At 45.8% G+C, this 229,872-nt stretch overlaps 2 protein-coding genes and 1 pseudogene across 3 annotated transcripts; 2 read left to right on the forward strand and 1 right to left on the reverse strand.

Moving 5' to 3' along the window:
• Positions 1-29,347: 29,347 nt before the first annotated feature.
• On the reverse strand, positions 29,348-173,130 carry SPATA6L (spermatogenesis associated 6 like). Of its 2 annotated transcripts, none has more exons than XM_063913975.1 (14): positions 172,927-173,130; positions 172,610-172,755; positions 172,346-172,483; positions 101,124-101,172; positions 87,250-87,291; positions 56,986-57,110; positions 44,175-44,252; positions 43,790-44,041; positions 40,463-40,556; positions 40,121-40,164; positions 39,688-39,806; positions 37,545-37,635; positions 36,936-37,025; positions 29,348-29,535 (listed from the first exon to the last, which is right to left on the reverse strand). In XM_063913975.1, exons 2-14 carry the CDS (start codon positions 172,646-172,648, stop codon positions 29,530-29,532), a joined length of 1,167 nt encoding a protein of 388 aa, XP_063770045.1. In that variant the 5' UTR covers positions 172,649-172,755; positions 172,927-173,130; the 3' UTR covers positions 29,348-29,529. The 2 variants fall into 2 exon arrangements, with proteins under 2 accessions (XP_063770045.1, XP_063770044.1); XM_063913974.1 differs by having other exon boundaries at positions 43,781-44,041; positions 172,927-173,127.
• Positions 173,131-173,140: 10 nt separating this feature from the next.
• On the forward strand, positions 173,141-200,766 carry CDC37L1 (cell division cycle 37 like 1, HSP90 cochaperone). The gene is made up of 7 exons (XM_063913976.1): positions 173,141-173,258; positions 186,667-186,954; positions 191,032-191,119; positions 192,730-192,845; positions 193,735-193,857; positions 196,459-196,614; positions 200,173-200,766. The coding sequence occupies exons 2-7, from the start codon at positions 186,685-186,687 to the stop codon at positions 200,266-200,268; spliced, it is 849 nt and encodes a 282-aa protein (XP_063770046.1). The 5' UTR covers positions 173,141-173,258; positions 186,667-186,684; the 3' UTR covers positions 200,269-200,766.
• Positions 197,870-197,988, forward strand: LOC134934953 (5S ribosomal RNA; annotated as a pseudogene).
• Positions 200,767-229,872: the final 29,106 nt, after the last annotated feature.

Here is a 229,872-nt window from a genome sequence, read left to right on the forward strand (position 1 = left end):
TTATTGGGAAACGGTGGATCTGTACTAAATGTTGTGGAATTGTTCTGGATGAGGGTGAAGTACGATGCAGTAAGCATATTAATTATGTCCCTTTGTCACCGGAATGGCATATATTTGGGTTTGCCCCAAGAAACCAATGCATTACAAAGGGTGGTAAAAAGCTGTTACTAACTTATAGCTTGGCAGCTAAGAACACAATCTTGCAGAAATGGGTGAATCCAGGCCCCTCCTGTTTTTTCTCTTTGTAAAGAAAAACATAATTTCTGCAGCAGAGCACATAGAGTTACCACAGGGAAACATTGGGGTGTAGTGGTGAATGAGGCATCCGGGCACCAAACAGTTAAAGCTTTAGCTGTCCCAGGATGCATAGCTTCATTCCTCTATAACCTGCCCCCAGGCACTGGTAGCTCAGTTTTTAAGTTGGTGGCTGCAGCAATAGCAGGAGAAAGCTTTTTGTTTTAAAATTAAATTGGCTTTATGCTCAGAGCTAGCAGTACTGTAAATCAGGGTGACCAGTGCTGCAGCTCTATCACCCCATGTCGGCACCGCATACTCCCGCTGGCTGTGCCCGGGTACTTTCGGCAGGGACTTCCGCGGCTCTGGCACCACTGTGGCTTTTGGACCCAGGACCGTATTACTCTTCTGCAGAGTGTGCTCAGCCGGTTTATTTGAGGATATGTTAAATGACGGTCTTTGTGCTGTTTGTTATACACCTCCCAGCCAGTCTGTGGCTATCGCCCCGTCGCAGGGGCCCCCATGGGCAGCCTTTTCTACACTCCTCGGTACTCTGGTGGAACGCCTCGGGACTCCTGGGCTCAGAGCCGGATTAACGGGGGGCTCCGGGGTTAAGTACCCCGGGCCCCCCTGTCAGAAAAGGGCCCCCCTCCACTCGCCGGAGATCAGATCTCTAATCCGATCTGATCAGCGGCACTGCACTGCGGGGCATTGCGCTCCCCTCCCCACTGCAGAGCTTACTGAGCGATGGCTCAGCACAGCGCACGCAGGGGCCTGGCCACCGATCCATCCTCACTGATGATTCTTTAGGAGAAGGAGAGGGACGAGACAGTGTGGAGCGCAGGCAGCTGTGTCAGTAACGCACAGGTGCCTGCTCATCACACTAACAAAGAGGCTGGCTGGCTGACTGTAGGGGGAGCTGCAGCGTCAGCCCCTCCTAGGCAGTTCCATGTGAGACCTGCTGACCCGGGGTTGCTGAGTTATGTCTTCCGGAGCCGCTCTGCCTTGGGGAGACAGGTGTGTGTTGTCTCGCGGGGGAAGGGGAATGGGGGAAGATGGGGGGGCGATCTTTAATAAATTATGACAGCTTAATTTATTTTGTATGTGTGCTGTATGGGTAATGTGTATGTGGTGTACTGTACTATGTATGCATGTGTGCAATGCGTATGGTGAGAATATGTGTATATGCTGTGCTATGTATATGTATGTGTGTGGGGTGTGCTATGTATTTGTGTGCACTGTATGTGTGGTGTGCTGTGTGTGCAATGTGTATGGTGTACTATGTACGTGTATAGTGTAATATGTGTATGTGCAATGTGTAGGAGTATGGTGTGCTATGTTTGTTTGTGGTATGCAGTGGGCGGGATGTACTAAGGGAAAAATGCAGTAAAACCGCCATTTTCGGGGGTTTTAAGTTAACGCATTTTGAAATGTACCCTAGACCCAGCTGCCCACATATCAGTGCGGAGGGTATTGCCATCTTTTTATGGCGATACCCTATAGAAGCCTATGGGCTTCTTTCCGCAATCCACTGCACTCGCCGCCAAACGCTGACCCCTCTCTCACCAGTGTCCTGGCAGCCTGCTCCAGGATCCTCACCCGCCTCCGAGCTCCTGCAGCAGCTGGTGGGGGTCCTCCTATTCCTTCTCCCCGTCCTCCGGAAGCCGGTGCACTCCGTGCTTCCTGCAGCTGCCCCGCACCCTGCCCCGGCCACACAGCTGCTTGTAGTGCCGGGGTTCCCGGGTGCTGATGGTGGATAGCGACCGGACGCAGGAGCATATGACGGGAGATGGGCGGGTGTCGGCAGGGGGTCTCAGACCGTACTCCATGCTGCAGGAGGTCAGGGTGCGGTGGGCACTGAGCTGCAGGGCTTCCCCTCGGGACTACCACTGACCGCAGGGCAACCCTGGCATCGCATTGCAATACTAATCGCATATGTTAGTACATATGCGATTAGCATCATTGCGATGACCGTCAATGACCCGCGATCAGTGATAGTACATCCCGCCCTGTGTGTGCAATATGTGTGTGTGTGTGTGTGTGTGTGTGTGTGTGTTTGTGTGTGGTGTGCGATGTATGTGTGTGCAGTGCTTATATGTGTGGTGTGCTGTGTGTACAATGTGTATATATGTGGTGTACTACATACGTGTGTCTGGGCTGCTAGAAAGTCAGTAAGTATGGTGTGCTTTGTATGCGTGTACAATGTGTGTGTGTGTGTGTGTGTGTGTGTGTGTGTGTGTGTCTGCAATATGCATATGTGTGCAACATGGAACCCCCCCCAGTAAAACCTGCGATTGCCCCTGCAGCCGCCCAATAGGAGGAAGTCCAGCTGCAGCCTCAGGCTGAAAGGAGGAAGTTCCCTGGCAGCGTGTGGGGATTAGTGCTGGCGGGGTGCACTACAGAGAAGGAGAGGAACATTCAAGCTCCCACTCTCCTGTTATGTTTGTAAGTCAGGATTTTTTTTTATTTTTTTTTGAAGATAGGCTTTAAATTTGAAGTTAGGCTCTGAGTTCTATCTATCTAATCTATCTATCTAATCTATCTAAAACTTCTAAATGACAGGGAACGGCACTCACAGGTCTCGCAGTGGCGTTTCCTGTCCTTTAGAAGTTCTATTATTGTTGGATGGCACCTGGGCAATTAACCTATTGTAAGGGAGTGTCGGTCAACTCTCCGCTGTATGTGTGTGGGTGTGTATATATATATATATATATATACTTCCAGATATGGTCGCACTCTCACCAAACCAATAGAACAACGACTGGGGTGACTCCCGAGAGGTCCAGTGCAAAGTCCAGACTCCAAAATATAGAAAACCAATATAGAGGGGCACTCACCAGATGTTTGCATTTAAAACAAGCATTGACTTTTAATGCATACTCATCAGAATAATGTTTCAAACGAATGATTCAATTGTATATACATATATATGTGTGTGTGTGTTAGTATGTATGTGTGTGTGTGTGTGTGTGTGTGTGTGTGTGTGTGTGTGTGTGTGTGTGTGTATATATGTATGGGATCAGGTCAGGATCCCGGCAGTGCTAGGAACCCCGACCACTGGAAACCCGAACGAGTGTTTGCTGGGCCACCAGAGAAGTAATCCATGGTGGTGGGGGGGAGGAGTTAGGGTCAGGTTGTGGAGAGGTGGCTAGGTTTAGGCTACAGGGAAGGGAGATTAGGTTTAATTTAGGCACCCCCGGGGAGGGTTATGGTTAGGCTGCGGGTGGGGTGTGTGTGTGGGGGGGGGTGTTTAGGTTTAGACTGCGTGAAGGGAAGGTTAGGTTTAGGCACACCCGGGGAGGGTTATGGTTAGGCTGCAGAGGTGGGGGAGGGTTAGCGGGGCATTGTGGAAAGGTAAGTATACTTACCTTGCCCCTGTCAGGATTTTCATAATTGGGATACCGCCGGCATATCAGACCAACCCATATGTATGTATGTGTGTGTGTGTGTGTGTGTGTATGGGTATATATGTGTGTGTACGTATATATGAAATAGCTAATTAACCCAAACTACCCGATACTCCCATTAGTTCAAATGATACAGCGTGTCATATATATATATATATATATATAGAGAGAGAGAGAGAGAACAAGTAAAGCGGCACTCTAGGTCTGTCAAAAAGTCAAATGTATTTCACACACAAAGTGATCCGACGTTTCGGGGTCCAAGCGCCCCTTTGTCAAGGTGAACAATACCATACATAGTGAAATTCATACCTTATAAAGGTGAAGAAAACCCGCCAGCATCCGTTCACGCCCGCCCGGCCGCGTGTGGGTCTATCCCCTCTTCCGGCTCCCTTGATTGACGTCATGCACAGCGCGACTCGCATGTGCGTCGTAACCATGGTGACCCGATGCTGTAGCCGGCCGGGCTGCGGCGCTAGTGAAAGTTAGAATAAAGTACATGATGCTTATAGTACAGAAACCCACACACCATAAGGGTAAAACAGATTAAAACTGATTGAAAGACATTCAGTTTGTCTGAAGTGGTAACTAAAAGTGCACATAAAGGAAAAAACTAAGCAGAACAGCTATGTAGATCTATAGATCCCCCTGATGCCCGCTAAGATGCCGCCCTCTGCCACCGGACGATCTAGCGGACACTCTGCTAGTACAATGTTAATATTGTTGTTCATTATAATATGCTATATTGGGCTCCCGAGGCCAAACCCGCCTAAAGACCTCCAGGTACCACCTCAGTCAAAACGTAATGTCCCCTAGATAGAATAACTAGTACATACATGGGACTATCCTCAAGTAATTGATACTACTATGGAAGTTAAAGTTACATTCAGAAAAAACAATCCCTCTATTCTGTATGCATCTAAAGCTTATTTAAAAATGTTCCAACTCAGTTTCTCATTCAGTCCATGGGGGTTGGTCGTATTTAGTTCGAAAATCCATTTGGCTTCTAATTGTAGGAGCCTGCCATCTCTGTCCCCTCCTCTTATGTGCTTAGTGACATGGTCAATGATAATGTGTCGGAGATCATTCATGGTGTGCTTTGCCACTGCAAAGTGTCTTGCCACTGGTTGCTCTGACTCTTTACCTGCCAATGCTTGCTTGATGGCCGAGCGGTGGAGCGCCATCCTCTCTCTCAATGTTCTTACTGACTTACCCACATAGTGGAGTCCACATGGACATTTTATGAGATACACTGTGTGTGTGGTTGTACAGGTAAGTACGAAATTGATCTTATAGGTTTTATCCCGATGTGGATTGTCAAACTTGGAGCCAGTTGTCATGTTTTCACAAGTAGTACATTTGATGCACTTGTCGCATCCAGGTTGTCTGCCCAGGAAGGCTGCAGGAATCAGTTTTTGTTGTTTCGTGTCCTGGAATCCCGTAATATCGGAGTGTACTACTACATCCTTGATGTTTTTGCCCCTTGAGAAGCACATCATTGGTCGTGTCCCCCTGAATACCGGCAAAGATTGATCAGTAGATACAATGGGCCACAGGGCCCTTGTCGCTCTCTGTACCACAGGACTCGTGGTGTTGAATCTAGAAATAAAAGGAATGGCAGGCCTCTTTTGACGATCCTTAGGGCCAAGAAGAGATTCCCTGGGCAGCTGCATCACTTCCTGCTTGTGTTTGATAAGGAGATGTCAGCCGTACCCCCGCTCTACAAATTTCAAAATCATCTTATCAAGCTCCGTCTCCAACCTATCACGGTCACTGATTAGGCGAGACACCCTGATCATCTGAGAACGCGGCAGACCGTCTTTGAGAGCCTTAGGGTGGTGACTGTTAGCCCTCAACAGGGTGTTCCTGTCTGTGGGTTTGGTATACACTCCTGTGTGCAATATGCCCCCTCTGATGGAAATCTGAACATCCAGATAATGTGCTGAACTTGTGCTGGTCTGATATGTGTATTTAACACCAGTCGGCCTGGAATTAATTGTCTGCATTAGCTGTTCAAACCCTTCCACACCCCCTTTCCATAGGATGAACAAGTCATCTATGTACCGGGAAAAAAATAAAATATGTCGAGAGACGGACTCATCCAAAAAGAACACCTTCTCTTCCTCCTCAAACATATAGACGTTGGCGAACGATGGGGAGACATTGCTCCCCATCGCACACCCCGTCTTCTGACGGTATAATCTACCATTGAATAGGAAAAAAATATTTTCCAATGTCATACGGAGGAGGTCCATAAACAGTGGAATATCCAGCCCATCCATGTTTTCTTTTTTCAAAAAAATTTCCATGGCTGCTAAGCCTGCCTCATGGGGTATATTTGTGTAAAGGCTGACAACGTCAACCACACACATAAGAGTTCCAATCGGTAACTGTCGTATCTCCCCCAGACGGTTGAGAAAACTGGTGGTATCTTTGATAAAGTGCTTGTGCTTCAAAATCAGAGGTTGTAGTATACTGTCTAAAAAAACTGACACTGGTTGAAAAATTGATTCTCTGGCAGCAATGATAGGTCTACCTGGTGGAGCATGTAAGTTCTTATGCAGTTTGGGAACCGTGAAAAAAATGGGCACTAAAGGGTGTTCCTGAAAAAGTGCTTTGTGCAATTTTGTGGTTATTTTGCCACTATCTTTAGGAGAGAAATGCAGCATAATACAGCCGGCACCTCTAATAGTGACAGCGAATTTGGTCCAGGTGATTCTGAAGGACCTGCTCTGGACTCTAGCGTCCCTTTAGGGACTCCGTTAACACCTCAAATAGAAAAAGGACGAAGAGGCAGGCCACCCGCAGGGGCGGCCAATGCACGCGGGACCAGAGGTGCCTCAGCAAACAAAAAACGCTAATTTATAATCTCTCTAAGAGAACGCTATCTGAGGCTGAACAGAGTGTATTGGAGAAGGGCCTATCATTCGTTCCCACCAGCACCTTAAATGACTTCAGGTGGCATATTGAACTTCACCATTAAGCACGCAAACTTAGACGTCAAGAATTCTTCCAAAATTCACCAGGGAGTGGACCTCCATCTACCAGTTTGGATCACACGCACCAAAAAAAAGCATTCGGCCTCCACCTTTGACCCCATGTCCGCCAACGCTTCCATCCAGTCTTTCACCAGACTGCTGGATGACTGTCCATAAATACAACAACGCCGCGGCTACAGTTCCAACACACTATAATCTATCCAAAGCGGAGGGAGCAGCATTGAAACAACTGGGGAACTATAGGGACATAGTCATTCGTCCCGCGGACAAGGGGGGTGGGGTAGTGATACTGGACTCGGAATACTACGTGGAAGAAATACAGAACCAACTAGCTGATGCTGACGTATATGAAGAATTGACCCGCGACCCTACTCCTGAGTACCAAAAAGCACTGAAGAGCACTTTAGATGCAGCTAAAGATAGTGGCAAAATAACCACAAAATTGCACAAAACACTTTTTCAGGAACACCCTTTAGTGCCCATTTTTTTCACGGTTCCCAAACTGCATAAGAACTTACATGCTCCACCAGGTAGACCTATCATTGCTGCCAGAGAATCAATTTTTCAACCAGTGTCAGTTTTTTTAGACAGTGTACTACAACCTCTGATTTTGAAGCACAAGCACTTTATCAAAGATACCACCAGTTTTCTCAACCGTCTGGGGGAGATACGACAGTTACCGATTGGAACTCTTATGTGTGTGGTTGACGCTGTCAGCCTTTACACAAATATACCCCATGAGGCAGGCTTAGCAGCCATGGAAAATTTTTTGAAAAAAGAAAACATGGATGGGCTGGACATTCCACTGTTTATGGACCTCCTCCGTATGACATTAGAAAATAATTTTTCCCCATTCAATGGTAGATTCTACCGTCAGAAGGCGGGGTGTGCAATGGGGAGCAATGTCTCCCCATCGTTCGCCAACGTCTATATGTTTGAGGAGGAAGAGAAAGTGTTCTTTTTGGATGAGTCCGTCTCTCGACATATTTTATTTTTTTCCCGGTACATAGATGACTTGTTCATCCTATGGACAGGGGGTGTGGAAGGGTTTGAACAGCTAATGCAGACAACTAATTCCAGGCCGACTGGTGTTAAATACACATATCAGACCAGCACAAGTTCAGCACATTATCTGGATGTTCAGATTTCCATCAGAGGGGGCGTATTGCACACAGGAGTGTATACCAAACCCACAGACAGGAACACCCTGTTGAGGGCTAACAGTCACCACCCTAAGGCTCTCAAAGATGGTCTGCCGCGTTCTCGGATGATCAGGGTGTCTCGCCTAATCAGTGACTGTAATAGGTTGGAGACGGAGCTTGATAAGATGATTTTGAAATTTGTAGAGCGGGGGTACGGCCGACATCTCCTTATCAAACACAAGCAGGAAGTGATGCAGCTGCCCAGGGAATCTCTTCTTGGCCCTAAGGATCGTCAAAAGAGGCCTGCCATTCCTTTTATTTCTAGATTCAACACCACGAGTCCTGTGGTAAAGAGAGCGACAAGGGCCCTGTGGCCCATTGTATCTACTGATCAATCTTTGCCGGTATTCAGGGGGACATGACCAATGATGTGCTTCTCAAGGGGCAAAAACATCAAGGATGTAGTAGTACACTCCGATATTACGGGATTCCAGGACACGAAACAACAAAAACTGATTCCTTCAGCCTTCTTGGGCAGACAGCCTGGATGCTACAAGTGCATCAAATGTACTACTTGTGAAAACATGATAACTGGCTCCAAGTTTGACAATCCACATCGGGATAAAACCTATAAGATCAATTTCGTACTTACCTGTACAACCACACACATAGTGTATCTCATAAAATGTCCATGTGGACTCCACTATGTGGGTAAGTCAGTAAGAACATTGAGAGAGAGGATGGCGCTCCACCGCTCGGCCATCAAACAAGCATTGGCAGGTAAAGAGTCAGAGCAACCAGTGGCAAGAAACTTTGCAGTGGCAAAGCACACCATGAATGATCTCCGACACATTATCATTGACCATGTCCCTAAGCACATAATAATAATAATAATAATAATAATTTTATTTATATAGCGCTCTTTCTCCCATAGGACTCAAGGCGCTTAACAGATACATAGCATAATATAGTACAGAAAATAATGAAGTACATTTTCATAAAATACAGAAGCATGAAGATACTAAAAGGGACAATTATGGGAATGCTTGAGTAAACAGAAAAGTCTTGAGTCTACTTTTGAAGGATTCTATAGTTGGGGCCTCTCGCACTGTGCAGGGAAGTGAGTTCCATAGAGTCGGAGCCGCATGACTAAAAGCTCGACCCCCAGATGAATTACGGTAGATTCTAGGTACTGCTAAAAGTCCTTCATCTACAGATCGCAGTAATCGAGTGGGGCAGTATGGGGTCAGAAGCTGTTTGAGGTACCTTGGGCCTTGGTCATGTAATGCTTTGAAACTCAGTAAGCCAATCTTGAAGATGATTCGCCATCGTACAGGCAGCCAGTGAAGGGAGTAGAGGATGGGTGTTATGTGGCTAGAACGGGGCTGGTTGGTTAATAGCCTGGCAGCTGTGTTTTGCACCAGCTGTAAGCGCTGCAATTCTTTTGCTGGGAGACCAAGGTAGAGGGCATTACAGTAGTCTAAACGAGATGATATAAATGCATGTATGACTTTTGGCATATCATCTGAGGGAATTAAGTGCTTGATTCTGGCTATGTTCCTCAGGTGAAAGAATGAGGATTTGATTGTGGCTGATATCTGATGTTTAAGTGTCAAGCCACCATCCAGGATAACGCCAAGATTCCGCACACGATCACTGGTCTGTAATTCTGAATCCCCGAGTGTAAGTCCAGTTGGTTGGCTATGCTGCAGTCTTGTCCTTTGATGTTGCGGTCGTATCATAAGGACCTCTGTTTTATCCGGGTTCAGTCGCAGCCAGCTGGCGCTCATCCACTCCTGTAGTTCAGCTAGACAGCCATTAAGGGTTGCTATTGGGTTATCAGTGCCCGGAGCAAAGGACAAGTACAGTTGTGTATCATCTGCATAGCAGTGGTAGACCAGGCCATGGCGCCTGATTATTTCGCCCAATGGGAGCATGTATACTGCAAAAAGCATGGGGGGACAGAGATGGCAGGCTCCTACAATTAGAAGCCAAATGGATTTTCGAACTAAATACGACCAACCCCCATGGACTGAATGAGAAACTGAGTTGGAACATTTTTAAATAAGCTTTAGATGCATACAGAATAGAGGGATTGTTTTTTCTGAATGTAACTTTAACTTCCATAGTAGTATCAATTACTTGAGGATAGTCCCATGTATGTACTAGGTATTCTATCTAGGGGACATTACGTTTTGACTGAGGTGGTACCTGGAGGTCTTTAGGCGGATTTGGCCTGGGGAGCCCAATATAGCATATTATAATGAACAACAATATTAACATTGTACTAGCAGAGTGTCCGCTAGATCGTCCGGTGGCAGAGGGCGGCATCTTAGCGGGCATCAGGGGGATCTATAGATCTACATAGCTGTTCTGCTTTGTTTTTTCCTTTATGTGCACTTTTAGTTACCACTTCAGACAAACTGAATGTCTTTCAATCAGTTTCAATCTGTTTTACCCTTATGGTGTGTGGGTTTCTGTACTATAAGCATCATGCACTTTATTCTATCTTTCACTAGCGCCGCAGCCCGGCCGGCTACAGCATCGGGTCACCATGGTTACGACGCACATGCGAGTCGCGCTGTGCATGACGTCAATCAAGGGAGCCGGAAGAGGGGATGGACCACACGCGGCCGGGCGGGCGTGAACGGATGCTGGCGGGTTTTCTTCACCTTTATAAGGTATGAATTTCACTATGTATGGTATTGTTCACCTTGACAAAGGGGCGCTTGGACCCCGAAACGTCGGATCACTTTGTGTGTGAAATACATTTGACTTTTTGACAGACTTAGAGTGCCGCTTTACTTGTTCTCTCTACCCATCCTTATCTGAGATGGCACCTAAGCACTGAGTCTTGGAGGGGGAATGCCGGTCCTCACAGTCTTTCTATATATATATATATATATATATAAATATATATATATATATATATATTATAATTTTACATTTACACCTTAGGGCCCCCCTGTCTTTAGTACCCCGGGCCCCCTGATGCCTTAATCCAGCTCTGCCTGGGCTGTAGATGAGAAAGCTCCTATGTCTGTAGATGTCCCTGCCCTTGTGGATGTTATTAAGCATATTCTCCAACTCTCTGACAAGAAGGAGCCCACTATAGTGGCTAAGAAAACTGATATATTTAAAAAGTAGAAAGTGGTTCAACTTGAATTACCCGACTCTGATTATTTACTGTACTGGACATCTGACGGGAACCCTGGACTACTCCGGGAAAGAAGTTTGCAGTCTCTAAAAGGGCTTTAGTTCTTTATACTCTACTGGCAGATATATGTAACAAATGGAAAAACCCACTGCCGGTCGATTCTCATGTCACCCACCTAGTGGTGTCTTCCACTCTGCTGGTTAATACTGTCATCTCTGTGAAGCAACTGACAGAACGTATTGAGGGTTGCCTGAAATCTATTTACTCCCTTACATGGGCTGTTCATAGACCCACTATAGCTGCTTCTTGGTCCGCAAAGACTATAAAAGTTTGGACTCATGCATTGGAAAAGGAACTGCCTGTGGATATTTTAGAGGAAAGCAAATAATACCTGTCTCACATTAAAACTGCTTCTTACTGCATTCAGGAAGTATCACGTGAGGCTGATGTGTTGGCTGCTGAGGCGTCTGCTACGTCCATTCTGGCGCGCCGGATTCTGACTTTAAAACCCTCGAAGGTGGACCTAGATTTAAAGAAAACCCTAGAAATTCTTCCCTTCACAGGGGATGTTGTTTTTGGGGAGGGATTAAATAAGATTGTGTCCTCTTTGCAGCCAAGACAGCCTTTCTTCCACCAACTAACCCAGCTCATAAGGCCAGGTGTGCTACCTTTCGCTCCTTTCGGCCTCAGGGAAAGATGAAGGGTCAGTCATTTCCTAGACAATCTCGCCCTTCCGAATCTTCCAAGTCCAAGGCCAAACAGTCCTGGGTGGCACGTCAACTGGCCGCAAAGACTGACAAGCCCGCAGCCTGACGGTGCGGGTCTCCCCCTGGGGGACCCCAGGGTAGGAGGCCGACTTCTGTATTTTGCTTAGGTTTGGCACACAACCACTTCAGATGCTTGGGTGCTAGAAGTTGTCTGTCACGGGTATGCCGTCTCATTCAAGGGACATCACCTTCACCAGTACTTCATTGCGGGTCTACCATCGGACCCAATAAAGGCGCAAACCTTGCAAACTGTGGTCAGTTCTCTTCTGCACCTGGGAGTGATTGTCCAGCTCCTCAGTCCCAGAGGGGTTGAGGCTACTATTCGACCCTGTTTTTTGTCCCAAAAGTTTGTGAGAGTATCCAAGTTTCGCATGGAAACTTTGCGTTCAATAGTTCTGCCCATGGAACCTGGGGACTACATGGTTTCCCTGGATATTCAGGATGCGTATCTGCATATTTCTATTGCCACTTTACACCAACAGTTCCTACGATTTGCTATTGGCAGTCTACACTACCAATTTCAGGCTCTGCCGTTTGGCCTGCCCATGGATCCTCGCATCTTTACCAAGGTTATGGCCGGTGTGACGCCATTGTCAGGGGGTGTGTATCCTTCAGTACTTGTACGACTTGCTGATTATAGCAAACTAATGGGAAGTCCTCCTCAGTCATCTCCAACTGACGTTAACCTTCCTACAGTCCCACTGTTGGCTAAAAATTGGAAAAAGTCCTCCTTGGTTGCATCTCAGAGCATGGTACACCTGGGGGGTCGAGTGCGCTCAATTTCAATCACGCTCTCTCCAACACTTGATCCTCTCCAAGTGGAACGGCCTGCCTCATCGGATCAGATCTCAAATGATCTCCTTGACTCCAGAGGTTCGCCTATTGCTGACCTGGTGGGTACAGGACCAGTGTTTGAGCATGGACCATCCCTTCTGGATTCCCAACTGGGTCCTGCTGACGAGAGACGCCAGCCTTCGTGGCTGGGGAGCGGTGACACAGCAACACTCATTTCAGGGACGTTTGACCAGGGTAGAATCTTTGCTTCCAATCAATATTCTGGAGTTGAGAGCAGTGTTCAATGCACTGACTCTGGCTCGTCCTATCCTGCAGAACAGACCAGTTCAAGTTCAGTCAGACAATGCCACCATGGTGGCCTATATCCACCATCAGGGTGGCACTCAAAGCTGCATGGCAATGATGGAAGTGTCCAAGATCCTGGGTTGGGCGGAACGCTATCATCCGACCATATCAGCGGTGTTCATCCCAGGTATACTCAACTGGGAAGTAGACTTCATCAGTCATTGGGATGTTCACACCAGAGGGTGGGCTCTTCATCCTGAGGTCTTTCAACTCCTTGTAGACAGATGGGGTCTACCACATGTGGATCTCATGGCCTCTTGACACAATCACAAAGTTCCGGTCTTTGGATCCCAACCCAGGGATCCTCAGGCAGTGTTTGTGGACGCACGGGTGGTCCCATGGACCTTTCACCTGCCTTACATCTTCTCTCCGGTGTCACTTCTACCCCGGGTTCTTTGGAAGTTCAAACAATGAGGAAAGCTCCTTCTCATCGCACCGGCATGGCCCTGCCATCCCTGGATCTCCAGGGACTCTCAGCAGAGCAACCCCTTCTACTTCCTCAACGATAGGATCTTCTATGTCAGGGTCCCTGCCTTCATCCATACCTGGCCCGTCTGTCTTTTACGGCGTGGCTCTTGAAGCTTCGCTTCTGAGGTCAAAGGGCTTTCTGAGGTGGTCATCCAGACTATGCTGAAGGACCTCAAACTGGCCTCTGCACCTTCACTTGGTGCGCTGCTAAGTTCAGGACTTCCAGAATTCTGGAATTTCTTCAAAAAAGTTTAGACCTAGGCCTTCGTCTTGCCTCTCTCAAGGTACACATTTCTGCCTTGCCTATATGGTTCCAACACAAGATTGCCCCCATTCCTGATGTACACACGTTCCTTCAGGGCATTATATGCATTCAGCCTCCCTATGTCCCTCCGGTGGCGCCATGGGATCTGTCTGTTGTGTTGGAGGCTCTTCAGGAAGCCCCTTTTGACCCTCTTGAATCTGTGGACCTCAAATGGCTGATGGCTAAGGTTCTCTTTCTACTGGTTATTGCCTCAGCAAGGACCTTATCCTGTCATCCCCCCTTTTTGATTTTCCACTGGGACAGAGCAGTTCTTCGAATTAAACCTGGTTACCTCCATAAGGTGGTTACCTCCTTTCATCTTAACCAAGAGATTATGGCTCCGGCCTTCATTTCTCCAGACTTGTCGAATAAAGAGTGTTCTTTGGATGTGGTTAGAGCTTTACATGTCTATGTGGACCGTACTGCCTCCATTAGGCGACTGATGCCCTTTTTTCACAAACTTGGCTGGCCTGCTAATAAGCACACCCTGGCCAGGTGGATTAGAATGGTGATTGCACAAGCTTACACTCAGGTTGGTCTTCAAGTTCCAGCATCGAATTCTGCCCATACTACTTGGTCTGTAGGACCTTCTTGGGCAGCAAGCCGTGGGGCGTCAACTGAACTATTGTGTATGGCATTGGCGTCTGGTTCCTTCTCCTGTTTGTGAGAATGTGTTCTTATTGTGCCTAACATCTTTCTTCTTTCCTTCCTGCTTGCTGCATTGGATTAATTAACAAAACTGAGCTCACAGTGCCTGGAGGCAGGTTATAGAGGAGTGAAGCTATGCATCCTCGGACAGCTAAAGCTTCAACTGTTTGGTGCCCAAATGCCTCATCCACCACTACACCCCGATGTTTTCCTGTGGACCCTATGTACATAGCAGAAAGAGAGTTAACAAAAGCAAATCTACCATAACTCTTCTTATTTTTAGGATGGAGACCATGTTTGAAAAGGAAAAAAAAGGTAGGCCTTTTTTTTTTTTTTTTTTTTACTTCTGGAAGAGTTACATTGCAGCACTGCCTCTTCCAGTGTGGAGAGGGATTCATAAAAGTCTACATTTGACCGCTTGGTATGGGCTTAGAATTTTGAATTGGGACCCTCCAATTGTTTTGTCAACAAACGGGATGGTTTGGTCTTCCAATGGCACAGAACATGGGTGTCAAACAGTCTATTTAAGTTTTTCACACCCACTATCACTGGTAATTGGATACCCCCCATTGTAGTCACTTGGAGTCTCAAGCCTACCTAATTAAAGCTCAATAAGTGACCTGGGCTTAATGCCCAGGGTCACTCTAATTTAGAGGGCTCATGCCAGAAGCCTGATTATTGTAGGGCACATAAAGGTAACTGGGCCTAATTCTCAGAGTCACATTGGTGGCGGGGACTCTCTGTCCACCTAACTTGCCCCACAGGCCTGAGGACTGACTGCACCCATGAGTCTAATTTCTACACTTGGTGGGGCAAGGACGACTACCAGTATGAATGAAGAGGCTACAGTAGGGAGCATTGTTTGCTCTTTTGCAATCCTCCACTAACAGCACACTCCAGTCCTCAGCTTCTTTCTTCTGCCGCTGGCCCGGTGAGCTGTGTTGCTGCTCGCCGTGTTTGGCTCACAGTGGCCGCTCCTGATTGGCTTGTTGCAGGCGCAAAATTAAAAAGGTCGCCGCCACTTCTTATTGGTCACTGCTTCACAAGCCACACTTGGTTTGTGGGCAGTGCCAAATATAACACCCGCCACCTGACCAGTGCCACCGATGTGTCCCACTTTGGACACATATCCACACGGGTTGTGTACAAAATTCTAGCAGTCGGGATTCCGACAGTCAGAAGACATGCAGCGCAATCCCGATGGCCAGAATTCCAACGGATCCAAGTAAGTATTATCACCCTACCCCTAATCCTCCCCTTCCCACAGCCTAACCCTAACTGCCCCCTCCCGCAGCCCATACTTACCTACCGGATCAATTGAGAATTCTGGAAGTTTGACTCACCTCTGGTCTTCTGACAGATTTCGGAATCCCGAATGCCAGGATTTTGACCGCATTCCCTCCACACTACACCTGACTATTCTTTAGTATTCTGATCTGTATAGTGGCACATTACTATCTACTGTCCCAGCTAGGTGCAACAAAGTCCATACCATCTTGTGGTTGTTCCTGGTGAGGACCAGGGGAGCAGAAAGTTGGGGCTCAGGTTTGTTGGAGGAGCCCAGCATGGACACGAGACAGTTGTTGCCTCTTTGCAGCATGTAGACTCCGCCCCCCCTTCTCCAGAGCACAGCCCTCCCCACTGCCCTCCTCTTGCCCATGGCAAAATAATTTAATCCCAGATGGTGAACATTTGATGCCGCAAGGAATGGGGAAATGAGCACATAGCATCACCTCCTATATAAGAGACTGCTGCTGATACACCTCCCTGAGCACTGACTGCACTGTTAGTCACCGCTGCTCCACACTCTTACTCTCCAGGACTCTCATCTCTGACATTGCACTGTGTTGTGCAGATTCTTCTTATACACTACTCTACCAGCCAACTCCTACTATGTCCACCCCAGCCTGTGATCCGGATAGAACAGCGGATCAGGAAGAGGGACAATCCCAGTGATATCAGGGGCACTGCTGTCAGAGCTTAATATCAGTTGGAGACGGAGAAGAAACTTTTCCTGCTGCCCAGGAGCTGCCTTCCCCCTATGCAGACCAAGGCTCAAGAAAGACAAGTATGCCCTGGCTGGGGAGTTGCTCCATGCAGCTGGGGGAGGAAACATGGGTATCGATCTGAGCCCAGGTGGAGGGAATGGTGGGTCAGTAGGGGGGGGGGGGTACCTGGAGGTGTGGTTGTGCAGTACAAACAAATATGCATGACAAAGATTGACCAGGATGCTCATACATTGTCACAGATTTGGGTGGGAGGTTTTCTATCATCCACCCTATAGCCTGAATCTTCCTCCAAGTGATTTTACCTTTTCACTAAGCTCAAAGAATTCCTGGGGGAAAAATGTTTTGAAAGTGTTGAGGAGTTGAAGCTTGCCATCAACAACTGGTTCAGTGGACTGGAGGCAGTCAAAAACAAAAAGGGGATTCTACAGCTTGGGAACAGATATGATAAATGCTTAAATGAAAGAGGTGACTATGTAGAGAAATAGACTAAGGTACTCCGTTTTTAAAAAGAAAATTACCAAAAATTGTCTTCTTTTTCTTTTACAACCAAACAATCTTTATTTTTTGGATAACCTTTGTATATTATGCACAAACCTTCTATTATATATTTGTATATTCATCTATCATTATCACCTTTTCTTCCACTCCCTGCTTGAACCGGTTCAGTCTGGTTTTCGTCCTCTACACTCTACTGAACTGCCCTTACTGAAGTCAGTAATAACCTTCTTGCTCCCAAATCCAAGGTTCACTATTCTCTGCCTCTTCTGCTTGATCTGTCTGCTGCTTTTTCTATCATGGTCCACCCTCTCCTGCAAATCCTTCACTCCTTTGGTCTGCATGACATGGCGTTCTCCTGGTTGCCCTCTGACTGCTTTTTTTTTTTTCTTCTTATGGCTCAACCTCTCCCCTTTTTGCGCTACCAGTTGGTGTCCTCTAAGGCTCTGTTCTTGGTCCTCTTCTACTGTATTCTGCCTCTATATTTCTTACTATGGTGAGCTCATCAGACCTGTTGAACTCCAATATCATCTTTATGCTGATGACCCTCAGATCTATCTCTCAGTAGTGTCACCGTCTCTTCTCCTGTAACTGTTATTTGCTCATAAATGTCTCAGCAGTTTCCTATAGAAAATATTAATAAGACTGAGATGATCTTCATCCCACGTTTCCAAGTCCCTTCTCCTCTCTTGATTTCACTATCCATGACCAACTTCTCATCTACCCTACAAATCTGCTGTCATGGAGATATCCTTGACTCCAACCTCTTCTTCAAACCTCACATTCAGTACCTCTCCCAGTGTTGTCACTTCCATCTTCATAATATTAGACCCTTTCTCTCCTTAGAAGGAACAAATTCCCTCATACACTCAGTGGTCATCTCTAGACTGGACAACTGCAACCTTCTCTTATCTGGCCTCCCTGGCTCGCATCTGTCTCCACTCCAATCTGTCCTCAGCCTTCTCTCTAAATAAACCGCTTCTGCCTTAGCCCTTTTCCAGCTCTCTCCCCTTCCTTTCTATAATGTAAGCTTTCACAAGCAGAGTCCTTTTCCCTCTTGTGCTCCTTCCCTGGCCACACTGCCACCAAACTTTAAGACTCAACATTCAATGTCTATATAGCTTCTATCACATGTTCTGCAATGTTTTGTACAGATGTGTCCTCCTATAGCCTTGCTCTAGTCATGTTAAACACTCTTCTAGTTGAGCCCAGTCGTGAGCGCGTTTACTAACGCTAGGTATCTTTTTGTGCTATGTGAATACGACGCACAAGCAAATGAATGCTAATTAAAATTATATGTAGCATGCCTATAATCTGTGTGCAACTGTACATCTATCTGCATATGAAATGCTATGTTAGTTTTCATTTTAATTAGCAGAGTCTACTTGTGCATCTTATTCGCATAGTGATGATGCTAATAATACCCCTTTCAGACATACAACCCAGGAGTGTCCCTGCTCAGTCCCGGGTTTTTCATCTCTGAAAAATCCCGGGTTTTTGCTGGAGACCACTAAACCTGAGACTTGGGAAATTCCCGGGTCAACCCCTTTCAGACATAAGCTTGGTCTGCCCTGATAGCCAGGCCAGACCAGGCTACTGTCATGTCACACTCGTACATGTCTTACACATACACATGTCACAGTCAAACACACATACTTGTGATGTACACACACACACACACACACACACACACAGTATACACATATACACACACTCACCACAACAGGCTGCCTCTCTGTTTTTAGGCTGCGACAGCTGCTTCACAGCAGCACGGACTACAGCAGCCGACACATGCCCCCTCTTCACTCCGGCCCCCTTCAGAAAGCCCCGCCCATTCCACAAGCACACATGCCAATCAGGTGCAACCTGGGAGCAAACTCCCGGGTCACACCTTTCAGACCTAAGCCGGGTTGTCTACCCGGGACTTAAGTCCCGGGAAAAACCCTGCTAATTGCAGGGTTGGCACCTTTCACACATGCCAAATTCCCGGGTTGATGCGTGAGTATGTGCATAAACCCGGGATTTGGAGCATGGCAGAAAGGGGTATTAGACACATTATTGGCAACAAAAGACAACAGATGTCAGCAGAGCTGCCCAGGAGTTGCCAAGTAATTCATGTCAGGCATCTCACGATGCATGGAGTATTGAGGATAGAAGTATGAGGACACATCTGTTCTAGAAAATATTTGGTGAAGGATGGAGGCGCAGTATCATAAACACATACTCCTGAAGTTATTAGTACAATATACACACACAGTATAAAACAATGAGATAAAAGATATAATAAAAACAAATAAAATAAACAATGTATAAAACTCCTATATATAGGAATAATGTACCCCGGGAAATGGAACAATGCGCTGGAAAGAGTTCCTCGTTCTGTTACTATTAGTAACAATGAGGCAGATGTATTAATTTTGTCCTAACATTCCTTATATGTGCACTGCCACTTCACTGCTTTACCGTGGTGCAGTGCTTTCTCACATCGGCAGCATGTATTCACCTGCTTCCTGGCGTTAATGGTACACGTAAAACCACCACTCTGGTGATCGTCTTCACACTTATCATGATCCTCTTTTCGCCGGCCGTGGCTGCAGTGCGCCTGCATGGACATTTTTAATCCCAGCATCCCCCGCACATATGTGAATACACATGCGTCATCTATCTGGAAGGACGGAATGGCCGTGCAGCAAACAATAAACTATTAATAAAGCTTCTTGAAAAAAGAAAAAAAAAACAAAGGGAGTCAGAAAGACCTGCTGAGCCTGGCGATAAAAGACAGGAGGGGATAGAGGCGAACTGCACATGCAGCCTCTTCATACGAGGACAGATCGATTTCCTATATTTAGACCGGGGAGGCGGTAAATGCCAGAGGCATGCACACACTGGCACAACGAACGGTAACCTGGGCTTCATACATTAGCGAGAGGTGGAAGCTGCAGCCCATAGCGTGCAGTGTGGGCTACAAAGCCCATAGCGCACAGTCATACAACTGCCCCAATGTATCCAACAATGTAATAATCAAACACCATGTAAAAGTTTATATGTAGCAAGCTTGCTAAAAAAGAAAAAGAATTGTAGGATTTAAATCATTGTGAGTACTCACAAATGGGTGTTCATCATTACAAGCTGAAAGGGCCTTTAGTGCTGGCGGCTGTTATGCGGTGCAACTGTTGGGAAGCTGGTGTGACCCTCCGCTGGTAGCATCTCCCCGCTGCGATCTCAGTGCTAATGGTGCTGGCAGCTGTTTTGCGATGAGGCTGCTGGGAAGCTGGTATCCTGTTATCAGGGTGGCCCGCCCGATATTAAGTGTGCATCTTTAGCCTGTATGACATGCTCATCACTTGTAGATCTGCTCGATTGTTAATAGCAGGTGATGAAAGTCCTTATCTTAAGGAGAAATAGCAGCAGGTTGCCGTTGACAATGAGGACACAGTTCTTGGGTCCCGGGGCACCTTGAGGGGTAATTTTAGCACCGGGACCCCCATTCTCATTTTTTTCACATCTGTTCTATTCTGTTCTATAAGTCTTTTGAATTTTTCCCTCTATTTTGTTTGTACTGTTTATGTTTGCATATGTTGTAAGACGCTGCAGAACCCTTGTGGCATCATATAAATAAAGGATACAAATAGTAGTATGAGAGAAATTAATAGTATTTGTTCATTATTATTATTGCATGTGTGGTGGAAGAGCTTGTGTCTCACCACAACTGGCTACATTTATGAAGGATCAGCTCCCCTCAAGAGCGAGGAAAACAAGACCTGCACATTCTGCACCTGCAGTAGTAATTTGGAACTCTGGATTGCACAGCTCCAAGTTGAAAAATAGTCCGGGTTTTCCAGCTCACCCAGAGCAAGCATAAAGTAGCAAGCAGGAGAGGGGTTTAAAACTCCCATACACCCACTGCACATTGCACTGATGCCTGTTAGAGGCCAGCGAGTAGGATACAGTTTTGTAACACCAGGGACTGAGGACGCTGCTGTGCCAGGAAAGCATGGCGGATGGTGGCTGCATGTCATTGCAGCAGAATGACTGTTGAGCATGGGGAGTGCTAAGACATTTATTACTTCCATTTGTTCATTTTGAGTTATGCACCTGTGTGACCAGGCCCAAGCCTGTGTATACTATATTCAGTGTCTGATGTCAGCAAAGACACTGTATTTTACCAGAAGACTTGCCTAAGAGACCTTATTTCAAGTACCTGTTTTACATGTTATTAACAAAACACCATAACATTTTGGCAACGTCATATAAAAAAAAAAGTTACTTGTACAGACTGATACAAACAAGAGTGTCATATAAATACATAATTACAGCGTACAATTAACAAAATTATGTAGAGTAGCAAAGAGGAAAGGGCCCTGCATGCACAATTATGCAATAATAAGGTTTCCTAATGCAATATTCCTTTCCTAATGCAATAATGACACGTTGCATTCATGTGTTCCAGTTGGCCCAACGGCTCCCACAAAACATAAAAACTCTTCTTATCAGCAGGTGCCCTTATTATTGCTCAGAAAACCATGAACGTACCTTCAAAATTGTGTGTATCTCTGAAAAACTGCTGTGTGTGATATTACATTTACACTACACGCATATGTAAATACACTTCATTATATATATATATATATATATATATATATATACACACACACTATAGATACTACAGTCACACAATATTCCACTTTCCTACATGACTATTACAGAATACATTAATGGAAGAAAATTGCTTGTGAGGAAAAAATAATCATCCTTTATCTTTACATTTTTCATATCAAAGTAATCCATGAACATGGACATGCATTCCAGTGCGAGCAACCTGACAACTTACTACTTTCAATGACTTACATATTGATATAACATTTATTCTAACTTCAAATCCAGAGTTTCTATTATATAAACTAAATAAATGTGCAATTTCTATGGCAAAATCAGATGTTTTCTGCAGTTAAGTTTTATGTTTGCAAATGTTGTAAATTGACTGGAAAGGAAGGGAACACAAATACGGTGTATACATTCACCACCAAAGAAGCGCAGTCATTTACAGAGCAGTAACTAGGCTTTTTGGTGTCCTGTGCCAGAACGAGATTTGGTGCCCCCCATTTTTCCAATAAGGACATAAGGCTCATTCCTCGTGGGGAAGGGATATGACAAAATTGATCCCAGAGAATATTGTAAGCGAGAGCTTGCTGTTATTTTGTTACAATACCCTTTATTAAATAACACATTTCAATATACTACCATACCCAGGATTTAAACCTGTAACCTGTTGCATTCCAGTCAAAGACCCTACTCATTGGTCTATTTGATCCTGCATAGAAACTATGAGATTCCTAACAAGAGGGGTCATTCCGACCCGATCGCTTGCTGCAGTTTCTTGCAGTGCAGCGATCGGGTCGGAACTGCACATGCGCCGACGCTGCAGTGTGCCGGTGCATGGCGGCCATCGTTGCCTAGCGATCGCCTCTGAGACAGAGGCTGTCGCTGGGCGGGAGGGGGCTGGATGGCGGCGTTAAGCCACCGTTTAGGGGCCGCGGTCTGGCCAACGCAGGCGTGGCTAGACCGTTGCGCTGGTCGGGAGCTACTCTTGATGTGCACAGGCATCGCCGCTGTGCGCTGCCTTTGCACTTCTGCGGGGGGGGGCGGCACTGGCATGCGGGGTGGACTAGCCCTGTGCTGGGCGTCCCATTGCATGTCAGTGTGAATGATCGTAGCTGTGCTAAATTTAGCACAGTTACGATCAACTTGGAATGACCTCCAATATCAAGCTACTTGTACTTTGTAAAAAATAATCAGCATTGCAATTGCGCAGATCTATGTAGTGTACAGCCACACCCTACATAGATCTGCTCAGCTGCAACGCTGAGCATTTTTTCACAAAAAACAAGGTAAGCTTTAAATCAGTCATGGGGAACCTTTGGCACTCCAGCTGTTGTTGAACTACACATCCCAGCATGCCCTGCTACAGATTTTCTATTTGGCCATGCTAAAACTGTTGGAGGGCATGCTGGGATGTGTAGTTCAGCAACAGCTGGAGTGACAAAGGTTCCCCATCACTGCTTTAAATAGTTAGAATGCTCTACCTTTTTATGCAAGGGCAGATAGCTCAATGAATAGTGTCTGACTGCAATGCCACACGCAATGGGTTCGAACGGGTTCGCAATGGGTCAGCATCTTGAAATTTAATAAAAGACAATGTTACTGAGTTACAAAGAGCTATCAAGTTAAGTTCATGAATGTTGTATAGGTATTAGTGACAGAAGGGGTGGGGGTAGGTGACAGGGGCGGTCAGGAGATGCTGAGCTTCAAAAAGGAGGGAAACTGCAAGTGAAAGTAATTAAAATAGATAATTGACAAGTGCTGCCAACAGCGCCCCCAAACCTGCAGCGCTATGTGTGGTGCACACTCCGCACACACCGAGTTACTGCCCTGGTCATTTACTTAAGAAATCAAATATTAAATGTAAAAAATAACATTTATTATACACAATAACAATGTTTAGGAGCAGCAATTATCATTATTTATTTATACAGCTGATTTATTTTATTACTTTATGAGATCTAAGTTTTTTTTTATCTTTATGTAAAAGTTAAGCATTACGGAGCATGCATTGTTTTTTTCAGCATTTGATTGGATAATGAGCAATTGTAAACTAGCAATTGTTTGCTTAAAGTATGGATATAGATATATTGCCTATTGATTTAAGCAACAAATGTGGGTGACTTGTCCAGCTTCAAGGTTAATTAAAGTCTTATTTTAGAACCTTCTGACAGGCACAGGCCAGTGAGCGCTCACTGTGGTGCAATGAAGTGAAAAGACTGATCTGCAGTGCTTACTGATTCCTGCTTCTCATCCAGCACATTACCTGATGCACAGCGCTGCTTGTAGACAATCGGTCACACTAGTAGCACATTATCAAAGGAAATGACTTTGATCATTTTACGAATTCTTAACCATAACTTCTACTTAATCAATCACTTAAAGAAACAAAATATTAGGATATCCCAAGGACATTTATCAGTTATAAAAGCCAAAGTCATGGTTGGGTACATCACAAAGACCGCAAGGTATTCTATTTCCTAACCAAATCTTGCATGATTAGCAATTTCCCTATATTTAGCAACTTAAGCACAAAACACTTTCAGCTACATTAATGATAATTGGTACAAAGGAAATCAGATGTTAGCTCTCAGCACTGCATTAATAAAAGAACAGAATTGCACCGATTGCTGCTGCTTGTTGTAGGCAACACCACATTTTAGGCCTGATTCAGAGCAGCACCTAATCCACAGGGAGTGGCGTATCTATAATGGGTGCTTGTCTTGAATACTTACTCCTCCGGAGTACCGCATCGGTGGCAGCAACTCTGCTCAAATCACTGGTATAATGGAGTGGCAGCCATTTTCCCAGTGTTTTGTGCATGCGCAGTAGGAAAACCACAGGGGAAATGGCCCCCAGGCTATTTTCCTGGAGACCTGCACATGTGCACTGGACCCTGATACAGCGTTAGGGTCTCCTAGTGACCCTAGTGCTCAGAGCCTACTGCGATGCTGTCTAGAGAGAAGGGGACCCAGATGGATACTGCACACAGGCCCCCTACTATCTTAATACGCCACTGGCCACACGCATTGCCAATGCTCAAGAAGTTGAGCGATCTTTTTGCAACTACTCTCGCATAAAAAAAATAAAAAACTCATGCATTGCACAAAGTGTACTCAAAGAGGTGTTGCTACAATCAGGACACACAGTGTCCAATGCAGTGGAAAAGGGATGGGCATGACTGGGAGCTGGCTAGAAATGTATGCAATCAGTGGGTGTATTATGGGAGTGCTGTGGATGTCTCAGAAGTGGGTGTCTCAGTCCTTGCACATTGGGCTGCACAGATGTACACAAGGCAAGGTGTTTGTAGTCGAATTTACATAAAGTAGCAGATGCTCCTGCTGCTCTTCTGCGATTGACTCAGCATCACTGCAGGCCCATAGCCCTTGCACTAGCTTGAGAACAGACTACTCTATTAGACTGTTGGTGACATTCAGGGACATTTTGCACGTCTGGGAAAGCAGGCCCTCCCGATTCCTGCCCTTTTCCCAAATGCAATGTGTGATCTGGAAACTTGAAAACAAAATATGCAGAGAATCATGTAATTGTGGCCCTACCCCAAATCACAGTGCTGCATATCACTGCACTGTGCAGCAGAAGCTGGGCCATAATGACGCAATTACAGCACAGCGACCACCCAAATGGACCTACCCCTCTGGGATCTCTGGATGCGCACCTTCCAGGCCCCCTCCTCTCTATCCAGCAGCTCTGAGTGCTTGTAGACTCTAGCACTGTGCCAGTCTATTGCACATGCCCAGACAGGTCTCTGGGGAAATGGCACTATTTTCTCAGTGATTTTCCCACTGCACATGCACTATACACTATAAAAAAAAATGGCTGCAGCACTATTTTCCCAGTGATTTGTGCAGTGCTGCCTTCATTAGACGGGTTCACTACGGCTGGCCGGCGGTCGGGCTCCCGGCGACCAGCATACCGGCGCCGGGAGCCCGACCGCCGGCTTACCGACAGTGTGGCGAGCGCAAATGAGCCCCTTGCGGGCTCGCTGCGCTCGCCACGCTACGGGCACGGTGGCGCGCTACGCGCGCCACACTATTTTATTCTCCCTCTATGGGGGTCGTGGACCCCCAGGAGGGAAAATAAGTGTCGGTATGCCGGCTGTCGGGCTCCCGGCGTCGGTATACTGAGCGCCGGGAGCCCGACCGCCGGTATACAGAAGACCACCCCATTAGACTACTGAGAAGTAAGTATTGAAGAAATGGGTGCAGGGTAGCTCACAAGGACCTGTGTACACTGCACACCCCGCACCCATTATAGATACACCACTGGTAAGTTAGTTTTAACTTGATGCCTATGGTCATATTCAGTCCAATATATGTGTACAATTACTTAGTATCAATTATTCAGCATTTAGATGGGATACTTGGTTTAGGTATCACCTGGGTTTGATATATATTAAGTGACATAGGTCAGTCCTATGCCGTCTTTCTGTGCCCATGGGGCCCCTTGCATAGTTACAAGAACATCAAAATAACAAGGAGAAAAAGTACTCTCAAGTATAAGGCCTTCTGACTATGTCTGAGTGTAAGTTAAAACTTAATTTTTATTTATAAAATCTAAGGACGTCCATATCTGGACTCAAAAAACAAAAATATCACGCTTATATATAATGGGTAAATATAAACTAATGAGTAAATAATCCCAAGAGGAGGAGTTTTCTAAATCAGGACAACTCAAGGTGTGTCAGCAAGATTTCACAGTTAAATTATTTTGGTGTCAATATAGAGTTAAATACTCCCAAGTAGACTGACAGCTCAGTTATACTTGTTATAATTAAGTGTCCTTGGATTTTACGAGATATTGCATATAAATGTATCCTAAGCATCCCCCCCCCCCCCCCCTCCATTCCCTGCAGTCAAATCCTAACCCTCCCGGCTATACTTACTTTCGGAATCCCAGCTTTCACCGCACTCGGCATCGGCAAGTGTGTTTGCATTTGCCAATGCTGACTCAGGACACATGTCCCATCGCCTGTTTACACATACTGTATAGCGTAGTGTGTACCCAGCTTAAGATTTCTCCAGCAGTGACCCTGATTAGTGATAGAACCGCTTCCCCTTACACTAGTATGGAGATAGCGATTCATAGAGCCTAAACCTCTTGTTACCGTGTGGCTTCTGAATTTTATTTTGCCTTCTGGAGATGGCAAGATGAACTGAAGCATACCTCGCTTGGGAAAGAGGAGAGTATAGGTATTACGCATCACAGAATCAGGAGAAAGCTGCACACAGTGTACTGGAGACATTAGGCTGTGAATTTAACTTCACAGGGATTGTTTTATATATGCACAAAGTTGCAGATCAATCAGAATGTGAGGAAAGCTGAGGCTATTCGCATAGGAGCACTTTTAGCACAGATTCTGACGCACACAGATGTTTGTAAAAATGTCACACATCACAGTGGTCTACGTACACTAGGAATACAGCTCAGAACCTGGCGCTGAGAGGGACTAACTAGCACAACTTGACCAATGGCGTGTGAGGACACATCTGTATTCACAATACTAGCTAATTAGCTAAAACAAATATCACAGTTCATTGGTCTCACACTCTGCCTATATAACTGGTATATAAATGGTATATACTGATACTTAATTCTAAATATTTACTTATTACATATAGAATCTCTCTGTAGCTCCCCTCCTGTGATTCACTCTTTTAGATAATTATCTTGGTGCAGTAGCAATACACAACTGCATTCAGCTTCTGTATATTATTTTATTAACCTTTTTTATATTAAGTGCCTGAGATCCCCTTCCCTATTCCAGAAAATCGTTTACCCTAATATACAGCAGCTACATTTATTGGCATGAAATGTCAGTAATTAATACACTCATGCAAGTAGGGAAAAATGAACTCTTCTAAAGTTTATTATAGTCTGGAGAACGTTTATATCATGGCGTGAATTCAACTGAAGCTATTTCAAACATAATTTCTTTGTTGCAAGATGGACTCAGTATTGGTCTTTCTTTATCCACAGTAATGGTACAGGTATCAGAACGGAGACTGTTCCAGGAACCAAACTGGCTTCAGAAGAATTGTTCATACATTTCTTCAAGGCAGTGAAAACAATTCAGATATTATATAGATAACAGCAGCTTCACAATCATACACCTAAAACATTAGATGTAGAGAGTATGCCACATATCAGTCATAAACTATCCCTTATACTCAATCTGTTTCTCTGTTCCCAGCAGTATATCACGTATCATAAAAAAAATAAACTGTACTGCAGTCACATTGGATGAGATACATGTGTGCCTTAAACGATATGTGCCCCCGTCATTATCAGCGCTCAAATCTGCAAGACAGCGTGCCGATGTGACAGCAAAGGTATGAATGTGGTACTGACTGTTCTGACAACTGCAGCTAATGATTTTACAGCTGCAGCTGACGTGCCGCTGACATTGACCCTGGCTGTCAGGGTCAGCTCTGGCAGCTAAAGATTGTGCACACAAAAAAAATACTTTTTTTTCTGGGGATTACTGACAGACACGAAAGTAGCTACAGCCAATAGATGGAAAGTGTACTTAGCCAGAGGTGAATGATCACTCTTCCTCACAATGGGGGTAATTCAGACCTGATTGCTCGCTAGCGTTTTTTGCAGTGCTGCGATCAGGTCAGAACTGCACATGCGTATGCACCGCAATGCGCAGACGCGTCGCACAGGTACAAAGCGGATCGCCGCTCAGCGATAGGTTTGTGCGAAGAATCCATTCGCACGGGCGATCGCAAGGAGATTGACAAGAAGAAGGCGTTTGTGGGTGGCAACTGACCATTTTCAGGGAGTGGTTGGAAAAACGCAGGCGTGTCCAAGCGTTTGCAGGGAGGGTTCCTGACGTCAATTCCGGTCCTGGACAGGTTGAAGTGTTAGCAGCGGCTGAGTAAGTCCTGGGCTGCGCAGAGACTGCACAAAATCTGTTTGTACAGCTCTGCTACACATGCGTTCGCACACTTGCACAGATAAAATACACTCCCCTATGGGCGGCGACTATCTGTTCACAGCAGTGCAAAAAACCCCTACAGAGCGATCAGGTCTGAATTAGGCCCAATAATACATGCGGCTGTTATCAGGAACTGCTTTTCCACATACTGAGGTGAAGAGGAGGTCCAGACAAATAACGACCATTGTGTGCAACATAATACATCTACCCCTGAGTGTCTTGGCAGAGTGAATCCTGATAATGTATTATTGGTAGCTCCTCACATTATTGTTTTCATATCGGGCAATAGTAATATGATTTGTATTAAAACATTCATAAAACATACAAACATTAGTAAGTCATTGCAATAGATCTGTGGCTGATTTTTAGTTTAACTGATGAAATACTGAGCACCTAATAATTTTCGTGTCACTGAAGTTCACCGCAAAGTTGTGCCCATACACACCTAGCACTTTACTACAGGGAACAGGACTCTGAGTTATCTACAAATATATAGCGGGATGTAATAGAGTCCGAGATTGCTGTTGGTGCAAGATGCCAGACAATCTTTTAAAAAATTTTAAAGGGGCAAACACTTATAAGGTATAACTGTCTTGGAAATGATTGCCCCTTTAAAAAAAAGTCCAAGATTGGCCGCCATCCCACATCTCTGCCTCAGCACATAGGGGGTAATTCAGAGTTGATCGCAGCAGCAAATTTGTTAGCGGTTGGGCAAAACCATGTGCACTGCAGGGGGGGCAGATATGAGAAAGAAAGAGTTAGATTTGGGTGGGGTGTGTTCAATTTGAAATCTAAATTGCAGTGTAAAAATAAAGCAGCCAGTATTTATCCTGCACAGAAACAATATAACCCATCCAAATCTAACTCTCTCTGCAAATGTTATATCTGCTCCACCTGCAGTGCACATGGTTTTGCCCAACTGCTAACAAATTTGCTGCTGCGATCAACTCTGAATTACCCCCATAAGCATTAGTTTAATAGCCACAAGGAAACAAATAAGAAAATATTATAACAAGCGTATCAGTTTTTGTACTATACTTTATTAGCATGGATCTGTTTTCTTATAAAAGATTAAAATAATGTGACACACAGAGTAATAAATAAATATTTACTTGCAAACATTATATTGCATAGTTTCAGCACACGCAGACTCAGCTGTGGAGAGCTGTCCAAAGCTGCTGGGTCCTGAGACACCGTCACTGCTAGTTCTTGCCATGAGGAATAAAGAAAAGAAGCATTATAACCATGCATACATGTGTAAGGCTGGGGTGCAGACGTTTCATTACTGGCATTGAGAGGTATAAAGAAATGTAGCAGACATGACTGACAAATGGCCTAATAAAACACATCCACTGCCTACACACACTGGGGGAAGACATTTTCTGGGCTGAACCAATATTTATGGCACTGTAGAAACGTATTGCTATACCTATGTTACTGGTTCTTTAATAATGTGCAGGATGCATTATCATCTCATTAATATGCAGTGGTTCCTAATAAATGGTAAATTAGCATTCTCGTGAATTTTACTTCAGCTCACGTAATCTGCGTGCGATGCCGATGTTTGCATAGCTGAGTGATTTTCCCAACGGAAATTTATAAAAAATAAGAATTTACTTACCGATAATTCTATTTCTCATAGTCCGTAGTGGATGCTGGGGACTCCGAAAGGACCATGGGGAATAGCGGCTCCGCAGGAGACTGGGCACAAAAGTAAAAGCTTTAAGACTACCTGGTGTGCACTGGCTCCTCCCCCCATGACCCTCCTCCAAGCCTCAGTTAGGATACTGTGCCCGGACGAGCGTACACAATAAGGAAGGATTTTGAATCCCGGGTAAGACTCATACCAGCCACACCAATCACACCGTACAACTTGTGATCTGAACCCAGTTAACAGCATGATAACAGAGGAGCCTCTGAAAAGATGGCTCACAACAATAATAACCCGATTTTTTGTAACAATAACTATGTACAAGTATTGCAGACAATCCGCACTTGGGATGGGCGCCCAGCATCCACTACGGACTATGAGAAATAGAATTATCGGTAAGTAAATTCTTATTTTCTCTGACGTCCTAGTGGATGCTGGGGACTCCGAAAGGACCATGGGGATTATACCAAAGCTCCCAAACGGGCGGGAGAGTGCGGATGACTATGCAGCACCGAATGAGAGAACTCCAGGTCCTCCTCAGCCAGGGTATCAAATTTGTAGAATTTAGCAAACGTGTTTGCCCCTGACCAAGTAGCTGCTCGGCAAAGTTGTAAAGCCGAGACCCCTCTGGCAGCCGCCCAAGATGAGCCCACTTTCCGTGTGGAATGGGCTTTTACAGATTTTGGCTGTGGCAGGCCTGCCACAGAATGTGCAAGCTGAATTGTACTACAAATCCAACGAGCAATAGTCTGCTTAGAAGCAGGAGCACCCAGCTTGTTGGGTGCATACAGGATAAACAGCGAGTCAGATTTTCTGACTCCAGCCGTCCTGGAAACATATATTTTCAGGGCCCTGACTACGTCCAGCAACTTGGAATCCTCCAAGTCCCTAGTAGCCGCAGGCACCACAATAGGCTGGTTTAAGTGAAATGCTGAAACCACCTTAGGGAGAAATTGAGGACGAGTCCTCAATTCTGCCCTGTCCGTATGAAAAATTAGGTAAGGGCTTTTATAGGATAAAGCCGCCAATTCTGAGACACTCCTGGCTGAGGCCAGGGCTAACAGCATTACCACTTTCCATGTGAGATATTTTAAGTCCACAGTGGTGAGTGGTTCAAACCAATGTGATTTTAGGAACCCCAAAACTACATTGAGATCCCAAGGTGCCACTGGAGGCACAAAAGGAGGCTGTATATGCAGTACCCCCTTGACAAACGTCTGAACTTCAGGAACTGAAGCTAGTTCTTTTTGGAAGAATATTGACAGGGCCGAAATTTGAACCTTAATGGACCCTAATTTTAGGCCCATAGACAGTCCTGTTTGCAGGAAATGACCCAGTTGAAATTCCTCTGTAGGGGCCTTCCTGGCCTCACACCACGCAACATATTTACGCCAAATACGGTGATAATGTTGCACAGTTACATCCTTCCTGGCTTTGATCAGGGTAGGGATGACTTCATCCGGAATGCCTTTTTCCTTCAGGATCCGGCGTTCAACCGCCATGCCGTCAAACGCAGCCGCGGTAAGTCTTGGAACAGACATGGTACCTGCTGGAGCAGGTCCTTTCTTAGAGGTAGAGGCCACGGGTCTTCCGTGAGCATCTCTTGAAGTTCCGGGTACCAAGTCCTTCTTGGCCAATCCGGAGCCACGAGTATAGTCCTTACTCCTCTCCTTCTTATGATTCTCAGTACCTTGGGTATGAGAGGCAAAGGAGGGAACACATACACTGACTGGTACACCCACGGTGTTACCAGAGCGTCCACAGCTATTGCCTGAGGGTCCCTTGACCTGGCGCAATATCTGTCCAGTTTTTTGTTGAGGCGGGACGCCATCATGTCCACCTTTGGTTTTTCCCAACGGTTCACAATCATGTGTAAGACTTCTGGGTGAAGTCCCCACTCCCCCGGGTGGAGATCGTGTCTGCTGAGGAAGTCTGCTTCCCAGTTGTCCACTCCCGGAATGAACACTGCTGACAGTGCTATCACATGATTTTCCGCCCAGCGAAGAATCCTTGCAACTTCCGTCATTGCCCTCCTGCTTCTTGTGCCGCCCTGTCTGTTTACGTGGGCGACTGCCGTGATGTTGTCCGACTGGATCAGCACCGGCTGACCCTGAAGCAGAGGCCTTGCCTGACTTAGGGCATTGTAAATGGCCCTTAGTTCCAGGATATTTATGTGAAGTGACGTTTCCATGCTTGACCACAAGCCCTGGAAATTTCTTCCCTGTGTGACTGCTCCCCAGCCTCTCAGGCTGGCATCCGTGGTCACCAGGACCCAGTCCTGAATGCCGAATCTGCGGCCCTCTAGAAGATGAGCACTCTGCAACCACCACAGGAGAGACACCCTTGTCCTTGGAGACAGGGTTATCCGCTGATGCATTTGAAGATGCGATCCGGACCATTTGTCCAGCAGATCCCACTGAAAAAGTTCTTGCGTGGAATCTGCCGAATGGAATCGCTTCGTAAGAAGCCACCATTTTTCCCAGGACCCTTGTGCATTGATGCACTGACACTTGGCCTGGTTTTAGGAGGTTCCTGACTAGGTCGGATAACTCCCTGGCTTTCTCCTCCGGGAGAAACACCTTTTTCTGTACTGTGTCCAGAATCATCCCTAGGAACAGCAGACGTGTCGTCGGAATCAGCTGCGATTTTGGAATATTTAGAATCCATCCGTGCTGTCGTAGTACTACTTGAGATAGTGCTACTCCGACCTCTAACTGTTCTCTGGACCTTGCCCTTATCAGGAGATCGTCCAAGTAAGGGATAATTAAGACGCCTTTTTTTCGAAGAAGAATCATCATTTCGGCCATTACCTTGGTAAAGACCCGGGGTGCCGTGGACAATCCAAACGGCAGCGTCTGAAACTGATAGTGACAGTTCTGTACCACAAACCTGAGGTACCCTTGGTGAGAAGGGCAAATTGGGACATGGAGGTAAGCATCCTTGATGTCCAGAGACACCATATAGTCCCCTTCTTCCAGGTTCGCTATCACTGCTCTGAGTGATTCCATCTTGAATTTGAACCTTTGTATGTAAGTGTTCAAGGATTTCAGATTTAAAATAGGTCTCACCGAGCCGTCCGGCTTCGGTACCACAAACAGCGTGGAATAATACCCCTTTCCCTGTTGTAGGAGGGGTACCTTGATTATCACCTGCTGGGAATACAGCTTGTGAATGGCTTCCAATACCGCCTCCCTGTCGGGGGGAGACGTTGGTAAGGCAGACTTCAGGAACCGGCGAGGGGGAGACGTCTCGAATTCCAATTTGTACCCCTGAGACACTACCTGCAGGATCCAGGGGTCCACTTGCGAGTGAGCCCACTGCGCGCTGAAATTCTTGAGACGGGCCCCCACCGTGCCTGAGTCCGCTTGTAAGGCCCCAGCGTCATGCTGAGGACTTGGCAGAAGCGGGGGAGGGCTTCTGTTCCTGGGAAGAGGCTGTCTGCTGCAGTCTTTTTCCCCTTCCTCTGCCCCGGGGCAGATACGAGTGGCCTTTTGCCCGCTTGCCCTTATGGGGATGAAAGGACTGAGCCTGAAAAGACGGTGTCTTTTTCTGCTGAGAGGTGACCTGGGGTAAAAAGGTGGATTTCCCAGCCGTTGCCGTGGCCACCAGGTCCGATAGACCGACCCCAAATAACTCCTCCCCTTTATACGGCAATACTTCCATATGCCGTTTGGAATACGCATCACCTGACCACTGTCGCATCCATAACCCTCTTCTGGCAGAAATGGACAGCGCACTTACTCTTGATGCCAGAGTGCAAATATCCCTCTGTGCATCTCTCATATATAGAAATGCATCCTTTAAATGCTCTATAGTCAATAATATATTGTCCCTGTCCAGGGTATCAATATTTTCAGTCAGGGAATCCGACCAAGCCACCCCAGCACTGCACATCCAGGCTGAGGCGATTGCTGGTCGCAGTATAATACCAGTATGTGTGTATATACTTTTTAGGATATTTTCCAGCTTCCTATCAGCTGGTTCCTTGAGGGCGGCCGTATCAGGAGACGGTAACGCCACTTGTTTTGATAAGCGTGTGAGCGCCTTATCTACCCTAGGGGGTGTTTCCCAACGCGCCCTAACCTCTGGCGGGAAAGGGTATAATGCCAATAATTTTTTAGAAATTAGCAGTTTTTTATCGGGGGAAACCCACGCTTCATCACACACCTCATTTAATTCATCTGATTCAGGAAAAACTACGGGTAGTTTTTTCACACCCCACATAATACCCTTTTTTGTGGTACTTGTAGTATCAGAAATGTTCAAAACCTCCTTCATTGCCGTGATCATGTAACGTGTGGCCCTACTGGAAAATACGTTTGTTTCCTCACCGTCGACACTGGAGTCAGTGTCCGTGTCTGGGTCTGTGTCGACCACCTGAGGTAACGGGCGCTTTAGAGCCCCTGACGGTGTTTGAGACGCCTGTACAGGTATTAACTGATTTGCCGGCTGTCTCATGTCGTCAACAGTCTTTTGTAAAGTGCTGACACTATCACGTAATTCCTTCCATAAGACCATCCAGTCGGGTGTCGACTCCCTAGGGGGTGACATCACTAATACAGGCAATTGCTCCGCCTCCATACCATTTTCCTCCTCATACATGTCGACACAACGTACCGACACACAGCACACACACAGGGAATGCTCTGATAGAGGACAGGACCCCACTAGCCCTTTGGGGAGACAGAGGGAGAGTTTGCCAGCACACACCAGAGCGCTATATATATACAGGGATAACCTTATATAAGTGTTTTTCCCTTATATAGCTGCTGTATAGATTTATCTGCCAAATTAGTGCCCCCCCCTCTCTTGTTTTACCCTGTTTCTGTAGTGCAGGACTGCAGGGGAGAGTCAGGGAGCTTCCCTCCAACGGAGCTGTGAGGAAAAAATGGGGCCAGTGTGCTGAGGAGATAGGCTCCGCCCCCTTCTCGGTGGCCTTTCTCCCGCTTTTTTAAGGAAAAATTGGCAGGGGTTAAATGCATCCATATAGCCCAGGAGCTATATGTGATGTATTTTTTGCCATATAAGGTGTTTTTATTGCGCCTCAGGGCGCCCCCCCCCAGCGCCCTGCACCCTCAGTGACCGGAGTGTGAAGTGTGCTGAGAGCAATGGCGCACAGCTGCGGTGCTGTGCGCTACCTTATTGAAGACAGGACGTCTTCTGCCGCCGATTTTCCGGACCTCTTCAGTCTTCTGGCTCTGTAAGGGGGCCGGCGGCGCGGCTCTGGGACCCATCCATGGCTGGGCCTGTGATCGTCCCTCTGGAGCTAATGTCCAGTAGCCTAAGAAGCCCAATCCACTCTGCACGCAGGTGAGTTCGCTTCTTCTCCCCTTAGTCCCTCGGTGCAGTGAGCCTGTTGCCAGCAGGTCTCACTGAAAATAAAAAACCTACTTTAAACTTTTACTCTAAGCAGCTCAGGAGAGCCCCTTAGTATGCACCCTTCTCGTTCGGGCACAAAAATCTAACTGAGGCTTGGAGGAGGCTCATGGGGGGAGGAGCCAGTGCACACCAGGTAGTCTTAAAGCTTTTACTTTTGTGCCCAGTCTCCTGCGGAGCCGCTATTCCCCATGGTCCTTTCGGAGTCCCCAGCATCCACTAGGACGTCAGAGAAATCTCTATGACGCATGTGTTACACAGATATGCACAAAGGTGCTGTTGCGATTGAGACAGACGGTATGTATCAAAAATGTTGCGGTAAAGTGATTCCCGTCCTGGGCAGTGACTGGGAGGAGGCCAGCAGTAAACGCACATATGGTCCGCTCAATGGGTGTGTTAAGTGATCGCCATGTGTGTGTCAATGACAGCAGCTGTGTTCACAGACGCACAGACACAGACATAGGAGGCCATGATCAGAGGGAGAAACTGCACCATAGGGCTGCTTCAAGTTTCGATGGTGGTCTGATGTTGGTGTATAAGGATGCACCAATCTGTATAACAGCATGCATGGGCACTAAAAGTGGATGTCTCAGTTCTTGCACATTCAGCTGCACAGATGAACAGAGGGTGGAACTAATGCCATGAAGTGCCCGCCCCCATCAGAGACCTAGGGGCTCATTCCGACCCGATCGCTCGCTGCAGTTTGTCGCAGCGATCGGGTCGGAAACTGCGCATGAGCCGGCGCCACAGTGCGCCGGCGCATGGCAGCCGTCGTTGCCTAGCGATCGCCTCTGAGATCAGAGGGCAGAGGTTGGGAATGCCTGCAGTGGCGGCTCCATCGGTGAGTCCAAAATTCAAACAGGGGAGTCACACCATCTGCAACCCCAAATGCCGCCAAACCGCCAGTACTCACTGGCAGTTGGTGTGGCTCCCCTATTTGAATTTGGGTCTGCGACACTGAATGCCTCCTCTAACACCCTCTTTTGTTATCCCCTCTCTCTCCCTGACACCCGCTCTTTCTAGCTCTCTTTCTCTCTTCCTGACACCCTCTCTTTCACGTTCCCTCCCCTTTCTCTCTTGCTGTCCCCTCTTTCTCACTCTCTCCATCGCTAACCTCCCCCATCCTCTCTGTCCCTGGCACCCTTCCGGTCTCTCTGGGCTCCCCTCTTTCTCCCTCCCGCTCTCCTTATTGGAGAGAGAGAGATGATCTGGCAAACCTACAGATGGAGCCACGCTAATCGCGGCTCCATCTGCGACTGAGTGCGCCCGGCGAAGCGGACTGCCGGGCATGAATGGGACGTGCGTACGTCGTCGACTCGCACGGGCCCCATTCAAGATAAATGGGAGCGTCTCTGTGCGCTCCCTGGCGTGCCTGGGCGCAGGCGCACCTAGCGCCCCTACCTGCGATGTAGCCACGCTGCTGTATCTGTAGCAACCATACTACCGGTCAGTGGATAGTCCGGAGACAAAGTAATGGGCATAGTGGTGGCAGAGGTGGGGGGGAGGGCGTCAATTTTATAAGTGGGGGCCCCCACAACTTAAGTGCTTATAAAAATACAATAACTATATAATTTTACTTACATTATTGAAGGCAACTTTTTGTAAACTGTTGTTAGGTGACCTCCTTGATGATCTTTCAAGAATTTGATCCACTTCATCCTCAGAGATATCCTAAAAGAAATAAATCTATTATAGTCTGCAGCCTGCAACTTTACAGCCATTGTCTATAATCCTATGCGGAACATAGCAGCTGAGAATTATAGAGAGGTAGATGGCATCATTCATGCTATGAACATATGCAAGAGTTAGTAACACAATCACTTCACTTACCGTTAAGTTGCCAAAGCAACTTAGCAACTTACTGGTTAGTAAAAACACTATGTTAATAATAGACATTTAGGGCTATATTTACAAAGTAGCGGGTTGGAGCGGAAACTTTAAAGCGGCACTCACGTTCAGTGTGAAGCCGGGCAATATAATAACTGATTACTGCCGTTTTCAATATAACCCCAGACTTCCTCAGCAGTTAAGAATTCCATAGCCACTTTAAATATTTCTGAATGACATGAAACCAATTGAATGTGTTTAGCATAAAAGTCAGCTGGCTGTTAGTTATGCCCTATTTTTTCATGCTGTAGAATTATACCCTTATAATAATGTCAAAACAGCAAAGAACTGGACCATACTCACTAAGAACAGTCGTTGCTTGGCACTGTGAGTAGATAATAGACTACGCACTCGGTTGTGTATGGACTCCCAGGTGTTATTCTCAGACTGGAAACTAAAATAAAAAACATACTAAATGAAAGAAGAAATACTGCACACAATACTGTGTACATCATATGTTCTTTGAACAATTTAATGGAGACAGTTTCCATCATGTTTTTCTAACATGCTTCAATATTTTAATGTATGCTACAGATTGTGATCTACAGTGGCTTTTGCCTTTTTCAAATCCCATAATAGCTAGCCAACTCGTACTCCACCATTGTTAGAGTAGTACCATACAAGCACTCTTCACGCAGCAGGAAAATAGCTAACCCATCAATATTCCATTGTCCTGCTGGAATAGTATTGGTAAAGAACAGTAAGATAAACATGTGGCTAACAAAACTATTCATTGTACTGTACTCCTTTTGTGGTTGACCTTGCAATATAGAATAGGTTAATGAAGGGGGTTTTCTAGTTGCCCAACCCACCCAGTGCTGGATTACCAAATAGGCAGAGTAGGCACCGGCCTATGGGCCCGCGCGTTTTAGTGGCCCTGTGACAATGGATCAAAATAATTTTGATTTTATCAAGCTGTCTTATATTGTTTCCAAAGGATAGAAAAAAAATGAATCAACTCAAAGAAACAAAAACTTTACATTAAATACTGTATTAATGTAATGTACCCATTGACAACTTAAAGTACATAAACCACAGACATCAGACTTACATTACAGTTTCCAGATCGTAGACTGTTGATTGGTAACATTCAAAACGTATTAGGAGATAATATCGTGGGTAAAATTTCGACTGTCCAGGGGCCTCCACAGGGTTTAATCCGCCACTGCCCCCACCCACACAACCCAGGGTAGCTGTTTAAATAATGTCTACAACAGTAGTAATATATAATACAATTTTACTACAGCTATAGCTACAATGCGCAGAATAAGGGACACAATGGAGCTGCCGTATGGCATTGAGCGCTCAGGTGCTTGATAAGAGAGACCAGAGAGCATCTGTCAGCAGAAGACAAGAGCTTTACCATGAGGTGGGAGAATGTGTGCTTTGAGAGCTTGTGTCTATTTCCTATGGGTTTTATTATGTATTAATATACATGTATATGTATATTTATTATGGAATATATATTTTCCTAACTATTCATGTGCAAAGTTTGCTTTTTAGACTCTCTCCCATATACAGTATTATAGACCATCAATAGTATTAATCATTAATACTGTAACACTATCCAATGTGTCCATAGAGATACATATTGCCGACGATTGTTTCATTAATTCCTTTAGGAATTAATTGAGCGATCATCGCCTGTAATTAGTCGCAGCCTGGTTACAGCAGTAGAACTTAGCATTGAACCTGGACATATATGATATTTGTCCAGGTTCAGTGCAAGGTTTTACTGCTGCTCCTCAAGACTTCAATGCTCCGCAGAGTAGTGGACCTGGACTATGGAATAGTGCCCACATCCGGACAAATATACATTCATCTCAGGCTGGCCCTACTGCTGCATCATATGGCTTGTCCATGTTTATATTTAAAGCACTTGGTATGAGGCAGACAATAGCTTGTTAAGTGGTAATTATGCCCTTTCCATGGGCTGGCTATTGTTGCTCTAAAATCAAGCATTTGGAAACCCCACTCTAGAATCCTTAGTTTGGTGCTGTATAGGGCTCCTATTAGCACCGGTTTCCATAGGAAAGTCTTTTTCTTCTATTAGAAATCTCAGAATAAAATACTTAATTTGCCATTTCTCAGAATCCTGATGCTCCTAAATGAACAAGATAGGTGGGAATAGCAATATAAAGAATTTTGCTTATTTTGGGCCGGACAGTTGAACAAACTCATCTTTAAGAACATTGTATGATGCTCTTAACAAGTTTTCCCAGAAGTCACTTTTGCTTTTATGTGTGTACACTTATTTACTTGCTTTGTATATCTTTTTTTGCCTAATAAAAATTAATTTAAAAAAAACTTTAGAAAAAAAAATAAACAGTTGGGAATAGATCTGTATATTTAGTTCTACTGAATTTATTAAAGTGATAAAAGTAATTTAAAGACAAATTTAACATCAATGTTCAGAGATAGCAGGCGGTGCTGTGTTTTTACAGACCTTTGCCACAGAGTTCCCCTGTGAGCTGTATTTGTAGTCAAACCCTGTGAAGAATATGTGCTCAACGCAGATGGGCTGACTTTTCGAGATGTGTTCAGGTCATTCAGATCCAAACAGTCCTATGCAATTAAAGTATTGGAGTTTTGTTTAGTAAGCACAACCATAACAAATATGTTACATAGTTATTTTAATAACATCATGGAGGGAATGTAATAGGGTGTGAGAATCAGAAAGTGAGAGATTTATGGAGAATTCTCCTGTTTTTTTTTTAAAGTGGCAATCCTTTACATGGCATAATCAACCTGGTTTTGCCATGAAAATTATTGCCACTTTAAAAAAAAACGGGAGAATTCTCCCATATTCTCTCACTTTCCGATTCTCAACCCTATTACTTTAAGGCTGATCCATTGTCTTCCTACTTTATACAACTTACCTCTTCTGCAGATGTTCTATGCTGCTGATCGCCAATGGTCAAAGCTGAGGAAAATACAAACAACTGATATAAATAGAATAAAAATACGTTTTCAAAGCAAAATTATTTATCTTAATGTTTACAGACTCAATAAGATAATATGGCAATATACATTTAGTTTAAGTTAAATCCACTTCTCAGAGTACCTTATAAAATGTAATGCGATGTACATAATGAGCAAGATATTGTACAAGAAACTAAAGTACTGCAGCATAATTGCTATACACTATAAAATGCAAAACAAAAACTCAATATAAAAGATGATTATTATACCAACTATATTTATATAACCTATTTACTTACCTCTTCTTAATCCATGCCCACTTGCATGGCGCTTCTGTTTCGGAGATGGAAGTTGTGGTGACACTTTCTCACCCATGGCATTTGTAAGGTCAACCTAAACAAAAAGTGGTCACTATTATCAACATACATTTTGTCATCTTTTTAGCATTTTAGAAAGCTTTAGGGGGTCTAAAAGTAAAAAAAAAAAAAAGCACCCCAGCAATACTGGCAGGTAGCAGTAAACAGTGACTTACTGCATCGCCAGCAAGTAGGGTTTCCTAATGCACATGTGTGATGGATTAGACGTGTGTACTACACCTGGAGCCTGGTCTAACAGGTGTAAATTCATTCCAAATTAAAAAAATAAACAATAAAAACTAAGTGGGATATATCCAATTAGCCAGGGTAATTTACCGCGGTTTATTGTCCTCCCACCAGGGGCTAGCTAATTACCCCGATAAGCCAGTGCGAGATGCGGATTATCTGGGATTTTGTTTCACCTGCCTCAGTCAGGCAAAACCACATCCCGGAAAACAGCTTGGTTTTATTCCGAAAATGGGGCTGTTTGTGCCGAAAACACACAGGTTTCACTGAACTTATGTGTTTTTGGGAGATAATGTATTTTTTTTTTACAGGTGACCAAATTGGATAGCCTGTAAAAAAATATTGGTGAAACATCGATGTTGTTTCACCCCTAATTAGATATCCCCCTAAATGTGAAAAAAAAAGAAAAAAATATTTGATTGTCATTTTAACTAGACACAATTTATTAGAATCTTAAAGCATTTCTTCTCTGTACACCATATGCCATCACCATTCTGAGATAGAAATAACATAGGGCAGCTGGCGGCACAGGTACTGCTGCTGTTTTTCTTAAATAGGCAGTAACTAGCTTTCCCATGGTTTGACAAACATGTTACCTTTCATCTCACCATGGTCTGTACAGGAGCAATTTTGCAGTCTTTAGCTGTATGAGATTGTAGATTTGCAAGCAGGGCACACTTACCTGTCTCTCCCTGCCTGTTAGTACTCAGTTTCATTTATTACTGCTCTGTTTCCGCTTGTAAAGAGTAACAAGATTTTCTGGTACTTTATAAATAAATGCTCTTATTACTAATTAAGAATATATCTCCATTTTACTCTGTGCCATTAACACTACTCTCTGTTTAGTCTACATACAAGCCTACAAAATCCTCAAGTTACAGATGTCAGCGAGCCATCTAATCTGAGAGATCTGGAAATGAGAGCATTAAGTGTAACATCGAACGAGTCTTTAACGAACAATGCATCTCTGCTCAAAGTTTCTTAGTTTGTTTTAATGCTTCTGCATTATAAATAGGATTTATATATTGCACAGGTTAGGTGGAAAGTGACATCATGGGCTCAATCTACTTGTGCAAGTTCAGATGCGGCATGAGTAAACGGGCTATATGTCGCATTTACGGTGTCGGCGGACTCCCATATAGGGATTTGAACAAAAACTGCGAGTCTAGGGTGAGATCAGGATGCGAGGGGGGATCTTTACAATCTGTTCATCTTTACAATCTTGCACCAGTTCAGGACATTTCATTGTTTATAGTTTTTACATCTCAATTAAAAAATTAAAACAAGCTTTTCATTTGTCCATTCCGTCCATTAATATTGAAGAAACATGAAATTATCAGTTTTGGAAACCTGCAGGTTCTACATTTAACGTTATTGGTTTACATAATGCAGATGCCTAATGACAGCTGGTAAATAAATGAATATGTTTATGACATTGCAAAGTATCTTGCACATGATAAGATTAATTTGTTCTCAGTTTGTTACTTATGCAACAAGATAAAAATGCTCAGTGAACACACGAGAGGTCTGAATTCTGACGGAGATACTGTAACTGTTTGATAAGTATTGCTTATTCTGCCTACTTTGTCCTTAACAGGGGAAACATTTGCATATGTAATTTTACACATATTTTCCTGTATTAAAGCTTGTATTTGTATGCACAGAGCCGCATTTTGTTTACTCTGCAGTGGTAAATTATCCCCAGATGCAAATAGCACACTGAAGTCACATGACATTTAAAAGCATTTCAGTGCAATTAATCCATACCCCCTAATATTTATGTTTTGTTATGTGACAGTCCCTATTATCTGTGGGTATAGGAGGAGTGGATTAGGGAATGGGGGCTTTGCTGGAAGGGCTGGGGACTGCCCTGGTCTGCACAGTTTATGGCTTAGCTGGACTGGGCTATTCTTTTTATACAGTAATAGTGGGAGTAAAGAGGAACCTCTGGTTCATAAACAGAACGAATTCAATAACTACACATATATACAATATACTGTATACACACTGTGGGGGTGATTCAGAGGTGAATGCAGGTGCAGTAGCTGATGCTACTGCATGTTTATGCTAATGCCACATCTGATGTGCATCCTATTGAGACAGCCACTGGCTGCGGCGTGAATCTACCTATGTGCATACAAAGACACACTATCGGTGCACCATCGGTCACCTCATCCGACACTGTATCTGCCTATGGCAGGTGCAGAATATCCGAGTGAAAATGGCCGCCACAGTTAGCATTGCAACCCCCAAATTGCATAGATCACCATTCAATTTTGATCTGCGCCTCCTGGCAATAAGCTTCGGCACAGGCGTGCAGTGTCTCATGGATGCACACCTGTCCAGAAGTAAAACGGAAAAGTAGAAGTAAAATATAGGGTGTTTGTGCCCAATTCTTTACCTGCAGCCACCTCTGAATCACCCCCTGTATATATATATATATATATATATATACACACACACACACACACACACACACACACAGACACACACATTTCTTTTTATATTTTTTACAGAATTCTCTATTTCTATTCAACAAGAAAAATACAATAGCTCTTATATATAAATCACTTTCTCTGCAGAAATCTTTTAGAACTTTAAAATGTAAGCTCTCAACCCTCATGTGCTTATCCTTCTCTTACGTAAATCATCGTTGATTGCACCTAATCCTGCGGTTTTCTGCCACCCCGATACTTATGTCAGTGTTATTTATTCTGTACGTGTCCTATATTGTCTTCAACTGGAAGTCACTATTGTCCAGTTTCGCTTTTTAATTTATGTACTCTGTAATTGGGCGCTGCGGATCCCTTGTGGGGCGATATAAATAAAGGATAATAATAACTACATGAAATATATAAAATGACTGAGATATGTGCCTTCTCTATTAGAAATATTGGGGCTTCTGCATAACTGAATGGATGCATGAAAAAGGGGTTTTCACTGCTTGGTAAAAAGGCCCCATACAGTGCTGCTTCTATTTCAATCTAGGGTTTCTTTAGCGTGTTAGAAACGTACATGTCTTACAAGAAATGGAGGTCTTGAATCAGCATCAGACTTAAACTCGTAATTGCCCAAACTTAAATGGGCAAGTCGCTGCTCATTGTCATTGTTAAGCTCACACATCCGCTTTTGTGTATACGGTGATGGAGATCGGTACTTTGATGACGTAGTAGGACTGCTGTAACTCTTCTCTGGACTGGAGTAACTTTTAGTTGGAGTTCTTGATTTTCTACTGGGAGAGTTCGGCAAAGATCTTCGGGACTGGGCTTTCATTGACTGGAACAGCAATGCAGTGCAAGGTGTTATGGTTAGGTACATACAAAGATAGCTGGAACATTGTAAGGCACAACAACTCAATAAAACACTCAGGATAAAGAATTCAGTAACTACATGAGGAATATAAACTTACTGGATGCTTATTCTGGAAATCATTTGGCTTTTCTTTGATGGTTGTGCTTGAAGAAAACTCAATCTTAGGGGCAATACCCTTCGGGGAATAAAGAGAAAATGCACATTAATTGTGACTATTCATGCACACTTAGGCATAGTAATGCAAATGTCAAGAGTTGTTTTCTTTTCCTACTTTTTAGGTGTACAGATGCAGTAACACTGCCAAATGGGCATACAAAATGTCAACACAGTCGATATGTCATCAGTAACAATGTCGAAAGGTATAAAATGTCGACAACCAAGATGTCAATAGTTATAAAATGTTGGCAGGCATAAAATGCTGTTAATCAAAACGTGGTACAAAGCTTCAACAATCAAAATGTTGACAAAATATCAACAGTTGTTTATTGGTTATGAAGTCAACATACTAGCTGTCGTGATCCTGGAGTTCCGGAGACCAATACCGGAAACCCGACAGTCGGTGATATACCGACATCTTGAATCCCGACAAAGGCTCAGTATTCCCACTCGGTAGTGGGTCCACGCCACCAACCGAGTGGGAACAGGATTGTGGTGAGCGAAGTGAGCCACCGGTAGCAATAATGGCGAGCGCGCAAGGGGACTCGCTGCCAGAAATCCCACAGACAGGATGCCGCTGTCAGTATAGTGATAGTGACAGCTGGCATCCCGTCTTACGGGACACCATATGTATTTCTGTACACTGTATTAGTATTTGCCACTAATCTTATTATGGATTAATTCATCTAAAATAAAACTGAAAGGGTTACGATTTAATTTCATGCATATGACATTACATGCTGGAAATGAAGTTCTTCAAAGCTAATGAAAAACTGCTCCTACCTCTATTGTGGAATGTGGTAGGATTTATACTAGGGGCCGAATTCAGTTGGCAGTAAAATGCTTAATGCAAGTTAAATAACCTGCATTAGCTTTAGGCACAATACAATTAACTGATTTGACACGTGTTAATGAGTGAGAACCAACTTTTTCCCACAAGCTGTGTTTGCCTTTGAAAATACACTCAGTCCTGGCATAAAGCTATTCAGTAATACGTTAGCATTAAACTGAAGTAGGACATGGCAGCCATTAACATAACTTTTTACTTGACTCTCAGGAGGGTGTCAGTTCAATATAAAAATCCTTACTTTGTCATTTTTAATCAAAATAAACTAGTATACTGTTCCTGGTCTATTTCAGTGTGTAGGCTATGGAAAAATGGAATTATCACACAATGAAAGATAGCAGTGAAGTGTTACAGAATATCAGGTAAGTGATAGCAGCTAGTCAGTGTTAAAAAGTTCCCATGGAAAAAGAACTCACATTCTTCATCCGCCTTCATCTTGTTTCCCAGCAACCAAAACAACCTCTTTCCCTGTAGCAACACCATCACCTCCACTATGCAAGATGTCCAACCCTATAGCAACACATTCTGCTCCATTCATTAGTGTTGGGGAAAGCGGCACCCCCAGAAGTAAAGTGCCATATTTAATGAGCTTTGGTGGGCCTGCAATCTACATGCCAGCAGTCAGCCGGTGGATTGAGTCAGGTGCAGACATGTGTCTGCAATTATACCAGCTTGGCTTACGCCCACTTTTGAAAACTCCCCCCCCCACATATAAAGAGACCGCACAGGCTACAGGCTACATGGTTTTGCCCAACTGCTAAAAAATTTCCTGCTGCGATCAACCTGGAATTACCCCCCATGTGCAATGAGAGTTAGATTTGGGTGGGTTATATTGTTTATGTGCAGGGTAAATACTGCCTGTTTTATTTTTACCCTGCAATTAAGACTTCAGTTTGAACACACCCCACCCAAATCTAACTCTCTCTGCACATGTTATATCTGCTCCCCCAGCAGTGCACATGGGGGGTAATTCTGAGTTGATCGCAGCAGGAATTTTGTTAGCAGTTGGGCAAAACCATGTGCACTGCAGGGGGAGGCAGATATAACATGTGCAGAGAGAGTTAGATTTGGGTGTGGTGTGTTCAATCTGCAATCTAAATTGCAGTGTAAAAATAAAGCAGCCAGTATTTACCCTGCACAGAAACAAAATAACCCACCCACATCTAACTCTCTCTGCACATGTTATATCTGCCTCCCCCTGCAGTGCACATGGTTTTGCCCAACTGCTAACAAAATTCCTGCTGCGATCAACTCAGAATTATCACCACGGTTTTGCTTATTTGCTAACAAATTTGCTGCTGCGATCAGATCTGAATTAGGCCCTTTGTTTTGTATACATATATGGCATTTATACTGTCACGCAGCTGGTACCATGTACAATATGGGTAAAACCGAGCAAGGGCATACTTATTTTCTATGTTGATTGAAAAAAAATGTGCCTAGTGCTATTATGGAAGCTTTCAGTTAAAGCCTATAAAAAGCCCAGTTGGCTGTGGCTCACAATCCAGCACTTGTGTAGATGTTACCTTCTGTATCTGGGAGGTAAGTACTGTATATGTATCATGGAGGTGAGTACATTTAGCTGCAATGTAATGGTGTACTGGGCATATATGCTTGCAGAAAATTGGGGGTAAATGCGTAAATGCTTTGATCAAAATATGACAAAATCCCCTCTGCTTTTGTGCCACATACACCGAGATTTGCAGTATATTATTGCTAGCGCCGATAGCAAAAGTCTCTCTGTTTTAAACCGCACAGTGGCAGAAATATTAGACAGATAAACACTATTAAAAAGGCTAATATGCTGGGCATTGCAGGTTCAGAACATTGCAGCCCCCAAAACACGGGTTCCGGTGTGATTCCTGGGCTTAGCACTGACCAGCCATGCATGCCCTTTGAATACTCTAATGCTTGTTACAGTTCTAAATCTGAATCCTATACATGACTTTATCCTCAAGTTACGGCAAAACCTCACGGGCAACTGTAAATAAAAAGGAACAACCGATTCCTCTTGTAGTTGTTCAGTAAAAGTGACCATAATATTGTAGTTTGCTAGCACTGGTCCACATTCACTCTCAATAAATGTACTTACCAATAAAAATGATAATTTGTAGAGTCTAAACGTTTTTTGCCTATTTAAAGTCGCTTTGGTGTCATATATATTAAGAACACACTGCACCTTAAAAATAGCACAGTTCACAATAGTAAACTACTGTACCCATAGACTCTGTATACTGTTAAAGGAATGAAGCATACGGTCTGGGTCAATGTCACACTAATGACCAACATATACCAAGCTTATCACTTGACTTCTGGGATAGCATGGACTAATGATTTAACATCTCAATTTTATAAACCACCAAACCATAATATCCAACAGTGCCATGAGTGAGGTGTAACAAGCTGGCAGTAAATTAAGCAAGTTGTGACCAATGGTTGGAAAAGAAAAATTACAGCAGTAAATAATGTGACATATCTGATTCCTCAAGGACATACAATCTTCTATGGAGCAGGTCTCTAGTAATAAAGCTTGAGGGGGATGGGAATAAACCAAAACACTTTTTAGGAAATATGCACGATAGCTGTGCTTTGTAATGAAATACAATAAAAATATGGTAAATCAGATCCTCCTATGCAGGTCAATGCAGGGTCTGTACAACTGGTACCATTTAGAATAAAGTACATACATCTGGCCTTATTCAGCCCGCATCGCTATAGCGGTGCAAGCGCATGTCCTGCCTGTTCCCGGCAGTGCGCACGTGCAGATCCCGTTCTGCGTGTTTCGGGAAATGCGTTTACATCGCAGTGATGTGAACGCCTCTACCCGATTGACAGATAGAGGAATTCGTGGAGCGGCAATGCAGCGTTTCGGGGCCGGCGATGCAGCATTGTGGGGGCGTGGTGGTAAAAAGGGGGTGGGGTTAGGAGCAGCCATATGACATCACATGCGGGCGCTGCGACGGGAACATGGCGGCAGCCCGACTGCTCTTCGCACCCAGGCTGCGGATGCAGGGGTCCTTGCCTTGTGCTGGGCAGCACCCAGCATGCGCGTGATAGCAGATGCAGGTTTGCTATTTTAGCAAAACTGCAACTGAAGCTGAATAAGATCCACTGTCCAGGTGAAGAATTTGTAGCTGAGCAATTTATGTTGCATTGCAAGAGGTTCAACTGCAGACTTTTACATGCAGGGCAAATAATGACTGTTCTTGTATGCTATACAGTAGCGGATCTTGCCACGGGCAAGCAGGACTTTTGCCCGGGGCGCCGCCTTCCGGAGGGCGCCACACCAGGGCAAGATCCGCTGCTGCTGTGCCCCCCGCTGGCCGCCTGCCCGCCGCTGCCGCTGTGAAGGGAAACTAGACGCGTACGCGTCTAGTTTCCCTTCGTGGAGAGGTCCTTTACTGTGCGGTGCGTGATGACGTCATCGCGCACCGCACATCATTTCAGTCTGTACAGGGGGCGTAAATGACCACGCCCCCTGTACGAAGCCACGCCCCCTATTGTCGCCCGGGGCGCACAGCGCCCAAGAACCGACCCTGATGCTATACACATACAAGAAGAGGATTGAGAACTTTAAGTGGCCCTGGAAAAAATTCTGAAAGTGGCCTCATTAAGGGGGCCAAAATTAACTGTAGCCATGGCCAACACAAAGGGGGCGGGGTTATCACACCATTATCTCTATTCCCATTGGTGGTAGGCAACAACAGCAGGCATTTTACATACAATACAGAGAAGATATAGTGATCGTCACGCAGAATATTTTTGTAACCACCATAAAATACAGACAGTATACAACTGACCACCATACAATACAGAGAGTACTTTAGTTATTGCCATACAATATAAAGAGCATCTTAATGATGGTTATACAATACAGGGAGCACTATAGCAGAATCAATAGTGACTGCTTCAATAATGAGCCATGGATTTTGTTTGACGCTGGAGGGAAAAAGAGAAGAAAAAGGAGGTGTAACTACACCTAAGGGCTACAGAGTGGAGATAGTCCAGGGAACTTTGCAGTAAAGTGAGGCTGCTGCCTGTGTAAAGAGCCCGGGTGGGTTTGTGAAAGCCAGTCAGACTGCCTGTGGATCTAAGTAGGACTGTGGCGGCCAAAGAGCCCAGTGAGCCAGGAGGCTAGCGTTTCCAGGAGGCAGAAAGGACCACAAATATATGTGACCGGTCTTATGATACTGAGAAAAAGCCAGGCTACTGCTACTGGGCCTTGAGTCTGAGAAGGCCAGGAGGCCGTGATTATACCTGCAAGAGGCAAGGAAAACTTTGAGACTTTGTGATGCAGACTAGCTGCCCATTTTAGAGAGGGGCAAAGAAATGAGCTAGTGCCCTGAGTGAGGGCTAGGTTGTTGGTGTTTTTCATGCAATGCTGTATTATGCATTCTGCTTACAGTAAAGCTCCACTTGTTTTGTTTGAAACTGATAAGTTGTGTGTGGACCCTGATTGAAGCACCTAAACACTGTACCACTAGACTTTCTACCGAGCTATTTAGCCCAAAATTGCCACACAATATATATATATAATAGAGGGAGCATCTAAAATACCTCCAATAAATAAATACACTACACGGAGCATCCTAGTAACAGCCATACAATAGAGATCTCATCCCAGTGGTTTTATAATCATTAACTCCTGCCTCACTGTTATTAACGTTAATAATAATAATTAATAATAATTTTATTTATATAGCGCTCTTTCTCCAATAGGACTCAAGGCGCTTAACAGATACATAGCATAATATAGTACAGAAAATAATGAAGTACATTTTCATAAAATACAGAAGCATGAAGATACTAAAAGGGACACTATGGAAATGCTTTAGTAAACAGAAAAGTCTTGAGTCTACTTTTGAAGGATTCTATAGTTGGGGCCTCTCGCACTGTGCGGGGAAGTGAGTTCCATAGAGTCGGAGCCGCATGACTAAAAGCTCGACCCTCAGATGAATTACGGTAGATTCTAGGTACTGCTAAAAGTCCTTCATCTACAGATCGCAGTAATCGAGTGGGGCAGTATGGGGTCAAAAGCTGTTTCAGGTACCTTGGGCCTTGGTCATGTAATGCTTTGAAACTCAGTAAGCCAATCTTGAAGATGATTCGCCATCTTACAGGCAGCCAGTGAAGGGAGTAGAGGATGGGTGTTATGTGGCTAGAACGGGGCTGGTTGGTTAGTAGCCTGGCAGCTGTGTTTTGCACCAGCTGTAAGCGTTGCAATTCTTTTGATGGTAGGCCAAGGTAGAGGGCATTACAGTAGTCTAAACGAGATGATACAAATGCATGTATGACTTTTGGCATGTCATCTGAGGGAATTAAGTGCTTGATGCTGGCTATGTTCCTCAGGTGAAAGAATGAGGATTTGATTGTGGCTGATATCTGATGTTTAAGTGTCAAGCCACCATCCAGGACAACGCCAAGATTCCGCACACGATCACTGGTCTGTAATTCTGAATCCCCCAGTGTAAGTCCAGTTGGTTGGCTATGCTGCAGTCTTGTCCTTTGATGTTGCGGTCGTATCAAAAGGACCTCTGTTTTATCCGGGTTCAGTCGCAGCCAACTGGCGCTCATCCACTCCTGTAGTTCAGCTAGACAGCCATTTAGGGTTGCTATTGGGTTATCAGTGCCCGGAGCAAAGGACAAGTACAGTTGTGTATCATCTGCATAGCAGTGGTAGACCAGGCCATGGCGCCTGATTATTTCGCCCAATGGGAGCATGTATACTGCAAAAAGCATGGGGGATAGTATAGAACCTTGTGGGACACCACATGGCAATGGTACTGGTGGTGATGAGTATAATCCAGATGATACTCTCTATGACCTGCCTGTGAGAAATGATTTGAACCAGCTTAGGACTGTGCCATCCAGACCACAGAAATGTATCAGTCGCTCAATCAGAAGCCCATGGTCCACGGTATCAAATGCTGCCGAGAGATCCAGAAGGATTAATATTGAACAGTCACCTCTGTCTTTTGCCATCAGAAGATCATTTAACACACACACCAGGGCTGTTTCAGTGCTATGTCTTCTCCTGAATCCTGATTGAAATGGATCATAAATATCATGGGTTGTCAGGCGGGTTTCCAGTTGATTTGCAACGACTTTCTCAATAACCTTTCCTAGGAAAGGAAGGTTTGATACCGGTCTGTAGTTGGTCATGCAGTCGGGATCTAAATTAGGTTTTTTAAGAAGCGGTCTAACAATTGCTTCCTTTAGGGGTCCAGGAAAAATGCCTGTCTGCAAAGAGCATTGAACAATTTTTGTAAAGACAGGACCAATTATATCCATACAACCTATTAGAAGCTTGGTTGAGGCTGGGTCCAGATCACAGGTGGTGGGACGCAAAATTCGAGCAATTTCAGCAGTGTCCTTTACATCCACTGGGTCAAAGCTGGTCCATGAAGGCAGGTAGCTTATATTGGCAGGCTTTGTAGTTTGGCACTCCTTTGATGGCACTGTGGAGATTCCAGCCCGGATGGTGGATATTTTATCTGCAAAGAAGTTTGCAAACTCGTTGCATCTTGCCTGGGAGAGGGTCTCATCAGTCTGCAGGCATGCTGGCTTGCAAAGCATCTCCACTGTGCGGAAAAGCTGAGCTGGCCTATTGTTTGCTGCTGTGATCTCATTTGACAGGAACTGTGCCTTCTTACGAGTGATTGTCGATTGATATTCTTCGTTATGCTTTATTAGTTTTATTTTGTCATCCACTAGGTTAGTCTTCCTCCATCGTCTTTCCAGTCTACGCCCCACTTTTCTTGAGCTCACTAACACTGTTGTCGAACCATGGAGCTTGACGTTGTGGTTTACGAGGTCTTAAATGCACAGGGGCGATAACATCAATTGCAGCCATAACATCCCTATTATAATAACGGACTAGGGAACAGGGATCTTCACAGGCGCCCAGTATAGCAGAGAGATCCAGATTTGCTGCAAGAGCCTGGGGAGTCATACCCCTCCTTGGACGATACCTGGTCAACTCCACGGGCAGAGATCTTATTTGAGGGGTTGCAACTGAGAACCAGAGGGAGTAGTGGTCTGACCAGATGACTGGGTTTATTTTTAGGTCAGTGACTTCTAATCCAATCTGAAAGACAAGGTCGAGAGTGTGACCACTTTTATGTGTGGCAGAGGGAACGACCTGTGTGAAGCCCAGACCATTCATTGTGCACAGGAGGTCTTGGCCAAGGCGTGAAAGCTCATCATCCACCCATGCATTGAAATCCCAGAGGATGAGCCATCTTTGATGTTCCAGAACCAGGCCAGCAACAGTGTCTGCAATTTCTTGTAGAAATATCTTTCCATCTCCAGGTGGCCGGTAAATGAGAAGTACTCTGAAACCTAATCCTGTCGAACTCCGGGCAGCAATGCACTCGAATGAGCGAGTAGTTTCAATAGGGTGGACCCTAAGTTTAAGTTCTTTTTTGAAGCAGATAGCCACCCCGCCACCCCTGCGGTCCAGTCTTGGGTTGTGGATGACAGAGTAGTTTGTTGGTACTGCAGCCTCCAATATAGGTGCTGCATTTTCATCTAGCCAGGTCTCTGTAATACAGGCTAGATCTGCAGATTCAATAAGGTCAGCAATTGTTGCAGTCTTGTTTCTTATAGATCTGGCATTACAAAGGACTGACCTGATTGGGCCTACCAGAGGGCCTTCAGTTTTCTTTATGTTAAGTGCAGGAGCTCTGGGTATGGGGGTCACAAAGTGAGAGTTGACAGTTCTGTCCTTCCAAACACAGGGCCGTCTTTTGGGTATCACTTCTATTTGATTGTTCTTTGAGTATGAGGGTGAGCAGGTGGGCAAAGGACTTAGATGGTTACCGGGGGAAATACATTTCCGGCCTGCTCGCTTCCCACGAATGCGCCAGTGTTTTCTTTTTAAAATGCCAAGGGATTGGAGAATAGAAGCCTGTGATGGTGTGATAGGAACTGCAGAACGTGGTGGGCGGAGTGAAAGAATGAAGCTGGAGCAATAACTATACATTTGGTCATCAATGACAGATTACTATAAATTTGAGCTGCATATGATGATGAGAGAGGGAGAGAAAGCAGTGGTTTTTTTTTTTGGTTTTTTTCCTTTTTGTGTTTTGTTTTCCCCCAATTCGGTATGTGATCCAAAATTATAATGGGATTATGAACAAAGTTATTGCTATAACCTATTGTGTATATTTGAAGCAAGTAATAAATAAAATAACTGCTGATTTAGTCAATTATCCTAGGATAGGCAGCCTTTTGGAAAGGTGTTAGAAGCCAATTCCTACTGTGTAGGTGTGAAAAGTCTCAGTGTGAGAGGCCTTTGAAGTAGATTTTTTTTTTTTTGTAGGGGTAGTAGTGATAACGTGTCCTGGAAATGGATCCTGATTTTAAACAGTGAGCCTTCAGCAATTCAGAGCTTGAATATACTGATATTAGTAGATTAATGCAATAAGTCAGTTATTTGTTGCTCAGAGAACAGAGGTGGATGATGTCTAAGTGAGGGGCTGGATGTAGCCAAAGATAGGTTGTAATCCACAGTACCTTATCTGGGTAATGAGGTGGATGATGTCTAAGTGAGGGGCTGGATGTAGCCAAAGATAGGTTGTAATCCACAGTACCTTATCTGGGTAATGTCCAATGCAGAGTACAGCAGCTGCTAAACTGAAGGATTTCTCAGTGGAGATATGCAGAGGATTCAGTCCCGGATTCAATCCAGTGTGTATCTCAGCGCAGGAATGCAATCCGTTGGTTTTGATGAAATGTCCGCGTAGAGTAGTACAAGTTAAAGGTAAGTCCATGGATATTTATGATGATTCATAGGTCAGTTGTGGTGAATTTAAGCTGTTTTATGGAGATGATCAGGAGCATACAAAAGGTGAGGCAGCCATCTTGGGCGCCAGTCAAATCCAAACATCACCATTAAATCCATTCATATTAATTAACCCATTAATTACTTTTCTGTCTTATCGAAAGTGCTGCTTCATCTTAATTAATGCTATTTAAAGCACTAATCATTTCACCCTCAAAATACAATCCTTATAAACACCTGATTCTTTACATTTTAATTTAGAGTCTTGTTTAGGTTATTGCCATCCTCCCTCCAATTTCTCTATTTTATTTAAATACTCACAGTAATATCATCAGAGTCAATACAAAACCACCAAGATTTCTCCAGTTACCATTCTCGGCCTCATTTCCATTTTTGGCTAAATGGAAAATTGTTTTGTTTCATAGTATGTATTCAATTTGAAACTTTTCAGGGGTTTTTTATTGAAAACTCTTGTTTGACAACAAAATTATAATACTTTCATTAAATTGTGGGATGAGAATAACTTACAACCGGCCAAAATGTAATATCCTGTGATTTGCAAGCACTGTGCAGTGCCTGTGATATAGCTGCTAGATTAAAGCTGGGTACACATTAGAGCGATATCGGGCCGATAGCTTGTTTCTGGACGAAATATTAGCCGGATCGTCCAGTGTGTATGGCCAATCTGCGCTTAAACGCAGTCATTAACGATATGTTACGGTCAGCTTTGCTACGTGGCCAACCAGACGATATCGCATGTGGCGCCATGCAGTGTATTGAAGGGATTGTTCCATCCTTCATCACACTGTTCTGATGTGTACCGCGGATATGATATGTCATCCGGCATATCGTCCGAGTCCACATCGCTGTAGTGTGTACCCAGCCTTACAATGGCAATTTGCTTCAAAGCAAAACCAACCTTGTTTGCCTTAAAACTAAGCGCCGCTTTAAATCTATCAATATTGTGCTGGTACCCGTATATTGCAGGCTATTACATTTGGGCCATTACATCTTTCTCCCACTCAAATTGATTTGATTTTGCCAGTTTATTAAATAGATAACTTTTTTCACATTTTGGTATCACATTTTTGCATTATTGTTATATTTAGTAGTGAACTAATCTCTGTTATATTTAGTAGTGAACTAAAACTAATAAAGCCCTTGTACTGAGCAAATCCCAATAAATCTGTAGCATAAACAGGTGTCTTGTGAAAGCCTGTCAGTTGCAGACATGAGTACTATGGAGTTAGTCCATATCTTTAAAACAACTAATATTTCGCCCCCTTTAAAAATACAGGCTAACTCACCGGAAGTACACCTGTGCCTGCAACTTGCAGGCTAGTAAATAAGGCCCCCAATCTCATCTGGTAGTAATCTGATAATGATTTATTTTCTGTGGTGCCGACACAATTTGACAGTCACACAGGTCCATGGAGAAGAGAGGTCACCAGGGAGGAGACAGGAGCCATGTGCTGAGTCAATAGGCTGCATAACCCCTATTGAGAACAGTATAGAGACTGACTGCCTGCCTGCCTGCCTGCCTACCTAAACCTTCTCCCCACCAGCAAAAAGTGAATAAATCTGTTCCCAAGTGAAATGTTGGATTGGACTTGCACCAGTTTGCGTAAAATATACAAATTGGTTCGGCACAGGGCTAGAAAAGAGGTTACACACATAGGGCGCAGAAATTTACTTGAGACATACTGCAGGCCCAGGTGCTCATCAATGCATTTACTAAGAAGACTGCGGGTCAAGGGAGGGGTGCATTCCTTCTACTCCATGACTGGCCTAGCCCCTAGAGAAGCTCGAACCTTCCACTCTCTCATTGCCCCTGGATTCTAACTGGCTGATTTCAGATTCTCCACTGACGCTGATAGGTACTTTCTTCATTGGCCAGTCATAGATTATATGATTTTGTGAGCGCATTTTAGCAAGAGGGAGAGTTATACAAGGTGTAGTGCAGATGGTTATTCATTTTATTCAAAGCTAATAGCTAATACAGATTTCCATATCTAAACAAATGTTTAAAAAATTGGGTATAAGTGTATGACATATACTGTGCCTGACAAAAATCTGGACCTCATTCTGCTTGAATCGCTATTGATATAGAAATAGCGATTTTCTCAGGGTGTGGTATGGCTGACCGGCGGTCAGCATTCCGACGCCGGGATCCCGGCAGCATACCGATGCCGGGATCCCGCCGGGGAGGGGCGAGTGCAGCAAGCGCTGCAGGCTCAGTCGCGACCTGCAATCAACACGGGTTCTATTCCCACTCTATGGGTGTTGTGGACACCCACGAGTGTAAATAGTCACTGTTGGTCGGCATGCCAACCGTCGGGATAGTGAGGGGGCGGGATGTTGGTGGAGGTGGTCGGTCTCACGACTGCTGGTCACATGAATACCACCCATTTTCTCAATCATGCTTCTGCTAAAAATCGCATGTGAGAAAACGCCTTCTGATGCAATCGCAAAAAACGCAGATATCGAGTACCATCAATAGTCACATTGCAACAGGCCCGAAAATGGCAATGATCCGCCTGCATTTTTTCAACCACTCCCCACAAATGGTCACTTCCTGTCAATCAAATTGTAGTCGCATTTCACTGAAGCTGCGATCGCTTTTTAACCTTCACGCACAATGCGTTCGCCGCGCATACGCAGTCTGCCGATAATTGCCCCAGATTTGCAATTTTGCAACTGTAGCTGAATAAGGCCCTCTGGCACATATACAACCAGATCAGCAACAACAATCATTAAAAAAAAAATGGCAAGCTATTACACCTTATATTTGTGAATTTGGCTGCACATGCGTTAAACTCAGCATGCAAGTCATTCATGCCTTCCATAGAAAGGACATGATCTCACCCTGGTACATATATGAGTGTCATGCTAATTGCATCAGACTTGCCACAACTGATGAAAGCTCTGTGTAGTATGAAAAGGAAGGTTTTTCTGGAGTGTAATTTGTTCCTGCTGTTTTATTTAAGGTATGTCAACACACTACAATAAATCTGTAAATATCAAGTCTTTGATCAACTAGACAGAAATAGAAAATGAAATGGTCTATGAGATACTTGTTATACAATAGTTAGCAAGAAACGCAGGAATGGAAGTACTCACCGGAAAGCCAGAAGCTGTTTTCATTAGTAACTCCCTGTCCACTCCTGGGTATGCAGGAGTCAGCTTTGGTTCGGGGAATAAGAATTCTCGATGGTTCTCTGTGTAAGTGGCTAAAACCTCTTCACCTGTAACAAATCATAAAAAGAACTTGTACATAGCTGCATAGATTAAAGGTACTGCTATAGCTAACATATGCTAAAGAGAAGTTCAGAGGTTATTGCTTGGTTAAGTAAAATAATTATTCTACACATTTCCATGATGATTGGTCACTATGGGATAAGGAACACTAGGGATTGGCTAACATTTAATTATACCTTATTTTTCAAAAATAGTTAAAATGTTAAATTAAACATTTACTAGAAAATTCAGTATAAGATGTAATTTTGTTGAACAGAAACGACCCCACACTGGAGTATTTTAAGAGAGGAGAGAGTCTGCGTGCAGCCTCCATAGCGGACCCCATCTTCTCTGGCAGTGAGTAGTCTCTGGCATTATGCGCCCGCACCTTGTTCCCCGGGACATCCCCAAATCACTTGGAAATGACTGTGGTGGCCATTTTCCAAGTGATTTGTGTCTGCAGTGCAGGGCTGCGGGACTCTGAAAGGGTAAGTATAATATATGGGTGCAGGGTGTACGGGGTGGGCCCCCCTGAAATCAGGAGCCCGTGTACACTGCACACCTTGCACCCATTATAGAAACACCTATGACCCCGCATCATGCTACATATTTGAATATATTGAAGTGATCTCCTTTCTACTTACAGTGTTGACACACAAAAAAAATTGCTGACAGATGTGCTCACGTATACCTTTACTCCAATTTAAGGGCTTATTTTGTGCACTATGGACTTTACGACTTAGATGCGCCAAGCGCAACGCCAGAGGCTTTTCTTAAATTACTGCATGCATCTGATTCCCATCACTAATGCAAAAGTATGGTGCAAGGGTATCTGAATACTGACGCTGGCATTTCATGTACTTCTGTGTGCGACAGAATTCTGATACGAGCGAACCATGCCATTTCTCTCACCACATATTGCTGTTCTTAATCTACGACTTTATAGCAATTCCTTTGCAAAAGTACTAATACTGGGCCGTAGTCCGGTAATCAGCAAACTGAGCATGTGCAGAATGGGCCCTGCGATCGCATTGCTATGATGCAAACACCTCTGCCTGAGTGACAGGCAGAGGTGTTGGAGGGGAGGGATGGGGGCTGAGGCTGCCAGCATTGGAGAAAACGGCCGGCATATCGCCCCCGTTTTCCGGGAGTGGTGAGGCCAAGGAGTGCAACAATGTTGCAGTTTCCTTGGTGTTGCTAGACTACCTGCGACTGCAATCCTGAGTAAGGTCAGAACAAAGGAACAGGCCCAGACGCGCTGTCACAGCTGCCAGTAGGGATTGTCAGTCCCAATAAAAATTGCAAAGAAAAAGTGTAAACTGGCGCTAGGTGTTTCCCCAATAATAAAAACTGTGGATTGATTTCAATAAAATAACATGTAATTTATTAATTACTTAACTAGACATAACATGCTAAAAAACAGGAATAAATTCCAATGAACACAAATAGTTAGGGCATTGATGGAGCTCAAAATTTTTTTTCAATGATGGCTGCTAGTGAGTGTCCACAAAGGATCCCGGACTGAAATGATAAGCAGAGTTCCCTGGGGAGAAGAAATGCAAACAGCTGGTGTTACCCTTTTTGATGGAGGCTTCCAGAAAGTTGCAATTGTCAGCAGGCAAGCTGTGCTGTTGATGTGAATACTGGGTCCCTCCAATCGGTGCTGTATAAGGTCAATCCCACACAGGAAACTTTTCAAAGTAGTTTGTTCAAAAGTCCATATCTGGATCCATTTGAAGAGCAGGACACTGATGTAGTAGCAGCATACACACTTAACGCGTTTCCCTAGGCCCACAGAAAAACCATACTCTATTTCATATACTCCAGTCACCCCGGGCTCCCGGTCACGTGACAGGGACATGACGTCATCATGCACCGCATTGGTATGCGCCAGGGTTGCATAGCAACCAGAGCGCCTGTGACGGGAGTCTGTCACCAACCCGGACTTGTCACGTGACCCGGAAGGAGCGTCTAATGCTCCACGGGGTTTTGCAATGTTCCCGTTTCCCACTGCCGATCGCGGCTATCCATGTGAGTAAGCTGGGCTGTGCGGGGGTCCCTATTCCCCAGAAATAATGGGAGGGGAGACTCTAAGTGTTTAATGTATTAAATGCAATTGAAGTCAGATGCTGATTCTGGTGACTGGAAGCGAGTCATGTGACCGCACTGTCCTTTGACCTTTCCAATCTCTAAAATTTGGTTTGTTTGTTTATATATGAAATAGAGTATGGTTTTTCTGTGGGTTTGCCTCCTACTAACTCCTCCATACATTTTAAGTAGATGGATCTTATTATAATTCTGTTTTGAATCAAACTGTGGTTAATTGAATGGTATTTCCACCACACCTGCCGGGCATCAGGTTATCAAATGGGGTTTAAATAGATCCCACTTACAAACTGAGCTTTACTTCTGATGAAGCTAGGTGACCGAGCCTAGGGAAACGCGTTAAGTGTGTATGCTGCTACTACATCAGTGTCCTGCTCTTCAAATGGATCCAGATATGGACTTTTGAACAAACTACTTTGAAAAGTTTCCTGTGTGGGATTGACCTTATACAGCACCGATTGGAGGGACCCAGTATTCACATCAACAGCACAGCTTGCCTGCTGACAATTGCAACTTTCTGGAAGCCTCCATCAAAAAGGGTAACACCAGCTGTTTGCATTTCTTCTCCCCAGGGAACTCTGCTTATCATTTCAGTCCGGGATCCTTTGTGGACACTCACTAGCAGCCATCATTGAAAAAAATTTTTGAGCTCCATCAATGCCCTAACTATTTGTGTTCATTGGAATTTATTCCTGTTTTTTAGCATGTTATGTCTAGTTAAGTAATTAATAAATTACATGTTATTTTATTGAAATCAATCCACAGTTTTTATTATTGGGGAAACACCTAGCGCCAGTTTACACTTTTTCTGAGTAAGGTCAGACTTACACAGACTGCAGTCGCAGATGAACATTGCGACCAATTGCGATGTTCATAACAAACTGCAATAGCATCGCAATTTTAAGCAATCGCAAATGTAGGAAGGAGGTGGCATTCACCTCCTCCTGCATTTGCATTGCTAAGGATCGTAATGCAAAACTGATAAAAGCAGCTTTGCAATTACGACCCAACCTGAATAAGGCCTATAGTGTGCATGTATGCTGTAAGCAACTTTTGATGTGGTTATGGGCCCTCATTCCGAGTTGATCGGTCGGTATTTTTCATCGCATCGCAATGAAAATCCGCTTAGTACGCATGCGCAATATTCGCACTGCGACTGCGCCAAGTAATTTAACAATGAAGATAGTATTTTTACTCACGGCTTTTTCATCGCTCCGGCGATCGTAATGTGATTGACAGGAAATGGGTGTTACTGGGCGGAAACACGGCGTTTTAGGGGCGTGTGGATGAAAACGCTACCGTTTCCGGAAAAAACGCAGGAGTGGCTGGAGAAACGGAGGAGTGTCTGGGCGAACGCTGGGTGTGTTTGTGACGTCAAACCAGGAACGACAAGCACTGAACTGATCGCACAGGCAGAGTAAGTCTGAAGCTACTCTGAAACTGCTAAGTAGTTTGTAATCGCAATATTGCGAATACATCGGTCGCAATTTTAAGAAGCTAAGATTCACTCCCAATAGGCGTAGGCTTAGCGTGTGTAACTCTGCTAAATTCGCCTTGCGACCGATCAACTCGGAATGAGGGCCTTGATGCGAATAAGGCAAAAGTTCAGGAATACTTTCAAATGGCTACCCGTTGCCAAGCATGTAAGTCACGGCAAGTATCTGGCGCCATATGGTAGAAAAAAACTCTAGATGAATGAGGACAGCTGTACATATTCTGCAGCTATATGTAATAGACAATGGTATCATCATTTACATACATGCTTTCTAAATTCAAACAGCGTAAAGAAGGCTACTTGACAGAACAGGAACTTGTGTCCATAGCCTAACAGTGCAATTGCAATGTGCAATATATGCTTCAGAAGCTTGAGAACTTACAGAAGAATAAGTATACTGTATTTCTAAAAGATAATTGCAGGTTTGATCATTTCCCACTGTATAATGGCTTATTATGGGTAAGCTAGCAAAGAATGGTACCTGCTTATGTAAGGTTAGACTGAAACGTTATAATTAAAATTCAATCACTTAGCATAATTTATCTTCACAACCCATAATGTTTCCTCTGAGTCGGAAAAAAATATAAAAAAAAATAAATATATATATATATATATATATATATATATATAGTACGGTATATCTCCACACTTCCGTGGAGAAAGATAGCACTCTCCAGACTTGGGTTTTTCAGCAAAGAAAGTCATTTAATTGCAAACTTGGTTCCATAATTCAGGTACAAGCAAAATGCACATAAACCAAAACAAGGGGCTCACCAACGTTTCGGTCCTATTGTTAGGACCTTTCTCAAGGTGTCTGCCAAACAGTCAATCCATCCAATGGGGGTAACAATAGTAGACAAATCAGGGAGGAACCAGGATCTGCTTACCTGCCTCCCAGGTCCCCAATTTATACCCATGTGCTAATGGACGCTAGGAACATTGCGCTGGGGGTGCCGTTACGTCACTTCCGGTGAAACCGGAAGTGCAATTCCGCCGGTATCGTGGTAATGTTGAATAATATGGTTAATTATATTCAAGAGTCTATAGCAGTGTGCTATAGAATTATTTGGTGCACAGAGGTGTTTCTTATGTTCGAGAGGCACGCCATGTAGTGTAGCTGGCGCTGCCTCGGTTGTCATGGAGACGCGCTATTCCGATGCGTCATTTCCGGTCAATACCGGAAGTGATGCGTTCCAACTGATTCTCGTCGTGCGTGTCATGCCTTCGTATACACACGGCTGACCGCTGTTAATAGCATAGGTTAACTGTGGGTATAGTGGAGACCTGGGCGGGCTGCACATATATGTTCAGAGTATGAAGTGATCTAAATACAACAATTGTATTGCTGATGATAATAAAGAAAAAAGCACTAGCAGAATTAGAGCTAATTTGTAACACCAGCAATACTGAAACTAAACCATTTTTCCTATCTGGATAAGTATTATGTACAGAGATCCGGCACCGCAATGGGTTCTAACTTGGCACCGGCATATGCAAATCTGTTTATGACGGCATATGAAAAGACGCACATAATTCCATTCTATGGGGCTCACATTCTCATGTACAAACGTTTCATTGATGACATATTTATCCTTTGGACTGGAACAACTGAAATGTTCAACACAATGGTTGAGAAACTAAATTCCCTAGAAAATCCGGTAAAATTTACACACCAGATCGACAATCACCGCATCAACTTCCTGGACATTACAGTATCAATTGAAGATGACATAATCAATACAACGCTTTTTAGGAAGCCCACCGATAGAAACACCCTTTTGCTTTCTACCAGCCAACACCCTCCGGCACTTAAAGAAAATTTGCCAATCTCACAATTTCTACGAGTTATGAGAAACAACACCAATCCAGTCATTATGGAACAACAACTGATGGATATGTCTACTAGGTTCCATGAACGTGGATATTCTGACAGCTGCATCCAACGCTGTCTGCATAAAGCCCGCTTGAAGTATGTATCTACTAACAGCAACAGCAGTGGAGCCACCACAAGCACCAACCCCAAGATGGAGAGGATGATCTTCACCACTACGTTTGATAGCCAGTCTAGCAACATCACCAAAGCCCTCCGCAACAGGTGGCCTATCATCACCACGGATAGCTCATTAAAAGCAAAAAATATGCGACCTCCAATGATGGCGTACCGGAGGTCACCAAATTGAATATAATAATATAATTAACCATATTATTCAACATTACCACGATACCGGCGGAATTGCACTTCCGGTTTCACCGGAAGTGACGTAACGGCACCCCCAGCGCAATGTTCCTAGCGTCCATTGGCACATGGGTATAAATTGGGGACCTGGGAGGCAGGTAAGCAGATCCTGGTTCCTCCCTGATTTGTCTACTATTGTTACCCCCATTGGATGGATTGACTGTTTGGCAGACACCTTGAGAAAGGTCCTAACAATAGGACCGAAACGTTGGTGAGCCCCTTGTTTTGGTTTATGTGCATTTTGCTTGTACCTGAATTATGGAACCAAGTTTGCAATTAAATGACTTTCTTTGCTGAAAAACCCAAGTCTGGAGAGTGCTATCTTTCTCCACGGAAGTGTGGAGATATACCGTACTGTACCAATGAGTCTGATCCTATGATTGGATTAGACTTTGATTTGGCACCCCAGCCGCCGCCTGTGCTGAGTGAGAGTGTGGGACCCTCTGTTTGTATATATATATATATATATATATATATATATATATATATACACTGCTCAAAAAAATAAAGGGAACAATAAAATAACACATCCTAGATCTGAATGAATTAAATATTCTTTACATAGTTGAATGTGCTGACAACAAAATCACACAAAAATTATCAATGGAAATCAAATTTATTAACCCATGGAGGTCTGGATTTAGAGTCACACTCAAAATTAAAGTGGAAAAACACACTACAGGCTGATCCAACTTTGATGTAATGTCCTTAAAACAAGTCAAAATGAGGCTCAGTAGTGTGTGTGGCCTCCACGTGCCTGTATGACCTCCCTACAACACCTGGGCATGCTCCTGATGAGGTGGCGGATGGTCTCCTGAGGGATCTCCTCCCAGACCTGGACTAAAGCATCCGCCAACTCCTGGACAGTCTGTGGTGCAATGTGGCGTTGGTGAATGGAGCGAGACATGATGTCCCAGATGTGCTCAATTGGATTCAGGTCTGGGGAACGGGCGGGCCAGTCCATAGCATCAATGCCTTCGTCTTGCAGGAACTGCTGACACACTCCAGCCACATGAGGTCTAGCATTGTCTTGCATTAGGAGGAACCCATGGCCAACCGCACCAGCATATGGTCTCACAAGGGGTCTGAGGATCTCATCTCGGTACCTAATGGCAGTCAGGCTACCTCTGGCGAGCACATTTGGGGGGCTGTGCGGCCCCCCAAAGAAATGCCACCCCACACCATTACTGACCCACTGCCAAACCGGTCATGCTGGAGGATGTTGCAGGCAGCAGATCATTCTCCTTGGCGTCTCCAGACTCTATCACGTCTGTCACATCGGCTCAGTGAGAACCTGCTTTCATCTGTGAAGAGCACAGGGCGCCAGTGGCGAATTTGCCAATCTTGGTGTTCTCTGGCAAATGCCAAATGTCCTGCACGGTGTTGGGCTGTAAGCTCAACCCCGACCTGTGGACGTCGGGCCCTCATACCACCCTCATGGAGTCTGTTTATGATCGTTTCAGTAGACACATGCACATTTGTGGCTTGCTGGAGGTCATTTTGCAGGGCTCTGGCAGTTCTCCTCCTGTTCCTCCTTGCACAAAGGCGGAGATAGCGGTCCTGCTGCTGGGTTGTTGCCATCCTACGGCCTCCTCCACGTCTCCTGATGTACTGGCCTGTCTCCTGGTAGCACCTCCATGCTCTGGACACTACGCTGACAGACACAGCAAACCTTCTTGCCACAGCTCGCATTGATGTGCCATCCTGGATGAGCTGCACTACCTGAGCCACTTGTGTGGGTTGTAGACTCCGTCTCATGCTACCACTAGAGTGAAAGCACCGCCAGCTTTCAAAAATGACCAAAACATCAGCCAGAAAGCATAGGAGCTGAGAAGTGGTCTGTGGTCACAACCTGTAGAACAACTCCTTTATTGGGGGTGTCTTGCTAATTGCCCATAATTTCCACCTGTTGTCTATTCCACTTGCACAACAGTATGTGAAATTGATTGTCAATCAGTGTTGCTTCCTAAGTGGACAGTTTGATTTCACAGAAGTGTGATTGACTTGGAGTTACATTGTGTTAAGTGTTCCCTTTATTTTTTTGAGCAGTGTGTGTGTGTATGTATATATATATATATATATATATATATATTTATTTTAGATGACTGTAGTTATAATACTAGCATGATATTTAACACTGTGTTTTTATATGTGCAGAAGGGGTGTGGTATGTTTCCCCGGCGCTTGGGATCCCGGCGCCGGGATCCAGACCGCCGGAATGCCGGCAGCAAAAGAGCCCCTTGCGGGCTTGCTTTGCCCGCTATGCTGGCGTGCCACGCTATTTACTCTCACTTCAGGGGTGTCATGGACACCCCAAGAGGGATAATACTGGTCAGTATACTGGCGGTCGGGATTCCGGCATCGGTATGGTGAACGCCGGGATCCCGACAGCCGGTATATCTAGTGCCACCCGTGCAGAAGATACAAATATATTTGAAAATGGTAAGAAAATAAATTAGATTACATATTATAGACACTTTAGATAATTGTGTACAAAGCCAAACTTTTTGCAGCAAAGATAATGAACACTGAACCATAATTAGAGTACTCTACAAAAGTCAATGGCAAAAGCAGGATTCGTAGGGGGATAGCGGTTTCATTATACAGTATGTGATCTAAACACATCTATAGCACACACATACAGTACATATTTTATACAAATGTGTCCTCATACACCTATCCCTTTTACGCTATGTGGGGTGAGAAGCCTGGCACGATTCATGTGCTTGCTACTTTATCCTCAATCTTGCGCCTTATGGCCCCCACATAGCTGAGATTTTTGTGTTTTTGGTCGGGATCGGGGCAATTGGGCATTTTTAACATGTTTCATTTCCTTAATTCTCTGTTCGATCAGCAATCATAGCTGGCCGGAGGTGCCGGCAGGTTGGGGAATCAGGGCATCGCGGCCAATGATGTATGGGGGCCATTAGTTCACAAATAGTGTACTAGGGTTTTTGTAAAGGGATTGGTAAAAAAGTACAGATTAAGAAAGCGTGGCGTGGGTAACTCACATCGGAAATGCCTTGTGTACGTCTTCATCAATCTTATGTTTTCATTTGAGAAGTGATAAAGCAGTGATCATTTTTCAGACCCATAATAATTGGCTGGTACGTTATCACCAGAGCCGGCCCTAGGCATAGGCAAACTAGGCAAATGCCTAGGGCATTTGGTATGCCTAGGGGCACAAGCAGGATCTGCTGATTAAAATGATATGTGCCATGCCTATATTCTGTGTGTGGCTGCGGCTGTATCTGCATATGAAATGCTACTTTACAGTGTATTCCTTGAAATCACTGTAACGTAGTATTTCGTATGCAGATACAGACACAGATGCACACAGAATACATGCATGCCACATATCATTTTAATGCATCCTATTCACATAGTAATGCAAATAAGACACATTTTTGTCAAAAAAGGCATCCAACATTTGCAGAGCTGCCAGTGGACTCACGCCAGGCATCTCATGCAGCATGGCGTATTAAGGCAAGATGTATGAGGACACATCTGTATCCAAGCAAAGGCAGAGGACACAGTGTTAGCGGCCATGTGAGTGCTGTGTGCGGGTGGGTTTTTTGTGCAGTAGTGTTTGGCATGCAGTATGTGTAAGGGGCATTATGTATGTCGTGTATAAATGCATTACTAATGTGTGGCATGTGTGTAAGGTGCACTATGTGTGTCATTATGTGTATAAGTGCACTAATAATGTGTGGCATATGTGATAGGGACATTATATGTGTCATTATGTGTATAAGGGCATTAATAATGTGAGGCATATGTGTAAGGGACATTATGTGTATGAGGGCATTAATAAAGGCTGGCATAATATGTAAGGTGCATTATGTTTATAAGGACATTAATAATGTGTAGGGGTCATTACTGTGTGGTATTATTTGTATAAATGCATTACTAATGTGTGGCATTATGTGTATAAGGTACTCTACTGTGTGGCGTAACATATAGAAAGGGCACTACTGTGTGGTCTTATGTGAATAATGTGAATAAGGAGCAATTCAGTGCAATGTAATGTGAATAAGGGGCACTACTGTGGGGAGTAACGTATATAAGGTAAATTGGTACTACTGTGTGATGTAAAGTGAATATGGGACACTATCGCATGATACATATAATGTGAATAAAATTGCAATACTGTGTGGTGTCATTTGAATTGGAGGTGCACATTGTTCCCGAATGTGCACATTGTTCCAATTTAAAATATAGGGGGTAGGAGCACCAAAATTAGGACTGCTATGGGTGAGGGGTGATGGTGCTGGATCAGATGCGGAACAATCGGCGGTGCTAGGGGGCACCAGCCAAAATCTTGCCTAGGGCATCATATTGGTTAGGGCCAGCTCTGGTTATCACCTTGCACTTATCACTTCTCTAGGCTTAATACATTTGCCCCAATGATGCACGGCGAGGGGCACTCATATCGGACCCGCCTTTTGCCTTGTACTGTCTCCTCTACTTTTCTACTTTGTCCTCAACTTTGCTATTTTTTTTTTTTTTTCAGTTTAGTTTCTTAGTTCATTTATAGTACACTGGGTACTTAATATTAGTGTTTTGGCGCAGCTACAGTAAGTAGCAATGTCTGTGGCATGAAAAATTTAGCTATTTGGAATGATCTGAGGTTAGGTGTTGTATATAAACACTTATGTACACTACAATTTACACATTTACAGTATAACTATTATTTCAACTGAATTATACGTTTATTTCATTCCTATTAAAATATAACTTCTTTTATTACGATTTTACATTGTATATAGTTCTAAGCTGCATAAATGTAAGGACCCTCTTACACCCGTTTCTGCTTTCCATGCTGCTTTATAACACAACCTTCTGTTGCCAGTGTGTCCACGCAATTAATGAACTTCTGCAACTATGGAGGTCATTCCGAGTTGTTCGCTCGCAAGGTGATTTTAGCAGAGTTGCTCACGCTAAGCCGCCGCCTACTGGGAGTGAATCTTAGCATCTTAAAATTGCGACCGAAGTATTCGCAATATTGCGATTACACACCTCGTAGCAGTTTCTGAGTAGCTTCAGACTTACTCGGCATCTGCGATCAGTTCAGTGCTTGTCGTTCCTGGTTTGACGTCACAAACACACCCAGCGTTCGCCCAGACACTCCTCCGTTTCTCCGGCCACTCCTGCGTTTTTTCCGGAAACGGTAGTGTTTTTTCCCACACGCCCATAAAACGGCCTGTTTCCGCCCAGTAACACCCATTTCCTGTCAATCACATTACGATCGCCAGAACGATGAAAAAGCCGTGAGTAAATTTACTAAGTGCATAGCAAATTTACTTGGCGCAGTCGCAGTGCGGACATTGCGCATGCGCATTAAGCGGAAAATCGCTGCGATGCGAAGATTTTTACCGAGCGAACAACTCGGAATGAGGGCCTATATCAAGAACCTTACAACATAGAGGGGAAGACATAGGGGTATATTCAATTGCAGTTGAAAACTGCCGTCTGTCGAAAAGACGGCAGCTTTCAACTTTTTAAGGTCGAATCCTGATTCGACCTATTCAGAGCTTTTCGACAAGTCGAGGCATTCGACTTGTCGAAAAGCATGTGGATCGGCGGAATAGCTGCCGATCCACGCGTTGATGTCGAAAACGGGGCCAAATCCGTCAGGTTTTGGCCCCCTTTTCGACTATCTAAATCCGACATCAAAATGATGTCGGAATGAGATGGACCCGGAGGAGGCAAGGGGGGGGGGAGCCGCAGGGAGACGGGGGGACAGCCGGCGGGCATACAGATCAGCGCTACGATCAGCGCTGCAGCTTGATGTCACTCACCTGCCCGACCTCACGGCAGCTTCCACACAGCTCCAGCACGCTGTTGGTGCCGGGTGGAAGCTGCCGTGAGGTCGGGCGGCTGAGTGACATCCTGCTGCAGCGCTATGGTAGCGCTGATCGTAGCGCTGATGTCTCCTGTATGCCCACCGGCTGTCCCCCCGCGGCTCGCCCCCCTTCTCCTCCTCTGCGTCCCATCTTAATTCGACTTGAAAAAGTCGAATTAAGATGGGGATTGAATAGGGGTTGTCGGATCCATTCCGACAAATACATGTCGGAATGAATCCGACTTTAATTGAATATACCCCTAAGGCTGGGTACACACTTGCCGATGCACATGAGATGTGACATCGTGTAAGATATCCCCCGCACACGATATCGTTCATACACACTTAACGATATCGTTTACTATATTGTCAGTGACGGCATCCGGCCACATCCAGTCCAGTACAATATCTTTAGATTTTAAGGTAAAAACTAGAGATGAGCGGATTCGGTTTTACTCGGTTTTACTCGGTTCTCAAAACGGCATCTTATTGGCTCACGGATGTCACGTGTTTTGGATAGCCAATAAGATGCCGTTTTGAGAACCGAGTAAAACCGAATCCGCTCATCTCTAGTAAAAACTAAAGTTAATGTACATCGTTAACGATATAGTGAATACACACTGAACGATGTGAACGCCGGATCGGACAATATATTGGGTCATATCGCCAAGTATGTACACAGCCTTACTAAAGCTTCTCAAACGCCACCACTTTTAATTTTTAGAACCTTTAGTAAATCTACCCCATAGAGTAGACAATGTTGTCCTAAAGGGGTTGTAGTTATGTGACCGGCGGTGAGGAGACCACCGGTCACAATACCTCTGCCTGCATTCCGAACCCTGAAAATCCCGACAGTCATGTGTGTCCACGATGGGAATAGAACCTGCGCTCACCACCGAGCCTGCAAGGGACTTCGTTGCACTCCCCCCCCCTCCCACACCCCCCTGCGCTTGTCCTACAGTGATATAGAAGTAATTGCTTTACTAACAAAAAATAATAATGGGATTGATACAGAATATAAAGTCCTAATATTTAATTTGCTACAGATTTTAAATGATCATCTGCGGCAAGTAATACTGTGTATAATGTAGAATGCAAGCGAGCCTAGAATAGGACAGGACTGTTGTGCCACCTTGTGTCTGATTGCAGTATGAGCATTGTGTCCACTATTCAATATAAAGGTGCCTTTCACAATGAGGTTTGTTGCATGAGGTTAGACTTTCCACAAAGACATCATTCAATTTTATTGCATTTATTTTCTATATACCAAATCACATCAGATTCATCTTTAACTTCAAATGTGTTTGTAATATTCAAATCCTGCAAATATACTGCACATGCTGATGGGTAACATGTATTGGACCTGGATCTGGATTTTCATGTGCATATAGCAAACATCTAAAAGGGAATAAGATGATCTGTTGACATTTTCTTTATCAATCATTAACTTAAACTTGATATGTTCAGTTTCACTTACCCTGGGATCACCAACAAGAATGACTGTAGAGGTCCCTTGATCGTAGAATTCTCCAGACAGAACAGCAAAGAGACTTTTGCATGTGACAGTGTAAAGTAAAGTGAGTTGTGAGTGAGCATCTGCTGTATAATAATTTAGCTCTGCCCAGTCTCAGACACATCCTGGCATGTACCGCTGTTATGCATCTGAGAGCTGTAGAATGCTGCATCCAGTGTGCACTGGTGAAAGTATCTCCTGAATAGCAAAGGGCCTGATTCAGAGGAGTACGCAAAGCCGATATTCCATGAAACTGAGTGATTATCAGCAGGCTGCGCATGTGCTGAGTTTGCATTGTGGATGGGACAAGATGCCGCTGCAAACCCGCGTGCAATGAGGATCTCATCGCAAAGTAATTGTCAAGAAGTGACCATTTGGGGTTGTTAACATGGTGGTAGCAGGGAGTGGTTGTAAAAATGCAGGCGTGTCATGGCCATTTTCGGGACGCGTATCTGACGTCAGCTGTGAACTCTAACATACAAAAACATAGTGCCCACGTGACTACTACTGGGTCCAGTCAGCGTAGCCATAGGGCTACCTAGTCTTGCATATAGGCTGTGTATGTGTACGCAATTGCGAATGAGTTGCAGTAGCTCCGATGGGTGTCTCTTTTCATTTCTGGGCGGAAGCTTAAGTAGCAGCTGCATTAGTGGACTTCTTTGAATCAGGCCCAAATTTCCCAGAGAAGACTCACAATTGTTTTAATGGGATCCGGTCAAGATCCCGACAGACTAGATCCCAGCAGTCAAAATACCAATGCTGGAATCCAGATACTGTTCTGAATGCCGATGCTGGCATTCTAAATGGGATCACGTTCCCAGGGCTGGAATCCGGAACAAGTGACTGCCATGCTGCTGGAGAGTAAGACGGGGAGGGGGGGGGGTAGGTTTAGGCTGCAGGAAGGGAGGGTTAGGGAGGCATTGGGGGAAGGTAAATAAACTCACCTTCCCCTGTCAGGATTCTCACCATTGGGGTGCCGCTGGCCAGTATTCTGACCACCGGCATCCCGACTGCCGGCATATCGATCCCAACTCATTTTAATAGTTGCAGATTTTAGTGATTTTTTTTTTTGCTTTCATGATAAAAATATACATTACCCATCTAAGGGTAATTTCAGAAAAGATAAAAGGATTCCTATCCTTTATAGCATTCTGGCCCCTCTATGACATGTTATGAATTTTCCACTAACTGGTTTGCACATTATAATGCTCTGATTCACTAATTCCAGGGAGACACGAACCTCGCCACAGGACGTTAAGCAGTTAAGGTAAATAGTACTTATTTTAATAACACTGTTTGTACAAACACAACTGTGGCATTCATTTTGTTTTGCTCAAAAGAATATTTAATTATTAACCAATAACAAAGAACATAGCTAACAGTCTATACATGATGTAACGAGCAGTAAACCAGCAAGTAATTTCCAAAAACAGTGGAAGTCTTTACACCGTGCAAGAGAGTACTTTACATAGTACAAGGGAGAACATTGCATAGTACAAGGGAGAGAATTGCATAGTACAAGGGAGAGAATTGCATAGTACAAGTGAGTACTTTACACTGTGCAAGTGAGTACTTTACATTGTATAGGTGATTGCAAACATAAAAATAAATGCTTTCCGTTTTGTATGGATAGAGTTAGCAAGGCCGTAGAAAGATTGGCCAGACCCCGGGAAAGTCGGAGGAGAGGCCAAATCAGAGGTGTGGCCACACCCCCTTTTTGGAAAACTTTAATTTAAAAAAAAAAACTTTTGTTCTTGTGCAGTACCAAAATGAACTGGGGAAGGGGGTGGGGGGTGGGGAGGGATGCCGTGAGTCCCTCAGTCAAGGGCAGATTCTGGGGGTGCGGTCAGTGCAATAGCTAACCCCCCTTCAGGCAGAGGAGACTCAGTTGCCGCCCTCTGGACCCACTGCAGCCCAGCTGGGCTAGGGAGAGAGGCTGCACCTGGCTGGCATGTAAGAGGAGGGGGGGTGGGGGGAGGCTGGGTATTTTTGCACACGCTGAGTAGCAAAAATCAAACAACTCCTTGAATACTGGCACTGTGTGTGGCTCTGAATCAGGCCCGATATCCGTTTGAGAAAGAAGTATCTATAAATATAAATTCCCACCTTGCTATTAAATAAACCTGTGACTATGTCTCATGCAATCCATTTGCTGCAGCAAAAATGTATTTTTTAGTAATTTTCAGTCATTTTAATATTTTGATTATCTGTGAGATTCCCACATCGTCTTCTGTATCGTTTTTTTTCTTTTCTACTTCATAGTGGCATTAGACATTCTTTCAGGCAACAGTAATGTATAATGTGATCGTGTCTGGCCAATCCTGGCGTGCACAATATATCCAATCAGAAGAAAGCACTACATAACAAAACCACAAGAAAGATACAATACCAGAAAGATACCATACTATACCAGCAGAAAGATACCATGCCTCCAGATAGATACAATACCAGCAGAAAGATCAGGGCCGGATTAAGCCTTGGGGGTGCCCGGGGCACTTAAGACAGGGGGGCCCTGGTTGCAGATGGGGGGTGTATATTAGATTGTGCATACCTCCTAACATGACCCATTCCAGGAGGGACAAAATGCTCTTTATCTGGACTTCCCTCTTAATATATGATTGGCGTCACCTGTGTTGAACAATTTAATTGATAACAAAAGGCATTTCAACACAGGTGATTGCAATCATAAATTAGGACAGAAGTCTAGGTAGAGAGCATGTTGTCCCTCCTGTAATGGGTCATGGTGGGAGGTATGGATTGTGTATAATACATTTAAACCAATGGTGTATATTAGTTTGAAACTAATAGTTTCATAATGCCTGGGTACTGTTTATAGCTCCACCTAATTGAAAGACAACTATTTTATAAACTTTTATTGTAGTGGAGCAAAGACAACTTAACCTTAAAATACACATAGAAAAATAAAATAATTTATCTTGTCACATGCAAGAATAGCAGCAGCCTCTGTACTACTTACACACTGGGACAGGACTCAGGAGGACTGTGTGTCTCTATCTCTAGACCCAAATGGTTTAGTTGCATAACAGTTTACTCAAGACTCAGACACCCAGGTGGGGAGGAGGAGAAGCTGGGACCCCTGTGTCACTTACAGCTTTCTCCACCCTTCTATCTCTCCTCTGGTCGGAAAGCTCTGTTGGTAACTCATGAAACATGATATCCCTGTGTCTCTGCCTTCACTGCATACTGTCCTGCTAGCATTCTGGCTGCTGGTTCTGCTGCTGCTTAAGAGGGAAAGCTAGTGATGTCAGTGTGTTCTGGTCGGGGGGGGCCTGGGGTACAGTATGCCCTGCATCCCCCCTTTAATCTGGCTATGAGAAAGATACCATACCACCAGTAAGATACTGTGCCACCAGAAAGATACCATACTGTTCCACCACAGAGATACCATACCACCAGAAAGTTGTAATATTATACCACCAGAAAGATACAATGCCACCAAAAAAATACAATGCCACCAGAAAGATACCATGCCACCAGAAAGATACTATTCCACCAGAAAGATACAATGCCACCTGACAGATGCCACCAGAAGGATGCCACCAGAAACATAACACACATTTTTTTACAGTAGGGCTTTAAAAGACTGATTTCTATTTTGTAATACTGATTTGTAAAGTTTTATAAGCTCACTATGTATTGCATCCAACTATATATAGTTGATCATCTTTGTATTAATTTTTTTTTGTATATATGGAATAAATGAGTTTCATAAATAGGACAATAACCTAGTAAATTACGAAAGCTGCAATAGACCATATATGACAATATTGAAATAAAATGTTTCTTAACCTGTTGAATATATTTCTATATCTGTTGAACCTACATACTCTCCTACATGTTAAGTTGCATAAGGTTACAATAAATAAGTTGCATAAGGGTACAAAGGGAAAAAAACAAGATTAAACCAAGAACTAAACTGGTCATTCCCATCAGTAGCTGCAAACGCATATTAACAATTAACAATACTAAAATAGATAACATATGTCCTCCTTTCTTCTAGACATTTTCAAGATAGACCTGATTCAAGGTTTTTGATCAGTTAAACAAGGCATTATGCCCCCTGACTAGCTCATGAATGTGTAAATATGGCAATGATTCCCAGATGCAACTGGAAGACGCTTTATGTTCTTAATCTGTGTCTATGGCTTTCATACACATGAAAAAAATTAAGGTAATGCGTCTTTCAAGATGGCTTTGAAGTATGTTCGTCTGAGCCTGAAGCAATAGATGAACTAGCAGTTCATACAAAATGACTTGCTTTACGCCTTATCACCTCTTTGATGACACAGAGCATCATTAGTCAGCTGTAGAAATGCTTTAAGAAGACCTGCAAGTACTCTATTGTGAGCACCTGTAGATTGGCTATTCTAATCAAATTCACATGTAACAAGACAAGTAGTGGACTGAGAACAGTATCCCTGCCTACATACTGTATATGCAATTACACCAATGACTCCATTTGGCAGAACAAGAAATCCATATCAAATTTGAGCATAGTTGCAAAATAATAAGATACAATATTAATGAATAATAAATATTTTAGGAAGGTAGATTAATCAAAAATTATTCTTCTTCATCCTTTTAGTGGTGTGAGGATCCTGACGCTTTAAAACTGGAACTTTGTACATGGCTGCTCTATACCCCAGCTACCTGATAGCTTTAGTTATATATCTATTTATTGATTTACTTAAATCCCGGGTGTTACTGGGCTTAAACATTATCTGGGATACTAAATAAATATTACATATATTGTAAGTGTATAGACTGACCCTATCACACAGGAGTCAGATATAGGTATACACAGGGCCACCATCGGGGGGGGGACTCTCGGGACTGCATGGGGAAGAGGCAGGGCATCATTCTGGCAGTGGGGACTGGGAAGAGCAGCACGGCATCTGATTGAGGTAGGTGGGAGGAGTGCTGGAGTCACCTATAAGAGGTGCAGCTGTTGCTTTGCCATGTCCCCCTCCCTAGTGCAGATTGTTATGAGCCACGGCTGTGGCTCATTCCTGTTTTGCATGTCGGTTAGGTATTTTATGTTCCCCGTGGGTGTCATGGGGTGCTTGGAGCTCTCCCTTAAGGAGAGGATACTGTTATGAACCACAGGTAGTGGTTCATTCCTATTTTATGTTTATAGTTCTCTTGCAGGCCAGGATTTCCCTTTGCTCTGGTTTAGAGGATTATTGTTTGCTGTCAGTGGTCAGTCTGTGTAATTGCAGTCTGTTCCCATGTGTTCAGCCTCACCTGGCTGCTAATTGCATCTTGTCAGTTTGGAGTCATGCAACAGGGCAGCTGCATGACATAATTAATTAGGCCTCTCTGTTATATGCTGGCTGAGTGCAATTCACAGACGCTGGTGATATTTCTAAGTTTCCAGTCTGCTTGAGTTCTGAGCTTGTTCCTGCCAGTTCCTGAGCTCCAGTCTAGCAGTGTCTGTCTAGCTGCTTCCTGTGTCGATTCCTGTGTCAGTCCCTGTGTCGATTCCTGTGTCTGATCCCGTGTCCTGCCGTGAAGCGTTCCTGTCCAGAAGTCCTGTGGCTTTGCCTATGCCTGGTCGAGTTTCTGGCTTCTTGGTGTCCACCGGTCTGTCGTTTGGGATTCTGCCTGTCCTCCAGTTCTGAGAGTCTGTGTCGGCAGCGTTGGGGGTTCCTGTCCGTTTGCCAGTATTTGTACCGGTTCCGTGAGTAGCGGCTCTGCCGCGTCCGTCGGCCTAGGCCGCTGTATTCCTTGGTTATATCTGTCACTGGTGTTTTGCAGAGGGTTCTGCTTATGCTGTCACCGCCGATACACAAAAGTATTGTGTCGGCATGTGGACAGCATTTCCTTTGTTGTTCTTTTCCCTGGCGGAAATCCGCGCATACTTTAGTTTCAGCTTTGTTAGTAGCCCCTGGCTTTGTTGTTCAGTTAGAGGGCCCCTTGTTATCACCCTGTATCGGTTCACTCTTTGTCTCTCATTAAGACCTGAGGGGGCATCGGAGTTGGGCAGACGTAATCCGCCCTTCAAACGCGGCTGCCATGGGCCCAAGCAACCATAGTCTCGCAAGAGTGTACTGACAGCACGGGCGAGACAACGGAGATAGGGTGCCAGGGGCTATTCCCTTTCCATTCCCTTTCCCAGCATTACGTTCTGGTATTCAGGTCCTACCGTATAAGATCACCCCTGACCTGAGTATTAGAATCATAACATTATCACCAGCCATACCACAAAAAAAGAAATAAAACTTTTTTCTTTTTTGGTCCAGTCCGGTATTTAGAATCCAGTCCTGTCTAGAATTCAGTGTGCAGAATCCAGTCCGGTGTTTAGAGTCCAGTCCGGTGTTTAGAATCCAGTCCGGTGTTTAAAAAAAAAATCCAGTCTTGTTTTGTCTAGTTTAAAAATTCAGTCTTGCCTTGTCTAGTCTTGCCTTGTCTAGACTTGCCTTGTCTAGTCTTGCCTTGTCTAGTCTTGTCTAGTTTTAAATCCTCCTATGTCTACTATGCAAGCCCTGCAGGCATCTCTCTCAGCCCTGAACTCTGCTTTCAGTGCTTTGAGACCTGAGCGACTAGAAGTTTTGCAGCAATCCTTAAAGCAACTGCAAAACCTTCTGACTAAAATCTTGCTCATCTTGCCAGAAGTCGTTGAGAGTACATCTATCTCTAAAGAGACTCTTGTTCACAGTATGGTGACAAGAGAATCCTCTGGTTTAATTGAAGAGAAAAGGTTTAAAAGTTTTCTGCGGCCCAGGCTCTCAGAAGAGGAGCGTCTGCGTCGCAGAAACTTAAACTTATGCCTATATTGTGGGGGTTTAGGCCACTATCTGCAGACCTGTGAGTTGTGCAAGCCAAAGTGTGGTGACGAGTCTTGCCCTCTGGCCAAGTTGAGTCAGGATACAAGACCTACTCCTGTCTCTACTGTGGCAGAGGTACTTGTCACACAACCCACACTAAAAAGCTCTCTGCCCTATAATTGGGGTCCTTGGGCAAGGGAGACCCAATATAGATTCAGGAATCAAAAGAGAATGTTTCTCTCCTCTCTTGAGGTTCCTGTTGAAGCAGAGTTGCAAACCCCTGGAGTGGTGCCCGATGCCCAGGTTCCTGGAGTGGTGCTCGTTGCCCAGGGTCCTGGAGTGGTGCCCGTTGCCCAGGGTCCTGGAGTGGTGCCCGTTGCACAGGGTCCTGGAGTGGTGCCCGTTGCACAGGGTCCTGGAGTGGTGCCCGTTGCACAGGGTCCTGGAGTGGTGCCCGTTGCCCAGGGTCCTTGAGTGGTGCCTGTTGCCCAGGGTCCTGGAGTGGTGCCTGTTGCCCAGGGTCCTGGAGTGGTGCCTGTTGCCCAGGGTCCTGGAGAGGTGCCCGATGCTCAGGATCTTGGTGCGGTACCCAATGCCCAGAGTGCTGGAGCGGTGCCCGATGCCCAGAGTGCTGAAACGGTACCCGATGCCCAGAGCGCTGGAGCGGTACCCGATGCTCTAGCTTATAGAGGGACATCAAATATTATAGCTCAGGTTTCCATACCAGAAGGGGTCTCAGAAGCTGTTACCCCAGGTAGGGACTTGAAGAGCGCAACCCCAGAAAGGGTATCTAAAACCATAGTTCTAGAAGGGAACTCGAGAAGCAAAACCCCAGAAGGGATCTTTGAAGTAATATCCCCAAGTGGGGTCTCGAGAGATGCAGCCTCAAAGAAGGGTCTAGAGGTCGCTTCCCCAGGAAAGAACTTAAGAGGCATAGCATTTGTGGAGGTTCTGAAGGTTATAGCTTCAGCAAAAGTCCCGGAAGTCATAGTCCCGGGAGAAGTTTCGATAATTATCGACTCAAGAGAGGGAGGCCAATGGCTCAGTCCCAGTGAGGGAAGCCGATGGCTCGGTCCCAGTGAGGGAGGCCGATGGCTCGGTCCCAGTGGGGGAGGCCGACGGCTCGGTCCCAGTAAAAGAATCCGAGGTGCTGACCCCAGCGGGGTTCCCGGAGGCCACTGCCCCAGCGGGGTTCCCGGAGGCCACTGCCCCAGCGGGGTTCCCGGAGGCCACTGCCCCAGCGGGGTTCAGAAGGCCACTGCCCCGGGTGGGGTTCAGAAAGTCACTGCCCCGGGTGGGGTTCAGAAAGTCACTGCCCCGGGTGGGGTTCAGAAAGTCTCAGCCTCGAGTAAGGTCAATAGTGACCAGGTCCTAGCAAAGCACTCTAGTCAGTCAGATGGGAATGAAGCAGATCCTGACTCAATATCTCAACATCTATAATCTTTGATGGGGACTTAGTCCAATTTCTGGCGCTTTACAAACACTATTACATTATTATGTTGTCTAGACCATTTCTGGGCATCACTTCAGAGAACCTTGTGCTCTATCTGATTTATTCTTTTAGAGGAGAGCCTTTTGAGTGGGCGACCAGCCTAATGAAAGCTGAAGATCCCATTCTTCAGGATCCCCCAGCATTCAGTGATGCAATTATTAAAAGATATGGTTCCAAAGAAATTGGTTCAGGTTCCTCTAAGTCACCCGTCTTGTCTGCTGAGAGTCCACCAAATACTGTAAACTCGGCACAAGAGTCTCAGCCTGTTGTTTTGACTGCAGGATGTGCTTTTCTGTCTTCTTCTTCTAATAGGAGTACTTTGCCTGAAAGTTCAGCTCCCAAGGGTAAGAAACCTATCTCTGATTTGAACGCAGCCTTGCTGGGTGGTACCATCAGTTCAGACAATGTTTGGGGAATTACCTTGGTCAGACCTAAAGAGCTTTGTAAAAAGAAGAAGAAGAAGAAAAAAAATAATTTTTGACTCTCGCCTTGATAAAAAAAAAAGATTTTTTTTTCCTTGTCTTGTGTCCAGTGGCCACCATCAAGGGGAGGGCACTGTTACAAGCTGTTGTTACAGCTTGTTTCTGTTTTCTTGTCTGTTAGACCAGTGTGTCAGGTTTTTTTTTGTATCCCTTGTTTTGGATAGTCTGTATTTTGGGGTCCTTTGACCCCTCCTCAAGGGGGGGGTACTGTTATGAGCCACGGCTGTGGCTCATTCCTGTTTTGCATGTCGGTTAGGTATTTTATGTTATACTTCTGTTTATGTTCCCCGTGGGTGTCATGGGGTGCTTGGAGCTCTCCCTTAAGGAGAGGATACTGTTATGAACCACAGGTAGTGGTTCATTCCTATTTTATGTTTATAGTTCTCTTGCAGGCCAGGATTTCCCTTTGCTCTGGTTTAGAGGATTATTGTTTGCTGTCAGTGGTCAGTCTGTGTAATTGCAGTCTGTTCCCATGTGTTCAGCCTCACCTGGCTGCTAATTGCATCTTGTCAGTTTGGAGTCATGCAACAGGGCAGCTGCATGACATAATTAATTAGGCCTCTCTGTTATATGCTGGCTGAGTGCAATTCACAGACGCTGGTGATATTTCTAAGTTTCCAGTCTGCTTGAGTTCTGAGCTTGTTCCTGCCAGTTCCTGAGCTCCAGTCTAGCAGTGTCTGTCTAGCTGCTTCCTGTGTCAGTCCCTGTGTCGATTCCTGTGTCTGATCCCGTGTCCTGCCATGAAGCGTTCCTGTCCAGAAGTCCTGTGGCTTTGCCTATGCCTGGTCGAGTTTCTGGCTTCTTGGTGTCCACCGGTCTGTCGTTTGGGATTCTGCCTGTCCTCCAGTTCTGAGAGTCTGTGTCGGCAGCGTTGAGGGTTCCTGTCCGTTTGCCAGTATTTGTACCAGTACCGGTTCCGCTGTATTCCTTGGTTATATCTGTCACTGGTGTTTTGCAGAGGGTTCTGCTTATGCTGTCACCGCCGATACACAAAAGTATTGTGTCGGCGTGTGGACAGCATTTCCTTTGTTGTTCTTTTCCCTGGCGGAAATCCGCGCATACTTTAGTTTCAGCTTTGCTAGTAGCCCCTGGCTTTGTTGTTCAGTTAGAGGGCCCCTTGTTATCACCCTGTCTCGGTTCACTCTTTGTCTCTCATTAAGACCTGAGGGGGCATCGGAGTTGGGCAGACGTAATCCGCCCTTCAAACGCGGCTGCCATGGGCCCAAGCAACCATAGTCTCGCAAGAGTGTACTGACAGCACGGGCGAGACAACGGAGATAGGGTGCCAGGGGCTATTCCCTTTCCATTCCCCTTTCCCAGCATTACGTTCTGGTATTCAGGTCCTACCGTATAAGATCACCCCTGACCTGAGTATCAGAATCATAACACAGATTGGATCATGATGATCCGCAGCATTGGTATCAAGAGAGTATTGGCCATAGACTGCAGCCATGGCAAAGACAATCCAATCCATTAATAACACAGAGCTTGATACTTCCTGGTGGCTGGCTCCTCCCCTGGACCCCTTACCATATGCAGCACCGCTCAGCATATAGCTTTATCCATCCCTCCTTTCATCCCAGCGCCACTACCCAGTGTGATCCACTACTCGGACTCCTCCCTCTCGTAACAAGCATCGCCACAGCAGTGAGGGCAATGCAGTACGAGTGAGGAGGAATGATAACTCAGAGAAGCCGTGAGTGAGGCCTCTTTACTCAAAATTATGCACTTGCCCTGGATCTAAAGGTCGCAGCATGCTTGGCCAGCCAGGCTATTATATCTGGAAATCATTAGATCCACAGCAGAAAGATATGCAGTCAGATTACACAGAGTGGAATGTGGGGGTTGTCACAGAGAGATGGTAATGTGTGTGTGCGTGGGGGGGTCACACTAAGTCACAGAAGGGAATATGACCCCCCTCACTGATACACGGAGGGAAATGACCTAAGGGAAATCTTAAATATTATTATTATTACTATTAACAGTTTCTTATATAGCGCAGCAAATTCTGTTACGCTTTATAACTGGACACAATTAGAAGGCAAAATTGGGTAAAAACAAACAGCTATAGAGGTAGGAGGGCCCTGCTCGCAAGCTTCCAATCTATGAAGAAATAGGCATGGATACACAAGGATAAGTGCTATCTATTGCATAGTTATCCATCCGACTGCAAAGGTTCTTGGTGGGCTGCATGATATCACATTTCAGCCGTGATGAACCAGGGTCAGGAGGAAGGGAGAGTGAAGAAAGAAAAGATATGCGGGATATGTGTGGACTGTACTGTGGGAATATAATTGGATAATGAAAGCTATGAAGGTAATGTGAGTGGTTCTGGAATTTGATAAGCTTGTCTGAATAGGTGAGTTTTCAGGGAACGCTTGAAGGTTTGAAGACTAGAGGAGAGTCTTATTGTATGTGGTAGGGCATTCCACAGAGTGGGTGTCCTGTAATCGTGCATGGGAGCAAGCAATGAGTGTGGATGAGAGACGTAGATCTTTTGAGAAATGGAGAGGTCGGGTTGGGAGATATTTTGAGATAAGTGAAGAGATGTATGTTGGTGTAGTATGGTTAATTGCCTTGTGTGGAAATAACAGTATTTTATATTGAATACGGTAGAATACAGGTAGCCAATGGAGGGACTGACATAGCGGGTCTGCAGACGATGAACATCTAGCAAGGAATATTAGCCTCGCAGCTGCATTCAGAATGGATTGTAATGGTGAGAGTCTCTTCTTAGTAAGACCAGTAAAAAGATTATTGCAATAATCAATGCGGTAGATAATGAGAGAATGGATTATAGTTTTAGCAGTGTCTTGTGTAAGGTATGATCGTATTCTGGATAAGTTTCTTAGATGCATGTAACAAGATATTGAGACAGATTGAATGTGGGGAGCAAAGGACAGTTCTGAGACAAGTAGGCAGCGAGCTTGTGGTGTGGGGTTGATTGTAGAGTTTTCAACAGTGACAGAAATATCAGGTTGGTAACTGCTATTGGCTAGTGGAAATATAATTAACTCTGTTTTGGAAATATTAGGTTGGAGGTGGCGAGATGACATCCAAGAAGAAACGGCAGAGAGGCATTTAGTGACCCGGCCCAGTACAGATAGAGACAAATCAGGGGAGGATAGGTTGATTTGAGTATTATCTGCGTACAGATGATACTGAAATCCAAAAGAGCTGATTAGTTTCCCAAAAGATGAGGTATAGATTGAGAAAAGTAGAGGACCTAAGACTGAGCCCTGCGGGACCCCAACTGAAAGAGTTAGCGAAGTAAATATAATATTAATTGGTCTGTTCGTCTGTCCGTTCATGCATACAGACACCCCTGCAACGACTGGGATGAAGCCAATGCAAAGTGGTCCAGATGGATCCTGGTCAGGTTTTACGGGGGTTGGGGTCCCAGTCGGACCACACAGTGGAATGTGCCACACAGAACTTTGACCTTGCACTGGATGGATTTGGAAGAAAACTTGAATGGCCTACATCATTCTAATCTTGTCACTTTGGTCCAACTCAAATCTTGCCGCTTCATCTGTTGTCGCCACCCCACCCCCACCAGTTGAATCAAATTTCTTATTCACCTACAATGCACTTGACTATGCTTCTACATCTTACATTTCCAACTTCTTCTCCACACACACAAACAAACAAACAAACAAACACACACACACATACAGGGGTAAATTTACTAAGAGTGGTAACATTAAGGGGGATATCCAATTAGCCCCGGTAAATTACCGGGCTAATTGTCCCGCCGGTGGCTAGCTAATTAGCCCCGATAAGCCGTGGCACGCGCCGGCTTATCAGGGATTTTGTTTCACCTGCCTCTGGCAGGCGAAGCAGAATCCCTGGAAACAGCCCGTTTTTGTCAGAAAACGGGGCTGTTTCACAAGAAAACACACAGGTTTCACTGAACCTGTGTGTTTTCTGGAGAAGGGGGTGGGGGGGGGGGGTTTACAGGCGATCCATCTGGATAGCCTGTAAAAAAAATAAAAATCAGTGAAACATCGGAAAAAAGTCAGAAAAACGGCCGTTTTTCGGACCCAATGTTTTACCGGGGATAATTGGATATCACCTTAAATCCTAGAAGACATACTAGGAGGTTGGGATCCCAGTAGAATCTCCCGTTGGTGTGCGCTGGGCAGAATATTGACCCGGAGAGCCTGCTGTGGGCGTCCCACTAATGGATTTGGAAGAAAACTTCACAGGGTGGTAACATTGTATCCCAGAAGGCATGCTAGGGGGTTGGGGTCAGTCGATCTTCACGGCGGAATGCGCCAAAAAAGAACTTTGACACACGGAACCCATTCTGGGCCTACAACTGTATGGATTTGTATGAAAACTTCACAGAGTGGTAATATTGTATCCAAGTAGACATACTAGGGGGTTGGGGTCCCAGTCGGACCTCCTGTTGGTGTACGCTGGGCAGAACTTGGAGCCTGTTCTGGGCGTCCCACTGGATGGATTTGGATGAAAACTTTAATGAACTGTGATAACTGATGGAAATAACCACAATTCAATGACCTGACATAACGGACTGAAATAACCATAAATCAATTACACTAAAATAACTGAAAGAAATGGAGGTGGGAAGACCAAAAAAAAGTTGTGTACCCAAAAGCCTTGAAATAGCAACATTGATAACAGAAGGAAAACTTTAAACCCATCTTGCAATGGAAAAGTTATTATAAAACTGACCAGAAAGAAATCTAAGGATCAGGGTTACTGGCAACACCCCAAAAAACAAAAGCGACACTGGGCAGCCACCTTATGGGTGTGTTGGAAGAGCTAATAAGCTGTTAATTATTTCTAATATGTTGACAATTACATCCAACTCATTGATAACTTATTAACTAACATTCAAACCCGGGCAACACCAAGTGCTTCAGCTACTGTATAATATGTAGTAATATTATAATGTACATGACAATTAGTAGTGCACTGTGTATATCACTATAGTATGATACATGGGGCAATGTAAGATTGACTTTACCTTTACTGAGCTAATTGGCAACACAAACCCCTCCTACCCAAGGGCATATTTTAAAACTTAAAAAAAAACAGGATTGGCATTATGTATGGCAGTATACAGTGGTCCTTCCACATGTGTTTATTTCTGATGTCAGCTCTGCGTCTAGATAATGCTGAGAGCATGCACAATGCTCTGGGTGTACTATATCTCCTTAAATAAATTTGTAAGCATCAGCTGGCATATAATGTACAATAAGCAGGGCTATGTTTCTGGAAGAATAGATTCAGGAACGGGAGGTCTAGTGGTATAGCTGTTAAATTTAAATATATAAGGTTCAAGACTGCAGTTTCTGATTATCTCATAGTTAATTTGAGGTTCAGAAACAGCATTCCTGCTTTTTACTGCTGAAAAATGGAACTGAATGCAAGTACAAGGGTGGTTCAATAAATAAGGTAACAAGACCTCTCACGTGTGTAATGTTCTCTATTTCATTCCAATTTCCGGCCAGGTCAAAGCAGGTAGACCACTGCTTCCCCTCACGGCTATTAGCCTGTGCCTTGTATCAGTCATACTGTCCCAACATCGGGGGTAATTCCAAGTTGATCGCAGCAGGAAATTTTTTAGCAGTTGGGCAAAACCATGTGCACTGCAGGTGTGGCAGATATAACATTTGCAGAGAGAGTTATATTTTGGTGGGTTATTTTATTTCTGTGCAGGGTAAATACTGGCTGCTTTATTTTTACACTGCAAATTAGATTGCAGATTGAACACACCACACCCAAATCTAACTCTCTCTGCACATGTTATATCTGCCTCCCCTGCAGTGCACATGGGGGGTAATTCCAAGTTGATCGCAGCAGGAAATTTTGTAGCAGTTGGGCAAAACCATGTGCACTGCAGGGGGGGGCAGATATAACATTTGCAGAGAGAGTTAGATTTGGGTGGGTTATTTTGTTTCTGTGCAGGGTAAATACTGGCTGCTTTATTTTTACACTGCAATTTAGATTGCAGATTGAACTCACCACACCCAAATCTATCTCTCTCTGCACATGTTATATCTGCCCCCCCTGCAGTGCACATGGTTTTGCCTAACTGCTAAAAAATTTCCTGCTGCGATCAACTTGGAATTACCCCTATGGTTTTGCCCAATTGCTAACAGAATTCCTGCTGCGATCAACTTGGAATTACCCCCATCATTTGTAAGATGGTGGGGCTGGCGAAAACATGGTCAAACATTGAGGTGTGTAGAGTGATCAGATTTGTGCATCTACAAGTGCATATCAGCAGCTGAAATTAATTGCCAACTTATAAAGCTGTACGGTGATAATATCATGTCACGGAAACATGTTTGGTGGACATGACGTTATCACTGTACACCTTGACAAGTTGGTGATTAATTTCAGCTGCTGATGTGCCAAGACAGAGTGGTCCAGAGCGATGGACCTCCGGTCTCGTAACTACATCTCGGTCCAGACTATGTTGAAAGCTGTGACATTTGTTTTATGGAATTAGCAAAACTATATATTCCTGGTGTGAGCGTAAAAAGTTTCCTACACCTACCTACAAGTGGGCCAAGTACCTCTTTTATACTGTGTAAAGAAAGGGTTACTGTCTTACAGCTAGGATTCTTAAAGATTCAAGTGTTCTGTGCTGACATTGTTACTCTTTTCGCGACTCCTGTTGGTCCTGGAAATGTACTTTCTTGCAAGGGGGACACTAAATGCACCTCCTTTTAGTTCCTGTGGTGGTTTTCAGGGTTATTATAATGGTTATCCAATCCTTCGAGTTGGAGCCATTTGAACCCTAGATTCAGTAGATCACAAGCATCTGACTTGGTAGAGTATCTGCCCCTAACTTTTGCTATTGCTAAAAGGGCTTTCTGAACTTGGACATTTAGTGCATAAGGAGGATAAAGTGGAACTGAAGATGAAGCCATCATTCCTGCCCTAAGCATTCAAGCTTCACATTAACCAGGACACTGTAGTTCCAGCTGTGCATCCTCGGAAACCCCTACAGCGCACCTGTGCAAACTGCATTTGGAATAGTGCACGCAATTGTGTACTAAGGGGGTGATTCAGTAAGGATCACATAAGCGATCCTTACTGCATTTCCCAATGTTAGGCTCCTGTTTGACAGGCAGAGGCATTCGCGGGGAGGGACGTTTTCCGGGAGTGGCGAGGCCAAGGACTTGTGTTGCGAGATGCAGTAACCTTGGCCTTGCAAGCCGCCCTGCAACGACAAGCCTGAGTAAGCCTTGTTTTGACTCAACTATGCACGAAAACATAGGAACTGGGATGTAGAAAAATGGCAGCAAGTGCTTTGGACTGATGAGTCAAAATGTGAAATATTTGGCGGTAACAGAAGGCAGTTTGTTCACCGAAGAGCTGGAGAGCGGTACAATGATGAGTGTCTACAGGCAACAGTGAAGCATGGTGGAGGTTCCTTGCAAGTTTGGGGATGCATTGCAGAAAATGGATTTGGGGATATGGTGAGTATTAATGGTGTCATTAATGCTGAGAAATACAGGCAGGTACTTATCAATCATGCAACACTATCAGGGAGGCATCTGATTGGCCCCAACTTTATTCTGCAGTAGGACAATGACCTCAGACATAACAGCAATGTCATTCAGAACTATCTTTAGTGTAAAGAAGAACAAGGCATTCTGGAAGTGATGATATAGCCACCACAGGGCCCTGATCTCAACATCATTGAGTTTGGGATTACATGAAGAGAGTAGGATTTGAGCAATCCTACATTTACAGAAGATCTGTGTTTAGTTCTCCAAGATGTTTGGAACAACCTCAGGGCCGAGTTTCTTCAAAACTTATGGGTAAGTGTACCTAGAAGAATTGATGCTGTTTTGAAGGCAAAGGGTGGACACCCCAAATATTGATTTGCTGTAGATTTCTCTTCTGCTCATTCACTTTGCATTTTGTTACTTCACCAAAATAAACTATTAACACTTCTATTTTTCCATTTTTTCCACACCTGCCTAAAACTTTTACACAGTACTGTAGGTTACAGAATATGCATATTTGCGTGGCACAAACAGACTTAAGTCCAACTTTAAAACAGGCTCATAGTTCACTGAGCAGAATACCAAACGTAATTTATCAAACATGTACTGCATCTAAATAAAAAGACAGTATATTATATAGTCTGTTAAATGTGTATCCCTGGATTACGCAGTTATTGGATGCTAGTACAAGCCTTACCTACTCTCCTGAGCTGTATCAATTCAAATACGGCTGTGTATTCTGGAAAGAGAAAATGTAGTACACATAAATACACGGGTTGGGTACGGGAGCCCGTTGGTCGTGATACTGGAGGTCAAATACCGACGCCGGAACCCCGACCGTCAGAATGCCGGCAGGGGGGTGAGCGGAACTAAGCCCCTTCTGGGCTCGGTGGCTCGCTTCGCTCACCCCAGGTTCCATTCCCACACCATGGGTGTCGTGGACACCCAGGAGTGGGAATAGCTGTGGCGGCACTGCCGGTATTCTGGCAGTCGGCATTAGGTATCACTGACATAATAGCGCATTTTGCATCATTTTTATTATGATATATTGTATAATAGCAATCATTGACTATAAATATAGAAACTACAGATAACCATCAATGTTTACCACCATCCTTTAGTAATACAGGTTGAGTATCCCATATCCAAATATTCAGAAATACGGAATATTCCGAAATACGGACTTTTTTGAGTGAGAGTGAGATAGTGAAACCTTTGTTTTTTGATGGCTCAATGTACACAAACTTTGTTTAATACACAAAGTTATTAATAATATTGTATTAAATGACCTTCAGGCTGTGTGTATAAGGTGTATATGAAACATAAATTAAATGTGTGAATGTAGACACACTTTGTTTAATGCACAAAGTTATAAAAAATATTGGCTAAAATTACCTTCAGGCTGTGTGTTTAGGGTGTATATGTAACATAAATGCATTCTGTGCTTAGATTTAGGTCCCATCATCATAAGATCTCATTATGGTATGCAATTATTCCAAAATACGGAAAAATCCGATATCCAAAATACCTCCGGTCCCAAGCATTTTGGATAAGGGATACTCAACCTGTATATATTTATACAGATTGTGCACTTCTCAGCTGTTTCGTTTAATTAAAACATAAAAAGATTTCAAAGCTCAACTGGTAAAAGTAAATTGTGATGTGATAAATTGGGCATGCAGTCACATGACCGCCAGTCGGGACCCCGATCGCAGCCAATGCTGACAGTCGGCATTCCAACACACCAGAACTATTCCCACTCGTGGGTGTCCACAACACCAATAGAGTGGGAATAGAACCTGTGGCGATCCTCCGGGATCCTGACCGCCGGCAAAACAAACCCAACCCGATAAAATAGGAATTTGATAACCTACCGGTAAATCCTTTTCTCCTAGTCCGTAGAGGAGGCTGGGGACGACATCAAGACCATGGGGTATAGACTGGATCCGCAGGAGACATGGGCACTCTAAAGACTTTTCATTGGGTGTGAACTGGCTCCTCCCTCTATGCCCCTCCTCCAGACCTCAGTTGTAGGAACTGTGCCCAGGGAGACTGACATTTCGAGGAAAGGAATTACTTAACTAGTGGTGAGATATCTACCAACTTACCCCCTCAACCATGCCGCACACATGGCATTCAACACAACACACGCCAACAGGCATGAACTAATTACAGCAACATGCTGAAACCAAGATAACACAACTTGTGTAACTGTAATAACTAAACTGCAGGTAAAGTACGCACTGGGGGGGTAATTCGAAGTTGATCGCAGCAGGATTTTTGTTAACAATTGGGCAAAATCATGTGCACTGCAGGGGAGGCAGATATAACATGTGCAGAGAGAGTTAGATTTGGGTGGGGTGTGTTCTATCTGCAATCTAAATTGCAGTGTAAAAATAAAGCAGCCAGTATTTACCCTGCACAGAATTAAAATAACCCACCCAAATCTAACTATTTCTGCACATGTTATATCTGCCCCCCCCCTGCAGTGCACATGGTTTTGCCCAATTGCTATCAAAAATCCTGGTGCGATCAACTTGGAATTACCCCCTGGGACGGGCGCCTAGCATCCTCTACGGACTAGGAGAAAAGGATTTACCGGTAGGTTATCAAAATCCTATTTTCTCAAACGTCCTAGAGGATGCTGGGGACGACATCAAGACCATGGGGTCTATACCAAAGCTCCAGTACGGGCGGGAGAGTGCGGATGACCCTGCAGCACCAATTGACCAAACTTTAGGTCCTCATCGGCCAAGGTGTCAAACTTGTAGAACTTAGCAAATGTGTTTGACATTGACCAAGTAGCTGCTCGGCAAAGTTGTAATGCCGAGGCACCCGGGCAGCCGCCCAGGACGAGACCGCCTTCCTAGTGGAGTGGGCCTTTACCGACGTCGGTAACGGCAATCCAGCCGTAGTATGAGCTTGCTGAATCGTATTTCTAAACCAACGTGCAATAGTCTGTGTAAGGATCACTCCTCTATTCTTTAACCCTCGATGTGATAGTCTCTTAGACGTCCGTGAGTGTAAACCTTTTGCTACAAGTAACATGCAAAACACAAGCAGTAAAGATTCACACTGTTTATTGTTTGTTTAACAAAAGTATATAAAAGAAAGGATTTAGGGCGTGTATGTCCCAAGTCAATAACTAATTGGACAGAACACAAAAAGGGGGTTAACATAACATGATTGGCTAGAAACTGCCGCAGCGGAAGGATATACATATATGGGCAAGTTTGTACTCAAATAGAAAAGTTATGCACACGGTATAAAAAGATAACAGACAAAGACAGTAGCAAAAATGTGCTGGAACAAACAGTTCTGTAACACAAACAATTCTATGACATGTGAAGCAGAGACGAGCTTTAACCCTTTCATTCCCCTCTTAGAATCATTAATCTATATAATATGATTCTCATTTAATTGTTTCCTTCTAGACCTCCATCTTCTCCTTGTTGGAGGTCAGGGCTGTCTGCCCCCGTTAGTACCTCGCGGGAATCACTTGCTTCTTCTTCAAGGTCTGGTCTGGGAACTTTCTTTACTCGGGATGCATGAATCCAAGTGGGCCCCTCGTCAGTCAGGACTGCTGTTCTGGTCACTGCTACGACTTCTGTCTCGGGACCATAGGTGAAGTCTCCTGGGCTCTTGTTCCTGGGGAGCACCTTTACCACGACTCTGTCTCCAACCTTGAAAGGGTGTGTTGGTTCCTGTGGATTCAGAGGGTTTTTACAAGCGACATCATGTTCAATCTCATCAAGTTTGGTTATGAGGGCCCTGACATACTCTTCCCTTATAAGTTCTAGATCTCCTTCCTGTATTATCAACGGTTTTTTTTTGCCCATGGGGTGGGAAAAGGCCTACCCATCAATATCTCAAAAGGGGAGTACCCTAGGGTTTTCTGTGGGGTCATCCTAATTTCTGCTAGGATGATAGGGAGGACTTGCTTCCATTTGTGGAAGGTACCTCCTGTGGCCTTCCTTAGTTTGTCTTTGAGGGTCCTATTCATTCTTTCTACGACCCCTGAACTCTGCGGGTGGTACGGGATGTGAAACTTCCATTCTATTTGCAAGGCCTTCACCAGGGCCTTTGTGACTTTGGCTGTAAAGGCTGTGCCTTTGTCACTATTTATCTGCAATGGGCATCCCCATCTCGGGATGATTTCCTGTGTTAGGATTCTAGCTACTGTCTTAGCATCTTCTGACTTAGTTGGGAATACTTCTGGCCAGCGAGAGAACATATCTACAATGACCAGGGCATATTCTTGTTTGCCTATGCCAGGGATATGGGTAAAATCAATTTGTAAGTGTGTAAAAGGGGTGGTGGGGTATTCAAGATGCTGGTGTTTAGCTTTATTGGGGTTGTTAGGGTTATTCCTGAGGCAAGTGATGCATCTGCTAACATACTGGTCCACAAGTGATTTGGCATTAGTAACATAAAAATCATTGGTTAGTAGGAGGAGTGTTGTGGCTCTACTATGGTGACCAACACCATGGTAATGGGCAATGAGCAAAGGGGCACTGGACTGGGGTATACAGGGTTTCCCCTCTTTGCAGATTAATCCTGATTTAGGATTTTTTCTGCAGAATTGGGTAAGTCCAGTCGGAGAGATCAGTATTAGTCGCAGCAGCTTGAAGTTGAGTGAGCAGATGGACGTTGTCAAGGGAGGGACATGCTCTAGTGAGTGCAATGAGTTCTGCAGCTTGCGCGGACTGATAAGGTATTGGTAGGGCTTCCAACACAGTGTCAGGGAGGGTGACAATGGCATAGCCAGCTTGGTATGTATTGTCATTGGGCCTACTACAGGAGCCGTCAACAAAAACTATGTCTGCGCCTGGTATGGGAACGGGAGACATGTCAAGTCTGGGAGAGGTTTCAGCTTCAATGGAAGCAGCACAGTCATGTAGGTCGGGTCGTTAATCCTCGGGACCTTTCAAGCCTAAAAGGGCATTGAGAATGGGTGTAGGGCCAGAAGAACTGGCAGTGTACTTGATGGTAAGTGTAGGGTTGCCCAAAAGAAGTACTTCATATCCACTGAGGCGTTGTGCTGACATGTGCTGTGTGTGTAAGCCTTTAAGTATTGCCAGGACATCATGTGTGGTGTGGAGTACTGTGGTGTGGCCTAAAGTGAGGGTAGTGGCCATTTCTGCAACCATAGCACAGGCTGCCAGAGCCCTAAGGCAGGCAGGCATACCTTGCACAGACACTGGCATGACTTTGGAAAAAAATGCCACGGGGCGCAACTTCCCTCCATGAAACTGTGTGAGCACCCCCGCCATGGTTTTACAATTGTCCCTTGCATATAGATGGAAAGGTAGTACATAATTGGGGAGGCCAAGTGCCGGACTTTTCATCAACATACATTTTAAACTTTCATATGCAGTTAACATTTCTTGTGACCATTGTACAGTTTTAGGTTTGTCCTTCAGTGTGGCTTGTCTCAAAATGTTATCATAATAGGAGCAATCAGATATCCACTGTCTGCAGTAATTTACCATACCCAGGAAGGACAGTAGTTCCTTCTGGGTAGTTGGGGTGACCAGGCCCAATACAGACTGTATGCGTTGTGGACTGATTTTCCTCTCTCCCTGAGTGAGCACAAAACCTAAGTAATCAACATGCTTTTTACACCATTGCATTTTTGTTTTGGACACCTTGTGTCCACATTCACAAAGCCAGTTTAGTAATGAAACACCATCCTCTCGGCAGGCCTCCTCAGTTTGACTACAGAGCAGCAGATCATCTGCATACTGTAGCAGGACTGAACCATGGTGAGGTTGCCAGGGCCTCAATGTGGCCTGGAGTACAATGCTATAGACAACGGGTGAGTCAATATAGCCCATGGGTAATCTGCACCAGGTAAGTTGTTTACCCTCAAAAGAAAAGGCAAAAAGTAATTGTGTCTGTGAATCTACAGGTATGCTGAAAAAGGCATTCTTCAAATCAATTACAGAGAAGAACGCAGCATCTGCAGGGATTGCAGAAATGAGTGAGTTTACGTCTGGGACAATTGGTGCAATTGGGACAATTAACTGATTGATCGCTCTGAGATCCTGTACAAATCTTATACTGCCATCAGCTTTGGCAACAGGGTTCACAGGAGTACAGTATGGTGATACAATATGTCTGAGAATACCCTGTTGTAAGAATTGCTGTATCATGGGGCGGAGACCTTCTATCTTTTCTGGTGAGAGGGGATACTGCTTTTGATAAACAGGTTGTGAGTCGGGTTTGAGATTGGCCTTATATGGTGTGCATGAGATTAGGCCAGTGTCATATGGACCTTCTGACCAAAGAGCGGGGTTTACTTGGGCTAAGTCAGGCATTGGTGGGTATCCCATTGATTCCCATTGAAGGAGCAGTCTTTTCCAAATCACCATCATATAGGTCAGAACACAAAACACTGGTTGTTGCACCGCTGTCCACTAAAAAGGGAATTTTACTTCCATTTATAATAAGTGGCAGCAGAGGTGAATCTTTCCAATGACGGGTGAGTTGAATAAAGGCTGGGATACCCTCCTCCGGGCCCCGTCAGTGCGCGGGGTCTTGCCAGTCAACTCTGAAACGTACATGATCAGAGAGAGGGTTGTCATGGCGTGGGCGGGGGTGTTGTTGGGGGGCAGGATTCAGAGCAGGCTGTCGAGGTGTCTGAGGGGGCTGGGGGCAATCTCTTGCCCAGTGACCATCCTGGCCACAGTTGTAACAGGAGGTGTGCCGTTTGCCGGCCATGTCTCCTGTAGGTGGTTTATGTTGGGGTCTTTGGAATCTTCCCTGACTGCGGGGTTGGTTCTGTCTGTCAAAGCGTCTGGAGTTCTGATAGTTATGAGTGGGTGCAGGTTTCTTTACATCAAAACACCCTGCAGCCTCTTTCTCATACAGATGTTTTTTCAAAATCTTTCGTACTATCAGAAGTCCAGGAAGAGACGCTTTGCTTAACAGAAACTATGACAGAAGGTAGAAGGTTGTTAATGAAGGTGGAAATGAGTAAGCTTTCTGAGTTAAGCAAAGGTAAGCCAGCGTCATCTGTCCAGCAGTCCTTAAACCTTTTCCAAAACTCAGTAACAGACTCTGAGGGCTTCTGTTTACAAGCTACAGCGACAGGCAAAGAAGCACGGGTTTTAAAGACTTCCTTCATATGTGTATCAATTTCCTTCCACATATCCTCGATACCTGTCAGTGTGTTGAGGGGGTAAGCAGCGGCACTATTTTGTGCAGCGGGTGTGTGGATGGTAGGGACCTTTGTCCAATCCCATCCATTATAGTGGTCGGTTACACCATCTATAATCAGCCTCATGTCTTCTTGTGTATAGCTGCGTCCTTTGCAAGCTTTGCGCAAATAAGATATACAGCCAGCGGGGGTAACGGTAGGCTTGGGACAGTGTTTTACTATCCTGTCTAAATCTTCTATTTCAATGGGTTTTATTAACATTTGGTCTCCCACTGTCATAAAGGGTAAGTGGAGGGCAACGGTGGTGGAAGAAGCTTCACCGCCGTCAGAGAATTCAGTTCCTCTTCGAGTGACATGGGGGGAGAAGGAGCCCTCAGCAGCGATAGTGGAATCGGCTGTGCGGCGGGTGGCTGATTGTTTAAGGGATGTGGGCTGGGAGGTTATTACACTATTATCTAAACTCTGGGTTACTGGTGCGTTAGGGATAGAGCTAGTGGACGCATTTTCTAGCAGTGGAGTTGGAGGCGATCCCATCTGCTGTGAAAGGGTTACTGCTGCTAAGAGATCTGTGTCTTTAAGAGCAGGATATACTGGAATGTAAGGGGGAGGCGAGAGGGTTTTCAAAGATTTACAGGTTCTCACTTCCTCCCTTCTGTGCTGTTGGGAACTGATATTTTTAATCCTCCTTTGTTTCTTATTGATGGATTTATCATACCAATAGGGCGCTATGGTCAGCCACTGCTCACCCCCGGCCCGCATATATGTCATATCCCATTGTGGATCGTGATCATACCACGGCCAGGCTTCCCTGTCCCCTAAACAAAGACCTTTAACCATATCCATATAGAAAGGGTAATTACTGCCTTCCCGTGGGAATGGGTCCTATCCTGCTTTCTCTGTCCACCCTGCTAAATTATCCACCCAGGGATCAATCAAATAATAATCAGAGGTAGAACTACGGGCCACGTATTCTTTACATGTCTCCTCGGGTAGGGGAGGGGGGTATACAGTTTTCTTACTCTGACCAGAGCCCATAGTAAAAACACAATTTCCAACAACTTTCTATGCATGCATCAGCTAACCAGTTAATTAGTTATTGACAATATCACAATATCATCTGCATAGTATTTTAACAAAACAATTGATAGTAATAATCTGTACATTTACTCACCACTCGTACAGGGACTTGGAAATGCAGCGTATTGTGATAGGAAGCAAGAAAGTTATAAGGGTATTCAACAGACGTGCACTTACCACCCGTCAAGCTGAATACATGAAACTTATACTCTAATATCTGTTATGGCCATAACATAATAAGTAGACAATCAAATCGAGGTAAAATCTACGTTATGTATAGACTCCCAGGTCTATTTTAAGTATCCCAGATACTAACGTCTTTGGAGAATTGCGCTTGGACCCCTGGTCACTTCTCAGACGTATCTTTAAGTCCCAGACATTAAAGATGTTTGGTCACGTGTTCCCAGAACACTGACACGGATTCAGCTTCAGTGTATGACCGCAATCCCGTCCGGCAAAGACAGACAATAAATTCTCTATCTTACCGTCCGGGGACGATCAACTGAATTCCGGCAAGAGCCCCCACTTGTAAGGATCACTCCTCTATTCTTTAACCCTCGATGTGATAGTCTCTTAGACGTCCGTGAGTGTAAACCTTTTGCTACAAGTAACATGCAAAACACAAGCAGTAAAGATTCACACTGTTTATTGTTTGTTTAACAAAAGTATATAAAAGAAAGGATTTAGGGCGTGTATGTCCCAAGTCAATAACTAATTGGACAGAACACAAAAAGGGGGTTAACATAACATGATTGGCTAGAAACTGCCGCAGCGGAAGGATATACATATATGGGCAAGTTTGTACTCAAATAGAAAAGTTATGCACACGGTATAAAAAGATAACAGACAAAGACAGTAGCAAAAATGTGCTGGAACAAACAGTTCTGTAACACAAACAATTCTATGACATGTGAAGCAGAGACGAGCTTTAACCCTTTCAGTCTGCTTGGAAGCAGGACAGGCAATCTTGTTGAGATCATACAGGACAAACAGAGCCTCTGTTTTCCGTATACGAGCTGTTCTAGCAACATAGATTTTCAAAGCTCTAACCACATCTAGAGACTTTGAATCAGTGAATGTGTCAGTAACTACTGGCACCACAATAGGTTGGTTTATGTGAAAAGCAGAAACCACCTTTGGAAGAAAATGTTGGCGAGTTCGCAACTCTGCTCTATCTTCATGGAAAATCAGGTAAGGGCTCTTGTGAGACAAGGCCCCCAATTCCGACACCCGCCTTGCGGATGCCAATGCCAAAGGCATCACTACTTTCCAAGTGAGAAACTTCAACTCTATCTTTTGTAGAGGCTCAAACCAATCCGATTGAAGGAACTGCAATACCACGCTAAGGTCCCATGGTGCCACTGGAGGCATGAATGGAGGCTGGATGTGCAGAACCCCTTTCACGAAGGTCTGAACCTCTGGAAGAGAGGCCAATTGTTTTTAGAAGAACACTGACAAGGCCGAAATCTGGACCTTGATTGATCCCAATCGTAGGCCCGTCTCCACACCATCCTGCAAAAGATGGAGAAAACATCCTAAGTGAAACTCTTCCGTAGGAGCTTTCTTGGATTCACACCAAGACACATATTTTCTCCAAATACGGTGGTAATGTTTTGACGTTACTCCCTTTCTGGCCTGAATAAGGGTGGGGATGACCTCCTTAGGAATACCCTTCCTGGCTAGGATACGGCGCTCAACAGCCATGCCGTCAAACGTAGCCGCGGTAAGTCTTGGTGCACACACGGCCCCTGCTGCAGCAGGTCCTCCCGAGGAGGAAGAGGCCGAGGATCTCCTATGAGTAACTGCTGAAGATCTGGGTACCAAGCCCTCCTTGGCCAGTCTGGGGCAATGAAGATTGCTCGAACCCTTGTCTTTCTTATGATCCTGAGTACTTTTGGGATCAGCGGAAGTGGAGGGAAAACATACACTGACGGAAACACCCACTGGGTCACCAGTGCATCCACTGCTACTGCTTGAGGGTCTCTCGACTTGGAACAGTATCTCTAAAGGCTTCTTGTTGAGACGAGACGCCATCATGTCTATTTCAGGAACTCCCCAAAGACTTGTCACCTCTGCGAAGACTTCTTGGTGGAGGCCCCACTCTCCTGGATGGAGATCGTGTCTGCTGAGGAAGTCTGCTTCCCAGTTGTCTACTCCCGGAATGAATATTGCCGGTAGAGCTTGTAGATGTTTTTCTGCCCAGCGGAGGATTTTTGATGCCTCTGCCATTGCCGCTCTGTTTTTCGTTCCGCCCTGCCTGTTTATGTATACGACTGCTGTTACATTGTCCGCCTGGATCTGCACAGGACGGTCTTGAAGAAGATGTACCACTTGTTGAAGGCCGTTGTAAATGGCTCTTAGCTCCAGAATGTTTATGTGAAGGCAGGCTTCCTGTTGTGACCAACGTCCCTGTAAGTTTTCTCCCTGAGAAACTGCTCCTCAGCCTCGGAGACTTGCATCTGTGGTTACTAGGACCCAGTCCTGAATCCCGAACCTGCGTCCCTCTAGCAGGTGAGAGCTGTGCAACCACCACAGGAGCGAAATCCTGGTTTTTGACGACAGGATTATCTTTCTGTGCATGTGTAGGTGTGACCCCGACCACTTGTCCAACAGGTCCCACTGGAATACTCTGGCATGGAACCTGCCAAACTGTATGGCCTCGTAGGCCACCATCATCTTCCCCAACAACCGAATGCACTGATGGATCGACACACTTGATGGTTTCAATATCTGTTTTACCATTTTCTGGATTTCCAGACCCTTTTCCAGCGGAAGAAATACTCTCTGAACTTCTGTGTCCAGAATCATCCCGAGGAAAGACAACCTTGTCGTCGGTTCCAACTGTGACTTTGGGTAATTTATGATCCACCCGTGTTGTTGGAGTATTGACAGGGAGAGGGATATGTTTTGTAATAACTGCTCCCTGGATCTCGCCTTTATCAGGAGGTCGTCCAGATAAGGGATTATATTGACTCCTTTCTGACGGAGGACCATCATCTCCGCCATCACCTTGGTGAATACCCTCGGCGCCGTGGAGAGACCGAAAGGTAACGTCTGAAATTGGTAATGGCAATCCTGAATCGCGAATCTCAGATAAGCCTGGTGAGGAGGATAAATGGGAACATGCAGGTAAGCATCCTTTATGTCCACCGACACTAAGTAGTCCCCCTCCTCCAGACTGGCAATCACCGCTCGAAGTGATTCCATCTTGAACTTGAACCTTTTCAGGAAGAAATTCAGATCTTTTAGATTTAGGATCGGTCTGACCGAGCCGTCCGGCTTCGGAACAACAAAGAGGCTTGAATAAAAACCCTGCTCTTGTTGTGACAACGGTACCAGGACTATAACCTGATCTTGACCTAATTTTTGGATTGCCGCTGTTACTGTTTCTCTCTCTGGCGGAGAAGCTGGCAAGGTCAATTTGAAAAATCGGCATGGGGGAACGTCTTGAAACTCTAGTTTGTATCCCTGGGATACTATTTGCAACACCCAGGGATCCAGGCCAGACAGAATCCAATCCTGGCTGAAGAGTTTGAAACGTGCCCCCACCCGAGCGGCCTCCCGCAAGAGAGGTCCAGCTTCATGCTGGGGATTTGGCAGAATTAGGGGTAGACTTCTGCTCTTGGGAACCTGGAGCCGGTGTGGGCTTCTTTCCCCTTCCCCTACCTGCAAAGAAGGGGGAACCTCTCGCCTTTTTGTATTTATTGGGCCGAAAGGACTGCATTTGCAGGTGATAGGTCTTTTTTGCCGGTGCAGGCGCAGAGGGCAAAAATGTTGACTTACCTGCGGTAGCCGCCGAGACTAACGCATCCAGGCCATCGCCAAATAAGGCCTCACCTTTATATGGGAGAGCCTCCATGTTTCTTTTGGAATCTGCATCCGCGTTCCACTGGCGAATCCATAACGCCCGCCTAGCCGATACTGCCATGGTAGCGGCTTGTGAACTCAAGAGTCCAATATCCTTCATTGCTTCCAGCATGTAGGCGGCAGCGTCCTTGATATTTCCTAACTTAAGGAGTATCTCATCTTTATCAATCGTGTGAATTTCTGATGACACGCTTTCTGACCATTTTTCAATAGCGCGACTCACCCATGCGCAGGCAATAGTGGGCCTGAGCAGTGTACCATTGGTAACATAAATGGATTTCAATGTCGTTTCCATTTTGCGGTCTGCCGGCTCTTTAAGAGAAGCCGTGCCAGGAGCAGGGAGAATTACCTTCTTTGTCAACCTGGAAAGTGCACTGTCTAACACAGGGGGTGACTCCCATTTTTTCCTGTCTTCAACCGGGAAAGGATAAGCTATGTGAATCCTTTTGGGAATACGATTTTTTTTTATCAGGATTCACCCACATCCCTTCAAACAGAGCATTTAGTTCGTGTGAAGGAGGGAACGTGACTTTGGATTTCTTTTCCTTACATAAATAAGCTTTCTCCTGAGGTACAGGAGTGCTTTCTGTAACCTCCAACACAGCCCTTATAGCCACAATCATATATTGTATACCTTTTGCCAATTTATGATCTATCTCTCTGGATTCACTATTGTCGACACAAGATTCAGAATCCGTGTCGGTATCAGTGTTTACAACATTTGCAAATGGTCTCTTATGTGACCCAGAGGGGCCGCCCGCATAAGGGATAACAGCATCCTGAAAAATCACATCTTCCACAGATTTTCTCTAGCATGCAGCCTTAGATTCAGACTTATCTAATCTACGGTTAATCAGATGCATACCGTCACGTAGCTCTTTCACCCATGCAGGCTCTTGGTGTGTCGGTAGCGCCACCACAATACAACTCTGTGTCCCTAAAATGGCTTCCTCCGGGGAGGAACTCCCTGTCTCAGACATGCCTCACACGTGTACACCACACTCACAGACACACTGGGACTTATTTTGGGGACAGACCCACAGTAAAATCTGTCAGAGGGACACAGGATAGGAGCAGCCAGTTCACAAACCCAGCGCCAGTATTGCCCGTGAACACAATATGTCCACAGCCCAAAAGCGCTTTTAAATAGTAATATACACTATCAAATTCACCACAATCGCTTTGTGCCCCCCCTTCATAGCACCCTGTACTTGTCAGAAGTGGAGGAGAGGACCAGCGTGTTCTCTGCAGCTCTGAGGAAAGAGAGAAAATGGTGCTGAGTAGTGTGCTGGCTGCCTGAGGAAGAAGCTCCGCCCCTCAGTATCCATGACAATATTTATACTGGCAGGGGTAGGGCTGTGCCAGCGGCATCTTATGCCCCTTTTAGCCAGTTTGAGGTATTTTTCTTGCTGCCCAGGGCGCCCCCGCGCCCTGCACCCTGCAGTGCCTGTGTGTGTGGGCAGCAATGGCGCGCTGCGCTCCCGACAGCCGCGCCGCACCTCAGCCGTCACTTACTTGATTGAAGATCATTCTTCTCATACTCACCTGTCTTCTGACTTCTGGCTCTGTGAGGGGGGTGACGGCGTTCTGTGGGAGTGAGCATCTAGACACGGCTAGCGTTCAGTTCCCTTCAGGAGCTAATGGTGTCCTGTCAGCCAGAAACAGAGCCATGAAACTCTAAGGAAGTTGGTTCTGCTTCTGCCCCCTCAGTCCCACGAAGCAGGGAGTCTGATGCCAGCAGATCTCCCTGAAAATAAAAAACCTAACATAAGTCTTTTCAGAGAAACTCAGTAGAGCTCCTCAGAGTGCATCCAGTCGACCTGGGCACATTTCTAAAACTGAGGTCTGGAGGAGGGGCATAGAGGGAGGAGCCAGTTCACACCCAATGAAAAGTCTTTAGAGTGCCCATGTCTCCTGCGGATCCCGTCTATACCCCATGGTCTTGATGTCGTCCCCAGCATCCTCTAGGACGTATGAGAAATTGGGCTTGCTTATCTGCCAGACATGTAAATGCCAACACCCACCTATTTCTCCTACCTTGTATTGCTTCTTGAGTGAAATTTTTAGACAACCTTATACAACGGGGAGATTTCCTGTCTTACAAAGAGCCACATACCACTTATCCTGGTGGGGGCTTTTAAATCTGAAGCTGAAACACTATGCAGAGTCTCTCCCCATATGAGAGATTGTGTCTGTCTTCACCCTTGCAAAAGGGTATGATCATTCTGCTGTACAATATAGTCCTTGACACTTTCTAGGACCCTAAATCTGAATGACACACAAAAAGGAAAGACTAGCAAATCCCATAGAGAACCATATATTTTTTATATTGATGTAAATGCGTTTAGCACTAAGTATATAGGGAACATAGGTGGACCACTGATCTTTTGGGGACTACAATAAAAACTTGCAACTCTTTTCCCGTCTGTGTAATTATGATAATAGTGATGATCGTTTCCACCTACTTTCCAGAACTTGCACCACTGCAGCCGGGTCTATTGGCTTTCGAAAAACCTAGATAAAAAATAGTATTAAACATTCTGAAATGCCATTAAATTATTCATGTAAACAATGACATCCATACCAACAGGTGAACACTGCTTAGCAGAACACAATCTATGATTCATTAGCTAAATGATAAGATAACACATCAGACTATGGTAATAGAGTGATATGAATACATCCCCAAAATCAGATCTAGTAAATTCAATGTGGCATACAGAAAAAAGTGTGTATGGGAGGGGAAGTGGGGGTGCAATCACACAGTTGTGTACACATTAGGACATGCATATAGGTCGTGGTGTGGTCCGATGGAGGGAAAGAGTAACAGCGTGTCTAAACTGAAATGCATACTGCAGTGTAAACAAAAAGCTATCCAGCATATGTGGTCTACATGAAAAAGCAGTCGATATATACCCTGCATGTGTATTTGCACCCCTTGAATTGTAACATGGTTTATCCAGGTGCACAGTTACTTGCTCTTCCTTAAGCTGGTCATACACCTTAAGATATTCTGTCCAATCAACCAATTCGCTGGTTGGAACAAAAATCCATGGTAATGGATGAGAGCAAATGGCTCCCAAGCTCTGGAAAACAGGCAAAAATGGTTATTTAAATTAGTTAAATCCATTTGCTTTAACTAATTTGTCTGTTTTCCAGTGTTTTGGAGCATATTATTGATTGTCACCTGCTCTCATCCATTACCAGATTTTTATTCCAACCAACAAATTGGTTGGTTGGACATAAGATCTTAAGGTGTATGGCCAGCTTTACTTTATTCCCAACTCAGTATCATGCCCATAACCACATAACAGATCCATAGTCATGTAATCTGAAGATGTCTGTTCGTTATTGCTCGGTGTCATTCTCCCAACACACAAGTGGCGGAATGCAACAGCATGCAAGAAGCAGTAGGTGTGAGACATCTGTGTTTTCTACTGGTTTTTTAAAGCACCAATCATTTACATGGCAAAACCAGGTTGGTTTTGGCGTGTAAATGATTGCCGCTTACAAAAACTGTGAGAACTCACGCAAAGTCTTGCACTTACTGCTTCTCGCAGGCTATTACAGTTCCCCCATGGAGTTTACGTAAATCATGTGACCGGAGAAGCGCCTGCAGGAAGAAAAAAAGCTTTACGCATGTGAACCCATTCCTAAAATTACTACTGGAAACAAATCATATTCTCACTACTTTTGTATTACTGGTGATTGAATGTATAGTGTTTGCTTCCAGTAAAATTGTATTTTCATTTTAACACAAAATTATGCAGATAAGTTGCTATTTTTTCAAGCTGAAGCAGGTAATCCATTTATAAGAGGATACATAAAACAAACACTTTGGCCAGGTCAACATACCTCTGAAGAAAGCATGATTTATAAAAGCAAAATATACGTTATGGTAAGAACTTACCGTTGATAACGTGATTTCTCTTATGTCCACAGGTATCCACAGGATAACATTGGGATATTGTCGAGCGACAGCGAAAACGGCACCAACACGGTCACGAGCTTTCTGGTCTCCCAGGATGCATTGGGGCCTCCACTATATAGTCCCTGTGGCCGGAGAGGCCCCCAGCCACTAGGAGAATGGCCGCCGCGGCACTGAAGGGGTTAACCCCTAGTGCCCGGCGCCATTTTAAAAGACAATGGCCGCTTGGCGCCAGGTTTAAACTGTATTGGGCGCTAGGCGCCGTGTGTTTATAAATATGTACAAATTTTTTTTATTTGTGTGTGCCGTGGTCCCGGACCTCTCCGGAGACCACGGCAGTGAGGACAGCCCCCCGGCGCGCTGAGCAGTGTGTGCGCGCCGGGGGAGAGGGCAGCCGCTGACCGCCGGAGTCCGGTAGCTCCGCTCCCGGCAGCGGTCAGTGCAGCCCCGGGCGCACTAACTGTGTGCGCGCCGGGGAGAAGGGAGAGCCGCCGCTGGGGGCCGGGAGCTCTGCTCCCGGCGCCTCAGCCCGTCGGAGGTGGCCAGCCGCGGCAGCCGGTACGAACGTCCCGGGCTGCTGGCCGGCAAGGGGGGTGCGCCGCAGCCCGGCTCCCCGCCGGACGCTGCGGCGAGACACCGATCTCAGCGCCGCATACAGGGGACCGGGCTAGCCGGCTCCCTGCGCGGCGAGGCCACCACAGTGCGCCGCTCATGGGGGACCGGGCTAGCCGGCTTCCTAGCGGCGGGGGGTGAGCAGGATGGTGATCGCTGGGGTCCGGGAGCTATGCTCCCGGCACCTCAGCGCTGCAAAGGAGCCAGAGCCACAGCGGCCGGGACAAGTGTCCCGGGCCGCTGGGCTTTGGTACAGGGGGGTGCGCCGCTGCGTGCGGCGAGGCCACAACGCGAGTGCCCCACTGGGGGGACAGGGAGCGCCAGCTCCCTGGACCCCAAAGGCAGGCAGGCTGGAGGATGCGGGAAGCCAGCCCCATACCTCCAGCACAGAGAGACAGAGTCCTAGCAGCCAGGCTGCAGGACTAGGGGACAGGGTGAAAAAAGGAAAAAAAAATAAAGACATTGTTTTAAATGTATAACATGTACAGTGTGATTTAAATGTGATGTATTTAAAGGTAAATTGCACTTACTTGGTTGTGTGTCCCAGGAGGAGGGAATCCCTGGCTGTGCAGGCTGATGGATTCTCCCAGACCTTTTCCCCAAAAACGGAATGCTTTCCCATCCAGCCTCACACTTCAGAGGGGCATTGGGAGAAAGGGAAGAAGCTCAGCTATGAAACAAGCTGAGTGGTTTCTTGGAGCTCCATGGAGATCACCCGTAGTGGCCTAGAAACCTGGACAGGGGAGCCAGGCTGCCCAGCTCTGGAGCCCAAATCCAGGCTGCAGGCAGTGAGCTGGGTCCCGGGCAGGTCTCTGGAAGTCAGTTTAGGAGGGAAAACTTCCCCCCAGCCTAGACTGAACGGCACCGGGGCGTCTCCTGATCCTTCAAGATGGGATAGTCAAAGGAGACCGACCACTCCCCACTGTCCATAGGGAACAATGTTAGCTGTGCATGTGACCAAGGCATGCACAGCTCATGGGTAAACATTGATTGGTTGTACACCACAGGGCGGGCTTACCCCCTGTGGTAATGGGTCTTGGAGAGGGATAAAAGGAGGGCAGTTGGCCCATAGGATTGTGTATTGTACTATCTTATTCTGCTGAAACATCTGATTGTATGCTGTTGCCCCTAGCAATAGAGAGGAGCCTTTTTAAAGGTTATTTTCTCTGACGTCCTAAGTGGATGCTGGGACTCCGTAAGGACCATGGGGATTAGCGGCTCCGCAGGAGACTGGGCACAACTAAAGAAAGCTTTAGGACTACCTGGTGTGCACTGGCTCCTCCCACTAAGACCCTCCTCCAGACCTCAGTTAGATTCTTGTGCCCGGCTGAGCTGGATGCACACTAGGGGCTCTCCTGAGCTCCTAGAAAGAAAGTATATTTAGGTTTTTTATTTTACAGTGAGATCTGCTGGCAACAGACTCACTGCAGCGAGGGACTAAGGGGAGAAGAAGCGAACCTACCTAACAGGTGGTAGTTTGGGCTTCTTAGGCTACTGGACACCATTAGCTCCAGAGGGATCGACCGCAGGCCCCGACCTTGGTGTTCGTTCCCGGAGCCGCGCCGCCGTCCCCCTTACAGAGCCAGAAGCATGAAGAGTCCGGAAAATCGGCGGCAGAAGACTTCGGTCTTCACCAAGGTAGCGCACAGCACTGCAGCTGTGCGCCATTGCTCCTCATGTACACCTCACACTCCGGTCACTGATGGGTTCAGGGCGCTGGGGGGGGGGGGGGGCGCCCTGAGGGCAATATATGACACCTTGGCTGGCAAATCTACATCATATATAGTCCTAGAGGCTATATAGATGTAAAATTACCCCTGCCAGTATTCCAGAAAAAGCGGGAGAAAGCCTGCCGAAAAAGGGGCGGGGCTTCTCCCTCAGCACACTGGCGCCATTTTCTCTTCACAGTGCAGCTGGAAGACAGCTCCCCAGGCTCTCCCCTGTAGTTTTCAGGCTCAAAAGGTTAAAAGGAGAGGGGGGGCACTAAATTTAGGCGCAATATATGTATACAAGCAGCTATTTGGGGAAAACTCACTCAGTTATAGTGTTAATCCCTGCATTATATAGCGCTCTGGTGTGTGCTGGCATACTCTCTCTCTGTCTCCCCAAAGGACTTTGTGGCGTCCTGTCCTCAGTCAGAGCATTCCCTGTGTGTGTGCGGTGTGTCGGTACGGCTGTGTCGACATGTTGGATGAGGAAGGTTATGTGGAGGCGGAGCAGAGGCCGATAAATGGGATGTCGCCCCCTGTGGGGCCGACACCAGAGTGGATGGATAGGTGGAAGGTATTAACCGACAGTGTCAACTCCTTACATAAAAGGCTGGATGACGTAACAGCTGTGGGACAGCCGGCTTCTCAGCCCGCGCCTGCCCAGGCGTCTCAAAGGCCATCAGGGGCTCAAAAAACGCCCGTTACCTCAGATGGCAGACACAGATGTCGACACGGAGTCTGACTCCAGTGTCGACGAGGTTGAGACATATACACAATCCACTAGGAACATCCGTTACATGGTCTCGGCAATGAAAAATGTGTTACGCATTTTCTGACATGAACCCAAGTACCACATAAAAGGGGTTTTATTTTTGGGGAGAAAAAGCAGCCAGTGTTTTGTTCCCCCATGAATTAATGAAGTGTGTAAAGAAGCGTGGTTTCCCCCGATAAGAAACTGGTAATTTCTAAAAAGTTACTGATGGCGTACCCTTTCCCGCCAGAGGTTAGGTCACGTTGGGAGATATCCCTTAGGGTGGATAAGGCGCTCACTGGTTTGTCAAAAGGTGGCACTGCCGTCTTAGGATACGGCCACCTTGAAGGAACCTGCTGATAAAAAGCAGGAGGCGATCCTGAAGTCTGTATTTACACACTCAGGTTATATACTGAAACCTGCAATTGCCTCAGCATAAATAGTGCTGCTGCAGCGTGGTCTGATACCCTGTCAGATAATATTAATACGCTAAGACAGGGATAATATTTTGCTAACATTGAGCATATTTAAGACGTTGTCTTATATATAAAGGATGCACAGAGGGATATTTGCCGGCTAGCATCCAGAATTAATGCAATGTCCATTCTGCCAGGAGGGTATTGGAAACCCGGCAGTGGACAGGTGATGCTGCCTGTAAAAGGCACATGGAGTTTCTGCCTTATAAGGGTGAGGAATTGTTTGGGGATGGTCTCTGGGACCTCGTATCCACAGCAACAGCTGGGAATAAAAAATTTTTACCTCAGGTTTCCTCACAGCCTAAGAAAGCACCGTATTTTCAGGTACAGTCCTTTCGGCTTCAGAAAAGCAAGCGGGTCAAGGACACTTCCTTTCTGCACAGAGACAAGGGAAGAAGGAAAAAAGCTGCACCAGCAGCCAGTTCCCAGGATCAAAAATCTTCCCCCGCTTCCTCTGAGTCCACCGCATGACGCTGGGGCTCCACAGGTGGAGACAGGTGCGGTAGGGGCGCGTCTCGGGAACTTCAGGGACCAGTGGGCTTGCCCACAGGTGGATCTCTAGGTTCTGCAAATAGTATCACAGGGATACAGGCTGGAGTTCGAGGCGACTCTCCCTCGCCGTTACCTCACATCAGCCTTGCCTGCTGCCCTCGGAGAAAGGTAGTACTGGCGGCAATTCACAAGCTGTACTTCCAGCAGGTGAAATCAAGGTACCCCTCCTTCAACAAGGCCGGGGTTACTATTCCAAAATGTTGTGGTACCGAAACCAGACGGTTCGGTGAGACCCATTCTAAAATGGAAAGCCTTGAACACTTATATACGAAGGTTCAAGTTCAAAATGGAATCGCTCAGGGCGATTATTGCAAGCCTGGAGAATTTCATGGTATCACTGGACATCAAGGATGATTACCTGCATGTCCCTATTTACCCTCTGCACCAGGAGTACCTCAATATTGTGGTACAGGATTGTCATTACCAATTCCAGACGTTGCCGTTGGTCTGTCCCCGGCACCGAGGTATTTACCAAGGTAATGGCCGAAATATTTATCCCGTACTTGGACGATCTCCTTATAAAGGCGAGGTCCAGGGAGCAGTTGTTCATCGGAGTAGCACTATCTCGGGAAGTGCTACAACAGCACGGCTGGTTTCTGAATATTCCAAAGTCGCAGCTGGTTCCTACGACACGTCTACTGTTCCTGGGTATGGTTCTGGACACAGAACAGGATAAAAAGGTTTTCTCCCGGAGGAGAAGTCCAAGGAGTTGTTGTCTCTAGACAGAGACCTCCTAATACGTATACAGGTGTCGGTGCATCAATGCACGCGAGCCCTGGGAAAGATGGTAGCTTCTTACGAAGAAATTCCATTCGCCAAGTCCCATGCAAGTATTTTCCAGTGGGATCTGTTGGACAAGTGGTCCGGGTCGCATCTTCAGATGCATCGGCGGATAACCCTGTCTCCAAGGGTCAGGGTGTCGCTGTTGTGGTGGCTGCAGAGTGTTCATCTTCTAGGGGGCCGCAGATTCGGCATACAGGACTGGGTCCTGGTGACCACGGATGCCAGCCTTCGAGGCTGGGGGGCAGTCACACAGGGAAGGAACTTCCAAGGCTATGGAAAAGTCAGGAGACTTCCCTACACAAATATTCTGGAACTGAGGGCCATTTGCAATGCCCTAAGTCAGGCTGGACCCCTGCTTCAACACCGGCCGGTGCTGATCCAGTCAGACAAAATCACGGCGGTCGCTCATGTAAACCGACAGGGCGGCACAGGAAGCAGGATGGTGATGGCAGAAGCCACAAGGATTCTCCGATGGGCGGAAAATCATATGTTAGCACTGTCAGCAGTGTTCATTCCCGGAGTGGACAACTGAGAAGCAGACTTTCTTAGAAGACACGACCTCCACCCGGGAGAGTGGGGACTTCATCCAGAAGTCTTCCAAATGATTGTACACCGTTGGGAAAGGCCACAGGTGGACATGATGGCGTCCCGCCTCAACTAAAAGTTACAAAGATATTGCGCCAGGTCAAGGACCCTCAGGCGATAGCTGTGGACGCTCTGGTAACACCGTGGGTGTACCAGTCGGTGTATGTGTTCCCTTCTCTGCCTCTCTTACCCAGGGTAATGAGAATAATAAGAAGGAGAGGAGTAAGAACTATACTCATTGTTCTGGGTTGGCCAAGAAGAGCTTGGTAACCAGAACTCCAAGAAATGATCTCAGAGGACCTATGGCCTCTGCCGCTCAGACAGGACCTGCTGCAGCAGGGGGCCTGTCTGTTTCAAGACGTACCGCGGCTGCGTTGACGGCATGGCGGTTGAACGCCGGATCCTGAAGGAAAAGGGAATTCCGGTGGAAGTTATCCCTACGCTATTTAAAGCTAGGAAAGAAGTGAACGCAAACCATTATCACAGCATATGGCGAAAATATGTTGCGTACTGTGAGGCCAGGAAGGCCCCAAAGGAGAAATTTCAGCTAGGTCGATTTCTGCACTTCCTACAGTCAGAGGTGACTATGGGACTAAAATTGGGTTCCATTAAGGTCCAGATTTCGGCTCTATCGATTTTCTTCTAAAATTGAACTGGCTTCACTGCCTTAAGTTCAGACTTTTGTTAAGGGAGTGCTGCATAGTCAGCCCCCGTTTGTGCCTCCAGTGGCACCATGGGATCTCAACGTGGTGTTGGATTTCCTGAAGTCGCATTGGGTTGAGCCACTTAAATCCGTGGAGCTATAATACCTCACGTGGAAAGTGGTCATTCTGTGGGCCTTGGCGTCGGCCAGGCGTGTATCAGAATTGGCGGCTTTGTCATACAAAAGCCTTTATCTGTTTTTTATATGGATAAGGCGGAATTGAGGACTCGTTCCCAATTCCTTCCTAAGGTGGTATCAGTTTTTCATGTGAACCAACCTATTGTGGTGCCTGCGGCTACTTGGGACTTGGAGGATTCCAAGTTACTGGATGTAGTCAGGGCCCTGAAAAGTATAGGTTTCCAGGACGGTTGCTCGCTGGATCTGTAGCACGATTCAACTTGCACATTCTGCGGCTGGACTGCCGCACCCTAAATCTGTAAAAGCCCATTCCACGAGGAAAGGGGCTCTTCTTGGGCGGCTGCCCGAGGGGTCTCGGCTTTACAATTTTGCCGAGCTGTTACTTGGTCGGGTTCAAACACTTTTGCAAGAGTCTACAAGTTTGATACCCTGGCTGAGGAGGACCTAGAGTTTGCTCATTCGGTGCTGCAGAGTCATCCGCACTCTTCCGCCCGTTTGGGAGCTTTGGTATAATCCCCATGGTCCTTACGGAGTCCCAGCATCCACTTAGGACGTCAGAGAAAATAAGATTTTACTCACCGGTAAATCTATTTCTCGTAGTCCGTAGTGGATGCTGGGCGCCCATCCCAAGTGCGGATTGTCTGCAATACTTGTATATAGTTATTGCCTAACTAAAGGGTTATTGTTGAGCCATCTGTTGAGAGGCTTAGTTATATTTCATATTGTTAACTGGGCATAGTATCACGAGTTATACGGTGTGATTGGTGTGGCTGGTATAAGTCTTACCCGGGATTCAAAATCCTTCCTTATTGTGTCAGCTCTTCCGGGCACAGTATCCTAACTGAGGTCTGGAGGAGGGTCTTAGTTGGAGGAGCCAGTGCACACCAGGTAGTCCTAAAGCTTTCTTTAGTTGTGCCCAGTCTCCTACGGAGCCGCTAATCCCCATGGTCCTTACGGAGTCCCAGCATCCACTACGGACTACGAGAAATAGATTTACCGGTGAGTAAAATCTTATTATCATTGAGCAAATAAACATCATTGCCTCAAGAAGACTGCTTCATCTTGTGACCAACAGGGTTAGGCCAAACCTAGCCCCGTCCTCCGGCTGTCCAGGGAAGCACCTAACGTCTCCAAGCTCCGCCTTCCGCCAGCTACCGGTAGAGGCCTAGCAAGTGGCTAGTGGGGATTCGTCAGCACCACACAGCTGTGGTAAGGCAGTGCGTCGGCACATACAGAGTAGAACCGTGGTTCCAAACGCCACGGCAGGTTAGGAGTTTGGTGGTGGCAGCATAAACCCGCCCACAACGCAGTGGGTGGAGTCAGTAACAGGCGGTTACTGACGGTAAGCGGGAATCCCCTGAAAAGCGAAACAGTTTGCACACAAACCCTCATAAGTGACCAATTGATTCATATCAATTACCCCTGACTTACAAGATAAGCATGTTAGGGCTGTAGGAGTGCTTGATAAATTCTCCTCATCACTTTTGCCGCTCACAGACATGGTATTAACCTGTTATTGACTACACAATTTGTGACTGAAAATCACCCTATATGTCAGTATATAGAGGTGAGATCAATCTGACCACAGTGCACCTGATTTGAGGGTCAGAACAGGACTGACATTACACAGAAAAGTCAGCACACATACTAGCAGTCAGTCACATGTTAAAGCATTAGACATTGCCCTATGAGAATACAACCTCCATAACAACTTATACATAAGTAGGAAAATTGTACTTCTATTTTAAACTGGTTCTTTTTTCAACATAGCATGCAGAAAACACAGTAATACACAGGTCTCATATGCAATAGGTACTAAAAATTAACAATGCATACTAAGAAGTAGAGAGAATTTTTAGTACTGTATACCCTGCTTCCGTAGAGCGGGATACAGGGAGACTCACCACACTTCCATATCCAAGCAAATACGCTCGTAAGACGCTGAGTGGATTCAGACGCTACTGGTGTACACTGCCGCTCTTGATAACTGATAACGGACACGGACGCTCACCAACGGACACGGACGCTGAGCGACTTCCACGTGTATGCAGACGCTAAGGCCTGCGACTCGGTCTGGGCGGGTTTATCTCCAGTGTACACAACCGCAGCGTCTAAGCTGCGACCGAGTACCCTCGTGGTAGCGTCTGAGCCGGAAATGAGGTCATTCAGTTCATGAAACGAGACACCCGCGGGAACTGGCCATGAACTCGGAGGAGGGACGGCCAGGAGAGCGTCTGAAACCCCCTGTTGACTTAAACTCCCAGGATCGCGGCCTCTACCTAGTTCTGGCGCCTATGATCCCCGGAGCGTAGCGCTGTCGCACTCTAGATGTTCGGCACATCAACACACTGTTTGTAGTCTCCACCAAAATCAGTGTAGCTGTGTCCTGACCCCTCTAGTAAGAGGAAGTCCATAGACTCACCGTCTCCCCATGCTCCGGCCACAGGCTGGTTACGTCTGCTGGACCTGCTAGAACTTCCGACACAGACACCCGTCGAGACAGCACTGATACCCGAAGGTGGGGAGTTGTTGGAGCGACTCTTTCTAGAATGCGTTTAAGACGCTGTTAAGATAAGTCACTCAAAAAAAACAATATAGTAAGTCTATAAAAATAAAATAATAAAAGCTTAAGGCTGCTCTCACAGCAGCCCTGTGACCATGCGGCTTCCTGCCGCACCAAGCAAAAAACTGATCTGACTGAGTCAGTGGGTGGGACTATATAGTGGAGGCCCCAATGCATCCTGAGAGACCAGAAAGCTCGTGACCGTGTTGGTGCCATTTTCGCTGTCGCTCGACAATATCCCAATGTTATCCTGTGGATAATCCTGTGGACCCAGCCAGAGAAATGTATAGTTGTAACCCTCCAAGGCATATGGACATAGATACTCATCTCCTACCTTTATGTCAGACTCACTTTAAGAGGACGATCTTCACCAGCTTAACGAAAGCTGTTTTGGTGTGCTATGCACAACTTAGTCATGGGGACATAACCAGTGGCGTATCTATTATAGGTGCAGTGTGTGCGGTGCACTCGGGCCCCTGGATCCAGAGGGGGCCCATACCGCACCCATTTCTTCTATACTTCTCTTTCTGGTGTCCGTGTGTAGGCCCCCTCCTCACCCGTAGCCGGCAGTGCAGCTGTTAGCGCTCTGAGCACTAGAGAGTCCTCAGACTTCACAGACTGTGAGCACAAAAACCAGCACCGGATCCCCTGCCTGTAACCACTGCACAGCAAAAGACCCGAACCGGAGTATCAGCTGCGCTCAGGTTACTCCGCTAGCACTTGTCTCCCGGTTGCCATGACGACGTGGCAGCACAGGGCAGGAGACCCTAACAGTACCCCCCCTCTGACGAGGGGTCAAAGAACCCCTACCACCGGGTTTATCGGGGAACTGCGAGAAGAAAGAGCGTATCAGTCTGGGGGCATGAAGATCACAACTGCGCACCCACGACCGCTCCTCCGGGCCATACCCCTTCCAGTGCACCAAAAATGACAGCCGACCCCGAACCATCTTGGAGTCAAGAATCCTTTCAACAACAAACTCCCTCTGGCCACGTATCAGAAGAGGGGAAGGTCTTCCTCTGGAAGAAGGATTACTAATCGCCCGTTTTAAAAGGGAACAATTAAATGTTTTATTGATACCCAAAGAACGGGGCAGATCTAACTGAAATGCCACCGGATTGATAACCCTGGTGATCTTATAAGGGCCGATGAACCGGGGGCCTAACTTATGAGATGGCTGTCTCAACTTCAAATTCTTGGTAGACAACCAGACGAAGTCTCCTAATTTGAAGCTGCAGGGTCTTTTCCGCTTATCAAAAACCCTTTTGGTCACTAATGACACAGACACAAGGGCTTTCTTCACTTTCCTCCAAATACCTCTAAGGACCGAAACGACAGAGGAACCACCAGGCGTGGAGTCCAGGGGGTCAAAAGAATTGGCCTTAGGATGATGCCCATACACACAAAGGAAGGGAGAGATCCCTGTAGCAGAGTGAGCCGCGTTGTTATAGGCAAACTCCGCCATGGACAGATGAGCAACCCAGTCAGTCTGACACTTGGAGACATAACACCTGAGGAACTGCTCCAAGGACTGGTTCACCCTTTCAGTCTGCCCATTAGACTGCGGATGGTAGCCTGACGACAAGCTGACAGAAATCTGGAGATCGGAACAAAATGCCCTCCAGAATTTGGCAACAAACTGGGATCCGCGGTCAGAGACCACATCAAGTGGCAACCCGTGGAGACGCACAACATGCAGCATAAATAATTCAGACAGGCGTCTGGCCGATGGCAGCCCAACCAGTGGAACGAAGTGCGCCATCTTCGAAAACCTGTCAACGACAACCCAGATGGCTGTCATCCCCGAGGATTTGGGCAAGTCCACAACAAAATCCATTGAAATGTGGGTCCATGGCTTAGATGGAATAGAGAGTGGATGTAATGGGCCAACAGGAACCCCTCTAGGAGTCTTATTTCGGGCACAGATGTCACATGCCCGAACCCACTGATCCACATCCTTAGCCACCGAGGGCCACCACACCGCCCTAGATAGCAACTCCCGAGTTCTGGCAATACCCGGGTGACCTGCCGACTTCTTGGCATGGAATTCCAGGAACACTCGCTGTCTTAACCTAGGAGGCACAAACAAAAGACCTACCGGAAGATCTGGAGGAGCCTGCTCCTGTGCTCTAAGGACTAATGATAAGAGGTCCTGGGTAATGCCCACTTTAATACATGATGGGGACACAATGGGCAACGGCTCCTCGGTGGTCTCCTGGATTGGAGCAAAACTCTGCGAGAGCGCATCAGCCTTGATGTTTTTTGACCCAGGGCGATATGTTATCAAAAAATTAAAGCGAGCAAAAAACAAAGCCCATCGTGCCTGCCTGGCATTGAGACGCTTCGCTGACTCTAAATATGCCAGATTCTTATGGTCGGTGAGAATTGAGACCACAAACTTAGCCCCCTCAAGCCAGTGTCTCCACTCCTCGAGTGCATCCTTAATAGCCAACAATTCCCGGTTACCCACGTCATAATTCATCTCGGCAGGCGAAAATTTACGGGAAAAGTAAGCACAGGGATGAAGGCAATTATCAGACACTCCCATCTGAGAAAGCACTGCCCCAATACCCATCTCAGAGGCATCCACCTCCACCACAAAAGGACGCTCTGGATCTGGGTGTCGCAGCACCTTGGCCGATACAAATGCCCTTTTGAGACGGGCAAAAGCCGCTTTAGCCTCACAAGACCAGTGAGCAACATCCGCCCCTTTCTTAGTGAGTGCCACCAAGGGCGCCACTATAGACGAAAATCCAGCGATAAATCGTCTATAAAAATTCGCAAAGCCCAGGAAACGCTGAAGCGCCTTCAAACTAGTGGGCTGCACCCAATCCAGGACTGCCTGTACCTTGGAACCCTCCATTTGGAAACCTTCTGGGGAGATAATATATCCTAGAAATGCGATTTGCTGAACTTCAAATTCGCACTTCTCCAGCTTCGCCCCAAGCCGGTGGTCTCTGAGTTTCTGGAGGACTAAGCGTACATGCTTCCGATGTTCCTCCAGGGAATGGGAGAAGATTAGGATGTCATCTAAGTATACAACTAAGAATCTATCCAAATATTCCCTGAGCACATCATTCATGAAATCCTGGAAGACTGCCGGGGCATTACAGAGCCCAAAAGGCATCACCAAATATTCATAATGCCCTGAGTGGGTATTAAAGGCAGTCTTCCATTCATCCCCCTCTCTTATTCGGATTAGATTGTACGCACCGCGTAGGTCAATCTTAGAAAAAATAGTGGCAGTACGAAGCTGGTCAAACAAGACCGAAATGAGAGGCAGTGGGTATGAGTTTTTAATCGTGATACGGTTCAATTCCCTGAAGTCGATGCAGGGTCGCAACGAACCGTCCTTTTTACCCACGAAGAAGAACCCCGACCCAACTGGAGACTGTGAAGGTCTGATAAATCCCTTAGCCAAGTTCTCCTGAATGTACTCTGCCATAGCCTGAGTCTCAGGACGTGACAGGGAGTACAACCTGCTCTTGGGAAGCTTAGCATTTGGCAACAAATCAATGGCACAGTCATAGGGGCGATGGGGAGGTAGTACCTCTGCAACTCTTTTGGAGAACACGTCCGCAAAATCTGCATAACACCCTGGCAATCCTGGCAAACTTAGCTGCGAGAGCCTGACTGGAAGGCTCAAGCAACTCCTGAAACAATCAGTACCCCAACTAAGAATCTCCCCAGAGACCCAGTCAAATTGAGGATTGTGGGCCCTTAACCAGGGTAACCCCAACACCAATGGGGCAAAAGTACAGACAGTCACATAAAAGGACAATTTTTCAGAGTGTGTGGCTCCAATAAGCAAAGAAATCTGGCTAGTGCAAGAGGTAATTTTACCTTGGGATAATGGTTCCCCGTTTAACCCACAAATCTCAATTTCCGATGCCAAGGGTACTAAGGGAACAGAGTGTTTCAGGGCGAATTGGCGGTCCATAAAAACCCCGTCGGCCCCACTGTCCACAAAGGCCTCAGTCTTGACAGTTTGACCGAGGATCTTCAAGGTCACCGGAATGATAAAAGTCTTCTTGGGAAATTCTGACTTCTGGCCTGACAGGATATTTCCCATCACCCTCAGGCCCTGAAGTTTTCCGGCTTTTCTGGGCATGATACTACCACATGACCTTTATTCCCACAGTACAAACACAACCCCTGCTGTCTCCTCCGCGTCTTCTCACGCGAGGAGAGGCGGGTAGCCCCAATCTGCATAGGCTCCTCGGAAAATTCCTCAGAGTCTGAGGTTCCCTTGGGAAAGAAGGAAATCTCAGTCTCCCTTTCAAGCCTACGCTTTCTCAGCCGTCTATCCACCCGGATGGATAACTGCATGAGCTGATCCAAGCTATCAGGCAAGGGATATTGTACCAGTTGGTCCTTTATCTGGTTAGAAAGACCTCTTCGGTACTGGTGTCTCAGGGCTGGGTCATTCCACTGGGTATCATGGGCCAACCTCCGAAACTCCGTACAGTAAACCTCAACTGGCCTTCGCCCTTGCTTAAGGATCGAAATCTGAGCCTCGGCTGAGGCCGTCTTGTCAGGGTCATCATACAACATGCCCAGTGCCGCAAAAAAAGCATCAACACTTTTAAGCGACAGACAGTCAGGCTGCAACCCATATGCCCAGACCTGTGGGTCTCCTTGTAGCAAGGAAATCACTATGCCCACCCGCTGAATCTCCGACCCAGAAGACTGAGGCCTAAGCCGGAAGTATAGCTTGCAGCTCTCCTTAAAACAAAAGAACTGCGAGCGATCTCCAGAAAAACGATCCGGGAGATTTACTTTCGGCTCCTTAACCCCTGAAGGTGCTGCTGCTGCGGGAGCTCCGCCAGCGGCCTGGGAGGTGTGCATTTTAATGGACAAATCATTAAATTGTCGAGTCAGGACCTGCACCTGATCGACCACCTGTTGCAATGTATTTTGAGGGGTATGCTCCATATTCCCACAAAATTTCAACAGGAGTATTGGGCTGCTGAATATGTTATGCACACCAGTGCCTGCAGGAATGTACTGGTGTCAGAACTGTTATGCACTCCAGTGCCTGCAGGAATGTACTGGTGTCTGAACAGAGAGGGATGCAAAACAAATGAACTCACAGACAGACTGGGAAATATGACATAACGTACACAGAAGGTGATAGGGTAACAAAACCAACACAGAGTGAACAGCGAAGCCCAGAGGCTAAGAAACTGGGTGTCTCCCTAGTATTAGAAATGCTCAGATGGGAAAAGCAAGATGTTGTGTTTTAATACGTAGAGAACCCGAAATGCTGTTGCTAAGGGCAACAGCAAAACCCTAAAGGGTTACCAACGGGTGTGGCAGTAAGCTCCTTGGTCAGAGATGGAATAATAGACACAAGGAGAGTCTCCACAATCCTTATTCTCACTTGCAGGGCCCAGGTTCAGCTTACTGCCACTAAACTGACACATGGACGCCCTGCACAGTGAGAGAGGATTAAGCAGGCAGGTCTAAAAGTACAGCCACAAACCTGCTGGGTTCACAGAATAGCAATAGAACCTCAGCAGGCTAAATGACTGACTCCAGTCTTACTGCTAGGTCTGGATTGGCAGAGTGTAGTACCAAATTCCCAGGCCTATTTGCAGTAAGCAACAACAAATACAAAGCTACACAGTACTGGCTAACTTTCAGGAACTGACTAACCATCAAAGATTCAGCAGCATCTGCTTACCCTGAGAAGAGGCCTTATAAAGCAGGTGCTGACCACGCCCCCCTCAGACCTCACAGACTGTGAGCACAAAAACCAGCACCGGATCCCCTGCCTGTAACCACTGCACAGCAAAAGACCCGAACCGGAGTATCAGCTGCGCTCAGGTTACTCCGCTAGCACTTGTCTCCCGGTTGCCATGACGACGTGGCAGCACAGGGCAGGAGACCCTAACAATCAGGTCAGAACTGCGCATGTGCCGGCGCCAAAGTGCGACGGCGCATGGCTGACAGCTGACGGCTGTCGTTGACTAGCGATTGCCTCTGCCTGATTGACAGGCAGAGGCGGTTGCTGGGCGGGAGGGGGCAGCACGGCGGCGTTTGGCCGGCGTTTTGTGGGCGCGGTCCAGCCACTGCAGGTGTGGCCGGACCGTGCAGGGAGCGGGCCGCTGCGGCTGCGTGACGTCACATGCAGCCACTGCGAGCCTGGCAGTGATGAGTAACTCCCAGCCAGCCGCAGGAGTTGCACTGGCTGGGAGTTACTCTTCAAGTACAAAAGCATCGCCGCTGTGCGATGCTTTTGTATTTGTTGGGGGGGGGGGGGGGGCGGCCTGACATGCGGGTGGACTAGCCCTGTGCTGGGCGTCCCCACCGCATATCAGTGTAAGTGATCGTAGCTGTGCTAAATTTAGCACAGCTACGATCAGGTTGGAATGACCCCCTAAGTGTGCCCCCTCACCATGAGGGCGCGTTCTCTCCTTGAGCCCCAGCGGTGGGGTGCACGCTCCCGATGACTTTGTCAGTGTGCATCACCATGAATTTTTATTGTACACTGTTCCCAGAACAGTGTACAATAAAGTTTCTACAGAAAATATAAAACCACACATTTCTCCAATGTGCTGCACAGATATCATTTTACACATTAACACTTAACTGGCATGGTAAGATTTCATGCGACCGTGCCGTCCCACCCTGTCCCCCCGTTTTTGATGAGGAGATCCATTCTGCAGATGTGCATAAAATAATGTTTAAATATTTAGAAAAATACTTTTTAAACTCTATTAAATAAAATAAAAAATAAAAAACAATGTTATTAACAGTTTTTAAGGGAAAAACCGTCAGTTAAGTGGTTAAAGGAATGTATATGTATGAACATCTTAAGTGTATGTAGGCTGCTGGAGATAATGGCCCTCATTCCGAGTTGTTCGCTCGCAAGCGGATTTTAGCAGATTTGCTCATGCTAAGCCGCCGCCTACTGGGAGTGAATCTTAGCATCTTAAAATTGCGAACGATGTATTCGCAATATTGCGATTACACACCTCGTAGCAGTTTCTGAGTAGCTCCACACTTACTCGGCATCTGCGATCATTTCACTGCTTGTCGTTCCTGGTTTGACGTCACAAACACACCCAGCGTTCGCCCAGACACTCCCCCGTTTCTCCGGCCACTCCTGCGTTTTTTCCGGAAACGGTAGCGTTTTTCCCCACACGCCCATAAAACGGCCTATTTCCGCCCAGTAACACCCATTTCCTGTCAATCACATTACGATCGCCAGAACGATGAAAATGCCGTGAGTAAAATTGCTAAGTGCATAGCAAATTTACTTGGCGCAGTCGCAGTGCGGACATTGCGCATGCGCATTAAGCGGAAAATCGCTGCGATGCGAAGATTTTTACCGAGCGAACAACTCGGAATGACCTCCAATGTTGGTTTAAAAAGACATAATATAAGGATTATATGGACGCTCATATTCGCCATCTTGTGGCAGATGAGCACAATTGCAGGCTGAAAAAGGTATACAATATCAATTGGAGCATAACATTATGGGGAATATTCAATTGAAGTAGAAAGCTGCCGTCTGTCGGAAAGACGTCAGTTTCGACTTTTTTAGGTCGGAAGGGGTTCCGACCTATTCAATACACCCCAGAATTTTCCGATCCACGTGCTTCTGTTGGAAACGGGGCCAAATCTAACAGGCTTAAAAAAAGTCGAATTGAGATGAGGGAGTTGAGAGGAGGAGACGGGGGAGAGCCGCGGGGAGACGGGGGAGAGCAGCGGCTACAACAGCGTGGTCCCGCTTGCTGGAGCCGGGTGGACGCTGACGTGAGGTCTGGCGGTGGTGCCCCATCCTCCTGCTACGCTGTACTGTAGCTGCTGCTCTCCCCTGTCTCCCCGCTGCTCTCCACCGTCTCCTCCTCTCAGCTCCCTCATCTCAATCCAACTTTTTTTAAAGTCGGATTGAGATGGTCAGGAACGGCCAAATCACTGAATAGACCTTGGCCCTCATTCCGAGTTGTTCGCTCGTTAGTGGTTTTCGCAACGGAGCGATTTGTCGCAAACTGCGCATGCGCAATGTTCGCAGAGCGCATGCGCTTAGTTATTTTACTCAAAAGTTAGGTATTTTACTCATGGCATAACGAGGAATTTTCATCGTTCTGGTGATCGGAGTGTGATTGACAGGAAGTGGGTGTTTCTGGGCGGAAACTGGCCCTTTTATGGGTGTGTGCTGAAAACCGCTGCCGTTTCTGGGAAAAACGCGGGAGTGGCTGGAGAAACGGGGGGGTGTCTGGCCGAACGCTGGGTGTGTTTGTGACGTCAAACCAGGAACGAAACTGACTGAACTGATCGCAGTGGCAGAGTAAGTCTCGAGCTACTCAGAAACTGCTAAGAAATTTCTATTCGCAATTATGCGAATCTTTCGTTCGCAATTCTGCTAAGCTAAGATTCACTCCCAGTAGGCGGCGGCTTAGCGTGTGCAATGCTGCTAAAAGCAGCTAGCGAGCGAAAAACTCGGAATGAGGGCCCTTGTCGGATCGATTCTGACAAATGCATGTCAGAATGGATCCGACTTTAATTAAATATACCCCTATATTGGAGATGCTATCTATAAAAACAAACACTTGTTTTAAAAGCCTCACTGCAAACTTGCACAGATATGGGATACTAGTTTAAATAAAGCAGTTAACATCAGCCATATTATAAGAAGCACTGTAAAACCAGGGATTCATTAAGCGGTATTCAAATGTTACATCACGCCCAATCTCCTTTCTAAAGTGATCCCCGTTATCGCACATATCGCGCCTCAGGTTTAGCTGTGCAAAGGGTTAGGGCACCTCATTATAACAGGGGTAGCGAGCTGAACTGATGATATCACAACCATCAGCAGAAACAGTACAGGTGTGGAAGGGGGCGGAAAGAATTGAATACCGCCCATTAAGTTCTTTACGAACAAGGGAGTCCAGCTGGAAAATCCAGCTTGCCTCTCTTTGCAGCAATAATTTGCCACGATCACCCCTCTAATTAGAGGTGGTAAGTGATCCACAATTTTGTGCCTTATAGTGGCTAAATGCCTCGCTACTGGCTGTTAACTATTACCAGACAGGATGGCCGTCGTGATGGCGGATCTGTGTAAAGCTATCCTCTCTTTGAATTGTCTTTCAGTTTTGCCAATGAATACCTTGCTACAAGGGCAAAAATGTTATATACCTACCAGTAAATCCTTTTCTTGTAGTCCGTAGAGGATGCTGGGGTCCAATTTAGTACCATGGGGTATAGATGGGTCCACTAGGAGCCACTGGCACTTTAAGAGTTTAATAGTGTGGGCTGGCCCCTCCCGCTATGCCCCTCCTACCAGACTCAGTCTAGAAACTGTGCTGAAGAGACGGACATACTTCGAGAGAAGGAAATACACAGATAGTGGTGAGATTCACACCAGCTAACATATAACAAAAGGAAAGCCAAGCTAACCAACGTGAAACAATTCAGCAATGGCTGAAACAACAATACTTAACCAAGTAACAATGCAAGAAATCAAAGCACTGGGCGGGCGCCCAGCATCCTCTACGGACTACGAGAAAAGGATTTACCGGTAGGTAATTAAAATCCTATTTTCTCGTACGTCCTAGAGGATGCTGGGGTCCAATTTAGTACCATGGGGATGTACCAAAGCTCCCAGTACGGAGGGAGAGTGCTGAGGTTCCTGCAGAATAGACTGACCAAACTTTAGGTCCTCAGAGGCCAAAGTATCGAACTTGTAGAACGTAGCAAACGTGTTCGACCCTGACCAAGTAGCTGCTCGGCAAAGCTGAAGAGCCGAGACACCCCGGGCAGCCACCTAGGAAGAACCTACTTTACGAGTAGAGTGGGCCTGAACAGATTTTGGAATTGGCAATCCTGCCGTAGAATAAGCATGCTGGAGAGTAAGTCTGATCCAGCGAGAAATGATCTGCTTAGAAGCATTGCATCCAATCTTGTTGGGATCATAAAGGACAAACAGTGCGTCCAACTTCCTATGATGAGAGGTTCTCTTCACATATAATTTCAAAGCCCGTACAACATCCAAGGACTTTGAGGTAATCGAGGTGTCAGTAGCCACTGGCACCACAATAGGTTGATTGACATGAAAAGCCGACACAACCTTTGTAAGAAATTGCTGACGCATTCGGAGCTCAGCTCTATCCTCATGGAAAATCAAGTAGGGGCTCTTGTGTGACAATGCCCCCAATTCTGACACACGTCTTGCAGATGCCAATGCCAACAGTGTGACCGCCTTCCAAGTAAGAAACTTTACGTCTACCTCCTGTAAAGGCTCAAACCAATACGATTGCAGGAACTGCAACTCCACGTTAAGATCCCAAGGTGCCGTAGGAGGCACAAAAGGTGGTTGGATGTGCAGAACTCCTCTCAAGAATGTCTGGACCTCAGGGAGAGCAGCCAATTGTTTCTGGAAGAAAATGGACAAGGCCAAAATCTGGACCTTAATGGAGCCCAAGCGTAGGCCCACATCCACACCCGCTTGCAGAAAGAGGAGAAAACGTCCTAGCTGAAACTCCACCATTGGAAACTTCTTGGATTCACACCAAGACACATACTTCTTCCAAATCCGATGGTAATGCTTAGCCGTTACTCCCTTCTTAGCTTGGATCAGAGTAGGAATGACCTTGTTTGGAATGCCCTTCCGAGCTAAGATCTGGCGTCCAACCTCTATTCCGTCAAACGTAGCCGCGGTAAGTCTTGATAGGTGAACGGCCCCTGTTGTAGAAGGTCCTCGCGAAGAGGAAGGGACCTCGGATCCTCGAGCAGTAATTCTAGAAGATCCGCGTAACAAGCACGTCCCGGCCAGTCCAGAGTGATGAGGATCGCCTGAACTCCTGTTCGCTTTATTAGTTTGAGAATCTTTGGGATGAGCGGAAGTGGAGGGAATACATACACTGACCGGAACACCCACGGAGTTACCAGGGCGTCCACCGCCACTGCTTGTGGGTCTCGTGACCTGGAACAGTACCTCCGAAGCTTCTTTTTGAGGCAAGAGGCCATCATGTCTATTTGAGGTCCGCCCAATCGGCTTGTTACTTATGCGAATACCTCCGGATTGAGGGCCCATTCTCCTGGATGGAGATCGTGTCTGCTGAGGACGTCCGCTTCCAGTTATCCACTCCCAGAATGAAGATCGCCAACAACGCCACCGCGTGTCTTTCCGCCTAGAGTAGGATTCTTGTTACCTCTGACATTGCAGCTTTGCTCTTCGTTCTGCCCTGCCTGTTTATGTAGGACACCGCTGTGACGTAGTCCGACTGAACTTGAATGGCCTGATCTTGCAGAAGATGTACCACTTGTAGAAGGCCGTTGTAAATAGCCCTCAGTTCCAGAAGGTTTATTGGAAGGAGAGATTCCTGACTGGACCACCCTCCTTGGAAGCTTTCCCCTTTGGTGACTGCTCCCCAACCTCTGAGTCTTGCATCCGTGGTTAGAAGAATCCAATTCTGAATCCCGAACCTGCGGCCCTCTAGTAGGTGAGAAGTTTGGAGCCACCTGAGGAGTGAAATTCTGGCTTTCGGCGACAAGAGTATCCACTGGTGCATGTGCGGATGTAATCCCGACCACTTGTCCAGGAGATCCAGCTGGAAGAACCGTGCATGGAATCTTTCCCAGAAGGCGAATGCACTGATGAACCGATATCCGGGCCGGCCTCAAGACATCCCGGACCATTGATTGGATCACCAACGCTTTCTCCATTGGTAGAAACACCCTCTGCACTTCCATGTCAAGTATCATTCCCAGGAAGGGCAGTCTCCTTGTCGGTTCCAAATGTGACTTTGGAAGGTTCAGGATCCACCCATGATCCTGTAGTAGTTGAATTGAGAGAGCAGTATTCTGTAACAGCCTTTCCCTGGAAAACGCCTTTATCAGTAGATCGTCCAGATATGGAATTATGTTCACTCCCTGCTTGCGGAGGAGCATCATCTCTGCCATGACCTTGGTAAACATCTTCGGTGCAGTGGAGAGGCCAAATGGAGCCGCATGACTAAAAGCTCGACCCCCAGATGAATTACGGGAGATTCTAGGTACTGCTAAAAGTCCTTCATCTACAGATCGCAGTAATCGAGTGGGGCAGTATGGGATCAGAAGCTGATTCAGGTACCTTGGGCCCTGGTCATGTAATGCTTTGAAACTCAGTAAGCCAATCTTGAAGATGATTCGCCATCTTACAGGCAGCCAGTGAAGGGAGTAGAGGATGGGTGTTATGTGGCTAGAACGGGGCTGGTTGGTTAACAGCCTGGCAGCTGTGTTTTGTACCACCTGTAAGCGGTGCAATTCTTTTGCTGGGAGACCAAGATAACATAAGATAAGATAAGATAAGAATAATTTAATGTCACTATAACATGAACATGTATAGCGAAATTACATGCAGTTCTCGTATCATATACACCAGATAAAATATATCACATAAAATTTAGCAAAGTTGAGAATTCAAGTTAACAATCACAGAAGGGAAGAAACTATTCCTTAACCTAGTGGTATGACATCTTGAACACCTATAACGTCTCCCCGATGGCAGAAGGGAAAAAAACACATTACAGGGGTGACCCCTATCTTCAATCATCTTAATTGCCTTCGACAGACTCCTTGCAGTGAGTACATCCGCCAACCTAGGCAAGGATTGGCCAACCTTGAGAGGGCATTACAGTAGTCTAATCGAGATGATACAAATGCATGTATGACTTCTGGCAGATCATCTGAGGGAATTAATTGCTTGATTCTGGCTATGTTCCTCAGGTGAAAGAATGTGGATTTGATTCTGGCTGATATCTGATGTTTAAGTGTCGAGCCACCATCCAGGACAACGGCAAGATTCCGCACACGATCAGTGGTTTGTAATTCTGAATCCCCGAGTGTAAGTCTAGTTGGTTGGCTATGCTGCAGTCTTATCCTTTGATGTTGAGATCCTATAATAAGGACCTCTGTTTTTTCCGGGTTGAGTCGCAGCCAACTGGTGCTCATCCACTCCTGGAGCTCAGCTAGACAGCCATTTAGGGTTGCTATTGGGTTATCAGTGCCGGAGCAAAGGACAAGTACAGCTGTGTATCATCTGCATAGCAGCGGTAGACCAGGCCATGGCACCTAATTATTTCACCCAGCGGGAGCATGTATAATGCAAAAAGCTTGGGGGATAGTATAGAACCTTGTGGGACACCACATGGCAATGGCACTGATGGTGATGAGTTTACTCCAGACGATACTCTCTGTGACCTGCCTGTGAGAAGTGATTTGAACCAGCTTAGGACTGTGCCATCCAGTCCACAAAAATGTATCAGTCGCTCAATCAGAAGCCCATGGTCCACGGTGTCAAATGCTGCAGAGAGATCCAGAAGGATTAATATTGAACAGTTACCTCTGTCGCTTGCCATCAAAAGATAATTTAACACACACACCAGGGCTGTTTCAGTGCTATGTCTTCTCCTGAATACTGATTGGAATGGATCATAAATATCATGGGTTGTCAGGCGGGTTTCCAGTTGATTTGCAACCACTTTCTCAAAACCCTTTCCTAGGAAAGGAAGGTTTGATACCGGTCTGTAGTTGGTCATGCAGTCGGAATCTAAATTAGGTTTTTTAGAAGAGGACTAACAATTGCTTCCTTTAGGGGTCCAGGAAAAATGCCTGTCTGCAAAGGGCATTGAACAATTTTTGCAAAGACAGGACCAATTACATCCATACAACCTATTAGAAGCTGGGAAGAGGCCGGGTCCAGATCACAGGTAGTGGGACGCAAAATCCGAGCAATTTCAGCAGTGTCCTTTACATCCACTGGGTCAAAGCTGGTCCATGAAGCAGGTGGCTTATATTGGCAGGCTTTGTAGTTTGGCACTCCTTTGACGGCACTGTGGATATTCCAGACCGGATGGTGCATATTTAATCTGCAAAGAACTTTGCATGGGATACATAGTTCCACAACAGCTGGTGGGCAGTAGGTTTAAGACCCCTGATGTAGATGGATACTTCTAAACAATCAATAATAAAAGCTTAGCAGGAATATTGCCCATATTGTACTCTTTGAGTAAATGGCACAAGGACTGTTCCGTACCCACCCTCATCAACAGCATGTTGTTGATGTAGCAGGTAGAATAGATTATCTGTGCAGATAGAAGAGTAAGAGAAGAGTAATTTGTTTTCTATTCCAAACATAAAGGCGTAAGCGTATGATGGGGCCACATTGGACCCCATCACACAGCCCGATGTCTGGAGGAAAAAATGTCCATCATAATAAAATAGTTTCTAGTAAGGACCATTTCCAATAGTTTGCAAAAGAAATCTACCCTTGGACCTCTATAAACTTGGTTCTCCTGCATGAGATCCCTAGTGGCCTGTATACTGTGTGGATTACACGTATATAGAGAATTTATAGCTATACTGCATAATATGCAGTTATCACGTAAAGTGCCCAGTCTGAAGTCTCAGAATATACCTTGCCACAATATAACAAACATAAGAACTTAACGGCAGCGGAATTTGAGTCACTGAAATCCCTTGGTCGCCGTGAAGATATAGTGATCAGATCGGCGGACAAGATCGGGGATCAGTTGTCATACAGGACCTATCTGCTTACAAGACGGCAATAGAACATCAATTAGCAGACCATACTACTTATAGTCCATTGTCCTATGATCTTACGCTAAGGTTTAAACAGAAATTGATACCTTATTACAAAAGACGTGTGAGGATTCCATTATTCCTTAAATCAGTCATGGCTGCTTTAAGCATCAAGCACCCCAAAAAACCACTCTTGTATACGGAACTGAAGGTACATAAGTGCTTAGAGAATCCCCCTGGCAGGCCTATCATCTCTGCCAGGGGATTTCTATTTTCAAACATCTCAATTTACCTTGATATATACTTACAGCCCTGTGTACAGGGAGAACAGTCTTTTCTAAAAGACACTATATCCTTGTTAGTTGCTTTGAACCAACTGGGCACTTTACCTGATAACTGCATATTATGCAGCATAGACACAACTTCTCTGTTTATGTGTATTCCACCAGGTTGCTATACAGGCCACTAGGGAAATAATACAGGAGAACCCAGTTTGTGGAGGTCCAAGGGAAGATTTATTTTGCAAACTATTGGAAATGGTCCTTACTAGAAACTATTTTTATTACGATGGACAATATTTTCCTCCGGACATCGGGCTGTGCGAAGTGGTGCAATTTGGCACTCACATTGGACCCCATCGGCAAGAAACAGGTTGCCTCTTTCCTGCCAGTATCCAAAATGGGTTGTTTTAAATGCACAGGGTGCATCACAGTTACATGCAGGTTGGTGACACCATAAGACACCCGATGTCTTGTTGTGCGTTTGAAATAAGCCACAGATTAACATGCACGACACAGTATGTGATTTGTTGTTTATTTTGCCCTTATAGAAAAGTATACGTTGGCAAAACTGAAAGACAATTCAAATAAAGGATAGCTTTGCACAGATCTGTCATCACGGCAGCCATCCTATATGGTAATAGCGAACAGACAGTAGCGAGGCATTTAGCCACTATGAGGAACAAAATTAGAGGTGGTGATCATGATAAATTATTGCTGCAAGAGAGACAAGATGGATTTACTGGCTGAACTCCCTTGTTACTAAAGGACTTAATGAATCCCTGGGTTTACAGTGCTTCTTATAATACAGTATGTCTGATGTTAATTGCTTTATATCTGTGCAAGTTTGCAGTGAGGCTGTTAAAACAAGTGTCTGCTTTTATAGATAGCACCTCCAATATAATTTTATGCTCTAATTAATATTGTAGTATACCTTTTTCAGCCTGCAATTGTGCTCACCTGCCACAAGATGGCGTATATGAGCGTCCATATAATCCTTATATTACGACTTTTTAAATCAACATTATCTTCAGCAGCCTAAATACACATAAGATACTTATACATATGCATTCATTTATTGTGTCACCTGATATCTGTGCAGCACATTGGAGAAATGTGTGTTTTTATATTTTTTGTAGCAACTTTACTGTACACTGTTCTGGAACACAGTTGGTGTCCATGGTGATGGATGCACACTGGTGACGTTACTGGGAGCGCGACCCCGCCGCCAAGACTGGAGGAGGGATTGAGCCCTCATGGTGAGGGGGCGCACATAAATGGGTGAGTTCTAAAGATGTAAACCTGTCCTGTTGAAAATTAGATAATCATTGAAATGTTGACTAAAGGTATTTACCGCGTTTGTGTAATCTTATCCATCCCTTAAATGCCGCTCCAGTATATTTATACAAATGGTGGTTGCCACTCCGGTCGGTTACAATGATGGCTTGCCTGGGTGTCCTCCTCAGTGCAGAGACACCATACAATATGCAGGGAATGGCAGGCGGCACTCACAGGACTCTCAGCAATAATGAAGACAACATGCAGATTAACATTTCGATTTTACTAAAATCGTCTTCAGGATCAATGATATATATATTTATCACACTTTTCTTCATAGGAAAAATGCAGCGCAGCAGCTCTAATTGGGGTGGGGTCAGGTAAATTGCAACATTGAGCCCCATCCCCAATTCACCGGTGTATGGGCTGGTGTATAGGCATTTCCAGCTAGAGCAGCATTGCCAAAACAGTAATAGTCAATCATTATTTCACAATGAGTGTGAAAAGCAGAGCCTTGGAAGTGTACTGTGAAGATTCACATTGTATATAACTTTTAGTCTTTGCAGGTGAACAGAGTAACAATAAGACCACACAATGAAGTGACCTGGGTACAGTGGTGCAAGTAGAAAAAATGTCATATAGGTACTGTGTGCACGCGTCAAAAAAATGGGCGCGGCCAAATGCCTCATGGGTGTGGACAATGAAAATGGGGGCGTGATACACATATTGGGGGGGGGGGGAGCATATACACATATGACCCCAATAGTGCCAGATACACATTCCCCACAGTGCCAGATATACATTGCCCCACAGTGCCAGATATACATTGCCCCACAGTGCCAGATACTCAAATGCTCACACAGTGCCAGATACACATTGCCCCAGTATCAGATACACATTGCCCCAGTATCAGATAAAGATTGCCCCACAGTGCCAGATACATAAATGCCCCCACAGTGCCAGATACACAACTGCCCCGACAGTGGCAGAAATACATTGCCACACGGTGCCAGATACACAAATGCCCCCACAGTGCCAGATATACATTGCCCCAGAGTGCCCCCCCCCCCCCCCCCATGCTCACTGCTGCCTCAGTCTGTTGCTGCTATGTGAGGGGAGGAGAGAGCAGCGCCAACTCCTGCCCCTCAATGCTCGTGAAGTCCGGTCTCCGGCGGCGGGTATCTGAAATGAGGCGCAGGTTCGTTAGCCAAGCAGAGCTCCCGGACTGGCAGCCAATCAGGAGCCGCGGCTGCCCGGTCCGCGAGCTCTGATTGCCTAGCAAACCGGGGCCTTATTGAGATTCACCCGGCCGCCGCAGCCACCGGAGACTGGACATCACAGAGAATTGAGGGGCAGAAGAGAAGCTGCGTTCTCCTCCCCTCACACAGCAGCCAGCGGGATGCAGGTATGGACGGCCCGGCGGTACGGCGTACCGGCTTGGAATTTCTTACCGCTACTCCATACCGCCCCGTACCGCCATACTTGCAGCACTGCCTGGGTATTAGCAGAAGATGGGTTGTCTGATAGGCCACCTTATTATTATTATCAGTTATTTATATAGCGCACACATATTCCGCAGCGCTTTACAGAGACTATTTTCCCATTCACATCAGTCCCTGCCCCAGTGGAGCTTACAATCTATATTCCCTACCACATGTACACGAGCACACAATCATACTAGGGTTAATTTGTGTTGGGATCCAATTGACCTACAAGCATATTTGGATTGTGGGATGAAACTGGAGTACCCGGAGGAAACCCATGCAAGTACGGGGAGAATATACAAACTCCGCACAGGTAGAGCCATGGTGAGAATCAAACCCATGACCTCAGTGCTGTGAGGCAGTAATGCTAACAATTACACCATCCGCACTGCACCTTGAGAAGAGAAGCGATGTGCACTGTAACATGAGGCCAAGCCAAGGGTTGCCATGTGAACACTGTATTGCAAGCTCTGGTAACATATACTTAAACAAGTTTATGGAAGCTTGTCTTTACTGTATACATTTGATTAAGGAAGAAAGATAACAAATACTGTATCGTGTAATGTATGCACTGTAAGGAATATTTTTTCAGTTTTATCCATGGGTAACTGTGGAGTTATACATATGCAGTAACTAAACAGGAGTTTTCTCCCATTTTTTAAAATGTACTAGACTGATTGCGATGGGTAATGCCAGCTTTTCCACAATGTCCTTCACAGCAGATTTCTGAAAAGTCCCCCCTATATGTTCTATATTATTCTTATTACTAACTATATCATTGTTTTCATGTGGTCACTGTTCATTAGAAATCCATGGATCAATTGTAATTAAATTTAATTATACCTCAGCAAAGCCATATGAGGACAACCCAGACAATACTGTACAGCAGGCTTTTTCAACCAGTGTGCCGTGGCACACTAGTGTGCCGCAACCAGTTATAGATTCAGGGAAAGGGGAAAAGGGTGTAATCCTCTGCACTGGATTTATATAGAATTAATAACGCTTAATAATAAGATAGCAAAAAAGCCCCAATTTTCATATTATGAGTCAATTCATGATATTGTGTGGGGGTGCCGCCATAGACAATAAATTGGAAGAGAAGTACTGAAAGCAAAAGGATTGTCTCTTTGTTGGTGCACTTTCAAGAGAAGAGTGTGTATATTTAAAATATAACTTTTAATTCCATATGATTAAAAATGCCTGAGAACGTGAAAAATAATGAGACAGCAATCACATACACTACATGTAATAAGAACTAAGTGTAATAAAAATAAATTAAATTATCAAATCCTCTTATGTGTCCTTATTGTGTTTATATAATTTGTAATTCTTAAGTGTGTGCCGCAATGATCTGAAGATAACCGTACAATATCGGTTACTTAAATCAATCCTCAATTTATTGGGATGCCTCTATTAAATCGAATCATGAACAAATATGATATTGTATTCGATAATCATATTGCGATTGAATATTTGTTCAATATATATATAATTCTGCATATGTGCATGGGACCGAGCCAGACTGAATCTATTCTGCAACACTGCAACAGTTACACCTGGAGCTAAAGGGTTCTATAACCTTCTTTGAGAATGAAATACTGTATCCATTTCATTACATATTGTATCCTGCAGGGGATAATAGTATTCACTCTTTAAGGATGCAGTTCCACCCTATGAGCTCCCATTGATCAATTTTACATAGCATCGGAGTGTATCTATATCTTGTGCTGATTTAAATAGACAGCATTAATTCATATGTAAATTCTCACTATGTGTATCTACTACTCTTATATCAATCATATATACACTCCTCTATTTGTTTATCATGCAGACTATCTTGCAGGGGGCAACTATATATCAAAAATGCAGCTATGCCATATGCATTTGGATTAAATAGATGTAAACTGTCTACAATTTGTGTTGATTACACTAGATATCCACAGCCTAAATACTATGCTGGTTTAATGCAGCAAAATAGCTCATTTGTATCACTCATATGTAACTCTTCTATGCAACAATCCATAACATTTATGGTGTTATTATAAACATTGCAACAGTTACAATTGGAGCTGTTGGTTTCTATTTCCCATGTGTAAGAATGAATTACTGTGTCCATTCTTTACAGGAAAAAACCTGCAGGAAATAACTATGTTTGCTTTTAAAAGATACTGCTCCACCATATGAGCTTATTGTTATATAGATAGAGATAAGCTGTATATCTATGTGTGTTTATTACGCAAAGTTGCCACCACCTGCATTAAAATATACTTGTGTACTATGCTGATTGAAATAAACATCATGTACCAGTCAGTTATGACTGCATAATAAGCTTGCTTAATTAAATCAGGTATGCTGGTATGAATATACTGGAATTCCGTGCTTATTTAATACGAAAAAAAGGCTAATTTGTATATATCTCATGTAATTTTTCTTACAAGTTGCAACAATCCATTACTTTTGTGCTGTTATTATAATTGTTGCACCAGTTACAACTGGAGCTGTAGGATTCTATTTCCCTTATTAGGGATAATCTGCTATATCAATTATTGCATATGCAATCCTACAAGGAGTAGTTGCATTTGCTTTTAAAGGATACTGCTCCACCACATGAGCCTTTTGCTGTCTAAATAAGAATGAGCTATGCTCCTATGTGCGTTTATTGCACATAATTAACATAGCCTGCAATAAAGTATATCCATGTATTACATTAATTAAAGTTAACAGCATATACCAGTAGGTTGTATCTGCATGGTAAGGTAACTTGATTAGATCAGATGTGCTGGTGCTAATATACTGAGATTGAAACTCTATCTCATTTTAAGCATACAGATCCCGCAATTTAAACTGATCTAAATCGATATAACCTATTGCAGTGAGCATCGGTCCCTTCATAGTCCCTAACTGTGAGCATATTCCATATATTGTACATAGTTTTCACAGAATTATATTAGGCATTACACACACACACATTTGTTAATGCGGACACATAGTTAATGAGCCGGCGTGCTAGTGCCGCTTTGAAACGCCCACGTGCACGTTTCACTTTAGCTTCGTCAGGGCAAACCCGATTGCACTGCACGGAGATACTATAACGGCTAGAGAGGCCAATGGCAGCGCGGTTCGGTGGTCGCGTGATCTCCCATTCAAGAGACGTACAATCGTGTCTCCTTCTCGCCGTGATTAATCAGATAGACAGCACCTAATATGTTATAAACAATACAGTGTAAGTGGTAAATACGGACTATATCAGTGGACCGGACAGAATAATAATAATACATAATAATAAATTCATGATACCTTCTGTCGCATCTCCTTCCCTCCGTAGCTGATCAGATAGGCAGCACCTCTTATATTATAAACACTCCAGTGTAAGTGGTTGACACAGATTATGTCCGGGGCCCGGACACTGAATAATAAATTCAAAATAATAAATAAAAAAGGATTATATGTAGGGGAGGCTGCATTTTAAAAAAAGGGTTATTGTAGGAAAATTAAACCTTGTATTAAATAGATAATAAGTGTAAATTATACAGGCGTTTTGTTCAAAAAAGACCCATGGCAGAAAGATAAGTATATACTAATACGATAAGATGCTGTTACTGCTGTCAATTAGGTAGGGTTCTATACATACTGATATAAATTATGATAATTCGAGTTATATCTTCATTAGTTTATATGATAATAATTCTAATGAGTATTTGAATATACAGGTGCTAGTGTTAAAAACATGTATATAAAAATGAAAAATGTGAAACCGTGATGTGTGGTGAATTGGAAAATTATGGTTATTTAAATGATGAAAATGTGAAACCAAGATAAGTGATAAGTGTTGAAGTGCACCTTGGTGAACTTAATGTGATAAATGGTATATACTAAACAATACTTAATGTGAAATCATATACTCAAAAAAATGTGTAAAACAGAGTGAAATGTGACTGAATCTGCAACCAAATCTAATTAAGGGAGTGAAAATGTGAATGAATTGACAATAAGTGAGTGTGTACATGATATATATAATATATGATGAAATAAAATAAAATAAAATTAGCTTAACTATACATTATCTTGATATCATATCTGGTTTTAATTTTAATTCTGAGACCGAGATCCCAAGTTTAGATATCAGTACATTCCCATTCTGTTGTCATTAAGGAATATTAATATTCCAAAAAATTATTATTATTATCAATATCGTTTCAGGTGGTTCTTGTCACTTTAGTACATAGTTCTTATTAATAATATCAAGATTGTCCAACATCTGGAAACATAATGATAACTTATCCGCCACTATTTATTAAAATAAATAAGGCAATGTCAAAAATGCAGTAAGACCCTATATTAGGCCAGAATTGGCTAAGCCCCGGAATTCAAACCACACAATCTACACAGTTTAAATGGTTGCTAGCTATCTGGGCTCTTGCATGATTATGAGCACGAAATGCATTGTGGTGTTACCACTATATATAGTTAGTACTAACACTACATTGGATTGTTAACATCATAACTAGGATACGGACATGGATTAGTAGGTTTTTACTCCTACAGTTTATAAAAGAGGTAAGTAACTTTGAGGAAGCCCCTGTGGGAGGAGCGAAACGCATCAGAGGCTGATTTTGTTGGGCCCCAGCTGGAGTTAGACCCGCATCACGTACCGGCTGTAACATTCATCTGCCTGGTTATTTGATTTTTGAGTGGAGAGGAGCCGCTTACCGGTGCCCGCAAACGGCACGTAGAGGTGGATATCCGTGGAGCATCGTGACGGAGCAGGTTAAGTCACAGCGGGCGCCATTGCAGGTGCCTTTTTTCCCCGCAGCTACAAGCCACTGTGGTGGTCGTCGGGATGCACTTGTCACAACTGAGGGCCTGAGCTGACGGGAGGCAGCCTCAGTTGTAGGGGCTGAGATGTACCGGAACCTGGGAGGTTGTATCAGACCCCTGGACATGTAAGTAACATGAATAATAACTGCCCGAAGGCGTGACCACGACAACTTAGATAAAAGTCAATGATGTTTATTATGACAACTCCGCATCACAGCAGCAATAAAAGAAAACGTAAAAGTCAGCAAAGAATAAATACAGTTCCTGAGTACTACAGCATGGCAGGAGCCACAGGGCACTGGTAGTGTGAGATAGTTCTTATGATCTTCTAGATGGAAAGTCCTTACCAGGCCCGGCTGTAGCAATGGAGATAACCCAGGATTATACCAGCTGGTGTTCCAGGAAGAGCTGGGTTGCTGAAGGTAAAACAGCTGCTGTGGATACTGGCTGGAACCAGACAGTTGTTAGCACGGAGTGGATACTGGCTGGAACCAGTTAAATAATAAATGAACTTTGGGAGCGATGAAATGTGAACTGAAATGTAGAACTTGAGAGCGGAGAAATAATAATTCCGGTGGAGAGTGGTAAAGTGTAGAAAGGACACCGGCCCTTTAAGGGAAGCTGTACTCTGCTGGAGGCTGGAAGCAGGTAGTGTTGTAGCTGGAAACAGATGAATCCACAATGGATTGGAGAGTCAGGCTACACCGCAGGTGGAATGCTGGTGCGGGTCTCTATGGTGGAAGTCTTGAGACAGGAGCTGGAACCTGGAAGACAATCATAGAAGAGAGACAAACAGGAACTAGGTTTGACAACCAAAGCACTGACGTCTTCCTTGCTCAGGTACAGCTTACTTATACCTGCAGCAAGGAAGGGGTTGGCTAGGCAATTATGCAAATCAACAACACAGACAGCAGATTGGTGGAAATGATCAGATGACAGAATCCAAGATGGCTGCGCCCATGCAGACACTTGGAGGGAAGTTTGGTTTGTAATCCATGTGGTCTGGGAAACAGTAATGGCGGCGCCGGCCACCGGAGACAGGAGACGCCAGGCTGATAGATGCACATTTAACCACGCGGGCACAGCGGAGGCCGCGGCTGATGAAAAGACCACTCTGTATGTGGAAACTCAGGAACAACGGAATCCGGTCCTGGAACGCTGAGCCCGCCTTAGGAGGCATCTGAAGGGTAAGTAATGGCGTCCAGATACCCGGATCGTGACAGCACCCCCCCCTTTAGGAGTGGCCCCAGGACACTTCTTAGGCTTTAAAGGAAACTTTGCGTGGAAATTTCGGACCAAGGCAGGAGCATGGACGTCAGAGGCATTGGTCCAAGAGCGTTCTTCAGGACCATAGCCCTTCCAGTCAATGAGATACTGAAGTTGACCGTAACGGTGACGTGAGTCCAGGATCTTGGCCACTTCATACTCAACGCCTCGTTGAGTTTGGACTTTCGGAGTTGGTGGAAGTGAGGAATGAAACCGATTCAAGATTAGCGGTTTCAACAGGGAAACATGGAATGTCCTGGGTATTTTTAAGAAGGGAGGTAACTGGAGTCTGTAAGCAACAGGATTGATGACTTGATCAATTTTGAAAGGACCGATGTAGCGAGGTGCAAACTTCATACTGGGAACTCTTAACCTCAAATTCTTTGTGGATAACCATACCCGATCACCCACCTTGAGAGCAGGAACTGCTCGACGCTTCTTATCCGCAAACTTCTTGTACCTGAACGATGCCTTGAGCAGAGCTGATCGTACGCTCTTCCAGATATTGGCAAACTGATGCAAGGTGATATCCACTGCGGGAACAGAAGTTGCTGGAAGCGGTTGGAACTCAGGGACTTTAGGGTGGAATCCAAAGTTGGTGAAGAATGGTGTTGAAGAAGATGAAGAATGATACTGGTTGTTATGACAGAACTCGGCCCAGGGAAGTAATTGAACCCAGTCATCTTGAGAGGAGGACACATAGATGCGGAGGAAGGCCTCCAAGTCCTGATTCACCCTCTCAGTTTGACCATTGGTCTGAGGATGGTAAGCCGTGGAAAACTTTAACTTGACTTGGAGGACTTGACATAAACTTCGCCAGAATTTGGCTGTGAATTGAACTCCTCGATCTGAGATAATTTCTTCTGGAAGACCGTGGAGTCGGAAGATCTCTTGTATGAATACTTGAGCCAACTTGGAAGCTGACGGAAGACCGGTGAGAGGAATGAAGTGTGCCATCTTGGTGAACCGGTCAACTACCACCCAGATGGTATTGAACTTGTTGCACATGGGCAAATCTGTAATAAAATCCATCGACAAATGGGTCCATGGTCGACGGGGAACAGATAGTGGAACCAGTTGCCCCGCAGGCGACTGGCGGGATACTTTATGTTGAGCACACTTTGGGCAAGATGCAATAAACTCCAAAACGTCCTTTTTCAGAGTTGGCCACCAATAGGACCTAGAGATAAACTCCAGGGTTTTTTGGATACCTGTATGTCCGGCAAAACGGGAAGCATGGGCCCAATGCATGAGCTTCTTCCTTAGTGTCGGCTTCACAAAACTTTTCCCTGATGGGGGCGTAGAGTCCATCCCTACCGTGGAGAATGCCAACGGATTTATAATAGGATGCTTGTCTGAAGACTCTGACTCATTTTCTTGCTCCCATGAGCGGGAAAGGGCATCGGCCTTGCGATTCTGAGAGCCCGGACAGAACTGGAGTTTAAAGTCGAACCTGGAAAAGAAAAGTGCCCATCTGGCCTGACGAGGGTTGAGACATTGTGCGCCTTTTAGATATAGAAGGTTCTTGTGGTCTGTAAGGATGGTGATTGAATGAGAAGCTCCCTCCAACAGATATCTCCACTCCTCTAGAGCGAGCTTGATGGCTAGCAACTCCTGGTCGCCAATGGCATAGTTGCGCTCCGCTGGGGAGAACTTCCGTGAGAAGAAACTGCAAGGATGTAAATGACCATCTTTAGCCCTCTGAGATAACACCGCTCCTACTCCAACGGAGGAGGCATCCACCTCTAAGATGAAAGGAGAGTCGATGTCAGGCTGTTTCAGGACAGGTGCAGAGATGAACCTCTGTTTTAAAAGATGAAAAGCTTGCATGGCTTCTTCAGACCACTTGGACGGGTTAGCACCCTTCTTGGTGAAAGCAGTAATAGGCGCCACAATGGTGGAAAAGTCTCGTATAAACTTTCGGTAATAATTGGCGAACCCTAAGAACCTCTGGACCCCTTTGAGGGTTAAGGGTACCGGCCAATTCTGGATTGCTTGTAGTTTCTCAGGATCCATCTCTAGTCCGGAACCGGACACAATGTACCCTAGAAACGGAATGGACTTGACTTCAAAGACGCATTTCTCTAATTTGCAGTAGAGATGATTGACACGGAGACGGGACAGAACCTCCTTTACCCAGAAACGATGTTCCTCTAAATCGTTGGCAAAAATGAGGATATCATCTAGATAGACCACGACATGACGGTATAGAATGTCTCTGAAGATCTCATTGACGAAATGCTGGAAGACAGCTGGAGCATTGCTCAATCCGAAGGGCATGACGAGGTACTCATAATGTCCGTCACGGGTGTTAAATGCGGTCTTCCACTCGTCACCCTCACGGATCCGGATGAGATTGTATGCACCTCTCAGGTCCAGCTTTGTAAAGATGGTAGCTCCGCTAACTCTGTCAAAGAGCTCAGTAATCAGGGGTAAAGGATAGCGGTTCTTGATGGTAATGTCGTTCAAACCTCTGTAGTCGATGCACGGCCGCAGACCACCATCTTTCTTCTTTACAAAAAAGAAGCCTGCGCCGGCTGGAGAAGAAGAAGGTCGAATGAACCCCTTTGCTAGGTTCTCTTTAATGTATTCCTCCATAGAATGTGTCTCGGGGAGAGACAACGGATAAGTTCGGCCTCGAGGTGGAACCTTCCCTGGAACGAGATCAATCGGGCAGTCCCATTCTCTATGAGGAGGAAGGATATCAGCAGAAGCTTTACTGAACACATCCGTGAAATCTTGATATGGAGGAGGTGGAACATCAGACGACCTGGGGGAGGAAGAACAGACAGGCAACACTTTAAACAAACATGTCTTAGTACAGGAGGAACCCCATGCCAGGATTTGCGTAGTCGTCCAATCAATTGTAGGATTGTGAAGACGGAGCCATGGAAGGCCCAGGACCACAGGATGTGTGGCTCTTGGAATCACTAAAAATGAAATAAGTTCGGAATGAAGAACTCCCACTCTCAGACGAACTGGTAGAGTCCTTAGAGAAATAACTGTATCAAAAATTTTACTGCCATCCACAGCAGTTAAGGAAAAGGACGAAGGAAGTCTCTCGGTGGGTAGGGACCACCGATTAACATAGGCTTCAGTAATAAAGTTCCCAGCTGCTCCGGAATCCAGGAGGGCAATGACGTTCTGATAACGTTGAGCAACTTGAAGCGAGACTGGGAGGTTACAATCTTGAGGAGATGGAGAGGAGATCATTACTCCTAGCCGGCCCTCTCCTTGGCGAGCTAGGATTTGGAGTTTCCCGGACGTTTGGGACAGGCATTAATGGTGTGAGACGAAGCTGCACAATACAGACAGAGAAACTCGGAGAGACGTCTTCGGCGCTCAGCAGGAGTTAAACGGGAACGGCCAATTTGCATGGGTTCATCTGTAGTTGGTGACAGTTGGCGAGGAGGAGGAGTAGAAGATTTTGGAGCAGATGATCTTCCACGCTCAGTTGCTCTCTCTCTGAAACGCAAGTCAACTTTCGTACAAAGTGAGATTAGCTCATCTAACTTGGAGGGTAAGTCTCTGGTAGCTAACTCATCTTTAATACGCTCGGATAAACCATGCCAGAATGCAGCATACAGGGCCTCGTCGTTCCATGCCAGTTCGGATGCCAGGATCTGGAACTGTATAAGATATTGTCCTACAGTACGTGATTCCTGGCGTAAACGGAGAATCTCAGACGAAGCTGAAGTTACCCGGCCTGGCTCGTCGAAGATGCGCCTGAATGTTGACACAAATGCAGTGTAAGAAGATAGCAGGGTGTCGGACCTCTCCCATAACGGTGATGCCCAATCAAGGGCTGAACCACTGAGAAGAGAAATAATGTAGGCAATTTTTGTACGGTCACTGGGAAAATTGCCAGGTTGTAGCTCAAACTGAATCTCACACTGGTTGAGAAATCCCCTGCAGAATCTTGGAGATCCGTCAAATTTTGCTGGCGTTGGAAGATGAAGACGTGGAGCAGAAATGGGTAAGGTGGGTGGGGTTATAGCTGGAGTCACTGTGGTTGACGCACCAGACGCGCCTGATCCACGGAGAGTTGTCTGAATCCCATCCAGCCGAGTAGAGAGATCCTGGAGACAGCGGATGATGTGGCCCTGTGCAGCCTCCTGATGTTCTAGTCGGGCTGCCAGTTCTTGCATCGGCCTGGCCGCTTGATCCTGGTCTCCGGCTGGATTCATTAGGTCAGTGCTTACTGTCACAACTGAGGGCCTGAGCTGACGGGAGGCAGCCTCAGTTGTAGGGGCTGAGATGTACCGGAACCTGGGAGGTTGTATCAGACCCCTGGACATGTAAGTAACATGAATAATAACTGCCCGAAGGCGTGACCACGACAACTTAGATAAAAGTCAATGATGTTTATTATGACAACTCCGCATCACAGCAGCAATAAAAGAAAACGTAAAAGTCAGCAAAGAATAAATACAGTTCCTGAGTACTACAGCATGGCAGGAGCCACAGGGCACTGGTAGTGTGAGATAGTTCTTATGATCTTCTAGATGGAAAGTCCTTACCAGGCCCGGCTGTAGCAATGGAGATAACCCAGGATTATACCAGCTGGTGTTCCAGGAAGAGCTGGGTTGCTGAAGGTAAAACAGCTGCTGTGGATACTGGCTGGAACCAGACTGTTGTTAGCACGGAGTGGATACTGGCTGGAACCAGTTAAATAATAAATGAACTTTGGGAGCGATGAAATGTGAACTGAAATGTAGAACTTGAGAGCGGAGAAATAATAATTCCGGTGGAGAGTGGTAAAGTGTAGAAAGGACACCGGCCCTTTAAGGGAAGCTGTACTCTGCTGGAAGCTGAGGCTGGAAGCAGGTAGTGTTGTAGCTGGAAACAGATGAATCCACAATGGATTGGAGAGTCAGGCTACACCGCAGGTGGAATGCTGGTGCGGGTCTCTATGGTGGAAGTCTTGAGACAGGAGCTGGAACCTGGAAGACAATCATAGAAGAGAGACAAACAGGAACTAGGTTTGACAACCAAAGCACTGACGTCTTCCTTGCTCAGGTACAGCTTACTTATACCTGCAGCAAGGAAGGGGTTGGCTAGGCAATTATGCAAATCAACAACACAGACAGCAGATTGGTGGAAATGATCAGATGACAGAATCCAAGATGGCTGCGCCCATGCAGACACTTGGAGGGAAGTTTGGTTTGTAATCCATGTGGTCTGGGTAACAGTAATGGCGGCGCCGGCCACCGGAGACAGGAGACGCCAGGCTGATAGATGCACATTTAACCACGCGGGCACAGCGGAGGCCGCGGCTGATGAAAAGACCACTCTGTATGTGGAAACTCAGGAACAACGGAATCCGGTCCTGGAACGCTGAGCCCGCCTTAGGAGGCATCTGAAGGGTAAGTAATGGCGTCCAGATACCCGGATCGTGACAGCACTTCTGCTGATACCACTTGCTCTCACCTCACGTAAGATTCGGGTTACAAAAGGCTCTTATTCATTTCATCGTTATATGTTGGATTTTTATATCCTAAAGAACTTTAACACAAAGTGACTATCTATTGGAAACAATTAATATATGGGTCTTACCAGCAGCTACACTTGATTTAATTTTTTGATTTCATCAAATAAGTCATATAGCTATAGAGCTTGTTTTTACACTTCTGTGCACAGATTATGCTTAAAGTCCACCTCCATTTATTAGAAAGTATATATACTTGTCATTTTTTGATGTTTAAACTTTTAAGACCGGTCTTGTTTTATGATACATGATGATTCATACAATATTAAATATATTTTTAATTTTATAGGAGTCTGTTATTCTTGTCAGTCATATCTTGTAATTATATAATTATAGCGCAAGAGTTATTATAAATTGGATTAAAATAAATAAGGCAATGTCAAAAATGCAGTAAGACCCTATATTAGGCCAGAATTGGCTAAGCCCCGGAATTCAAACCACACAATCTACACAGTTTAAATGGTTGCTAGCTATCTGGGCTCTTGCATGATTATGAGCACGAAATGCATTGTGGTGTTACCACTATATATAGTTAGTACTAACACTACATTGGATTGTTAACATCATAACTAGGATACGGACATGGATTAGTAGGTATTTATTCCTACAGTTTATAAAAGCGGTAAGTAACTTACAAACATGAGATAGTAGGTGTTTACTCCTACAGTTTATAAAAAAGATAAGTAGCTGTTGTTCTCGTTTAGCCCTTTAGGATATTGACTCCCCATCAGAAATATCATCTTACTCTCAAACCTGAGAGTAAGATGATATTTCTGATGGGGAGTCAATATCCTAAAGGGCTGAACGAGAACAACAGCTACTTACCTTTTTTATAAACTGTAGGAGTAAACACCTACTATCTCATGTTTGTAAGTTACTTACCTCTTTTATAAACTGTAGGAGTAAATACCTACTAATCCATGTCCGTATCCTAGTTATGATGTTAACAATCCAATGTAGTGTTAGTACTAACTATATATAGTGGTAACACCACAATGCATTTCGTGCTCATAATCATGCAAGAGCCCAGATAGCTAGCAACCATTTAAACTGTGTAGATTGTGTGGTTTGAATTCCGGGGCTTAGCCAATTCTGGCCTAATATAGGGTCTTACTGCATTTTTGACATTGCCTTATTTATTTTAATAAATAGTGGCGGATAAGTTATCATTATGTTTCCAGATGTTGGACAATCTTGATATTATTAATAAGAACTATGTACTAAAGTGACAAGAACCACCTGAAATGATATTGATAATAATAATAATTTTTTGGAATATTAATATTCCTTAATGACAACAGAATGGGAATGTACTGATATCTAAACTTGGGATCTCGGTCTCAAAATTAAAATTAAAACCAGATATGATATCAAGATAATGTATAGTTAAGCTAATTTTATTTTATTTTATTTCATCATATATTATATATATCATGTACACACTCACTTATTGTCACTTCATTCACATTTTCACTCCCTTAATTAGATTTGGTTGCAGATTCAGTCACATTTCACTCTGTTTTACACATTTTTTTGAGTATATGATTTCACATTAAGTATGGTTTAGTATATACCATTTATCACATTAAGTTCACCAAGGTACACTTCAACACTTATCACTTATCTTGGTTTCACATTTTCATCATTTAAATAACCATAATTTTCCAATTCACCACACATCACGGTTTCACATTTTTTCATTTTTATATACATGTTTTTAACACTAGCACCTGTATATTCAAATACTCATTAGAATTATTATCATATAAACTAATGAAGATATAACTCGAATTATCATAATTTATATCAGTATGTATAGAACCCTACCTAATTGACAGCAGTAACAGCAGCTTATCGTATTAGTATATACTTCTCTTTCTGCCCTGGGTCTTTTTTGAACAAAACGCCTGTATAATTTACACTTATTATCTATTTAATACAAGGTTTAATTTTCCTACAATAACCCTTTTTTTAAAATGCAGCCTCCCCTACATATAATCCTTTTTTATTTATTATTTTGAATTTATTATTCAGTGTCCGGGCCCCGGACATAATCTGTGTCAACCACTTACACTGGAGTGTTTATAATATAAGAGGTGCTGCCTATCTGATCAGCTACGGAGGGAAGGAGATGCGACAGAAGGTATCATGAATTTATTATTATGTATTATTATTCTGTCCGGTCCACTGATATAGTCCGTATTTACCACTTACACTGTATTGTTTATAACATATTAGGTGCTGCCTATCTGATTAATCACGGCGAGAAGGAGACGCGATAGTACGTCTCCTGAATGGGAGATCACGTGACCACCGAACCGCGCTGCCATTGGCCTCTCTAGCCGTTATAGTATCTCCGTGCAGGGCAATCGGGTTTGCCCTGACGAAGCTAAAGTGAAACATGCACGTGGGCGTTTCAGAGCGGCACTAGCACGCCGGCTCATTAACTATGTGTCCGCATTAACAAATGTGTGTGTGTGTAATGCCTAATATAATTCTGTGAAAACTATGTACAATATATGGAATATGCTCACAGTTAGGGACTATGAAGGGACCGATGCTCACTGCAATAGGTTATATCGATTTAGATCAGTTTAAATTGCGGGATCTGTATGCTTAAAATGAGATAGAGTTTCAATCTCAGTATATTAGCACCAGCACATCTGATCTAATCAAGTTACCTTACCATGCAGATACAACCTACTGGTATATGCTGTTAACTTTAATTAATGTAATACATGGATATACTTTATTGCAGGCTATGTTAATTATGTGCAATAAACGCATATAGGAGCATAGCTCATTCTTATTTAGACAGCAAAAGGCTCATGTGGTTGAGCAGTATCCTTTAAAAGCAAATGCAACTACTCCTTGTAGGATTGCATATGCAATAATTGATATAGCAGATTATCCCTAATAAGGGAAATAGAATCCTACAGCTCCAGTTGTAACTGGTGCAACAATTATAATAACAGCACAAAAGTAATGGATTGTTGCAACTTGTAAGAAAAATTACATGAGATATATACAAATTAGCCTTTTTTTCGTATTAAATAAGCACGGAATTCCAGTATATTCATACCAGCATACCTGATTTAATTAAGCAAGCTTATTATGCAGTCATAACTGACTGGTACATGATGTTTATTTCAATCAGCATAGTACACAAGTATATTTTAATGCAGGTGGTGGCAACTTTGCGTAATAAACACACATAGATATACAGCTTATCTCTATCTATATAACAATAAGCTCATATGGTGGAGCAGTATCTTTTAAAAGCAAACATAGTTATTTCCTGCAGGTTTTTTCCTGTAAAGAATGGACACAGTAATTCATTCTTACACATGGGAAATAGAAACCTACAGCTCCAATTGTAACTGTTGCAATGTTTATAATAACACCATAAATGTTATGGATTGTTGCATAGAAGAGTTACATATGAGTGATACAAATGAGCTATTTTGCTGCATTAAACCAGCATAGTATTTAGGCTGTGGATATCTAGTGTAATCAACACAAATTGTAGACAGTTTACATCTATTTAATCCAAATGCATATGGCATAGCTGCATTTTTGATATATAGTTGCCCCCTGCAAGATAGTCTGCATGATAAACAAATAGAGGAGTGTATATATGATTGATATAAGAGTAGTAGATACACATAGTGAGAATTTACATATGAATTAATGCTGTCTATTTAAATCAGCACAAGATATAGATACACTTCGATGCTATGTAAAATTGATCAATGGGAGCTCATAGGGTGGAACTGCATCCTTAAAGAGTGAATACTATTATCCCCTGCAGGATACAATATGTAATGAAATGGATACAGTATTTCATTCTCAAAGAAGGTTATAGAACCCTTTAGCTCCAGGTGTAACTGTTGCAGTGTTGCAGAATAGATTCAGTCTGGCTCGGTCCCATGCACATATGCAGAATTATATATATTGAACAAATATTCAATCGCAATGTGATTATCGATTACAATATCATATTTGTTCATGATTCGATTTAATAGAGGCATCCCAATAAATTGAGGATTGATTTAAGTAACCGATATTGTACGGTTATCTTCAGATCATTGCGGCACACACTTAAGAATTACAAATTATATAAACACAATAAGGACACATAAGAGGATTTGATAATTTAATTTATTTTTATTACACTTAGTTCTTATTACATGTAGTGTATGTGATTGCTGTCTCATTATTTTTCACGTTCTCAGGCATTTTTAATCATATGGAATTAAAAGTTATATTTTAAATATACACACTCTTCTCTTGAAAGTGCGCCAACAAAGAGACAATCCTTTTACTTTCAGTACTTCTCTGCCGCAACCAGTTGCAAGGTGTGCCGCGGAGCCAGAGCAGCTTCCTGCACCTTCAGAGTGAACTGTTGGCCCGGGCACTTCTTAGAGGCTGAGTCGTGCTTTGGCCATGACCTATGCCTTGAAGACGCGGCGGTGTGATATCATAGGTCACGGCCGCCGCATCTCACCACCCAGCCAACCCACCCGCCTACATACACATCTTCCAGTTCCTGCCTGCATATACAGCTTTCCTTGCCCACCCACATCCACACCTGCCCGACTGCCCGCTGCTCAGTATTTCGCAGCACTCCACTAAGAACAACCCCCGCCACTGAGGTACAGGAAGGAGGACAGCTGAACGGTAGGGGCTAATATTTATTTCAGTTCTCCTGTGGGGAACAATAGGATTTATGTGGGGAGAATAAGGATTTATGTGGGAAGCAATGTGATTGATTTATGTGGGGAGCAATAGGATTTATGTACTGAGTGACATGATTTATGTGGGGAGCAATAGGATTTATGTACTGAGTAACATGATTTATGTGGGGAGCAATGTGACTGATTTATGTGGGGAGCAATAGGATTTATGTACTGAGTAACATGATTTATGTGGGGAGCAATGTGATTGTTTTTTCTGGGTAGGCCAATGTGTGTGTTTTGTTTTTCTGTGGGGAACAGATGGTGTACCTTGGCAATTTTAAAAATAAGATTTTACTTACCGGTAAATCTATTTCTCGTAGTCCGTAGTGGATGCTGGGGACTCCGTAAGGACCATGGGGAATAGACGGGCTCCGCAGGAGACATGGGCACTTTAAGAAAGAATTTAGATTCTGGTGTGCTCTGGCTCCTCCCTCTATGTCCCTCCTCCAGACCTCAGTTAGAGAAACTGTGCCCGGAAGAGCTGACAGTACAAGGAAAGGATTTTGGGAATACAGGGTAAGACTCATACCAGCCACACCAATCACACCGTATAACTTGTGATAACTTTACCCAGTTAACAGTATGAACAATCACAGAGCATCAGATAAACTCTGATGCAACTATAACATAACCCTTATTTAAGCAATAACTATATACAAGCATTGCAGAAGAAGTCCGCACTTGGGACGGGCGCCCAGCATCCACTACGGACTACGAGAAATAGATTTACCGGTAAGTAAAATCTTATTTTCTCTAACGTCCTAGTGGATGCTAGGGACTCCGTAAGGACCATGGGGATTATACCAAAGCTCCCAAACGGGCGGGAGAGTGCGGGTGACTCTGCAGCACCGAATGAGCAAACACAAGGTCCTCCTCAGCCAGGGTATCAAACTTGTAGAACTTTGCAAAGGTGTTTGAACCTGACCAAGTAGCCGCTCGGCAAAGCTGTAATGCCGAGACCCCTCGGGCAGCCGCCCAAGAAGAGCCCACCTTCCTTGTGGAATGGGCCTTAACTGATTTAGGCAGCGGCAACCCAGCCGCAGAATGAGCCTGCTGAATCGTGTTACAGATCCAGCAAGCAATAGTTTGCTTTGAAGCAGGCGCCCCAAGCTTGTTGGAAGCATACAGGATAAACAAAGATTCTGTTTTCCTGACCTTAGCCGTTCTGGCTACATAAACCTTCAAAGCCCCGACTACATCCAGTGACTCGGAATCCTCCAAGTCAGTAGTAGCCACAGGCACCACAATAGGTTGGTATATATGAAAGGATGAAACCACTTTCGGCAGAAATTGTGGGCGGGTCCGCAATTCTGCTCTATCCGCATGGAAAACCAGATAAGGGTTTTATGTGACAAAGCCGCCAATTCTGACACATGCCTAGCCGAAGCCAAGGCTAATAGCATGACCACCTTCCACATGAGATATTTTACTTCCACCGTTTTGAGTGGTTCAAACCAGTGTGATTTCAGGAACTCAACACCACGTTAAGATCCCAAGGTGCCACTGGAGGCACAAAAGGGGGCTGAATATGCAGCACTCCCTTTACAAACGTCTGAACATCAGGCAGAGAAGCCAGATCTTTTTGAAAGAAAATGGATAAGGCCGAAATCTGAACCTTAATGGAACCCAATTTAAGGCCCAAAGTCACTCCCGACTGTAGGAAGTGAAGGAAAAGGCCCAGCTGGAATTCCTCCGTAGGGGCATTCCAGGCCTCACACCAAGCCACATATTTTTGCCATATACGGTGATAATGTTGAGCCGTCACATCCTTCCTAGCCTCTATCAGCGTAGGAATGACCTCATCCGGAATGCCTTTTTCTGCTAGGATCCGGCGTTCAACCGCCATGCCGTCAAACGCAGCCGCGGTAAGTCTTGGAACAGACAGGGCCCCTCTTGCACAAGTCCTGTCCTAGAGGCAGAGGCCACGGGTCCTCTGCGAGCATTTCTTGCAGATCTGGATACCAAGTCCTTCTTGGCCAATCCGGAACAAAGAGTATTGTTCTCACTCCTCTTTTCCTTATGATTCTCATACCCAAATGAGAGGAAGAGGAGGAAATACATAGACCGACGGGAACACCCACGGTGTCACCAGTGCGTCCACAGCTATCGCCTGAGGGTCTCTTGACCAGGCGCAATATCTCTGCAGCTTTTTGTTGAGGCGGGATGCCACCTGTGGCAGTTCCCACCGACTTGCAATCTGCATGAAGACTTCTTGATGAAGTCCCCACTCTCCCGGGTGGAGGTCGTGCCTGCTGAGGAAGTCTGCTTCCCAGTTGTCCACTCCCGGAATGAACACTGCTGACAGTGCGCTTACGTGATTCTCCGCTCAGCGAAGAATTCTGGTGGCTTCTACCATCGCCACCCTGCTCCTTGTACCGCCTTGGCGGTTTACATGAGCCACTGCGGTGATATTGTCTGACTGAATCAGAACCGGTTGGTTGCGAAGCAGGGACTCCGCTTGACGTAGGGCGTTGTATATGGCCCTTAGTTCCAGGATGTTGATGTGAAGGCAAGTCTCCTGACTTGACCACAGCCCTTGGAAATTTCTTCCCTGTGTGACTGCCCCCCACCCTCGGAGGCTTGCATCCGTGGTCACCAGGACCCAGTCCTGAATGCCGAATCTGCGACCTTCGAGAAGGTGAGCACTCTGCAGCCACCACAGGAGAGACACCCTGGCCCTAGGGGATAGGGTGATTAACCGATGCATCTGAAGATGTGATCCGGACCACTTGTCCAGTAAGTCCCATTAGAAGGTCCTCCCATGGAACCTGCCGAAGGGAATGGCCTCGTATGATGCCACCATCCTTCCCAGGACTCGAGTGCAGTGATGCACTGACACCTGTTTTGGTTTTAATAGATTCCTGACCAGTGTCACGAGCTCCTGAGCTCTCTCTATCGGGAGATAAACCCTTTTCTGGTCTGTGTCTAGGACCATGCCTAGGAGAGGCAGATGAGCTGTAGGAACCAACTGCGACTTTGGAATATATAGAATCCAGCCGTGTTGCCGTTACACTTCCAGAGAAAGTGATACGCTGTTCAGCAACTGCTCTCTTGATCTCGCTTTTATGAGGAGATCGTCCAAGTACGTGATAATAGAGACACCTTGCTTCCGCAGTAGCACCATCATTTCCGCCATTACCTTGGTGAATATTCTCGGGGCCGTGGAGAGACCAAACGGCAACGTCTGAAATTGGTAATGACAATCCCGTACCGCAATTCTGAGGTACGCCTGATGAGGTGGATAAATGGGGACATGAAGGTATACATCCTTTATGTCCCGAGTCACTATAATATCCCCCTTTCAGGCTTGCAGGCATCTTCTCAAAGTCCAGCTTGTATCCCTGATACACAATATCTATTGCCCAGGGATCTAACAGGGAGTGAACCCACTTGTGGCTGAACTTACGAAGGCGTGCCCCCACCGGGCCTAGCTCCGCCTGTGGAGCCCCAGCGACATGCGGTGGATTTTGTAGAGGCTGGGGAGGACTTCTGTTCCTGGGAACTAACTGTGTTGTGCAGCTTCTTTCCTCTGCCCCCGCCTCTGGCAAGAAAGGACGCACCTCGGACTTTTCTTTGTTTGAAAGGCTGCATTTGATAATGTCGTGCTTTCCTAGGCTGTGCAGGAATATAAGGCAAAATATCAGAATTACCAGCTATAGCTGTGGAGACCAGGTCCGAGAACCCTTCTCCACACAATCCTCAGCCTTCCATATGCCTCTTAAGTCGGCATCATCTGTCCCTTGCATATTCTACAGGACACGTCAAGCAGAAATCGACATAGCTTTGACTCTAGGACCCAGTATACTCATGTCTCTTTGGGCATGTTTTATATACACATATCTTTTAAGACAGCATCTTTAATATATATATCTCTATATATACATTATATATATATATATATATATATATATATATACATACTAGGGTCTCAATCTCTGCTGATAAGGTACCTGTCCACGCTGCCACAGCGCTATAAACCCATGCCGACACAATCGCCGGTCTGAGTAGTGTACCAGAATGTGCACGCTATCTGCAGGATCCCTGAGAATAGCTGTTACGTCAGGGCTACCTTTTGGGCAAACGTGACACCCTAGGGGAAGATTCCCATCATATCCTGGCCCTAGTGGGGAAAGGATACTGCCTGAGAATTCTTTGTGGGAAACAGCAGTCTCTTGTCTGGAGATTCCCGCTCTTTTTCATCATGAGAGGAGGGAAATTTACCTCAGCTTTCTTCCCCTTAAACATGTGTACCCTTGTGTCAGGGACAGATGAGTCATCAGTGATATGCAAATCATCTTTTATTACAATAATCATATATACTTTTCTGCCATTTTGGCTGTAACTTTGCATTATCGTAGTCGACACTGGAGTCAAACTCCGTGTCGATATCAGTGTCTATTATTTTGGATAGTGAGCATTGAGAGACTCTGAAGGTCTCTGCGACATAGGGACAGACATGGGTAGATTTCCTGTCTGTTCTCTAATCTTTTGTGCAATAATTTCACCTTAGCACTTAATTACACATATCCAAACAGGTGTCGGCGTTGTCGACGGAGACACCCTCTCACACACATATTTGCTCCATCTCCTCCTTAGGGGAGCCTTAAACCTCAGACATGTCGACACACACGTACCGACACACCACACACTCAGGGAATGCTCATCTGAAGACAATTCCCCCATAAGGCCCTTTGGAGAGACAGAGAGAGAGTATGCCAGCACACACCCCAGCGCTATTAACCCAGGAATAACACAGTAACTTAATGTTAACCCAGTAGCTGCTGTTTATATTGATTTTTGCGCCTAGTTATGTGCCCCCCCTCTCTTTTTACCCTCTTCTACCGTGTAACTGCAGGGGAGAGACTGGGGAGCTTCCTCTCAGCGGTGCTGTGTAGAAAAAACATGGTGCTGGTGAGTGCTGAGGAAGAAGCCCCGCCCCCTCGACAGCGGGCTTCTGTCCCGCTTTCATGTACAATTTTGGCGGGGGCTCATACATATATACAGTGCCCAACTGTATATTATGCAAACTTTTGCCAAAGAGGTCTCTAATTGCTGCCCAGGGCACCCCCCCCCCCCCCCTGCGCCCTGCACCCTTACAGTGACCGGAGTATGTGGGTGTAGTGTGGGAGCAATGGCGCACAGCTGCAGTGCTGTGCGCTACCTCATATGAAGACTGGAGTCTTCTGCCGCCGATTTCGAAGTCTTCTTGCTTCTTTCACCTGGCTTCTGTCTTCCGGCTCTGCGAGGGGGACGGCGGCGCGGCTCCGGGATCGGACAACAAAGGATGAGATCCTGTGTACGATCCCTCTGGAGCTAATGGTGTCCAGTAGCCTAAGAAGCAGGACCTATCTGCAGAGAGTAGGGCTGTTTCTCTCCCCTCAGTCCCACGATGCAGGGAGTCTGTTGCCAGCAGAGCTCCCTGAAAATAAAAAACCTAACAAAATACTTTCTTATAGCAAGCTCAGGAGAGCTCACTAAGTAGCACCCAGCTCGTCCGAGCACAGATTCAAACTGAGGTCTGGAGGAGGGACATAGAGGGAGGAGCCAGAGCACACCAGAATCTAAATTCTTTCTTAAAGTGCCCATGTCTCCTGCGGAGCCCGTCTATTCCCCATGGTCCTTACGGAGTCCTCAGCATTCACTAGGACGTTAGAGAAATATTGTTCGGTGTGCCACGAGTAAAAAAAGATTGAAAATCACTGCTGTACAGTATATGCATATATTACTGTTTTATGTACAGTAGAATAAATTACATCATGATATCTCTACAGTCTTATATAGGGACTGTCCTGCCCAAAACAAGCCACAAGGGAGGTACGGTGTATGTGACAGGTATGGTTGACCAGCGTTTGGGATCCCGCCGGTCACCATTCCGACGCCGGGATCCCAATACTCAGATTGCCGGCGGGGGGGAGCGAAACGAAGCCGCTCTCCCAACCGCCGGTCACATAACTACAGGAACAGCAACGGCTGAACCAACTTTACTTAACCAAGTAACAGTGCAGGAAGAACGAAGCACTGGGCAGGCGCCCAGTATCCTCTATGGATTACAAGAAAAGGATTTATCGGTAGGTAATTAAAATCCTATTTTCTCTTACATCCTAGAGGATACTGGGGTCCATTTAGTACCATGGGGATGTATCAAATCTCCAAAAACGGGTGGGAGAGTGCTGAGGTTCCTGCAGAACGGATTGACCAAACTGAAGGTCCTCAGAGGCCAAAGTATCAAACTTGTAGAACTTAGCAAACGTGTTCGAACCTGACCAAGTAGCTGCTCGGCAGAGCTGTAAGGCCGAGACAACCCGGGCAGCCGCCCAGGAAGAACCCACCGACCTGGTAGAGTGGGCCTGTACAGATTTTGGACATGGCAAACTTGCAGTGGAATAAGCATGCTGGATAGTAAGTCTGATCCAGCGTGCAATTGTCTGCTTTGAAGGACACACAATCTTACTGGGATCATAAAGAACAAACAGCGAGTCCGTCTTTCTGTGACGAGCTGTTCTTTTCACATACACCTTCAAAGCCCTCACAACATCCAAAGACTTTGAAGAAGCAGAGGTGTCGGGGACAACCGGAACCACAATAGGTTGGTTGATGTGAAATGCGGACACCACTTTAGGAAGAAATTGCTGACGATTTCTGAGTTCAGCTCTGTCCTCATGGAAAATTAAATAGGGACTTTTGTGAGAAAAAGCCTCCAGCTCCGACACGTCTTGATGAAAGCCAAGGCCAACATTGTGACGGTCTTCCACATAAGATATTTTACATCCACCTCCTGTAACAGTTCAAACCAGTCCGATTGGAGGAACTGCAGTACCACATTGAGATCCAAAGGTGCCGTGGGAGGCACAAAGGGAGGTTGGATGTGCAGAACACCTTTTAAGAACATCTGGACCTCAGGAAGAGAAGCCAATTGTTTCTGAAAGAAAATGGACAAGGCCGAAATCTGGACTTTTATGGAGCCCAGACGCAGGCCCACATACATGCCTGCATGCAGAAAAAGCGTGAAACGTCCCAGATGAAATTCCACCGCAGAATAATTTCTGCTTTCACACCAAGAAACGTATTTGTTCCACCATAAAGTTGGCAGAGTCCTGCATATGCTACAGGATTAAGACAGCATCCCCCTAGATAAGGAATCTAACCCCTCAATTAGATTCCCTTAGGAGCTCAGTTTCCTGTCAGCGGGGAACGGGATCATTAACCCTTCAAGAGGTTGGGCCGCCGCCCCCCCCCACCCCCCCTAAGTCCCACGAAGCAGGCGGGCTGGTGCCAACAAGCCCTGCCTGAAAATAACAAGCATAGAAAATAAATGCAGAAACCTCTTCAGAAGCTTCCTTCAGCGTGACCGGCTCCTCCGGGCTCATTTTCTAAACTGAGTCTTGTAGGAGGGGCATAGAGGGAGGAGCCAGCCAACACGATCAAATTCTTAAAGTGTCCATGGCTCCTAGTGGACCCGTCTATACCCCATGGTACTAAATGGATCCCAGTATCCTCTAGGACATAAGATAAAAGATGTGGTGGAGCGATTGCCGCCGGTGAATAGATGTCGTGTGCATGTGCACAGCAGTTATACACATTGAGGAAAGAGCTTGGAGGAAGCCCAGCACCTCCGTAACTCTGGGCATGCCCCCAAAAGTGATGCCGCTCCCACTCCCTAACCGAACACGCCCTTTTCTAGTGCATACAGGGATACCATGCCCATATTTCAGAGCCCTGCCCGCATTCTAGGGGGAACACTATTGCCCAGATTTATCAAGCCTTGGAGAGTGATAAATTGCATATTGATAAAGTACCAACCAACCAGATCCTAACTGCCATGTTACAGTCTGTGTTTGAAAAATGACAGTTAGGAGCTGATTGGTTGGTACTTTATCACTGTGCAATTGTTGTTGACATGCTGATCGTATATCCATGTAATACGGCATATAAATGAAGAATGATTATCCATCTATAAAGGGGAAATGCAATTAGCGACGCGGTTTACCCGCAGGGGTTTCACTTCCCCCCTCCAAAGTATGCATTTCTTGCTCTCTGTTACGGTCTCTTTTGCTGTGTATGTGACAATCAGTCTCTTCCTATTTGAGACTACATTGCAAAATAAATAGTCTAGTCTCTTAACAATGCAAGAAAAAAAACCAATGAAATAGTCTGTGTAAAGCGCTGTGGAATATGTATGCGCTATAGCAATAACTGTTAATAAAAATAAGATTTAAACCTACCGGTAAATCTTTTTCTCCTAGTCCGTAGAGGATGCTGGGGACTCCGTAAGGACCATGGGGTATAGACGGGCTCCGCAGGAGACATGGGCACTATAAAGAACTTTTAGTATGGGTGTGCACTAGCTCCTACCTCTATGCCCCTCCTCCAGACCTCAGTTAGAGAAACTGTGCCCAGAGGAGATGGACAATGGCCCTCATTCCGAGTTGTTCACTCGCAAGCTGCTTTTAGCAGCTTTGCACACGCTAAGCAGCCGCCCACTGGGAGTGAATCTTAGCATAGTAAAATTGCGAACGAAAGATTAGCAGAATTGCGAATAGACACTTCTTAGCAGTTTCTGAGTAGCTCCACACTTACTCGGCAACTGCGATCAGTTCAGTCAGTTTCGTTCCTGGTTTGACGTCACAAACACACCCAGCGTTCGCCCAGACACTCCCCCGTTTCTTCAGACACTCCCGCGTTTTTCCCAGAAACGGCAGCGTTTTTTCACACACAACCATAAAACGGCCAGTTTCCGCCCAGAAACACCCACTTCCTGTCAATCACATTACGATCACCAGAACGAAGAAAAAACCTCGTAATGCCGTGAGTAAAATTCCTAACTGCATAGCAAATTTACTTGGCGCAGTCGCAGTGTGAACATTGCGCATGCGCAATAAGCGGAAAATCGCTGCGATGCGAAGAAAATTACCGAGCGAACAACTCGGAGTGACCACCAATATGAGGAAAGGATTTTGTTAATCTAAGGGCAAGATTCATACCAGCCCACACCAACCACACCGTATAACCTGGAATATACGCAACCAGTTAACATTATGAACAAAAAACAGTATCAGTCAAACACCGATCCCAACTGTAACATAACCCTTATGTAAGCAACAACTATATACAAGTCTTGCAGATTCAGTCCGCACTGGGACGGGCGCCCAGCATCCTCTACGGCAGAGGTTCTCAAACTCGGTCCTCGGGGGCACACACAGTGCATGTTTTGCAGGTAACCCAGCAGGTGCACAGGTGTATTAATTACTCACTGACACATTTTAAAAGGTCCACAGGTGGAGCTAATTATTTCACTTGCGATTCTGTGAGGAGACCTGCAAAACATGCACTGTGTGTGCCCCCGAGGACCGAGTTTGAGAACCTCTGCTCTACGGACTAGGAGAAAAAGATTTACCGGTAGGTTTAAAATCTTATTTTCTCTTAAGTCCTAGAGGATGCTGGGGACACCGTAAGGACCATGGGGATTATACCAAAGCTCCAAACCGGGCGGGGGAGTGAGGATGACCCTGCAGCACCGATTGAGCAAACGCGAGGTCCTCATCAGCCAGGGTATCAAACTTGTAGAATTTTGCAAAAGTGTTTGAACCCGACCAAGTAGCTGCTCGGCAAAACTGTAATGCCGAGGCGCCTCGAGTAGCCGCCCAAGAAGAGCCCACCTTGCTAGTGGAATGGGCCTTTACCGAATATGGTAACGGCAATCCAGCCGGAGAATGAGCCTGCTGAATCGTGTTACAGATCCAGCGAGCAATAGCCTGCTTAGACGCAGGAGCGCCAACCTTGCTGGCTGCATACAGGACAAACAGAGCCTCTTTTTTCCTAACCCTAGCCGTCCTGGCTACATAAATTTTTAAGGCCCTGACTACATCCAGGGACTTGGAGTCCTCCAAGTCACCCGTAGCCACAGGCACCACAATAGGTTGGTTCATATGAAATGAAGAAACCACCTTAGGCAAAAATTGAGGATGAGTCCTCAACTCAGCTCTATCCACATGGATAATCAAATAGGGACTCTTGTGCGACAAGGCCGCCAATTCGGACACCCGCCTTGCAGATGCCAGGGCCAATAACATGACCACCTTCCAAGTGAGAAATTTTATTTCCGTTTGAAGAGGTTCAAACCAGTGAGATTTTAGGAACCTTAACACCACGTTAAGGTCCCAAGGTTCCACAAAAGGGGGCACAAAAGGAGGCTGGATGTGCAGCACTCCCTTCACAAAAGTCTGAACATCTGGGAGAGAAGCCAATTCCTTCTGAAATAATATAGATAGGGCCGAAATCTGTACCTTAATGGAGCCTAACTTCAGGCCCATATCCACTCCTGTCTGCAGAAAGTGGAGAAAACGGGCTAGATGGAAATCTTCCGTAGGAGAATTCTTTGCTTCACACCAAGATACATACTTCCTCCAAATACGGTGATAATGTTTCGCCGTCACCTCCTTCCTAGCCTTTATCAGAGTAGGGATGACTTCCTCCGGAATACCTCTCCCAGTTAGGATCCAGTGTTCAACCGCCATGCCGTCAAACGTAGCCGCGGTAAGTCTCGGAATACGCAGGGCCCCTGCTGCATCAGGTCCTCCCTGAGAGGAAGAGGCCACGGATCTTCTGTGAGCATTTCCTGAAGATCCGAATACCAGGCCCTTCGAGGCCAATCTGGAACAACAAGTATTGTTTGCACTCTTTTTCGTCTTATGATTCTCAATATTTTTGAGATGAGAGGCAGAGGAGGGAACACATAGACCGACTGAAACACCCACGGTGTCACTAGGGCGTCTACCGTTACTGCCTGAGGGTCCCTTGACCTGGCACAATACCTCCGAAGCTTTTTGTTGAGGTGTGACGCCATCATGTCTATTTGAGGAAGTCCCCAACGACTTGTTATTTCTGCAAAGACTTCTTGATGAAGACCCCACTCTCCTGGATGGAGACCGTGTCTGCTGAGGAAGTCTGCTTCCCAGTTGTCCACTCCCGGTATGAAGACCACTGACAGAACGCTTACGTGATTTTCCGCCCAGCGAAGAATCCTGGTGGCTTCCGCCATTGCCACTCTGCTCCTTGTCCCGCCTTGGCGGTTTATATGAGCCACGGCTGTGACGCTGTCTGATTGAATCAGCACCGGTAGGTCGCGAAGAAGATTCTCCGCTTGTCGTAGGCTGTTGTATATGGCCCTCAATTCCAGCACGTTGATGTGTAGACAAGCCTACTGGCTTGACCATAGTCCCTGAAAATTTCTTCCTTGTGTGACTGCTCCCCAGCCCCTGAGGCTCGCGTCCATGGTTAACAGAACCCAGTCCTGAATGCCGAACCTGCGACCCTCTAGAAGGTGAGCACTCTGCAGCCACCACAGGATAGACACCCTGGCTCTGGGGGACAGGCATATCTTCTGATGTAGTTGTAGATGAGACCCTGACCACTTGTTCAGAAGGTCCCACTGAAATGTCCTCACATGGAACCTGCCGAAGGGGATGGCCTCGTAGGCTGCTACCATTTTCCCCAGAACTCGAGTGCATTGATGAACAGACACTCTTTTTGGTATCAGCAGGTCTCTGACCATGTTCTGGAGGTCCTGGGTTTTTCCATTGGGAGAAAAACCCTCTTCTGTTCCATGCCCAGAATCATGCCTAGGAATGATAGTCAAGTCGTTGGAACCAATTGTGACTTTGGCAGATTGAGAATCCAACCGTGCTGTTGTAGCACTCTCAGGGAGAGCGACACGCTCTTTAGCAATTGATCGCTCGATCTTGCTTTTATCAGGAGATCGTCCAAGTACGGGATAATTGTGACTCCTCGCCTGCGCAGGAGCACCATCATCTCCGCCATCACCTTGGTGAAAATCCTAGATGCCGTGGAAAGCCCAAACGGCAACGTCTGAAACTGGTAATGACAGTCCTGTACAGCGAATCTCAGGTACTCCTGATGAGGAGGATATATGGGGACATGAAGGTAGGCATCCTTCATGTCCAGTGATACCATAAAATCCCCCCCTTCCAGGCTGGAGATCACTGCCCGAAACGATTCCATCTTGAATTTGAACTTTTTCAAGTACAGGTTTAGGGATTTTAGATTCAAAATGGGTTTGACCGAACCATCCGGCTTCGGGACCACGAACAGGGTTGAATAGTACCCTTTCCCATGTTGGACCAGGGGAACCTTGACAATCACTTGCTGTTGACACAGCTTTTGAATTGCAGCCAATACTACTTCCCTCTCCGGGGGAGAAGCTGGCAAGGCCGACTTGGAAAATCGGCGAGGGGGCACCTCTTCGAATTCCAGTTTGTAGCCTTGTGATACAATTCCCATCGCCCAAGGATCCACATCTGAAAGAACCCAGACCTGACTGAAGAGTCGAAGACGTGCCCCCACCGGTGCGGACTCCCTTAGTGGATCCCCAGCGTCATGCGGTGGATTTAGCAGAAGCCGGGGAGGACTTCTGCTCCTGGGAACTAGCCGAAGCAGGCGTTCTCTTTCCTCTACCCTTACCTCTGGCGAGGAAGGAGGAGCCCCGACCTCTACTGGACTTATGCGACCGAGAGGACTGCATCTGATATTGTGGAGTTTTCTTTTGCTGTGGCAAAAAAGTAGATTTACCCGCGGTAGCTGTGGAAACCAGGTCCGCGAGACCCTCCCCAAATAAAACTTCACCTTTGTAAGGTAAAACCTCCATATGCTTCTTTGAGTCAACACCCGTCCATTGTCGGGTCCACAGGGCTCGTCAAGCAGAAATCGCCATGGCGTTGGCTCTTGAACCTAGCAGCCCAACGTCTCTCTGAGCGTCTCTCATATATAAGACTGCGTCTTTAATGTGACCTAAGATCAATAAAATGGTATCCCTGTCTAGGGTATCCAAGTCAGTGTCACGTCTAGCAGAGTTTGAGGATCCGGCAGCTGAGATTGACCCGAGGAGGTAGCAGGCTGTGAATGAACCAGATGAGGGGGCTGGCTATAGTTCCTTTGCATGGGACACTGAGCAATGAAGAACGTAGGCGGGGTTTGAGAGTCAATGGAAAGTATTTATTATGTACAGGGCTGAGGTAGAGAACCGAGGCTGGAGCACGATGGTTAAAGACGTGACTGGAGGCGAAGAACTGTGGACTGTGATTTGAAAGACGAGACTGTAGATGATGAACTGTGGATGATGGTTGAAAAAGTGGCTGGAGACAAGGACTGTGGACTGTGGTTTGGAAAACGAGGCTGAAGATAATAATCTGCAGGCTGTGGTCGGTGGTACAAAGGCGTGGCTGGTGAAGGAGATCTGTGGAGTGTGGCTTGAAAGACGAGGCAGAAGACCCGGGTCCGACTGTGCCCAAAGAGTCTTACTGGACCGGGTTTTCTAGGAGCGCTTCCACAGGCAGTAGCAGGGTAGAAACGGCAGAGCTGCAGCAGCAACAGAGAACCGACCAAGCAGGATCAGGAGGAACCAGAATACAGCAGGAATCCTGGGAGCACAGGCTAAAGCACCTACAACAGGGTTGTAACTTGCAGCACTGGCATCCCTGTCCTAAGCCAGCCCCCTTTTATAGGGAGAGCTTCCCCTGGATTGGCTGGAAGAAACAGGAACTATGCTCAAAACTTGGTCTCCAACATGGCGGCGCCCAGTAATGCAGACCTTTTTGCAAAGCCACATTGCTCACTGCCCCTGGTCTCCTAGCAACGGCTCAGCAAGAGCGACCCACTGTAGCGGCGTCCCGCTGCCACGAGCGGACCCCCTCACCGCCGCTACTGCTGCCCACGGATCCGGCGCAGCAGCCCACCTCCACCGCTGCCCGCACATTGCCAAGGAAGCCAGCCCCGCGGCCCCAGCGTACCGTTAAGACTCCGGACGCTGACAGTACCCCCCCCCCCCCCTTTGCGGGTGGACTCCGGACACCTATGTGGTTTAGTTGGAAACTTGGCATGAAATGTCCGAAGAAGTCTTGGAGCATGGACATCCTCTGCATCTACCCAAGATCTCTCCTCTGGCCCATACCCCTTACAATCAACAAGGTACTGGATGCGACCATAACGTCTGCGAGAATCAAGGATCTTGTGAATCTCAAATTCGTCTCCATGTGCTGATTGGATCTTGGGTGATTTAGGCAGAGCGGCTCTGAACCGATTAAGTACCAATGGTTTTAAGAGAGAAATATGAAATGCATTAGGAATTCTTAACTGCGGAGGTAATTTCACTTTGTAAGCCACAGGATTCAACACTTTTTCGATTGGGTAAGGCCCAATAAATCTGGGAGCAAACTTTTTTGTAGGAACCTTTAATCTTAGGTTACGTGTGGAAACTCAAACCCGATCTCCTACCTTAAGGCTTGGTACAGCTTTTCGTTTCAGATCTGCATAAGTCTTATATCTCTTGGATGTCTTGAGCAAAGTCTTGTGAACTTGTTTCCAGGCTTCAGTAAATTGTCGAAGTGTTGACTCTGCGGCAGGAACCTCGAGCGTAGGCAGAAGTTTGAAGTCAGGAACTCTTGGATGGTAACCATAATTAATGAAGAATGGAGAAGATTTTGTGGCAGAGTGATAAAGATTGTTATGGGCAAATTCTGCGAACGGAAGGAAGTCCAGCCAGTTGTCCTGTGAGGAGGACATGAATAAACGCAGAAAAGTCTCCAGATCCTGGTTCACTCTCTCTGTTTGACCATCCGTTTGGGGATGATATCCTGAGGAGAAGTTTAATTTCACGCCAAGAGCAGAACATAGGGATCTCCAAAACTTGGCCACAAATTGAGGACCTCTATCAGACACGATTTCCTGTGGTAGACCATGGAGTCGAAAGATCTCTGCTGTAAACAATTTTGCCAACTGGGATGCAGATGGAAGATTAGCCAGAGGAACAAAGTGTGCCATTTTAGAGAATCGGTCAACTATGACCCATACGGTGTTCCGCCCACCAGACGTAGGTAAATCTGTAATAAAGTCCATAGAAATATGCGTCCATGGTCTTAGTGGTACCGGCAAAGGATGGAGTAACCCGGCTGGTGAACCTTTGGGACTTTTATGCTGAGCACATTTTGGACAGGCAGCCACGAACTCCTGAACGTCAGTCCTGAGATGAGGCCACCAGTAGGAGCGCTGAATGAATTTAAGTGTCTTATGACCGCCCGCATGGCCCATGAAGGAGGAGGAGTGAGCCAATGTAAGAAGTTTTTTGCGAAGATTTGGTGCAACGAAGATCTTCCCTGGAGGAGGTAGTGGAGAGGTATTAGTTGCAGAAAGAGAGGTTGATTCCAGGATAAATTGCTCTTTTGAACGGTCAGAGGGTTCTTCTGAACTTAGGGAGCGAGATAAGGCATCTGCCTTCTTGTTGAGGGAACCTGGTCGGTGACTGAGTTTAAAATTAAAACGGGTAAAGAAGAGTGCCCACCTTGCTTGGCGTGGGTTCAGACATCGGGCTGACTGTAGATACAAGAGGTTCTTGTGTTCCGTGGTCACCGAAATTGGATGCTGAGCTCCCTCCAACAAATACCTCCACTTCTCAAAGGCCAACTTAATTGCCAGTAATTTCTGTTCCCCAATAGCGTAATTCTGTTCAGCGGGGGGAGAATCTTCGATGAGAATGCACAAGGATGGACCTTCTTGTCCTCGAAAAGCTGGGATAATACTGCTCCCACTCCCACAGTAGAGGCATCAACCTCCACCGAGAACGGACGGCTGAGATCGGGTTGTCGAAGAACTGGAGCAGTCGTGAAGGCCTCCTTTAAAGATGAAAAAGCTTCCAAAGCCTCAGGAGACAACTTGGCAGGATCAGCTCCCTTCCTAGTTAATGCGGTTATAGGAGCTATGACAGAAGAATAATTATGAATGAATCTTCGGTAGAAGTTAGCAAACCCCAGGAAACGTTGAATTCCTTTAAGGGTAGCTGGAAGCGCCCAATCCTGAATCACCTGGACTTTAGCGGAATCCATCTGTAACCTCTGCCCTGAAAGAATGTAACCGAGGAATGGAATCGTGGGTACTTCAAAGGTGCACTTCTCTAATTTACAGAATAACTGATTCCTTCGTAAACGAGTTAACACTTCTTTGACTTGTTCTCGATGGGTCTTCAGATCCCTAGAAAAAATGAGGATGTCATCCAGATACACTGCCAAGCAGTCGTAGAGGAGATCTCTGAAAATTTCATTAACGAACTCATGAAAGACGGCTGGGGCGTTACATAGGCCAAAAGGCATTACCAGGTATTTGTAATGGCCGTCATGGGTATTAAATGCCGTCTTCCACTTGTCCCCTGGGCGAATACGTATAAGATTGTAGGCCCCCCGTAAGTCCAACTTAGTAAATACAGTAGCTCCTTTAACACGGTCGAACAGTTCTGGAATCATAGGTAACGGATATCTGTTCTTAACTGTTATGTCATTGAGACCTCTATAGTCAATACAGGGCCGCAACCCCCCATCCTTCTTTTTGACGAAGAAAAACCCCGCACCGGCCGGAGATGTAGAAGACCTGATGAACCCTTTCTCCAAGTTCTCCCGGATATACTCCGACATGGCCTGTGTCTCGGGAAGTGAGAGAGGGTAAATTCGACCTCGGGGAGGAGTCTTACCGGGTACTAGCTCAATGGGACAATCCCAAGTACGATGCGGAGGCAAGGTGTCCGCCCCATGCTTACTGAAAACATCTTGAAAAGCTTGGTACTCCACAGGAAGGCTGGAAGGGCTGGAAGAACAGAGAGGTCTAACCGAAGGTAAACCGTTCTGAAAGCAGTCTTGTCCCCAAGAGAGAACATCCATAGTTTGCCAATCTATGTGGGGATTGTGTCTGATTAACCATGGAAACCCTAGGATTAGTTCATGAGAGGCTTTAGGAATTACAAGGAAAGAGATTTTTTCTGAATGGAGAACCCCGACCTTCATCTTGAGAGGAATAGTACGAAAGGATATAATACCCTCAGGGATATAACTTCCATCCACTGCGGTAACAGAAATGGTACGACCCAAAGGAACCGTTTGTATTTCAGATCGTTTGACCAGAGCTGTTGTAATAAAGCTTTCAGCGGCTCCGGAGTCGAGTAGTGCAGGGTTGAGAAGAGAAGAAGAAGAGAGCTCCAATTGGGTTAACAGGACAGACTCTTTCTTGGTATGTAATTATGAGAATTCTCCTAGCTTGACCTCTCCAGCACAAACCAGGAGCGGGCATTTCCCGGACGTAGATTGCAAGTTTTGACAAAGTGATCAGATGCACCACAATACAGGCAGAGGTTCCCCTGTCGCTGTCTCTGACGTTCTTCCTTGGGGAGGCGGGAGCGATTAATCTGCATGGGTTCTTCCGCAGTTGGTGATGATGGTGTTGGTGGAAGAACAACTCTAGGCTTAGGGTGATCTGACCGCAACCTCTCCATACAGCGTTCTCTGTACCTCAGGTCTAACTTATTGCATAAAGAAATTAGTTTATCCAACTTATCAGGTACGTCCTGAGTTGCGAGGTCATCTTTGATTTTTTCGGAGAGATCGCTCCAGAAAGCTGCAATGAGAGCCTCCTCATTCCAGTTCAGTTCTGAGGAAAGGGTGCGAAACTGGATCACGTACTGACTGACCATACGCGTGCCCTGACGCAGGCGCAGGATCTCCAATGAGGCGGCAGAGGTCCTGCCCGGTTCGACGAAGATTCTTCGAAAGGTGGCCACGAATTCTGGATAGTTAGATAAGATGGGATCCATCCTCTCCCACAAAGGTGAAGCCCATTCCAATGCTTGCCCAGTAAGTAAAGAAAATAAGATTTTACTCACCGGTAAATCTATTTCTCGTAGTCCGTAGTGGATGCTGGGAACTCCGTAAGGACCATGGGGAATAGACAGGCTCCGCAGGAGACTGGGCACTCTAAAAGAAAGATTAGGTACTATCTGGTGTGCACTGGCTCCTCCCACTATGACCCTCCTCCAGACCTCAGTTAGGATACTGTGCCCGGAAGAGCTGACACAATAAGGAAGGATTTTGAATCCCGGGTAAGACTCATACCAGCCACACCAATCACACCGTATAACTCGTGATACTATACCCAGTTAACAGTATGAAATATAACTGAGCCTCTCAACAGATGGCTCAACAATAACCCTTAGTTAGGCAATAACTACATACAAGTATTGCAGACAATCCGCACTTGGGATGGGCGCCCAGCATCCACTACGGACTACGAGAAATAGATTTACCGGTGAGTAAAATCTTATTTTCTCTGACGTCCTAGTGGATGCTGGGAACTCCGTAAGGACCATGGGGATTATACCAAAGCTCCCAAACGGGCGGGAGAGTGCGGATGACTCTGCAGCACCGAATGAGAGAACTCAAGGACCTCCTCAGCCAGGGTATCAAAATTGTAGAATTTTGCAAACGTGTTTGCCCCTGACCAAGTTGCAGCTCGGCAAAGTTGTAAAGCCGAGACCCCTCGGGCAGCCGCCCAAGATGAGCCCACTTTCCTCGTGGAATGGGCTTTTACTGATTTAGGATGCGTCAATCCAGCCGCAGAATGCTCCAACTGAATTGTGCTACAAATTCAGCGAGCAATAGTCTGCTTAGAAGCAGGAGCACCTATTTTGTTGGGTGCCTACAGGATAAAAAGCGAGTCAGTTTTCCTGACTCCAGCCGTCCTGGAAATATAAATTTTTAAGGCCCTGACTACGTCCAGTAACTTGGAATCTTCCAAGTCCCAAGTAGCCGCAGGCACTACAATAGGTTGGTTCAAGTGAAAAGCTGATACCACCTTAGGGAGAAACTGGGGACGAGTCCTCAATTCTGCCCTATCCATATGGAAAATCAGATAAGGGCTTTTACATGACAAAGCCACCAATTCTGACACACGCCTGGCCGAAGCCAAGGCCAATAACATGACCACTTTCCACGTGAGATATTTCAAATCCACAGTTTTAAGTGGCTCAAACCAATGTGATTTTAGGAAACTCAACACCACGTTGAGATCCCACGGTGCCACAGGAGGCACAAAAGGGGGCTGAATATGTAGCACTCCCTTTACAGATGTCTGAACTCCAGGCAGTGAAGCCAGTTCTTTCTGGAAGAAAATCGACAGAGCCGAAATCTGAACCTTAATGGAACCCAAGTTTAGGCCCATAGTCACTCCTGACTGTAGGAAGTGCAGAAAACAACCCAGCTGAAATTCCTCTGTTGGGGCCTTCCTGGCCTCACACCACGCAACATATTTTCGCCAAATACGGTGATAATGGTTTGCGGTTACTTCTTTCCTGGCTTTTATTAGCGTAGGAATGACTTCCTCCGGAATGCCCTTTTCCTTTAGGATCCGGAATTCAACCGCCATGCCGTCAAACGCAGCCGCGGTAAGTCTTGGAACAGACAGGGCCCCTGCTGTAGCAGATCCTGTCTGAGCGGTAGAGGCCATGGGTCCTCTGATATCATTTCTTGAAGTTCTGGGTACCAAGCTCTTCTTGGCCCATCCGGAACCACGAGTATAGTTCTTACTCCTCGTTTTCTTATTATTCTCAGTACCTTTGGTATGAGAGGCAGAGGAGGGAATACATAAACCGACTGGTACACCTACGGTGTCACTAGAGCGTCCACAGCTATTGCCTGAGGGTGCCTTGACCTGGCGCAATATCTAGTTTTTTGTTTAGGCGGGACGCCATCATGTCCACCTGTGGCCTTTCCCAACGGTTTACCAACAGTTGGAAGACTTCTGGATGAAGTCCCCACTCTCCCGGGTGTAGGTCGTGTCTGCTGAGGAAGTCTGCTTCCCAGTTGACCACTCCCGGAATGAACACTGCTGACAGTGCTAAGACGTGATTTTCCGCCCATCGGAGAATCCTTGTGGCTTCTGCCATCGCCATCCTACTTCTTGTGCCGCCCTGTCGGTTTACATGGGCGACTGCCATGATGTTGTCTGATTGGATCAGTACCGGCTGGTTTTGAAGCAGAGGCCTTGCCAGAGTTAGGGCATTGTAAATGGCCCTCAGTTCCAGAATATTTATGTGTAGGGACGACTCCTGACTTGACCAAAGTCCTTGGAAATTTCTTCCCTGTGTGACTGCCCCCCAGCCTCGAAGGCTGGCATCCGTGGTTACCAAGACCCAGTCCTGTATGCCGAATCTGCGGCCCTCTTGAAGATGAGCACTCTGCAGCCACCACAGTAGAGACACCCTGGTCCTTGGAGACAGGGCCATCAGCCGATGCATCTGAAGATGCGATCCCGACCACTTGTCCAAGAGGTCTCACTGAAAGGTTCTTGCATGGAACCTGCCGAATGGAATTTTGCCTCGTAAGAAGCTACCATTTTTCCCAGGACTCGTGTGCAGTGATGCACCGATACCTGTTTTGGTTTCAGGAGGTCTCTGACTAGAGAGGACAGCTCCCTGGCTTTCTCCTGCGGGAGAAACACTTTTCTCTGTTCTGTGTCCAGAACCATCCCCAGGAACAGTAGGCGTGTGGTAGGAACCAGCTGTGACTTTGGAATGTATAGAATCCATCCGTGCTGTTGTAGCACCTCCCGAGATAGTGCTACTCCGACCAACAACTGCTCCTTGGACCTCGCCTTTATAAGGAGATCGTCCAAGTACGGGATAATTAAAACTCCCTTTTTTTCGAAGGAGTATCATCATTTCTGCCATTACCTTGGTAAAGACCCTCGGTGCCGTGGACAGTCCAAACGGCAGTGTTTGGAATTGGTAATGGCAATCCTGTACCACAAATCTGAGGTACTCCTGGTGAGGATGGTAAATGGGGACATGTAGGTAAGCATCCTTGATGTCCAGGGATACCATGTAATCCCCCTCCTCCAGGCTTGCAATAACCGCCCTGAGCGATTCCATCTTGAACTTGAATTTTTTTTATGTATGTGTTCAAGGATTTCAAATTTAAAATGGGTCTCACCGAACCGTCCGGTTTCGGTACCACAAACAGTGTGGAATAGTAACCCCGTCCTTGTTGAAGTAGGGGCACCTTGACTATCACCTGCTGGGAATACAGCTTGTGAATTGCCTCTAGCACAGCCTCCCTGCCTGAGGGAGTTGTCGGCAAGGCAGATTTGAGGAAACGGCGGGGGGAGACGCCTCGAATTTCAGCTTGTACCCCTGAGATACTACTTGAAGGATCCAGGGATCCACCTGTGAGCGAGTCCACTGATCGCTGAAATTTTTGAGGCGGCCCCCCACCGTACCTGGCTACGCCTGTGGAGCCCCCGCGTCATGCGGTGGACTCAGAGGAAGAATTTTGATTCTGGGAACTGGCTGACTGGTGCAGCTTTTTCCCTCTTCCCTCATCTCTGTGCAGAAAGGAAGCGCCTTTGACCCGCTTGCTTTTCTGAAGCCGAAAGGACTGTACCTGATAATACAGTGCTTTCTTAGGCTGTGAGGAAACCTGAGGTAAAAAAATTTCTTCCCAGCTGTTGCTGTGGATACGACGTCCCAGAGACCATCCCCAAACAATTCCTCACCCTTATAAGGCTCTATGTGCCTTTTAAAGTCAGCATCACCTGTCCAGTGTCGGGTCTCTAATATCCTCCTGACAGAATGGACATTGCATTAATTCTGGATGCCAGCCGGCAAAATATCCCTCTGTGCATCCCTCATATATAAGACGACGTCTTTAATATGCTCTTATGTTCGCAAAATAGTATCCCTGTTTGACAGGGTCACAGACCACGCTGCAGCAGCACTATATGCAGGTCTCAGTCTAGTACCTGAGTGTGTAAATACAGACTTCAGGATAGCCTCCTGCTTTTTATCAGCAGGTACCTTCAAAGTGGCCGTATCCTAAGACGGCAGTGCCACCTTTTTTGACAAACGTGTGAGCGCCTTATCCACCCTAGGGGATATCTCCCTGCGTAACTTATCCTCTGGCGGGAAAGGGTACGCCATCAGTAACTTTTTAGAAATTACCAGTTTCTTATCGGGGGAACCCACGCTTTTTCACACTTCATTCACTCATTTGATGGGGGAACAAAACACTGCCTGCTTTTTCTCCCGAAACATAAAACCCTTTTTTAGTGGTACTTGGGTTAATGTCAGAAATGTGTAACACATTTTTTATTGCCGGGATCATGTAACGGATGTTCCTAGTGGATTGTGTATATGTCTCAACCTCGTCGACACTGGAGTCAGACTCCGTGTCGACATCTGTGTCTGCCATCTGAGGGATCGGGCGTTTTTGAGCCCCTGATGGCCTTTGAGACGCCTGGGCAGGCGCGGGCTGAAAAGCCGGCTGTCCCACAGCTGTTACGTCATCCAGCCTTTTATGTAAGGAGTTGACACTGTCGGTTTATACCTTCCACCTATCCATCCACTCTGGTGTTAACCCCACAGGGGGCGACATCACATTTATCGGCATCTGCTCTGCCACCACATAAGCCTCCTCATCAAACGTGTCGACACAGCCGTACCGACACACCGCACACACACAGGGAATGCTCTGACTGAGGACAGGACCCCACACAGCCCTTTGGGGAGACAGAGAGAGAGTATGCCAGCACACACCAGAGCGCTATATAATTTAGGGATCAACACTATATTGAGTGAATTTTTCCCAATAGCTGCTTGTATATACAATATTGCGCCTAAATTTAGTGCCGCCCCCCCCCCCCCCTCTCTTTTTAACCCTTTGAGCCTGCAAACTACAGGGGAGAGCCTGGGGAGCTGTCTTCCAGCTGCACTGTGAAGAGAAAATGGCGCCAGTGTGCTGAGGGAGATAGCTCCGCCCCTTTTTCGCGGACTTTTCTCCCGCTTTTTTATAGATTCTGGCAGGGGTATTTATCACATATATAGCCTCTGGGGCTATATATTGTGATATGTTTGCCAGCCAAGGTGTTTTTATTGCTGCTCAGGGCGCCCCCCCCCAGCGCCCTGCACCCTCAGTGACCGGAGTGTGAAGTGTGTATGAGGAGCAATGGCGCACAGCTGCAGTGCTGTGCGCTACCTTGGTGAAGACTGATGTCTTCTGCCGCCGATTTTCCGGACCTCTTCTTGCTTCTGGCTCTGTAAGGGGGATGGCGGCGCGGCTCCGGGAACGAACACCAAGGCCAGTTCCATGCGGTCGATCCCTGTGGAGCTAATGGTGTCCAGTAGCCTATGAAGCCCAAGCTAGCTGCAAGCAGGTAGGTTCGCTTCTTCTCCCCTTAGTCCCTCGATGCAGTGAGCCTGTTGCCAGCAGGTCTCACTGTAAAATAAAAAGCCTAAAATAAACTTTCTTTCTAGGAGCTCAGGAGAGCCCCTAGTGTGCATCCAGCTCGGCCGGGCACAGAAATCTAACTGAGGTCTGGAGGAGGGTCATAGTGGGAGGAGCCAGTGCACACCAGATAGTACCTAATCTTTCTTTTAGAGTGCCCAGTCTCCTGCGGAGCCTGTCTATTCCCCATGGTCCTTACGGAGTTCCCAGCATCCACTAGGACGTCAGAGAAATTATATAGGCTACTTTGGTTCGTGCTGATGGGAAGTTGGCCGACTGTAGTTCGAACTGGATTTCGCACTGGTTAAGAAACCTGCGGCATTGTTTTGGATTCCCATCGAATTTACTGGGAGGTGGCAAATGCAACCGTGGAAGTGGTATTGGTACAGGAGGAAGCGAGACTGGAGGTGCTAATGTGGGAGCAGCTGTAGATACTTGAGGGGCCGTCATGGCAACACAGAGAGAATCGAGACGTTCGGATATACCCTGCATGAACTGCACGATTTGAGATTGTGTGGCTTACTTAAGCAAGACCAGATATCTGCAGTTGAATCCCCTCCTGAGGCCTGATCACCCATCGAATCCATGTGGCCAGTGCTTACTGTCAAGTCTAGCAGAGTTTGAGGATCCGGCAGCTGAGATTGACCCGAGGAGGTAGCAGGCTGTGAATGAACCAGATGAGGGGGCTGGATATAGTTCCTTCGCATGGGACACTGAGCAATGAAGAACGTAGGCGGGGTTTGAGAGTCAATGGAAAGTATTTATTGTGTACAGGGCTGAGGTAGAGAACCAAGGCTGGAGCACGATGGTTAAAGACGTGACCGGAGGCGAAGAACTGTGGACTGTGATTTTGAAAGACGAGACTGTAGATGATGAACTGTGGAACTGTGGATGATGGTTGAAAACGTGGCTGGAGACAAGGACTGTGGACTGTGGTTTGGAAAACGAGGCTGAAGATAATAATCTGCAGGCTGTGGTCGGTGGTACAAAGGCGTTGCTGGTGAAGGAGATCTGTGGAGTGTGGCTTGAAAGACGAGGCAGAAGACCCGGGTCCGACTGTGCCCAAAGAGTCTTACTGGACCGGGTTTTCCATGAGCGCTTCCACAGGCAGTAGCAGGGTAGAAACGGCAGGGTTGCAGCAGCAACAGAGAACCGACCAAGCAGGATCAGGAGGAACCAGAATACAGCAGGAATCCTGGGAGCACAGGCTAAAGCACCTACAACAGGGTTGTAACTTGCAGCACTGGCATCCCTGTCCTAAGCCAGCCCCCTTTTATAGGGAGAGCTTCCCCTGGATTGGCTGGAAGAAACAGGAAACAGGAACTATGCTCAAAACTTGGTCTCCAACATGGCGGCGCCCAGTAATGCAGACCTTTTTGCAAAGCCACATTGCTCACTGCCCCTGGTCTGCTAGCAATGGCTCAGCAAGAGCGACCCACTGTAGCGGCGTCCCGCCGCCACGAGCGGACCCCCTCACCGCCGCTACTGCTGCCCACGGATCCGGTGCAGCAGCCCACCTCCGCCGCTGCCCGCACATCGCCAAGGAAGTCATCCCCGCGGCCCCAGCGTACCGGTAAGACTCCGGACGCTGACAGTCAGCTGACAAGGTATCTGTCCAAGCTGCTACTGCGCTACATACCCACGCCGATGCAATTGCCGGTCTGAGTAAAGCACCCGTATGCGTATAGATACATTTTAAGGTAGTCTCCTGTCTGCGATCAGCAGGATCCTTGAGGGCTGCCGTGTCTGGAGACGGCAGCGCCACCTTCTTGGACAGACGCGTTAAAGCCTTGTCCACCCTGGGCGAAGATTCCCACCGTACCCTGTCCTGTGCAGGGAAAGGGTACGCCATAAGAATCCTCTTGGGAATCTGCAGTTTTTGGTCTGGAGTTTCCCAAGCTTTTTCAAATAACTCGTTCAGCTCATGAGATGGGGGAAAGGTAACCTCAGGTCTCTTTTCCTTATACATGCGCACCCTCGTGTCAGGGACAGAGGGGTCCTCAGTGATATGCAAAACATCTTTTATTGCAATAATCATATACTGAATACTTTTGGCCACCCTTGGGTGTAACCTCGCCTCATCATAGTCGACACTGGAGTCAGAATCCGTGTCGGTATCAGTGTCTGCTATTTGGGATATGGGACGTTTTTGAGACCCAGAAGGGCCCTGTGACCCAGTCGAAGCCGTGGATTGACTCCCTGCTTTTTCCCTGGACTCTGCTTTGTCCAATCTCTTATGTAATAAGGTCACATTTGCATTTAAAACATTCCACATGTCCATCCAATCATGAGTCGGTGTTGCCGACGGAGACACCACAATCATCTGCTCCACCTCCTCCTTAGATGAGCCTTCCGCTTCAGACATGCCGACACACACGTACCGACACCCCCACACACACAGGGATAAATCTATAAGGGGACAGTTCCCCAACAAGGCCCTTTGGAGAGACAGAGAGAGAGTATGCCAGCACACACCCATCGCCAACTGACACTGGAAACAAATTCCCAGATATAGCGCTTTTATATATAATAACCGTGTAATACACTCACTGCGCCATACAAGTGCCCCCCCCCCTCTTTTTCTGCCCTCTGTCACTGTGTTCAGCAGGGGAGAGACCGGGGAGCCAGCGTCGCTGCAGTGCCCTGTGGAGAAAATGGCGCTGGTTAGTGCTGAGGGACCAAGCTCCGCCCCCTCCAGCGGGGGGCTTCGGTCCCGCTCAATTTTATAAAAAACTGGCGGGGGATTTATCCACTAACTGCTTCCGCAGCCTATATCAATATAAATGCCAGCCTAGAGGTTTATATTGCTGCCCAGGGCGCCCCCCCTGCGCCTTGCACCCAACAGTGCCTGTCAGTGTGTGTAGTGAGTGGGAGCAATGGCGCGTAGTTCAGGGAAGATCTGAAGTCTTCTGCCGCCTTTGAAGTCTTCTTTTCTTCTTATACTCACCCGGCTTCTGTCTTCCGGCTCTGTGAGGAGGACGGCGGCGCGGCTCTGGGACGAACGGCGGGGGGAGACCTGCGTTCCGACTCCCTCTGGAGCTAATGGTGTCCAGTAGCCTAAGAAGCAGAGCCTATCACTTAAGTAGGTCTGCTTCACTCTCCTCAGTCCCACGATGCAGGGAGCCTGTTGCCAGCAGTGCTCCCTGAAAATCAAAAACCTAACAAAATTATTTTTCAGAGAAACTCAGGAGAGCTCCCCTGTAATGCACCCAGTCTCCTCTGGGCACAGGATCTAACTGAGGTCTGGAGGAGGGGCATAGAGGGAGGAGCCAGTGCACACCCATACTAAAAGTTCTTTATAGTGCCCATGTCTCCTGCGGAGCCCGTCTATACCCCATGGTCCTTACAGAGTCCCCAGCATCCTTTAGGACGTAAGAGAAAGGTAAATTGTGAGAAGCTGAGATAAGCCCGTTCTCTGGCATTTCCATCAGAGAAAAGGCTTATATTAGCTTTATAAATTAACCCCATAGGACAGTAGGAAGGCATTTGATATGCCGGCTGTCGGGATCCCGGCGCTCAGTATGCCGGCGCAAGGAATCCCGACAACTATTCTCCCTCTTGGAGTGTCCACGACTCCCCCTGGAGGGAGGATAAATAGCCTGGCGCGCGTATCGCGCCACCCTGCCCGCAGCGTGGTGAGCGCAGCGAGCCAGCAAGGGGCTCTTTTGCGCTCATTACGCTACCAGCATGCCAGCGGTCGGGATCCCAGCGCCGGTATGCTGGGCGCCAGGATCCCGACAGCCGGCATTACATTCTACACCCGGACAGTAGTTTAGTATTGTTACTGCTTTTTAGTTTAGTACTACTACTGCATTCTGATTAAACGTGATAGAGATTTTCTCAATTAAGATTTAAGCAACATGTATGAGTATAATGTACATACAAATGAAAATCATCCTCACCTTTTCAAACCTCATTTTTTCATGGAACAAGAGTGGAAACACGGCAGGAAGAGATCTTGTTTCCTTAGACTGGCCCAAAATGTGGACACTGAGAAAGATGTCATTTTTATTTGCCAGGAAAACCCCAGGGCAAGTCACCTAAATTACAAACAAAACTCAATCACCTTTTCAACCATCCAATATTAGTAAAACGTGAATTTTTGTGGACATATATGACATTAATTAATAAATATGACAAGAAGATGGTATTCCATAAATACTCACAGCATGGATCTGCAGCTCCACCACCACTTTCAGAGGCATAGCGATATAAGAGAGCAGATTACAGTCTTATAAGGGCTGCGGTGTGAAATGTTTTCTTCTGCATAGATGTTGATCAGTTAATTAACCATTATAATGCTGCTCAAAGCCTGTAGGAAACAAAATAACTTTATAATGGAGAGAGGAGAGGAGAGAGGGAGGCAAATGAATGAGCAATTGTCAGAAAATGTACTTTTAGATAGGTAGGTATGGTAGATAGATAGATAGATAGATAGATAGATAGATAGATAGATAGATAGATAGATAGATACAGTACATACAATAGGTACAGATGCAGCTGTATATCCTGTGAAAGTCCCCGCCGCTCCTTTAGGTCATGGGAGAAGCGTCTAATTTCCATGGAAACGCAAACACCGTGATCCGCAAGCAACGGCCGTCTGTAACCATCATTACGCATATCCCAGCGTGCTGCTACCGGCGCCATTTTTGTTGAGGTACAATATAGACTCCGCCATCTTTGTTGTGGTCTAGCATAGCATCAGCCAAGATTTGCGTGTTTTGAGCTGTATGTACTATTGGCTCAGTACGCCGGAAGGGGAGTGTGTTATACGTCCGGTTGTCTGTCCCTTTCGATGTTGTTTCGTGTTAGCTGGTAAGTGTGTTCCCTAAAAATAGGATATTTTTGATGTACATGTATGTCTGTGACACAATCCCTAACGGATATGCAGTGGCTGTGTGCTGTTGTACAGAAGTAACTGTGCTACAGAGTTTAGGCAGCACACTAAACTGCCCTCCGCAGCTAGTATTTTAGTAGAATAAGTATATGTTGGACAATTTCTGGTGCTATTAGACACCCATATTTGTTTTATTTTCGTATTTATTAGCACAGCTATGTAATGGTCGCACATAGACCATTTTTCCACTATTAATGTGATCTTTCATAAATAGTGTCACATGGCTGTGAGTCACAAGTGCAGCACATATATGCAGTGAGTTGCATGTGGTTGGAGGATCATCATTAGCTGATCTATATACACTATACACAACGCTGCTGTGGAGAGTAAAGCTACCAACACCAGGTGCTTTTCTAGTTTTCTCTAACGTCCTAAGTGGATGCTGGGGACTCCGTCAGGACCATGGGGAATAGCGGCTCCGCAGGAGACAGGGAATAGCGGCTCCGCAGGAGACAGGGCACAAAAATAAAGCTTTAGGATTAGGTGGTGTGTACTGGCTCCTCCCCCTATGACCCTCCTCCAAGCCTTAGTTAGGTTTTTGTGCCCGTCCGAGCAGGGTGCAATCTAGGTGGCTCTCCTAAAGAGCTGCTTAGAAAAAGTTTTTAGGTTTTTTATTTTCAGTGAGTCCTGCTGGCAACAGGCTCACTGCATCGAGGGACTTAGGGGAGAGAATTTCAACTCACTTGCGTGCAGGATGGATTGGATTCTTAGGCTACTGGACACCATTAGCTCCAGAGGGAGTCGGAACACAGGTCTCACCCTGGGGTTCGTCCCGGAGCCGCGCCGCCGACCCCCCTTACAGATGCTGAAGATTGAAGGTCCGGAAACAGGCGGCAGAAGGCTCTTCAGTCTTCATGAAGGTAGCGCACAGCACTGCAGCTGTGCGCCATTGTTGTCACACACTTCACACCAAGCGGTCACGGAGGGTGCAGGGCGCTGCTGGGGGCGCCCTGGGCAGCAATATTTAATACCTTTATGGCAAAAGAATACATCACATATAGCCATTGAGGCTATATGTATGTATTTAACCCATGCCAGATATCTAAAACTCCGGGAGAAAAGCCCGCCGAAATAGGGGGCGGGGCTTATTCTCCTCAGCACACAGCGCCATTTTCCTGCTCAGCTCCGCTGTGAGGAAGGCTCCCAGGACTCTCCCCTGCACTGCACTACAGAAACAGGGTAAAACAGAGAGGGGGGGGGCATTTTTTGGCGATATTTTGATATATTTAAACTGCTATAAGGAACAACACTTATATAAGGTTGTTCCCATATATATTATAGCGCTTGGGTGTGTGCTGGCAAACTCTCCCTCTGTCTCCCCAAAGGGCTAGTGGGGTCCTGTCTTCGATAATAAGATTTTACTTACCGATAAATCTATTTCTCGGAGTCCGTAGTGGATGCTGGGGTTCCTGAAAGGACCATGGGGAATAGCGGCTCCGCAGGAGACAGGGCACAAAAAGTAAAGCTTTTCCGATCAGGTGGTGTGCACTGGCTCCTCCCCCTATGACCCTCCTCCAGACTCCAGTTAGGTACTGTGCCCGGACGAGCGTACACAATAAGGGAGGATTTTGAATCCCGGGTAAGACTCATACCAGCCACACCAATCACACCGTACAACTTGTGATCTAAACCCAGTTAACAGTATGATAACAGCGGAGCCTCTGAAAGATGGCTTCCTTTAACAATAACCCGAATTAGTTAACAATAACTATGTACAACTTATGCAGATAATCCGCACTTGGGATGGGCGCCCAGCATCCACTACGGACTCCGAGAAATAGATTTATCGGTAAGTAAAATCTTATTTTCTCTATCGTCCTAGTGGATGCTGGGGTTCCTGAAAGGACCATGGGGATTATACCAAAGCTCCCAAACGGGCGGGAGAGTGCGGATGACTCTGCAGCACCGAATGAGAGAACTCCAGGTCCTCCTTAGCCAGAGTATCAAATTTGTAAAATTTTACAAACGTGTTCTCCCCTGACCACGTAGCTGCTCGGCAAAGTTGTAATGCCGAGACCCCTCGGGCAGCCGCCCAAGATGAGCCCACCTTCCTTGTGGAGTGGGCCTTTACAGATTTAGGCTGTGGCAAGCCTGCCACAGAATGTGCAAGTTGGATTGTGCTACAGATCCAACGAGCAATCGTCTGCTTAGACGCAGGAGCACCCATCTTGTTGGGTGCATACAATATAAACAACGAGTCAGATTTTCTGACTCCAGCTGTCCTTGCAATATATATTTTTAATGCTCTGACAACGTCCAGTAACTTGGAGTCCTCCAAGTCACTTGTAGCCGCAGGCACTACAATAGGCTGGTTCAGATGAAATGCTGACACCACCTTAGGGAGAAAATGCGGACGAGTTCGCAGTTCTGCCCTGTCCGAATGGAAAATCAGATATGGGCTTTTGTAAGATAAAGCTGCCAATTCTGACACTCTCCTGGCAGAAGCCAGGGCTAGAAGCATGGTCACTTTCCATGTGAGATATTTCAAATCCACCTTTTTTAGTGGTTCAAACCAATGAGATTTTAGGAAGTCCAAAACCACATTTAGATCCCACGGTGCCACTGGAGGCACCACAGGAGGCTGTATATGCAGCACTCCCTTAACAAAGGTCTGGACTTCAGGGACTGAAGCCAATTCTTTTTGAAAGAAAATCGACAGGGCCGAAATTTGAACCTTAATAGATCCCAATTTGAGACCCATTGACAATCCTGATTGCAGGAAATGTAGGAATCGACCCAGTTGAAATTCCTCCGTCGGAGCACTCCGATCTTCGCACCACGCAACATATTTTCGCCAAATTCGGTGATAATGTTGCACGGTTACTTCCTTCCTTGCTTTAATCAAAGTAGGAATGACTTCTTCCGGCATGCCTCTTTCCTTTAGGATCCGGCGTTCAACCGCCATGCCGTCAAACGCAGCCGCGGTAAGTCTTGAAACAGACAGGGACCCTGCTGAAGCAAGTCCCTCCTTAGAGGTAGAGGCCACGGATCTTCCGTGATCATCTCTTGAAGTTCCGGGTACCAAGTCCTCCTTGGCCAATCCGGAACCACTAGTATCGTTCTTACGCCTCTTTGCCGTATAATTCTCAATACTTTTGGTATGAGAGGCAGAGGAGGAAACACATACACCGACTGGTACACCCAAGGCGTTACCAGCGCGTCCACAGCTATTGCCTGCGGATCTCTTGACCTGGCGCAATACCTGTCCAGTTTTTTGTTGAGGCGAGACGCCATCATGTCCACCATTGGTCTTTCCCAACGGGTTACCAGCATGTGGAAGACTTCTGGATGAAGTCCCCACTCTCCCGGGTGAAGATCGTGTCTGCTGAGGAAGTCTGCTTCCCAGTTGTCCACTCCCGGGATGAACACTGCTGACAGTGCTATCACATGATTCTCTGCCCAGCGAAGAATCCTTGCAGCTTCTGCCATTGCCCTCCTGCTTCTTGTGCCGCCCTGTCTGTTCACATGGGCGACTGCCGTGATGTTGTCCGACTGGATCAATACCGGTTTTCCCTGAAGCAGAGGTTCTGCCTGGTTTAGAGCATTGTATATTGCTCTTAGTTCCAGAATGTTTATGTGAAGAGACGTTTCCAGGCTCGTCCATACTCCCTGGAAGTTTCTTCCTTGTGTGACTGCTCCCCAGCCTCTCAGGCTGGCGTCCGTGGTCACCAGGATCCAATCCTGTATGCCGAATCTGCGGCCCTCCAATAGATGAGCACTCTGCAACCACCACAGAAGAGACACCCTTGTCCTTGGAGACAGGGTTATCCGTAGGTGCATCTGAAGATGCGACCCTGACCATTTGTCCAACAGATCCCTTTGGAAAATTCTTGCGTGGAATCTGCCGAATGGAATCGCTTCGTAAGAAGCCACCATTTTTCCCAGGACTCTTGTGCATTGATGTACAGACACCTTTCCTGGTTTTAGGAGGTTCCTGACAAGCTCGGATAACTCCTTGGCTTTTTCCTCCGGGAGAAAAACCTTTTTCTGAACCGTGTCCAGAATCATCCCTAGGAACAGCAGACGAGTTGTCGGCATTAACTGGGATTTTGGAATATTCAGAATCCACCCGTGCTGTTTTAGCACTTCTTGAGACAGTGCTAATCCCATCTCTAGCTGTTCTCTGGACCTCGCCCTTATTAGGAGATCGTCCAAGTATGGGATAATTAATACGCCTTTTCTTCGAAGAAGAATCATCATCTCGGCCATTACCTTTGTAAAGATCCGAGGTGCCGTGGACAATCCGAACGGCAGCGTCTGAAACTGATAGTGACAGTTTTGTACAACGAACCTGAGGTACCCCTGGTGTGAGGGGTAAATTGGAACGTGGAGATACGCATCCTTGATGTCCAAGGATACCATAAAGTTCCCCTCTTCCAGGTTCGCTATCACTGCTCTGAGTGACTCCATTTTGAACTTGAACTTCTTTATGTACAGGTTCAAGGACTTCAGATTTAGAATAGGCCTTACCGAGCCATCCGGCTTCGGTACCACAAAAAGAGTGGAATAATACCCCTTCCCTTGTTGCAGAAGAGGTACCTTGACTATCACCTGCTGAGAGTACAGCTTGTGAATGGCTTCCAACACCGTCTCCCTTTCGGAGGGGGACGTTGGTAAAGCAGACCTCAGGAAACGGCGAGGTGGATCTGTCTCTAATTCCAACCTGTATCCCTGAGATATTATCTGCAGGATCCAGGGATCTACTTGCGAGTGAGCCCACTGCGCGCTGTAATTTTTGAGACGACCGCCCACCGTCCCCGAGTCCGCTTGAGAAGCCCCAGCGTCATGCTGAGGCTTTTGTAGAAGCCGGGGAGGGCTTCTGATCCTGGGAAGGAGCTGCGTGTTGCTGTCTCTTCCCTCGACCTTTGCCTCGTGGCAAATATGAATAGCCCTTTGCTCTCTTATTTTTAAAGGAACGAAAGGGCTGCGGTTGAAAAGTCGGTGCCTTTTTCTGTTGGGGAGTGACTTGAGGTAGAAAGGTGGATTTCCCGGCTGTAGCCGTGGCCACCAAATCTGATAGACCGACTCCAAATAACTCCTCCCCCTTATACGGCAAAACTTCCATATGCCGTTTTGAATCCGCATCGCCTGTCCACTGTCGCGTCCATAAAGCTCTTCTGGCCGAAATGGACATAGCACTTACCCGTGATGCCAGTGTGCATATATCCCTCTGTGCATCACGCATATAAAGAAATGCATCCTTTATTTGTTCTAACGACAGTAGAATATTGTCCCTGTCCAGGGTATCAATATTTTCAATCAGGGATTCTGACCAAACTACCCCCGCACTGCCCATCCAGGCAGTTGCTACAGCTGGTCGTAGTATAACACCTGCATGTGTGTATATACTTTTTTGGATATTTTCCATCCTCCTATCTGATGGATCTTTAAGTGCGGCCGTCTCAGGAGAGGGTAACGCCACTTGTTTAGATAAGCGTGTTAGCGCCTTGTCCACCCTAGGAGGTGTTTCCCAGCGCTCCCTAACCTCTGGCGGGAAAGGGTATAATGCCAATAATTTCTTTGAAATTATCAGCTTTTTATCAGGGGCAACCCACGCTTCATTACACACGTCATTTAGTTCTTCTGATTCAGGAAAAACTATAGGTAGTTTTTTCATACCCCACATAATACCCTGTTTAGTGGTACCTGTAGTATCAGCTAAATGTAACGCCTCCTTCATTGCCAAAATCATATAACGTGTGGCCCTACTGGAAAATACGGTTGATTCGTCACCGTCACCACTGGAGTCATCGCCTGTGTCTGGGTCTGTGTCGACCGACTGAGGCAAAGGGCGTTTCACAGCCCCTGACGGTGTTTGAGTCGCCTGGACAGGCACTAATTGATTGTCCGGCCGTCTCATGTCGTCAAACGACTGCTTTAGCGTGTTGACACTATCCCGTAGTTCCATAAATAAAGGCATCCATTCTGGTGTCGACCCCCTAGGAGGTGACATCCCCATATTTGGCAATTGCTCCGCCTCCACACCAATATCGTCCTCATACATGTCGACACACACGTACCGACACACAGCAGACACACAGGGAATGCTCCTAATGAAGACAGGACCCACTAGCCCTTTGGGGAGACAGAGGGAGAGTTTGCCAGCACACACCAAAAGCGCTATATATATATCAGGGATAGCCTTATAATAAGTGCTCCCCTATAGCTGCTTTGTTATATAAAAATATCGCCATAAATTTGCCCCCCCTCTCTGTTTTACCCTGTTTCTGTAGTGCAGTGCAGGGGAGAGACCTGGGAGCCGTCCTGACCAGCGGAGCTGTGAGAGGAAATGGCGCCGTGTGCTGAGGAGATAGGCCCCGCCCCTTTTCCGGCGGGCTCGTCTCCCGCTATTTTGAGAAATCAGGCAGGGGTTAAATATCTCCATATAGCCTCTAGGGCTATATGTGAGGTATTTTTAGCCTTTATAGGTACTCATTTTGCCTCCCAGGGCGCCCCCCTCCCAGCGCCCTGCACCCTCAGTGACTGCCGTGTGAAGTGTGCTGAGAGGAAAATGGCGCACAGCTGCAGTGCTGTGCGCTACCTTTAGAAGACTGCAGGAGTCTTCAGCCGCCGATTCTGGACCTCTTCTGTCTTCAGCATCTGCAAGGGGGCCGGCGGCGCGGCTCCGGTGACCATCCAGGCTGTACCTGTGATCGTCCCTCTGGAGCTTGATGTCCAGTAGCCAAGAAACCAATCCATCCTGCACGCAGGTGAGTTGACTCCTTCTCCCCTCAGTCCCTCGCTGCAGTGATCCTGTTGCCAGCAGGAATCACTGTAACATAAAAAACCTAGCTAAACTTTCTCTAAGCAGCTCTTTAGGAGAGCCACCTAGATTGCACCCTTCTCGGCCGGGCACAAAAATCTAACTGGAGTCTGGAGGAGGGTCATAGGGGGAGGAGCCAGTGCACACCACCTGATCGGAAAAGCTTTACTTTTTGTGCCCTGTCTCCTGCGGAGCCGCTATTCCCCATGGTCCTTTCAGGAACCCCAGCATCCACTAGGACGATAGAGAAAAGAGCATTCCCTGTGTGTCTGCTGTGTGTCGGTACGTGTGTGTCGACATGTATGAGGACGATGTTGGTGTGGAGGCAGAGCAATTGCCGATAATGGTGATGTCACCCCCCAGGGAGTCGACACCGGAATGGATGGCTTTGTTTATGGAATTACGTGATAATGTCAGCACATTACAAAAATCAGTTGACGACATGAGACGGCCGGCAAACCAGTTAGTACCTGCCCAGGCGTCTCAGACACCGTCAGGGTCTGTAAAGCGCCCTTTACCTCAGTCGGTCGACCCAGACACAGACACTGAATCTAGTGTCGACGGTGATGAAACAAACGTATTTTCAAGTAGGGCCACACGTTATATGATCACGGCAATGAAGGAGGCTTTGCATATCTCTGATACTGCAAGTACCACAAAAAGGGGTATTATGTGGGGGTGAAAAAACTACCTGTAGTTTTTCCTGAATCAGAGGAATTAAATGATGTATGTGATGAAGCGTGGGTTAACCCAGATAGAAAAGTGCTAATTTCAAAAAAGTTATTAGCATTATACCCTTTCCCGCCAGAGGTTAGGGCGCGCTGGGAAACACCCCCTAGGGTGGATAAGGCGCTCACACGCTTATCAAAACAAGTGGCGTTACCGTCTCCTGATACGGCCGCCCTCAGGGATCCAGCTGATAGGAGACTGGAAACTACCCTAAAAAGTATATACACACATACTGGTGTTATACTGCGACCAGCCATCGCCTCAGCCTGGATGTGCAGTGCTGGGGTCGTCTGGTTGGATTCCCTGACTGAAAATATTGATACCCTGGATAGGGACAGTATTTTATTGACTATAGAGCAATTAAAGGATGCTTTCCTTTATATGCGAGATGCTCAGAGAGATATTTGCACTCTGGCATCGAGAGTAAATGCGATGTCCATATCTGCCAGAAGGAGTTTATGGACGCGACAGTGGTCAGGTGATGCGGATTCCAAACGACATATTGCCGTATAAAGGGGAGGAATTATTTGGCGTCGGTCTATCGGATCTGGTGGCCACGGCAACTGCCGGAAAATCCACCTTTTTACCTCAGACCCCCTCCCAACAGAAAAAGACACCGTCTTTTCAGCCGCAGTCCTTTCGGTCCTTTAAGAACAAGCGGACAAAAGGACAGTCATATCTGCCTCGGGGCAGAGGAAGGGGTAAGAGAGGGCAGCAAGCAGCCCCTGCCCAGGAACAGAAGCCCTCTCAGGGTTCTGCAAAGCCCTCAGCATGACGCTGGGGCCTTACAAGCGGACTCAGGAGCGGTGGGGGGTCGACTCAAGAATTTCAGCGCACAGTGGGCTTGCTCACAGGTGGACCCCTGGATCCTGCAGGTAGTATCTCAGGGTTACAGGTTGGAATTCGAGAAGTCTCCCCCTCGCAGGTTCCTAAAGTCTGCTTTGCCAACGTCTCCCTCAGACAGGGCGACGGTATTGGAAGCCATTCACAAGCTGTTTTCTCAGCAGGTGATAGTCAAGGTACCCCTCCTACAACAGGGAAAGGGGTATTACTCCACGCTATTTGTGGTACCGAAGCCGGACGGCTCGGTAAGACCTATTCTAAATCTGAAATCTTTGAACCTGTACATACAAAAATTCAAGTTCAAGATGGAGTCACTCAGAGCAGTGATAGCGAATCTGGAAGAAGGGGACTTTATGGTGTCCCTGGACATAAAGGATGCTTACCTGCATGTCCCAATTTGCCCTTCACATCAAGGGTACCTCAGGTTCGTGGTGCAAAACTGTCATTATCAGTTTCAGACGCTGCCGTTTGGATTGTCCACGGCACCTCGGGTCTTTACCAAGGTAATGGCCGAAATGATGATTCTTCTGCGAAGAAGAGGCGTATTAATTATCCCTTACTTGGACGATCTCCTGATAAGGGCAAGGTCCAGAGAACAGCTGGAGGACGGAGTAGCACTAACCCGACTAGTGCTGCAACAACACGGGTGGATTCTGAATTTTCCAAAATCTCAGTTGACCCCGACGACACGTCTGCTGTTCCTGGGAATGATTCTGGACACGGTTCAGAAAAAGGTGTTTCTTCCGGAGGAGAAAGCCAGGGAGTTATCCGAACTTGTCAGGAACCTCCTAAAACCAGGGAAAGTGTCTGTGCATCAATGCACAAGAGTCCTGGGAAAGATGGTGGCTTCTTACGAAGCGATTCCATTCGGCAGATTCCACGCACGAACTTTTCAGTGGGATCTGCTGGACAAATGGTCCGGATCACATCTGCAGATGCATCAGCGGATAACCTTATCGCCACGGACAAGGGTGTCTCTTCTGTGGTGGTTGCAGAGTGCTCATCTGTTAGAGGGCCGCAGATTCGGCATACAGGACTGGGTCCTGGTGACCACGGATGCCAGTCTGAGAGGCTGGGGAACGGTCACACAGGGAAGAAACTTCCAGGGAGTATGGTCAAGCCTGGAGATGTCTCTTCACATAAATATACTGGAGCTAAGAGCGATTTACAATGCTCTAAGTCTGGCAAAACCCCTGCTTCAGGGTCAGCCGGTGTTGATCCAGTCGGACAACATCACGGCAGTCGCCCACGTAAACAGACAGGGCGGCACAAGAAGCAGGACAGCAATGGCAGAAGCTGCAAGGATTCTTCGCTGGGCGGAAGATCATGTGATAGCACTGTCAGCAGTATTCATTCCGGGAGTGGACAACTGGGAAGCAGACTTCCTCAGCAGACACGATCTACACCCGGGAGAGTGGGGACTTCATCCAGAAGTCTTCCACATGATTGTGAACCGTTGGGAAAAACCAATGGTGGATATGATGGCGTCCCGCCTCAACAAAAAACTGGACAGGTATTGCGCCAGGTCAAGAGACCCTCAGGCAATAGCTGTGGACGCTCTGGTAACACCGTGGGTGTTCCAGTCAGTGTATGTGTTCCCTCCTCTGCCTCTCATACCAAAAGTACTGAGAATTATACGGCAAAAGGGAGTAAGAACGATACTAGTGGCTCCGGATTGGCCAAGAAGAACTTGGTACCCGGAACTTCAAGAGATGCTCACGGAGGATCCGTGGCCTCTACCTCTAAGACGGGACCTGCTTCAGCAGGGACCGTGTCTATTCCAAGACTTACCGCGGCTGCGTTTGACGGCATGGCGGTTGAACGCCGAATTCTAAGGGAAAAAGGCATTCCGGAAGAGGTCATTCCTACACTGGTAAAAGCCAGGAAGGAGGTGACTGCACAACATTATCACCGCATTTGGAGGAAATATGTTGCGTGGTGTGAGGCCAGGAAGGCCCCCACGGAGGAATTTCAACTGGGTCGATTCCTACATTTCCTGCAAACAGGATTGTCTATGGGCCTCAAATTGGGGTCCATTAAGGTTCAAATTTCGGCCCTGTCGATTTTCTTCCAGAAAGAATTGGCTTCAGTTCCTGAAGTCCAGACTTTTGTAAAAGGAGTACTACATATACAGCCCCCGGTTGTGCCCCCAGTGGCACCGTGGGATCTTAATGTAGTCTTGGATTTTCTCAAATCCCATTGGTTTGAGCCGCTCAAATCGGTGGAGTTGAAGTATCTTACATGGAAAGTAACCATGCTACTGGCCCTGGCTTCAGCCAGGAGAGTATCAGAATTGGCGGCTTTATCATATAAGAGCCCATATCTGATTTTCCATACGGACAGGGCAGAACTGCGGACGCGTCCTCATTTTCTGCCTAAGGTGGTGTCAGCGTTTCACCTGAACCAGCCTATTGTGGTGCCTGCGGCTACTAACGATTTGGAGGATTCCAAGTTGTTGGACGTGGTCCGGGCATTGAAAATATATATTTCAAGAACGGCGGGAGTCAGAAACTCTGACTCACTGTTTATATTGTATGCACCCAACAAGATGGGTGCTCCTGCTTCTAAGCAGACGATTGCTCGTTGGATTTGTAGCACAATTCAACTTGCACATTCTGTGGCAGGCTTGCCACAACCTAAATCTGTCAAGGCCCATTCCACAAGGAAAGTGGGCTCATCCTGGGCGGCTGCCCGGGGGGTCTCGGCATTACAACTCTGCCGAGCTGCTACTTGGTCAGGGGCAAACACGTTTGCAAAATTCTACAAATTTGATACCCTGGCTGAGGAGGACCTTGAGTTCTCTCATTCGGTGCTGCAGAGTCATCCGCACTCTCCCGCCCGTTTGGGAGCTTTGGTATAATCCCCATGGTCCTGACGGAGTCCCCAGCATCCACTTAGGACGTTAGAGAAAATAAGAATTTACTTACCGATAATTCTATTTCTCGTAGTCCGTAGTGGATGCTGGGCGCCCATCCCAAGTGCGGATTGTCTGCAATACTTGTACATAGTTATTGTTACAAACAAATTCGGGTTGTTATTGTTGTGAGCCGTCTGTTCAGAGGCTCCTACGTTTGTCATACTGTTAACTGGGTTCAGATCACAAGTTATACGGTGTGATTGGTGTGGCTGGTATGAGTCTTACCCGGGATTCAATATCCTTCCTTATTGTGTACGCTCGTCCGGGCACAGTATCCTAACTGAGGCTTGGAGGAGGGTCATAGGGGGAGGAGCCAGTACACACCACCTAATCCTAAAGCTTTATTTTTGTGCCCTGTCTCCTGCGGAGCCGCTATTCCCTGTCTCCTGCGGAGCCGCTATTCCCCATGGTCCTGACGGAGTCCCCAGCATCCACTACGGACTACGAGAAATAGAATTATCGGTAAGTAAATTCTTATTTTTAGACCATAAGCTCTCACGAGCAGGGTCCTCTTCCTTCATGTCCCCCCCACCCCCCTTCCCCCCTTATATCATCATCTCCTCCCCGCAGCCTTCAACAGGACATAACCTTTGGGTTTGGCTGCCCTATTGCTTATTTTGGTATTATGACTGGTACTGCAATGTTTATAAACCTTGACCATGCTCTGTGATCTTTTGTACTGTGAGGCTGGGTACAGTATATTGGTAGTTGATTGGGCCCGATTCAGCATGGAACGCCGCATGCTGAAGCCCTTTTCCAGTGTGCGCATGCGTAGAAGCCGCACTGTGTGTGCGAACACAGTGGGATGTGACGGTATCTCACATGTGCGAACGGATTTTGAGTGGCTTCAATGCAGCGTTGGGGGGGTGGTGGCGCAGTCCGGACAACGCAGGCATGTCCGGACCGACTGCGGGATGGGGCGGGCCGCAGCGGCTGCTTGACATCACACGCAGCCACTGTGACCCAAAAGATGAAAGGTAGCCAGCTGCCTTCGCAGGCGGCTACCCTAATCATGCAAGCACTTTGCTGCTGAGCGGAGCGCTCGCATGTTAGCTTGGGGGGGCAGGACCCGGCATAGGGCGCAGCCTTGCCCTGTGCTGGGCGTACCCCCAGCTCATCAGTGTAAAGCAGGCATGTCCAAACTGCAGCCCTCCAGCTGTTGTGAAACTACATATCCCAGCATGCCCTGACACAGTTTTGATGTCAGAGAATGCTAAAGCTGTGTCAAGGCTTGCTGGGATGTATAGTTTCTCAACAGCTGGAGGGCCGCAGTTTGGACATGCCTGCTGTAAAGGGTAAACCCATGCTGAATCAGGCCCATTGTCGGGTGCGTACACCCCCAAAATGTCTGTGAACAATGTAGTTCATCGACATCAGATCAGCCCTGCAGCACAGCTCATGCTGATACATTCACATGTCTGGCTGTATATATGGCCAACCACCCCACGCCGACAATGACGTCACAGCCTGAGGGCAAATTCCAACGCCCATCTTGTGATGCTTGGCTAAATATATCTAGTGGCCAATGGGTAGTGTGCATGCTTGTCAAATCAACGCTTTGTCAGCAGATCCTGCTGCATAATGTGTACCAAGGCTGGACTGTCCATTCGGCACTTCTGGCAAATGCCAGAAGGAGAGATGGTCTGATGGACTGGTCCAGCCACACAGACCAGGGGCCGGCCAAGCAGCTCAGCTTTCCGGCGCTCTGCTCGGCCACCCGGCATACAGAAGAAAGGCCCCCATAACTCATGACCATGCCCCTTGTGTTATCAGGGCTGTTTTAGAACCCCAGTCGGTCCCTGGTGTGTACCTAGCCTAATTCACTTGTTTTATTGATTTGTTGATACCGTTTGTTTACGTCCTCAGTAAGGCACTGCGGACCCCATGTGGTGCCATAAAAAGAAAGGATAATAATAATAGTTATACATTTCAAATGACATTAAAACAAATAAATCTGTAAGATCTAACTGGCTGTGCTGCCACATTCATTACAGAAAATCCTGATACCTGTAATGTCGGAGAAAAATGCATCATTACTATGTTAACTAAAATAACTGTAAACATTTATTTGCAGAGAAAAAACAATAGTGGCATGGATTTGCCTTGCCAACAGCATTATGAGGGTGCCAGAAGATCCGTGGCGTGTAAGTGGAGCTTGGCAGAAGCTCAGCACAAACTGAATAGTTTGGCCCTTCATAATTCAGAATCTTTAGATCAAGAATGTGCCAAGGCCCAGACTGATGTGTCAGAATTGCAACGTAGCGAAGAAGAATGGAGGCGGAAAGAAGCCGCTCTGCCACTGGGTGAGAACTGGGGAATGTCTTCTTCTTCGGATGCCTTTAGTCAAGATGTATTTAATAAGGTACTGTAATATGTTATGCCGTGTTAAGTATGTCAGCTGTCTTTTAAAGGAAGGGCTGTCATTTGTCTGCAGCCTATCGCTATGTAGCGGTCACAGTCTGGATTTTCCTCAGGGATTCATAGTGGGACAAAACCGCAGTCTACTATAGTCACATGTCTTGGGTTTTTTTTCTCCTATGATAAAGTTCTTAGCTTTAAATAAGCCTTTCTGTATCTGTTGTTTTTCAACATCACCAAATAAGTATAAGAGCACATTGCTTGTCAATTGGCATTCTATTTACCAACCAGTGCCCACATCCTAACCGGTATCCGGACTCCAGGTCGACACACCTTAGGTCGACACCAATTGGTCGACACACCTTAGGTCGCCATGGACAAAAGGTCAACATGGACAAAATGTCGACAGGAACCAGGCCGACATGGAAAAAGGTCGATATGAGGTTTTCACAATTTTTTTCTTTTTTGGAACCTTTTCATACTTAACGATCCACGTGGACTACGATTGGAACGGTAATATGTGCCGAGCGAAGGCACCATGCCCAAAGCATGGCGCGCGAAGCGGTGCACTAATTGGGGTTCCCGGTCACTCTACGAAGAAAACAACACAAAAAAAACATTAAAAACCCATGTCGACCTTTCGTCCATGTCGACCTAAGGTGTGCCGACCTTTTTGTTGTCGACCTGGAGTCCCATACCCATCCTAACCAATAAGGAGTACTTTAAAAAGACCTCCTACTACAAGTAGTGTTTTTCCAGTAAACCTTCCTACTTGTATAACTGTAAGGGTTCCACGTCCATCCTTAATACAGTTCAAGAACTTACCAGTGATTGCTTGTAACACTTCACCTTGGCTGACCCAGTAGAAATTGAAACTAGTGTTAACTGTATGATTATGAACTATTGATGGCCTGATTGTTGTGATGACTATATTTGCCATCGATAAATAGACTTCAGTTGTGGATTTGGAGGGGGAGAGCGATGATCGCCCACGTAACACACCTTTTCCTCTACATGACCACAACCTCCCTTTCCACCCTGAGGCGGAGACAGGTGAGAGCTCAGCCCTGGGGAGGAGAGGGAGTAAAGAGAAGCTGATTATGTTACGAAGGGGGGGTGGGGGTGGGGGGGGGAGATCACGATGGTCAATGTCAGACATGGATTGTACATGCATGTCAAACCATTGGTGGTTTCTAGCTGATGTCTAAACCCTAGTTTAAACTATATAGTTGTTTGTGGGGTGTTGATGTAGCCCATTGGACAGCTGCAACAGCTTGTTCAATCAGCCATATTGTTAATTACAGTATCTGCTATTTGCATTTAGCTTTCAACCTGCTGTTGTCACACAGACTCAAAAACACATATTGTAGGCTGAGGTGCCCTAATAACCATTGCTAACCTAAACATTGATGCTGCTTGGTTTCAGTAGACTGAATCTGAGAGTCCCTTTTCCTAAACAATTTGGATAAGTAGACACTAGGCGATTCGGTCCAGAAGCGATACACCTAGTGTTTTCTCTCCCGGCCCAGGCTGCCGACAATGTGCATATACACTGTGCGAAATCACAAGCAGTATTGCACGGTGAGGTCATGCTGCGGCCGGGTCGTGCATGCAGCTTTTGGACTATAGTTCAACTTGAACCGCATGCACAGACGAGGGCGAGGGACGATAACAAAGCATGGGGACGCGCAGCGTTCATCGTCTGTAGTATACACACTAGGTGGGTAATAATGAGCGATATTGTTGACAATATTGTCTAGTGTGTTACGAACCTTTAGTCCTATAGCAGCTGCAAAGTGCCCATAAAGCTTTAGGTGCACATACACACTATGCAATATCGTATAGGATCCGGCTGATATCGGCCGGTTCTTAATATTGTATAGTGTGTATGCTATAGTGTAGGATGCGTGCTCCCGCGGGTCGTATGCTGCATCGCACGTCGGACATGCAAGTCCGACGTGCAATGTTGCTTACGAGGGCCATGTTTCCCTGGATCGAATCTGTATCGCAAGCTGCCTAACGCCTTTGGTGTGTACACATGGGGGTCATTCCGAGTTGATCGCTAGCTGCCGTTGTTCGCAGCGCGGCAATCAGGGTAAAAAACAGCTTTTCTGCGTATCCACCGCAATGAGCACACGCGTTGTACGGGTACAAAGCCTGTTGTTGTTTTGTACAGGTTCTAGCGAAGTTTTCAGTCGCACTGACGGCCGCAAGAAGATTGACAGGAAGGGGGCATTCCTGGGTATCAACTGACCGTTTTCAGGGAGGGTTTGCAAAAACGCAGGCGTGTCTGAAAAAGCGCAGGCGTGGCTTGGCGGGTATATGACGTCCACTCCGGACATGAATAGGCTGAAGTGATCGCAAGCGCTGAGTAGGTTCAGAGCTACTCTGAAACTGCACAAACTGTTTTTGCAGAGCTCGGCTGCACATGCGTTCGTACTTCTGCTAAGCTAAAATACACTCCCCAGTGGGCGGTGGCGTAGCTGCTAAAACTAGCTAGCAAGTGATCAACTCGAAATGACCCCCATGGTGAGATCCTTGCTATGCCCGATTTTGACTATGCGATTTCACTTGAACTCCCCCAGAGCCCAGATAGCACAGATAGTCAAAATCGTAGATAGTACAGATTTTGACTATACTTTGTACTAGATAGCACACTAGATAGTCAAGATTGACTTGCCTGCACAGCCTATCTATCCTTATGATACCGACTCCGCGGGAGCGCATATCGGGATCGAATCTGTATCGCAAGCTGTCTAATGGGGCACACATGGTACAATTATTGCATGCTATTTGATCTTTTTAGTTCAAATAGCATCGCATCTAATTCAAATATCAAAGTGTGTATTGTCCCTTGCGATGCAATGTACGCTCCCGTCTAGTCCATATCAAAACAAAATAGTATGTGCAGGCAGGTATTTTTGTACTACATACAGCACACATAGTACATTGTACTGTATTCAAAATTGGATGTAGTTCAAATCGCATGTAGTTCAGATAGCATACCCCACTTAGTCCAAATCGCATAGCACACATTGTATAGGCTGAAATCTCACCTAGCACAAATAGCACCGTGTGTGGGCCCCATAACACCTTGAGATATGCACTAACTTTTCATAAGATTTTGACTATATAGTCAAAATCTTACAGATTTATATCACCGTGTGTACACACCTTGACGGCTTTTACACACATGGCGGCTTTTCCCGTGCCGGTATTGTAATTAATAATGTAAAGTGTAGGGTGCATTCACACGGCACGGCCCCGGCACGGCTGACGGGTTGCCGCCGGAAATATCCACTGAAAAGTCCGGCTGCCAGGCTGGGGCCGTGCTGTCATTGTATGCAGTGAACCGTGTGTGTGAATGGGAGCTTTCACACACAACGGGTTTTTTTTCAAGCCGTGTCTGCTGCTGCGCATGCGCACAGCATTACACACGGCTCAAAGCCGTTGTGTGTGAAAGACTCTGCCGGATGACAAAATGCCGGACAAAGTTAGTCTGGCTTTTTGCCATCCGGGCAAAAATGCTGCGTGTGAAACAGCCCTTATACTCATGTACTTTAACACATTCTCAGAATACATTATAAAAAGAGGACAAAACCCCTTTTACAACTTCGGGAGTTTAGTGGACCTTTAGAACATATTCTATTATTTACTTGTACAGTAACTTTTGTTTATCATGTTTACTATATTTATTTGTATAAATTGCAGATCATATCAATAATTTACTGGAGGCAGCTGGGAGAATTGGCAGTGCTGAAAAATAGCATTTGCTATGCAAAACATGTGACAGCTGGAAAGCTAATAAGATGCCATTTTGTGATATGATAAATCCAAACCCGCTCATCTCTACCTAGTATACACCTCAGAGGAAGATGCACTAATATAAGAACTGAATCCCTATGCTAGACCTTGATAGATGTAATGCATTCATTATTCCTAAATATGACATGGAATTGTGTGTTTTCCATTCTTTCTATAGTACAGAGCTTTTAATTTTAAATTCATGGTGCTCACTTGGATGATAAGGCAAAGCTTCTCCCTTTATCTAACTTGTATGTTTTGTTTTTTTTCAACACAGAGTTTTATTAATCAGGTTAAAACCAGAGAGAATGAAGATGAATCTCAATCTTTTTTACAGAAGTATGAAACAAAAATTCGTCACTTTGGTATGTAGAATCCTCTTCTATTTCTGTATTCTTACCATATTGTCCTACGTTTTATTACAGATAAAAATAAGTTGTGATAGGAAATATTGTAATTTCCAATTTCATCTTTTATATATAGATCATTAAAATCATTTGTGCATTGCATCTGGAATCTCTAGACTACTTCTTGCAACGTAATGCTTCTAAAATACATTTGCCCTTTTTTTATTGAGTGATAAATTTCACTAGCCAATCAGCTCCTAACTGCCATGTTAGCTGCGAGGCTAATCTTCCTCGCTAGACGTCTGCAGATCTGCTCTGTCAGTCCCTCCATTGGTTACCAGTATTCTACCGTATTAAATATAAAATACTTTTACTGACATACAAGGCTATTAACCAAACTGCACCATCATACATCTCTTCACTCATCTCAAAATATCTCCCTACCCGACCTCTCCACACTGCACAAGATCTACATCTCTCATCCACACGCATTACTTGTTCACACTCAAAATTACAGGACTTTATCCGGGCTTCACCCACTCTGTGGAATGCCCTCCCATGCACAATAAGACTCGCCTCTAGTCTCCAAACCTTTAAACGTTCCCTGAAAACTCACCTCTTCAGACAAGCCTATCAAATTCCAGACCCACCCACATAACCTTCAGTGCTTCCCTATCTAATTACATCCTCTCTGTACAGTAAACATAACATCACATATTTTGTCTTTCTTTGCTCTCACACCCTCCTGACACTTAGCCAACATTGCTGGGTGATCATATCATACAACCCATTAAGAACCTAGCAATCTGGTGGACCATTATGCAATAGGTAGCATATATCCTTGTGTATCAATGCCTATTTCCCTATAGACTGTAAGCTTGCGAGCAGGGCCTTCCTACCTCTGTGGCTTTCTGTTTTTACCCAGTTTTGTTCTATTACTGTTGTTCTAATTGTAAAGTGCAACGGAATATGCTGCGCTATATAAGAAACTGTTAATAAATACAAAATAAATATATAATGTTACAGGCTGTGTTTGAAAAATGACAGGAACCGATTGTCTGGTTCAATTTATCACTCTCAGTGAAATCTATCACTCATTGATAAATAAGGGCAATAATTTCCTAAAATATTTCTATATCAAAGGCAAGCTCTGCTTATTATATTCAAATGCATGTAAGGTACATTTACACAAAAGCTATAAATATGGCTCTTTAGGCAGTAAAATGGCCATCAGTGAGCAGTGCTTTAAATATAAGAAAATCATGTTAAACAGGACAACATATTATACTGATAACAAGACTGCATGCATGCAGGAATGCTCTTCTTTAAGGCGGTAACATATATATCTGTTTTGTGGATTGTACTCCTTGGAATCCTAGGCTGGCACAATATTTTTCCCTGAATAACGCAGGCAATATGGATTTATCCTAACACTGTAACTGCTAAACTGTACAGTCACTTCCTGCAATAATATGATGGGAATTTAACTGAATGTGATACTTGGCTAGGAAAACCGACCAAAGGTCTGTTTGTTATATGCCTTTATTATCCTGTAGTTTATGGCCTTAGTTTTGCTGGTATCCATAAACAAAGTGTGAGTGACTGACTGCTGTGTGCCTCCCTGCCAGGAATGCTTAGCAGATGGAATGACAGCCAGTGCTTCCTGTCTGAGTACCCGGATCTTGTGTGTGAAGAAACTGCCAGATATCTCCTGCTGTGGTGTTACCATTTAGAAAGTGAGCAGGTATTATCACCATGCTATCACATATTATACTGCGCACTGCTAGCTACTCTTGCTCTCTACTGTTTTGTTAATTCACAAAAGTAGAGGGGGGAAAATATTACACTGTACTGTTAAGGGGAGGGGGGGGGTTATCAAAACATAGAGAAAGGTAAAACATGAATCAATCAGCGCCAAACTGTCATTTTGAAAGCCTTTAAAATGATAGTTAGAAGCTGATTGGTTAGTGCATTATACTTCTCCACTTTCTCTCTTCATGCTTTGATGAATACTCTTACAGTAAGTAAGAAAATGACAACTATATATTATATAAACTACAGTAAGTAATTAGTGGCAAGCTAAGCTGTTCTCATACAGGCTCGTTATTGCAGCACATGTGGCCTCTTCCAGTAATAATAAAAAAGCAAAATCAGATTATTATCAGGCATGTTGAAAGTTGACTTCTATTGCACTGTATGTAAATTGGAAGTGACTGTACGAATTGTAAGGGGGGGTCAAATTGGGCATTGCTCCCAAGCAGCAATATCGGACCATACATGGCCAGTTTACCATCTGACTCTGTGATTGTTTCTTTCCAACTTTGCAAAAGAAATGAGTCTAGCTAGGTGACTTTGTATGGTGGTGGCAGAGACACCCCTGTAAAGAAGTGTACCTACAGTAACCAAACTAAATCTGACAAGAAACAAAACAGTTGGTGCAAGTAAGGCTGACAAAAAAAAGTTAAAATTGACAGTACCATTTGTATGGCTATTGTGTGGGGCAATTACCTATAGAACCATAATCAGATCACCAGGGAACTTTGTGTGTGATACTGTATTGGTATATAACTCTCTGCCATGTATAATTGTTAGTTATTTTTTGGTTTTCTTTTCATCCTTCTTTGTATTTGCAGAAGAAAGCACTTATGGAGCAAGTTGCTCACCAAGCAGTTGTTATGCAGTTTATAATTGAAATGGCAACAAGCTGTAATGTGGATCCAAGAGGATGTTTTCGCTTGTTTTTCCAAAAAACCAAAGTAGGTACCTTTTTATATACAATGCTTTTATTTGACGATTCACCTGATGTTTATAAATGGGCAGTTTTCCACTGATGAAAAATAGATATACTTGGTAAGTTTAGGGGACACAAATAATGGTCTTGACAAACTTCTAGTAATAGTAATAGTGACTTGAAGCCCAGGTTCAATAACTCTTCCTCTGACCATCATATATGCAAGTCCTGCCAGGTGGCACATTCAACTGATAAAGGTTTTTGGCAAAGCAGTGTCACTGAAAACCTCTGGTTTCAGCACTGTGACCATACACTGCTCCTCCCAGTTACAAGTTTGGTTAAACGGAGCATTAAGGGGCAGATTTAACAAGAAGGGATATTCTTATCATCACTCGTTACCAATGATAAATGGTGCTCCAGCCAATCAGCTCCTAAGTGTCATGTGTTTGAAAAATTACAGTTAGTAGCTGATGTAGTGGCTGTAGCATCAATTTTAACAAGTGATAACTATAATATACCTCATTGTTAAATCTACCCCGAAGTGGTCTATTTACTAAACCTTGGATGGAGATAAAGTTGAGTGGAGATAAAGAACCATCCAATCAGCTCCTAACTGACATGTCACAGGCTGGGTTTGAAAATGACAGTTAGGAGCTGATTGGTTGGGACTTTATCTCCGTCCACTTAATTTCCATCTAAGGATTAATAAATAGACCCCACAGTGTCAATAATATAACTATAGTGTGGGTTCTGATTGGTGTCTTGTGCTTGGAGGTGTTGATGGATATGTAAAAATAAGATGGGTTAAAAATATTTTATTTAATAATGGGAAACGAATATCAATGAATTCCAAATCAACCTCAAAAGTTCTCAAGTCTAAAGTCGTACAAAGTATCTAGTAGTAGTATTAAAATGTTGCTATCCACTGTCAGGGTCAAGGTCTCAAAGTTGCTAGCAGCAGTACATAATGTGATGCTACCAGCTGTCAAGACTTTATGCTTGAGGCAGTCCATATACAGAGTGCGCTACTGAGCTACAGTTTATGGTTGAGAAAGTTTGTATAAGCTGCTGCTGATGTGCTCGAATAAGAATATCGGCAATAATCGATCAGAAGCACAAGCAGAAGTTTGGATTTATGGGGGGGAGAGCTACGATTCGGATCATTGATGATAAGGAAGCCTCTCCTCTAGTTGACAATTCACATTGCAGATATTCCCTGTATATACCTTTATGTATAGATTTCTTGATTGTCTTGATTGTAATTGATCGTCACCCTAAAGGGCCCTACACACTGGCGGACATGACTGCACGATATGAACGATCTCGTTCATTAATGAACGAGATAACGTTCATATCGTGCAGTGTGGAGGCTCCAGCGATGAACGATGCGCGGCCCCGCGCTCGTTCATCGCTGGTCCCCCGTCGGCTGTACATGCAGGCCAATATGGACAATCTCGTCCATATTTGCCTGCACTTCAATGCAGCTGGGTGACGGGGGGAGTGAAGAAACTTCACTCCCCCCGTCACTGCCCCCCCGCCGCCAGGTCGCCCGTTGGCTGTATCCACCGTCGGGCAGCTCGGCGGCGGATCGGCCAGTGTGTAGGGCCTATAAAGTTCTGCAGTAACCTAGGGAGCCGCATGAGTAGCACTCTTCAAAGGTCATCAGAGACCGAAGCCTGCAGTGATCTCTAGATGACACTGACCGTCGAGTTGGAATCAGATGGTATAGCCGGGACTCAGCTGAATCTGTAGCAGCAGCCATGGGATCACCGCCACCTATCACAATGCAGAATCAGCATTCACCACTTGAGACCGCCTGGGACTCTGGAGGGGAGGTTGCGGGACACAGGAATCGGACCTGTACCCCGGGTCCCTGCTGGTTAGCAACACCGTTGGATACGCTGTCGCTCACAGTAGTGTGAGCCGAGCAGATCCCACCTTGAGCTGTCCTGTCTCCTGATAACTAGGGCTGGTTTACCAGGACTCTGCTTATCAACTGTGCAGCAGCAACAGGTGTGTTACTGACTTGGCAGTGCCCAGAGCCTTCTGTAACCAGGGACCCTGTAACCACACAGGGTCTCTCCTCCTGAACAAAATGATTCCTGTGTTGGGGACCTGTAGTCCAATGCGTTTTGGATGCCCCAGTGACCTTTTAAAAAGAAAAAAAAAATGTAGCCAAGGATTCCAAAACTCTGCCATTACAGTCCAGTTTTCAAGATATCCATGATTGAACACAGGTGACTTAAATCAAATTGACTGAGTTACTAATCTGGACTCAAGCATAGATATCCTTAAAACCTGGACTATAATGGAAGAGTTTGGGAAACTCTGAGATAGGCAGATTAAACATTACAGTCCTGAACTTTCACTAGGCAGGCTCAGGGCCGTAAGCCACAAAGCAAATTTGATCTAGCTGGTTATTTGCCCAGTGCTAAATTAAACACCCAGTGAATGGGGGCTGGGTGTTCACAATTCACAACAAACGTAAGTGCAATACACAGTGGTAACAAACTCATTATTCATAGTATATTTGTGTCGTAATTTAAATAGCAATGCATGTGATTAATACTAAAGTGTTAACCATATTATTTAGAATGTGTTATTGATTACACGCTATCATTGGCAGGAAGAAGAAGAAGGGTATTTTGAAGCTTTTAAAAGTGAACTTGAAGCATTTAAATCAAGAGTTCGAATGCACATTGAGTCCCAAAGATATGAGGCTGCGATGGGGCAGAATATATCTTTTCTTGGACATATGGGTACACAGTGTTGTAATCAGCAGGTATGCTTTAGTATAAGCTCATATACTGTGTATTTAGACAACCATGGTGCACTATGCACTATTATAGTGTAAAAGAGCATCCTGTTTTCCCTCTGGTGCTAGGGGCAGAGCTCGCCCCCCACAGATCACTCAAGGACTCAAATCAAAAGAAATTCCAAAGGCTGCAAACAAAAGTAGATAAGCTCCTTCAGGACCACATTGCTTCCAGCATAACAAAGAGTGATATGGTCTGAGCTCCTTTATGTGGTGACCGCGTTCCCTCTTTGTGTCACTGTCCTGGAATAAATTTGTGCCTGGGGCACATACACTTTATACACACTTATCATGTTTATTTTCTGTTAAAACTGTCCAAATACATATTACTAATGTAAAGTGACTGTAATATACACACACCCTTCTCTAACATAATGGATGTCTCTGAAGCGTTCAGAAAACCTGTCAGAGAGCACATTGTTGGCACTGACAAGAAACTGCTGTGTAAATGCCTATTGCTGGGTGTCCCATATATGATATATTGTGGGTTTACCGCACAGGATAGATTTAATAATGGAATATGAAATTGATACTATAAGTACCAAAATACAATGTCCGCTTGGATCATATCAGCAGTATTTATTCATTCTCATTTGGGTTTATATCATGGCCGCAGCCTTTCATTAATTGAATGATTTCCCCTACTACTGTTATTGACAATCATTGTACTAGAGTACCCTTACAATATCAGTCCAAGTGACACTTCATTCACTTTGGCCACAGTGTTGCTTTTTTCTTTCTCTTTATCTATACATGGATACTTTCTAGTTACTTTGGTTTTATTGTATCTAGAATATCCCAGTCACCGAAAGCAGCCTTTTCCCGCATTTGCAACTGAATAGGTTTATCCATTCTCCATATCATTGTTATTTTTGAATTGGTTTTTCTCTTCCTTTCATAAACTATTAACAAATTTGATATATTATATTATCTATATGCTTATTTCTATCTAAAAATCTGTGCAAATTTGGACCTATTCTCTGGGATAGGATTTGACTACTACGCATTTATTCTCCCCTATCTCACATTTCTCTTTTTTCTATATTAAACTATTTTTCTGGACTCTCACCATTGATTCAGGGGTTTTTACCCCTGTCTAACATTTGCAGCAGATCCATTCTAAGTCTCTCCATTTGGTTCATTACTGTCACTATTCACACCTAATCTGTGAAATTCGTGAACTCTCATCAGTGATTCCAGAGCTAAAGATCATCTCCTATTTCTCTACTATCATACCACACTGGAAACGCCCGAATCCATCTGATCTTGGAAGCTAATCAGTGTTGGGCTGAGTCAGTACTCGAGTGGGAGACTCCTGAGGAAGACTCGGTATAGTAGAGCATATCTTGGATACAGTGACTGTAGTACTGGTCGCACAGGTTGAATAACTTCTATGAAAATGACCCCTTATTTATTTTGTCCCAAACACATCTGTGTTATTCATGACAGTTTAGGGGGTGCTACCACGGGCAAAATAAATCTGCACAAAAAAAGGGAAGAAAGAGGGTTCGGAATGCCCTAAAGTGGTGCACACAATCTTATATTAAAATATAACTTTTATTATTATATATAATAAAACCAGCGAATTTTAAGAAAAAAGGTAAGTAAGTGTAAATAAGATAGAAATTGTGATTAAAATTGAAAAAGCTGCGCACTAGACGTCATCCGTATAGTTCCTAAATTCTAATATTGGAACAATGAAGAGTGTCCTAGAGGTATATGCTTTCTCTATAACTGTATATCTGTTATTCTAAACTCCTAGAATAAGTGTCTCTATTTTTCAAGTCCCTCTCGGGATATGTACTCTGAGACCGTTATGGAAACAGGACTCCTATTTTCTTAATATATAATAGTAACAAAATGATATTAGTGCTCCAATGGTTTGCTGTGTTAAATAATAAACATAATGAAATGATCTTCCAACAATGTGTGTTATGTTTTTATTGTATCACTGGAATGATAACATAATTCTTAGGCTTCAATTGTACCACAGAGGCATCTGTATATTCTCAGTTCATTTGATACTGTGACATCCACCCGTGGCAAGATGGCGGCGGCTAGCACACCACCAGAGCCCACCAATAGACCTACAGCGGGAGCCACCAGCCAGATGACCACAGAAGCAGGGAACAACAAGGAGACACAGCCGCAGCAGCAGTACTGTCACGCTGGAAAGACCACATCCATCACCCAAAAGGCGTCTGAGCAGACAGGGGATCCGTGCTGCAGCCGATGAGGACAGCAACAAGATGGCGGCAGCCCGCGCCCAGCACGCCCCAAACACAGCAGCAGACAGGCGTATGTCGAGGAGAAGCCACTTGCAGGGGCCACACACGATCCTGGAGAACACAGCCGGGAGACAACCAAGATGCAGCACTCAGGTATGTATAATGTCCCCGAACAGCCGCAGAAGTTGGAGACGAGACACCAAGCCACAGTGTGAGAAGGCCCGGCTGCAGAGATATCTGTAAAACTGACAAAAGGCACCACACAGGATCCTTCCCCGGAGCTCCTGGTGATCAGCAGACAAAACACCACTGCAGAACCGAATCCAGGGGAGAAAACAGCTACAAAAACAGGATATATTCAAGGATATTTGCGGGAGAGCCAGCAAAAGCTCCCTTCACCTAGCTACTCCAGGCCACGCCCCCCCTTAATATTAGCATTATTAGTTCCATTGTTTCCTTTCCACTTATATATCCAACTACTGTTTGTTTTTATTTGTGATATCAATAAAAGTTAATTAATTTTATCAACTTCTTTCCTTATCTCAAATATTCTAATTAATATCATTTCAATTTAAGAGTGCACCCACAAAAGAGTCGTCTTTTCTACTTTCTGTTCTATGATGGTCTTTCCGAGTTGTTCGCTCGCTAGTTGCTTTTAGCAGCATTGCAAACGCTAGGCCGCCGCCGCCCTCTGGGAGTGTATCTTAGCTTAGCAGAATAGCGAACGAAAGATTAGCAGAACTGCTACTAAATAATTCCTGGCAGTTTAAGTAGCTCCAGACCTACCCCTAGATTGCGATCACCCCAGTCCGTTTAGTTCCTGGTTTGATGTCACAAACACGCCCTGCGTTTGGCCAGCCACTCCCCCGTTTCTCCAGCCACTCCTGCATTTTTACCTGGCACGCCTGCGTTTTTTAGCACACTCCCTGAAAACGGCCAGTTTCCGCCCAGAAACACCCACTTCCTGTCAATCACACTACGATCACTCGAGCGATGAAAAAACGTCGCTCGAGCTTGTGCAAATCTCCAAAGTTTTGTGTTAAATTACTGAACGCATGCGCGCTGCGTACCATGCGCATGCGCATTTTCCACCTAATCGCTCTGTTGCGAAAAACGGCAACGAGCGAACAACTCGGAATGACCACCTATGTCCCATATATGAGGCTATGAACCACGGTTTGTTCTTTCATGATAGCACTTATTTTAAATAAATTTTCTCAGTCAGATGTTTTTATTTTTGTTGCATTAACATGACCATGCTAATTTCCATTCTGGATGTTTCTTTCTCTGATCACAGGATATTCTACAGCGTCATCCAAGTACTGATATGAGTCGTTTTAAATCCATGGAGCAGATGGAGGAAGAGGACGGAAAGATGATGGATATGTTATAATGTCTAATGAAGCGCTGCAGCCAGTATTGCTACATGAACCTAGTATGGCTGTGTCCTTCTCAGTGACATTTACTACTACACAATGCTGCACTTTATTTATTGGTTTTAGTTTTTTCATTGGGTAATGTGCCCAGATGAGTTTGTGGTGTCTTACAGCGTGAACATATTGCTGCTATTTTCCATGTCAGACAGGAGAATGGAACTGAATGCAATGCTTCTGCCAATAGTAGTTTTGCCTTCAACCTTGCGCCTTGGTTTTTATGAGGAAAAGTATTAAAAACTTGAATAAAGAGAAAACCAGTACTATGTACCTAATTCCGACTGGCCCATTGCTCTGGAACATTGTTGTATTCTCTCTCCTTCATGATTGATTTTATTATTTTTCACAACAGAGGAAAGGAAATGTATATACTGTAGTAACCTCTTTTCTATCAAATAATCAATGCTGAAAATGTATCTTAAACGTTTACTTCTGAGATAAAAATCATTTGGATTGAATTACTGAAATATTTACAAATCTTTATTTCTTCCAACATTAATACAGTTAAATAGCTCCTCTCATATCTAAAACTGGAGGCCGATGTGTATATCAATAATACTTAGCTGTAGTTATTTTGTGTGAATAACACATTGGTCTGCTGTTCTCCTTGGTTGTAATAATGACCATAGACTTCCTATTGGTGCAGTGGAAATGTCATTGGGGAGGAAGAGTGACTAACAATAGGAGATCATCATGCGATCCTGGCAGACCAATATTTGCTAAAACCTTCCAGCTGCTAGGATTGGGTTGGACAACCCTGCTCTATTATAAGGTGGGAACATAGACTCCTGTTTTGGTCATAGGATGACTGCTGCAGAAAGACATGAGGCAGCGTGGATCTTCAGATAAGGATATGTTAACTGTGTTTTGGCATAACATTTAGAATACAGGTGGAAGTTCCCTCTTATGGGTTACATATAGCTTAACAATCAGTGTTGACACGCATTATGTGGACCCCAGAATGCAGACGTTGAAATCTTGTTAAGTTGCGTTTTACAAGCGTCCACGGTACAACTGTAAACATGATGGTAATCCGGCAAATGTAAAATGCTGTAAGTAGCACTTTACACTTCACAACATCCCAGTGCCTGTCTTCTGGCGTCCCCATAATGCTTGGTGTCTTTTGATTGTCGACAATTAGCCTACATTCATCCCTCAGGTTGCTATCCTCAAAATCCATGCTTCACCAGCTTGTAGTATAATGGTTATATAGTGCTAACATGTTGGCATTAGATTTTTGGATATAGAAACGATCCCTTGACAAGAGAGATGCACTCTCCTAAGGAAGTCAGTCCAATCCACATAAAGTCGTCTTTAATGTTCAATATAATAGCTCAGTATGTCCACGTTTCGATTCCAATGTAGAATCTTTGTCAAGACGAGCACAGTAGTAACATCCGAATGTATATATACACACTAAAAACAAAACAAACATACAGAATTGAGTATGATGGACACTGCCTCACGGGCCCATATATGGATAAATGTGAATCACCTCTGAGTGAATACTGCTATAGATACAACAATGTGTCAGAAAGACCAAAGGAAAAAGCAAGCTCAGAGGTAATGAGTATCTTTATACCAGAAGGGAAAATATCTACCAAAGGACACAATTAGACCGTCACCGAGATAGGAGACAACTGGGGGGTAACTCACTCATTAAAGTTAGTTCAAGCCCCTTAAAAACAATATATCTCTCATATTAACCTAAAAAAGAAAAATTATCAAGTGATCATATTCAATAGAAGACAGCAGTAGCCAAATCAAACAACGGTATACTCACTGTTAATGTAATGGCAGGAATTTTACACCCATGGGGATATTCACTCCTCCAAGCCTATTAGCACAAAATATAGGTCACATGACCATGCTCATAAAAGTTACCAATATTAGAGCAAAAAGGTACAATACTACTTACTATATTCGTCCAGGATCAACTTGCACACATCAGAGCATCAGGACAGGTATGTTTATAGCACCACAGTCCTGTGCTCCTAATATAGTACCCAAACAGGAAATTGTCACAGTGCATTATGGGGGTAATTCCAAGTCGATCGCAGCACGATTTTTGATAGCAACTGGGCAAAACCATGTGCACTGCAGGGGAGGCAGATATAACATGTGCAGAGAGAGTTAGATTTGGGTGTGGTGTGTCCAATCTGCAATCTAATTTGCAGTGTAAAAATAAAGCAGCCAGTATTTACCCTGCACAGAAACAATATAACCCACCCAAATCTAACTCTTTCTGCACGTGTTATATCTGCCCCCCCTGTAGTGCACATGGTTTTGCCCAGTTGCTATCAAAAATCCTGCTGCGATCAACTTGGAATTACCCCCTATATTCACATACCAACTTAAAACAACGGAATGGCTATAGACAACTGAATGTCTCACCCCTACAGAGACCACATTAATGTGCATCAAAGCGCCCAGTACACATAGAACATTATGAAGTGCATACTAAAGCTGATATGCACACTAAACACAGCGGGGCGGAAGTGGCTTGCGTTTCATCCGCCGCGGGCGGAATCCCATGCGTTCCACATGAGCCATCTGCCCGCCGCGGCCAGCGCAGCCATCAGAGTCCGATCACGTAATGCAAGGGCGGAAGTAGCATGCGTGCCAGCACCATACTGGCGGAAATACATGCGCTCCATCAGTACATAACGCGGACACCAGCTGTCCACAATAAACGTACATCAGAAGATCATTATGCACATAATCCATAACGAGCCCGTGAGTTTCCAAGAAAAAACCAACACAAAACAGATGTATAGAAGATACAATCAATGATATATACAAATAAAATATGAAGGGGCATGCATTTATACATATTGTACTCGTATAGTATGCTGCAATGGGGTTCCGGTATGAATGGTCGACATTGTATTGGTCGACCACTGTTGGTCGACATTGACATGGTCGACATGGGCACATGGTCGACACATGAAAAGGTCAACATGAGTTTTTTAACTTTTTTTGTTGTCGTTTTTTGCGTAAAGTGACTGGGAACACCAATTAGTGCACCGCGTCCCCTCGCATGGCACGCTTCGCAAGCCATGCTTCGGGCATGGTGCCTTTGCTTCGCTCGGCACAGATTACCATTCCAATCGTAGTCCACGTGGATCGTAAAGTATGGAAAAGTTCCCCAAAAGAAAAAAAGTTAAAAAGCTCATGTCGACCTTTTCATGTGTCGACCTTTTCATGTGTCGACCATGTGTCCACGTCGACCATGTCAATGTCGACCAATAGTGGTCGACCTAATGACTGTCGACCATAACATGGTCGACCATCTGAACGGATACCGCTGCAATGATACATTAATACAACAGGCAGAGTAGAATAAAGAATCACATATTTAAATGACGGCAGCTTTACAGTTTTTACACAAATGTCACAAATATGATTATCCAATGAAGAACACACCTATCATAATACATTCTGGATAATATTCATATGCAAACGCATACAATCAATGAAAATTGCAGAGGAACGATGCAGATTCCACATTTTTATATAAATTCTTTTAGTGTCTGAAGCTAGAGAAAGATATTAAGAGTATTATACTCATTCAAGCCACGTGGGGCTACAGTGTCGAGGGTTGAAATCCAGTAACTTTCACGTTGTTTGAGTAACAATAAACGATCCCCCCCCAGATCAAATGGGGGGAACCCAATCAATTAACATATTGTTCCAGGTCGAGGGACCCGCAAGCAGTGGCGGTGGACGCCCTAGTGACTCCGTGGGTGTTCCAGTCGGTGTACATGTTTCCTCCACTTCCACTCACCCCAAGAGTTCTAAAGCTCATAAGGAGAACAAGGGTTCAAGCGATCCTCATTGCTCCAGACTGGCCAAGACTGGTTACCTGGTCCTGATCACGAAGGTAACCGTCATAGACACAACCATACAGGTGGTGAGAAGCTACGAAAAAGGAGACTGATAGGCCTTGATACAAGCTACTATTTGGTACGCAATATTTTATGTGCATGTGTAGAGCACACCTTGTAATAACTTACTACACCATTAGGCGCTTGTTCTTCTCTACTTTTATTTATTTTTATATATATATATATATATATATATATATAAAACATCCAAAGACCGGCACTCCCTCTGCTTGTGTAGCTGCCCTGGTGCCCCCAGAGAAATACTGATATGGAGGACAAAAAACTGCGGCACTCAGGGACTTTTGCTTACAAAACTGTATTACAAAATTCAATTACATGGCGCACCTGCGCCCCACCAACGTTTCGGGGAGTCCAACCCCCTTGACAAAGGGGTTGGACTCCCCGAAACGTTGGTGGGGCGCAGGTGCGCCATGTAATTGAATTTTGTAATACAGTTTTGTAAGCAAAAGTCCCTGAGTGCCGCAGTTTTTTGTCCTCCATATATATATATATATATATATATATATATATACACACAGGTTGAGTATCCCTTATCCAAAATGCTTGGGACCAGAGGTATTTTGGATATGGGATTTTTCCGTATTTTGGAATAATTGCATACCATAATGAGATATCATGGTGATGGGACCCAAGTCTAAGCACGGAATGCATTTATGTTACATATACACCTTATACACACAGCGGAAGGTAATTTTAGCCAATATTTTTTGTAACTTTGTGCATTGAACAATGTGTGTGTACATTCACACAATTCATTTATGTTTCATATACACCTTATACACACAGCCTGAAGGTCATTTAATACAATATTTTTAATAACTTTGTGTATTAAACAAAGTTTATGTACATTGAGCCATCAAAAAACAAAGGTTTCACTATCTCACTCTCACTCAAAAAAGTCCGTATTTCGGAATATTCTGTATTTCGGAATATTTGGATATGAGATACTCAACCTGTATATGTATATATGTATATATATATATATATATGTGTATATATATATATATATATATATATATATATATGTATATAAAATAAAATCCAGAACGTATTCACATCGCTTCACTTTTCCCACATTTTGTTATGTTACAGCCTTACTCCAAACTGGAAAAAAAATATTTTTTTCCGTCAAAATTCTACACACACTACCCCATAATGACAACATGGAAAAAAGTTTTAGAGATATTTGCATATTTATTAAAAATAAAAACTAAGAAATCACATGTATATAATTATTCACAGCCTTTGCTTAATACTTTGTTGATGCACCTTTGGCAACAATTAGAGCCTCAAGTCTTTTTGAATATGATGCCACAGGCTTGGCACACCTATCTTTGGGAAGTTTTGCCCATTCCTCTTTGCAGCACCTCTCAAGCTCCATCAGGTTGGATGGAAAGCGTAGGTGCACAGCCATTTTGAGATGTCTCCAAAGATGTTCAATCGGATTCAAGTCTGGGCCACTCAAGAACATTCACAGAGTTGTCCTGAAGCCACTACATTGATATCTTGGCTGTGTGCTTAGGGTTGTTGTCCTGCTGAAAGATGAACCGTCACACCAGTCTGAGGTCAAGAGCGCTATGGAGCAGGTTTTCATCCAGTATGTCTCTGTACATTGCTGCATTCATCTTTCCCTCTATCCTGACTAGTCTCCCAGTTCCTGCCGCTGAAAAACATCCCCACAGCATGATACTGCCACCACCATGCTTCAATGTAGGGATGGTATTGGCCTGGTGATGAGCGGTGCCTGGTTTCCTCCAAGCATGACGCCTGGCATTTACGCCAAAGAGTTCAAACTTTGTCTCATCAGACCAGAGTATTTTGTTTCTTATGGTTCGAGAGTCCTTCAGGTGCATTTTGGCAAACTCCAGGTGGGCTGTCATGTGCTTTTTATTAAGGAGTGGCTTCCGTCTGGCCACTCTACCATACAGGCCTGATTGGTGGATTGCTGCAGAGATGGTTGTCCTTCTGGAAGGTTCTCCTCTCTCCACAGAGGAATGTTGTAGCTCTGACAGAGTGACCAACGGGTTCTTGGTCACCTCCCTGACTAGGGCCCTTCTCCCCCGATCGCTCAGTTTAGATGGCTGGACAGTTCTAGGAAGAGTCCTGGTGGTTTCGAACTTCTTCCATTTATGGATGATGAAGGCCACTGTGCTCATTGGGACCTTCAAAGCAGCAGATATTTTTCTGTACCTTTCCCCAGATTTGTGCCTCGAGACAATCCCGTCTCTGAGGTCTACAGATAATTCCTTTGACTTCATGCTTGGTTTGTGCTCAGACATGCACTGTCAAGTGTGGGACCTTATATAGACAGGTGTGTGCCTTTCAAAATCATGTCCAATCAACTGAATTTACAGGTGGACTCCAATTAAGCTGTGGGAACATCTCAAGGATGATCAGTGGAAACAGGATGCACCTGAGCTCAATTTTGAGCTTCATGGCAAAGGCTGTGAATACTTATGTGCATATGATTTCTTAGTTTTTTATTTATAATAAATATGCAAAGATCACAAAAAACTTTTTTCACGTTGTCATTATGAGGTATTGTGTGTAGAATTTTGAGGGGAAAAAATTAATGTATTCCATTTTGGAATAAGGCTGCAACATAACAAAATGTGGAAAAAGTGAAGCGCTGTGAATACTTTCTGGATGCACTGGATGCCTGGCTTGAACTTCTGTAACAGAATGCCTTGCTTATACTGTTTTGTGTTACCTTTAATGTAATTTCCTAACATAGACTTTACAATTTAGATACACCCCAATTAACCCTACCACAGTGACTCTGCAGAAGTTTCATGTTTACCACCTATCTGTAAGCAAATAGCGAACCAAAAATATTTACCTGAACAGTTTGTTTCTTCAGACTGCTATTCAGGATTGATAATGCTTCAGCTTTTCTACATTGTTATGTGAATACCATAGCAATCACTGTTTCATAATGCAGTGAGCAGATGCTTTCACACAGCTATGGGAGCTCTATTACAGTTACAGCCTCACCTGTCGGCCTTCACATGTCATGCTGACAGTCGGAGAGCCTACTACAAGTATATGGAGTGTACTTTTCACCAACCATGATTGTGAGGTAACTCGCAATGCGGTAATGTAAATTACTACTTGCATGTATCATTGTTTGGGTGCTGGGATAGTGCCTGCAAAAAAAAAAAGCCCTGTCTTGGGAATAAGCTAGAAATGAAGTGACAGCTTCCACAATGCTTCTGCGGTAAAATGTGATGGTACTCCGTAGGCTACTATTGCGCTAATGTCATCTGAAGATGTTAGCTGTCGGGTTCAAGTTCTGTAATAGGACCTTGGTGAATATGCTTTTTTTGATTTTGCAATCATATCTGCTATTAAATCCTAGGGATGCTTAACTTTCGTGAGGATCACCCCCCCCCCCCCCCAAAGGGACTTCAAGGTATTTCCCAAATATTGAGTTTGATAAATATGCCTCTGTGTGGTACATGCATGTGTAGAACTTGCTAAGGAAGAGAGAAAAAAAAAACCTTCTGTTGATGATTTCATGTTACAGCAAACATAGAGGCTTAGCCAACAAACTGGCCATCTCCACAGCAAGCACAGTTACTGGAAAAAGAAGATTTACGTAAGACTTACCATAGTTAAATCTTTTTCTGCGAGGTACATTGGTTCCACAGAGAAACATCGGGGGTGTAGAGATGGATCTTGATCCAGGCACCAACAGGCTAAAGCTTTAGACTGTCCCAGGATGCAGTAGGGCCTCCTCTATAACCCCGCCTCCAGGCACTGCGAGATCAGTTTCGTCATCCAGTCCAATGCAGGAGCAGGTAAAAGAGAAGGTAGATGTTAGTCACAGAACCACGTTCTCACGACAGGAGAAGGGACTAGCGGCTAATGCCATACAAACCCATAGAAGCAAAGTGCATCAGGGCGTGCGCTCTGTGGAACCAATGTACCTCGCAGAAAGAGATATAACCATGGCAAGTCTACCATAAATCTTTTCTGCAGTGGGGTACATTGGTTTCCACAGAGAAACATCGGGAATGTCCTAAAGCAGTTCCTCATGGGAGGGGACGCTCCATATCGGGTATGAGAACCCGGCGTCCAAAGGAAGCATCCTGTGAGGCGGAAGTATCTAAGGTATAGAACCTAATAAACGTGTTCACTGAGGACCACGTAGACGCCTTGCACAATTGTTCTGCGGACGCGCCTCGGCGGGCAGCTTAAGATCCAACAGACAGAGTAGAATGGGCTTTGATAGCAGCAGGAGTTGGGAGTCCAGCCTGCGCATATTCTTGTGCAATCACCATTCTAATCCATCTGGTCAATGTTTGCTTATTCGCAGGCCAGCCACGTTTGTGAAAACCAAAAAGGGAATCTGACCTCCTGATAGAGGCAGTCCTCTCCACATAAATACGGAGAGCCCTTACCACATCCAAAGCCCGCTCTTTGAAGGACAAATCAGAAGAGATAAAGGCCGGAACCACAATCTCTTGGTTTAGGTGAAAAGATGACACCACCTTAGGCAAATAACCAGAGCGAGTTCTAAGAACAGCCCGGTCACGGTGAAATATCAGAAAGGGTGGACGACAGGACAGAGCGCCCAGCTCTGACACCCTCCTAGCAGAAGCAATGGCCAGTAAGAACAGGACCTTGACCGTGAGCCATTTAAGATCCACTGACTCAAGAGGTTCAAATGGAGAATCTTGCATGGCATTCAGGACAACAGACAGATCCCATGGAGGGACATAGGGAGGCTGAATCCGTAAAACACCCTGAGTGAAAGTATGAACATCAGGAATAGACAACTTTTCTCTGAAACCACACTGACAAGGCAGAAATATGAACCTTGAGGGAGGCCAGACGAAGGCCTAAGCCCAGGCCTTGTTGCAGAAAAGCCAGAAGTCTGGAAGTACTGAATTTGTATGAATCATAATTCTTAGCAGCACACCAGGTGAAGTAAGAATTCCAGACCCTGTAATAAATCCGTGCAGATGCCGGTTTGCAGGCCTTTAGCATAGTTTGGATAACAGCCTCGAGAATTCTTTGGCCCCCAGGAGTGAAGCTTCAAGAGCCACGCCGTCAAAGCCAGTCTAGCCAGGTCCGGGTAGACACAAGGGCCCTGAACGAGGAGGTCTGAAAACCAATGCCGTCTGTGCCACGCTGGAGCGACTAGAAGTAGTATTCCTCCTTCTTGTTTGAACTTCTGAAACCCACCTCATCCCACTAGTGTGCTCCCTTGACCCGAAGCGGTGACGTCCTCACCACCGGAGAAAGAAGGGGCAATAGGGAACGCCCAGTGACCATTGCCGCTTTTAACGGGAAAGACACCAGTACCAGCGGCATCTGGAGTGAGATAGGGGTCACACTGCAAATGGAGATCTCTTGTACTGCAAACTAAAGTCACCTTTTACCGCCCAGCGAGGGTAAGACTGACACGGTCACTTTACCTTTATCACAAGCCGGGACGCCGGCTTCATTTCAGGTATACAGCAGTAGAGACTGTCTTTCAGTTTAATATCCATGGACATTCATATGCTTTCTGAATCACTTTGATTATTACAAATATTTATTATTTATAACAAATATAGAGTGGTTGACATATTGTTTCCACTCAAACTTATTCATAAGCTATTTTAGCAGCTCAACCATATATGCACTATTGTGTTATTTTAAAGTAGTTAGAGATATGTCATGTGTATGTGTATTTTAATAAAATTGATCGTATGTTTGTACAAAGCAGAGGTCTCCTAGCATCCTATTTGTGCAGCTTGTTACACTAATGTATATATCTCCTAAGCGCAGTGCTTTTTTTTTTTTACTTTCTATTTGATTGCTTGAGACCATAAACCAGTCTCTAAGCATTTGCAGCTGGGAGAGCAGTTATCTAATTGTTTTAAATTGGTACTAATAAGCGTCGGGAGGAGGTGTTAGCTACCACCACTATTGTTTGAACTTCTGTATTACCCTGGGCAGGAGTGACACTGGAGGGAACACGTAGGGCAGCCGAAAGTTCCATGGAATTGCCAGTGCATCCACGAACGCTGCTCGAGGATCCCTGGTTCTTGATCCAAAGACCGGAACTTTGTGATTGTGTTGAGACGCCATCAGGTCTACATCTGGTAGGCCCCACTAGAAGACTCCACTCTCCGGCGTGCATGTCCTTACGACTGAGGAAATCCGCTTCCCAGTTGAGACTCCCGGAATAAACACTGCCAATATTGCTTGCAGATGGCCCAACAAAGGGTTTTTGACACTTCCATCATTGCCATGCCTCCTTGATGATTTATGTATGCCACTGTGGTGGCGTTGTTTGACCGTACTTGAACAGGCCTGTACGAGAGGCAACGCATTGAACACTGCCCACACTGCCCGCAATTCCAGAATGTTTATCGGAAGGGGTAATTCATCCTTGGTCCACCAACCCTGGAAAGAGTGTTGCTCCAACACTGCGCCCCAACCCCTCAGACTGGCATCCGTAGTCAGTAGGACCCAGTTGGGGTTCCAGAAGTGATGGCCCCTGCTCAACTGCTGGTCCTGTAGCCACCAGGTCAGCGACAGATGAACCACCGGAGTCAAGGAGACCATGTGAGACCTGATCCGATGAGGTAGGTCGTCCCACTTGGAAAGAATTAACCTCTGCAGTGGGCGGGAATGAAATCGAGCATACTCTACCATGTCGAAAGCCAACACCATCAGGCCTAGTACTTGCATCACCGAGTGTATCGTACTCTTCTGGGGCGAGAGAGGAAGTATCTGATCCTGTCCTGAAGCTTCAGGACCTTCTCTGGAGATAGAAACAGCCGTTGACTGTGTGGGTCCAGCAGTGCCAACAGGTGCACCATGCTTTAAGCTGGGACCAGCGAGGACTACTTCCAGTTGATGAGCCACCTGTGGGCTTGTAGGAAGTTTACCATCAGTTGCAGATGACTGAGGAGGACATCTTGGGAGTTTGCCAGAATCTGCAAGTCATCCAGATATGGCAGGATCCTGGCTCCCTGGCGACTGAGATGAGCCGTCATCATGGCCATAATCTTGGTGAAGATCCGAGGAGCTGTGGCCAGTCCAAACGGCAGAGCCTGGAACGGATAGTGGATGTTGCCAATAGCAAACCGCAGATATTGCTGATGCGATATGGCAATAGGTATATGCAGGGAAGCAAGGAGGCAACAAGTGGTCTCTGGTGCTAGGGTGAGTAGTGTGAGTGTTAGATCTGTATATCAAATCTGTATATCAGCAGCCACCCGGAGCTGGAGATGCCAATTCCAGACAAGAAGAAACAACACAAATGAAAGTTCCAAGTGGCGCTTAATAATTCAAAAAATAGATTAAAATAATTTCTTTATTTATTATTAGTGAAAAGAGGTATATATTGATGTTATACAATAATAGCACAAAACTCCCGGGCGCCCACTGCTAGACACATTCAGTGACTGTCGTATCAACACGGCAACTGCGGGACACGGGGCTCCAGACACCTTGCCAAATACCAGTGTCTGGTTACCATTATCATCTACCTCAGGTGCTTTACATGCTGTGCTGCAATATCATCCGGTAACCAAGGATCCCACATACATATGTGAGTGAATTTTATATTCAGAACTTCCTACTTCAAATGTTAGTCTGTGCTTCATCCTAAACCTTTGATGAGTGACTGCACCATTTACTAAACATCAGTCATGGTGATCAGTGCATGACTACATTTATTCACTTAAAGCACAACTAGTACATGACATATTGAGTAATAATCAGTCCCATTGCTGTGGTGTGGATTTTAAATCTGTTCTGTTTTAATATACATATTGTTTTAAGTGCACATTGTTTGTTGTTCTATTATTGACTCCCGGGAGTTTTGTGCTATTATTGTATAACATCAATATATACCTCTTTTTAGTAACATAGTATCTAAGGTTGAAAAAAGACAATTGTCCATCGAGTTCAACCTATTTGTCTCCTATGCAGGATTATTTGGTATAAAATTTTAACTGATGCTGATGTCTGCCGTTACATTTTATCCCTCTTTTTATAGTAACTATAGTGCGTGACTATGCACCATAACCCTGGATATCCTTATCGATTAGGAATTTATCTAACCCATTCTTAGAGAGTGTTGACTGAGTACGCCATTACAACTCCCTCAGGCAGGGAATTCCAAACACGTATCGTCCTTAGTTTTTACTAATAATAAATACAGAAATTCTTTAAATCTATTTTTTGTATTATTAAGCGCCACTTGGAACTTTCATTCATATATGCAGGTAAGCATCCTGTATATCCAAGGATACCATATAGTCTCCGGGTTCCATGGCCAGTACAATTAAGCGCAGTGTTTCCATACGGAATTTGAACACTCACAAACTTGTTCAGTGATTTGAGGTTGAGTATAGGCCAGAAAGACCCATTGGGCTTCGGTACTAGAAACAGGGTCGAGTAGTATCCTCTGCCTGTCTGGGACATAGTTACCGGCACCACCACTCCTGTATCCAGGAGGGAACGCACAACCAATTGAAGAGCTTGTGCCTTTAACGGATCCAAAGGGATAACCATGGTGCAAAACTGGCGAGGGGGATATCTCTCGAAAGAGACTGCGTACCCATGAGAGACAACTTCTCATACCCATGCGACTGAAGTGGTCTTTAACGAGACCTGGGTGAATCGCAGAAGTCGGCATCCCACCCTGGGGTCCCCAGGGGGAGGCCCGCCCTGTCATGCAGCAGACTGACTGGCTGCCCAGGATTGTTTTGCCTTGGGCTTTGTGGTTTTGAAAGCACGAGATTGTCTCGGGTATGTCTGACCTTTTGCTTTCCCTTGAGATCGAAAGGAGCAAAAAGTGGTACCTTTTGCCATCTGTGCAGAAGTAGCAGTATTAGGGAGAAAGCCAATCTTAGTAGCCGCTAAGTCAGCCACTATTTTATTGAGGTCTTCCCCAAATAAGATGTCTCCCTTAAAAGGGAGACCCTCCAAGGTCTTTTTGGAGTTCGGGTCCACCTTCCATGACCACAGAATACAGCGAGCCAGGATGGATGTTGTTGATGCCTTGGCTGCCAACACACCTGCCTCAGAGGATGCCTCTTGAATGTAATAGGCGGCGGTGGTAATATGAGACAGGTATTGTCTGGCATTGTCAGATATATCCTGGGGCAACTCATCCTCTAATGCCTGAACCCATGCTTCAATTCCTTTGCAGCCCAGGAGGCTGCTATAGTGGATCTATGTACAGCACCTCTAAGGGAGTAAATAGACTTCAGGCATACCTCCACATGCTTATCTGTCGGTTCCTTCAGTGAGGTGACAGTGGTGACAGGCAGAGTAGAGGACACCACCAGATGGGTGACATGAGAATCCACCGGCAGTGAATTTTCCCACTTGTTACACAACTCTGTAGGTAGAGGATAGCAAGCTACCATCCGCTTAGATAGGGAGAATTTCTTCCCTGGAGTAATCCAGGGTTCCTGTCGTATGTCGTATGGCCAGAATGCGGTAATAATGTTTTAGTTACCTTCTGACGCTTAAACTTATCAGGTTTCTTAGACACCGTAGTGGAATCCTCATCATGTGATATTTGCAGGATCTGCTTAATAGCAGTCACTAGGTCAGGGACATCAGCCTGTGTTGTAGATTCCGGGTCGGAAGCAGCTGTGTCAGTGTCTGATAGGACAGTATGCTCCCCATCCTCTTCAGAAGAATCGTCTGAGAGATTAGTGGATTGTGAGGAAGTAGCCCGCTTAGATGACCCCGTGACTTGAGAGTGACTTGGGGCAGTCTTATGTCTAACCAAGGATTGACTTAGTTGCTGCAACTGGGTAGACAAATTATTCACCCAAGGCGAATTTACCATAGGGACAAGATGTGACTGTAATGGCACAGGAGGTCCCACAGGGGACGTAAGGCATGTCATAAGGGTATTTAGCATAGTTGAGAACGCCGCCCAAGGTGGCTCCTGATTGGTTACAGGAGCTATGGACTGACTGGGAGATGTATGGCACATAGTACACAGACCATCATTCAAAACTTCCCCCTCATGCAAAGCCTTGGCGCATGCACTGCATGATACAGGAGCGTCCACGCATTTCCCGCCCTTTGTGTTAGACATTTTCAGTAATGCAACAACAGAGCATATTAGTACGATACAGCCAGACAAGAGTACAATACCTGCGAATAAATTCCCTAGTATGTGACTGCGTACTCAATACCAGCGAATAAATCCGGTATTATGTGACTGAGTACACAGCAGAATACACTTAATCGGTAAATACTGTGAAACACTATATGTGACCCAGACGCACCTGGGGTGTCATTCCGACCCGATTGCATGCTGCACTTTTTTGCAGCCGTGCGATCGGGTCTCAACAGCGCATGCAGACAGGCCGTAATGCGTAGGCACGTTGCTGCGCGCCGGGCAGCGACGAAGAGAACAAAGAAATCATTCACAGTGGCGAACGCAAGAAGATTGACAGGAAGAAGCAAGCTGGGGGTGTCAACTCACCGTTTTGAAGGAGTGTCCGGCCGAACACAGGTGTGGCTGGCCGTTTCCAGGGAGGGATCCTGACGTCATATCAAGGCTAGATCGTCGCAGCGGCTGAGTAAGTCCTGAGCTGTGCAGAGACTGCACAAACTTTTGTTTGTGCAGCTCTCTGCACAAGCGGTCGCTCCCCTGCACAGCGTTGTCACCCCTCCTCCGTAGGCGGCGATTACCTGGTAGCAGCAGTGCAAAAATCCACCTGCGTGCGATCAGGTCGGAATGACCCCCCCTAGTCCCTTAGGTTACAGAATACAGTGATAGATAAAGCTGAGATACACTGATTTTTTATATATATATATATATATATATATAATAAGATTTTACTTACCGATAAATCTATTTCTCGTAGTCCGTAGTGGATGCTGGGGACTCCGTCAGGACCATGGGGAATAGCGGCTCCGCAGGAGACAGGGCACAAAAGCAAGCTTTTAGGATCACATGGTGTGTACTGGCTCCTCCCCCTATGACCCTCCTCCAAGCCTCAGTTAGGTACTGTGCCCGGACGAGCGTACACAATAAGGAAGGATCTTGAATCCCGGGTAAGACCCAAACCAGCCACACCAATCACACCGTACAACTTGTGATCTGAACCCAGTTAACAGTATGATAACAATGAAGTAGCCTCTAAAAAAGATGGCACACAACAATAATAACCCGATTTTTGTAACAATAACTATGTACAAGTAATGCAGACAATCCGCACTTGGGATGGGCGCCCAGCATCCACTACGGACTACGAGAAATAGATTTATCGGTAAGTAAAATCTTATTTTCTCTAACGTCCTAGTGGATGCTGGGGACTCCGTCAGGACCATGGGGATTATACCAAAGCTCCCAAACGGGCGGGAGAGTGCGGGTGACTCTGCAGCACCGAATGAGAGAACTCCAGGTCCTCCTCAGCCAGGGTATCAAATTTGTAGAATTTTACAAACGTGTTCCCCCCTGACCACGTAGCTGCTCGGCAAAATTTTAAAGCCGAGACCCCCTCGGGCATCCGCCCAAGATGAGCCCACCTTCCTTGTGGAATGGGCATTGACAGATTTTGGCTGTGGCAGGCCTGCCACAGACTGTGCAAGCTGAATTGTACTACAAATCCAACGAGCAATAGTCTGCTTAGAAGCAGGAGCACCCATCTTTTGGGGTGCATACAATATAAACAGCAAGTCAGACTTTCTGACTCCAGCCGTCCTGGAAATATATATATATATATATATATATATATATTTTAGGGCCCCGACAACGTCTAGCAACTTGGAGTCCTCCAAGTCCCTAGTAGCCGCAGGCACCACAATATGTTGTTTCAGGCGAAACGCTGACACCACCTTAGGAAGAAACTGGGGACGAGTCCGCAGTTCTGCCCTGTCCGAATGGAAAAACAAATATGAGCTTTTTTTTTTTTTTTTTTAAGACAAAGCCCCCAATTCTGACAATCGCCTGGCCGAGGCCAGGGCCACAACATGGTCCCTTTCCATGTGAGATATTTCAAATCCACAGATTTGATCGGTTCAAACCAATATGATTTGAGGAATCCCAACACTACGTTGAGATCCCACGGTGCCACTGGAGGCACACAAGGGGCTGTATATGCAATACTCCCTTGACAAACGTCTGGACTTCAGGAATTGAAGCCAATTTTTTCTGGAAGAAAATCTACAGGGCCGAAACTTGAACCTTAATGGACCCCAATTTGAGGCTCATAGACACTCCTGTTTTCAGGAAGTGCAGAAATCGACCTAGTTGAAATTTTTTCGTGGGGCCTTCCTGGCCTCACCCACGCAACATATTTTCACCACATGTGGTGATAACGTTGTGCGGTCACCTCCTTCCTGGCTTTGACCAGGGTAGGTATGACCTCTTCCGGAATGCCTTTTCCCTTAGGATCCGGCGTTCAACCGCCATGCCGTCAAACGCAGTCGCGGTAAGTCTTGGAACAGACAAGGTCCCTGCTGGAGCAGGTCCTCTCTTAGAGGCAGATGCCACGGTTCCTCTTGGAACAGACATGGTTCTTGCTGAAAGCAAATCCCATCTTAGCTCCCGAGGCCATTAGTCCTCTGTGAGCATCTCTTGAAGTTCCGGGTACCAAGTCCCTCTTGGCCAATCCGGAGCCACGAGTATAGTTCTTACTCCTCTACGTCTTATAATTCTCAATACCTTGGTTATGAGAAGCAGAAGAGGGAACACATACACCGACTGTTACACCCACGGTGTTACCAGGACGTCCACAGCTATCGCCTGAAGGTCTCGTGACCTGGCGCAATACCTGTCCCGTTTTTTGTTCGGGCGGGACGCCATCATTTCCACCTTTGGTCTTTCCCAACGGTTCACAATCATGCGGAAAACTTCCCGATGAAGTTCCCACTCTCCCGGGTGGAGGTCGTGCCTGCTGAGGAAGTCTGCTTCCCAGTCGTCCACTCCCGGAATGAACACTGCTGACAGTGCTATCACATGATTTTCCGTCTAGCGAAAAATCCTTGCAGTTTTGACCACTGCCCTCCTGCTTCTTGTGCCGCCCTATCTGTTTACGTGGGCGACTGCCGTGATGTTATCCCACTGGATCAATACCGGCTGACCTTGAAGCAGAGGCCTTGCTAAGCTTATAGCATTACAAATTTGCTCTTAGCTCCAGTATATTTATGTGGAGAGAATTCTCCAGACTTGATCACACTCCCTGGAAATTTTTTCCCTGTGTGACTGCTCCCCAGCCTCTCAGGCTGGCCTCCGTGGATACCAGCATCCAATCCTGAATGCCGAATTGCGGCCCTCTAGAAGATGAGCACTCTGTAATCACCACAGGAGAGACACCCTTGTCCTTGGATATAGGGTTATCCGCTGATGCATCTGAAGATGCGATCCGGACCATTTGTCCAGCAGATCCCACTGAAAAGTTCTTGCGTGAAATCTGCCGAATGGAAGCGCTTCGTAATAAGCCACCATTTTTTTTTACCAGGACTCTTGTGCAATGATGCACTGACACTTTTCCTGGTTTTAGGAGGATCCCGATTAGCTCGGATAACTCCCTGGCTTTCTCCTCTGGGAGAAACACCCTTTTCCTGGACTGTGTCCAGAATCATCCCTAGGACCAGCAGACGTGTCGTCGGAACAACTGTGGTTTTGGAATATTTAGAATCCACCCGTGCTGTCGTAGAACTACTTGAGATAGTGCTACTCCGACCTCCAACTGTTCTCTGGACCTTGTTCTTATCAGGAGGTCGTCCATTTTCTTTGAAGACGAATCCTCATTTCGGTCATTACCTTGGTAAAGACCCGGGGTGCCTTGGACACTCCAACGGCATCGTCTGAAACTGATAGTGACAGTTCTGTACCACGAACCTGAGGTACCCTTGGTGAGAAAAGCAAATTTTGGGACATGGAGGTAAGCATCCCTGATGTCCCGGGACACCATATAGTCCCCTTGTTCCCAGTTCGCTATCACTGCTCTGAGTGACTCCATCTGGATTTGAACCCTTGTAAGTGTTCAAATTTTTCAGATTTAGAATCGGTCTCACCTAGCCTTCTGGCTTCAGTACCACCCTATAGTGTGGAACAATACCCCTTTCCTTGTTGTAGGAGGGGTAATTTTATTATCACCTGCTGGGAATACAGCTTGTGAATTGTTTTCAATACTGCCTCCCTGTCGGAGGGGGACATTGGTACAGCAGACTACAGGAACCTGCGAGGGGGGAAACGCCTCGACATTCCAATCTGTGCCCCTTTGATACTACTTGTAGGATCCAGGGGTCCTGTACGGTCCCAGCGTCATGCTGAGAACTTAGTAGAAGCGGTGGAGGGCTTCTGTTACTGGGAATGGGCTGCCTGCTGCAGTCTTCTTCCCTTTCCTCTATCCCTGGGCAGATATCTTATAGGGACGAAAAGACTGAGGCTGAAAAGACGGTGTCTTTTTCTGCAGAGATGTGACTTAGGGTAAAAAACGGTGGATCTTCCAGCAGTTGCCGTGGCCACCAGGTCCCATGGACTGACCCCAAATAACTCCTCCCCTTTTATACGGCAATACATCTTTGTGCCGTTTGGAATCTGCATCCCCTGACCACTGTCGTGTCCATAAACATCTTCTTGCAGATATGGACATCGCATTTACTCTTGATGCCAGAGTGCAAATATCCCTCTGCGCATCTCGTATATATAGAAATGCATCCTTTAAATGCTCTATAGTCAATAAAATACTGTCCCTGTCAAGGGTATCAATATTTTTAGTCAGGGAATCCGACCAAGCCACCTCAGCTCTGCACATCCAGGCTGAGGCGATCGCTGGTCACAGTATAACACCAGCATGTGTGTGTATACTTTTTAGGATATTTTTCTGATAAGCATGTGAGCGCCTTATCCACCCTGAGGGGTGTTTCCCAATGCGCCTTAACTTCTGGCGGGAAAGGGTATACCGCCAATAATTTTCTATCGGGGGAAACCCACGCATCATCACACACTTCATTTAATTTATCTGATTCAGGAAAAACTACAGGTAGTTTTTTCACCTCACACATAATACCCTTCTTTGTGGTACTTGGAGTATCAGAAATATGTAACACCTCCTTCATTGCCCTTAACGTGTGGCCCTAAAGGAAAATACGTTTGTTTCTTCACCGTCGACACTGAAATCAGTGTCCGTGTCTGGGTCTATGTCGACCGACTGAGGTAAATGGGCGTTTTTAGAAGCCCCTGACGGTGTCTGAGACGCCTGGACCGGTACTAATTTGTTCGCCGGCCGTCTCATGTCGTCAACCCACTTGCAGCGTGTTGACATTATCACGTAATTCCATAAGTAAGCCATCCATTCCGGTGTCGACTCCCTAGAGAATGACATCACCATTACAGGCAATTTGCTCCGCCTCCTCACCAACATTTTCCTCATACATGTCGACACACACGTACCGACATACAGCACACACATAGGGAATGCTCTGATAGAGGACAGGACCCACTAGCCCTTTGGGGAGACAGAGGGAGAGTTTGCCAGCACACACCAAAATGCTATAATTATACAGGGACAACCCTTATATAAGTGTTCCTCCCATATAGCATTTAATATATATGTATATCGCCAAATCAGTGCCCCCCCTCTCTGTTTTAACCCTGTTTCTGTAGTGCAGTGCAGGGGAGAGCCTGGGAGCCTTCCCCTCAGCCTTTCTGTGAGGGAAAATGGCGCTGTGTGCTGAGGAGAATAGGCCCCGCCCCCTTTTCGGCGGGCTTCTTCTCCGGAGATTGTGAAGTCTGGCAGGGGTTAAATACATCCATATAGCCTCAAGGGCTATATGTGATGTATTTTTCGCCATACAGGTATTCTACATTGCTGCCAGGGCGCCCCCCCCCCGCGCCCTGCACCCTCCGTGATCGCTGTGGGAAGTGTGCTGACAGACAATGGCGCACAGCTGCAGTGCTGTGCGCTACCTGAGGAAGACTGAAAAGTCTTCTGCCGCCTGGTTCCGGACCTCTTCAATCTTCAGCATCTGCAAGGGGGTCGGCGGCGCGGCTCCGGGACGAACCCCAGGGCGAGACCTGTGTTCCGACTCCCTCTGAAGCTAATGGTGTCCAGTAGCCTAAGAATCCAATCCATCCTGCACGCAGGTGAGTTGAAATTCTCTCCCCTAAGTCCCTCGATGCAGTGAGCCTGTTGCCAGCAGGACTCACTGAAAATAAAGAACCTAAAAACTTTTTCTAAGCAACTCTTTAAGAGAGCCACCTAGATTGCACCCTTCTCGGACGGGCACAAAAACCTAACTGAGGCTTGGAGGAGGGTCATAGGGGGAGGAGCCAGTACACACCATGTGATCCTAAAAGCTTGCTTTTGTGCCCTGTCTCCTGCGGAGCCGCTATTCCCCATGGTCCTGACGGAGTCCCCAGCATCCACTAGGACGTTAGAGAAATATATATATATATATAAAAAACAAAGCGCGGTCTCAGACCGGATGTATATATCAGAATATTCGTACAATATATTCTGGCACAGGTACACTTGTTCTTAACGAACGCTGTCTTTATATCGACACGTAGAATACTTCAGTGTTTGTAAAATCATGTCACTGATGTACAGGCGGATTTACAAAGAAAACCTTGCCCTGCAGTCCCAGAGACCAGTCGCAGCCATGCTTAGAATATGGTGCCCAGGGTCTCCATCAAGGAGTGAGGGAGAATGTGAGGCAGCTCCAGGGCGGGAACACCAGCAGATGGCGCCCTGGGCCGGAGGAGGGGCTACATACAGGGACTATGCTGGTCCTCACCACCTGGTACTATGGAGTCTTATTAAAGTGGGCATTAGTACACCCAACCTGTACTCCTATACCCTGGTGGATATAGCGGGGTCCCTGCTCGGTGACAGTGTCCACGCCAGCTTCGCAGTCCGTCTCCCTAGACTGCAATCGGAACGCGATTTAATGGCGGGTCCCACCTGGGCTATCCCCTTAACTCCTCCCTTCGCAGCAGCCACGCGCACCAGGAGAGCGCTGGGACCGTGTACCCAATGCCGGAGCGTCCCCGCCGCAAGTACCCGGGATCTGAGCCAGCGGGAGTATGCAACGCCGCTGGGGAGGTGACGGAGCCACAGCGCAGAATGTCACCCTGACACGAAAGTACTGCAGCCCTTGAAGTCTTCTAATAAAAGCTTTTTCAGGGCTGCCCAGTACAGCTCCCTGTTAAGTGACCTGCTCTGCAGGGCACCAACTCGAAACTGAGCTCACAGTGCCTGGAGGTGGAGTTATAGAGGCCCCAATGCATCCTGGGACAGTCTAAAGCTTTAGCCTGTTGGTGCCTGGATCAAGATTCATCTCTACACCCTCGATGTTTCCCTGTGGAAACCAATGTACCCAGCTGCAGAAATACTTTATATATATATATATATATATATATATATATATAATATAAGAATTTACTTACCGATAATTCTATTTCTCATAGTCCGTAGTGGATGCTGGGACTCCGTAAGGACCATGGGGAATAGCGGCTCCGCAGGAGACTGGGCACAAAAGTAAAAGCTTGAACTAGCTGGTGTGCACTGGCTCCTCCCCCTATGACCCTCCTCCAAGCCTCAGTTAGGATACTGTGCCCGGACGAGCGTACATAATAAGGAAGGATATTGAATCCCGGGTAAGACTCATACCAGCCACACCAATCACACCGTACAACCTGTGATCTGAACCCAGTTAACAGTATGATAAACGAAGGAGCCTCTGAAAAGATGGCTCACAACAATAATAACCCGAATTTTGTAACAATAACTATATACAAGTATTGCAGACAATCCGCACTTGGGATGGGCGCCCAGCATCCACTACGGACTATGAGAAATAGAATTATCGGTAAGTAAATTCTTATTTTCTCTAATGTCCTAAGTGGATGCTGGGACTCCGTAAGGACCATGGGGATTATACCAAAGCTCCCAAACGGGCGGGAGAGTGCGGATGACTCTGCAGCACCGAATGAGAGAACTCCAGGTCCTCCTCAGCCAGGGTATCAAATTTGTAGAATTTAGCAAACGTGTTTGCCCCTGACCAAGTAGCTGCTCGGCAAAGTTGTAAAGCCGAGACCCCTCGGGCAGCCGCCCAAGATGAGCCCACCTTCCTTGTGGAATGGGCTTTTACAGATTTTGGCTGTGGCAGGCCTGCCACAGAATGTGCAAGCTGAATTGTACTACAAATCCAACGAGCAATCGTCTGCTTAGAAGCAGGAGCACCCAGCTTGTTGGATGCATACAGGATAAACAGCGAGTCAGATTTCCTGACTCCAGCCGTCCTGGAAATATATATTTTCAGGGCCCTGACTACGTCCAGTAACTTGGAGTCCTCCAAGTCCCTAGTAGCCGCAGGCACCACAATAGGCTGGTTCACGTGAAACGCTGAAACCACCTTTGGGAGAAATTGAGGACGAGTCCTCAATTCTGCCCTATCCGTGTGAAAAATCAGGTAAGGGCTTTTATAAGATAAAGCCGCCAATTCTGAGACACGCCTGGCTGAAGCCAGGGCTAACAGCATTACCACCTTCCATGTGAGATATTTTAATTCCACAGTGGTGAGTGGTTCAAACCAATGTGATTTTAGGAACCCCAAAACCACATTGAGATCCCAAGGTGCCACCGGGGGCACAAAAGGAGGCTGTATATGCAGTACCCCTTTGACAAACGTCTGGACTTCAGGCACTGAAGCCAGTTCTTTTTGGAAGAAAATCGACAGGGCCGAAATTTGAACCTTAATGGACCCTAATTTTAGGCCAAATGCGGTGATAATGTTTCGCGGTTACATCCTTCCTGGCCTTTATCAGGGTAGGGATGACTTCTTCTGGAATGCCTTTTTCCTTCAGGATCCGGCGTTCAACCGCCATGCCGTCAAACGCAGCCGCGGTAAGTCTTGGAACAGACAAGGTCCCTGCTGGAGCAGGTCCTTTCTTAGAGGTAGAGGCCACGGGTCCTCCGTGAGCATCTCTTGAAGTTCCGGGTACCAAGTCCTTCTTGGCCAATCCGGAACCACGAGTATAGTTCTTACTCCTCTCCTTTTTATGATTCTCAGTACTTTTGGTATGAGAGGCAGAGGAGGGAACACATACACTGACTGGTACACCCATGGTGTTACCAGAGCGTCCACCGCTATTGCCTGAGGGTCCCTTGACCTGGCGCAATATCTGTCTAGTTTTTTGTTGAGACGGGACGCCATCATGTCCACCTTTGGTTTTTCCCAACGGTTTACCATCTCTTGGAAGACTTCTGGATGAAGTCCCCACTCCCCCGGGTGAAGGTCGTGTCTGCTGAGGAAGTCCGCTTCCCAGTTGTCCACTCCCGGAATGAACACTGCTGACAGTGCTATCACATGATTCTCCGCCCAGCGAAGAATCCTTGCAGCTTCTGCCATCGCCCTCCTGCTTCTCGTGCCGCCCTGTCTGTTTACGTGGGCGACTGACGTGATGTTGTCCGATTGGATCAATACCGCCTGACCCTGAAGCAGGGGTTTTGCTTGACTTAGGGCATTGTAAATGGCCCTTAGTTCCAGAATGTTTATATGAAGAGATGTTTCCATGCTTGACCACAAGCCCTGGAAATTTTGTCCCTGTGTGACTGCTCCCCAGCCTCTCAGGCTGGCATCTGTGGTCACCAGGATCCAATCCTGAATGCCGAATCTGCGGCCCTCTAGTAGATGAGCACTCTGCAGCCACCACAGAAGAGACACCCTTGTCCTTGGCGACAGGGTTATCCGCTGATGCATCTGAAGATGCGATCCGGACCATTTGTCCAGAAGATCCCACTGAAACGTTCTTGCATGGAATCTTCCAAATGGAATCGCTTCGTAAGAAGCCACCATTTTTCCCAGGACCCTCGTGCACTGATGCACTGACACCTGGCCTGGTTTTAGGAGATTCCTGACTAGCTCGGATAACTCCCTGGCCTTCTCCTCTGGGAGAAACACCTTTTTCTGGACTGTGTCCAGAATCATTCCTAGGAACAGGAGACGTGTCGTTGGAATCAGCTGCGATTTTGGAATATTTAGAATCCACCCGTGCTGACGTAACACTAACTGAGATAGTGCTACTCCGACTTCTAACTGTTCCCTGGACCTTGCCCTTATCAGGAGATCGTCCAAGTAAGGGATAATTAAAACGCCTTTTCTTCGAAGAAGAATCATCATTTCGGCCATTACCTTGGTAAAGACCCGAGGTGCCGTGGACAATCCAAACGGCAGCGTCTGAAACTGATAATGACAGTTTTGTACTACAAACCTGAGGTACCCTTGGTGAGAAGGGTAGATTGGGACGTGGAGATAAGCATCTTTGATGTCCAGAGACACCATATAGTCCCCTTCTTCCAGGTTTGCTATCACTGCTCTGAGTGACTCCATCTTGAATTTGAACCTCTTTATGTAAGTGTTCAAGGATTTTAGATTTAAAATTGGTCTCACCGAGCCGTCCGGCTTCGGTACCACAAACAGCGTGGAATAATACCCCTTTCCCTGTTGTAGGAGAGGTACCTTGATTATCACCTGCTGGGAATACAGCTTGTGAATGGCTTCCAAAACTGCCTCCCTGTCGGAGGGAGACTTTGGTAGAGCAGACTTCAGGAACCGGCGAGGGGGAGACGTCTCGAATTCCAGTTTGTACCCCTGTGATACTACCTGCAGAATCCAGGGGTCCACTTGCGAGTGAGCCCACTGCGCGTTGAAATTTTTGAGACGGGCCCCCACCGTGTCCGAGTCCGCTTGTAAAGCCCCAGCGTCATGCTGAAGACTTGGCAGAAGCAGAGGAGGGCTTCTGCTCCTGGGAAGAGGCTGCCTGGTGCAGTCTTTTTCCTCTTCTTCTGCCCCGGGGCAGAAATGAGTGGCCTTTTGCCCGCCTGTACTTATGGGAACGAAAGGACTGAGTTTGAAAAGACGGTGTCTTTTTCTGCTGAGAGGTGACCTGGGGTAAAAAGGTGGACTTTCCGGCCGTTGCTGTGGCCACCAGGTCCGATAGACCGGCCCCAAATAACTCCTCCCCTTTAAACGGCAATACTTCCATATGTCGTTTGGAATCCGCATCCCCTGACCACTGTCGCGTCCATAACGCTCTTCTGGCAGAAATGGACATAGCACTCACTCTTGATGCCAGGGTGCAAATATCCCTCTGTGCATCACGCATATATAGTAATGCATCCTTCAAATGCTCTATAGTTAGTAATATACTGTCCCTATCCAGGGTATCAATATTTTCAGTCAGGGAATCCGACCACGCCACTCCAGCACTGCACATCCAGGCTGATGCGATTGCTGGTCGCAGTATAACACCAGTATGTGTGTATATACCCTTCAGGATATTTTCCAGCCTTCTATCCGCTGGTTCTTTGAGGGCGGCCGTATCAGGAGACGGTAACGCTACTTGTTTAGATAAACGTGTGAGCGCTTTATCTACTCTAGGGGGTGTTTCCCAACGCGCCCTAACCTCTGGCGGGAAAGGGTATAGTGCCAATAATTTATTAGAAATTAGCACTTTTCTATCGGGGGAAACCCACGCTTTATCACACACCTCATTTAATTCATCTGACTCAGGAAAAGCTACTGGTAGTTTTTTCACTCCCCACATAATACCCTTCTTTGTGGTACTTGTAGTGTCAGAAATGTTCAATGCCTCCTTCATTGCCGTGATCATGTAACGTGTGGCCCTACTGGACATTACGTTTGTCTCCTTACCGTCGACACTGGACTCAGTATCCGTGTCTGGGTCTATGTCGACCCACTGAGGTAACGGGCGTTTTATCGCCCCTGACGGTGTCTGAGACGCCTGGACAGGCACTAATTGATTTGTCGGCTGTCTCATGTCGTCAACAGTTTTTTGTAAAGTGCTGACATTGTCACGTAGTTCTTTAAATACCACCATCCAGTCAGGTGTCGACTCCCTAGGGGGTGACATCACTAATACAGGCAATTGCTCTGCTTCCACATCATTTTCCTCCTCATACATGTCGACACAATCGTACCGACACCCAGCACACACACAGGGAATGCTCTGATAGAGGACAGGACCCCACTAGCCCTTTGGCCTTTGGGGAGACAGAGGGAGAGTTTGCCAGCACACACCAGAGCGCTATATATATATATATATATATATATATATATATATATATATATATATATAGGGATAACCTTATATAAGTGTTACTCCCTTTTATAGCTGCTGTTTATAATTTAGCTGCCAATAGTGCCCCCCCTCTCTCGTTTTTACCCTGATTCTGTAGGGACTGCAGGGGAGAGTCAGGGAGCCGTCCTTCCAGCGGAACTGTGAGGGAAAATGGCGCTTGTGTGCTGAGGAGATAGGCTCCGCCCCTTCACAACGGCCTTATCTCCCGCTTTTTTCTGGAAAACTGGCAGGGGTTAAATACATCCATATAGCCCAGGAGCTATATGTGATGTATTTCTTTTGCCATCCTAAGGTATTTCTGTTTTTATTGCGTCTCAGGGCGCTCCCCCCCAGCGCCCTGCACCCTCAGTGACCGGAGTGTGAAGTGTGCTGAGAGCAATGGCGCACAGCTGCAGTGCTGTGCGCTACCTTAGTTGAAGACAGGAACGTCTTCTGCCGCCGATTTCACCGGACCTCTTCATTCTTCTGGCTCTGTAAGGGGGCCGGCGGCGCGGCTCCGGGACCCATCCAGGCTGAACCTGTGATCGTCCCTCTGGAGCTAATGTCCAGTAGCCTAAGAAACCCAATCCACTCTGCACGCAGGTGAGTTCGTTTCTTCTCCCCTTAGTCCCACGATGCAGTGAGCCTGTTGCCAGCAGGACTCACTGAAAATAAAAAACCTAAAATAAACTTTTACTCTAAGCAGCTCAGGAGAGCCACCTAGCATGCACCCTTCTCGTTCGGGCACAAAAATCTAACAGGCTTGGAGGAGGGTCATAGGGGGAGGAGCCAGTGCACACCAGCTAGTCTAAAGCTTTTACTTTTTGTGCCCAGTCTCCTGCGGAGCCGCTATTCCCCATGGTCCTTACGGAGTCCCAGCATCCACTTAGGACGTTAGAGAAATATATATTAAAGTGGTTGAGCACCAAAGGTAGCAAGGCAATCCCCCATACTAATGAAGTAGGGATACACCAAATGCATGAAGTCTAACTGATTTCTGCAATTATTTTATGATAATAAAATACTTTCTTTAGAGCTAGCATTTTTATGTATTTGTTTGCCTTCTGGACAGCTTTCTTTGCTTTCCACTTGATTACCTGTCAAGGGGCCTAATTCAGGTTGGATCACATTGTGCGATCCAACCGTAACTTTGGAAAAAAAAGATGCGGGCGCATGCGCAGTGCCCGTCCTGCACATGCATTTTCTTTCTGGGGGTGTGGGGCAGAAAATGCGATCGCCTCTGCCTGCCAATCAGACAGAGGCGGTCGCGGGGCGGGCAATGCTCTGTTTCCAGGGAAGAGATGAAGCGTTGCTAGGGCAGTGCATCGCGAACAGGGGCAGCCAAACGGGGGCGTGATCATGGCGGCTGTGTGACGTCACATGCAGCCGCTGCGATCAAGAAAATGACGGCGGGACTCCTGCGGGCGTAGGTAAGCTGCGTCGGCAGGAGCCATCCCTAGTTTCTGCTAACAAGCAGAAATTGCGATGCGTTCGCAATTTCTGCTTGTTCAAAGGGGGGAGGGGGCGGTCAGCATGCTAATTCTGCTAATTAGCATCCTACTGAAGTACCTGAATAGGAATAAGCCTGTGACAAAACATTGTTGTAAATATCAGTAAGGGTTTGTTTTTTTTAAGAAAGAGCAGTACTAACAGATTATACTGGTAATTTAGAGGGGCTCATTTATGAATATTGCATTTAGGTATAAATGTGAACTGAACCTGGGCTTGCACTACATTCTACAGCACCTAGACACTCCCGGTACCTACGCGAGGGTCCTGTTTGTCGATTTCAGTTCGGCCTTAAATACAATCGTACCCAGCATCCTCCACCCCAAATTACTTCGCCTAGGGGTCCTAGAAGCTACCTGTTCCCGGATAGTAGACTTCCTGACAGATAGAACACAGGTGGTGAAAGCGGGAGGAATTCACCTCTCAAGTGCGGTCCATTAGTACAGGGGCCCCTCAGGGCTGTGTCCTCTCACCCCTGCTCTTCTCCCTGTACACAAACGACTGCACCTCAGAAGCGCAATCAGTAAAGATCATAAAATTTGCCGATGACACCACAGTCATTGGCCTCAGCAAGAACGGTGACGAATTGGCCTATAGACGGGAAGTAGACTAGTTGGCCCAGTGGTGCAGCCACAACAACCTTGAGCTCAACCCCCTCAAAACTGTGGAGATGATAGTGGACTTCAGGAAGAAGTCTCCTATTGCACCTCCGTTAACGATTACTGACAGTGTGGTATCGCTAGTGGACTCCTTCAAGTTTCTAGAGACTACAATCTCCCGGTACCTTAAATGGGGGTCCAACGCTGACGCCACTGTCAGGAAAGCGCAGCAGAGGTTGTTCTTCCTCAGGCAACTAAGGAAGTTCAACATCCCACAGAAGCTTCTGCTCCTTTTCTATTCCGCGATTGTGGAGTCGGTACTGTGCTCCTTGATACTGGTATGGTACAGCTCCGCCAGCGCGAGGGACAGATGCAGGCTCCAAAAAGGTGGTCAGAACCGCAGAGAAGATCATCGGGGCCAGCCTTCCCTCAGTCCAGGACCTGTACCTGTTCGGAGCTAAAAAGCTGGCAACAAAGATAGTAAAGGACCAGCTACACCCCGTCCACAGCATGTTTAACTTGCTTCCTTCAGGCAGGCGTCACAGGGCCGTACCCGCCAGGCGCACCAGAAGCCTCAAAAGTTTCTTTCCTCAAACGGTCCACCTGCTGAACATTGACTGACTAGACATACATGTAACTCACTTGTGTCCCTACGGTATTCCTATCTGTATTACTTTACTTGCCCCCACCTGCTTATCTGTTACCTACTTGGCTGTTGAATAGCAAACCGAATTCCTAGTATACGCAAGTATACCTGGCCAATAAAGCCGATTCTGAATTATTTAACAATTGGTTTTGTGTGTGTCATAAGTTAATAAAAGGAAATGTCTGTATGGTTGTGGTTTACCACAAATGTTGCACCTAAATGAGTCCTTAGGGTTACTTTATTAATATTGGTAGCAACCAATTTTAAATCTCATATTTTGCTTTTTAGTTTTAGCAAGTCTACTCCCTAGTGTTGTAATTTATGATGTACACGTCATTTGTTAGCAAACAAATTAAATGGGCCAAAGTGAAGGATGGAGCTGGGGAACCTGCACGGGAGGTTCATTAGAGAACAAATGTATAAAAGTTTTAACAGTGAGAGACAGCAGTCAAAGGAAACCACTTAGAATAGCTTATCGAACACATTTTACATTGTTTGAAATACTGAAGACTTTAAAAATTCTGTTTTTCAAAAGGTATGACCCAAATAAGATTGGGTCTGTGTATAGTGTACAGTACTGCTGATTCATATAGTCAAACACAAAATGTTCTGTCCCCTACAGGTTACTTTGAGCACTTCTTTCTCAGCAATACTTTTATTGAGGCCATCAGGAAAATGAATTATTTATGAAGCATAAAACTGAAGTACAAATGCCATCTTGTTACTAAGTAAAAACATTTGTGTAACGTGATCTAGTTTTACGGAGAAGTGCTTGGATTTGTATCCTAAATGGTGTGCAAAAGCTAAAAGGGTTAGTTGGTCTGTTT

Source organism: Pseudophryne corroboree, chromosome 1 (assembly GCF_028390025.1).
Source record: "Pseudophryne corroboree isolate aPseCor3 chromosome 1, aPseCor3.hap2, whole genome shotgun sequence".
Taxonomy (NCBI): Eukaryota; Metazoa; Chordata; class Amphibia; order Anura; family Myobatrachidae; genus Pseudophryne; species Pseudophryne corroboree.

Excerpts from the sequence above, each read along its gene's own strand:
- SPATA6L (XM_063913974.1), bottom strand. The coding sequence starts at position 172,648 with ATGCCTCTGAAAGTGGTGGTGGAGCTGCAGATCCATGCT. Across the intron at positions 44,253-56,985 it reads AAACAGCTTCTGGCTTTCCG|GGTATTGCCCCTAAGATTGA; the intron begins GTGAGTACTTCC and ends TATTCCCCGAAG. Across the intron at positions 39,807-40,120 it reads ATAGAACATCTGCAGAAGAG|GACTGTTTGGATCTGAATGA; the intron begins GTAAGTTGTATA and ends TTAATTGCATAG.
- CDC37L1 (XM_063913976.1), top strand. The coding sequence starts at position 186,685 with ATGGATTTGCCTTGCCAACAGCATTATGAGGGTGCCAGAAGATCCGTG. Across the intron at positions 191,120-192,729 it reads AACAAAAATTCGTCACTTTG|GAATGCTTAGCAGATGGAAT; the intron begins GTATGTAGAATC and ends CCTCCCTGCCAG. Across the intron at positions 192,846-193,734 it reads ACCATTTAGAAAGTGAGCAG|AAGAAAGCACTTATGGAGCA; the intron begins GTATTATCACCA and ends TTGTATTTGCAG.